Source organism: Salvia splendens, chromosome 4 (genome assembly GCF_004379255.2).
Source record: "Salvia splendens isolate huo1 chromosome 4, SspV2, whole genome shotgun sequence".
NCBI classification, from domain to species: Eukaryota; Viridiplantae; Streptophyta; class Magnoliopsida; order Lamiales; family Lamiaceae; genus Salvia; species Salvia splendens.
In genome coordinates, this window is record NC_056035.1 from 18,660,024 (window position 1) to 18,948,381 (window position 288,358).

Genomic DNA, 288,358 nt, shown 5'->3' on the forward strand with positions numbered 1-288,358 from the left:
TGGCCGTACGTATCGCGATAAGAACGATACTCGCGATCGTCGGAATCGGACTCCTCAACCGAGAGATCATCCTCCTGTATGGGTCGACCCTCCATATTATCCATCCGTCGATCAGAATTATCCATACGCATCTCCAATTGATCGAAACGAGACATAATTCGATCAAACCCTAGTTTGAAAGGGTCGACGTCCCCTTCACGATTAACCCCGCGCGCCTGCTCCTGCGGCTGACCCGCGTTCTCCCGAATCACAACCCCAGATTGGCGGCGAGATGAGCCGATTCCCAATTCCGTCGCGTTGCCCCCTGTCAGCGGCGGGCGAGACGGGTTGTTGACGTCCAACACATCCATGAGTACGGGATGAAAGCACCACTTGTTAAGATGCTCCTGCTCTTAACGTGAATATCCTGACCAATTCCACCAAGTAACACTCGTTCCGGCGTCTTCAACAAGAAGATCGGCGGCTGAAACAAAATCTGGCGCGAAGATTCACTCTTCGTCGGCAGAATACAAAGGTTCAAAGTATTACGCAATTTCTTGGGCAAAATAATATTCTTCATTCATAAGATTTTCGGAACAATGAAGAGCCCTATTTATAATCTATGGACCCTAGGGTTGGTTCGACCTATCCTAACTACATCGGGAAAGAACCAACAAAGAAAACCCGACGGAAAATAATAAAAACGTTAATTACATAATGACTAACTAATTACCAAAAATAATTAAATAACAAAAATAATTAAATGACCAAAAGACTCTAACTAATCAAAGGAATCGGTTGGGAGGTTTCAACCGATCCCTTGGCCTCAAGCTCCTGCTCGGCTCCGCGTCTCTCTCTGCTCTCTCCTCGTTCTCGGCTGGTGCTCGCTCCGCGTCCTCGGCTCTCTCCTCGTTCTCGGCCTCGTTCTCGGCTGGTGCTCGCTCCTCGTCCTCGGCTGGCGCTTCCGTCAACTGCTCGCCAGCCGTTTCCCCTGCTACACTCACGTCCAATGGGGTTGGTGTGGATGCATTCGTAACACAAACTTTGTCTGACGGAGGGAGTAATCCTTATGTATACTACTACATCCGTCCCACAATATGGGTCACTCTTGTTGTGGGCATGTGTTTTAAAAAAAAGTAAAGAATAGTGGGTTTGGAATAGTTAATGGAATATGTGACAGGATTTTTTTATAGAGGTAAGTTAGTGGAATGTGTGACATATTTACTATTTATGATAAAAATTGAAATGTGACTCTTATTGTAAGAAGGACTAAAATGGCAAAATGTGATTCTTATTATGGAACGAATGGAATGGAGTAATTAGGAGAACAATGTGTAGCAATAATGAAATATTAGTATAATGAAGAAGGCTTAATTGATGTGGGCTAGTTAGTGGAGTTACTACTCATATACTATGAAATATTTATATGGATTTGTAGCTGGCAAACTAAACACACTAGTAGTAATAAAATAAAATGATTGTGAAATGTACACACCGTAGAGGATCAGTGCGAGTACATTCTCGTCATCCTTTTGCACATGCATTTCACCTTGTCCCATAAATTTCGATTACACTTTCCATATGAAGTACTTGTCCTTTTCTTGCAACAACAACACATTTTTTTCTATTTTTCATATGGACCAATCCAGTCTTTCAAAAGTACTAACAGTCAATAATTGCTAAGGTAACTTAAAATAACCCAATTTACAAAAATAGTCGATGTTCGAGTAGGGACATATTGGAGACCATGTGACTAGAGAAGTGAGGAAGTTTAATGGGTCAATCCATTATCATCCGTCCCACATTAAATGTCACATTTAGTGTGGGTGCCCGCAGGCCGCAGGGGCGTAGCGCAGTTGGCAACGGAGGGGCAGATCTTACTGCAATGAGTCTGAGTTCGATTCCCACTATTGTCGTGTAGTTGCTTTCATCTCTCGGGCACAAGTGTGAGGCCTTGGGAGGTGGGCTTCTGGCAGCCAGTGGGTTAAGGCCTCCCCCTTAACGGGCTACTGCGTACCCTGACTGAACCCTCTCACATAATGTCGGACCGGAATGTGGGGCCTCCAAGACGACGGAATTGTCTTTTGCTGCAATAAAATGATTGAGGGATGTACACACCATAGAGGATCAGTGCGAGTACATTCTCGTCATCCTTTTGCACATTGATGGATCCGCGAATTTTTGATGTTAGCAAATGCTGGTAGAGAATGAAAATACAGACACAAAGAATTTACGTGGTTCGATTTACTGAAGTAAATCTACGTCCACGGGAAAAAGGGAGGGCAAGATTGTATTGCTTGATCTGCCAAATACAGCTTACAACACAGACTTGCTATATGATTGTTTCTCTAGAGAGATTCTAACCTCTTCTATCAGATCTAAGTTCTATTTATATAATGAACTCAGATCATGGCTTGCGTCACCACCCTAAGTCGTGGATGTCGTGTAGGTTATGGCCTAAGATCGTGGGTGAAGCGTAGGTCATGGCCTACGATCGTGGCCTGAACTGACATCACGTGGTAGTGGGTGTGTTGGACATCCGGTATGGGTCCACTAACTCCTTGTTCGGTCGAATACCGAGACCGAACTGCTTTGGTTGCCGATCTGAGAGTAGAGCTTGATGCCGACCTGAGAGCAGAGCTTGATTGGTTGGCTTTTACCGAGCTGTAGGCTGAGGCCGAACTCTTTGGTAATGCCGAACTGAACTCTTGGGCTTTGGGCTGGCCGAGCTGTCACTGCTATTGGGCTTGTTTAGTACGTACCCCATCACTACCCCCCCCCGAAAAGCGAAGTGATTCACTTCGGCGAAGCGAGTCACTTCGGCATTCTGGAAAAGGGTACGGGGGAGGCTGAAGTCAGGGGACGTGCCCTGCGCGTGACTGCATTAAATGCGGCATTAAATGCGACAGTAAAATCCGGCCGTTGAATCCTGAAAAGGTGGGATATGAAACGGTGCGATGATTTGAAATCTTTTCCAAATCTGATAAATACCGTCTTTCTTCATCATTTGAACACCTTTGCTATTGGCTTCTTCTGCACTCTCTATCTTCTGCGTGAAAAATTTCCTTCCGCTTTCAAAAATTTCTTCAGACTACCTTCACCTTCAAAAAGTAAGAAAAATGTCTTCTTCTTCTTCTTCGGAGTCGGGTAGCGTTAGGAAAGGGGGTAAGGGGTCTTCTAGCCGGAAAGAATCCGGGGAGAAGACCGTAGAGTATTTTCACAGTATCTTGAGTAAGGATACTGTGATATCCCTTTACGAAAAATACTCTTTTCCTGGGGGGAAGGCGGTGGTACCTGACGGTGATCACAGGGCTGACTCCCCGCCGGAGGGTTACGTCACCGTGTATGAGGCCTGCTTAGAATGCGGGCTTCGTTTCCCCCCTCCCTTCTGCCTTTATAGATTTACTAGATTTTTTTCAGCTTCCTTTAGGCCAGGTGACTCCGAACTCTTGGAGGCACTTGTCGGCCTTCGCTGCCGAACTCCGTAGGTTAGGAAGGGATTTGTCTTTGAAGGCGATCCTTAAATTCTTTCAATTTAAGAGGAAGGGGTCTTGGTTTTACTTGATCCCTTTACAGCCCTTTAGGGCCTTTTGTAAAACGAAGTGGCCGAAGTGGCAAAATCGCTTCTTCTACTATGATAGGACCGCGGCTCCTAGTTTTCCCTGGAGAGGGCCGGAGTCCGTTATCCGTCACCCTCGGCCTGAACCGTTGGACGAGCTCGATGGCGAGCTCAACAAGATTCCCATAGTTAGGAAACAATACACGGAGTCTGAGCTCGTCAAGGGCGACGTCGTGTTCGACATCTCGTCTTCGGACGAAGAGGCCGAGGGTGAGGATTTCTCTTTATCTTTATGCTCTACTGCTTTAACGAAGAAAATCTGACTTTGCTTTCTTGCTTTTTGGCAGTGTTCATGTTGAATAAGGCTATCAGAAAGTCCTCCGAGCTTGTGGAGCCGGAGAGAGAGAAGGCTACCAGCTCGGCGCCTGATGCCGAGAAGAATCCGAAGAGGCAAAAGACCTCTTCGGGTCCAAAGAAGGGGAAGACCCAGAAGCCCCCAAGGGCGCCAGAGAAAGACGTGGTCTTGGCGCCTCCTTCGGAGCATATCTGTGAGCCATTTTTATGGCCCACGGACTTCGCCGAGGTGAATTGTCTTCTTGATTCCTTGGCTTGGCTTCTGTCTTGTATTTTTGGTGCCCTCTGTTAACTTTTTTCCTTATCCATTTTCAGAGGAATGATATGCTCTCCAAGCTCGTCGCCGTCGAACTCTCCAAAGCGTCCAACGACTATGCCGAGATGCAGAGGAAATTGGCGGCTGCTTGTCACCGGGCCGAGCAGGCTGAGGCAAACTTTGAGAAAGCCAGGGCTGCTAGGATTTCGGCCCAGGATGAAGCTCAGTTTGCCAAAAACCAGCTCGTCATCCAGCGAGAGCAGACGAAACGGAGGGATGCTGCCGCCGTGGTTGCCCAAGGAGAGGGTCTCCGTGCCTACACGGAGAGACTCTTTTTGAGCAGCCAGTTCTCGGCCTTTGTCGGTAGTCTGGTAAGGCTAATTGCCGATAAGGGCGAGCAGGGGCCCGACGTCGTGCTGCCTCTGTACAGCCGAGAGATAGCTGCTCGGCTTCAGAATCTGCCGCTCCTTGAGGAGCTCGCTTCATCCTCGGTCCTGCTTTCTGCAGACCGAGTCCGGAGTTGTCGAGCTGATCGGGACGAGAACCTGGAGGCTATCTTTGCCTCCGTGGGACCCGTTTCACACCCGCTTCGACTTACAACGGAGAGGGTGAGGCCGAGCCGCTGGAGCGGGAGGCCGAAGTCGATCAGGCCGGGCATCCGGAGAAGGAGGCCGATCAGGAGGCGGAGGCGAGGCCGGCAGGAGGCGGGACCGAGGATGAAGCGAGCTCCTCAAGGAGCGGCAGATTCTGAAGCCGAGCAGCTATCTCTCGGCTGTACAGAGGCAGCACGACGTCGGGCCCCTGCTCGCCCTTATCGGCAATTAGCCTTACCAGACTACCGACAAAGGCCGAGAACTGGCTGCTCAAAAAGAGTCTCTCCGTGTAGGCACGGAGACCCTCTCCTTGGGCAACCACGGCGGCAGCATCCCTCCGTTTCGTCTGCTCTCGCTGGATGACGAGCTGGTTTTTGGCAAACTGAGCTTCATCCTGGGCCGAAATCCTAGCAGCCCTGGCTTTCTCAAAGTTTGCCTCAGCCTGCTCGGCCCGGTGACAAGCAGCCGCCAATTTCCTCTGCATCTCGGCATAGTCGTTGGACGCTTTGGAGAGTTCGACGGCGACGAGCTTGGAGAGCATATCATTCCTCTGAAAATGGATAAGGAAAAAAGTTAACAGAGGGCACCAAAAATACAAGACAGAAGCCAAGCCAAGGAATCAAGAAGACAATTCACCTCGGCGAAGTCCGTGGGCCATAAAAATGGCTCACAGATATGCTCCGAAGGAGGCGCCAAGACCACGTCTTTCTCTGGCGCCCTTGGGGGCTTCTGGGTCTTCCCCTTCTTTGGACCCGAAGAGGTCTTTTGCCTCTTCGGATTCTTCTCGGCATCAGGCGCCGAGCTGGTAGCCTTCTCTCTCTCCGGCTCCACAAGCTCGGAGGACTTTCTGATAGCCTTATTCAACATGAACACTGCCAAAAAGCAAGAAAGCAAAGTCAGATTTTCTTCGTTAAAGCAGTAGAGCATAAAGATAAAGAGAAATCCTCACCCTCGGCCTCTTCGTCCGAAGACGAGATGTCGAACACGACGTCGCCCTTGACGAGCTCAGACTCCGTGTATTGTTTCCTAACTATGGGAATCTTGTTGAGCTCGCCATCGAGCTCGTCCAACGGTTCAGGCCGAGGGTGACGGATAACGGACTCCGGCCCTCTCCAACGGCGCCAGTGATGGATCCGCGAATTTTTGATGTTAGCAAATGCTGGTAGAGAATGAAAATACAGACACAAAGAATTTACGTGGTTCGATTTACTGAAGTAAATCTACGTCCACGGGAAAAAGGGAGGGCAAGATTGTATTGCTTGATCTGCCAAATACAGCTTACAACACAGACTTGCTATATGATTGTTTCTCTAGAGAGATTCTAACCTCTTCTATCAGATCTAAGTTCTATTTATATAATGAACTCAGATCATGGCTTGCGTCACCACCCTAAGTCGTGGATGTCGTGTAGGTTATGGCCTAAGATCGTGGGTGAAGCGTAGGTCATGGCCTACGATCGTGGCCTGAACTGACATCACGTGGTAGTGGGTGTGTTGGACATCCGGTATGGGTCCACTAACTCCTTGTTCGGTCGAATACCGAGACCGAACTGCTTTGGTTGCCGATCTGAGAGTAGAGCTTGATGCCGACCTGAGAGCAGAGCTTGATTGGTTGGCTTTTACCGAGCTGTAGGCTGAGGCCGAACTCTTTGGTAATGCCGAACTGAACTCTTGGGCTTTGGGCTGGCCGAGCTGTCACTGCTATTGGGCTTGTTTAGTACGTACCCCATCACACATGCATTTCACTTTGTCCCCATAAATTTCGATTACACTTTCCATATGAAGTACTTGTCCTTTTCTTGCAACAACTAACACATATTTTTTCTATTTTTCATATGGACCAATCCAGTCTTTCAAAAGTACTGACAGTCAATAATTGCTAATGTAACTTAAAATAACCCAACTTACAAAAATAGTCTATGTTCGAGTAGGGACATATTGGAGACCATGTGACTGGAGAAGGGAGGAAGTTTAATGGGTCAATCCACACGTACTACCTCCATCCCACATTAAGTGTCATATTTAGTTTGAGTGCGAATTTTAAGAAATGTAAATAAAAGTGAGTTGAATAAGTTATTAGATTATGGGTCTCATTTATATATTAGTTTTAAAATAAAATGTGGATAGAATTGGTTGGTGGAATATGGAGTCTACTTACCATTTATGGTAAAAGTAAAATGTGACTCTTATTGTGAGACGAATCGAAATGACAAAATATGACACTTAATTTAGGAGGGAGGTAGTATGCATCATTCTTGGTCAAAGATCAACCAAAAACCAGTCCAAATGATAGAGAAATATGAAATTTTCTTTTATCAAGCATGTGAATTAGAGATGTACATGTTGTAGTCCAAGATGAGGTTGAGTCATATTACCACAAAATGAAAAGGTTCAATGCATCAACGGAATTTCGAGAAAGAGGTCTGTTAAGACGCTCCTGCTCTTAACGTGAATATCCTGACCAATTCCACCAAGTAACACTCGTTCCGGCGTCTTCAACAAGAAGATCGGCGGCTGAAACAAAATCTGGCGCGAAGATTCACTCTTCGTCGGCAGAATACAAAGGTTCAAAGTATTACGCAATTTCTTGGGCAAAATAATATTCTTCATTCATAAGATTTTCGGAACAATGAAGAGCCCTATTTATAATCTATGGACCCTAGGGTTGGTTCGACCTATCCTAACTACATCGGGAAAGAACCAACAAAGAAAACCCGACGGAAAATAATAAAAACGTTAATTACATAATGACTAACTAATTACCAAAAATAATTAAATAACAAAAATAATTAAATGACCAAAAGACTCTAACTAATCAAAGGAATCGGTTGGGAGGTTTCAACCGATCCCTTGGCCTCAAGCTCCTGCTCGGCTCCGCGTCTCTCTCTGCTCTCTCCTCGTTCTCGGCTGGTGCTCGCTCCGCGTCCTCGGCTCTCTCCTCGTTCTCGGATGGTGCTCGCTCCTCGTCCTCGGCTGGCGCTTCCGTCAACTGCTCGCCAGCCGTTTCCCCTGCTACACTCACGTCCAATGGGGTTGGTGTGGATGCATTCGTAACAACTCCCCCCTCCTTAGCAGCACCCTTGTCCTCAAGGGGGAGATCTGGAAATCGCTTGCGGACTTCCGTCAGCGGCTCCCACGAGGGTGAGTCCGTTCCATCCGACCAACGCACCAACACGTGCTCGACCGCCTTTCCCTCATGCCACATAATCTGAGACTCCAAAATGGCCACCGGATGAGCAATGGGTCTGACCCCGCTGAACTTGTCGGGCAGAGGAACCACTTCATCCCCCGCCACGAAAGCGCGCAACAAGCTAACATGGAAAACATTATGCACCCGACTCCCCTCGGGAAGACGCAGCTTGTACGCCACCGGACCTATCTTCTGCAGAATCTCAAAAGGTCCATAAAATCTCTTCGCCAACTTAGCCGAAATCGGTTTTGCCACCGAGTGCTGACGATACGGCTGCAGTTTCAGCCACACGAAATCCCCCACTTCGAACTCAATGTGGCGGCGATGTTTATTAGCCGACGCTCTCATCCGTTGTTGTGCCCTCTGAAGGTTCCGGCGTAACTCCACCAAGAGCGCACCCCGTTCCTTAATCAAATCTGCCACGTTTGGAGGGGTTTTGGCCGACGGGGGAGCAGCAATCAAGGGTGGCGGCTCTCGGCCATACAGAGCACGGAATGGTGACGTCCCGAGACCCTCATGATGAAAACAATTCAGTGCCAATTCGGCCCAAGGTAGGAAGTTCGACCACGTCGAGGGGCGATCCGCGGTGAATGCGCGGAGGTACTGCTCTAGTCCCTTATTCCGACTCTCCGTCTGGCCGTCGGATTGCGGATGATAGGCCGTCGAGAAGTGCAACTTCGTGCCGCTAAGTCGCAAGATTCCTTCCCACACGGAATTCAAGAAAACCGGGTCCCGATCCGACACTAAAGTCCTTGGAAATCCGTGATGACGGACCACTGTATTGACGAAGAGATGCGCCACGCGCAGGGCGTCAAACCGAGTGGGTAAAGCGGCAAAGTGAGCATATTTGGACAACCTATCCACCACAACCATAATGGTCGTATATCCCCGGGATTGCGGCAGACCCGTTATGAAGTCCATGGAGACATCGTCCCAAACCTGCGACGGGACCGGGAGCGGTTGTAGCAGGCCGGCCGGTTTCTGGGTTGAATACTTCGTAGATTGACAGACGACACACGCGTCTACAAAATCCCGCACTTCTTTCCGCATTTTGGGCCAGTAGAACCCCGCAGCTAACAAACGGAACGTACGCTCATGACCGGGGTGGCCTGCGAGTGGGGTACAATGGTGTTCCTTTAACAGCAACCTCTTCATGGCCGATGACGGGCTGACAAGGACCCGGCGGCCAAAGTAGATCAGACCATCTGTATATGAAAGGTGCGCTGGGGCCTCGCCTTTTTTTATTTTCGCCGCCAGCTCCACCAAATCGCGAAAGGATGCTGTCTCGGAGCGAAGTACCTCCAGCAAGCGCGGTAGGGGATGGGCCACAGCCGTCAACAGCGCCGCTCCCGCGACAGCATCTTCATCTAAAGAAGCCTCCGGTTCACCCGGTGGTGTGACCCCATCCTCACGACGCGACAGAGCGTCAGCCGCCTTGTTCGATATCCCCTTCTTGTACTCAATTTTAAACTTGTACCCCATCAACTTCCGGACATACATTTGCTGATCCGGCGTGTGAACAACTTGTTGGAACAGTTCCTTCAAACTCTTTTGATCGGAACGAATTACAAACTCCCTCCCCAACAAGTACTGGCGCCATTTTTGGACGGCTTCCACAATAGCAAATAACTCCTTGTGATAAGTGGAAGCAGCTTGTCGACGGGGCCCCAATTTCCTGCTGAAGAAGGCGATCGGATGAGCATCCTGTATGAGCACTGCCCCAATGCCGACATCGGAGGCATCCGTTTCAATACAAAATGGCTTCGAGAAATCGGGCAGACTCAACACCGGCGCCGACGTCATAGCTAACTTGAGAGCTTCGAAGGCGTCCGCTGCCCCGGCATCCCACTCGAAGGCGTCCTTTTTTAAAAGATCAGTAAGGGGAGCTGCAATCATGGCGTAGTTCGCGACGAAGCGGCGATAATACCCGGTCAACCCCAAAAATCCACGTAACTGCCTGACCGACCGCGGGGTAGGCCAAGCGGTCATAGCTTCCAATTTCGCCGGATCCGCCTTCAAGAGGCCCTCCGTAATGAGATGGCCTAAGTACTCGACAGTAGTGCTGCAGAACACGCACTTCGTCAACTTTACGAAGAACTGATGGGACTGTAGTAAGGATAGAACCTCGGACAAGTGTTCGCAATGGGCCTCCAGAGACGGACTGTATATCAAAATATCGTCGAAGAACACGATGACGAATTTTCGGAGTAAGGGCTGAAATATTCCGTTCATGGCTGCCTGAAACGTGGACGGTGCGTTCGTCAGTCCGAAAGGCATGACCAGGAATTCAAAATGCCCATCATGGGTGCGGAATGCAGTCTTAAAAATATCCTCGCCGTTCATCCGAATTTGGTGATATCCCGAACGTAAGTCCAACTTCGTAAAGAACTTGGCCGCACCTAGCTCATCGAATAGTTCATCCGCGGTCGGGATCGGGAAGTGGTCCGGAATAGTCGCCGAGTTCAGGGCACGATAATCTATGCAAAACCTGAAAGAACCATCCTTCTTCCGAATCAACAATACTGGAGACGAGAAAGGGCTCTGGCTTTTCTGTATTATCCCTTGTTCTAACATCTCCTGAACCTGACGCTCGATTTCGTTCTTCTGAAAGTAAGGGTAACGGTATGGTCGCACGTTAATTGGTTTGGTGTTGGGGAGCAAATGGATTTTATGATCGAAAGCTCGCTTAGGGGGCATCCCTACTGGCAACGCGAACACCTGCTGATGAGCCTCCAATACTGCTCTAAACTGTGGCGGTAGATCAGGTGGAAAACACGGTTCGACGGATAGCAACTCGCCTGTCCCCGGTTCGGAATCGAAGGGCACAATCTCATAAAATTCGTGTGATGGAGAGTGAGCTGCCAGCATCATCAATGAATTCAAGGACAGCTGCTGCGGTCCCGGTCTATCCCCCTTCAACACGATCGCATCTTCTCCCCGTCGGAACTCCAGGGTTTTCCCAACAAAATCCGCCGAGATTTTGCCAAGTGATTCGAGCCAGTCCATCCCTAGGATCACATCCGCTCCATGCACTTCCAGAATGTGCAAATCCACCAAAAACTGAGCACCTTGTATAGTCAACTTCGTGCGACGAGACACGTGGGCACATAATAACGAGGCTCCGTTTCCTACGTATACCCGAAAGGGTCGAATAGGTGTCAAAGCGAGCTGGAGGCGCTCCGCAATTCGCGGGTGCAGGAAGTCGTGGGTGCTCCCTGTATCAATAAGTACGCCCACCTCCGTTGATCCAATGTTTCCTGTCACCCTAAATGGCCTAGACCGGCTGTTCCCATTCAACGAATGCAGGTGAGATAGGTCTGCCGTGATAACATGATCATCCTGTAATTGACACTCGGTATCCGGTCGTGTATCCTCGTCATCCTCCTCCCCGACATAACACAACAATTTCACCGCACACACATGTCCCGGGGTATATTTCTCGGGGCAATGCCAACACAACCCCTTCCTCGATCTCTCCGATTTTTCAGCCAGCGAAACCCTGACTGGAGCAAAGCGAGTGTTGGTCGATGGCGCCCCAGTCGGTGGTGGGGCGGAGCTGGTCGTCGGGGCCCCCGCAGCGAGCCGGGAGTCCCTGTTCTGCCACTGCCACTTCTGGGTTGCAGCAGCCTGCTGCGCGCGCTGCTCCTGACTTGCTCCCAACCGCAGCGCCAGCGCCATTGCCTCGGCTAGTGATTGCGGTTGTTGCAACTCCACCGTCTCCTGGAGCGGTTGTTTCAAACCCTCAATAAAGATTGGGATCAATGCCTCGTCCGAAAGACCTTGGACTCTGTCCAAATACCTCTCAAAGGTGTTGTGATATTCAGTAACAGAGCCCGTTTGTACCAATTTCGCAAGGGGACCCGTATAATTCTTGAAACTCTGAGGATCAAAGCGATGACGTACGTCCTCCAAAAATTCGGGCCAAGTGACGTAGGGATTGTTCTTCTGATAGTTAAAAATCCATTCTGCCGCCGGAGGTTCGAATAACATAACTGTGTAATGTAGCCTGTCCTCCTCGGGCATCAGTTTGTGATTAAAGTAATATTCGACGCGTGATATCCAATTCGTCGCATTTGAGCCGTCGAAGTGCGGTGCCCGCATAGTGACGCCCGTGTTGTCATCACCTCCATGTCTCCAAGCACCCTGCTCCCGATGTCGGGGACTGTCCCACACCGTTGGGCGGCGAGTAGGGCCCCCTTTCAGGCGCGCAGAGGGCCGGTCCCAACTTGTCGTGCGCCGCGGGCGTGTATCGGGCGATGCTCCCTCCTCTCGTCGATAAGAATCACGCCCTCTATACACGTCCTTTCGCCCGCCCCGTGGCGGTCGCCCGCCGCGATAACCTGCCATACGTCTAGGTTTACAATCCTTGGGCTGGGCGTACGTATCGCGATAAGAACGATACTCGCGATCGTCGGAATCGGACTCCTCAACCGAGAGATCATCCTCCTGTATGGGTCGACCCTCCATATTATCCATCCGTCGATCAGAATTATCCATACACATCTCCAATTGATCGAAACGAGACATAATTCGATCAAACCCTAGTTTGAAAGGGTCGACGTCCCCTTCACGATTAACCCCGCGCGCCTGCTCCTGCGGCTGACCCGCGTTCTCCCGAATCACAACCCCAGATTGGCGGCGAGATGAGCCGATTCCCAATTCCGTCGCGTTGCCCCCTGTCAGCGGCGGGCGAGACGGGTTGTTGACGTCCAACACATCCATGAGCTCTCAATGAAAGCACCACTTGTTAAGACGCTCCTGCTCTTAACGTGAATATCCTGACCAATTCCACCAAGTAACACTCGTTCCGGCGTCTTCAACAAGAAGATCGGCGGCTGAAACAAAATCTGGCGCGAAGATTCACTCTTCGTCGGCAGAATACAAAGGTTCAAAGTATTACGCAATTTCTTGGGCAAAATAATATTCTTCATTCATAAGATTTTCGGAACAATGAAGAGCCCTATTTATAATCTATGGACCCTAGGGTTGGTTCGACCTATCCTAACTACATCGGGAAAGAACCAACAAAGAAAACCCGACGGAAAATAATAAAAACGTTAATTACATAATGACTAACTAATTACCAAAAATAATTAAATAACAAAAATAATTAAATGACCAAAAGACTCTAACTAATCAAAGGAATCGGTTGGGAGGTTTCAACCGATCCCTTGGCCTCAAGCTCCTGCTCGGCTCCGCGTCTCTTTCTGCTCTCTCCTCGTTCTCGGCTGGTGCTCGCTCCGCGTCCTCGGCTCTCTCCTCGTTCTCGGCCTCGTTCTCGGCTGGTGCTCGCTCCTCGTCCTCGGCTCTCTCCTCGTTCTCGGATGGTGCTCGCTCCTCGTCCTCGGCTGGCGCTTCCGTCAACTGCTCGCCAGCCGTTTCCCCTGCTACACTCACGTCCAATGGGGTTGGTGTGGATGCATTCGTAACAAGGTCCCATTCCCATTTGCAATTATTTTCATTATCATCATAACATGCATATAGGTAGGCATGCACACTATTCAAAAACCGCCGGTTCCGAACACATGCACACGGTTCAAAAATTGTCGGTTCCGAAAAAGAGGTCCCATTCCCATTTGCAATTATTTCATTATCATCATAATATGCATATAGGTAGGCATGCACACGGTTCAAAAACCGACGGTTCCGAACCAAAAACCGCCGGTTCCGGTTCAGAACCGGCGGTTCACGGTTCAACATTTTCATGGACCGGAACCGGCCCGCCAAGGGTTCCGGTTCATGGGGCGGTTCAAAACAGCCGGTTCCGGACCGGTTCGACAGTTCGTAATTTTTTTTTGCATTTTCTTATTTATTAATTTATGAAATGTGCGTAAATAAAATTCAAAAAATCACGATGAAAATTGCAATTTTATTAAGATTACAAGTTACAACAATTACAAATAACAAAAAACTTGAAGTCTTAAACAAAAAATTTAAATACAACGACACTACTAGTCTACAACGTAGATAATTACAAATTACAAAAATGACTTGAAGTTCTGAACAATAAATTTATAAGTATATATACGCTTAATCGGCGAAGGAGATGTTTCTACATAACTAAATAGAGGACACCTATAGCAATTCAACCTTAAATGTTGAGTTTAGTCTAACAATCAACAATTATAGTAGAATTGTCAAAAGTTTCCCGGATTTAGCCTTATAGAGAAATCTACTTAACCGACTAAAGTATATACAAATACAATTATTTAATTGTATTTGCATATTTTTAAAGTAGAAATAAATGGAAAAAAATAAAGGAAAAAAACTTGAGCTCAACTTAAATTTAAAATTTAAGTTGAGGTGCCTAAGTATCCCTAATGCTCATTTGCATTAGGGAATCAAAGTCCACGTAGTTCTCTTACCTTACTTACCTATTTGGCTTGCTTAGCCGGCGGTTGACGGTTGGCCTACGATTCATCCCTGGTGAATTCTTCTTGTGATTCCTCCTGACGATCATCCCAATCATTTTCTTGTTCTCTGACGTCAGCTTTGGCCCAATCATCAAGCAACATCACGACTTCCATATTTTTCGCGGAGAGCTTACTTCTTGATTCATCCAACACATATGATCCAACACTGAAAGCGGACTCGACGGCGACAGTGGAAGCCGGAACTGAAAAAATCTCCTTGGCCATTGACGCAAGTATGAGAAAATCTTTCTCGTGTGTTCCCCACCAATCGAGGATGTCGATTTGGGCGGGGGAGTAGGACCTTCATCACCAAAGGAAAAGAGTGAATCGAAATATAAATCTAACTCACTTACCATACCTGAGGTCGACCTTCCGCCGGTGCTGTAGCTGTATAGGTCGGCTAATTTGGATTGCGCGTCGGGGTCATTATAATCAGTTTGAAATGCGAAGCCAAAATTATGTTGTTGAGGAGGGGTAGGTCTTCTGACTTGGTGGGTACTGTTATACTTGGTTTCATATTCGGTGTAGAGAGCACGCAAGTTAAACTCGAAGGTTTATTGGACAATTGACCGGTCCGGGAGGTTTATTTGAAATGTTTCAGTTAGGTTTACTCCCCATTGGTCATTGGTATCCGCTTGTAATGCTTGAAGTGGACCAAGATCAATAGAACTCAAATTGTTATAATAAAAATCTAAAATCCTGGAGGTACTGGCTAATTTCCATTTTAGGTCCAAGACCTTTGCAATCAAAAACACCGTTGAAATCTCACTGAAATACTTAAGCCATTTTCACTCATATAATATAAAGCATACATCAATTCAGGAGAAGAGGGAGCATTTTTCTATCGCGGTTTTAAAACCAAGTGATATATACATGCAATGCTCTAAAACACGAACAGCAGTGCAATAATAAACATCCGATAATTCAACAGTCGCATTTTTGAAATATTTGAACAATTTAAATAAACTCACGCTATGATCCCAGCAACTATGCGACAGATATAAATCAGAAACGGGATAGGTTCTAAAAAAATCACACAAAGAATCTTTACGCGTCAAAGTAGAATTCAGACAATCATATGTCGAATTCCATCTATGAGACACATCCATAGTAAAATTCGTATATCTTACCTTCTTTTGATGGCAATACTTCTTCCAAGCTTTGCCAATAGACGGCTTTTGATGGATTAATCTAACTGCAGTTCTAATAGGATTAACATGTTTTTGCTATAATTCAAGCGCATCTTATACACATAAATTCAAAATATGACATATGCATCTTAGATGAAAATACTTACCACCAATAACCGGAGCACAAACCGCAATCAAGTCATCAATATTTGCAGTGTTAGCAGTTGTATTATCAAAACCAATAGAAAATATCTTATTGCATAATTGAAATTCATTCAAAACTTGAATAATTAAATAAGCAATTTCGGGTGCAGTGTGTGGTGTCTCAATTCTCTAAAACCAATCAAACGCTTGTTCAAAGTCCAACTATTGTCCACAAAGTGAACCATAATACCCATGTATGAATGTCTATTAAAACAATCAGTCCATATATCTGAGCAAATGTTCACTTTGTGTCCCAAGTTGAGTAAATAACGTGATAATTCAACTTTTTTCTTCAAACATTGTCGAATGGTGGATCGTTGAACGGTCATTCGACATACTCTTTTGACAGCTACGTTCAAACCACTTTGCATAGTAACCTCAAATTTTTTGTCATCATAAACATTAAAAGTAAAATGCTTCATTGCAGCCCATCTAGTCATAACGTCAGCAAAATTTTTAGGATCATATTTAAAAAGAGGCGTACCTGATGAACCTGAGCCACCGGGTTGGAAGTTTAGTTGGGTTTGGGTATAGGCAGTGCCACATTCTACCGGATGCTTTGTCACCAAATGACGACGGAGGGTGTCATATCCCCCACCACTCGCAAATTTGTAGACTTTATCACAATAGTTACAATATGCATCAAACGCCGATGTCTCTTCTTGAGAGAGCGGATCATTAGAACTTGGAATTACCACCCGGACCTTCTTGTAGTGTTTAACAAAAATATCAGATTTCAATGCTTTTTAGTGGGTAGAGGGGGAGGCATGTCCTCATTTCCGCCGGTGCTAGATGGAATACGAGAATGAGATCTCATTGTTGTTCGATTCCGACGATATAGACACGTTGTACTCGTCATCTTGTTGTTGGGAACTACCACCGCCCCTTCCCCCACCTTGATGCATTTCAGCGAGTAGCATGACCATCCTATGATCTTCTTCTATCTATAAATATTATATAAGTTGAAGTTTTAATTAGGAACACAAAAAAAAATTTAAAAAACTCAATCTTATGAAATTATGAATTGTAAAAATAATTTTATTTTTTAGAACTTACTTGCATGCGTTCAGCCGCCACTCGGGAAACCTCTTCCATAACTTCTCGACGACTAGGCCGCTTTGATCTTTGGGGATGACTACTTTGATCTTGGGCAATTCCTTTGCCCCGATCACCACGTCCCGGTCCACCATGAGAAGAAGGCATCATGCAAAATGAAAGTAGTATGTAATATGGAGTATTGAATAAATGGTAAATTACGAACACAACAACAAATATAGTAGTAAACAACTTGAGCAATTAGAGAGAATGAGGATAGAGAATAGAGAAATTGAGATTGAGAAGGAAATCCTTGTTAACACAAGAATGATGTGAGTAAAAATGATGGGGGAAGTGGGGTATTTATAGGAGTAAAATTGGAAGAAATAAAAAAATAAAAAAATTCAAATTTCAAATTTCAAATTTCGGCCATTTTACCGCCTGAACCGGCGGTTTAGTCCACGGTTTCTGACGGAAACTGCCAGTTTCTGGCAAAAAACCGGCGGTTTCTGATCGGTTTTCAGGCCTATACACTGCCACCTATACGCTGCCACCTGAAAAATGTGCTGAACCGTCGAAAACCGGCGGTTTACGTCAGAAACCGCCAGTTTTCGGCAGAAACCACCGGTTTCTAACGTAAACCGCCGGTTTTTCTGCACACCTAGCCTGAAAACCTACGCCCTAGCCGGAATCATACCGTTGGAACCATTGAACCGCTGGTTACGGTTCACACTTTTTTTGAACCTGAACCGGCTCGCTTGAACCGCGAACCGCTGACGCCGGTTCCGGTTCCGGTTTGTGAACCGGCGGTCCGGTTCGGTTTGTGCATGTCTGCATGTAGGTATACTCAGAGATATTTTTTTATCTATATATAATAATTTTGTTGCAATTGGCACCTTTTGGATATTAATAATTATATCCCACGTGTGCTAAATTAATTTTAGGCGTCATGTGATTTGTCTGCGTAGAAAAGACAGATATATTTGCGCATAGATTTTTTCTGTATAAATAAATTAGAACCTTCCTATAATGAGTCAGAAATTGAGATCACATCAACATGATTATAGATTCGGAGGTTGTGAAATCAATCGACTTATTAATGAGGTATATACAAGAATTTCAATAGGTTTATAAAACTCAATTTAAAAGTAAATTTGAATCAACCTCTAGTTGCATGTTGCTTCGTACCTCATTAATTAAGGTAACTGATAAAATATGACAATATGACTTAGACAACTTGGTGATGCAGCATATGATCTTTTACTTTTAAATGATCATATACTAATACAACATATATCACTCATGAGAGATCTCACTATAAAAAATGGCTTGTAATGTAGTAATAAGTAAAATATAACGCCTTTAATCTTATATATCTATCTCATTTAAACTTATTTTATGTTGGAAGAAAGTTTTATACTATGCGGTTATAAAAATAAATGTAGTAAAATTAATTTATCATTGAAAGGATGTATATTCAATTTAAATTTATATTTGTGAAGCCTTAATCGAAAATAATATTTATGACTCACATAAACTAATGCCACCGATGTGAATGGATTTGCATTTTGCAAGATTTAAATGTATAAATTTAACTCACTCCAAATCAAATAAACAAATGAAATTCCAGTTGATAAAATATGGAGTATTTAAGGTATGACTCTATTCAATTAAACCTATTTGCACGAACGACTATTTATGTGTAATGCATGTAGAAACTAATTATGCATTCAAACAGTTAATGCTACTCTATCGCATTTATGACATGGCAGCATTTCTCAGCTACTCCCCCATCCGTTATTAAAAAAAGTGAGTGAAAGAAAAATATAGGCCCAACTTATATACTACTATAGTACTAGCTTATAATGATACTTAACTATGTGAGATGTGAATGGAATGATTGGTGGAATGTAAGATCCTATTACCATTTATAGTATAAATAAATTGAGATTCTTATTCGTAGATGAACTAAAATGAAAAAACGAGACTATTATTCACGGAGGAATGGAGTATTTCGTTATTCTAATAATGATTTCGGATTTTGGTATATATGCATGTATAGATACAGTTGTGGATGCAGAATTTTAACGATGGGGGCCAAAAATAATTTATAATAAAATTAGAAAAAATATAAAATTAAATAATAATGTTTAAATATTAAATTAAAAAACAAACATATCATAACATTTCTCTTCTATTCTTCATCTTCTGGAATCGCTGCATAATAGTTTCATTAGTAACATTAACAAAGACATCCTTTTCAATGTAAGGAATTAAGCAATCTTGTAACATTTGGTCTCCCATATTATTACGTAGAGAACTCTTGATGAATTTCATTGCTGAAAATGCTCTTTCTGCTGAGGCAGTAGCAACTGGCAAGATCAATGACAACTTGACTAACAAATAAACCAATGGGAAATTTTCATGCATTCTTGTAGAAACCATCTTCTGAGCAAGACCATCGGTTCCAGATACCTGTGAAATATTTTCATCTATCCGCACGTCAAAAATAAAGCTTTGAAGTTGATTTTCAAGCTCATCCAAAGCAACTCCAGAAAATTATGATGGATAATAACTAGCAAGGTGAAGCAGCTTCTCCAAATCAAATGCAGAAAATGAATCTCTAGGATCGAAATATGCCCTGCATAAAAGTAAGTCTGTGTTAGTTTCACCAAAACAATGATTTAACTCTTGAGCTTGATTTAACTCTCAATCTCTAGGATCGAAACATGCCATATCAATAATTGTATATGTATGAAACAACAACTCAGGCTATTCAGCAATGGAAAGTGAACATCAGAATATGGAATTGTCGTAGTGCCGTTAATTCTGGAGATGGAGAAGCAATATTAAATTATGTATTGGTAATTGGAGAAAGATGGAGGATGGGTAGCGGCGGGAGTGAATATTGACCGTGAAGATTGGATTTAGGATATTAATCATTCTTCCTTTCATTTATTCGCTAGACTAATTTTATCGCATGGGTAGGGGGCGGATGGTTTGTCATGAGATAACGGTCGAAAATACATCACAGCGATGGGCCTAGATAACTTTGTCTCGGGCCAAGTAGTAGGAAAAAATAGAACCGAACAACAGATTAGAGGAGATGAAGATAAGAAGTCATGGGCTATCTCGCCAACCGAACGGGGCCTATATCTACTAATTGGCATAGACAATTCCTTAGATGTTAATAGACTCTTCAACATCCGTTCTATGCATCCACGGGACTATGAGTGCCTAGAGGAATATAGTGGGATTTAAACAGATGTCTCAACACCTTGAAGTAACCCCTATATCCCCATTCATCGCCGTACGAGTTCTGACAGATGTAGTAATTCCTTTTTTCTTCTCGTCCATGAACATTCTTTTTTACTTCAGTTCCATAGCCTATGATAGTGAAGGCATGTAGTTCTGCATCCATTTTGCCACTAACCAACAAAATGTCCTTAGTCCTCCATTCTTCAAAGTTATCAGTCATATAAATGGCACCAGTTTAGCGCATGTAGAACTTGCTCCTCGGTGTATAGTTTTTCATAGTTAGCTATACGAATTTTCTCATTAAGTTCAATTTAGCGTTCATTAACCTCCATAACGCCATTCCATGGTCCATCAACAACTTTTGAAGTACTAATGTACCCACCCACGGAGAAATTTTGTTTGTTTAGGGCGTCTAGACAGGTGGATATAATCCATTAATTCTTGTATAGATCTTAGCACTGAAGATATAACACGAGCCACCTCATCACCAAACATCGTCGTTATAATAGCAAAAGCATAGCACATAGATGTATTGAACTTGAATCTCACTGAAAGGATGCCAGTGAGGTGTTTTGATAATAAGACATCAATCCACCTCTGTAAAATATGGATCCTAACTAAATTTTGATCCATGAGATAGGTAAACTAGCTTTTTATACTTAAATCACAACAAAATTGAATTTTGGGGAAAATACTTCAAATTAGGACCCTGCAGAAATTGGGAGTTGGTGCATTGAGGGGAAGAGATACATCAATGATTGTGCCTATGTGTGTATAGCCGTGTGTGATGTGAGTTAGGAGCTTAAATTGATGATTGTGTATTTGTTAAGTGTGAAAATGTGTGTGCGCATAAGTGTATAATGCAGCGATAGCGTACTGTAAATTTTTTATACGATAACAGTATAAATTTTCTTATACCGTGGTATACCGAAAATATTACCGGTATATATTACAGAATATAACGAATTTACCGGTATATATTACCAAGTATAACTAATATTACTGAAAATATTGTCGGTATAACGAGGATTACTATTATATACCGATAGTACTGGTATACCGATAGTCTAAAATATGTATCAAAATCAATACATATCAAATTAAGGTATATATCGTATATACTGATTAAATAATAATATAATATATAAATCATTTATATATTTTTCGGTATAAAGATATATCAAACGGTATAGTGTACCAAAGTTCGGTATACCGTTCAGGTAAGGTATACCAAATATTGTACGATACCGAAATATTGATACTGTAACGGTAGTGATATCACCCATACCGAAAGTTCGATATATCGTAATTCGGTATACGATATAATATTTTTGGTACGATATACCGTACCAGCCCAGCCCTAAACACGTGAATTAATGCATAATTGGTAAAATAAGAGAGGTGATGAGAAGAATAGTTAAAAGAGTATTAATGGATAGTGTGACTCACATTATTATTTGTTGAAATACATTTTCAATAATTATTTTAACACAACTATATCTTTCATTGTTGTGTTAAATTATGATTTAAATGATTTTTTCAAACATATTAATTTCAATAATAACAATAAGAAATAATATTACTAATAAAAAATAAGCTAATGAAGTAATATATTTGTAATTTAATAACAATATAATACTCCCTTCATCCAAAAAATAAATATAATTGGAATGATATGAGATTTAATGCATAGTTGGTAAAGTAAGAGAGATGCGGAGAATGGTAGTTAAAATAATGTTATTTGATTGTGGAACTCACATTATTATTAGTGTTTAATGATGGACTCTAGTGTATAAATTGTAAATAAATTGATGTATACGGGTAATGAATTTGAGAGAACTTTCCATAAATTGAAATAAGATAATTTTATGAGACGGGCGAAAAAAGAAAGTGTCATTATTTTTATGGGACGGTGGAATATATTAATAAGTTAACGAAGTACAATATTTAAAATTTAGTAGTAGTAATAATAGTAAGTTTTTTTTTTACTAAACACTGTATTAAGGTGGGTTGATTATAATTTTTAAATTAATCCTTCCAAGTACGGTGAGGGAATAATAAAAATAAGAGATAAGGAGAAAGGATTTTCATAAATCTATATGAAATATATAAATGCAATCCAAGTCTCAAGCTATATAGTACAATGCATTGGAATTTGGATGAAATCTATTTATAAATATATACAAAGACAATTTTGAAGATATTCACCATAATATCATATATGGTGAAAATTTATAATTTAAAAATAAAATTATTTCGTATTAATAAATTTGTAAATGTCATTAATGGTGGCAGTTTCATATTTTAATGTATATGTAATGTGCATGCATACATATATGCAATGGAGAAATGACTATTTTAGGTGAAAAATTATAATTTTATTTAAACTGTTTTTTATTAATGAATTTGTACATGAGATATAGATGTAATTCATGGTGGCAGTTTCATAGTGGAGTTATTTCGGCCAATATTAAAAAATAAGTAGTGATACATTTATTTATAATTTGATATGGTGAATATAAATTGTGACACATTTATTAGTAAATGATAATTATATTTATAATCCTAATTTCGACTGAAGTTTAGTACTACTATTCCTTTTGACTTAAAATCTCTTTATTGGTGTTGTAGATGTCGGAGGAATGGGATGACAGTCCATATACGAAAGAGGAACTGACGCGAGCATATATATTAACGGCAAAACATGGTAAGGATAGGGCTACAAAAGTTGTGCACAGGAGAAAGTGAGTAATATGGTGAAGAAGCAATGATGCAGATGTCTCTATTCTTCTAACCTTAAAATGAGATTGTATGATACGAGTCTCTTTTACTATATTATTTTGTTTAGATCCTCTTCTATTATTATTAGTTTGTTGAGATATTTTAGGGATTAGCATATCTTTTTGTATCCACACATATTTATAATATGTGTGGAGTCTTTCATAATAATTAGTCAATATTGTCGAAATGAGATACAAGTCTTGTCGGGCGAAAATTACAATGAAAATAAACAAAGGAAAATTACACGGAAAAACTGAAACAATTATACGGGAAAATATCTGTGGAAAGCGGTAAGCCGAGTCGAGGAGTCCTCTTTCCGCAAGACGAGATACGCCCCGGTAGTGCTCTCGGTTTGGCGTGTCGTCCCCAAAGATAAAACGGCTTCGTCTCTGAAGTAGCAGCACCGCTAGCAACAGAGCTCCAGCGAACGGGAGTAAGGCGGGGGCAGAGCTTCGACGGGAAGATATGCAGAGAGGGAGAGAACGTGTATGCAGGAATGCTTGTGTATTCTATGTCTAGAATGCAATGGATGCATGCCTATTTATAGGCCAAGTCCACCTGCAGGGCATTGATGGAGTCAACAGCCATTATGTGTGCCATGATGGCTTGACCATAACCGCCGGGGGTTATTGACTGGTGCACTAGCCAGTGGGAGCTGAAGAGACACGACGCACCTGGACGGGATACACCATGGACCGTCGGGGTCCATCGGGGACCTTTTGTCTCCCGTTATGCGTCGGGGTCCAGTGGGGACCTTTTGACTCCCGTTGTGAGTCGGGGTCCAGCGGGGACCTTTTGTCTCCCGTCATGCGTCGGGGTCCAGCGGGAACCTTTTGTCTCCCGTCATGCGTCGGGGTCCAGCGGGACCATGACGTGGACCAGACCCGTCGGGGATAGCGTGGAGTTTGGGGTGGTCTAAAAAGAACAAGCGTGGCTCGAACCACGCTCAACGACCAGCACCAAAGAACAGCCCAAAGACCACCCAAAGACCAATTGCCAAGATCCAAGGCACCCGGCTCCCGGGGCACGGGGCACGAGACACGGGTCACGGGTCACGGTGCGCGGCTCGCGGCTCGCGGGCGGCGGTGGCGGCGCGCGCGTGTGGGCTCTGTCACCCGTCTTATTCCACGATAATTATTACACATAATAATTCATCTGATTAAATACTTCATCAAAGAAGTCTATCATCCCTGATATGGAATAATTAACACTTAGTTAATTAATCCCTTAGTCTTTTCACATAGCTCATTTTTAGCTTTATTGTGACCAACTTTAATATATTATTTCTCACTCACCAGGAATCGGATTTGAGAAAATGAATATACTACGTTCATCTACTCGGAACGTAGATCGACGTTATTGCATTTAATTTCACAAAATTAAATGTCTTGTAATATTTATTATTAGTCAAAAATCATTTGACCAAGCACGATTCCAACATTCAATAAATCTATGAAAATATAATTTTGGCTCAATCGAATTGTCTATCAAGAAACCTCGCTACCCGCTGCCGACGAGAATCTCTCTCGCGCTCAGCATCCCTCCTTCATCAGCCATCGCCGACCCAAATCTCTTGGGCGCTCGACTGCTACGGACTCGTTTCTTGATTGTTTCACGGCTCGAACGAATTAAGGAAGATAGTCCTTAACAACTGGTGCTTTCATCCAGAGCTCACCATGACTGGATCGGATGAACGTATACCGCCGACGGGGCTCCTCACCGGAGGCAACACGCATGTCCTGATCAGAGACTCTTCGCGTCGCGCGTCCACAAGCGCACGCCGCGACGATCGGCCGCGATATCCGCAGCGCGATTTTCAGGCGGCCGCCGAGGCGCCGCACGATGTGGCAGGAACAACCGCGATTTCCTCAGCCCGGTTGGAGAAGATCTTGGCGCGATTTGACAGAATGGAACTCAGGCTGGATAAGTTGGAAGCGCCGCGCGTTCCCGAACCTGATCCCCCCGATGTCTCGGACGAACTTGATGACGAGGGGTATCACTCCCCGCGCGACGCTTGGGCGGCAGACGACGGTGTCCACCGGCCTTTCATCCACGGTCGTCGAAGAGGCGCTGCCCATGCATTACATAGGCGCGACGATCGTTTTCCGCAGCGGACCGTTCATCGGGCGCCGTACCGCGATCGCCCCGAGCCTCGGCACCGCACGTGCTGGGACATGCCGCGGGACCGATATCGGGGGGATGTCGACACGAGTTTTCGGGGGTACCGCCACCCGACGTCTTTGGACTCACCCCTTCCTTGGCAAGATCACGGTACCAGCAGGACGGAGATACCGAAAGAGCTTTCCATGAAGGCTTCTCACTTCGACGGATCAGACGCGACGAATTGGATTTCGAGGGTCGATTATTATTTCGACCACCTGGGGATGGACGAGTCTGAACGCCTACACTATGTGGTCATGTTGTTTCGACCACCAGCTGCAGAATGGATATTCAATTACCGTGAGAATAACCCAGTGGTGACGTGGAGGGAATTTTTGGAGGACGTGCCCCGCAGATTTGATCCGCCAAAAAAGTGCATTTAGTTGCGAGTGTCAGATTACAAGCCACGACCCTCGACCGGATGGCCTCTGCGACGACAACTGTCGCCCTTGCATCAGCCCACCTGTTAGGACCCACCGAAACAACAGGAATACTCGTCACATGAGCCACAAACACATGTGGATCCCCTTGACCGTGGGTTTGTAAAATTCGGACCTTGGCCGCAGCCACCACTGCCGGATCGCTTTCGGAGTGAGGTTGATGAGGGCAGATGTTATGGAGAGGTCATTACTCACACGCATTCGCCAACACGAGACGGCGACGGGGAGTTGTGTGATTCAGAGGACTCCATATTAGATGCAGAGCGTTGTGATTCAGAGAACTCCATATTAGAGGCAGCAGCAAAGAAACTCATGGATCGTGGCTGGCCTAGTGAGAATTGGGGATCTAGGGAAGGTAGAGATGGCAGTTCCATCTTTTGATGAAATCGACCCACCGTGCAGCCCCGATATGAGTAAAGAAAATGAGGAAGAGGCATTATTAGACGATGTAAAGGAGGTTGATTCCATTGAGGAAGTGAAGAAGGTTGTCGTTTCTCGAGTGACATCCCAAGATGTTATTGAGAATTGTTTGGGTGAAAATGGAGAATTGCATGATAGTGATGTTGCAAGAATGTTTCAGCGTCCGACATTGCTTGCCATCGATGCACGGATGGTCCCGCCTCGAAATTACACGGCGTGTTTGGGAGTTCGTGGACGTGTTAACAAGCTTCACGTTTTTGCGCTGAATTTTGACGACTGTTTTGATCCTACCTTGATGATTTTTGATGGAGAAGGTGAAGTGACACGTCCAACTATTCGGAGGGCGTTTGATCCAGGAGGAGATACCTCGCCAAAGCTTCTGCGTTCGACTCTCGTCCTTGGGTCGTAGTTTCCACCTTGAGGACAAGGTGGATTTTAACCATGGGGGAGTTGATACGAGTCTCTTTTACTATATTATTTTGTTTAGATCATCTTCTATTATTATTAGTTTGTTGAGATATTTTAGGGATTAGCATATCTTTTTGTATCCACAATCTTCCATAATAATTAGTCAATAAATCTATGAAAATATAATTTTGGCTCAATCGAATTGTCTATCAAGAAACCTCGCTACCCGCTGCCGACGAGAATCTCTCTCGCGCTCAGCATCCCTCCTCCGTCAGCCATCGCCGACCCAAATCTCTTGGGCGCTCGACTGCTACAGACTCGTTTCTTGATTGTTTCACGGCTCGAACGAATTAAGGAAGATAGTCCTTAACATTGTATTAATATTTTTTTTAATAAATGAAAATGCTCAATCCTAAAAGAGAGGCGAGCCGGATGCTGATTCAAAGAACAAAGAGAAACAAAAAACAGATAACCAAGCGGCTAAAGTAAAACAAAGCCAAAAACAAAAACAAGACAGTACAAGAAAAATTCCCAACAACAACCTAAAAAAACGTACAAACAAACTACAAACCAACAACAACATAAAAACAAACTTCTCACTCAATGATTGAATAGAGTTGTTTGCACACCACTGCTTCTTCACCATATTAGTCACTTTCTACTTATTCTTCCTCCTCTACACAAATAATGTATTAAGGGTTGTTCTTGCAAGATTGTATTCGAGATTAAATTTGTAGGGTGTTTGGTTCATGAGATTCAATCTCACAACTCAATCTTAGATGGATAATCATAGGATAATTAGTCATAGCTAACCCCATGTGACTAAAATAATCTCACAACTCAACTTTAGATTATATCTTGATATTATTTTATCTTGGCAATCGAACACCACCTAATGTTACTACTTATTGTATTTGTAGTTGTAGGAAAATTGAATAAGTAAGGTTCAACTCGAACCTTCAGTTTTATTTTAAAGCCAACATTAAATGAGTTTTGACTTTCAATTTTCTTCTATATACAGTTATATATACCATTATAATAATGTGTATTTTTTAATAATTTTGCTAATTGAGTAGAGTTTTTATTTAATTTTATTTTAGCTGGAGATGAGTTCTTGAGTTTACTTGATGTCCTAAAATATTTGGATCGTTGTTAAATCACTTAATTGCATTTTTAAAACATACATTTGGGCTAATGGCTCCATAATATATTGATACAATTGATGATTTTTTACATATTTTTAGTATAAAATTTTATATACTTTGTGGGATAATTATTTCATATTAATATTTTGAAATTGAAATGAGGTTTATAAATATAAATAGAACTTCGAGCTGAAATTAAAATATGCTTCTCTTCGCACATATATTTTCTAAAACTTATGAACTATAGTATTACATTTTAATTTTCATTCGAAGTTCTCTTTATATATTTTCCATTCTTGATGATGGCGCTTCACTGTTGAATTGTAGGAGTATATGTTTATAATTATATATTGCTGATGTGTGTTTGCAGTTTTTTGTATTACATATCCAAAAGATTTCAATTAACATTTGTGAGCTAATTGGAATAAATGATTTTTTAATATTTTGGTGCATAATTATTCGATAGTAGTATTACATTTTGGAAGAAAGTATAATGTAAAGTAAATCATTACCCAATAATAAGTACAGTAATGAAAAATGATTATATTTGTAATGCGAAAATCTAATGTAAAAAACTCACACCATATTTAACGTACACACAGGCATAATAATATTCTCTAATTATATATTGGGCCATTGAAGTATGCATGCATGCGCTACTGACCTGTCTATTGCTAGCTTGGTCGAATATTTCTAATTTCTATGATATTGACTTCTACTATTTCATTGCAAGTGGCCATTAACTAATTAAATAAACAAAATTAAGGTTGACTTAAGATCCGTTTCAATTAAAAAAGCAAACGCATATCAGATCCATCATGTGAAGGGCAAAGTCAATTAATTCTGAATGTTTCACCAAATTAATTAAGGAGTGATGCTCAATTAAAATTGAATTTTTAAAGTTCAATACTCATAATTATTAAAAATGACTGTGGTGCAGATGATGAATAAATGTAGGTAAGTGGTGATGCAAGTTGAGAGTATGGTACAACTATATACAAGGCATATGGGAAAGCAATGAGTAGTAACAAAGCATTATAATAGTAGAAGACACATAAGCAAACAGATCTTATGGAGATGGGGAAAATTGCAGATATTGTCTTCTTCTGTCATTAAGCATCCCTTTCTCCATTTGTACTATTTACTACACCATACTATTAATTAGTACTATAGTTTTAATTATCATGAGAGTGAGAGAGACATGCTTTATTTTTAAGCAACTTTGAAGAGAGAAAGCTTTGCTTATTACTAGGTGTATGCATGAACAAGATTGAGCTTGATTCCATTATTAATGCTTTAATAAACTTGTTACCAAGTTCAGGCTTGAGCTTTTAGTGATTAATGTTATGCATTTCAATTGTGTATTTAAAATGTATGCTAAACTATTAAAATATCCATAGAAATTAATATAACAAAGAATGGTTGTATGGATTTCATGAATTATAAGAATGTACACTTTATAGTAATAGACATATATAGTATACCCCCACCGTCCTCAAAGAATATGCACTTTGGATTCGGTACGAGTTTTAATGCAAAATTGAGAACGTAAGAGAGAGGTAGAGAGAAAAAGTAATTAAAGTATTGTTAGTGGGGAATGTGTCTCACCTTATTAGAGTGAAAAGAGTTTCCAAAATTGGAAAGTGCATATTCTTGTGGGATGGACTAAAAAGGAAAGAGTGCATGTTGTTGTGGGACGGATGGAGTATTAGACTAGCTATATTATTGTATGTATATAATATGATATGTGTATGACTCAACTTTATTTTACCCAATTAATACCCGCAAGTGTAGGGGATTATTGTAGCATTTAGCAAGCAAGAGTATATCGTATCTCACAGAGACAATTAAGTGTAAACCTAAGTACCACGAACAAATTTCAACTACTATCCAGACAATCAGAAAAATTTCGGTTTTGAAACTAGCAACTACCAAAAGCATATAAATTCAAAGATTAAATTAAAGAACTTAAACAAGAAAGCAATTAAGTAAGTTGTGTAAGATGATGGAGAAATATGCATAATTCAGGTATCCGATGCACAACCCATAGTCTAACCCAATTGAATAGATTTACCATTTAAAGTCTCCAGAATTGTTGAATCAATCACAATTGTAGATTAAACCCCCTCCCGAGGTGAGAAATCTGTATATAAGGTGTAATAATTGAAGTCCCCTTCTAATTCTTAGGCCATCCGCAATGGGGCGGACGATGGCATGCTCGATGGCGCGCATCGTCCGCGCCCGCCATCGTCCGCCCCATTGCGGGTGCGTGACATAGGCTGCGGACGATCGTCGCTCCCTATACTAAGGGCGCGGAGTATAGCGCGGACGATGTCCATCGTCCGCGCCATCGTCCGCCCCATTGCGACCTACGCGGACGATGGTCGCGGACGATAGGCCATCAGCCGCGCCATCGTCCGCCCCACTGTGGGCTACGCGGACGATGGTCGCGGACGATGGCACGCGTTTTTGATTTTCTATTTAAATCTCGTTTCTCATTCATTTGTACATACGGACATATCGACTATCTCTGGTACAAGGAAGTCATCGCCATTGTAATGTATTAATTTTTATTAAATGAAATGAAGTTTTTGAAATTCGTATTTTAATTTATTAGTTTTTTTAAATTCGTATGGATTTTGTAAATATTAAAAAAATGATGATGTGGCGCGCCATAGGGCGCGCCTTAGGGCGCCCCACTGCAGGTGGGGAGGTAGGAGGATAAAACTGATGACGTGGCGTGCCATAGGGCGCCCCACTGCTGATGCCCTCAGACCTAACTCCTAACAGTTTGATTAGATTAATGATCTCACTCAGAATCTCAACTCTCCTGAGTTCTATTGAATTAAAGTGTGAATTATTCCTCTTTCAAGATTAATTATTTCGTCTCCCGATTACTCTAACCCTAACACTCCCAATTAGTGATCAAGTAATTGATAGGAAAAAGTATAAGAATAATTCAAACAATCACAAGAGCAAGATAAAACGAAGTCAATTGGATTAAAACTATGAATCAATGCATTTTCACCAAAAATTATACATGAAAAGTTTAGCTACACAAAGTATTCCTTCAAAAACATGAAAGATAGATGCTAAGAACTCCTGTGGAACGAATCTATGGAATGAAGCTTCAATCTTCCGAAATAGAGTCTTCAATCTTCAATTATCTCTCTCGAATGTGTCCTTGGGGTGTGTGTAGAGTGTGGTAAGGTCTATAATGAATCTTAACCCTAGCCTTTTTCTCCTTAAAAATCGTGTTTTGGCAAAATTAATTCGCCAAAACAGCGCACCCGACCACATGAATTTATAAGGGTAAATTCACCCGGCCGCGTGACATTTTTCGACCCCTCTGCTGCACATAGACATATTTTGTACCTTTTTTCATAACCAATATTTTTTTAATAAACTCTTATAAAAAGAAGGAAATTACAATTGATGTCAAGAGGGCTCGAACTCGACATCTTATATAATAATGTCTAAGCTTCTTGCCGCTATAACAAAGGCTCTGGACATATAACTAACCAATTTTGCTAGAAAGAGAGTGCTAGTAGTGGCCACTTAATAGAAATCAACGGTCTATAAAGAATTTAATAGATTAATGATTTATATGTTTCACATGCTTTCAGCTACTACTCATCTATTCCAGTAACTTTTATTTTTTTGGAACATCCCACTTTAGCACTTTAATAATAGTCATTTTCTTTATTCTCTCATATTTTATTCTCTTTTCACTCCTTTATTTTATTCTCTCTCCACTTAACTCTGTAAACATTATTTACTGGAATTCCATGCCTAAAAGAAACATCTCGCTTATGGCAGAATGGAGGGAACTTCCTCTGCAGAGCAATGGTCATTTTTTTATTCTCTTTTCACTCCTTTATTTTATTCTCTTTCCACTTTAATCTCTATATATTGTTTACTGAAATCCTATGCCTAGAAACGTCTTGCTTGCAGCGGAATGGAGGGAGTATTATATTTCGAAGTAAATATATTAATTGTGTTGGTCAATCAAGTTTTGGATCTAACTCTATTTGAATTGTGAATTCATTGAATGTGAGTTGATCAAATCGTAATTTTCTTTTAAATTATAAAAAATAAAGTTACAAATAATACAAAATTCATAATAGGAAAAATTAATCATATTTATACATTATAAAATATTTGATTTGAAGAATTTTAGAATATATACTTCACTCAAATATGATTAAATACTAGTATTAGTTTAAATTGTAAAAACTATGATAATGTATAAGGATGACGTTTGATAAATCATGAGTTATTAAACGATTTAACTTATATACGTTAGATGAATCTTGACATATTAAAAACATAATTCAACATTCTTAGAGCATTTCCAGGAGGCGGATGTTCTACTCGGACATCCACTAGGACATCCCGAAAACACCTCCCGCCACGTCACTAGAACTTCCCATCCCACTGCCACGTCACTAGGACATCCCCTTCACAATCCGCCCTTCCCATCGCCCTTCCCACTAGGACTTCCCGCAATAAAAAAAAATCACAAATTCACAAATAAAACAATTTACGTTTACGGAAATAAAATTTCAACACGAATACGAACGGGAAAAATTAACAACTTCATTTAAAAAAAACGTACATGATTTGAAAAAAAAAAATTACATAGTAATAAAACAAAAAAAATACTTGAAATTAGAGATGTAGAGAGAGAAACTTGTTAACAGAAGTGGTGCGAATGAAATAAAATTCAACGAGCCGTATATATAGAGTTTAAAAAAAATTTAAAAATTGGACGTCCGACCCGGACGTCCGACCCACGCCACAATGGCGGACGTCCGCCCGACCGTCGCGCCGACGTCCGAGGACACCCGACGTCCTCACGGGACGTCCGTATCCGACCTCCCCTGCCATAATGGCGGACGTCCCGGTCGCCCGTCGCGCACGTCCGACCGGACGTCCGCCATTGGAGATGCTCTTAAACTTCAACCATATTCTTACAACGAATTTAAAATTTTCAATTTATCTATCTAGTACTATTATACTAACAAAAAAGCTAAAGTATATATAAATACATTAAATATAAATTTGTGGAGTAATTTATTTTTTTTATTAATTCATATATCTAAATTATCATTTATAAATTGGTGTGTCAAATTAATTGTCGAAAAAGACTGAAGAATAGGCAATAAATGTACATGAGCCCACATAGCGAATTTCGGGTCATCAATAGTTACGGGTTATTCGGATGACAACTAATCAAGTTGAAATTTGATCGGATTGAAAATTTACAACCACAGTCGTAAGTACTAAGAAATTGAACAATTAGGGGCATTTGAAGCTATATTAGCACATAAAATATCTTAGTTGGTCTTAATCGTGCGTTTAATAAGCATGTTAGTCTTAGTAAACAGATAGTATTATTTTATGCTTGAGGAAGTCAGCCTTAAAGCCCATGTTTCAGCTTAAAAAATTAACCCACCATTTGAGTGGATCTCAATAAAGCATTGGGAGTTAGACCTGGATAGTGGGATGAAACTAATAAGTTTTCCCTTGTCTTCAATTTGGATAGACATATTGTTGAGAGTATTTTAGTGCATACAATTTTTAACAAGCTATTATATTTTTGAGAGAACATCTCTTTTGGTACTTCAACTATGGATTGATATTAAATTGAGGTCCTTTAACTTTGATTTATTATCATTTGAAGTATTTTTTTTTTATTTTTTGGATATTTTTTTGCCCGAAAATACTTTTCAGCCCCTAAAGGGCCAAGATATTGCTAGTGTGACTTAAATGCATCATTGAATCTTGCCCTTGAAGGGCCTAAGATTTTGCACGTAATTTGAAAATAAGTATACATACAATTCATAAATATCACACTACTGAAAAGGTATATACCTCTTCAACGCAAATGGTTTCTTCTCCGGATTGGTTCAAAGATGGATATGATTTAACAACTCTTGGTGCAGACAATCAAGCCTCCTTGAATCTTGCCCCCAATATCCTACTATCACACTAGTAATACTTTCACCCTCCATATTATATGTTATTTCTTCAAGAACAACTTCTTTCGACTTCACTTTGTATAACTCATCCAATATATTGTCTTGATCTTGTTTAGCTTTCAGCATGGCCTTAACCTTTGCTAGTTCGAAACAATGCACATGAACTTCCTCCGCATAGTTGATGTGATATTTATGAATCGTTAGCATACATATTATGAAATTATGTGCAAAAAAATGAAAAGTATTTGACTGAATTAGTGGTTTGAGGGTATTTTCATGCAAAAAAAATACTCATGTCCAAAAATTGAAAAAAAAAACTTCAAATATTATTAAATCAAAGTGAAGGGACTTTGGTGCTATTTTGAAAGGTTTATTACCTAATTTGATATCATTCCATAATCGAAGGATAAAAAAAGATGTTCACTCTATATCTTTTACCCAAAATATGAATTAAGATAAAGTGAATTTTTAACTAAGCTACAAAACCATCATTTAAATATATAACTAGAATAACACATGATGTATATTATGATCATTATTCTATCTAGTCAAAATATTAAAGTCAACTAAACAAGTCATTACAACAATATATGGTCTAACACTAGTAAACGTCTATATAATTTATCCATCCCACTCTTATTTAATCAAGATATCATTACAACCTCTTATAACCAACTTGAAATCCACCAAACTATCAATCTATCAAACCGGCAAATGTGCGGCCTTTGGCACTGTGCGGATAACAAAAAAAAAAGAAAATTGTTATTTAAATCATAATTTTTTATTGGTATGGAGTCAATATCATATATTTTATAATTAAAACATAATATCACCACTGTGCGGATAACAAAAAAAAAAAGAAAATTGTTATTTAAATCATAATTTTTTATTGGTATGGAGTCAATATCATATATTTTATAATTAAAACATAATATCACTCTTTTCACATTTTATACTTTGATAGTCAAAATTAAAATTGATGTGACAATAAAATATGACGTAGCAACAAAACTATGTCATTCCGGACAAATGATCAGCATGTTTTAAGTTAAAGCCAAAATAGAATGGCATCGTTTAGTCCCAAAAAACGTCATTTAACTGTCACATATTATTTGATCTTGTCATAGTTGGTACGATTTTCTTAGAGCATGAATAACGCAAGGGGCTGGGCCGCAAATCGCGAGTCCCTGCCCGTCCTACGCGTTACACGGAAGAGCGGCACGGCCTGGGCGCGCGATGGAGAGGGAGGAAGAAGAGGCCGGGCCGTTACTATTCACGGATTTGCAGATTTTTGAAAGAGGAAGAAGAGGGAGGGGGAGAGGAAGAAGAAGGAGAAAGAGGAAGAAGATGGAGAGGGAGAGGGGCCGAATCCTTTGTGCATTTTTTTATTTTTTATTTTTACTTTTTTTGCACTTTTTTTAAATTTTCTAATTTTTTTATAATTTTTAGTTTATAATTTATTATTTTGTATTAAAAATGAATTTCTCGTGTTATAATTGCTCAACGTATTCTATTTTACGAGTAAAATAAGTTGGAGTTGTGAATAGTGTCATTTATTAGTTGTGGCCCGGGTTGTGGCCTGCAGGGTTAGAGCAGTTGGGGCCTGGGCCACAACTGTAGAGGAATGATGATGTGGAGGGGACTTGGGGCCGGAAATGGGGACGGGGTTATTGATGCCCTTAACATTGTAGGACAATTGTGAAAAATAAAAAATTGTGATTTTTTATACTCTTAATTTCAAAAATTATGAAATTGACTAGAATTAGTGAAAAATTATGATTTAAATGACAATTATCTCAGTAATAATTATGTAATTAGTTCATTCTTTATTACAATTATTAGCATGATTAGGGTTGGAACGGTACGGTATACCGCGCCGAAATGGCCATACCGCATACCGTACCGTACCGTGCGGTATGACCAAAAACCATACCTTTACCGTACCGCTTTTGTCGGTATACCAAAATTTAGATATCGTTACCGTACCGCTTTTGTCGGTATACCGGTATATACCGCAATTGAGGTATGATGCGGTATAACGCGGTATACCGCGGTATATACAAAATGCATACCTTTACCGTACCTAAAACTGTCGGTCCTGTATGATACCATACCGAAAAGTACGGTATACCAAAAATTCAGTATTTTCGGTATTTTTTCGGTACGGTAAGTGCGATATTTCGGTATATTTTCCCAGCCCTAAGCATGATTTGTAAAGTTTTATTCACGTTCAAAATGAAATGGTTGAATATGCCCGAGAACATCAGGCCCGTTAAGAAATTGCATGATCCAATTAATTATTTTCAATTTCTAGTACCATGAATTATCTAATATAAGTAGGCTCACAGGCTCACAGGCTGAACAATGGCTACCAAAACATAGAGGCCTATCAGAATCCGAGATGGACCATTTGATAGCTATAGAATTTAGTCTCTAACCAATTAAGAGCATCTCCAATGGCGGACGTCCGGTCGGACGTGCGCGACGGGCGACCGGGACGTCCGCCATTATGGCAGGGGAGGTCGGATACGGACGTCCCGTGAGGACGTCGGGTGTCCTCGGACGTCGGCGCGACGGGCGGGCGGAAGTCCGCCATTGTGGCGTGGGTCGGACGTCCGATTTTTAATTTTTTTTTAATTTTTTTTAAACTCTATATATACGGCTCGTTGAATTTTATTTCATTTGCCGACATGCGGCAAACAGATGCTCATGTTCGACTTCAGAACGATATTATCGAAGAGGTTTGGACGCGGAAGGGTTGATGTTAGTACTTTTTTTTTGTTTTATTAGTACTATGTAATTTTTTTTTCAAATCACGTATGTTTTTTTTTAAATGAAGTTGTTAATTTTTCCCGTTCGTATTCGTGTTGAAATTTTATTTCCGTAAACGTAAATTGTTTTATTTGTAAATTTGTGATTTTTTTTATTGCGGGAAGTCCTAGTGGGAAGGGCGATGGGAAGGGCGGATTGTGAAGGGGATGTCCTAGTGACGTGGCAGTGGGATGTGAAGTCCTAGTGACGTGGCGGGAGGTGTTTTCAGGATGTCCGAGTGGGACATCCGCCCACTGGAGATGCTCAACACTTGCAATTTTGAATTTTTCTCCATGATTTCCAGCTTAATAAAATTGAAAAGGCTTATTATCAAGCTAGAAAACCTACCATCTTGTACAGATTCATAGTAGTAATCAATTCTAAAAGGCATGTGACTTATTACAGTTCTAACTATGTAGTACGAGTATTATACTTATTCACTCCATTCTCCTTACAAATTAACAGGGTTACTTAATATGCATGCTTAGGCAGATCATAGATTTGAAGGTGATGACGACAAAAATATATGGTAAAAAAAAAAGAAGAAAATTTGAATCTATATTTATTTTAATGTGTATGAATTTGTGAATATGCAAATGATTTACTCTGGAACAATTTTAGTTGTGCTTGTGACACAATAACCACATGAGTAAAAGTAGTCTTTATGCTACTCCCTCCTCCGTTCACCATTTAAAGAGCCATTTTGACTCGGCACGGGTATTAAGAAATTGTTTGACTTTGTGAAGAATAGGAAGAAAGTGAGTAGAACGTGGGATCTATTTAAAGTATTAGTTTTATATTAGATTGTGAGTGTAAAAAAGTTGGTGGGATGTGGGGTCCGAATACTAAAAGTGGAATAAAGTAAATGTTTCTATATATCGTGGACAAACCAAAATAACATAAGAGTTCTTTAAATGGTGGACGGAGAGAGTATATGTTTGACATTTTTCATGTGTGTCCAACTCAACATTGACAAGATCCAATCACTGATCACAGTTGTTTTTAAAAGAAGAAAGTAAATACAAATCAGTGAAATTGAAATATAAACTTTATTACTACTAGTTTGATACAAAAAGCACTACACTTATTAGTGCTAAAGCATAAGAAAATGTAACGATAAACAAAAGTAAAAATACAGAGCATATTTTGGCACGTTTTAAAAATAAGTGCCGAAGTAAAAAACAGAGTCCTTAATTATAGGAAGAGCTCCGGAATGATCCTAGAGCTTTGACTGCTCCTGCCCTCAACACGAACTGGTGGTAGATCGCAGCAATGGCTGCTCCAACAAATGGTCCCACCCAGAATATCCACTGTAATTACATTACACACATCAAACAAAAACCCATCAACTTAATTTCTTGATAATAATAAATGGTTCTATTAATCGTGGGCAAAGAGAGTATCTAGTACCTGGTCATCCCATGCCTTATCTTTTCCGTATATGACGGCGGCGCCGAAGCTCCGGGCTGGGTTGATGCCGGTGCCGGTGACTGGGATTGTAGCTAAGTGAACCATGAACACCGCAAATCCAATTGGAAGTGGCGCCAAAACCTATAAGATCCGTGATATAATTAGTTTTTTAAAATTAATTAGTATTCCCTCTGTCCCTCACTAACACAAAAATGAATAAAAAAAGTGTTGGGAAGGTGTGTGCTTACAGGGACGTGGGAGTCTCTGGCACTTCTCTTGGGGTCAGTGGCGGAAAAGACGGTGTAGACAAGAACGAATGTGCCAATGATCTCTGCCGCCACTCCAGTGCCGGTGCTGTATCCGTCGCTGAGCTCGTTGGCGCCGCCGCCGTACTGGACGTAGTAGGTCTTCTGGAACGCCTTGACGAGCCCGCACCCGCAAATGGCTCCCAAGCACTGCGCAACAATGTACAGCACGGCCCGAACCAACGACACCTTTCGGGCCAGGAGCAGCCCGAACGTCACCGCCGGGTTTATGTGACCCCCTGCACATCCATGAGTCATCAGCCTAAATAAACTAGGTTATGGTTGTCAGTGGCGGATCCAAGATCCGGAAACGGATGGGGCGGAATATATAGTATTAGCTTGATTTAGTGCGGACATGGCTATTTCTTTTGTTGTTCGGGGCGACGCCGGAGGCAAATGGAAGGGGCGAACATGGTAATTTTACATCCCGATAAGGAAAAATAGTCGCACGGAGGGGGCGACCGCCCCCTCTAGATCCGCCACTGGTGGTTGTATATACTCCGTCGTCTCGAAAATTATCACATATTTTCATTTTTACCTGTTCCCACAAAATTTTTTCGCATTTCACCTATTATTAATTCACTTATAACTATTTTATTATTAAAATTAATATTTTAAAGTATTAACTTTTTAAATTTTTTAAAATTTATGTATGATAAAAGTGTGACAAAATTTAAGAGACGACATGAGTATTTAAGAGACGAAATGAGTAATAAAATAGGGAATTATAAGTAGGCTACCGGAAATGCCAGCGGTGCAGTAGACGAGGACGAAGATCATGCCGCCGAAAGCCCAGGCGATGCCGAGGATGCCGACTCCGGCGCACTGGTCGGCGGCGCTCTGGCTCTTGTAGCCGATGACGGTGAGGACGGTGACGTAGAGGAAGAGGAGGGTTGCGATGAATTCGGCGATGGCGGCTCTGTATAGTGACCATTTGCCCAACTCGTCCATGTCGATTAGTGGCGCAGGTGGCGGGTCTTGGTAGTCCTTCGCGCCATAGTCGTAGCCGCCGACCTCCACATCCTTCGTCATCTCAATTGATCAAATCAGGAAATGGAATTATTTGTGGTTTTTTGTTGAGTGAACTATATGAATATGATGACCCTCATTGCTTGGGCTATTGCTATTTATATGAGTAGATAGTGTTTTCTGGAGTCTCTGATTGGATTCATTTTCGCCTCCCCATTTAGGTAAATTTTATTCTATAAATCATTCATTCCAACCTGTCTTAATATTTTTATGACTTAATTAACATTGACTCATTATTTAACCTTTGGGATAGAAACAGTACTATTATATGTTAATGCTCTCTTAATTATGGACTAACCACTACTAAATTGTGGACTATTTGTGTGGTGACTTTGGAGTTGAAGCTTCGAGATTTTGTTGCATTAATTCGTCCCTTTCATTTTCACAGGAATATTGTTATGCTCTTATTTCCCCACCTAACTTTTTTGTGTTAACTGGACCTTTTTATCCATGTCCTGTTTTCGTCTTTTTTTTTCTTGTTCTGACATATGGGAAAAAGAATCATAGCAAGTCCTTGTTAAAAAATTGAATAAGCTTTGTGTAAGAATTAAACAAGTAATAATACTATTAACATAAAGTGTTTATATAAATTAAGATGCGTGTATAAATTGGAAAATCATTCGCGGAAGGAGTATCACTTTTGTGCACAATTCAATCCCAAATAGACATATCAAATCACAGTGGTAGTGTGACAAAATCGACCGGGAAAATATAGTCAGCAGCACCACCGCCCTTGGACCCACCACTATCATCTCAACCACTAGATTCCTGCCACCTCGCTCCAACAAACATTTGGGCTAAGAACCTCCAAAATAAGAATAGCCCGGTCATAATCTAGCCACAAACTCCTCCTGCCACATTATCAATACTAAAAATCCTCCTCCGATGGGATCGATGTGTGCGAGAAGCAGTCGAAAAATCAAAAGTGGGGCGATAGACGTTGTCCCCCCGGCGTCCCCTGCGTCACGGACTGCATCGCCGGTACCCCCGCATCATCTGCATCCCGGGTGCCCACCCCGACATCATCTGCATACCGGGATGCATTCTCGGTACTCCCTGCCATCCCGGCATACTAACCCCGCCTGCCATCCCAGGCATACTACCCCCGGCTGCCATCCCGGGCATCATCTGCTGCCATGGGTACATGTTGTAGTACCAGGGCATCAGACCCCATCCACCTCCCACGGGTACCAAGGGAGTTTGAGACTCGCTCGTCACTTGAGTACCTTCATTGTTGTTATCCATTTCGCGTTGTTGCTCTTGTACAGAAATTAAAATAGAGAGAATACTCGTTAAAACAAGCGGTGCAAATAAAAATGACGTGCAAATCGCGTATATATAGTGTTTCGAAAATTAAATAAAAAAAATCCGCTCGCCGATCGCACGCCGATCCGGACCTGCAATGGCGGCCAGTGGATAGGCGAGCGCATCGGCCAGGGCTCGGAAATCGGCGTGCGCTCGCCGATTTTTCCGCCGAAATTCGGCTAGCCGGTTACAATGGTTTGGCGAGCGAACCAGCTAGTGAATCCCCGACACTAGCCGGTTCGCTCGCCGCCATTGTTGATGCTCTAAAGAGCTTAATCTTATTTTCTGTTTACTGCCACGTGTCGTGAGGGATAATGGTATATCTAAAAATTCAGTACTAATTTATAGATGTGGACTAGCTTATTTGGTCGGTCGACGGGAGTAATAAAAATTCATTATCCTGTGACTTTGAGAGGATGATGAACCTACTACTGCCACACATTATTCCCCAATCCCATGTTTTTCTATTAGAAATTTGCTAATGAAGTAAGTAAGACATTTTTTTAAGCCAAAATAAATAAATATTCTCCGTCCCATAGTAGATGTCACGCTCTTCTTTTTAATTTGTCCCATAAAAGTAATCATATTTTCTCTTTTAGAAAAAGTTCCTTCTCACGTCAATTATAAAATTATATTTTCTCTCAACATTTAACACACAAAATAACATCTCCTAAAATTTCGTATCATTTACTATGAGACGGAGGGAATATTATATCTCTCTTACTTTATTCTCTTTCTTATTTTATTTCTCTACTTTTTTCACTCCTGAAAATATGTGTCTACAAGAAATATTATACTCCTGCATGAAATGGGACGGATGGAGTATTTAAATCTGGATGACTATTGGTCTATTTCATAATTTATACTCTGTATAATTAATTCATTAAATCATAATACTTGCACATTTCTTAATTATCTCATACAATTAAAATTTTAATGAAACTTGTTATTTAAAACATTAGGAGTATATTTTACTCCCTCCGTCCCAAAAAAATATGTGCACTTACTATTTTCGTCCGTCCCACAACAAAAATATGTGCATTCCATTTTTGGAAAGTAAATATCAATTTAATAATGTAGGTTTCACTATCTACTAACTCTACTTTTACTATCATTCTCCTCATCTCTCTTACTTTAACATATCATTCTCCTCTTCTCTCTTACTTTATCAATTTTGTCTTAATTCTCGTGTCATCTCATCCACCCATATTTTTATGGGACGGAGGGAGTATGTGACACAAAGGCCACCTCTGAGAGTGAGAGTGAGAGTGAGACATTGTATTATGTCTATGGAGTATAAATTATATGACCATGGGTATTAGCAAGAATTGGATAATTATAATTTTAATCTTATTTAGAAGTATATTTCTATGCGACAGATGGAGTATAAATGATCTTTAATCTTATTCAAAATGAATTATAACTATTAAACAACAAGGGGTTTTCGAATGGATAGTAATGTAATTAGAAGTAGATTATAATTTAATTAAAACTTATGAATTTAGTTTTCATAGTTGATTAAAAAAATTAAAGTTTCCGTCAGTGAGTGCGGCCTTTTATATAGTCTCCTCAAAGTGATGAATAATTATGAGCATGTCCTTCCATATAATCTTCCCGAAATAATGGATAATTATATGATAATTAAAATTTCAGTTGGAAATAGATTATAATTTTTAATTAAAACTTATTAATTCAGTATTTCGTGGTTGATAACGAAAATCAAGTTTTTATCACATGAGTGCGGCCTTTTATATAGTTTCCTCAAAGTGATGGAGTATACTCCCTATATTTGTGAAAAATAATTTTATTTTGTCATTTTAGAATGTCTACGAAAAAATAATTTCATTTTAAAAATAAAAACATTCTCTTATACTTTATACACATTATTTTAGCTATCTCTCTTAACCTTTCTCTTTCTCATTCCTACTTTATCTACTATTTTCTCCTCTCTTTTATTTTATTACTAATTTTTCATTAAAATCGTGTCACCCATAACTAAAATTTTTTTATAGGTGAAGTGAATAGTAGTAGAATATTTGTTGCATTGGGCTGTGGCGTCAACTTAAAGCCCAACATAATTCTATAAAACAATAGCCCAAACTAAATAATGTGTAGCTTGTAAATTGGTTTGTCTACTTTATCTATTAATTTTCTTCTCTCTTTTCTTTTACTACTAATTTTTCATTAAAATCGTGTCACCCATAAATAACATTTTTTATAGGTGAGGTGAATAGTACTATATTTTTTGCATTGGGCTGTGGCGTCAACTTAAAGCCCAATATACTTCTACAAAACAGTAGCCCAAACTAAATGTACAGCTTGTAAATTGGTTTGCAGTTTGTACAGCTGCAACAAGGGATATCACATTAGTCAACACGCAAGTGGGAATTTCTAACATACCAAAATTTCAGTTTAATTAAGTCATCAATTCAAATAGGGGTTGATCCTATTAGCCCTATATACTCCCTCCGTTCCTAAAGAAATTGACAAACTTATATATGACACGAATTTTAATATAAAATTGATAAAGTACAAAAGAAATGGAAAAAACTAAGAAAGAGAGCGAAAAGATAGTAGAAGTAATGTTAATGGATTGTGGAGTCCGCATTATTAATGGTGTATTTGGTTAAAAACTTTCCATATTTAGACTTTGTCCAATTTTAAGGGATCGCCAAAAATGTAAATCAGTCTATATTTTAGGGAATGAGGGTGTATAACTATTACTCCCTCTGTTTCTTATTAATTGTTCTGGTTGATTGAAGCACTTCTTTTTTGCATAGAAATTAAGAATAGTATATTAAGTGGATGGTAAATAAAATAAGAGAGATGAATAAATAATAAAGTAAGACAGATGGTTACTTTTTTTTACTAAAAATAAAAATGACTAAATTATGTTGAAACTTCCTAAAATAGAAAAATGACTCAATTAACATGGAACGAAAAGAGTACTTATTCTTCTATTTCACTTGACAATTGACTCAACATTTTAATAATAATTGTAATAAAAATAAATAGCTACATAAAAATAAGAAAATAAAATTAAAACCCCTTATATATTCATTAGTAGACTTTATTGACATAATATAATACTAATAAATATATAAAAACTTTGAAGTTTACAAAATATTCTGAAATTGTAAAAACATGCTAAAAAATTTATCCAAATACATTTATATTTCATTTTAATTTTTAAAATTTCATATTACATTTTTAAACATGCCAAAATTTTTTACTCCCCCGTCTCACAAGAATATGCACTTGTTCTTTTTTAGTTCATCCCAAAAAAATATGCGCTTTCTAAATTTGGAAACTATTTTCTCTCTAATGAGGTGGGACTCATTCTCCACTAACAATACTTTAATTACTTTCCATTCTACTTCTATCTTATTTTACCAATTGTGTACCCGTGCTAATCCAAAGTGCATATTCTTGTGGGACAGAGGGAGTATAATATACACCTTCCGTCTGCCAATAGGAGTCTCATTTCTTGGTGGTACGAGTTTTAAGAAATGTAAAGAAAAGTGAGTGAAAAAAAATTAGTGAAATATGGTTCTCACTTGTATGTAATAGTTTTAAATAAAATGTGAGTGAAATAAGTTAGTAGAATGTGAGACTCTATTACCATATATGGTAAAAGTGAACCGGGACTCCTATTTGTAGATGAACTAAAATGAAAAAACGGGACTCCTATTCGTGGACGGAGGGAGTAGTATTCTTAGTAGTGACATTTCTTTTGGGCACGTGAATTATGAAAATTGTGTAAAGTGAGTTAACTAAGTGGAAGGAGAAAAATAGAGAATAGAATAAAGTAGAGTAATGGAGATAGAGTAGAGATAATAAAGCAAGAGGAATATAAAATCAGAGAAAGGATTTGTGTTGTTTGTTTTGCAAAAATGAAAATAAATCAACTACAGTGAAACTGTAAAAAAGGAATACGGTTGAATGTGGGAGTACATTAGAAATATAAGACCATTAAGAATGAAAAGAACATATATTAATTTTAATATTTAGCCTTCACTAAAGGTCATTGTTGGTTCTAAACATATGACGATTTTATGATTTTAGTCAATAACATTATCTTTTGAAATATTCTTTCTCGCACAAATAAAAACAGTTCGGATTTATTCCATTTTAGACAAAAGCCATCAAAAATTGACGGTCAACCCCAATTAACCCAATTAAGTGTATTTTGACTAGATAAACAACTTTTTATTAAAATATTTAATTTTTTTAAAAAAATAATACAATTGGCTTTTCAAAAATCAAATTAAAAAAAGGTAAGATTTTCAAAATTAAAATATTGGGTTCGTTCTTTTTCTTTCTCATCTTCATTCGTATTTCAGAAGAACTCTCAATAACCCTACTTATGTGCAAGAACCCAACTTCGTCAACTATGGAGCGATCGAACTACAGCAGAGGCACCGATGAGAGTGGGGACGGATGTGACCTCCGATTCAGGTACGATATTTTCCATTGCAACAAAGTGGCTTCACTTCGAATAGTCAAAAGACATAGGAAACCTACAAAGGGAAAGCTATACTTTGTTTTTGAAAGAAAAGAATGCTAATTTTTCAAGTGATGCGAGCTGATCGACGAAGACGGCAATAGAAAAATTAACGAGTCTTGTGATGTATGGATTTTGTTTCTTTGATATTGTAGCATTTGTTTCAATTCATCAATCTCGATTTGGAGTTAATGATCATTGACCTTCTCATTGTCTCCTCTCACTTCTGTCTAAATTATTTTTGTGGATTACACTTCGATTTCCAAGTGTATTTCTCTTTGTTTGTATTATAGTGATCGCTCGAATTTGCTGCACTTTATTTTGGATCATTTTGAGCTTAAATTGGATTTAATATACACTTTTTGTATGTTTTGGTGTAGAAAATGAGAGAAATAGAAGTGGAGGCATGGGATAGCAATGATAGATAAATGTGAAATTTATAGGCCAAAGTGCAACTACTAAAAGTAGGAGGGTCAGAACAGTAAATTGGAGAAAAATGTTGTGACCTAGCTCCAAAATCAGCCGCCACACATAAGAAGAGAGAGGAGGGCAGATTCAGGAAGAGGAATCCACGCTGCTACACATTCGACGCAGAACTCACATCATCACACACCACAATGGAGAGAATTTTCTTAGACAATGGTTGAAGATTCATTTCAACGCTGCTACTGTTCGGGAAGAATTTTTACAGCTGGAATTCTATAACCTTGGATAGTTGCAAGGAGAAACACTCATTTTATTTGCTTTTTAAATCATTTGAACTCACTGCTATTTTGCAATTTAGTTTCTTTCTTAGGGAAATCAGCTATTGTTATTACTTGCACTGGATTTTAGTTTATTGCTTTTAGTTTGTGCTGTCTTTCTCTCTCGAGTGCTATGGAGTCAGCTTGTTATCCAAGCATATTTAGTTATTCACGTTATTTAAGTAGTTAGATTTATGGATGGTTTGTTTCCAAGCTTAAGACTCATATATATATTTCCCATGTTCCATTTGGTTTAGTTGTTTCAGATTTACAATTTTTAGTGGCCTTTTAATGTTTGTTAGTTCTTGTGCCTATTTTGATATGCTAGTTCAGATTTTAAATATAGTTTAGTTTGAGAATGTTGTTGCTCTTGGGGTTTGAGAAATTGTGTTCCGAAGCTTGCTTATTTTTTTCCTGTAACTATTCAATCTTGATCTTGTTTTAAACTGCAAATCCATTACTCTTGTTTCTGAAATGATTTCAAGCATTTTTTTTGTTTCAAGTTGCCATTAGTTTAGGAATTTTAATGCATGCCCCGTCTCTGATTTCAGTCCCATGTTTTTCTCAAAGCATTCAAAACACTCATGCTCAGTTTATTTGGATTTAGTTTAAGCTCTCATACTCAATTTTCATGCTTTCCAAGTTTCCCACTTTAGTATTTAGGTCGATCTTGTGGCTAATATCAAAAATCCCGTGTCATAGAATCGATCTTGAGTATGTCCCTAGTCTTTGTGGTTGTACCCCGCTCTTGCCGCTTATACTTGGTGATATTAGTTGCATAAGTGGGAAAATTATAAATCTTGTTGAAGTAGGGACACGTGCACACGACACACGTGCAAAAATCCTCTCTTCAAATGGCGCCGTTGCCGGGGAGGGAAGGCGTTGTTTATGTTTGTGTTTAGAGGTTTTGGTGTATATAGTTTTGATTTGTTTGTTTTTTCTTTTCTTTTCAGTTTATGAGTAGAGACTCAAGGTTTGAACACTGAAACAACTCACCCGATTGGAGAGACGCCTAAACTAGTTGGCAGGTCAAGGAAGCAGTATCCTCTGTCACCACCAGGTTAGGGTTAACAACAGGAGATTCAGTCCAGTTGAGTTCGGAAAGTGACGAAGACCCAACCTCACCAATCAAAGAAGAAGTAGAGTCATCTTCGGACTCAAGAAGAGAGGAAGGAGTTATCATGGCGGCTGAACCAGATAACGACCCCGAGATTGGCTCACTCAACGCACATCTGAATGGCGAACCATCCCAAGCCATTGATATTACCCCACCCCAGCAGGCGATTGATATCAAAACAAACGTGTTGGCCGTGATGCCGCATTTCTACGGGCGAAAGATTGAGTGCCCATATGAATTTCTCCATGAGTTCTGCAAACTATGCAGTATTCAGAATAGGCCCCCTAATTCGACTGAAGAGAATTACAGGTTGCGCGCACTCCCATTTGCACTGAAGGGTGAGGCCAACACATGGTTATTAAGGTTACCGGCCAATTCTATCCGCACGTGGGCAAACTTCAGACTATTTTTCTTGGACTACTTTTTTCCCTCGAACAAGACGAATTTCATCAAGAAGGAAATTCTAGCATGTAGACAGGATTATGATGAGTCCTTGAGCCAGTATTGGTCACGTTTCAAGGGATTGCTCGATTCTTGCCCCAACAACCATGTGCGAAGCAGAGGTCTACAACATTTTCTACGAAGGGGCGAATCCAGAGTCTAAAGATTTACTAAACTCTTCGAGTGGGGGGAATTTCACAAAGAAACGTGTGAGCGAGGCCAGAGAGAGTTTGGAAAGATTGATTGATGCAAAGAAGGCGTATGATTCCCCTCATACTATCATTAGAAGGGGAAATGTGGATGCAGTGAATGTGCAAAATGATGATAGTATGGACGCTAGGATGGGTAAGCTGGAGAAGACGATTCTGACCGCCTTAGGAAAAAATAATTCGCCGGCCCTAGCCGAAAAGGCCAAGCAAATGCCTGGCCTAAAGGAAGGATACCATTCCTATGTTCAGCTAGGAGAAGGAGATTTCTAGGCTCAGGTGAATTCAGTAGGGAGCTGGAATCCGAATGGAAGTTGGAACCCAGGGAAGCAAAAGGAAACCCCATAGAGGGACCACCCAAACTTTAGATGGTCTGATAATAACTCGAATCTACCACCCCAACAACAGAATACCAATTATCCGAACCTACCGGAGAATCAATTGTGGCAACCGGAATCAGAGCGACCAATCTAACTGGGTCAATAGGAATCAGAACAATCCAGCAAACTCCTATGTGCTACCACACCAGAGGAATTACCAGGGCAACAACCAGAACCCTCAGCCCAATTACCAAGGGTATCAAGGGTCGAGTCATCAATACAACAACAATCGGGGAGGTCAAGGAAATTTCCGTCCAAATTATAGACATGGACCAAACCACCATCAAGGACCGAATACCAGTTAGCCAAACTCCAGGCAGTCGAAGAGCCTCGATGAGATGGTGAACGATTTGGTCAGCTCACAGCAACACATGCAGAATAATATGCTGTCCAACAATGATGTGGTACATAAGCTTCAGCATGCTCAAGTGGAGCACAAGGCAACCATGGACAAGCTGGCGAAGCAGTTATCTCAGATCGCGACTTCCCTAAGTGAAATGCGCGGGAAAGAAGGACAGATTCCTGCCAAAGTCAAGCCACCGAACAGGCGAACATCAGTCAAATCACCCTTAGGCCTGGATGAGAGTATAAAGGTCCGACAATGAAGATTGATGACGGAACACCTCCTGTGGTGAGCAAGAAAAAGGATAACCCAACCCCACAAAAGGAAGACACTGAAACAGGGGAAGCTAGAAAGGAGGATGATATCCAGATCGGAGACTTGGGGAAACCAGAACCCCGAATGGCTGACCCTTTTTTCCTAGACCCAGGAACTGAGGTGGAGGTTGAAGAAATGAGGAAAGAGACTGGAGAGTCCTCCAAGGGAGATTCCATCAACACGGTCAAACAAGTGAAGCCTTTTCCCTGCCGAGAGGAGGCCAAGAAGAAAAAGGATGACCCTATGGATTTCATGGAAATATTCGGTGAGCTGGAAATCAACCTGCCATTTATCCAGGCCTTGAAGCTGCCTATTTTCAGTTAATTCATCAAGGAGTTTATCGCCGGTAAGACTAAATCCAACGGCAAAATAGTGATCGGAGAAACTGTATCAGCGGTGATTCAGAAGCGGAGGATGCCGTCAAAACGCACTGACCCAGGTATGTTCACTCTTCTCATTTCAATTGGGGACATTAGAATTGAGCATGTTATGTGTGCCCTAGGAGCATCAATAAATGTTTTACCGCTTTCCATCTACAAGAACTGGTAGGAGTAAGAATGGTTGACACGAAGGTGGTGATCCAGTTAGCGGATAAGTCATGCATTAGTCCAGAGGGTGTGTTGGAAAATGTGATAGTTAAGGTGCATGATTTCTTATATCCAGCTAATTTCCATATGATTAGGATAAGTGAAAATGGATCTGCTGAGTCTAGCGGAGTGCTTTTAGGTAGATCATTCCTACACACCGCTAAGACTATAATTGATGTTTTTAATGGAACAATTTGTCTGGACTATTATGGGGAGAAATTCACTTTCAACATTGATGAAACAATGAAAAAACCTTTAGATGTGGAAAATCTTCATGCTATGGATATCATTAACCCCTTGGTCCAAGAATATCTTGAGACTGAATTAATGCAGGAACAGATTGACAATTCAGAGTTAAGTCATTCTATTGATAGAGAGGTAGCAGGATGGTGTGAGGCCATGAACACTTTAGAGTTGACAGGTAAAGAGCTAGCAGAGGCGATTGTGGAATTCTGTAAGAGTCCTGAATCCGCCAGGTCAAGGGGATCAGCCCATGTGGCTAGTTTGAAAAAATTGCCAGGACCTGAAGGATTAATCACTAAGGAAACGGAAAACAATCCACTGCCCAGGAGACAAGTTCGCCAAAGAAGGAGTTGAAGACACTGCCACCAGGTTGGAGGAAGGAGCAAATGCCTACCAGGATTCACAAAGGAAATTGAACCCGAACATGAGGGATGAAGTCTTGAAGGAAGTTCTGAAACTACTGTCCTTGGGAATCATCTACTCGATCCCAGAAAGTGAGTGGGTCAGCCCAGTCCACATGGTGTCGAAGAAGTCGGGGATACAAGTGGTGAAGAATGAAAAGAATGAGCTTGTGCCCTCAAGACTGGTAACAGGCTGGAGGATATGTATCGACTACCGGAAATTGAACGAGGCTACACGAAAAGATCACTTTTCGTTGCTCTTTATTGACCAGATGCTTGAGAGACTAGCGGGCAAGCAATTCTTCTACTTTTTAGACGACTACAGTGGGTATTTTCAGATATACGTAGATCCGGAAGACCAGGAGAAGACGACTTTTACATGTCCCTTTGGGACGTACGTATGCGTATAGGAGGATGCCATTTGGCCTGTGTAATGCACCAGACACTTTTCAAAGGTGCCTGATGAGCATCTTCTCGGACCTGCTGGAAGAGTGTATCGAAATTTTTATAGATGATTTTACAGTTTATGGGAGTTCCTTCGAAACCTGCCTAGCTAACTTGGATCTAGTACTACAGAGATTTTGAGAGAAGAATTTGGTGCTGAATTTTGAAAAATGTCACTTTATGGTGCCGGAGGGAATTATCTTGGGCCATGTCGTCTCGGAAAGAGGTATTCAGGTGAACAAGGCAAAGGTAGACGTGATTTCAAGACTTCCGTATCCTACAAATCAGAAGGAAGTGGGGGGATTCTTGGGCCACGTGGGATTCTACCAAAGTTTCATCATGGACTTTGCAAAAATTGGGTAGCCACTTACCCGTCTCCTGCAAAATGATGTCGATTTTGTCTTTGACGAGGCTTGTCAATGGGCTTTCCAAATCCTGAAGGATAAACTTGTACCAGCACCGATAATCAGAGCTCTAGACTGGAATCACCCCTTCGAGTTGATGTGCGATGCCAGTGACTACGCCGTCGGAGCAGTGCTAGGTCAAAGAATTGATGGGAAGAGCTATGTAATTTTCTACGCCTCGAAGACTCTTAACCAGGCCCAGAAGAATTACGACACCACGGAGAAAGAAATGCTAGTTGTTGTGTATTCCTTTGAAAAGTTCCGATCATATTTACTTGGGTCGAAGGTGATAGTGTTCACTGATCACGCAGCGATTAAGTACTTGTTGGAGAAGGAGTCTAAACCAAAGGTGTTGGCAGTAACCGGTCCAGGAGATTCGGACAAAGGGAAGTATCAGCTGAATGTAGAGCCATGGTTTGCGGACCTGACAAGCTACTTAGTCACAGGAGAGTTGCCCAGTACACCAGAGATTTCTCGGGCCCAGAGGATGAAAATTAGGAGTGAGGCCAAATACTATTTTTGGGATGATCCTTACCTTTGGAGGATGGGTTCAGACCAGGTGATTAGAAGATGTATTCCGAAATGGGAACAGAGGGACGTACTGGACCATTATCATAAATTGGCATGCGGTGGGCATTTTGGCCCAAGAAAAACTGCTCGAAAGGTTTTAGATAGCGGATTTTACTGGCCGTCGTTGAACAAGGACGCTTATGAATTCTGCCAGAATTGTGGCCGCTGCCAGCAGAATAGGGGAATCTCTACTCGTGATGAGATGCCTCAGGTCCCAGTAATCGTCTGTGAAGTGTTCGATGTCTGGGGATGGACTTCATGGGTCCATTCCCGTCTTCCTACGGAAATTCTTACATACTGGTGGCAGTAGATTATGTATCGAAGTGGATAGAGGCTAAGGCGACTACCACCTGTGAAGCGAAGGAGGTCACGAAGTTCCTTAAGGCTAATATTTTCAGCCGATATGGAGTGTCGAGAGGAGTCATTTCAGACCTGGGAATGTATTTCTATAACCGAACCATGAAGGCCCTTATGAAAAAAATACGGAGTACACCACCGACTTTCTACTCCGTATCACCCACAGAGCAACGGGCAGGCAGAAATCTCCAACCGGGAGATCAAAGGAATTCTAGAGAAAACTGTCAACCCGTTAAGGAAGGACTGGAGCAAACGTTTAGATGATGCGCTCTGGGCATACCAGATTGGCAAGATGTGCCATCTCCCGGTCGGTGTATAAGGCGTACTGGACAGTCAGAGAGGTGAATATGAAGCCCCAGGCCTGTGAGGATGAGAGGAAACTCCAACTGCAAGAGCTGGAGGAATTGAGGCTTGAGTCATACGATGTTGCGATGTGGTAAAAGGAAAAAACCAAGTTGTGGCACGACAAAAACCTCCGGGTCAAGGAGTTGCAGGTTGGTCAGAAAGTACTCCTGTTCCAATAAAGGTTGAAGCTGATGCCCGGAAAGCTGAAGTCTAAGTGGATCGGACCCTCACGATCGTTGGCCTCAGAGCAAACGGAGCTGTGGAAATTCAGGGAAGCGCTTCTAACTCTATCCCTTTCCTTGTTAAAGGTCACAGAGTTAAGGTGTTTAGGGATAGTTCAGAGCTATGTGTGGTGGGAAAAATTCCACTATGCATGCTCCCCAATATCGCCTAACGGGTCATATTGTTTAGGTGTTCTTCGGGAATTCATGGGTCAGGTAGATAGGCATGAAGTTTTTAATCTGTGGATTGAACCAGGGTCTTCCCAAGAATACTTAAACACTTTTTGTAAATATGTGAATATGTTTCTTGAATCTAAAAAAATCCAAACAAAGAAAAAAATCCATTTCCCAAAAAATATTTTTGAAACATCAAGCGACCCCGGGAATCCAATTGTTATTGAAAATGTTTCTGATTTAAATTCCCTTGACCAGGGAGTTTGGTGTCTCGTTTTTTTTAGTCTAAATTTTCTTAAGTGTTGTTTTGTGAGAGTGAACTTGAAAACAACAGTTATGTGAGGGGGAGAAATTTTCGGGCAAAACCCTACGGAGGAGGCGTACGGTTGCTTGCATCATCATGCAACCGTCCATCTCCCTTTTCTTTTTCTTTTATTTTTATGACTTTATTTTCTTCTGCCTTTCTTCTTTTTTTAATTTTCCTAAAATAACTTCCCCACCTTATTAAAACTTCTCCCTCGCAATTATTTTCTCTCACAACTCATACATTTAATTTTCGAAAACCCTAACCTCACCATTCCAAACTTTCTCTGTGTCAGTTTCCGACGGAACCGCCACCAACCACCGCGGGTTTCCGATCACGAAGTCATGGAGAATCAGCCACCCAAACACAGCTCTAGAAGGAAAAACCTCAGAGCCCATCTGTGTGCCGTTTGCCAAGACATTTGAGGGTCCCAATGAGGACAGCGAGGAAGAGGAAGAAACGGATGCTAACCCGCCTGAGGAGTCCATCTACGAGATGACAGAAGTGCTGGTGACAAGGATGCTATTAGAGGCCATGGCCCATTTCGACGATCCCAAGAAGGCTCTAACATACGAGGAGCGAGGGGCGAAAGGGAAATTAGCCAAGTCGGGAATGTGCTACCACCCCGAGTCACTCCAGGAGATTGAGTTAGAGGAGGAATTCCTCTCCTATATCAGCACCATCAGGTTCGAATGGTTGCTGGGCTATAGCACAACGGAGGTGCCGATTGCTTTGGCCAAGGAGTTCTTCACGTCATACAAGTTTAAGTCCACCTTGGACTCAGACGCCGACTCAATCACCTTTCGCCTTTTTAATGAGGAGATAACAATGAGCATCCGGGAATGGTCGTTGCGAATGGGATTGTTACCCTGGAGGAGGATGAAGAAGGTATCTGGAATGAGAGGGCAATTGTTGAATTTAACCCTATAACCGATGCATGAAATTAGCCTTATCATGTAGTGATGGTGGAGCTTACCTGACCCATGAGGTTATATCCGATAAAGACCTGGGTGAAGCGGAGGAGGTGGTTGGTGATGTGGACTCCCTTTGAGAGGCTTGTCTTGAAGTGCCCACCATGCTTGTGGGTGGCGAGAAAATGAGCAGAATGAAGAAAAATTGCCAGACGTAGGAGATCATCAGCTGGAGGGCAGAACGGAGAATTCAAGAGAAAACATCTAGAAGATCGCCTCCACGTCTATAAAAGAGAGAGCATGCGACATACAATGGGGGGGCTTACGACTTTTGACTCGGATCTCATTTTTTTCACACACTTCTACACACACTTGGGGTAATCGGAAGTCTAGGGGTATTTGGTTCGTTTTCTGTTGGCTGTTGTGCACCACCGTCCTCGTGTAGGGCGAAGAAACAATTTATCTGCTTTTGTTTTAGTTTTCTGTTTGGATTTCTATCGAGTCTTCGCTGTTCGAAGCTCGGCTTTTGTTATTTGTTGAAACTTGCTTATCTATCTCTGGAATTTCTATTTTCAGTAATGATGATGTTGATGTTGAGTTTTGATTATGTTAGGTTCTGAGTTTGAGGTTGTTTACTGGAATGGATGCTTTCCGCACTTGATCTGGTGAATTGGAGTTGAATCGTGGTTGGATTGTTGAGGATCGGAGTGGATTTTTGTTTAATCGGAGTTCATGGAGTTGTATTTGATCGTAGTTGGGTTCGGATTGCTTGGATCCGGAGTGGATTAAGCATCCGACGTGTGGATCTGAAGCAGAGTTGGTTGATTGTGCATGAATCTGATGGCTCGTTTCTGTGTTTCTGTTTACTTAGTCTAGTAGATGTAGATCTGTTCGATTTCCGATTAATCGCCAGTTTCCGACGTCCGAATTATGTTGTTCTGTTTGAATCTGATGTTACTCTTTTTTCTCCATGTTCGAGCTTGAATCAGGTGATAAGATGCAAATCGTTGTTTGTTAATTTCAGAATTAGCTATTTGCAGCTTTTCATATGCACTTTACTGTTTTGGGAAATGGTCTCCACTGCTCGTTTGATCTCTATTTAACTAGATTAGGAAGTTGTTTACTAGGTCGAGGAAGTTCGTTTGAGTTATTAAAGTCGTGACGATGTTTCATGTTTGCATGATGTTCTCTATTTCCTAGGTCTAGTGTCAGCTAATTTTCATTCCTCAGCCTAGTTATAATTTTCTCAACCCAAAATTGCGTGGCAGCAGTCAACCCACTTTTCAGAGTCTCTTAAATGCCTTCTTACGCATCCGTCTTCGTGGGATCGATCCCTACTTCCATGTACTAATTCATAGTATAGAGGGTTGAGGGTTTTGAACGCGGAAATTGTGTGTCCGACGACCGAGACTTCCAGGATCCTCCGAATTCCTAGACCAAGTGATCTAGCGAATTCTCTGGGTTTGAGAAGCTGGACCAAGCATAAAAGCACACACGGTTTCTAAACCAGCTTTCACTACACAAGAACTCTACTTCACTTGGTGTATGCTGAAGGGTGTGAAGGTCTACCTTGGATACTGGCTGGCCCAAGCTTGCCACCTGATGACTACCCACACATCCCGCCACCTCTACACTTGTCACCTCCTTGGCGCCTACCTCAAGAGGAATGTAATTATGAAGATATGGCATGTGTTGGTATTTGTTGTGCGTATGTCTTCTCCCACTTAGTCCATTGCTTGGCCTAAGTGTGAGAAGATTGTTGTATATATGCTATGTTGGTTTTATTGTTTTGTGTCCTCTCCCACTTAGCCCAATTCTCGATCTAAGTGTACGAAGATTATGTTACATGTGTTTAAGTTGGTCTCTGTTGTTCATGTGTTCACCAACTGCCCTGTTTCCAGTTCATCATGACTGCTTGGGGACAAGCATGAGTGAAGTGGGAGGAGGAGAGCAGTTAGGGCAGTTAATGTCGAGCATGTATATATTTTGCCAGGTCTTGGAGTCAATATTTTTAGGATTTATGTGTTAAGTATAAACTGGCGAAATAGAAGGCAAGATTCCCTTAGTGAGAGGAATTGAAGAGAGGATACATGTCAATTTGAGACCTCTTTCCTTAATAAATTAAAATCAGTTTGAGTGAAATAAGTACGATAGAAATGCCTTAATTTGATCTTTTTGTGAAGCCCTTTATAAAGTGAGTTAAAAGCCTAAGAGTAGAACATTTTCTACTAAAAAAAGAGAGAGGCTGCCACTTGATGCTTAGGGAGAAATGACATAGGGGAGTAAGGACTAAAGTTAATAGGAGAAACCAGTTGAGCTTATTTCTTTCGAACTTGCTGGACCAGCCTCATTGTAAGGGCACCCCTTAGTTTGCAAAGTTAAGCCTCTGTGGTATTGACCTTCCTGTTGAAACCTCAGCTTGCATACCATGTGAACAAGGGGGCATGAGTGGGGGCAGCTCACCAAATTGGGGTAGGGAATAGGTTGTGAACAAGGGAATAGTAAGAAGTAGAAAAGGAAATGGGCAGGAAAATTCAGTAACATGACCCCAAAAAAGGAAGAAAAATGGGCAGGAAAAGTTGTAACCTGACCCAAGAAAAAAAGGGAAAAAGTGTTAGGAAAATTTCAGGGCAAGAAAAATCTTGTAACCTAACCCGGTAGATGAAGGGGATAGAGGAATAAGGCCAAAATGGCCAGGGAACAGCTCCAAGTTGGGAAGTTTAGATTGTAACAAGGGAAGTTGTTTTCATCTTTTTGTCCCTGAGTTCACATGTCCCTCATATGCTTTAACTTTCAAATACAGACTTAGACCCCTTAGGATTCTCACTTACTTACACTACAATCCCCTAGCCCCGTTACAACCAAATGCAAAGACCTTAAGGAACTTTTCCTGTGTCAGTAGAACTCAAGGCATCAGTGGTATGACAAAAATGAATGAGTGAATGGTCCTAACGTTTCTGTTGAGGAATGAGTGACCGAGTGAACCCAACAACTTAGTGAAAATAGAGGTTGTCTTGACAAGTGATAACCATGCATTGAAATTTGCCTTATTTCTTTTATTTTATCTTTCATACTTGAGGACAAGTATGGTTTAAGTGTTAGCAGTTTGATAAAGCTCATTTCATGCATTGGTTATGGGGTTGAATTCTGTAAATTCAGTGAACTAATAAGTGTTTGTAAATTCAGGTGCGTGTAAAATCTGCCGAACCCAGGAAGCGCATACAAATTACCAAGGGCAGAGGAAAAGGAGGAAAATGAAGTGAAAAACGCCAGCAATTTACTAGACCGAGGAAATGAAAAGAAACGCTGAAAGAATACAAAAAAATGGAGCAAGGAGCAAGGAGCAAGTAGCAAGTATAAGGATCAAGGGCAAAAAAGACAAATTATGAAGAAGGAGTGCCCTGGGATCCATGCCTATATAAAGGGACGACCCCTTTTGAAGAAAAAAAAATCTTTTTATCACTTTTTATCTTTCACTCTTAGTCTCCTTAGTTTCATTCTCTAGTCTTAGCTCACTTCACACACGCACTTGGCATCAATGAGAAATTCTGGGCAGGCTTGGCGATAGTTAGTTTCTGTGGTGTAACACCGTCCTCACGAGGGCGAAGATACACTCTGTTTTTATTTTCTGTCGTTTATTCTCGCCGCGAACTTCCTTGCCGGGAGCTCGGCGACTGCTTTTGTGTTCTGGATCTTATTTCCGTAGCTATAGCAATTTCTATTTTCTATTTTACTCTGCTTTTGTGTTTCTGATGTTGGTGTTGGTTTACTGATTTTGGATGCTTTTCGTAATTGACTATTGAATTGGAGTTGAGATTGGTTGAATTTGAGTTGGTTAGTTGTGGAATTGTTATAATCGGAGTGGAAGGATATGGATCTGGGTGTTGTTGAGTTTGGATCGGTTGGATCTGGAGTGGATTGTGGTTTCGAGAGATGAATATGATACGCACTTGTTAAATCTGCATGGCTATGTCTGTTGCTTTCGATTTACTTGACCTGGTAGCTTAGATCTGATAGTTTTCTTCTTAATCATAATGTTTGACGTTCGATCTGAGTTTGCTCTGTTTTTTATTCTCTGTTTCGTTCATGTTCATGTTTATTTGCCGAAGAAGATGAAGATCGTTGGTAGTTAGATCCAGATCCGTTGTTTGTTTGCTTTTGCAGCTTTACCTTTCGCAGTAGCTAATTCGGGAATCTGTCCCACTGCTTTCTCATGCTCTTTTCTCTAACCGTTTTAGGAAACTTTTTTACTTGACCTGGTAGTTTTGATAAAATTTCCTTAGTTAAGTTATCTCTCAAATCATGCATGCGTACGTGTTCTTATTGTTTCTTAGGTCTAGTAGTTAGTTAGTACTTGAGTGCTTTTAATTCTCGTGACCTAGTAGTTTAAAATTCTCGACCCACTTGTTGCGTGGCAGCAGCCAACCCTTCCCAAAACCCTCCAAATGCATGCTAACTCATCGGTCATCGTGGGATCGACCCTTTACTTCCCTATACTAGCCAATAGTGTAGTGTGTTGAGGTTTTGAAGCGGGAAAAGTGTGTGTCCAACGACCGAATTCTGAAGGTTCCACGATCTCCTAGACCCTGTGATCTAGCGAATCCTCTGGACCTACTGGATTGAGAAACATCAATTGCACACGCTCTTCCTAGCTACATCATATAGCATATGTTTATATTGAATACTCCATCCGTTCCACGATAGTCATTTCATTTTCTGCACTCATTTTAGAAAAAATGATAATAAATAGTTAAAGTGGAAAAAAAGTAAAGTAAGAGAGAGAATAATGTAGATAAGACTCTTATCTATCTTATTATGTCACTTTATACTCTCACCATTTTAACTATTTATTATGATTTTTTCAAAATGAGTGCAGAAAATGAAATGACTCAACTACCGCGGAAAGGAGAAAGTACTAGTTTCATGTGTGTAAGAGATTTGAGAATTTGGCAATTTTTGTGTTTAAGAGATTTTGGATGGGAAATATATTATACTCCCTCCGTCTAATAAAATAGTCATATGGGAGAGACTAGAAAAAATGGATAAAGTATAAAGAGAAACTTTTCATTTTTAAAATGTGACTATTTTTTATAGGCATCTCAAAATGACAAAATTTGACTATTTTGAGTAGACGAAGGGAGTAATATATATACTCCCTCTATCTGCGAATAGGAGTCCGTTTTCATTTTAATCCATCCCCGAATAGGAGTCTCTATTCACTTGTAATAAGGGCTCACATTCCACTAACTCATTTCATTCACATTTCATTTGAAACTAGAGTATATACAAGTAAGATTCATATTCCACTAACTTCTTTCCACCTACTTTCTTAATATTTCTTAAAACTCGTGCAGCCATGAAATGAGATTCCTAATGATAGATGGATGGAGTAATATTTTGTGAATGCTTTATGTAATTATTATTTTGATTTGTGTTTTTATATTAGAGCAATAATATTGTGTAATAATTTATTACATTAATTTCCACGTATTTATGGTTGAATAATAAGTATATATTTTAATTGTATTTCAATAACTTATTTTGTATCTCGAGATATCATAATATGTATATGTATATGAATATGTAGTAATTAAAAAAATAGTTAATAGTCATTTAAATCGTAGTAATATTTAATCAAATTATGGTCAATTTCGTAAAATTTGAAATCATAATACAAAATTTTTTTTATACAAATGATACGATTGGGAAAATTGAAAATTCATGATATAATATTTGGATTTCGAACATTACGCACCAACTAGGATTTGATTAAAATTCATAAATTAAATTATTATTATTTCATATAAAACATACAAGTACTATTTTCTTTGGAATTCATTATGTATTTATGTCTTTATTATTTTATAAATTTGTGGAAGAAGTAGGAAGCATAAAATATATGAAATAATAACTATATTTTTCAAAATTTTAGCACCAACTTAATTGAGTTTCTAGTTCCCACACACCACAGCCGAGGATAGCATAAAAAGGCCATATTAATCTTAATAATTGGTGATTCTGTGCTTTACACATACTAACATCAGCATTAATGGACATTTGTATCGTTAAATATTACTAGTAATAACAAAATAAAATAAGTATTCCGTGAACATAGATTTGGTATTGAATATAAGATTTAATTAATCATAGTACAAAATCCAGTCAAAATACAATAATTTTGCTCATACGCATATAATTTGAGTCCACATTCTATAAATATTTTATCGTGACTCCTCTTATTGGTAAGTAAAAGCCAAAATATTTAAAAAAAAAGGTAGAATTATTGGTACAGCTTATTCAAGTCAACCATTATAAATACTCAAAACATTACAACCAAATTCCTTCACCCTACACACTCAAAAACATCTCATTTCTCAAATGCAATGGATCAATTCGAATTCAACGAAGCCGATGTCTGGAACACCAATGCCGACCAAACGGAGTCCAAGAAACCTAATTCGAACTCCCGAAAAGCTTTTTGGGAAACCGAGAAGAGCCCCCCGATCAAGGCGAAAATTCAGGCGTTGATCATTCCAGGGCCATCGAGTAGGGCACGTGTCGGAGACTATTATGAGGACGGAAATGAAGGAATGCCCCCGCACGAGTATTTGGCGAGGACGAGGGTGGCGTCGCCTTCGGTGTGTGTAGGGAAGGGGCGGACTCTCAAGGGTAGGGATTTGAGCAAGGTAAGGGATGACATCTAGAAACAAACCGGCTTTCAAGATTAAACTAGTTTGATATATAATACAGCCCTATATAAATGACGGAGGATTGCTAATAGCTGTTTGTTATCTACTATTGATGTGTGATTAATAATATAGGAATATTGTTTAGGAAATATGATAAAATATAAGTGAAATGAATTAGTGAAATGCAAATTTCAGTTGTCAAAAATAGTAATGTGATATTTAATAAGGGATGGACAAAATATTGTGAGAAATTTAATGGCAAATAGACGAAGTATAAAAATATATTTCTACTTTCTCGTCCAAAAACTAAATTTATTTTCCAAATATAGATGAATTATTTTGAACTATTCTATGAATTTAATTTGATAAATTATTATTTTAAAAAAATATATGTCAATTTTTTTTATATGCTACCATCATAAACATATTATATCATGATTATAGATCACAATAATAAAGAATTCCCGCATCATGTTTGATTTATTATTGATTTTTAAAATATATATATATATATATTGACATTTCATCCGTCCATAAATAATAGACTCGGTTGATATGGCTCGGTTTTCAAGGTAAGTAATTCAAAGTGGGTGGAAAAGGTTGGTGGGGCAAGGTCCTAATATACTTCCTCCGACTCATTCTAAGTGACATATTTTCTCTTTTAAGATATGTCACTTTAAATGACAAATTTTTTAAAACAGAAACATCATTTTTCCTACTTTATTCTCTTCACTTAACTCACAAAACAAGAATTAGAATGTTCCACTTACACTGGGACGTAGAGAATAATAATTTATAATAAAATATGAGTGAAGTAAAGTTAATGGAACGTGAGGTTTATCACCAAAAGTATTATAAACAAACAAGACAATTATTCATAGATGATAAAAAAAATGATTAGTACATTGAAACGATTAATGAAAGACAGAGGGAGTACTAATTTGTTTACCTCACTTTTCTAACAAATCTTTCATACTCCTAATAATACCTCCTAGAGGTAAATAAAAAATATGCATATTTCTCATTTATCTATTTTACAATGTAAATATTTCTTTTTAAAAAATAGTAAATTCTGTGGAAATAAGATAAACTGAAAAATATATACAAAATAGCTACCATATTTATTTATTTTTTGAAAAAAGATGTAAATAAACTGTTAGAATCTCAGCGAATTTGTGTAGAAGTTTGAGAAAAAAGGGAAAAACTCTTATTGATTTACAGATTTACGGAATACAATTGAGCTAGCTAAAACTAACTCAACAAACTAACACTTATACTCGTCCAGAGCCTTTGTCCTAGCGGCAAGGAGCTTAGACATTATTGCATGAGGTGCTGAGTCGAGCCCTCTTGACATCAGTTGTAACTTCTTCATATCTATAGTATAGGAGTTTATTTGTAATTTCCTCCCTTATATAGGAGTTAATTTTAAAAATAAAAAAACTAACACTTATACTCTTTTCAATTACAACGGCTAGTTGAAGATCTACGGCTCAGAATAAATGCTAATTAACTGATCTAATCCAACGGCTCCTGTACAATCTCCACACTCATGAGCTTGATTGAGCTCCAGTTCAGTTGATCCATTAACTCTCACAAACTCCACCTTGATGGCTCAACTGTCAACTGCCCTTGAATCCTCTCTGCAGGTTTATCAGCTTCATGCATAGCTCCAACTTTGGCTTTGGTATAGGTTTGGTTAGCATATCTGCTGGATTCTCAGCAGTATCAACCTTAAAAACTTTTATCTCCCCTTCTTCAATCTTCTCTCTTATGAAATGTAGCCGCATATCAATGTGCTTACTTCTTTCATGATAGACTTGGTGCTTAGCTAAGCACAATGCACTGTTGTTGTCACAACCAATGCTCACAACTTCCTGAATTACACCAAAATCAACCAGAATTCCCTTAAGCCAGCATGCTTCCTTGACAGCAGATGTTAGAGATAAGAACTCTGCTTCAGTAGTCGACAAAGCCACTACTCCCTGAAGACTACTCTTCCATCTTATCACTGATCCATAGAGTGTAAATAAGTACCCTGATTGAGACCTTCTAGTGTCCAGGTTCCCTGCATAATCAGAGTCACTCCAGCCCACTAATGCATCACCTTCAAGCGCCCTTTCTCCATCAAATAGAATCCCAAAGTCTCTTACTTCCTTTAAGTATCTCATTAACCATTTCAATGCAGCCCAGTGTTCTCTCCCATAATTTAACATGTACCTGCTAATCACATATATTGCTTGTGCTATATCTGGCCGAGTGCTTATCATTGCATACATTGCACTCCAAATAATATTTGCATAGGGAATATTCTGCATCTCCTTTCTTTCTTCCTCAGACTTTGGCATCTGTTCTGCAGTTAGCTTGTAATGTTGTCCCATTGGCACTGAAACTTCTTTCACACTGTTCATTTTGAACTTATTGATCAATCTTGACACATAGTCTGCCTGTGTCAACCAGATCTGTCTGCTCTTTCTTCTCCTCACTATGGACATGCCAAGTATCTTTCTTGCTGGCCCCAGGTCTTTCATCTCAAAGGCAGATTTAAGATCAGATTTCACTCTCTCAATCTCCTTCAAATCAGCTCCTGCCAACAACATATCATCTACATATAAGAGTAGATAGGCAACCACAGCTCCACCTGTTCCCTTTATGTAGACACATTCATCATAACCTGACCTCAGAAATCCACTCTTTATCATATGATCATTGAATTTCATATGCCACTGACGGCTGGCCTGCTTTAGTCCATAGATACTTCTTTTTAACAGACATACCTTTCCTTCATCTCCATATTTTACAAAACCCTTTGGTTGAGCCATGTATATAGTCTCTCTTAGGTCACCATGCAAGAAGGCTGTCTTGACATCTAGCTACTCAAGCTCCCAATCCTTCCTTGCTACAATTGCCAACAAAATTCTTATAGATGTATGCTTCACCACAGGAGAGAAAACCTCATCATAGTAAATGTCATGCTCCTGTGTGAAGCCTCTAGCCACCAATCTGGCTTTATACCTCACCTTATCTCCACCAGCAGCTTCTATCTTCTTCTTGAAGACCCACTTACAGCTAACCACTCTCCTTCCATCAGGTTTTTCAACCAACACCCATGTACCATTTTTTATCAGTGAGTCAATTTCCTCCACCATGGCCTTCATCCAGCTATCCCATTCTTTACTTTCCATAGCTTCTTCATAATTGCTAGGTTTTGAGTACTCTATGTCCTCTGCTACCAATAAGCAAAAGAATACGAACTCCGCATCGGAATATTTGGTTGATGGCCTGGCATTTCTTCTCACTCTATCTCTGGCCAATTTCCAACTGCCTTGAATAGTTGGGGTGGACTGTTGTGATTGATGTGGTGATGGTGGAACATCAGTAACCTCAGCATCTTGACTCGGTTGAGTTTCCTCATGCTCCACCATAATTTCAGGAATCACTACATGCTCAGTTTCAGAAACACTAGAATCTCTCTTGAAAGGCAAGTCATGCTCCCAGAAAACAACATCTCTATTTATGATGATTTTGCCATTTCCAGGTTCCACACACCATAATCTGTACCCCTTTTACACCTGGTTGATATCCTATCATGATGCATCTAAAAGCCCGAGCTTCTAGCTTCCCTTGCTTGATATGTGCAAAAGCTCTACAACCAAAAGTTCTCAAGCTCACATAATTTCCATGTCTGCCAAACCACCTAACAACAGGAATATCACCATTTATGCTCAATGAGGGACACATATTCATCAATTTCACTGCAGTGGTGGCTGCCTCGGCCCAGAATTTCTTCTCCAAACCAGCTGCAAGCAACATACATCTTACCCTCTCAAGAATAGTGCGGTTGGCCCTCTCTACCACTCCATTTTGCTGTGGATTCATGGGCACTGTTCTGTGCCTTTAGATTTACAGAAAACATCAAATTCTCTAGACACATACTCTAAGCCATTGTCATTTCTCAAACAACCAAGCTTCAACCCCTTCTCAGCCTCCACTTCAGTACACCAATCCTTAAATTTGATCAGAGCCTCTGACTTCTCTTTCAGTATGTATATCCAAATCTTTCTTGAGAAATCATCAATAATGCTCATATAGTATCTTCCTCCACCAATGGACTTCTCCTGAGCTGCCCCCCATAAGTCACTATGGGCATAGTCTAAAGGTTTTGAGGAAGTGTGCACTGTTTTTGGATATGGCAGTTTCTTGACCTTGCCTAACACACACTCCTCACATTTTGCTGAATTATCCTCAGAATCCTTGCTCTGCACCAACCCCCTTTTAACCATCTCCTTCAATGTGCCCATGGCAGGGTGACCAAGCCTTGCATGCCACACTCCTAGGCTACAAGACAATGCAGTATGAGCTTCATTCGAATTCACCACTATGATATTAGCAGTCATGTAGTACAAGCTGCCTTTTCTCTTGGCCTTCATGAGCACCTTCCCATCCTTGCTCACTGTCATCTCTCCATTTACTCTCCAGAGATCCCATGGACACCAAGTTCCTTTTTACTTCAGGAATATATCTGACATAATGCAGAATGATACTTCGGCCATTCTCAGCTCTCAACTTCACTGTGCCAATGCCTCTTACCTGGCATATTTGATTGTTACCTAGGATCACAGAACCAGTAATTTCTTTCAGATCATCAAACCATTGAAGATTGGGGCTCATGTGGAAGCTGCACCCAGAATCCATAATCCAAGAGCCAACCTCCATATGTTCCATAACATTCAAAGCCACTGGAGTGTCATCATCCTCCTCCAATGCCTGAGTAGAATTCACAACCTTTCCACCCATTTCTTGTTGTTTCTTCTTCCAACTATAACAGTCTTTCTTCAAGTGGCCAGGGTTTTTGCACCAATGACAGGCACGGGTTTCCTTTTGATCATTTTGTGGATACTTGGAGGCTTCATTGAACTTCTTGAACAGTTTCTTCCCCTTGAACTTCTTGACATTCAAACTCTCTGAGATCGAGTAAGAAAATCTCACTTCTCCCTTATGCAACTCCTTTGATCTCAAAGCCGATTGTACTTCAAGAAGTGTAATGGTTTTCTCACGGCCATACAGAATTGCATCACGCAATTGATCATAACTATGAGGAAGCACATTCAACAACAATATTGCCTTGTCTTCATCACCAATAGAGACATCAATATTTTCAAGATCGTCCACAGTTTTATTAAAATCCTCCAACTGCTCCATAATCCCCTTTCCTTCCACAAACTTATATGAATATGGGCACTGCTTCATTAGCAGCCTATTTGCTAGAGATTTCGTAAGATATAAATCTTCAAGTTTAGCCATGACACCTACCGTTGTAGTTTCTCTAGATATCTCCCTCAGAACTTTATCTCTGAGGCATAGAACAATCGTGCTGAATGCATTCGCTTCAATCTCCTCATCTTTCGAAGTACATTTCGCATCCGAGGCCTCTGCCTCCTTTCCTTCCTTCGCCTCTTTCGTCAGGGCCGAAGATAAACCTTGCTGCGTAAGCATAACACGAACCTTCATCCTCCACAAGGCGAAATCATTCTTGCCCGTGAATTTTTCGGCTTCAAATCTTAATGCCATCTCTATGTCGTGGATCCGTTTCCAACCGGAGTTTTATCGGAGAACTCTTCAATCAATCAATTCCCACCGGACGGTGCCAATTGTTAGAATCTCAGCGAACTTGTGTAGAAGAAGTTTGAGAAAAACGGGAAAAACTCTTATTGATCTACAGATTTACGAAATACAATTGAGCTAGCTAAAACTAACTCAACAAACTAACACTTATACTCTTTTCAATTACAACGTCTAGTTGAAGATCTACGGCTCAGATTAAATGCTAATTAACTGATCTAATCCAACGGCTCCTGTACAATCTTCACACTCATGAGCTCGATCGAGCTCCAGTTCAGTTGATCCATTAATTCTCACATAAACATTTTCAAAATTTAAAATAAAGGTATAATCCTCCTCATTGGAAAATGTGTTTTCATAATATATATATATATATATATATATATATAGGGAGATGATCAAAATAAGTATGTGTTTAAATCCAGAAATGCAGACCAAATCTTGGCCCTAGGATTAAATGATCTAATGGTCAGTAATTAACCAAAAACATGGAAGGTCATAATTAAGCAATTTTAGGTCATATTATAATATTTGGGTTTAATGTCATGCTAAGATCGTTTTAGGTCATGCTTTGTTAGCATGACCTAAAAATTACCTAATTATGACCTAAAAGTGACCTAATTATGATATTGTTCTGCGTTTCTGTATTTAAATCTAGTTTTGCATAGATCAAAACCCTATATATATATATATATATATATAATAAATTTTTTTTATCTTTCTATTTATCTCCTTTGAAATACTTTAACAAGTAAACAAATTCAGTACATAGAAATGCAATGATTTTCCTGCTCAATCTCACATGAGAATATGAAATCTCCCTTGGGATTGATACCTTGTGAAATTGACTGTGAAATCATCAAGTTTTGTCAAATTTCAATTACTACTACAATTTTGAAAGTCGGTTAAAAATTACTATCTTTGTTTTCATTCACAACTATTCTATAAAATATTAGTCCTTTCCTTCCAAAAAAATAATAGTCATATTTATAGGGCGGCACAAATTTTAACGAGAAATTAGAAAAGTAAGAAAGAAGAAGAAAAAGTAATAACATAAGAGATATAGATTTAAAAAATAAGTAAATTATTAGTGAGAGGATAAAAGTAGAAAAGTATGAAAAGAAACTATTTTTTTCATAAACATCTCAAAATTATAAAATGAGATTATCTTAAAATTATAAAATGAGACTATTTTTTTATAGATGGACGACTATTTAATAAAATTATAACTCATGTGACATTCGAAAAATCATGACAAATTGACTTTGCTATAAAAATTTTGTTGGGGGACCCAAGTTAAGTAAACATAACATCAAAAGTTATAAATAAATTTTTTATACTCCCTCCGTTCTGAAAAAGTATGAAATATGAACATTTGATTTGACACAAATTTTAATGTGTAATTAGTAAAAATAAGAGATAGAGATAAAGGATAGTGTAAGAAGTGTTGGTCGAGAGTTGACTCTACATCATTAGTAGTGTAGTGCAATAGTATAAGTTGTAAATAAAATGATATGTAAGGATAATGTGTCGTTTTAACTATTCGAGGGACTGGTAAGAAAATAGTTCATAGTACTTTTTAAAGACTGGGAGAGGAGATAAAACAATAACAATTTCAATAATTAATGAAATAAAAATTTGAAAGTTTCTCGTATCACCTAATAACACGCGAGACCATAATAATATAAGACTATTTTTATAGAAAAATGATAAAAAAAACTAAAAAAAGAACAAATAATATATTCAAATTTTAGATTTAAATCTTAGTAATAAATACACTAATTATTGTATGATATTGAACTTGACATACTATTAAAAAAATGATTATAAATAATTAAAGTGCACAGAGAGTAAAATAAGAGAGAATAATACTTTACTCTCTATTACTTTCTCTCTTCACTACATAATGTGGTGAAGATATTATTCTATCTCATATTTTACTCTCTCTTCACTTTAACTATTTATTACTCCCACCATCCAAAAAAACAGTCTCATTTTGTCATTTTGGATGTCTACAAAAGATAGTCACATTTATGAAAATGAAGAGTTTCTCATACTTTATCCACTTTTTCTCCACGTCTCTCTTACTTTACCATTTTTTCTTTGCATCTCTTACTTTACCATTTTTCATTAAAACTCGTGTTATTCACAAGTGAGACTATTTTTCGTGGACACGGGAGTATAATCTTTTCAAAATGAGTGCAAAAAGAAATGTCTCAACACTAATAGAATGGAGAGAGTATTTTATATATGTTGGATCTCATATACTCGATCGTTGATAATTTATAACACAACATGATTGTGCAAAAATTTAATGAGTTACTGTTAAGCATTATCATGTTTGTGTCCTTATCAGATAGATCCAATAAAATATGATAATTTTGGATTAGGTTTGGATTCAGTTACCCGTTAATAATTAAATACTTTAATTACTTTATTAGAGTTATCGTTGTTGGTCATATCTCATTCGCAATATGCCAAATCGTTTCATTTCATTTTCGTAATAGGTTCATATCGTGTCAACCCAAATATGATCTTATTGCCGGCGGTTTCATGTTGTGTGCTAGTTGTCTTCGGGTTAAATGTAGCAGATTCTAGTTCAAAACTTAATTTGAAAGCCATATTTCGACCCGAATGTTTCTGTGATGCCGTTAATAACCAACGAATGCCAAGTACTTTTCCTTGTGTGGTTCTGATACAAGTATATCCACATAATATTCGCATATCTCTATTATTTAATATATAATTGATTTAACATATCTTTTCTATTTCTTGGTCAATAAGTTAGGTTATTCGTATTATACATAGGAGCTTTCGTTATCTTTTGAATTAGTCATTGAAGAAATACAATTTAGCTTTTTATCATCTTTTACTTTTAAGCTATTTACTTTCTCTGCATATTTATTATTCCAAAACCCTAGTTGACGGCGGCTGCTCGACGGAGAAAACCTCCGAGAATGATCCTCCCCCTTGGAATCCCTCGCTGATCGCGCAGATATGATATATCATCGTATCATCTGGTGCTTTCATCGGTTCTCATCCTCCGCATTACCACCGTCTCTACCACTGCCACGCTTCTATCCGTCAACATGTACCAGCAACGACAATTCTAGGAGTTGCAATCGCTCGACCAAGGATTGCAATACGATGTGGCGTCGTTTAGCGCGGCGGATCAATTACAACCCGATCCCTACCACCAGGGCCATCAATTCGACCACCACACACAATCGCCGCAGCCATAACCCCCTTCCTATTGGGACCCGCCTTGGTATCACTTGCAGCAAGAGTACAGATCATATGTTCAAGAATCCCCAACCGGCTAGCCATCTACCTGCTGGGACTTGCCGACGCCCTATCAAACATCTGAGTATCACAGCTGCCAATTTGAGTACCAGCCCCCACTAGTCCAGAATCAGTTTTCTCACGACACCCTCATCGCCTGTCATTCCGGATGGTATCAACAACCTCAGCATTCGAATCCTAATATTGATGAGCAGACCGTGAATCCTTACTACCAACTAGAAGCGTACCAACAACTGGCTGTTGACCAGCTGCCTGCGCAGCCGCCCTATACGGGCTTCGATTTGTCGGAACCACCGCCATATCCAGGTTCGGAGCCTCTCAACATGCCACAAGTTCCGGTGACGCTGGATTTGGAATCGGACCTACCGTTGACATCCTTGGTTTTACGGCTTGAGCACCTAATTGCAATTGTCAAAAATTTGGAATCTCGGATGGATAACAACAAACGTTGCCTAGGGGATCCACACGCTGCCACAAAACCTCCTCCAGTCCCTACGTTCAGCGTCCCGTACACGGCGCCAATATCATGTCCCCTGCAGCAGCCACCAATGCAGCGCTCCCCACCGTACAACCATGATATCAGGTATGGCTCAATAGAGTCCCTTGCCAATGATATAGATGAACATAAATCAGGGCAATCTCAGCAAATTCATTATGATGATATTGTAAGTGATCGTTTACTTAATCGAGATAATATTGGGGAGGAAGTGATATTGTTAGACATTAAAGAGGAGGACGGGATTCTAAAAATTTCTATTCCAACCAACTTCGAGTATGTCAAGGAAGCAGAGTTGTTCGATGACATGTTTGTAATTCATCATTTTCTGGAATACTTGAAAGAAGATGTTACAATAGTAAACATTCCTGCGTATGCTCATGTTCGGTTCTACAGTGACAATATTTTTCCTCGGTTCAAAGAAAAACAGTTAATGGCCTGGATTACTTTTGTTGATCGACTTGGGTATGATAATGTTCCTCGAGATATCCACATATTAAGGTGCAGAGTGAATTATAATACTTTGAAGTTTCTTCCTGAAACTGAAAATATGTTTGATTTAAATCGGTCGGGCAATTCTAAGCATTTCTTGGTTCTTCAATTATGGGTTGAGAAAGGCATGGTAGATTTTTCTTTATGTGATTTTGTAGGAACCGGGATGGAGAAAGTTCTTGAGAAAGGCATGGTGGATTTTTCTTTATGTGATTTTGTGGGAACCGGGATGGAGAAAGTTCAGGCGCTACCCACACACCCTTGGGATCCGTCCTCCCAAGCGAACGGTCTCCGCATTGGGGAGATGAGACAGCACCCTACCTCTGAGCCGGAGATGCATCCGGGGCCGTACCACGGCTATTCCTCGCCGCCCCTTGCGCCGATGCCGGAGCCATACCACTGCTATCCCTCAATGACGCCGGAGCCGGATGGTCCGCATTCCCACTATCAGTCGTCGGTAGAGCTATATCCTCCGGTGTCCAATGGAGAAGGAGATTCGAGCAATTCCTTCAATAATAGCGTGGATGACTACTTGTCCTACACTGATTCTTGGCAGCCGGAAGACTGCCCATCCCATTCGCTACCGTTGCCTGACCAAACGTTGCATCCACCATCGGGGCTACCCTCCTACTGTCAGCCGGCTGCAGCTGCTGTCCGACAACCACCACAGATTCGTTCATCATCTTCGTGGGTCGATTTGCCACAGCAGCACGTCCAGAACTCAGTCCCAACATTTACAGCATCGACGATTTCCCCGACAGCGACGACTCAAGATCGCTCCTGCCACCACCATCCTGTGGTAGTGCGGCAGCCATTGCTGCTCCCTTCCACGAGTACCTGCTGCTCAGCAGTCTTGCCTCCGGCCGCCACTACTGTCCAGGTAATACTTAAAGAAGCTCAATGGTGAGAAAGTTGTTGGAGTGATTGTTGCTTCGCCACATAAGGAAGTTAGGGAGACAAAATCAATGGTTAATTTGAGTGAGTTGTCTGCTACTTTTGCTAATGATGTGATTTGCATAGTGGCTTTGGGGAGGAAGTATGGTGATGGTGAGAAGGTCACGAAGGTTACGGAAGAATTAGGTAAAAATTTAGATGTTTTGTTGAGTAGTTTTGACGTGGGTGAATTTGTACCTTTGCTTTGCTGGATCAAGTTTAGGATAAGTGGGAGAGTTAGGGGAGTTACTAGATATATTGATGAGTTTTTGGAGTTTGTGGTAAGAGATCATATTGGTGAGAGACGGAAGGAGAGAAGTATTTTGTTGATGTTTTGCTTGATGTGCCGAGGAATGAGAGAGTTCGTAGGCATATGCATACATTTGATCCGGGTGGGGATACCTCGCCAAAGCTTTTGTTCGCCACACTCTTCGTTTTGTAGTGGTTTCCACCTTGAGGACAAGGTGAATTTCAACTGTGGGGAAGTTGATACGAGTATATGCACAGAATATCCTCATATCTATATTATTTAATATATAATTGATTTAGCATATCTTTTCTATTTCTAGGTTTAAGTTAGGTTATTCCTATTATAAATAGGAGCCTTTGTTATCTTTTGAATTAATCATTGAAGAAATACAATTTATCTTTTTATCGTCTTTTACTTTTAAACTATTTAATTTCTATGCAAATTTATCATTCCAAAACCCTAGTGGACGGCGGTTGCTCGACGGAGAAAAACCTCCGATCCTCCCCCTTGGAATCCCTCGCTGATCGCGCAGATACAATATATCATCGTATCAGGTTCATATTTTAATGGGAACTTGATGAGTGAACCATCACTTATACGGCTGCGCATCTTGCTGTTCCTGTTATATTGGGAGTTACTCCACTATTGCTTAATGTAGGGTTCGTATAACAAGTTTGTCTAACAAGTTTTGCCCGGGTTTGATGTTCACGGACTGGATTGTTATTATGCCTAACAAATAACAGCCTAAGACACATGATTTATTATGAAATAGTATCACTAATAAACCCAAGCTTTATACACCAACTAGAAAAAATATCTAACGCGTTTTTGTCTTTTATGTTTTTTGAGCTATGATCTTATCAAAAAGTGATTTTAGGCTTTTTCAAAGTACAGAATATAGAATCTAGTAGCAAGATGCAAACGTGAGAATCTCATTAAAATTTTGCACATTATTTGACATTAGACTCTCAAGTCTCATCCAATGCAACAACACAACAAAAAAAGAGCAAATTTAAACCCAAAAAGCATATTTAAAAACCAACTAGCAGATGGGCAGAGGTTCCCCATTCCATCCTTTAAGGCACTCCAGCAATGGATCAATAATGAGGCCATTGCTCAACGCCGTGAACACCTTCTCGCATTCCTCGCCCGGAGACACCGCCTTCTCCCCGGTCAAGAATCCCGCCCCGAGCTCCTCCCTGATGAACTTATACAACGGGTACGACCTGCACTCCGCGATCCTGTTGGCCACGGCCGGACTCCCACTCTCCAGGGCGATCCTCGCGCTCTCGACTTCCTTTGGCAACAACGCCACGAGCTCCACCTCGAACGCCTCAATCTTTTGGAAGATGGAGGTGCTCTGGCTCTTCTCCAGCTCCCCGTTCTTGAGGGCGTGGTCGACCAAGACCTGCCTGAGCTTCTGCATCAACGGGTAGGTGGCGCTGCAGGGGTCGTCAATGTAGGCGAACACGTACTCCCGGTCGACCACCCGGATCAAGTCCTTCTCGCAGAATCTGGACGGATGGAGCTCGCCGTTGGCGCCCATTGTGAGAGTTCTCTTAGCTACTTGGCTGACCGTGTTCTTCACCGCGTGCTTGAGATTCTCCTCCAAATGCCGCAAATCAACGGCTTGGCATAGCGCGACGAGGTAGGTGGACGACATGAGTTTTAATATGTCGAGAGCCTCAACGGTTTTTCGAGACGAAATCAAGCCAAGTGAGTTGACATCCTGGTTGTGCTGCTCGGCGCTCTGGACGTGGTTGGTGACGGGATTGGCGAGGAACTGGAGCTCGGAGCAGTAGGAGGCCATGGCGATTTCGGCGCCCTTCAAGCCGTAGTCGAGGCTGGGGTTGCGGCCGCCGGATAGGTTGGAGGGCAGTCCGTTGTTGTAGAAGTCGTTGACGAGTTCCGAGAATTGAGCGAAGAGAAGCTTCCCGATCGAAGCGATGGCGAGGCGGGTGTTGTCCATGGAGACTCCGATAGGGGTGCCCTGGAAGTTTCCACCGTGAAGTGCCTTGTTTCTAGAAACATCGATCAAGGGGTTGTCGTTGACGGAGTTAATCTCGTTCTCGATCATCCTGGTGGCGGTGCGGATGACCTCAATTTGTGGGCCCAGCCACTGGGGCGAGGTCCGGAGGGCGTAACGGTCCTGTTTCGGCTTCTGTAACGGATCCTGCTCGTGCAACTTCTGCGCAGCCTTCACGTATCCGCTGCCGTCGAGGATGTGCTCCATGATGGCGGCGGCCTCGATCTGCCCCGGGTGGTGCTTCAGCTTGTGGGTGAGGTGGTCGGTGAACTCTGGCTTCCCGTTCATGACTTCGGCGAACACGGCGGACATGACCTCGGATAACACGGCGAGGATGTTGGCGTCGAAGAGGGCGATGGAAGCGAGGCCGGAGCCGACGGCGGTGCCGTTGACGAGGGCGAGGCCTTCCTTGGGCTGGAGCTCGAAGAAGCCGCCGCTGACGCCGGCCAGCCTGAAGGCTTCCTCGGCGCTGAGGGGCTCCCCCGCGGGGCCCACGGCCTTGGAGTTGGGGCGCCCCGTGAGGAGCCCCGCGATGTAGGATAGCGGCACCAGATCGCCCGAGGCGGTGATGGTGCCGCGGAGGGGGAGGCACGGGGTGATGTTGCCGTTCAGGAACTTCGTGATGGCTTCCAGGATCTCGAATCGGATGCCGGAGTAGCCTTGGAGGAGGGTGTTGATCCGCACCAGCATCGCCGCTCTCGTCGCCGTGTGCGGCAGCGTCTGCTTCGATTCGGTCCCGTTCCCGAATATTCCGGCGTTCAAGAACCTGTTCACGGTTTTCAAATTTATTACTAATATTGCCAGTGAATTACATATCTCAGGCCTATAAATAAAAATAAAATGATAAAAACTGATAATGCACTGAATTTGTAACAAGAAAAGATAAAAATTCCTCTGTTTCGCAACAAATATGACAAATTCACTCCAAACAAAGTTGTTTTATATATACCTAATGAGCTCCTTCTGAAGAGCACCGCCCTGCTTAGTCCTGCGGTGTGACGTAGCGCCGAAACCAGTAGTGACACCGTAGCTGTCGGTTCCTTTACCCATGCTCTCCATCACCCAATCGCTGCTGGCCTTCACTCCAGCCCTGGCCGACTCCGAGAGCTCCACCGCCACCGCATTATCCCTGGCCGCGATCGCCGCCACCTGAGAAACCGTGAGCGTCTCCCCGCCGAGCCTCACCACCGGCTTCCTAAACTCCTCCACCATCCGCTTCACCTCATCGAGGTGGCTCCCCTTCAGCGACTCCGCCGCCGCCGCCCAGTTCAACGGATCATCCTGCTTCACGCAGAAACCGTGGTGACCGTTTTCCGCCGCCATAGAGATCAATAATCACCAGAGACAGAGGCGGAGGAGCAGAGTTTTTTTTCTGATAAACTTGTTTTTTTTAAGGGGTTAGGTTTGAATTTGAAGGGTGCGTGTGTTTATAGTGAATTGAGGGGTTAGTAAGATTTGTGGTTTTAAATAGAGTATGGTGGAGGCGTGTGACATGTTTGGATTTTGGTAGGTGAGTTGCAGACAGGTCAAAGTGAGGGGGGGTTTGTTGAAGATCGCTCTCCGCCGTCGATCCGATCTCATCAACGGTCTTCATTCGCTAAGATTGGCTGACGTCGAATTTTTTATGTTAGTTTTTTCGATTTTCTTGCGAAAAAGATTTTGGTGGTTGGTGGGAAAATGGAATTGGGAATTAGTTGCACCCAGTTTTTTTTCTGCCTTTTTTACCCTCACTTATTAATTATTATCGCCTGTTACATATTTTTAATTTAGATTATGGGTATTTATTTAGCTTCTGTAAATTAATTAGCCCATTTTTTATTACTATGATTTTCAACGGTCAAAAGAGGCGTCAACGCTGCACGAACATATTGCCGAACTGCTTTATCTCAGGCGAACACATTTTACTAATTTTAGCTTCGAATTGTTATCTATATAATTTGGAAAGGTATTTGATGGGGTACGAACTAAACCCTAATGGCAAGCCCAATAACAGTGACGGCCCATCAGCCCAGAGCCCAAGAAAGAGTATCTGTTCGGCACCAAAGAGTTCGGCACGACCAAAGAGTTCGGACTCAGCCTACAGCTCGGTAAAAGCCGACCAGTCAAGCTCTCCTCTCAGATCGGCAAGAGCTGATCGGTAAAGTCCAGCAGTTCGGTCTCAGCATTCGACCGAACTAGGAGTTAGTGGACTCATGAAAGGCCTCCACGACCTCCACTATACCCACGATCTATTTAGTGGTACGAAGCAGTTATTGAGCAGTTATTGCTTACCCACGATCTTGTTAGTGGGGCTGCAAACCACGATCCTAGTTCAATGTATAAATAGAACTTAGATCAGATAGAAAAGGGTTAAGCTCTCTAGAGATAAAATACCATATAGCAAGTCTGTGTTGTAAGCTGTAATCCCAGATCAAGCAATACAATCTTGCCCTCCCTTCTTCCCGTGGACGTAGATTTACTTCAGTAAATCGAACCACGTAAATTCTTTGTGTCGTAGTCTTTATTCTCTACCAGCATTTACTAACATCAAAAATTCGCGCAATCATCACTGGCGCCGTCTGTGGGAAGCAGAGAACAAAATTTGTGATAAAGCGAATTTTTGATCCATTTTTTCCACCCAAAAAATGCATACCAGATCGCAGAGTACCCGTATTCCTGCCCGTGAGAACCAGGAGGAAGCCAATCCATCCCATAGGTCTGGAAAACAGCCTAGGGATAAATCCACCACCAGTTCTCATGGCGAAGGAACAAGCCGCTCCAAAAATCGTCCCACTGAGTCTTCCCAGCAGCCCGATTTGAATGAGGCTGTCAAGCAGTTTTTGGCGGCGAAGCAGGAGGAATTCTTGACCTTCCTGCAAAAAAGCCAAAAGCAGCCGGAGACGAAAACGGCGGATTCTCCTTCTCCCTCCTCACAAGAAAGTCACTACCGCAGTAGTGTCGCATCTCCCAGGAGAAAGAATCCCCGTCCCCAACATGTTCCAGTTCCTCCTCGGTACCGGAATCACAGGAGAACTCAATCTCCTCCATACCGACGAGATATCGGATTCGCCGTGTACGGAGCACTGAAGACTCCGTTCTCGGACGACATCACCCGAACTCCCCTACCACAGAACTACCGAACTCCGTCGATGACTTACGACGGGCTCGTGGACCCTCACGATTTCTTGGGGCGCTATCAATATAACATGGCGAACCAGGGTCTCAACGAGGTCCACATGTGCAAGCTGTTTCCCGAGCTGCTCATCGGGAACGCGAGAAGGTGGTTCGATAGCCTCCCCCAGGGCAGCATCAGATCTTACCGAGATCTAATGGATGCCTTCCACAGGAGGTTCTTTCAGAAAGCGGAAGCCCGAATCACTTCGGCTCAGCTGCTTTCCATTCGTCAAGGTCGCGACGAAAAAATCAGCGACTTTATGACAAGATTCCACAAGGAATGCCTGCAAGTAGACGATCTCAACGATCTGCTTGTCATCTCGGCATTCCAAAATGGAATCCTGCCCGGAGCTCTCTACAGGAAGCTCGTTGAGTGCGGTCCGCAGACAGCTCAGGAAATGTGGGACATTGCGGACCAGTACTCCCGGGCCGATGAGGCAGACCGTCGCAAACGGTCGTTAGACAGCTCATCGACCCGAGGAGACAGAAGGAAGCCCGATCATAGCGATCAGGGGCATCCTCGCCGGACTCCATTTGAAAGAATTCAAAGGGCTCTGGTGCAAGACAGATTGGGACCTCGTCTCAATCCCGAGAAGCCGCCCGCTCAGTTCGTACCGCTGAACAAGCCGAGAGCGGAAATTTTCGAACTGCACTCTGACCTATTCGAAAAGCCAAAGCGGATGACGAAATCAGCCGCGCGCCGACCACAGGATAGCTACTGCTCCTACCATCAAGACCACGGTCACGATACTGAGGAGTGCAGAAACTTGGCTGCAGGTATCGATGTTCTTGTGAAGGCAGGGACATTGAAAAAATACCAAAGCAAGCAGCCAAAAAAGAATAAAAAGCAGAGTGGTGCGAACTGCGCTCCTCAGGATCCGAAAAGGCAGCCGGGTCCCGAAGACGATGACGAGCCGCAATATGATGGAGTAATCCAGACTATTGACGCGCTCCCTGCCGGGAAGACCAAGTCGTCCCTAAAGTCAGAGCGCAGAGGCTCCAATCGAGAGGAGCCAACGCATAAAAGGCTGAAGCAGGACGAAGTGATTACGTTCTCGGCTGCTGATCCCGTCCCGGCCATCTCTCCTCACCAAGACGCCATTGTCATCCAAGCCGGAGTGGCAAACAAACTGATCCACAGGGTGTTTGTGGATACAGGAGCGTCGGTTAGCATTCTTTTTAAAGAGTGCTTTGACAAACTAGAAGTGGACCCAGCTCGGCTCAGTCCGGCTCCGCTTCCCCTGAAGAGCTTCACCCAGGAGGACACCCGCCCCGAAGGTATTATCAGCCTTCCGATCACGGTGGGGAAAGCGCCTACTAGCTCCAGTACGATGATTGAGTTTTTCGTGGTGAAAGCTCGGTCCCCGTACAACATCATCCTGGGAAGAGACTGGCTCAACACAGTTCGGGCCGTTTGCTCCACTTATCACCTCACCATCAAGATCCCTACTAAAGGAGGGATAGCGGTCATCCGAGGTGACCAAAAGAGAGCAAAAGAATGTCTGCAAATTGCGCTTAGAAGTGCCGAGCAGTCAGATCGGCACCACCAAGCATAGCAATCACAGCAGCCGGAGTCAGAGGCGATGACCGAAGTCATACCGGAGCCGAACTCGATGACAGTTCAGCTGTACGAAGACGATCCATCCAGAACGGTAAAGATCGGCTTCGCGGGAACGCCCCTACTTCGGGAAAAAACCATCCAGCTCCTCAAGGAGTATAAAGACGTCTTTGCATGGTCTCCGTTGGACATGACCGGAGTGCCCCCCGAGGTAATCACTCATCGGTTAAATATTGATCCTTCAGTCCGGCCGATAAAACAGAAGCAAAGACTCTTTGCGGCAGAACGAAGTCAAGTCATCCATGACGAAGTCCGTCAATTATTGAAGGCGGATGTGTTATTCGAAGTGAAGTATCCTTCGTGGGTGGCCAATCCTGTCATGATCAAGAAAAAGGAAGGAGGATGGCGGATGTGCATAGATTTCACCGATCTAAATAAGCACTGTCCCAAAGATTGCTATCCCCTTCCGAACATAGATAAAAAAGTAGAAGCTTTGATAGGCTTTGAAATTTTTTGTTTTCTTGATCTGTACAAAGGATACCATCAAGTTTTAATGGATGAGATTGACGCTTCAAAAACGGCCTTCATTACTGATTTCGGCATTTTCGCTTATAAAAAGATGCCATTCGGTTTAAAGAATGCCGGAGCCACTTATCAAAGGATGGTAGACAAGCTTTTTCGGCACCTGATTGGAAAGGAGGTCGAAGTGTATGTTGACGACATAGTCGTCAAAAGCAAAAGCACTTCGGAGTACGAGCACAACCTCAAGTCCACTCTCAACGTGCTCAAGAAAGCCAACCTCAAACTTAATCCCCAAAAGTGTACCTTTTTGGTAGATTCGGGAAAGTTTCTGGGTTGTTGGGTTTCAAAGGACGGACTCAAGGCAAACCCCTCAAAAGTTCAAGTCGTTCAGAACATGGCAATGCCGAAGTCCATACATGACGTGCAAAGGCTAACCGGATGTCTAGCCGCACTGAATCGATTCCTTTCCCAAGCAGCCGAAAAGCAACTGCCGTTCTTCAAGGTGTTGAAAAAGGCACCAAAGTTCGAGTGGGGAGCCGAGCAGAAAAAGGCCTTTGACGAGCTCAAAAGTTATCTAGCCGAGCTTCCTATTCTCTCTGCTCCAACCGAAGCCGAAGTAATATTCTTATACTTAGCGGCATCGGATCAAACCATCAGCGCGGTGCTTGTACGAGAAGAAGGCCTAAAGCAGCTTCCCATCTATTTTACAAGCCGAGCATTAAGAGGTCCAGAAACCAGGTATCAACCTCTGGAAAAGATTGCTCTAGCATTAGTAAATGCAGCAAGGAGACTGCGGCCATACTTCTATGCTCACAAGGTATGCGTCTTAACTGATCTGCCACTTCGGCAAGTGTTGACCAAACCAGAAGCATCAGGCAGAATCGCCAAGTGGGCTATAGAGTTGGGAGAGCACACAATTGAATATCTACCTCGGAAAGCCATCAAGGGACAAGCCTTGGCAGATTTTCTTGCAGAAGCAAAGTTCGATCAAGCAATTCCTGTTATTGCCGAACAGAAGAATTCTGCCAATGCCGAACTAGCACAGCCCTTGGAATCCGAAGTAGAGCCGCCGGACTGCTGGAGCGGATTCGTAGATGGAGCTTCAAACAAGATGGGAAGTGGAGCTGGTATTCTACTTGTCGCTCCCGACGGACACGAGGTAACCTACTCACTTCGGTTCCTATTCCCCACTACTAATAATGAAGCCGAGTACGAAGCCCTCCTGGCCGGACTCCAGTTAGCGCAAAGTCTGCTCGTCAAATCTCTCAAAGTCCATTGTGATTCACAAGTCATAGTAAATCACATGTTGGGTACAAGTGAAGCTCGTGACGAGAGAATGAAGAAGTATTTGGACAAAGCGCAAAGCATCAGCCGAAGTTTCTCCTATTTTCGGATAATCCGCATTCCCAGAGCGGAAAATAGCCGAGCAGATACCTTGAGTAAGTTGGCCTCAGATCCGAGCTCAAAGGCGGAAGAATTAATGCATCGAAGCATTGATGAAGCCGAGGTACATTCAGTATCCAGCTCGCCGAACTGGATGACGCCGATCTTGCAGTATCTGGATCAAGGACAATTGCCCGAGGATAAGAGAGAAGCTCGGAAGATCACGTGCCGAGCACTTCGGTACGAACTTCATGAAGGAGTCCTCTTTAGAAAGTCTTACCTCCAGCCGTTATTGCGGTGCGTAGGACCAGAAGAGACGGACTACATCCTCAGAGAAGTCCATGAAGGATCGTGCGGTAGCCACATCGGAGCCAGAGCTTTAGCTAAAAAAGTTCTGAGATGGGGATATTATTGGCCAACCATGGTACAAGAGGCAGTGCAGCTCGTCAAGAAGTGTACGAAGTGCCAAATTCATGCAAATGTCCCAAGGATGCCGCAGACCGATCTATACACTATGCAAAGCCCTTGGCCTTTCATGCAATGGGGCATAGACATAGTGGGACCGCTTCCTCAAGCTCCTCGGCAAATGAAATTCCTTATCGTTGCCGTGGACTACTTCACGAAGTGGGTGGAGGCTGAACCATTAGCTACGATAACGAGCTCAAAGGCATTGGACTTCGTCTGGAAGAACATAGTGTGCCGATTTGGCATACCCCACATCCTCATCTCGGATAATGGGACTCAGTTCACCGACAAGACGTTCAAGAATTGGTGCCAAGAGCTGAACATTCAACAGCGGTTCACTTCGGTCTCCCATCCCCAAGCAAACGGACAAACGGAAGTGACGAACCGGATTCTGGTGAAAGGGTTAAAAGCTCGGTTAGAACAAGCCAAAGGACAATGGGTAGAAAATCTCCCTCAAGTCCTGTGGTCCTACCGAACTACACCCAAAACCTCCAACGGTGAAACTCCGTATAGTCTGGTGTACGGCACTGAAGCCGTAATTCCGGTGGAGATCGGCGTACCCAGTCCCCGAACTCTAAATTTCTCCTCAGAAATGAATGACGACGGACTGAGAGCAAAACTAGATCTCGCCGAAGAAAGAAGAGAATTGGCGTGCATAAAAGCAGCCAAGTATAAGGAGCAAGTAGCCCGGTATTATAACCAAAGGGTGAAAAAGCTTCAATTTCAAGTGGGAGATCTCGTCTTGAGAAACAACGAAGTAAGCCGAGCAGAAAAGCTGGGCAAACTCGAACCCACATGGGAGGGTCCATATCGGGTGTCAGAAGTCCTCGGCAAAGGGTCTTATAAATTGACTCACATGTCAGGAGAACAAGTACCCCGAACATGGCACGTCTCCAACCTCAAGAAGTTCCACTTGTAAGAGACAAAAGTCCGGTCAGTCCGTCTCGTGTCTAGTTCGGTCATAGGGGTATATGTTTTTATTTGTTTGTTTCTTACTTGTACCTTTTACTTGTCGTTTTTTAAAAAAATGTTTAAAGTTTTTTTCCTTCATCTTTTTCATTTTTTCTCTATGTGTTTTGTCTCTATGTGCTTGTCGTCTCTTACAAATGGTACCAAGGTATATCGTTCTTTAAAGACTGATCCCCTTTTTAGATCGATTATTAAAGACTATTGTGAGTCCAAGCTTCTAAGGAGGATATAAGACCACAATTCAGCTTAACAAGCAGTCCGTCTGAAACGAACTGCAATAAGCCAACGATTGTGAGTCCAAGCTTCCAAGGAGGATACAAGACCGCAATTCAGCTTAACAAGCACTTCGTCTGAAACGAACTGCAATAAGCCAACGATTGTGAGTCCAAGCTTCTCAGGAAGATACAAGACCACAATTCGGCTTAAGAAATAAGCACTTCGTCTGAAACGAACTGCAATAAGGGAAAGTCCGATCCACGCGATAAACCTCGCCGAATTAGGACGACCAAGTTCGGTCAAAGAAGTTTACCTCATAAGACCGGGGACGACCATGTCTAGTCAAAGAGGTTTACTGCATAAGACCACTTCGGTTAACTGGGAAAGTCCGATCCACGCGATAAAACTCGCCGAATTAGGACAAGGGAAAGTTCGATCCCGGCGACAAAAATCGCCAAATTAGAACACAAACCAAGTCCGGTCAAAGATGTTTATTTCATCAGACCAAAGACGAGTCCGGTCAAAGATGTTTATTTCATCAGACCAAAGACGAGTCCGGTCAAAGATGTTTATTTCATCAGACCAAAGACGAGTCCGGTCAAAGATGTTTATTTCATCAGACCAAGGACCAAGTCCGGTCAAAGAAGTTTACTTCATAAGACCAAGGACCAAGTCCGGTCAAAGAAGTTTACTTCATAAGACCGAGGACAAGTACGATGAAATTTTTTCGCTAAGCTGTAAATACAGTGTTAGAAGCGAAAACAAAATTTCATTTTTCAAATCTTGTTCGGCATACAACTCCGCTACCCTACAAAATGGCGTTACGCTATTACAAAGGACTATTCTACTGTCCAGGGTTGCTGAAGTTAAGCCACCTATCTGCAAAATCCTCTGGAAGCCGAGTTCGGTTGTTCCGAGCAGATGAAGAATAAGCAGGTCGACGAGATGCTATCCTCGACCCAACACCTCTTCCGCGAGCCCCAGAAGCTCTAACCCCTCGGCGATGAAGAGTCTCTGCAATAAGCATCTGCTGATCTTGCTCGCTCATAGTCACAACTCCTCGGCGAATTTCAGTCCGTCCCTGTCTTGACGATTCCGGTTGCTCCTGAGCCCGTTCTCGTCTTGACGTTTCCGGCTGTTCCGGAGTTCGTTGTTGACTGGGAGTAGGATTTTGAACAAGGGAACCAGAGGCTTGATCTGGAGTGCGAGCATCTGTTGGCGGGAAATGCCTAATGAATCTCCCGATTGAGGGACGCCGGGAAAGAATGATGTCATACCGAGAAGCCCAGCGCCGCAATGATTTCACAACTTGTTGGCAAGCCGAGCTCTCCAGCGCATTGTTCCTCCGGAGTACATGATATTCCTCCCACAGTTCGTCAACTCGACTCTGAACATCTGATATGGTCACTCCCCCGCGCACACGGATGTAATCCTCGTACGCAGTCCTCTCAGCAATGGTCGTATTCAGCTCGGCCTCCAGATCCTTCTTATCGGACTCTAAGTCCTTATTATCGGCCTCCACCTTCACTAAACGAGCCAGAAGCTCGTCATTCTTCGTCTGATCGGCTATAGCTCTTTTCTCAGCTTCGTCTAAAGCCGAAGAGTACAGCCGTTTCCAGTGAAGTATCTCCATCTCCTTGAGTACAAAGCAGCTATATTAGTTCGGCAGCTGTACCGAGCAGATAGTAAAATACAACAGGAATAAAGGCGAGTACGAAAAGCTATACGAAGACAAGTGTAGAGAATTTTTCATTCACAAGGAAAATTTTTACACTAGGAGGGCTTCAAGGCCATTTTACAAGGAAGAAACTAGACTAAGAGAAGGGAGACGAAATCATACTCCGCCAGCTTCGTCTCCGGCTCCTTGGTCTGGTTCAGCTTCTTTCTCCTGAGCTACCTCAGCCTCGGCCTCGCATCCTGCCGGCCTCGCCTCCGCCTCCTGATCGGCTTCCTTCTCCGGATGCCCGGCCCGCTCGACTTCGGCCTCCAGCTCCAGCGACTCGGCCTCACCCTCTCCGTTGTAAGTCGAAGCGGGTGAAACGGGTCCCACGGAGGCAAAGATAGCCTCCAGGTTCTCGTCCCGATCAGCTCGACAACTCCGGACTCGGTCTGCAGAAAGCAGGACCGAGGATGAAGCGAGCTCCTCAAGGAGCGGCAGATTCTGAAGCCGAGCTGCTATCTCTCGGCTGTACAAAGGCAGCACGACGTCGGCCCCCTGCTCGCCCTTATCGGTAATTAGCCTTACCAGACTACCGACAAAGGCCGAGAACTGGCTGCTCAAAAAGAGTTTCTCCGTGTAAACACGGAGAGCCTCCCCCTGGGCAGCCACGGCGGCAGCCTCCTTCTGAGCCTCCCGGTGCTTCGTCTGCTCTTGCAGGATGATGAGCTGGTTTTTGGCTGACCGGGCTTCATCCTGAGCCGAGATCCTAGCAGCTCGGGCCCTCTCAAATTTGGCCTCAGCCTGTTCGGCCAGACTACGAGCAAGATGCAACTTCTTCTGCATCTCCTCGTAGTCGTGGGATGCTTTGGAGAGCTCCACGGAGACGAGCTTGGCTCTCTGAAGATGAACAAGGAAAAAACTCAACAGAATGGCCATCAAAAAATGTGGAAAAGAAGCCAAGTCAGAAAGGTTACCTCCACAAAATTCGTCGGCCATTGAAAAGGCTCAGGGACGTGTTCCGGGATGTCTGCAACCACCTCGGAGATGACCAGGTCTTTCCCCGGCACTCTTGGGGACTCATGAAATTTCCCCTTCCCTTTAGCCGAACACGACTCCGGCACTTTCGGATCCGAAGAAGAGGTTTTTTGCCTCTTCGGATTCTTCTCGGCTTCAGACGCCGAGCGAGGGGCTCTCTGCCTCTCCGGCTCCACAAGCTCGGAGGACTTTCGGATAGCCTTATTCAGCATGTACACTGCCAAAAAGCAAGAAAGCAAAGTCAGATTTTCTTCGTTAAAGCAGTAGAGCATAAAGATAAAGAGAAATCCTCACCCTCGGCCTCTTCGTCCGAAGACGAGATGTCGAACACGACGTCGCCCTTGACGAGCTCAGACTCCGTGTATTGTTTCCTAACTATGGGAATCTTGTTGAGCTCGCCATCGAGCTCGTCCAACGGTTCAGGCCGAGGATGACGGATAACGGACTTCAGCCCTCTCCAGGGAAAACTAGGAGCCGCGGTCCTATCATAATAGAAGAAGCGGTTTTGCCACTTCGGCCACTTCGTTTTACAAAAGGCCCTAAAGGGCTGTACAGGGATCAAGTAAAACCAAGACCCCTTCCTCTTAAATTGAAAGAATTTAAGGATCGCCTTCAAAGACAAATCCCTTCCTAACTTACGGAGTTCGGCAGCGAAGGCCGACAAGTGCCTCCAAGAGTTCGGAGTCACCTGGCCTAAAGGAAGCTGAAAAAAATCTAGTAAATCTATAAAGGCAGAAGGGAGGGGGAAACGAAGCCCGCATTCTAAGCAGGCCTCGTACACGGTGGCGTAACCCTCCGGCGGGGAGTCAGCCCTATGATCACCGTCAGGTACCACCGCCTTCCCCCCAGGAAAAAAGTATTTTTCGGGTAGGGATATCACAGTATCCTTACTCAAAATACTATGGAAATACTCTACGGTCTTCTCCCCGGACTCTTTCCGGCCAGAAGACCCCTTACCGCCTCTCCTACCGCTACCCGACTCCGAAGAAGAAATAGAAGCCATTTTCCTTACTTTTTGAAGGTGAAGAAAGTCTGAAGAAGCTCTTGAAAGCGGAAGAAAATTTCTCGAGAAAGAGAGAGTATAGAAGACGCAACAGCAAAAGTGTTCAAATGAGGAAGAAAGAGCATATTTATCAGATTCGGGAAAGATTTCGAGATCGTTGCGCTGTTTCGAATCCCACCTTTTCAGGATTCAACGGCCGGATTTTACTGTCGCATTTAATGCAGGCACGCGCAAGGCACGTCCCCTGACGTCAGCCTCCCCCTTACCGTTATCCAGAATGCCGAAGTGACTCACCTCGCCGAAGTGATTCACTTCGCTTTTCGGGGGGGGTAGTGATGGGGTACGAACTAAACCCTAATGGCAAGCCCAATAACAGTGACGGCCCATCAGCCCAGAGCCCAAGAAAGAGTATCTGTTCGGCACCAAAGAGTTCGGCACGACCAAAGAGTTCGGACTCAGCCTACAGCTCGGTAAAAGCCGACCAGTCAAGCTCTCCTCTCAGATCGGCAAGAGCTGATCGGTAAAGTCCAGCAGTTCGGTCTCAGCATTCGACCGAACTAGGAGTTAGTGGACTCATGAAAGGCCTCCACGACCTCCACTATACCCACGATCTATTTAGTGGTACGAAGCAGTTATTGAGCAGTTATTGCTTACCCACGATCTTGTTAGTGGGGCTGCAAACCACGATCCTAGTTCAATGTATAAATAGAACTTAGATCAGATAGAAAAGGGTTAAGCTCTCTAGAGATAAAATACCATATAGCAAGTCTGTGTTGTAAGCTGTAATCCCAGATCAAGCAATACAATCTTGCCCTCCCTTCTTCCCGTGGACGTAGATTTACTTCAGTAAATCGAACCACGTAAATTCTTTGTGTCGTAGTCTTTATTCTCTACCAGCATTTACTAACATCAAAAATTCGCGCAATCATCAGTATTTAAATCCGAATATACAATATATGGAGTACTACTTTATTTTATTGGAGTGAGATTTGATCTATTGGAAATATCTGCTAATCTACCTTCATTTATCTCTATATCATCTCCTCAACGTCTCAATTAACAATAAGGAAAGTTGACATAATTGCTATAAATGAAATGCCCCTCATTACGTGTAATGAAATAGTGTCCACAATAAGTTTATCTATGCACTTACGAAAGGCTTACCATCTCAAATCCTTAGTAGACCCCTGGAAATTTCTGCCTACTTGTATATGTACAAAGTTTCTAATAGGTGAAATTCATCACTAATTTTTTTAAGAGTCATTTATGATATCATAAATGTAATTATAAATGTATCATGTGGCTCCACCGTTGAATTATGGCAAATGATAAAAATAAATAAATAAATAATACTCCCTCCGTTCCTCAAAAATATGCATTCTTTTCTGTTTAGTTCGTCCGTCTCACAAGAATATGCACTTTCTAATTTTGAAAAGTCTTTTCTCTCTAATGAGGTAGGACTCATTCTCCCCTAACAATACTTTATTTACTTTTTCTATTTACCCCTCTCTTACTTCATCAATTTTATATTAAAATTCGTGTCGAACCTAAAGTGCATATTCTTTTGGGATAGAGGGAGTAATAGACATGGACTTGCTTTGTAGAGGTGGTTGTATGTTATGCTTGGTTTGTCTATTTTCTTTTGTGTTTCTCTACTTTTGGGAGGTTTAGTTTTTTTCAAGCTTTGGTACTCTTTTTGCTCACCATTTCTGAATGGTTTGAGCCTTTTTTTTATAAAAAAAATATGATTCATATAATGATTATCCACGCCCCTATAAATAAGAGATTTAAAAATGAAAATTCTAAAATTATTTTTTTAGATTTCAATCTTTGTAAATAAATTCCTAGATTTTAGATTTTATATTATTGAAATAGAAGAACAAAAACAACAATTTATTTTGCTTCTAAATAATCTTAGTCAAAGATAAGAAAAATAAAGCAATAGCCATAATCTATATTGGGAAATGATGGAAGATGATATGTATTCCCCTCGTTTATTAAAAATAGTCTTACTTTTTTATTTTTGTTTTGTTCACCAAAATTAATCTTTTACTAAATATCGAAAGTTACTTTTAACTTATTAGTACTTAAATTTTAATCCTTTTTTCTTTTATTTTATTCGCATTTTATCTTTCTTTCTTCTAATAGATTCATTTTATCTTTCATATTTTATTAATTTAACATTAAAATCCATATTATTCAGTGACACTACTTTTGTGGATGGGGAGTACATTATTGTTACTTTTTCATGAAAAATAATTTACGTGGAAAGTCATTTTCAGTAATTTGTGAATTGTCCATGGTGATTCTCAAATTTGAATTATACCCAAAATATCATTTACGTCGAATCGGTCACGCTCAAATTTTGTAGCACTATTAACCTAGAAATAAACGACATACTTCTTCTCATCCAATAATAATATTTGGAAGATTCCACTCGTTTCCACCTAAATTTTGGGGTTGAATTTCTGTATTATTGTATTCCACTGATGAATATTTTGAGAATTTATTTTTAATTCTATTACGCGAATTAGATATTCCTAAATAAATTGCCTCAGACTTTCAAGCGTGGAACACAAGGATAGTAAAACAAAAAAATTGCAACAACCAACACGCAGGAAACGTATGCTGTGGATATGAACATATTTTTATTGATTTTATAATAATGTAGATAAGAATCTTCTCTGTTTTATTCTCCCTCTTACATTACTTTCTCTTCAATGTAACTACTCCTTCCGTTCCCGATTAATTGTCACTCTTTGACCTGGCACGAGTTTTAAAAAATGTTTAGTAAAGTTGGTTGAAAAAGTTAGTGGAATGTGAGATCCACTTTTTTTTATTGATTTTATAATAAAATGTGAGTTTAGTGAGTTAGTGGAATGTGAGACATAATTACCATTTATGATAAAAATGAAGCGTGAAGTGAGTTAGTGGAATGTGAGACATACTTACCATTTATGATAAAAATGAAGTGTGACAATTATTGAGGGACGAAACGAAATGGAAAAGAGTGACAATTAATCGGGGATGGAGGGAGTATTTATTATCATTTTTTCAAAACGAGTTCAGAAAATGAAATGTGACAAATTTTTCGGAACCAAGGGAATATAAAATTTTATTACCGAATTACTATATCATCACAAAATTACTTAACATATGGCAATGGATACAATAAGGATTTAATCACTTGATAAAATAAAATAATTAATTACAGTATTTATTATGGAATTAACTGTAAACTCTATTCATTGGAAAGCTTCGTGAACTCATAAGTTCATAAGCTCATTAAAGTTTATTGTAATTTTTTTAACTAAATAAAGTATAAATATATTAAGTCATGGGATGTATTTATATGACAACCCTACTTATTGTAACATCATATCACTATTTTAGGACATTAGATATGAAGATTGTGTGATTCTCAAGCTGTCATATGACAGCATATTTTAATTAAACTGGAATATAAAAAAATGCTGAAGGGAAAAATCTGTATTCTCTATTTTCAGTATTTTATCGTATTGCAGTGTTACTATATGAATATTGCAGTGTTACGCACCTGCATCATTCGTAATAGTTTTACACCTTACCAAATTGTAGTGTTACTCTATGAATATTGCAGTATTACCAAGTAGTATTTGTCGTTTACATATTACCAAATCCGTTTATGATTTAAACTTGACTAAAATAACTACGCCTACAATATCCAACACGTAAAACTGCAATCCGAACTCTATTTCATCAATTCAGTCCTAGGCATTCATCTTATAAATCTAAAGGCTAGGATTGATGTTATGGTGTCACCCTAATACTCTCTTATTAGTCATACCAACAAACTAGTACTCCATTAATTATAGTATTGTATATTTTTTTTACTTTTTGACATTACACACTTATCCTTAACCTAAGGGTTAGGATTGATGTCATGGTGTTACCCTAATAGTCTCCTATTAGTCATACCAACAACCTAGTACTTCATTAATTATAGTATTGTATATTTTTTTTACTTTTTGACATTACAGTATTGTACTCCTATATTTTTTTACTTTTTGACATTACACACTTGTCCTTAAGCTAATACTAAATCATGTCACGACAGATTAAGTCTGATTCATTTATATTTACAGATTTCGATAATAACTTTGAATCGACATTGTCCAAAACTAAGGATCAAAAAATCAAGTCTGATACTAGTGTACTGCATATTATATTACACCTCACGTCGCATTAATGTTGAGTTATACTCCATATTTTAGGATTTTCTATTATAGTTGAGTCTTTTTCTTGAAATATATCCATGGTCCTAGATTTCTCTTACATTATTTTATTTATTTATTTTATTTTCATTATATGTTATAGTCTATTTTTATAAATTTTATATTTAAAAGAAATGTGTCAACACTATGAGTAGGAGGAATTCCAATTAGTTTACTACGGAGTATAGGGGAGCACTATATTGATGGAACAGAAGAGAGATAGGAAGAAAAAATAATATATTTTGAAATATTAACATAAGTTTTAATTTATAATTAATAAAATAGAAGAGAGATAGGAAGAAAAAAATAATTAGTATAGAATGAGACTCATTTTATTAAGAGCACTTGCAATAGGCGGCGACTTCACCGTCATCCCTAATATTATTAGTATAGAATGAGACCCATTTTAGTAGAGCACTCACAATAGGCTGGACGGCGCCTATTGCAAGTGCCAGGCCGTGGGTCGGCTATCGCGGGCGCTGAGGGGACAATTGAGGGTATAGGGGGGACGACAGTCGATCGTTACATGCTCGGTGCCTACTGCGCGCCGTTCGACCACCGAGTGGGTGCCATCCCACATTTTTTTTAATTTCACGTATAAAATACTCTACTCCCATTTCAAGTTTTCTCACTTCACTCTTCCACACCTAATTTTCAAACTTTTCGCTAGAGAGAAAATTTATAAAAAGAAAGTATTTATTTTTATTAGGTGGACCAAAATGACAAAAATAGTCTATTTTTATAGGACCGAAAAAGTATTTAAAGAGTCTTATCTACATTAATAACTCTTTTACTTTACTTTTTTCTTCACTTTATCTATTAATTAGTATGATTTTTAAAAAACGAGTGCAAAAAAAATGACTCAACTATGAGGGAACGTAGGGAGTATACTTTTGCCTCTGCTGAATTGAATTCCTAGCTCATTCCTTGTACAAAAGATCTTTCATTTTGATACATTGTAGAAGTAACTTATCAACATTCTCAACCTAGATAGATGTGGACAATCTATCACGAACGGCTACTATTGTTGATCCAAAGTCACCTCCTATTTTTATGATTGATAACACTAGATAGTGGTATGGCACATGCACGATGGATTACTAAGAAATATTTCTTCTTGGTTAAACCAAGTTCGAAATCTCGGTGATTGTTTATTTCTAAATTCATACAAATAACGTTGAACATACAGTGTTGTTCATACGCTACTTTGACTTGCATATATATGCGGTTTTTTTAACTCAATAATTGTGGCATCTGGGCAGCGGTGATTAACATGCAAAATGTTGGTATAGTTACTTTATATAATTGGGTCTCGACTTTGACAGAGTTGATATTATTCCCAAGATATTATTTATCATACACAAATTTAGTCAGTTGAAATTTATTCCTATACAATAAATAAGATCAATCAAACTCTTAACTCTCTTTGAAAAGTAATACTTATTGTATTAATTATATTGAGTAACAACAAACTTAAATAATAATGAAAATAAAATATGTTAAATACGAAAAATAAATTAAACTAAGACTAAAGTTCAAATTTGGCCCTTTACATTTGCTCTAAAAAACTTTTTGGTCATATACATTAATTTTATTACCTTTTGATCCCAAATAATGTGTTTTGGTCCAAGTTAACCTTTTACGTCAAAATCTAACGATCAAACATGATTTGACCAAATTAGTAACTTAATTATGAGTCTAATTAGCCAGATAAACCTAATTAATTTAATATTAAAATTTATAAAATATTACTATTTTTTATTATACGTAAAAAATATTTTATGAATATTAATATTTTTTTATAGGTCAAAAAATATTTTATAAGTATTACTAATATTAAATGATTTAGGTTAATCTGACTAGTTAGATTCATAATTAACTCACTAATTTGGTCTAATCATGTTTGACCGTTAAATTTAACAGAAAAAGTTAACTTCAAACCAAAACATATTTTGCGGGATCAAAAGGTAACAAACTTCATGTATAGGACCAAAATATTTTTTAGAACAAATGTAATGAACCAAATTTAGACCTTAGTCTTGAACCAAAATGAGCCAAATTCGGTAATTAAGACTTTAATTTATAAGAAGGTAATGTTCGACGAAAAACACTCCAGCACCAACAATGTCTAGGATGATGTGGAGATCATCGATTTTTTATTATTATAAATAGAAATTCTATAGATCTAGATGAGCAAACAAAAAGATAAAAGAGATCCAACTAATGTTTATTAAGTGATTATAATTCATACCCTTATATATCTGACAATGGCTTGTGTCTTCTTCTCGAGTCAGTTCCTTCTATTTAATCTTTAATCTTAATACTTATTCCTAGTATAATATTTAATCTCTTATGTCACTACAAAAAAAAAAGCACGATTTACTGACGGAATTAGTAACGGAGAGATATCCTTCTTTTTATGATAGTGACGGAATATGCGTCAGTAAATTGTTTTATTTTATTTTTAGTTTTTGTTTTGTAATTTTATAATTAGTTGCTGACTATTTCGTCATTAAATATATTTGAGTTTTTTTTTTAAATTCAATTGAGTGACGGATAATTGTCTGTCACTAAAATTTATTTTATTTTTAATTTTTTTTTAAATTAGTGGCAGACTATTTTGTCATCAAAATATATATTTTTTAAAAATTATTTCAGTTTAGTGGCGGTCTGGCGGATATAACTCCGACTCTAAACATTTATTTTATTTTTAATTTTAATGTAATACTTCCATCCGTAGATATGTGAATATTTTTAAATTTCAGTTTAGTGGCAGACGTTGTCCGTCATAATATTTCAGATTTTATTATTATTTTGTTTTATTTTATTTTCTATTTAGAACAGATTTAATTATTTACTTAGAATCAAAATCAATTTAGCTCTAGCGCGAGAGCGCCACCACCAATTCTTCTTCCCTCCAGCGCCAGAGCTACCACCGCCACTTCTTCCTCCCTACAGCGCCAGAGCCATCACCACCTCTTCTTTCTCCCTTCAGCCCGGTAGCGCCTCCCGCTCGACCATCACACAGATCCGATTCGGCCACCGCGCAGCTTCGATTGAACTCGGTAAGCTTTGATTCCCCTTTCCTACTGTCGAATCATCGATTCATCAGCTGTGTGTGATAAGTAGAAATTTTTGCTATTGTGGTTGTGAGGCGTGAGCCGCCGGTGATGGTGGCTGACTGAAAGAGGCGGCTAGTGCAATCGGCGAAGCCAGCTGCCGTTCGCCTCTCTATTTCCCCGTCGTGAGTATCGCATCACTCTCTCTCTCTCTCTCTCTCACACACACACACACACACATTTCTGAGTGTGCTTTCGTGGATCGTTGCTGAGAATTTTTCTAGATTTTGATTGATGAATCGAAAATCTAGATCCATATGAAATTACTTTTTTGCATGATATTTCAACTGTTATTGACAACCACGTGATTCAACGATAGCTTTATACAGTTTTGGTGATTTTTTTTTATTGTGAATCGTGTTATAGTTTTATGCTTTGATTGTTTGTGTATGATTAATCTAGTTTGCATACCATAAAGAACATGGTAAAAAAAGTTTAGTTAAAATAGAAACATGATTTCACCACTACTCAACCTTGATTTATTTTATCGTGAAACATGATGTATGGATAGCAGGAAACCCCTTTGGTAGAATAACTGTGGTTCATTTACAAGTAATAAAGTTAATTTATGGAAGCTGAGATTGAGATTTGAGCAACAAATTTTCATTTTGATGAAAGGATTTGCAAATTGTGAGTTTTTTAATTTCATGGGAATTTTAGCTTTTAAATAGATTGTTTTTTGTTGTAGCCTTCTGAGGTTTGGCTGAAAAGGAAACACTAGGTTTAGTTTTAGGTGTTAAAATGAACTTTGGGCAGTATTTCGATCTCAATATTAGGTGGGATTCTGCCAAACGTAAATATATCAAACAATATTAGGTGGATTCTGCCAAATGAAAATATATCAATTGTTTGATGTTGAAAGAGATCAAGAGACACACTCTTCTAGTTACAATTGCTTTTATATCTTTGTTGTATACTGCAGCTTAGGTATTGATCTTCCTCTGCTTTTCACAATAATTCAGCTTAAGAATAATTTGATGGCAAACTCGTTTAGATAATTAACTAATTGCAGTGTCTCAGTGTGCTAGTATGTTTGTGTTATCTCTGCTTTCCAACTTGAACTCTAACGTGCACTTGCTTCTTTGTCTTCTGCATTTATTCATTTTCTCTGCATGCCTCTGTTACCCACTTACGGATTTACCTGTTGATTATGCTCTCAAGCTCAGTAATGATTACCAAAAATAAGTTATATCAATAGGCTATGTTTCATCATATACTGGTCAATAGAGAATTTTATCTGCAATATGTGCATTTTCCTCTTAGTAATCATCTTGTTCTAGTTCTATATGTTTAGTTTTGCTTACATTCTTCGTAAAAAGGTGGTTGAACAATCATATCCTTCCAGTCACAGGGAGGTGAGCTTTAAGAATACAATACACTTGAAGATATCATGGACCTGTATCTGGCATACTTGCAAGTAAAGTTCTAAACTTCTAATATGTTTAAATTTTGATCTATATTTCCATATCTTTTCCCTTTTCTTAATTCTTATGATGGGCATGAATGTTCCATATTCCTTACAGAAAAAAACTCTTGGTTCTGATGTTTTGTCATGTATAACATTCTTATTGATTCCATTATTCAAGATTGCCTATGGATGGCTAGTTTGAGTCGAGTCAGTCAATTTTTTATTCCTCGTTCACCACTTCGTGTTTATAATGACAAAAATTTCATTTTCACAATGAACAGTAGCGATGCAGCATCGGGTTGTTCTTGTATATTTCCAAATTAGTAAAAAACGAGTTTCACCATACCACTCCATTAAATTAAGTGATTCTGTTTCAGGTAACACAGCAGCAGTAGCTCGTCTCTTGGTTCAGAGCACTCGTCTATCATCAAAACTACACAGTAAGTCATCATTTTCTTCTAATACCTTGTGCTACAACAGCTTTTATCCAAATCATAAATTTTTCTTATAAAACTTTAGAGCATTGTTTATTCTTCTCCTTCTGCACCGGCTTAAAATTGTACAATTTCTTTGAGACCAACTATCTATTTTGCTACTGTCTTCTTGGAAATCATATGGAACTCTGCCTCGCTATCTGTTTGCTGCTAATAATCATATGTTGTTCTTCTCAAAATCGAGAACCTGAAGATAAAGGCGCAGAAGTTACAAGAATCAAATATGCACAACTTTTAGAGTTTGTCTTCTGTATGAGCTATGATGCTGACTTGCAGTTTCCTATCCATTGCAGTTGCACGAAACGTTGGTGTCCTCGTAGATCAAGTGGAAGTGAGGATCCTAATTTTGTTACTGGAATCAAGGATTAGTGATATCTTATGAAGGTTTAGGTGTATAAACTTGATACGATGTATTTCTTTTGAACGTACGTTACACACTTTTGTTGCTTGTTATAACTACTACCAACATTTATCCCTATTAATCATAATTTTTGGGTTTAATGTTTATTTTGTATATTTGATTATATTGTTTATTTATTTTAGGTTTTTTTAATTAGTGTGCAATAATTATTAAAATAAAAATTCATCCAAATGCCAGATTAGTGACAGAATAGGACGGTCCCCAATATGTAAATTGTGACGCAGATTTAGTGACGGTGATGAGTCAGTCTCTAATAGTATGAAACTAGGCAACACAGTTTGTGACGGCCAAGTCCGTCACTAATTCAGATTTCCTAATGCAACAGAGGATAAATTTTGTGACGACAAATTATGTAGTTGTTGTTGCCGTTAATTTTAGTTGCGGACAAATCAGTCATTTTTTTTTTATTGACAAGCTTTTTAACTGCGACCTCTATTCGACGGCAATCTGTCACTAACACCATTTTAATGATTAGTGATGGAATTTTCCGTCACTAAATGGCGAGTTTTTTGTAGTGTATGGACAAGGTCTATCAAAGGACAGCGAAAAGAAAATCGAGAGAGAAATAGAGAAATAAAATTAGCAATTTTAATTAAAAATCATCCCTTTTTTCAAATGATTTACCACCTATTTAGAGATCTTTTTTAATGATTTATATATGTGGGATTTGATGCCATTAAGGTTCAACTTATATATGATCAAAGGGGTTGTGGTTTGTAAACTGAAAATGTCATTTTTGTAGTGGTCGTGTTTCCGAGCGATATATTATGGTATATTTTTTTCTAGTAGTGCATCTTCTAAAATCTGAAAACAAATTCGATGAACATCTTACAATAACTTTTCCGTAGATTCATATTGTGATTTTTCTCCCTCGGAACCCTATGCTTTTGATACTAGATATTGAGAAATAAACATATACTGCTATAATTACAAATATGAATGAACACATAGAATTGTTTAACCAGTTCGTATAACATGTATCTACGTCTAAGGCGATTCCAATTCAAACATGTCACCATATAATCTTTGGATGCAATTTACAATAAAAAGAACAATTCTATATGTAGACAATATAGAGAGTTTTAATTCTAGTCCCACTAGGAAATATATCTCCAAGGAATTATTATTGAATTGTATAGAAGTATGTTTTGTAGTACTCCCTCCGTCCCGCACTACTCGCACTTATTTACTTTTTGGGCGTCCCAAGTTACTTGCACTCTTTCCATTTTTAGTAAAAAATTTCACCTACAGCCGTCATTTTTTACTTTCCTATACACTCATTCCTTAATCTCCGAGCCGAAAAGGAAATGAGCGAGTAGCCCGGGACGGAGGGAGTAGTAATCATTGTTTTTTTAATGATTGAAAAATCTGATCGTCCCTATATGAAGTGATTGATCAGTTCTTCTTATGGTAATATATTCACCCAAAAGTAAATCTACTCGTATATAGAAAGTAATCCAGATTCATAACATTGAAGTTGAATGAAGTACTCCCTCCGTCCCCGAATAAGAGTTGCTAATTTCCATTCTGGGTCGTCCCCCATTAAGAGTCACTCTTCATTTTTACCATAAATGGTAGTAGGCCCCACATTCCACTAACTCACTCCACTCACATTTTATTATAAAACCAATATAAAAAAGTGGGTCCCACATTCCACTAACTTTTTCAACCAAGTTTTCTCTACATTTCTTAAAACTCGTGACGGGTCAAACAACGACTCCTATTAGGGGAAGGAGGGAGTAGTTATTTTGGGCAGAAAATGGGAAAACATTGAGTAAAAAATGCAGCAGTTTGATTATATATGAAGAGTTAAGAGTAGGTGGTCTTAGTGGCGGCTCACCAACCGTTACCGAATCCGTCCACCGCTCGAACAATACATCATTATCCGCACTAATTACTTCGTTTAAACATTTATTCTATTTGCATTAATACATACTCCTACTTATTAATATTGCCTACTGCCTTAATTCTATCGCCTACTTTATTCATCCTTCATTAAATATATATTTCTATACACGTCTGTATATCAATGTGATACAGGATTTCATTAATTGGATATTTGGATATAATTTTAAGAACGCCGACCTATGAAATTAATTGTGTATCAAAATAGAAATGTATACGGCGTGGTACTATTAGTAATACTATCATTTGCTATACAGCTAATAAATTTAAAATAGCATGAACAATATTCAAATAAAGGTTAAATGCTTCTATTTTATTTTAGGAACAATTAATCTGAGTCCTGGACTATGTCTTCGCTCACGGATCGCATGACATATGCTTCCGATATAAAACCTTGAGGTCAAGAATAAGTAGAGTGTTAATTAAATTAAAATGGATAAAGTATAATACCTAATTAATGAGAAGTTGGTGGACGCGATTTATTCATACTTATTAGAGCATCTCCAATGGCGGACCGGGCGACCGGGACGTCCGCCATTATGGCAGGGGAGGTCGGATACGGACGTCCCGTGAGGACGTCGGGTGTCCTCGGACTTCGGCGCGACGGGCGGACGGACGTCCGCCATTGTGGCGTGGGTCGGACGTCCGATTTTTAATTTTTTTTTAATTTCTTTTAAACTCTATATATACGGCTCGTTGAATTTTATTTCATTCGCACCACTTGTGTTAACAAGTTTCTCTCTCTACATCTCTAATTTCAAGTATATCTAGAATGTCTAGTGACAGTGATAGCGAGAATGAATTGGAGGTCGCTGTGGAAGGTGCGATAGATAGGCTGCTACAGCAGAGGGCGCAACGGCGGCAGCAGGCTGCGGTACCTCGGCCGATCTATCGTCGAACTACAGTACTCCGTGACCACATTGCTGCACATATTCGGTTGTATGCAGACTACTTCGCTCCGCAACCGCGTTTTGGGGAAGCCTTATTCCCATGTTCGACTTCAGAACGATATTATCGAAGAGGTTTGGACGCGGAAGGCTTGACGTTGATGTTAGTACTTTTTTTGTTTTATTACTACGTAAATTTATTTTCAAATCATGTATGTTTTTTTAAATGAAGTTGTTAATTTTTCTCGTTCGTATTCGTGTTGAAATTTTATTTCCGTAAACGTAAATTGTTTTATTTGTGAATTTGTGATTTTTTTTATTGCGGGAAGTCCTAGTGGGAAGGCGATGGAAAGGGCGGATTGTGAAAGGGATGTCCTAGTGACGTGGCAGTGGGATGGGAAGTCCTAGTGACGTGGCGGGAGGTGTTTTCGGGATGTCCTAGTGGATGTCCGAGTGGGACATCCGCCCAATGGAGATGCTCTTAACCACCACTTCTCCAATTGGTCAACATCTCTATCAAATAAAGTACATTTAACTAATCATGACACTAAATATTAATGCCAATATTCCACTTAATTTCTACTCCTCTCGTCACATCACAAATAATCAACTTTTCATTTTGAGTCATCCCACCACAAGTGATCAATTTTCTTTTTTAACAAAAGATAAAATTTTTACTCTCTCTTACTTTATTCCATCTCTCTTACTTTATTCTTTCTTTCCTACTTTATTTTCTCTTACTTTATTCTCTATCGTACTTTATTCTCTTCATTTTAATTCAATATATATCATTTTCTTAAATTTTTTGTCCAAAAGAAATCCATCGCTTATGGTGGGATGGAGGAAGCATATTTTAGAGTAAGAGCATCCGCAGTGGTGAGTGGACACCCGTCCGTCCGTCTGTGCCAGCGAGCAGCTGACGTGACGCGTTCTGATTGGCCAACGGCATTTCCGTTGGAAATTCATTTTTTTTAATCGAAAATAATACAAAAAAAAATTCAGATTCCCAAAAATATGGCCTTTTTTACCGTTTTTCTGGATTTTATTTTTTTTTATTCCCAAAATCATCTATAAATACACACATTTATCATCCATTTTTCACATCAAATCATCTCTCATTCATATTTTTTCATACAACTTATGTACATCTTCCTCTCTCACTCAAACCCTCTCAAATGGATTTCACCAATCTCATTGCGGAAGTGGAGCGCGAAGAACAAAAATACTATGAACAATATCGTGCCACCTATGAAGCCTATGTCACCACGAATACCCCTACCCCTCCTCCTCGACCAACTAGATCAACTCACCGCTACATCAACCGTGACCGGGAGGGAGTCAACGAAAGGCTCGTTACCGACTATTTTTCCAACCAGCCGTGGTTTCCGGAAGATTACTTTCGGCGCCATTTTCGTATGTCAAAACGCTTGTTTATGCGTATTGTCAACACATTATCCGTCCGTGTTGAATAATTTCAAACAAGTAAAGACGCAACCGGTCGGCAAAGTCTCTCGGCGTTGCAGAAGTGTACGTGTGCCATCCGACAACTTGCTACTGGGCAAACGGCTGACCTCTTCGACGAGTATTTGCATGTCGGTGAGTCAACTGGAATCCTTTGCCTTAAAAATTTTTGCGACGGCGTTCGTTCAACTTTCGGTGTGGAATTCCTTCGGACACCCACTACCGATGATTGCCAACGGTTGCTTCGTCTTCACGAAACAGCCCATGGTTTTCCCGGTCAACAGCAACATTGACTGCATGCATTGGAGGTGGAAGAATTGCCCGACTGCTTGGAGGGGGCAACACTTAAGCGGCCACAAAGGCGGCGGCCCAACACTTATCCTTGAAGCGGTTGCCGACTACCGCCTATGATTTAGCATGCATATTTTGGTATTACCGGATCCAACAATGACTTGAACGTGGTCTATTCTTCACCACTCTTCAATTATGTTTTGAATGGTGTAGCACCGGCGATCGACTTCACCATCAACGGAAATGCTTACCACATGGGTTACTATGGATTCGGCCAAGAGTAGTGGGTTTTTTTAATTTTATTAATTTAATTATGTAATTTTTAATTTTTATGATTTTAATTACGTACTTTTTAATTTTTAGGATTTTAATTATGTAATTTTTAATTTTTTTGTAGTTTGTAATAGTATTCCAGATATTTTTAATACATTTTAATTTTGTGGAAATATTTTTATTTAAATTGAATAATAGAATGGTGGGACCCTTGAGCTTGTCCTTGCGGAAGAGCACGGATGTGGGTGTTGTGCTCTTGCCTAAGAGCAAGAAGTAAAAGTGGATTCGGGCCCACATCCGTACTCGTTAATAAGAGCACTGATAGGGATGCTCTTACTAAGAATTTGGGTGTAATTTGGCGCCTCCTTTCCGCGTTTGCGATTTTGTTGTCATTACCACGTCACCATCAATCCACTTAGCTACAGCTACTCTTTTTCTTACTATAAAATATATACTCCTACATTCATTGATGATAAATGTTTAATGGAGTATAGGGTAGGTAAACATGACGTGTGATATCATGCGGTTTTGAGAGCTCCATGAACGCAACATGACGTGTTATATCATGCGATTTTGGTATATTTCCTAAAGTCTCTATTATGCATCATCAGTTCTGATCCATCAAAATATAATAATTTATTATATATTGTTGATTGGGAATTGTTAATCTTGGATTCATGGTTTATGGATCCGTGGATCATGTTAAGAGCATCCACAATAAGACGGATGTCCCGGCGGACATCCCGATAAACTTCTCAAAAACACCTCCTGCCACGTCATAAGGACATCTCACTGCACTGTCACGTCATAAGGACATCCTACTACACAATGACGGACATCCCCAATGACATCCCGACGGACATCCACAAAAAACAATAAAAAATTAGGACGTTCGCCGACGTCCGTCGTGTCAACGCAATGGCGGACATCCCGGAAAGTCGCGGAACTCCGGTGTCCGCAGCGGACGTTCGTATCCGTATGCATGCTGCCTAATGACGGACGTCCCGCGCGGATGTTCGATACGCCGGTCCGATGTCCGCCGGGATATTCGCCATTGTGGATGCTTTAAGCAAGATAAAGAGGGAAGAAAGAGTAAGAGTTAGAATTGTCGGATGAGGCGTTTCAATTGAGCAACCGTTGGATGAAACAACTAACTTCTAATCTGCGTCATTGATAGTATAGCCGTTGATTTCAGTTGGTTCAAGCTAAAGGGTTTTTCTGTTTTGTTTAACTTCACTTCTTCAATTTGTTTTGTGACCAACAATTCTCACACATGATACAAAATTTACTTCCGTTTTCATTTCGATTATTGTTGGGTTATTTTTTGAAGATTTTTTGTCATAAACAATTGTATATATTGCTGTGTAAGAGTCACAAATAATAAATCATTAAAGATGTTAGTATTAATGTGATGAAGTTGATGGTGCAAACAATTAAAGATGTTATTATGCTCCACATTATGCACATTCGTCTACACTTTATCATCTCTTTTACTTTATTTTTTTCTCTCAACTCATACGATAAAAATATAGTATTGATTTCGTAGCAAATAGGAAATGCTCCATTAAGAATGAGACGGAGGAAGCACAAATTTTTTAAGGGCATGATTGGTAGCTCAAAAAAACCACTAAAAGCCCATAAGAGCCCATAAAAGCTCCCCTTCTATCGTCTTCTCTACCGTTTGGTACAGCGAGGAATTGTCTGCAAACCCGAAAGAAAAGAGCCGGATCTTGCAGAAATTTAGATAACAATCGGCGATTGAGGCAATTCCTTATCTCTTCAAATTTGTGGTATTAGATTTTCACCAGATCTCTGACAACATAATTTGCATCTATATACCTAATTTGCCCTCCCCAAACTTTTTTTTTATAAATTTCTATTGCAAAAATTTTCATATTTTTTTGGAATGTATCTTCAGCCCTTCCCAAGGAAATATCTTTAGTGTCTAAATTATTAAGGGTATAATGGAAGGAGGGGCTTGAAATAAAATTACAGTTAAAAACTAACTACAACAATGGCAGTGAATAGAGATAGAGTTGGAAAGAAGGAAGAAGATGAACTAATTAACAACGGTCAAACCCTTTAACTTAAAATAATAAAAATAGAAAAAGTCAATGCCTACCCCCTATTTAAATGGCACGTGTTAGACGTGTTATCTTTATAAAATAAAAGTGTCACCCATTTTAATGTTATTAAATAACACTTTTAAATATTGATTTTACCCAACGCTTTATCACTAAAAATAATTAATTAAAAACTAAAAAGGATTTTGTCTTTGTCCAGCCCTACACCATTCAAAGTTATTCCAAACGACGGAAACAAAAAATGAAACTTTTCCCACAAATTCCAAACGAGAATTACTTGTCTTCTTCCAACTTTAATCGATGAAGGTCAGTTTTTCCTTTTCGTTTCTCATAGTTTACACAATCACAATGTGTTACATACTTTAGATTCATAACTTTTATTTACATAGTATTTTGTGATTATTGAACTATTTTTCTAAATTGCTAATACAGAAGATGGAACGTTACTTTTAAAAAATGCAAAGTGGTGGTTCTTCATCTTCTCCAGGTGCTAGAATTGTTGAATCAGTAGAAAATCAGTCTACAATAGAAGTTGAATTGGATTGGAATGATATTGATGCTGATCTAAGAAAACGAAAGTCAATAGAGGCTTTTGATGTTGCTATTCGGGATAGAGTACGGAGGGAGTATTTGGTTAAAGGTCCTTGCCAACCAATTGGGAATACATATCTGAAAAAGAAATATGGTATTCAAGAAAGAAGTTTTCAAGATGCTTGGTTTACAAAATTTCCATGGTTAGAGTATAGTGAATAAAAAAATGCAGTCTTTTGCTTTTGGTGCTAACTTTTCAAGCAATCAAATAAAGAAGGTCGATATGCAGAAGATGCTTTTACAAAGACAGGCTTTAACAATTGGATAAATGCACTAGAAAAATTCAATCAACATGTTGGGGCTACAAATAGTTGTCACAATAATACTCGAATTCAGTTTGAAGCTTTTCAAGATCAAAGGCGCAGTGTGGCAAATATATTTCGAGCAAATACTCGTAAGGCAGAAGTTGCATATCGTGTTCGGTTGACTGCTTCATTGGATGTGACTCGTTTTCTTTTAAAACAGGGATTGCCTTTTCGTGGACACGATGAATCAAGTAGTTCTTCAAATCTAGGTAATTTTCTTGAGTTGCTTCAATGGCTTGGTCAACATAATGTCGATGTTTCTAAAGTGTTGGGTACATCTCCTACTAATAATCAGATGACTTCTCCACGAATTCAAAAGGAATTAGCAAATGCTTGTGCTTCATAAGTCACACTTGCCATAGTCAAAGATATTGGGGATAGAGTTTTCACTATCTTGGTTGATGAGGCTCGAGATGTTTCATTGAAGGAACAAATGGGTGTTGTTTTAAGATACGTGAATAGTGAAGGATATGTGATTGAGCGATTTCTTGGGATTGTACATGTAACTGACACTTGTTATTCGTTGAAAAATGCTATTGATGATTTATTATCGAAGCATAATTTATCTCTATCCAGAGTGAGAGGTCAAGGATACGATGGAGCTTCAAATATGCGAGGTGAGTTCAATAGATTGAAATCTCTAATATTGCAAGAAAATCCTTATGCCATGTACATCCATTGTTTCTCTCACCAACTCCAATTAATAATTGTTGTTATTACTAAGGGTATTAGAGTTGTGAAGGATTCTTTTAACTATATCTCTATGATTGTGAATATGGTTGGGGCATCTTGTAAGAGAAAGGATCAACTTAGGAAGTTGCAACATGGAAGATTAGTTGCACAACTTAACGATGAAGAAGTGACTAGTGGAAGAGGTCAAAATCAAGAAACTACTTTGGTAAGACCAGGAGACACTCGTTGGGGCTCACATTACTCTACATTGCTTCGTTTATGCTCTATGTGGCATGTGGTTGAAAAATTGTTGGAAATTGTTAGATGTGATGCCACTATCCTTGATAGTAGAAGTACTACTGAAGGCTTGATCGAAAGGATGGATAATTATGAGTTTGTTTTTACTTTGCACTTGATGAAACACTTACTAGGAACTACAAATGAATTGTCTCATGCCCTACAACGGAAAGATCAAAACATTGTACAAGCTATATCATTGATCCAAAGTGTGAAACATCAATTGCAAAGTTTTAGGGATGATGGATGGGAAGCCATGTTAGACCAAACAAATAGATTTTGTGAGTTGCACAGTATTTCACAAATCACAAGTTAATATGGAGGACACTATACCACGCCCTGGTCGAAAAAAGCATGGAGCAGAGTTGATCACAAACTTACATCATTATCGGGTAGAGATTTTTTTATCAGGTAATCTAATATTTTTATTCATATTTTTATCGATATATTTACTTGTCATTAACTTATTGTGGCTGCAATATTAAGGTTGATGATTTAATTATACAAGAGATGAATAATCGGTTTTTTGAAGCTAGCACCGACTTGCTAAAATGCATAGCATGTCTTGATCTAAGAAATTCTTTCTCTAAATTCAATGAGCATCAAGTCATTCATATTGCTACTTTATATCCCGAGGACTTCTCTACGAGCGAATGTTTACATCTTCCACGACAAGTTAGTAATTTTATTGCTAATGTGCGGTGTGATCCTCAATTTATTGCGCTTAGTGATTTGGGAAGTTTTGCTATGAAAATGGTCAAAACTAAGAAGCATTTAGTTTTTCCATTGGTCTATCGGATTATTGAGCTGGCCTTGGTTTTACCTATTGCTACTGCTTCTGTTGAGAGAGCATTTTCTGCAATGAAGACTATCAAGACTGATTTACGAAATTGAATGGGAGACGAGTGGATGAATGACAGTCTAGTTGTGTATATTGAGAAGGATATTTTTTCAACGATTGATAACGAGCCGATCCTACAGCGTTTTCAATCGATGAAAACACGTAGAATTCAGTTGTCGCCGCTTTAGCAAACTGTATTATTCTTTTTGTCAAACTTGTTTAGGATTAATTTTATGTATTAGATATTTATGCATTTTTAGAATTTTTATTATTGTTTTTTTATAATATATATATATATATATATATAGGATTTTGATCAAAACAAAAATGGCTTTAAATAAAGAAATACAGGCCAACTTTCAGCCTTAGGATCTGGCGAGATCATCTTGATATTAAAAGATCTAATGGCTCAATTAATTCCCTAGATCTTATTATTTTATTCACTAAAAATCCAATAAGGTTACTAAAGTCATTAGCTACATCTCGATTGTTATGGCATCTCCTATAATCTTGCCATTTCTCTTTCCACTAACAAATCATATGCGTGAATTATGAGTTAAATTTCCCCAACTTCATCTTCTCCAGCCACTGTACCATCAAACTTCCATTATACTTGTTCAAGATTAATCTTTTCCATTCTCAATTCTATATCATCGTCGTTGGAAGATCCCAACTCCAATCGTGTTCCAGATTAATCTGTTCCATTTTCAATTCTATATCATCCTCGTTGGCAGATCCCAACTCCAAAAATAGAATCTGACACACATTCTACTTCGCACGTAGATAATCAATCATACTCCGATGACGTTGTTGGGAATACAGGTTATGGTTATGTTTTTTATTTTCATTTGTTTGTTATGCTCCGATTCATATATTTGTGTCTGTGTATGTCATTGTCTTCGGTTGTATGAATCTTTTCACCTATATTATTTGATCGATTTGTCCGTTATGCTTCGATTTGTGTTTAGTATGACCCATTTTCGTATAAGATAGTTTTACGAGTTGTATGCCGTGATTTCATCCTATTATGGCCTATAATCATTCTAAATCCAGTAGATGGAAACTTGTCTTTACTTAATCGTTAGTTTTTAGGTGTTTTCTGATTACGAATTATTACAGATTTAAATACACCAGAATGCCCTATAGATCTTAAACCATTTGTTGGTCGTAGCTTCCCCACATTGGACAACGCCATTGAATTTTACGAGAACTATGGTCACCGTGTTGGTTTTGATACAAGGAAGAACGGTTCAAAGAAGGTTGATGATATCACCATATGGTTTTACATGGTGTGTAACAGAGAAGGTGAACAGAAATTAAGCGATCAACAACCCAAACGATGACGTAAATCGAAAAAATATGGATGTAATGCTCGTGTTGCATTCAAATTTGATTCTGACCGTGGTTATGTCATTCAACATTTGAACGAAGAACACAACCACCCTATGGTTTTGATACAACACCAGAAGTTCATGAGATTAAATCGTCAACTTGATCCAGTTCACCAAAAATTTATTACGGATTGTGCTGGTGCTAATATCGGTCCATCTCTCACTTTCAAGCTGTTGACTGAATTGATGGGCGGATATGAGTCTGTTGGGTGTACTGTGTTGGACATCCGTAACTACACACGGGACATCAGAAGATACGCTGAAGGATATGACGCCCAAATGATAATAGACGAGATGAAGAAGAAGAAGGAAAATTGTGACGTCTTCACGTACGAGTATGAAGTTGATTCTCGTAGTCGACTGATGCATTTATTCTGGTGTGATCATATTGCTAAGAAGAATTTCATGCAATTTGGTGACATTGTCTCGTTTAACACTACGTACTCAACTAATAGGTAAATGTTGTCCACTTAAAATTGCTGCATTTTTCTGTTATGCTATGATTTGAGTTTATTATGACCTATTAGCATGCTAGATCAATATCCACTTGTAAATGATTTAATCCTTTGTTATGTTTCTGTGAATGTACTCTATGATTTTTGCTCCGTTCACTGGGAAGGACAACCATGAGCGCGCATTGTCCTTTGGAGCTGGTTTGCTTTGTAGTGAGAGCGCAGACTCATTCTCTTGGCTATTCAAGCAGTTTGTCAAGTGCCGTTGAAAAAGTTCTTGTGAATACACGTCACAGATGGTATATGTGGCACATCATGGCAAAAGTAGCTGAAAAGGTTCCTAAGTCACTTCTGGGTAATTCTGAATTTAAAAAGGATTTGAATTCATGCATTTGGTCTGAGTTGATTGAACCCACCGAGTTTGAAGACAAGTGGAAGACTGTTATGGAGACATATGAACTTGAAGGCGATGAATGGTTCGTTTCTATGTTCGAATCAAGAAAGTTTTGGGTTTCTGCATACTTTAGGGACTTCCCTAACAGTTCTTTGATAAAGACGAATTCTGTTTCGGAATCTCAAAACAGTTTTTTCAAGAGGTATACTCAGTCCAGGGCTAACCTTGTTGTGTTTTTAATGAATTTCAACAATGTTGTTGATGCCCAACGAAACCACTCCGCAAAGCTAGATTATATGGATTCTAATACTACCGCAAAGATGAAAACAGAGTGGTCTCTTGAGAAACATGCATCTACAATATTCACAGATGGTGCATTCAAGGAAATTCAAGAACAGATACTGGAGGCTTATAACCACTGCAGCCTTGTATCAATATCAAATGATTCAAGTCCAGAGGTTTACAAGGTTTTAGATCATTTTTCAAACACATGGACTGTCACATTCTCTGTGGCGGATTCTGTGTGTCAATGTGGTTGTAAGATGTTTTCTAGGACTGGTCGTGTATGCTGCCACATCTTCCTTGTGTTGAAGAACAAAAAGATGCGCTTGATTCCTGAGAATCTGATTGGAGGTCGATGGTTGAAATCTCCTCTGGTTAAGGCTGTTCATGCCGTCCAATGCCAAGATGTAGCAACACATGTTTATGTTGATGAGAAGGAGAAGGCACAAGCAATTTTGTTGGGAGAGATGTTGGGTATATACCAGGCTGTATCTGTCGATATTGATCAAATTCATGAGCTGACATCTATAGTTCGTGAAGCAAGACAACAGATTTTTGCCGACGGCGTAGTAACGTCTACAGCCAGAAGAAGAAACTAATGGAGGAATTTTAGGGGCTGAGGCACCCCAGGAACTAGATGTTCAACCACCTGAAGTCGTCAACATGAAGGGATGTGGTAGTAGACTCCCCTCAAGAGTGGAGAAGGCTTTGAAGCTTAAGAGCGAGCCTTTGCGTCAATGCAAGAAATGTCAGGAGTGGGGTCACCACGATTCAAGGAATTGCGACAAATTCAAAGAGAAAGAAAAGCGGCGGTCTAGAAGAAATTCTGAAGTTTGATACAATGTATTCTGTTTTTTGAAGTAACGTCAGTTTAAGTTTTTTTTGGAGACCATTTTATTTGCAATGTCACGTTGTTAGAAATTACTGAGTTCATTCATATTTGTATTAGGCATTATGCTTCTCAGTAGTTTTATGTCATGACTGGAACATTGGATTATTATGACTCAGTTTACCATTAAGTTTTCATGACCCATATATTCATCTAGTATGACCCAAAAGAATAGATTAAGTTTTTGGCATATAAAACTAGTTTTACGTAATGACTCTATACTTTTATGACACATAAAATCGTTTAGTATGACCTAAAAGCATAACTGTTGTTTTTAATAATTATTTTTGCATGCTTCAATGGTACTAGTTTTATTAATATGTTTAAAACATGAGTAGAATCGCGTATTTGGTTTTTTAATATGTTCAAAATACGAGAATATTCTTCGTTTTTACTACTAATCAGTTTGTTTCATGCAAATATATCTATCAAATTGTATGAGGCATTCTGGTATTCAGTAGTTTTACGCCATGCCTCGACTGTTGGTATATTATGACACAAATTAACCTAACAATTCTATGACACACATATTCATTTATTATGACCCAGTGTATCGAGTAATGTTCATCGCATGGGCTATCGTCTACAAGAAACAAGAGGAAAGCATTCAAAGGTCATTGTAATGGAATTTTTTCTCATCTTATAGATGAAACAGTATATAGTACCAATGACATCCAGCCACCGTATAAACATGATTAAAAAACAAGAAAAATACTATCTTTAAAGAAATGAACAAAATGTTTCACTAATTTAAGTTACGACATAACCATTTGGCGAGATCCATAGTTAGCTATCATATTTTCTACGTTGATCTTTTTTTTCTTGTTCTCCTTTGCATAATGTTTAGATGCCGCCTCTTTATTCAGTAACGCGCTATGATTATTTCCTGCCACCATCAACACACGGTTGTATTTAGCTCTTAAATACTGAAGCACACCTTTGTTTTTAGTCGATAGTCCTCAATTCCATTGACCCTCTCTTTCACCCATGTAGACTTCAAGGTGTCTAAGCAAATAAAACCCGTTGTCATCAACATTGTCTATCGTTCTCCAACTCATCTTCAACCTCTGAATAGGTACGTTGATCACTTATTTGCATTGATTGTGACAACCAATCATTGCTAAATGCTTACAAAAGAACGTCCTCTGTAAAACATGCAATGTGTTAGTATCAACAACAATTAAGTGGTACTGTGAGGACTAATGTGTCATCCATACCAATGCCTCTGGAATACAACCGTAGGTGAATCGCAAGTCATGGTCTTCTCCATCTTTACAAGCATCTATAATCACCACTGCTTTACATTGGAAACAAAAGCACACAGTGTAGTACCTTTTTGAAACGCAGAATGCAAAGAAAACCTATATTTTGTAATATGTTAGACATTTTTGGAAAAATGAGTGGAGGCCTTTCTCAAATAAAATTGCAATTGTATCATGGATGCAACAACAACATACCATATATATGTCCCCCCATTTGAAGTGTGGTATTTTACTGACCTCTTTGTCAATGTTTGAGGCAAATTCATCTAGTTTGTCCGCATCATCAACTTTTCCATTAGACTCCACAACCGTGTAAAGCTACACATATTTATATTAGCATAGTTAGTTCACAAACTTAAGTAAAAAAAACATGGGTTAGGTTAACTCACAGCAGGGTAGGTTGTGAAAAACAGCCTTTTGGGAGAAGTGACCGATTTCAAAGCTTCCATGTGGTTAAGAACAGAGCAGAAGGCGCTAATTATTCCACTAGAAACCTCATGATGCAGCAATAACGAACAGAATTCCAAAAGCATGACTTCAACAACTCGGTCATTGTATATAATATTTTCTCTAGCATTCCAACAAATTATTAATTTGTTATTAGGTCAAAGATTCAATATGTACGTTGATATCATAACACTTACTCATTTCCGTGGTAAGTGGTCATCAACCAGTAATACATAACCCGTTCCTCTGGAGTAAGCTTGCATGACACTGTAACTGCTCTCTCAAGAAATGGCGAACGCAATGCATTAGAACATCTCATCTTTGCCTTAGCGCGAACGTTCATCTTCAATTTTTGATGGTTGTCATGTAGCTACAAGTAGACAGTATAGATAAGTTGTATATGATGTATAAATATACTATATGTTCAGTTTAGGCAGTACATGCCCTACTACATAGAACTAAATAGATCATTACAACAAAAATTACTTGTTTGTTTGCATAGACGACCAAATCTTTGCCCAGTTTTGGTTCTGACTTATTAGCGAAAGGTGTGACAAAATCCTCATCAACCTCATCACATTCCATGTACGCTTCCACTGCAGACTTTACAATGGCTTCCACATCGAGTTCCTTATCCTACATATTAATTTTAACAGAATGGTACATAAGACGTCATACAAAACTAGAGTATTACTTTGATAATGTAATTAAGGATAGACACATACATTAGTTTCATCCTTTCTTCTAAGCTTATTATCCAAATTTGTTATTGATTTCGTTCCCGAAGCTTCCAAATAAAATTCATCAGCAGCATCATCACCACCGCCTTCCATGTAGTCAGCCATGGCTAGTCTACGAAAATATTTTTTTGAAGCTTTGTTTAAGATGTTGTCTTTCATTTTGGAGAAAGTGGGAAGATTTTTTTGACTGGCTAGTCTACGAAAATATTTTGTGATACTTTATGATATTCTTTTCTAAAATGTTAAAACTCGAGTTCACTATGGTATGTATGACATAACTTTTATCAAATATTTTGGTGTGTGTCCACTGAGTATGTCAAGTACTCAACCCTGCATATGTTTTCTTTATGTGCAGGTTGAGCGGTGATGTTGCGGCGGATGTTGAGTCGAGCTTTAAGAAATTCCGGATGCGTCGTGTCTTCATACATAGGTGTCTCCCTATGACTCTCTAGACACCTTTATTCCGCTGCCTTGTTTCGAATCGTTCTTGATAAAGTCTTTCGTTTTGCTCTACACTACTTTATGACATTAATTACCTTGAGATATTAACCTGCTGCTTAATTGTTTAATCGATTAAAACTTTTCTTTTGAAGCTTTGTTTAAGATGTTGTCTTTCATTGTTTTCCCCTTCTTCTTCCCCGCTCCTTAGTCCCTTCCCTAGCCACGATTTCCCCGTCTTTACTATCCTTAGTAAGGGCTGTCGTGACAGTCACACTAATCGAATATTTGAGTCATGAAAACATGTGGTTAAATCGGGTCATAACAAGCTGGAACTGGGTCATACGACCAAAGCATACACTAACAATAACGAAAAATATCAACGACGACTTTTGGGTCATACTAAACTAATTTTCGAGTCATGAAACGTATTGTTAACTTGGGCCATAATAAGCAGGCCTTAGGTCATACGACTGGAGAATACACTAACAATAACCAAAAACCATCAGCTATGCTTTTGGGTCATATTGAATGAATATTTGGGTCATAGAAATATATGGTTACACATCGCGCAAAATAAGCTGGCCCTGGGTTCCACATTGTCACTACACCATTGCAGATTACATAATTCTTATACACTACAGTGTTCAAATATTTAGTACAGGCAACTTGGTTCACCATCAAAAACTACATCGGTTTCGAGTTAGTCTTCAACTTACATTCTTTGGTAAAAACGAAGGATGGATGTCAAACGGTGGCCCTTTCTCAGCAAGCTGTGTCAGTTGTGCCGTAACTTTGAACATGCTCTGCACAGCCTCTACAAGCTCTGGTACATTGAACTTGTCCTTTGCCAAAGCTGTCTTCAGTGATGCCACCGTTTCCTCCTCATCCACCTCCACCTCGGGAATTACCCCAATCATATTGCAGGCAGTCGATCCAGCAATCTTCATTGCTTCAAAGTTCTGAATTAGATTAGTTACATCATTCATACTTCTCAACAAATTCTGCAGCCCCCTAACTAAAATGAAACTAAGAAGTATGTGGAGTTGGTGTCGAATTCCCTTCCTCTTGGAGATAGTTACCCCTTTTATAGTTAGAGGCTCAAATCCCTAAGGCTTCTTTCTTCATGATTTGTCACTTTTTTCCCTCTGAAATAAAATCTTTTAGAACTGCTCCTTGCTTCACTTTTGCTCCTTTTTCTCTGCCCCGGGTAATTTGTATGGATTTCCTAGGTCCGACAAATTTTCACGCACCTGAACTTACAAATACTTATTAGTTCACTGAATTTACAGAATTTAACCCCATAACCAATGCATGAAATGAGCCTTACAAAGTTTCCCTAAAAATGCCTTGATCTACGAGGTGATGGATCATAGATATTCGTTGTTAGGAAAGGTGGTGGAATGAATATCGATGAATATTGTAACTGATTAAAATGTCTTTCTTCCTTGGGAGGCTTAGATTTATATTCATTTTTGAGGTCTTAGAATGTTGTATATTTAACTCGACTGGATTCACAAATTATGTAGAACACTTAACCAAAACACTCCCTTTTCAATAACTACTCAAACTTCCAATTTTATTGTGAGGATATGACCATTTTTATAGTGTTCTCAGTTTTTGACTAAGCATGAAAGCTGATTCATATTTGTAACTGAGGACATAGTGTACCTGTTTCTCTAGTAATCTATGGTTCAATATTGATTACCTTTTAAGTATTGTTAAAAATTTTCCTCTTCAATCCGGCTGCCTTATTTCAAGGAAGCAGTGCTACTTCCGATCATGCTGGCAATGCTACTTCCCAAAGTGGGCAAGTAGGCCAGATGTGAACTTCCAGTTCAGGTGCTACAATTCATGGGAGTAACCATCCTGCATATCCAGCAGAGGGGCATAATAAGCCGAAGCATATGCAATCCACAACAACTGGAGCTGTGCCTAAGAATGTTCTAGCTGGAAATACGACAAACATGAATCCCAACATATCGACGCTTCAAAATCAAGCCAAGCAGCCATCATCAACCAGTGAAAAGCAGAAAACTACTGTTTCTCCATCTATGACTCATGTAAAGAAAAAACAATCAAATATGCAACGAAAATCCCTGTTCTCCATCCATTATGTTTTTATTACTGTTTCTATCATCTATCTTGATCTGTTTGATGATTAAAATGTAATTTCTGGGTCAGTTCCTAGTAACTATAGAACAGCTGAGGTGTTTTGCCTGCATTTGATACTCATCCTGCTTTAATAATACATTTTGTTCAGGACGACGGAGGGTAAGGGAGTCATTTCATTTGAGAAGATAAGGGCATATTTGTCATCACAGTCCTTAATATAATTTTCCAATATAATGATTAATGCCTACCAAATGATGTATTAACTCACAAAACATTTCTGCCAAACACCAGTATGATTAGCTATTTAAAATACTGGAAAAAGCCATTATCTGGGAACTTGTTAAAACATCAGCAATACTACCAATCGCACCCTAAAAGTGTACATAACAATAGTAGTTCTTTTTTTTATTGAATTATTTAAAATTTGTGTTCAATAAGTGAAAATCTTATGAATTGTTCATAGCACAGGTGATATACTAGTCAAATAGGAAAAAAGGAGTTGGTAGAGAGAGAGAGAGAGAGAGTAGGCTCGGCTCAAATAACGCGCGTTTTGAAACAAATAGGTGTTAACTTCATACCTAACCAATCGCCAACTGCAATGAAACAATTCTAATTTCTTTTAGGTTACAATCTTTTATGCATAACCTAATCTACAAAACGTATACAATATGATAAAGACCTAAACAATTTATCTTCTCCAATCCAATCGGGATCGGGATTTGAAAACCAATGCTCAAAAAGAAAGGGAGTGGCTCTATGATGAATCAAGGGAAGCGGATTTGAAAATTTAGGTGAGATAATATTATGTAGTATACCACAACAGTTACTACTAAGTTAAGACAGACTATATTCCACTTTCAATAAAAAAATATACTTCCATCCTTCTTCTTCTTCTTCTACCCGTTTGCCTTTCCTTGTGTGCAGATTTTATCCTACGTATACACAACAAAGCACCCAGGAAACTAGACTAGAGGCAGTGAAGATTTTAATACACAAGGGAAGGGAAGGGAAGGGAAGGGAAAGAAGACTGCTACTTCATAGCAGCTCAATGCCAATAAGCATTCATTCATTACCCCTGCGAGAGATGATAAACCGGTTACGTTGCGCAGTCCATGTCCACCTTCCGCCTTCTCACCAACAGGTTTATTTATTTGACAACCGCCGCTTGTATCTTTTCAGAACAGATGCCAAATTTTCTTTGCCTTTAGGAAAGGCAACATCGCATGCTGCAGTGCCTGTTCGCCCCTTGCGGCAAGATATAGCCTGTTCAACATCTTTGACTATCTCTAAAAGCATTGCTGCAGTTGTGAATTTTCCCCTGCCTGATTTTGAAGGAGGGGGCAAGCCGCCATTTGAAACAGACGGGCTTGACTTTTGCTGGTATTTGTCGGGAAGCTGAAAGCAGAAGCACGGAGCCATCGGTGAACGAGGCTTTGAAAAAGCTAGATCGATAATCCCCTGTGGAAAAGAACATACACTTAGGATCAAAACCACTGACATGAAGAAAAAACTTTATGAAACTGATCGGATATTATAACTAGTGCTCTACACTATCCATCAGTAAAGCTGACACCAAAGAATGTCCTTAAATGTCAATAAAATTAAGCAGTATTACTCATTGTTGCCAGTTTATAACAGTGTGCAAAATTAATGTTTTACCTGAAGACGATTTAGTACATAGGTGTATTTCCCCCAAAGTTCAGGCCTGCTTTCCACGAGGGAAAGTTCAAGAATCCTATGGATGCACCAAACCCCAAAGCTTAGAGTCAGATCTACTCGCCAAACACATCCATCACCACAATTTGGAACTGACATAAACTTTGACAGGTCTGCTTCATCAATTCTTCTGTCTACACTCCTAGTTTCAGCTTCATAGAGAATTCTCTCCCTTGCAGCTACTCGATCAATAAGGTCCTCATCAGCTCCGTCATTTTGTCTGAACAACCAGTCAGATCCTTCCAACTTCAGAAGTCTCATGATGCAACTTCTGAAAGACTGCAGAAGCTTTGCTTCCATTCCACTAAGTGATGCAGCCTCTGGTATTTTTGAGGGTGATTTATTAGCCACACCAAATTGCTCATATGGCTGCTTAGACCACAAAGAACCAGCACCCGAACCAGAATTCAGTTGCAACGAAAAAGCATCTCTACAAACCTTTGGAGGAGAAATTTCATTAAATCCTAAAGCAGGGCTAACCCATGAAGCACTTGAACTCATCTGATCTCGAGCTGGGCGACTAACAGACTGCACATAGCCCATTGAATTCTCCCGTTGAGAGCTTTTATTAGAGGAAGCTCGTTGAGGGACATAAAGTCCTGATATATCTGGCAAGCTGTAAAATTTCTTCGCATTGGGTGAGTTATTATTGTAATCCACGGGTTCAGGAGAGCTTATGTCCTGAAATGGTCCCTCAGATTTTAATGAACTGATTCGAGACACAGAAACAGGAACATTGTGAAAGCCTGGTGGCTTGCTCAACCCATTTTGTGGCTTCTGCCCTGATGGTCGACTATACGAATCCATAGAGTTCGATTTAACTGAGGGTACTGAGGTTTGTTTTAATGACTCCAACTGGCTTTTTTGATAATCAGAACCTTTTTCTTTAGCAATTCGACCCAGATATGATGCCATATTATACCCATGAATAGTGGCCGGCTGTTGATCAAGACCATCTGATAATGATGGGATATGCACACTGTGATAGCGCCTCTCACTATTGTCAAGGGTACTGCTGGAAGTTCTGACATATGCATCTATTAGATGCATTCGATTAGACAACATTGGTGACCCCTGGTGAACCCCAAGAGGTGATGCAATATTACTTTGTCCAGTATGTTGCATCGAGGAACTGTAAAAGCTAGGAGTTCTTACAAGATCAGGTCCTCTGCCACCAGGAGAAGGGATATATCTAGCAGAATCATTACTGAAGCTTTCCAGTTTAACTGAAGTCAACAAAGATTTTGAGTCTCCCTTAGAATCAACCCCCAACAAAACATCCAATTTCTTAGCCTTGGCCTCATGCGTAACTTGTCCATGGAAATCAAACAGCTGTCCCCAGAACTCATCAAGAATAGCAGTTAACTGGCGCCTTGCAGCACGGCCTAACCCTGCTATTCTTGACAGACTTTCGGCACCACTTCCTACATCATCATTTTTGCCACCAATACTTCTGAAAGATCCTGAACCATCAGAAGAGAAGGATAGGCCACTCTCAGAAACATCTTTGATTGACTCCTGAGGCCTCCATTGATCTGCTTCGTAGTCCTTCTCATTCAGGACATCTCCCTCAACTTTCAACGTCTTCTCCACCATATCTTTTGATTCTGTGCTCAATTCAACATCAATCAACGATCCACTTTTGTCAATCACACCAGATCCAGGAGAGGCAGTTTCTGAAATGGTTGCTGGAGCCTCAGGATTACCTGGAGCAGGCTTTGAAAATGTAACATCAGATGTATTCTCCTGAATTGTAGTTAAATCGTTATTGACTTCAGAATCCAAAAGCGTTTCAGGCAAATTCAAATCTGAAATTGGAGGCCGGAAGTTCTGATGGCTCCCAGATAATCTCTCAGATGATAAAGCAACTTCCTGCTTTTCCACACACTTTTCCCATCCATGTTGGACTTCACTAACTTCAGTTGGGCCTCTCTCTACAGATGGATCAATCATAGCAACTTTACTATCCCACTCCATTGCCTGTGTATCTACACCAGAACTTGCAGATTTCAATGGGGTAATCGCCAGCCAAAGTGTCAAACACAAGGAGCCAAGAGCAAATTTCAGAAGAATGGTATATGAAACAGGCACACTACTTCCAATGTTCCACCTTAAACTCACTACCCAATCACTGCTTCCAAATAAAAGTTCAATGACAAACACAATCTTCAAACCCAGCAGGCAAATGAAGGAGACTAGAGTAAATAATTCCACCATAGGAGAAATTTTGTAGATTCCCATAATCGATCTGGAGGAAGCCACTCGAAATAAAGGGATGACAGAAGATGGAAGAAGAAGAGCAACCACAACCTGTGTACAGATCAGGAGTTGAAATATACCTTCAGCTCCTGAAATCCAAACACAAAAAAGTGCTGGAATTATGGCAATTGTTCTGATAATGGCTCGGTGAAGCCAATCAGGAATCTCCAATCTGAAGAAATCAGGGGTAGTTACTTGTCTTCCAAGACACCAAGATACAGCTACAAGTTGATTGGAGATGAACATGATGAATATTAAAGCAACTGAAGCCAACGTACTTCGAAATCCCTGCATCATCAACAAGAAAATTTTGAGACTATCTAAAATACACCAGAACAGCAACAATGCAGTAAATTGATGAATGGGACAACTTGGTGACTCGTACTACCAACCTGATCAAGTAATGATAATGCATCCTGTGAAGTGAGTGAAATTATTCCACTACTATAAAACACATTCGCAGCCAAGTTCACTAGCATGGAGTTCACCAGGAAAATGCCACTAAAGATGCATAAAGTGGCAAACAGCTGGTCATAGCATAATGCCTCTTTAGAAACATCAATTTGCCCCTCACCCTGCAAACAGAACTTGAGCAGCATAGTTTCACAAAATCAGTAAAAAAAACTACCAGGAGTTGAAAAAGCATTACATGAGAGAGCTCCAATAGACTCAAAGCATGTATCTGGAAATTACAACAGTAAAAGCTACCATATGAGAGACAAAATTTTGGACCTGTACAATAGAAGAATGGAGGTATAGGTTGTGGGGCATGATATTTGCTCCAACGATGCTCATGAGTGTGTATACATTTTCTCCAGTCAGCTTATTAAGAATCCCACCTGTGGAGAGTGAGCTTTCTGATTGACTTACTAAAACTCCTGAGCCATAAGATGCTAATACAAAGCATGCCAAACATATGGATAAGATCTTTGCCTTGGGATTTCCCTGTAAAATATTTGCATGGTAAGTAACACATATTGCAAGAATCCAATCGACAAATTGTAGCACAATGAAGCATATAAACTTACAAGGAAGCTGGCAAGCAATGGGAACAGGATGGCATCAAAGCCCGTCAAGAAAACACAATTAAATAGGTCGATTCCAAGGACAGCGTTGAGGCCATAAGCAGAGCCCAGGATCTAGCAGAAGAAACATTTGTACAATTAGAAAGAGACAATGTCGAATAAAAAATACCATCATGAGAAAAAAAATACCATGGTGAGATCTAACACAATCATTGAGATCTCAGCTTGAATCCCTAACAGTATGCATGTCAAATCATCGTATTCATCTCTGCAAATCTACGATATCATCAACAACCACAGTAAGTTCACATTATTTTATGGGGTTTATAAAGCATAAGATTTCATATAAAATATACAGAGAAGCACTAGAGAAGAGGACGAACAATGATATCTATGATTTGAGGATTTTTAATGCGGACACAAAAGGCAATCCTAGCTACATAATCGACAAACTATTCTAGGTTGGCAACTAGACATAGGGAAAGTGATAAACTTTCAGGCAAGTAGAGCTATCATAATGATAATTATTTTCTTTTAAAAATTATTTTGCAGGATGGTTTTCCTCAATGTTGAAACAGACAATTTTGAAAAGCTAGCTAGTTACATCAGTTGGATAACCTAGTAAAATTTACAAAATGTTTGAGAATATTCAAGTAGATAACTTTAAAGCCAAGCAGTCAATCTCCTTGATATTATTATGATGCTTGCAAGAGATCAAATTTGAATACTATACACCCTAAATGACTTTGCTTTTAGTCCATATTCTCAGATTTTAGCTATAATGAAAAATAATGTTACGGATAAACTTTCCACCTCATGAGAACAAAATGCTGAAAGTAAATAAACTACCTGTGCAAGATTCTTTCCGGTGGCAATTGCTACACGTGCAGACAGGTACTGACATAAAATAGCGGCACAGTTTACAATAAAAACCAGTAAGGACAAATCAAAACCAATCCGGGCACCCCCTTCTATAGATGCTGCCCATTTCCCAGGGTCTACATAGCTGATAGCAATCCAAAGCACTGGTCCAACAGCAGCAAGTACCCGCCCTCTAGAACTTGGCTGATAATCAGTTATCAGCTTCTCATACTCCATTATTTCTCTTTCCTTTTTTATTATTCAGAAATAAAAGATGAACTGCATTATCCACAAGAGTTTCAAGCAGTGGCAAAGTAGGTCAAAACCAAGCTTGACTTTCACCTTGAGATGAGCAGGCTGTGAAGTTAATCAGGAAATCCTTTGAGCACTTGAAAATAAATGGACAATATAACTTCATCAGCATAAAGGCATTTCAGTTCACAACTTAGCATGTGTGACGTTGCACCCAGTTTCACGGTTGTTTGGTTAGTAAATGCTGATTAAGAAAAACCTTGACACGACCAGATCTCCAACTAAAACCATCTTCATGCCGACACTCAGTTCAGTCCATATCACAGAGCTGGCCTAAGCTATCAGAATTCTCCCGCCATCACGCATCACGGGATCACTTCTGATTGAGACAAACTCTGCTCAGCTGTACCAGATTGTTTATCGAGTAATATCTACAGCCCAATTAGACATGAAACGCTGAAACTTCGACAAGCTGCACTTTGCAGCTCCTAGTACCCTAAATAACAAAAATCTATAAAGAGATATACATGTGATATACTGATATACAATGTGGGAACAATCTCTTTAGCATTTTTAACATGTTCAGGTGATATAAACAAGAAAAATACTTACAGATACAATAATGTCCAACTTCAACATTTGATATCATACACGGAACAAATAGCAAACATAAAAAACCAACAGACTTAGTGAAATAGCCAAAGCTGTCATATGGATGTCAGTACTCGCATCCAAATTCACTGCTGACCTTCAAATCTTAATCTCATGATGCTATAAGATCACTCACCAAATGAAACAGTGAACTCATTCAGAAAAATCTGGACGCAATCCATAAGCCACCATTAAGAATGTTCATGGAAAACCTCCCAACTAAAGCAAATATCAAAGTAGTCATCTCTATCAAAAAGTCAAATCTAAAATTCTAAGCCGCGCCATTAATGGAAAACAAAATCCAGAAAAGGAAATCAACATCTTAACCAAAGATGATGAAGCAAAACGACTAAATTCAACAATCGAAACAGCGGCACACTCAAAACCTAACAGATCTCCCACTTGACAACTAATAGCACTCGAAAATCGCATAGAAAACATCAAAGCCCCAAAACAGATCTAATTTAACGAACAAAAAACCTAGAACAGGTTGCATTCAGTCAAAGCTCACAAACAATCATGCAGATAATTCAGTGCAACAGTAATGGATCTGGACCTGATTAGCAACAAAATAAGCTCCAAATCTGTACGCATACTGAAGAAAGCGGTGAGCACGGACATTACATGCAATCAACCACTGTAGTTATCAAAGATATTGGAGCAAGGCGAGCACTGATATATAGGGTTTATTATCTCTGCTTACTTTAATTACCGTAATCCCTTAATGATTTACCTTTATGCGGCTTGCTTTGGTCGTGCGTGCTCAGAGTTTAGATCAGGGACTTTGAAGAAAGCCAGTCGTATTTATTGGAATATTTACTGAATTGAACAACAAGACTATACATACACAGGTACAGATATAGAAAGAGGGAAGAAGATAGAGATAAAGAGAGATTGAGTTGAGCTGGGAGAGAATAGATAGAGAAGGAAAAGATCATTTATTTTATAAATTAATTGCGTACATGTATGTGTGTGCAACGCCTTGGTGTTGGGGCGAGATGAAATAAATATCTTTGGTAAAAAAAGAGAATAGTGACTGCGAAGAAAAGTTTATTACTCGCATTTCAATGAAGTAATAAAATAATTACGACTTAGAAAATTTGTAGAGGGATCACTGAATTCTAACTTGTAAATTTTTATTTTATTTTATCGGTTATGATTTTGGTTTTGATTTTATTTTATCTATTACTCTTGCTTTGGATTTTTATTCATCACTTCAATTTTCTTGAGGGTTATGGAGCCGCGACGAAGAAGTGGAGGGGTGTGGGGCGGGTGGGTTGCGGGTGGATGGAGATGGGTAGGCGACGGAAATGGCTCCATGGGTGGAGAGGCGTGTCGGTCGCTCGTTGCGGTGTGGTGTGCTGATGACGTGCGTTTGGCGCATGGAGCGGCGCCGCAACGTTGAGTTGTCAAGTGGGTCGGACTGGGCTGGGCTTTATTTGATTTTTTTTCATTTATGTTGATCAAAGAGATTCTAAAAAGAAAAGTAAGAGAGAGAATAATATAACTCTTATCTACCTTATTATGTCACTTACTTTACTTTATCTTCATTTTAACTATTTATTATCATTTTTTCAAAACGAGTGCAGAAAATGAAATGACTCAACTACCGCATAACGGAAAGGGTATTATTAATGGTTAATTACATTAAAAAATATTAATTATATAAGGTGTGCCTCTGATGGGCCCGTCTTGGGCTGGGCCTGGGCCACAGATGTCTCCGAGGCCCCATCATCGGAAACTCCCAAAAGTATCGAGTGTTCTAGGATCGGGTAATCGGAATGTATAACGCTCAACGACCGTGTGAGTACAAAATGCTCCGGAAGCACTGGGGTCGGGTTCTGAGGTAGGGCGGTCTCTACGCCAATGCCCAAAAGATATGGCGGAGTGGGCATAGTGAGTTGGTCCTCGTCACTAAGTCGAACGACATCTTCTTCACGGATGGGAAGAAGGTCTTCTAGTACTATAAGGTCTTGAAGCTTCTCCACAATAGCCCAGAATTCAGTGGTGGGGCATATGCTAGAAGTGGTGCGCCGAAGAGAATCAAAGTCTCTACTAGCGGAAACTACTCTACGAGCGATGGAGCTCCACTCATCGACCTGAACATGACATGCCTGACAAGGAGTGCAACATGTCAACTCCCAGCACTCAGAGTTGTCTGATGAGGACTAAAGCGGCAAAGACAAAAGCGCGAAGGGGAGGGAAAATTTTGTAGGGGGATTGAATATCAAAAGCTCAAATCCACGACTTGAGCTCCAAATAGTGGAATTTATGTCTTCTAGCAAGTTTTTATTCCAAATGGTAGGCTAAACTTTAGATTGTTCTTAGTGAGTTTAAGTTAATATTGAATTATTTGTATTTTTTTGTCTCTATTTATGTACTAATTGTGGTAGAGTTAGCTTACGTAATAAAATCCGGTAATGACCCTAATTTCGACGTCTCTTTGACTCAGGATAGAGAGTAAACTTATATAGAGAGTCTTGAGATTAAAACCAATAGGAATTGATCTAGGATGGACCTTTGGTGTCGAATGTGTTTCGAAGCCTATCCCAAGTCTACTAAGCGTCTTGTAGGGGTGAGAGACGTGAGTCCAGTCTAGGGGACATGATCAGCGAACTCTAGGTGTTCCATTTCACGATCGGTGATCAGTTGCATGTGAGTGTAAAACGACACGATCCCAAAAGCAACAAATTAAGTTTACAAGATATGATTCATTGGAACAAATAACCCGAAAAGGCTAATAACAATCTTTCCACTTGTTCGTGTTTTCCTGTCATTATTCATTTACTTATTGCATTTTGTACTTTTTCATTTTCAAAAATAAAACCAAACGAATATACTCGCTTTCTAGCTAGAAACACTTATTTTTAGCAACCTTTCCCCCCTCGTGGGATCTATACTTCTTATACTATACTTCGTCGCCATTTGCTTGCAGTTGAAGTGATTATAGAGGAACTAAACTTGTTTTAAGGGCATAATTTTATTACTTCCTCTATTCCACTCTAAGTTCTTTTGAGATGTCCTATTATAAATAACACATTTCTTAAAAAGAAAACATCATTCTCTACTTGTTCTCTCCATTGTACTTTATTTTCTCCATTTAGCTCACAAAACAACACTATATAAAATTTTTTGCTGAATAAGAAATGCTCCATTTAGAATGAAACAAGGGGAGTATTAATTAGTAATTCATAAAATTCACAACACCCACTCAAATTTTATAGTGAGAAAATGTTTAGCTTTAAATGTGATGGATGGAATATATAAAGATGAACCATCACTTAAAATAAATGTTTTCATGCTAGGAGTTTTCTAGATCCTTGGATTGGTTTTCTAAGATTAAAAAGAAAAGAAAATCAGAAATAAAAAAAATTATTACTTAATATAAATTTATCCCAACCTCTAATAAATTTAATTTTATCATGAAATTCAAAATTTATCTATTGTCTCAAATTTATCTAATGTAATAGCTTTTTTTTTCAAATTTTAGAATTTATCAATTAATTATATCTTAATTTCTGTAACTTGCATCTATTTTATCACAAAAAAATCATTATTGAATCGCAACATGCGTGTCAAAATAAGACCTATTAGTATAAAACTAGTTGAATATAAGGATACTAATATTTATATTAATTTTCAAATTTTATAAATAATTTACATTTAATAAAATTTATACAATCTGAAAACATAGAGATAAAATTTATAATTTTGAAAATTTAGATTAATGGAAAGTGAAGTCAAAATTGTGTCATATATATTATTATTTTTTTGATTGAAATAATAATAATAATAATAATAATAATAATAATAATAATAATAATAATAATAATAATAATAATAATAATCTAATAAACAAAGTCAGTTGAAGCGAAAACCTGCCGGCGTCTTTAAACCCTAAACTTGACAATGGATGCAAAACCCTCCTAATTCCCTCTCTCTCTCTCTAACCCAACCTCTCTCCATTGATTCACCAAGGCCATCGCAAAATGGCGCCTCTAGCTGCTTCCAAGCAGATCCATTTGAACCCCAATCTCGTCAGACTCTCTTCCCCATTTTCCTTCAAATCCGCCTTCTTCTGCTCCTCCGCGCCGCTCAACGAAGAAACCCCCATCCCAAATGAGGCGAATCCTATCCCAAATGAACAACCCCCCATCTCCGCAGATCCAATTTCATCAGCAGAAGCGATGGCGCCGGCATCGCCTTTCCGAGAACTCAGGCGGCCTAAGAACCCGGAAAAAATTGAGGATACTATTTGCAGAATGATGGATAATCGACCCTGGACGACCCGCCTCCAGAACTCAATCCGGCAGCTGGTGCCGAGCTTCGACCACGAACTCGTCTACAATGTGTTGCACGGCGCCAAAAACTCGGGCCACGCGCTCCAGTTTTTCAGGTGGGTCGAGAGATCGAATCTTATTCAGCACGATCGGGAGAGCCATCTCAAGATGATTGAAATTCTCGGGAGGTCTTCGAAGCTCAATCACGCGAGGTGCATTCTGCTGGATATGCCGAAAAAGGGTTTGGAATGGGATGAGGATTTGTGGGTTGTGATGATCGATAGCTATGGGGTGGCGGGTATAGTTCAGGAGAGTGTGAAGTTGTTTCAGAAAATGGAGGAATTAGGAGTGGTTCGGACTATTAAGAGTTATGACGTGCTGTTTAAAGTGATTATGCGTAGGGGGAGGTATATGATGGCGAAGAGGTATTACAATAAGATGTTGAGTGAGGGGATTGAGCCAACTAGGCATACCTTCAATGTTTTGATTTGGGGATTTTTTCTTTCGGGGAAGGTGGAGACTGCGAATAGGTTCTTTGAGGATATGAAGGCGCGGGAGATTACGCCGGATGTGGTCACGTATAACACAATGATTAATGGGTATAATCGAGTTGGGAAAACGGAGGAGGCAGAGGCGTATTTTGTGGAGATGAAAGGTAGGAACATTGAGCCTACTGTGATTACGTATACGACTTTGATCAAAGGGTATGTTGCGGTGGAGAGAGTGGATGATGCATTGGGGTTGGTGGAGGAGATGAGGGGATATGGAATTAAGCCAAATGCTGTGACCTATTCAACCTTGTTTCCGGGCCTGTGTGATGCAGAGAAGATGTCTGAGGCTCGGGCTGTGTTGAGGGAGATGGTGGAGAAGCACATTCCACCTAAGGATAACTCGATTTTCATGAAACTGATGCTTGGCCAGTGCAAGTCGGGTGATTTGGATGCTGCAGTTGATGTGTTGAAGGCGATGATTAAGCTGAGTATTCCAACGGAAGCAGGGCATTACGGTGTTCTGATTGAAAATTGCTGCAAGGCTGGTCAATATGATAGAGGTGTGAAGTTGCTGGACAAGCTCATTGAGAAGGATATCATATTAAGGCCTCAGAGTACTTTGCATATGGAACCGAGTGCTTACAATCCGATGGTTGAGTATCTTTGCAGCAATGGCCAAACTGCCAAGGCTGAAGCCCTTGTGCGGCAGTTGATGAAATTGGGTGTCCAGGATCCCGTGGCCCTCAATGCCCTTATCTGTGGGCATTCAAAAGAAGGGACACCTGATTCTGCATTTGAGCTACTCAAGATCATGCTTAGGCAGAAGGTTGCTTCGGAGAAAAGTGCTTTTGATTCGCTTGTAGAAAGTTACTTGGCAAAGAAGGATCCTGGAGAGGCGAAGGCCGTGCTGGATAGCATGATCGAGAATGGTCATTGTCCGGATTCCTCGCTGTATCGGTCGTTGATGGACGCCTTGTTTGAAGATGGACGGGTGCAGACTGCTAGCAGGGTGATGAAGACGATGCTGGAGAAGGGGGTGACTGATCATAAAGATTTGATTTTTAAGATATTGGAAGCTTTGCTCATGAGGGGGCACGTTGAGGAAGCCCTCGGGCGAATCGAGCTGCTGATGCAGAGTGGCATCGCACCTGACTTTGACAGCCTGTTATCCCTTCTGTGCGAGAAGGGGAAAACGATTGCTGCTTTGAAGTTGTTGGATTATGGTATGGATAGGGACTACAGCATTGATGTATCGAGCTGCGAGAAGGTTCTCGACACTCTCCTTGCTGCTGGGAAGACTCTCAATGCGTATTCAATACTATGCAAGATCATGGAGAAGGGAGGGGTTACTGATTGGAGCAGCTGCAAAGACTTGATCAAGAATCTGAATGAAGGGGGTCACACAAAGCAAGCGGATATTCTGTCGAGGATGATTGTGGGGAAGGAGAAGCCAGCTCGTAGCAAGAAAGGAGATAAGAAAGCAGCCATGGCTTGAAAATTCATAACTTATTAGTTTTGCAGTCATCTCGAGGTGAGAATTTGATTCCTCCATCTTTTTATGTGACTTAGTTCTAAGGTTTCTTGTGTTTTGAACTATTTTGCAGCATAGAAAGTCTTTTTATCAGTTAATAATGCAGTTTTCATCCAGAGTTGAGGTTCACTGTTTCAATCTGATTTGGATGATTGTAGTAGATCTGGATGTATGTCTGTACAAACTTGGATAAGGGTTTTTGTTTGATCTGATTTGTCAGTATTTCTTGGTTACATGATGTTTATCACTATATTTCTTGATTCTCTTGTGGGATTTAGTTCTTGCACATGAGATGTGAAGGAAGATTTTCCTTCTAACCCAACCTTTTCCAATAGTAGTAAATTCTATTGGAATGATTTGGTATTGTATCAAGTAGTGCAGTTTGTTGTCATTGTGTGGTGTATTTTCTTAGATACACTCATTTGGATTGATACTAGAAAATGCAATAATGATTATACGCTTGTTGAGGCTTGTACAAGACAGCAATTTCTGATGGCAAGTGCAAACTATGTGAAGTAGATTCTGGATGCAAATTGGCGTCAGTTTTGGATGAAGGAAAGTACTATACGTTTTCTTTGGCACCCACTAAGACACCAACGACCGGCTGCTGCAGAAGACGGAAATGAGAAGGCCAAATAGATGAAGAAGATTTGATTTTTTTTATTCCCTCCATCCCAACTAAGTTGAGGTGTATTTTTTTTTGGGATGTCCCAACTTTCGACAAAAACAAAACATTCAATCCCTTTTACTTTATTTCGTCATCTACTTTACTCTCTCTTTACTTTTCCTACTTTATTTCTCTCCTATTTTTCAATACAATTTCTTAATCTCTGTGTTTAAAAGTTTTGTCTCAACTTAGTTGGGACAGAGGGAGTCCTTTGGAAAACTATTTAAATCCAAACTACATCGATATACAAAGGAATAGTGGCCCCTTCAAATTTGAATCATAAACTTTGACTAAATTTCGGTATTTTTTCTAAATTTTAAAATTGGTCTAAAATACAACAAATTTTATATTTTGTTTGTTATTTTTCATGACAAGTCAATCATCACATCTGAACTAAATCAAAGTAGTTTTGAGTTGTCTTTTTTTTATTAGCCTACTTGGCAAAATATCATAAATATTTCACTATTTCCAACGTAGTACAAGTTTATGTTTTTTCAATGAAATATCTTATCTGGATTGCAATGGGAAATACTCTTCCCGTCGCATAATAATAGTCACATTTTGTCATTTTGGTCCGTCCCACAATAAGAGTCACATTTTACTTTTACCATAAATGTAGGTCTCACATTCCACTGACTTACTTCACCCATATTTTATTATACCATAAAACTAATACTGGAGTTCATATTCACTAACTTTTTCGACTCACTATTCTTTATATTTCTTAAAATTCGTGCCCACACCAAATATGACTCATATTATGGGACAGATAGAGATGGAGTAACAAAGAGAATATAAGAGCATCCACTATAGGTGAAAGGGGGCGACGAGGGGCGATCTATAGTGGCTGGAATGTCCGCCCTGGGGCGGACGAGATATCGGCGGATAGGGGGCGAGGACGGGGCGGTGGGGGATAGGCGCGCCGATCTATAGTGGGGCGACGGCCGGCGCGCCTTAGCCCCCTCGAATTTAATTTAATTTTTTTTCAAAAATTTCTCCTATAAATACCACTCCTCCACCATCCATTTTCACCATTTTCACACACTCTCCTTTCATTCACTATCTACACTTTCACTCTCTAAAAATGCACGGTGGAGACGACGAATCATCTGGCTCGCACGAATCAGGATATGGCGACAACCCTTCCCAGCCGTCGGGATATGGCGGCTATCCTTCTCAGCCGTCGGGATATGGCGGCTATCCTTCTCAACCGTCGGGATATGGCGGCTCTCCGTCCCAGCCATGGAGTTAGAATCAGTCTCCCCCGCCGTGGGCATCGAGTCCAACTCCTCCACCATCTCAGCCGTGGAGGTCTTCGAGTCCAACGCCCCAACCTTTGCAGAGGAATCTGAGCCGCTCGGCGTTTGGAGATTACAGACCCAACCTCGATTCCCTTCACCATCCGCGTCCGGAGACCCCTTCCCAATCCAGCGGTTCTCCTTTCACTCAGACAGATCAAGACGCACTGGATACGATGTTCAATCTGCTTAGTTCCGGCGTACCGGATACGCCCGTTGCGACGAGAGGTGGGGGTCCGGTGGCGGTGGCGGATCGGGCAATGTCAGCGGCGCCGGCGGCTCGGGCAGCGGCGCCGGGTCCGCGACTGGCGGAGCTTCCAGCGGCTCAGTTCCAGCCGGACGGCAAAAGGCCACGCACTACACCAAAGAGGAGTCCGTTGCTGTGGCGAGGGCGTGGGATGCCGCCACATCCGACCCCATAGTGGGCACCGATCAGAACACTCTGAGCTTTTGGAAGCGCTCGTATCGGCGTTCAACTAGCTCAAACCTCCCGGTGCCACCCGGCGGTTCGCGGGCATATACCAGAACAATCTGCTCCATGCAGAGAGTGGCCGAAGCGAGGCTGACGTTAAATCACTTTCGACCAGCCAATACAACGCGCTGGGCTATCCCAAGTTCACTCATTGGGATTTGTGATGAGTATTTAGTTCTCGAGGACTGCCCGAAGTTCAAGGCCATCTGTGCGCAAGAGCAGGCTCCGGCGCCGAAGCGGACAAGACACAACATTGCCGGGAAGTACAGCAGCGGCAGCGGCTCGTAATCGTTCGACCCGAACGAAGAGCAAGCCGAAGAGCCATCCACTACACACTCTAGGCGCGCCCGCCTCCGGGACAACGTTCATCTATCCGACGCACTACAGAAGCTGGCGGTTCCTCCCGCCAATCGTCGGCAGCGTCTGGATCGCGCGCCCCGTAGCCCGCGCCTTTACCGCCGTCAAGAGCAAGCGAGGTCTTGAGGGATAACGTATATGTGCAGCTGTCGCACGAATTGCATGAAGTGTGCAGCAAATACGAGCCCGCAACCGACCCGTACATCAAGAATACATATTCCGACCTCATACGTCGGCTCCAGCGCCGTCTACGCTTGGCTGATGATGGTCCTGAGGCAGCGGCGGCCGGCGGCAGCGAGGGAGACGGAGAAGGAGACGGAGAAGAGGAGGAGGCATTTGACTCCGCCACCGATTAGACGATGGCGGCGTTTTTTATTTGTATTTTTTTTGGACGTTCGTTGTATAATTTTACCTTCGTCAATACAACGAATATTCGGTTTCAATTACTTCGTTTTATAATTATTTCAATTCAGCTGATTTAAAAACGAAATGAAAAAATTAAAATGAAAATTGGTTATAATATTTCGGAGCTATTGGAAGTGTCCGCCTATAGTGGCGGAAACAAAAAATTGGGGCTATGAACAAAAAATTGGGGCTGTGGACAAAAAAAGGGGGCGGGGCTATTGGGGAAGGCCGCCTATAGTGGATGCTCTAATATTTGTAATAATTTAGACCAATTTAAAAGTTTGTAAGAAATATCACAATTTGACCAAAGTTTATCATTTTAGGGACCAATATATTTTTCATTTTAAAAAAGAAATGAAAAATTAAAGTTGATATAATTATTGGAAAATTAAAATTTTATAAAAAAAAATTAGAAAATATAAAAAAATGAACTTTTATTTTAATAAAAATTTTAACAAAATCGAGCAAGTACTCCGAAGCCCCTGTCCAATTCTAGAGGATAAACGGTAAAAAACACCAGAACCTTATCTAGAGCCAAATACTCTGTTTTAAACTGTAGATATTTTTCGAAACTTTATTACAAAAATTAAAATATCTAATAGGAGTATTAATAAGTTAGAAACAAAATTAAATTCTAGCAAGTTGCAAGCCTAGTTGAAGTAAATCAGGAGAGTATTTAGATTAGAGAGGGGCGGCAAGTTGCATCTGGATTGATAAATAAAGCAAAGCGAGGGTGTTTGCAGTTGTTAAGAAGAGAAGCACAAACCTTATCTCTACACTACACACTAGCAATGGCCGCTTCTACCCATTTCTTATCCTTAACCCCACGCACCCTCTCCCTCCACCTACACCAGCACCAGCACCACTCCTCCGCCCCTTCCCTCTTCACGCCCTCTTCCATCACAACCCTCCCCAAACTCCTCCTCGCCGTCACCAGCCGCGCTTCCGTTTTCGCCCGGAACGTGGCTCTCTCCGAGGAGGGAGCCCCCTACTTGGGTGAGGCTGAGACTGAGGCGGAGGACACTCCGGATTTGAAGCTCTTTGTCGGGAATTTGCCCTTCAGCGTTGACAGTGCTGCGCTTGCCGACTTGTTTCAGCAAGCTGGAGGTGTGGAGGAGGTTGAGGTCAGTTTCTTTCATTTTCTTTTTCTTTTTTTGTTAATTATCACATCCAATAATTCTAATTTTACCTCAATCACTTATTTATACTTTTTCAAATCTAAATTAGACACTAATCCTACAATATTTTGTAATAAATTTCAAATTTTTTGCTTCAATAAAGATAGTATATATGCCAAAGATAGGATTTTTACTGCAAAAATCAATGTGGGTTTTAGCGTAGAGGAGGTTCTTTACTCGAAGTCTTCAGATTTCGGACTCAAATTCCAAACTTGTTATGTTTTGTATTTTAGTTATAGTATCAAGAGAATAATGAAGCTATTGTAATTTGTTAACTTGAGTTGGGAGGTTTTTCAGGTTATCTATGACAAGGCTACGGGAAGAAGTCGGGGTTTTGCCTTCGTGGTGATGTCTTCGGTTGAGGAAGCTGAAGCTGCAGTTGAACAATTCAATGGATACGTAAGTTTTATGGCCGCTTCTACATTCGGTTGTTCACGTTGTTTGGTTGTTGGTTTATTCTCATTATCTCTTGCTCGTGTACATACGAAGCCTTGGTTTTCATCGTTCTTTATGATTCTCCTTCAGGAAGTTGAGGGCAGAGCTTTGCGTGTAAACTCTGGACCACCACCACCTAAAAGGGAAAGCCCCTTTGGAGGATCTAGGGGACGGGAACGATCAAGCTATGGAAACTCCTCATTCGGAGGTCCCAGGGGGGGCCGTGAACGATTTGGTAATACCAACAAGATTTATGTGGGCAACCTTTCATGGGATGTGGACAACCTTGCTCTTGAGTCTGTGTTTAGCGAGCACGGAAATGTTCAGGAGGCAAGGGTGGTTTATGATAGAGATAGTGGTAGGTCCAGGGGTTTCGGGTTTGTTACCTACAGCTCGGCCGAAGAGGTCAACAGAGCTGTTGAGTCATTGGATGGCACAGTAAGTATCCTAGTCTTTCTTGAATAGAGTTTTTGTGCATTTCCTACTATAGTTGACATATCCTCAAAATTTGTTCTTGGCAGGAGCTGGAGGGTCGACCTATTCGAGTTAGTCCTGCTGAAGACCGTCGTTAAAATTTAAAACATAAACAGTTTTGATCCCGCGAACTATCGATCATGGTATTACTTCTTACCTAATCTTGCATTTTTAACCATGTCATGTTTAGATGTGCCACCAAATCTTTGCATAATAGCTTAAGTCATTTGTGTAGCAGAGTGTCGCACATGCTGTTTCCTGAAGTTGATATGAAGTGGAACTACACACTCGGGTTGCAACCACGTATTCAGCTTCTGCATTTGTTGCAACTAGTGTCTAGAAATGTATGTTCATCGCCTGCGTGATTCAGAATATGTAATCCACTAGTTATTTTGTTTTAACAATGAGCGCTTGTTGGCACTTGGCATTTGCGTTGGAATGAATTGTAATCTCATTTGTTTAGCTTTCTTGTTCTATTATGTTATTCAACTCCAACTCCTAATCGTTATTTACCTTCGAGATGAAGTTTATTAAACCTTTGAAAACGTCAAGTGATTCGACAAACAAGCTGTCCCTTTTGTGCTTTCACTTTGGTTTAGATCGAAACAAAGATGAGGCCTCAATTACTCAAAGCACAAACGGCTGTATACTATTACCGCGTTCTCTCTTTGGTTTAGATCGAAACGAAATCTCTCAATATTAACGCTAATCGTTGGCACAGTAACCGAATCAGAGGCTCTGTAGATGGTAATAATGCTATGTTGAGATTCAGTGAGGAAAGGAATTGCAGGAATGATAGCATTTACTTGGTGGCTGCTAATTAAAACATATGATTCCTTGTCTTGTTTTTCTATGTAAAATTACACAACTCAGATATTCTGGCTCTTGGTCTGTATTATAAGAGATGGTCAACTGAAATGCCAATGATTCGATACAAGAGAATCAACAACAATTTGTCATGTTTTGAATCTTTCTTGAATGCTTGATTTTGTTTTACTTGTTATACTCTCCTTCATTATATATGTATGCTCTAGATGCTATATCTATATGTTGAGATTAGATTTGGAAGCTGTCAGTGAAACTTAAACGAGAGCGTACTTGATTCTTACTTCGCTTCAACAATCATGGGCAGCTCGAGCATGAAATCTCTAAGGTATTCCAAATCTTGTTTTAGTGTGCGGTATGATCTGTTTCAAAAGATGAATATTGTTTAGATTTCAGGACGACATTGAAACCGGTCCCAGCAAGTACAATGGTGAGATGCATTGCAGCAAGAAGAAACTTTCGAGAGTATTCTCCGAGGACTACCAAATAGTGCAGAAGATATTTGATCCACGAGGGACTTTTCTAAGCGCGTGGAACAAATATTTCTTAATCTCATGTCTCATTTCCCTGTTTGTGGACCCTCTCTTCTTCTACTTGCCCAATGTCGAGGAAGAAGCCTGCATGCAAGCATCCATCCCCCTCGAGATAGCCCTCACACTCACTCGTTGCATCCTCGATGCATCTTATGTCATTCACATTTTTGTCCGGTTTAGAACGGCCTACACTGCCCCTTCCTCTCGCATATTTGGGAGGGGAGAGCTGGTTATCGACCCCTCAAAGATTGCCTCAAGATATCTTCGTAAAGACTTTTGGTTTGATTTACTCGCCGCTCTGCCTCTTCCACAGGTAGTAATATTTGATTAATTCTCCTAAAAAAATCTTTTTTGTTGGGTGATAACATATTGGTGTTCCTAGTTGTTGATATGGGTTGTGATCCCATGCCTGAGAGGCTCAAATGTGATCGGTGCAAAACATGGGCTCCGCGTGACAATCATAGTTCAATTTGTGTTGAGGCTATATCTTGTTTTCCCGCTGTCGTCTAAGATCATCACGACTGCTGGTGTGGTGGTGGAAGCAGCGTGGGCGGGTGCAGCTTTCAATCTCATGCTCTTTATGCTGGCAAGCCATGTAAGTTTTATACTACTCCACTAGCTTGGAGAAGAAGAGAGTGTTGAATATAGAGTTTGATGATTGTTGGATTTATTGCAGGTGATTGGTTCCCTTTGGTACCTGTTGTCGATCGAGAGGCAAGAAATGTGTTGGAAGAGCGTCTGCGATGCTCAGCCCAAGTGTCACTACTTGTATTTCGACTGCAAAACAGCCGGTGATCCCGAGAGAAGATGGTGGTTTGCATCCAGCAATATTACTGTAATGTGCGGCACAGGCACCCAATTTTATGATTTCGGGATCTATGGCGACGCGCTGCTTCATCGAGTTGCCAAGTCGAGCTTCCCTAACAAATACTCCTACAGTTTTTGGTGGGGACTAAGAAATCTAAGGTATGCTCTCCTATTTCATTCATCAATCAATGAAACCTCAAACTTATCCTTGTGTATTTGCCAGCTCTCTTGGACAGAATCTACTCACAACTAGTTATATAGGAGAGATAAATTTTGCCATAGCCATTGCCATTCTTGGACTGGTGCTCTTTGCATTGCTCATAGGCAATATGCAAGTAAGTTGATTCACTTGTATTAATCTTATTGTATGATCACTAAGTACTTATTGAACAACAGGCATACCTCCAATCTTCAACCGCGCGGTTGGAAGAGTGGAGGGTTAGACGGATCGACACTGAGAAATGGATGCATCATAGACAGCTCCCGCACGAGATGAAGCAGAGGGTGCGCAGTTATGACCTGTATAGATGGGTTACGACCCGAGGTGTCGATGAGGAAGCTATTCTCAAAGGCCTGCCTCCTGATCTCCGCCGTGACATCAAACACCACCTCTGCCTCGACCTTGTTCGCAGAGTCAGTTTTCCCTTCCTATCTACTTTATTAAGTGGTATCGTTTTCTGTCCTGCTTTATTTGGTAACGAATGAACAGGTTGCGCTGTTCGAGGAGGTGGACGAGCTGAGCCTGGACGCGATATGCGAGAGGCTCAAGCCTATCCTGTGCACCCCAGGGACGTGCCTGGTCCGGGAGGGGGACCCGGTGGTGGAAATGCTCTTCATCCTCCGCGGGCGCCTTGACTCCTACACGACCAACGGGGGCAGGACCGGTTTTTTCAACTCGTGCCAATTAGGATCGGGAGAGTTTTGCGGGGAGGAGCTGCTGAGCTGGGGCCTTTGCAGGCAGCCGAACGTCCTCCTCCCAACGTCGACGCGGACGGTGAGGGCAATGACAGAGGTGGAGGCGTTCGCGCTGGGGGCGGACGACGTGAAGTTCGTGACGTCTCAGTTCAGGAAGCTGCACAACAAGCAGTTGAAGCATAAGTTTAGGTTCCACTCGCAGCAGTGGAGGACGTGGGGCGCGTGCTTCATCCAGGCGGCCTGGTTTAGGTATAAGAGGAGGAAGGGGGCCGAGGCGCTCAAGGCCAGGGAGAGCTCGTTGCAGCCCGAATTGGCGGTTTATGCTTCATCCGTTCGGAGCTTGAGGAACGCCTCGCAGATGGAGATCATTACTGCTTTGATGGACAAGCCTGCTGACCCTGATTTTTCCAACGATGATGCTCAATCACAAACTTAGTACTAAAAATTACATGTAAATGTCCATGTTCAAACTCAAAATGGTTAGGGAAGATTGTGTCACATTAGTATTCACATATCAAATGAAAATTGCAATGAATCAGACTATTCACATGCTAGATTGAGCCATATTTCCTCTATCAACTAATTAACATTAGAAATGGAAATAACTATTGAATTAGAAATGGCAAAATTTAATGGACATTGTTGTGATATTCCACCATACATTCATAAATATTCTGCAATTTTATTTTTCATACCAAAGGCAAATTGAACATGAAGTCATAAACACTACATACTATGCAAGATAATGAGATAGAGTTTGGTAGCAGTGATATTTTAGAAGTTGTATAATGTTAATTTGACCATTCAGAGAGTGGATCTTTATTGGTTACTTGATTGATTAACGAGGTTAGAATGAGTGTTAAGTAAGTCCCCACCCACAAATTCCACTCATTAACTTTATCAGTGGTTGTTTCTTTTCTTTTTTTTTAAGTGATAATTATATTTGTTATTGATCAAATTCAAACTTCTAAGTACTATATTGATCTTAGTCATTTTATCAATAACTTTCGACTTGAAACACATAATTTTTCCTGCCATCTTATGCTTTATATATATATATTCTCTTTTTTGGTCAGTTTGAAGATGTTATGATAATTTATTTTTGTTTTTTTGCGTGATGATGTTGTGATAATTTGTGTTAAAATAAGGAAAGGTCTGTATCATTTTTAGAAAACGGTTCCTTAACTATTTATGTTTTTAGAAATTGGGTCCTTATTTTGTCAGGTTAGCTTAAAATTTTGGTTTAGATTAAGTGCGGTATGTGGATGGTCAACCAAATGAAAAGCTGAAGGCCACAATGAAAGCATAGTTCAAACTTCAAAAGTTTACAAATCCAAATGAAAATTTAAAGATCTATTACATATACACAAAATAAGGACATATTTATGTATTATTCTTACTTATGTGCATCTAAAGAAGTGAATTTGTAAACGATATTTTAGCACAAAACAGGAAAAGGTTGGTCTCTTCGTTCGCCATTTGTCGATCATCAATCGATGGAAAAACGAAACACTAAACATTTTCCAAGCAACAAAATATGCACGAAAATTAATACTATAATTAGAGCAAGATTGCAAATTAAATAGATTCACAAAAACAAATGCTATTTTGGTGATTATACGATTAAAAAAATTCGTACACAGTACATGCTGCATGCTGGAAACGCATTTAAATCACATAATAGAATGAATCCTGAAACGCCATTTCTATGAATTAGAGTCATATATTGATTGATTCTCCAAAGAATGCTCTATGGCTTGTTACATCTCCACGTGAAACGTTGTACTCTACCATCACTACAAAAAAATCGCTATTTAGTGGCGGATATGTCCGCCACTAAATAGCCATTTTTCTACCACTAAAGGAGTTAGTGGCGGAACAGAGCCGCGACAATATAATCACCGCTAAAATATCAATGGCGGAAAATTTTCCACCACACAAATATAGTGGCGGATTAGCCACAGAAAATAGTCCGCCAGAGCAATTCCGCCACTAAAAATTTAAAATAGTGGCAGATTTGGGTGTGCCATCCGCCACTGATGTTCCGCCACTAAAATTCAGCCACTACTTATAATGCTACTTTGTGGCAGAATCCATCCGCCAATAAACTTTTATACAGCTTTTGATTATATTTATTTTATTATTTATCCACACTATTAAGATAATTTTTCAACAAATCAATGTATTCATAGTAAAAATAACAATAGATACACCAAAATACTCATATATTACTCAAAATATCAGCGTTTAATAATATTGAACATCAGTGCAAATTCTAAAATTTAGTTAATAACAAAATAGCTGAGCATGTAGCTTCTCAGTCTGCAAAATAGTGGTGGGATCGTTTTTGGCAAATTTATCATCTACAATCTTGTTCCTTCCTAGCCTCATGAACTTCGTCTCTTTCATTTCCAAATCTTGGATCAAAATTATAAGTTCATCTTTGAGCCACCTCCTGAAGCCACACACATACACACATATACACATATAATGCAAATGCAATAAATATTATATGATTAATAATTTAAATGCGTATTAACTTTTAAATAAACTTACATCTATCTCTTCAGCCTCCTTAGTTGTATATTTTCCATTCTTGAAGTGTAGTGTCAGATAGGCGTCATACATACAATCCCCAATAGAGACCCCCTTTTCATTTGCCTACATAAGTTTCCAATCTAGATCAATTTGTCCCTCCATCAAATAACCGAGCAATGGGTGGAAGTCTACATTAAGTCCTACATATCTAAAATGCTAATGCAAGTTTAATCTCTTTGATAGTCTAAAAGTGGAAGTGAAAAATTCATCAAAAGGGATTGCAAAACTACCTTAGTGCAAAACCTTCAAGAGAAATCTCCTTGTTTACATCATTGGAATCCTTCCTAACATCCTGATTCAGATCCTCAAGCTTAGAAAAAGTCTCGTAGTCACCCCCAGAATTCCTGTTCCCAATCAAACTATACTGGAAGATCATGCCTTCACCGGGAAAAGAATAGTCTATAATCAATTCATTACCAACGGACCCAAAATCTCACTTACCTATCATTTGACAAGTGGACGCCATTATTGACACTATCATCTAGAAATGAGGCAGGGAGAGCACTTGAAATCTGTTCTCCCTCAAAATCATCATCTCCAGTGCAAAAATTCTAAGCAGTATAAAATATGATAATACATTAGACACATATCATGAAGTGAGATGCTGGCAAATTACAAAATTAGTGCAGATAAACGGCTCAAATTTGAGGGATGTGAACCAATGTCCTCATGAATGATAGAGATATTGGCAATAAAGCAGTAGTCGCGAAAGCAAAAGTATTATCCTAGAACACTCTGTAGACTAGTTATCAGACAAAGACGAAACGCGGATAACTCTCCTTTCTGCGGAACAACAATGATTAAAAAAAATTGTGGTATCTGGTGTAACAAATAGTACCAAATACAATTCCCATCATTTTCAATGTTTTCATGCTTGGTTAGGGAAAGCAAGCAAAATATCAATACTGTCTTTAATTCTTAACTTACTAAGTCACCGGAAAAGCATAAAATATCAAGAATGAAACCGCAAAATTCACTGACTTTTGTATGAGATTTTTTATGCAGAATCATTACTAGTTTCCCTGCCCCCCACCACTCCCTTCTTTCTCTGTCAATCAATTTAAAAATCAGCATCCATAAGCTTAAAATTGTGAGCTTCTGACTGCATCCTAATAATATCAACACTATGAGCCACTAATGTTACACCCCTTAGGATGCAAAAGCACTTACAAACACTCCTGAGGATGCAAAAAATGGGGATCGGAACTGAGTAATAAAAAATGGCAAATGTACCTCCAGAAAACGAATATGGAAAACAGGTTGATTGTCAGGATCCTTTGCACTAGCAAGAAGCTTCTGATGTAACAACACATCTTCCACCTTTTCCATATTGATATCAAGTCCATAGCTGAAACATTGCAATAATATCAAAGCATCAGATGGATATAACAACAACTAAGAGAACATATCAAACAATAAACTAAACGATTGACATAACCAAGTAGAGTATCTGTTAAACCTGAGATAAACTCCAAAAATCCTGACCTTATCTATACATCCCAAAATATGGAACATAACATCAAACTCTAGAAGAATGGTACAAACTGAAATTTCTATCTCCCTTCTGCCCTAAAACACCTAAATTGTAAATGTCAAGCTCAATGTGAAAGCATGCCTCTCAATTCACATAACCAAGTATCTGGAAAGTGTTAAGCCTAAGTTAATCAATCTCTGTGCACATCAAACTCTAGAAGAATCACACTCCCACATACAACTGAAATCCCTAAACCGCCAAAAAACTGTAAATGAATTATTCGAACTCAATGGCTAAGCATGTCTCTCAATATATTGAATGCATAAAGAGAAGAAGATTGTTTTCCAAAATCTGATAGTAGTATTAACAAGAAATCTTGTAGGCAGGCGATTGAAGTGAGCTTCCAAGAGGTCGAAGAAATCAGGATTAGTAATCGCCTCCTCATGCCCATTCTCAATCAGGCGATTGTAAACTTATGTTGATTGGCAACTGAAGTCTACATAAGTGATCAATCAAGTAACAGTTCAACAAGATTATAATATCATAAAGAGAGATTCTGCTTTTCTTCTTTGCAGCACCAGCTCTTGGTGAATATCACTGTCACTGCTGCATTCTTCCTTGCTAGCTCTCTCACTATCTCCATTAATTCCCTTAAATACTTGTGTTTAATTCTATTTACTTCTTGTTGAGACTTGAGAATGAGAGGAGGCTTGTCCCTGCTTCTATTTATAGATAGATACACATGTAGATGTAGTAGTAGGATTTTTTGGATAAGAAAAATAGCCTCTCATCATTTCCAAGTACAGTTGTTACTCAGTATGATTCCACCACAAATTTTATACCAACAAAAGTCCCTCAGCATAATTTCACATCAGCATTCTAATTTATATTCAAATGTGGTTATACTAGTATATAATCATTCTCAAGATGTAAATTATGGATTGAAAGCCTCTATTCTTCTTGTGATTTCTTTGTGGGATAGTGTGGCTGATGTGTAGGAATTTAAAAGGATAAGAGCTTATCCACTGCAATGCCACTTTAGAATCAAACTAAAGTTGAATTCCAGAACCAAAAGTTCTAAAATCAGACTAAACATGAAAGCTAGAGTCCTAAAATAAGCAAATCTAACAAAGTATTACAGAAATGGCGAGAAGAGGCGAGGGTATGGTACATTGATTACATGGTGGCGACGGCTGTGGTTGTTGAATCCGAGCGGACGACGGCGACAGAGCTGGAGCGCGAACGGCGGCGGCTGGAGGGCGAACGACGGCGACGGTTGGAAAGAAATGCATAAACTGCCCTAGCTGGAGTGATTGAATGAAATGCGTAAACTTCCCTAATTAATTTAATTAAGATTTGTAAAGCTGTGGCGGAAAATAATCCGCCAATATATTAGTCACGGAAAATCCGCCACTATATTATTTTTTATAATATTTTGTGTATTTTATTAAAAAAATTATTTATAGTGCCGGAATTAATTCGCCATAGGTGTGGGCAAATTAAAATCGTCACTGATCTGCCACTATTCCGCAAGTACTACTGACGGACTATTTCCACCACTAAATAGCGATTTTTTTGTAGTGCATATATCTTCTGATCTATTTTCCGAACTCTTTATTCGATCTTTATATTTGCTAAGCTTATAGAATGATTGAGTTATATTGGGCTAAATCAAAGATCCATAAAGGTTAGACCGAAATACACCTAATTGGGTCATATTTAATTAAATTGAACCTCAATTTAATTCAACAAAAACAACATATTATAATCAACCACTACAGTATACCTTCGAATCCTAAAATTGCATGTAATATGAGGATTTCTTTTTAATTTAATTAATTCCCGCATTGGAGACAAAAATATATGTTAAGTAGTTTAACTTTGATTCCAAATTTAATTTAATTAAGTGACAACTGCCGCAAAAGTCATAAACTTTTGTGATTTTCTAGTTTTTCCCATGAACAACGAATGTAGCATACAAAGTCATGGACTTATTAACCATGCGCTGTTTTCACATGTCGACTATTCCGACTATGAAGCGAGTTGACATGTCTATTTAATTTGACGTGGGTGTTGAGGTGTTAAAATGATTTTTTTACCCTAAACCCTCCACCCCTTATCCTAATTCACTCTCAATTCGTTCGAATCCCCAATTCACTACACTTATGCATTACCCCAATTCGCCACTTCTCCATTCTCCGGTGGAAACGACCATAATAGCGAAGACAAGAACGACGACGACAAAAAGAAAGACGACGTTTCTTCTCTTGTAAGACAAAAACGAGAACAACGGGTACGGCTTCTCCAACAACCGAATGGCGACGAACTCGTTAGTATCCCACCCCTCTTTATATCAAATATTTTGAGGTATAGGTCCAGACATTGGGTTTTTTCATCAGTTTTGCATTGAAAGGTCCCCATAGGTTTCGGGTTTAATTATTTATTAGAATTGTTGATCCCCACTATAATAGATTTTGAATTTCTTTGTAAGTCCACATTTTCATCATTTTATGACTTTTGTCACATAGTCCCCATTTGCACGTGACAAAAGTTATAAAAGGATGCAAATGGGGACCACGTGACAAAGAAATTCAAAGTGTATTACAAATACTTTTCTTCTATTTTACTTTATCAATTATGTATAAAAACACATGCAAAAATGCCCATTTTTAAGGGGAGGGGGTGGGAGCAAATTGTATTTACTCCCTCCATTTCTTAAAACCAAAATTCTTTCCATTATGGTTCGTTTTCTAAAAACAAAAATTTTTCATTCAAGAAAACTTCTTTCTACCTATGAGGTGGGACCCATTTTCTACTAACACAGTTTTTTACTATGTCTTTAACTTTATTAATATTACGTTAAAATCTATGTCATTTTAAAAGTTCATATTTTTAGAAAAACGCATTCCCATTGTAATAAAATATTTCTTCTAATTACACACAGCATACCGTTTCCAAGTTGAGATTAAGTAGGACCTTGTTACTTTTGAATATTTACTTTGATCTCTCATTTTGATACCGATTATTAATTGAGAATCTTGAATCGACAACTTAAAAAATATAAGAAAATATTGAAGTCAAGACAGTGTGAATGATGAGTCATGTGTTGTTTGAAAGAGTTGGTTAACAGAAATCATTCTCGCCTCACTTTTGACTCTCCACCAAAATAAACAAACTACCACAAGAAAACTTACATGCTTTTTCCTCTAGTTTCATGTTTCAAGTTGCAACCGTTAAGTTTTAGATTGATTTATTTCGTTAATTCTGCATAATTGATTGCCACCAACTCCTCCTTTTCACTACCATGCAATTATTTGGTTCTTAAAAAATTTCATACCTAATTTTTCTTTAACCTGAAAACTTTACCGTATTTAAATTTGAATATGAAGTGCAAAAGGGAGTGTACAACATATAAATTAGACCTCGCACTTTTGACCTCTAGAAAACTCTCTTTTTTCATACTTTAGAGTTTACATCCAATAAAAGCAACAAAAGTAGAATGGTAAAGTGATTTTTGTTTATCATAAAAACTAAAGCACAAAAAGAAGGGTTAGATCAAAAGGGGTTGGGATATTTGTTTGCTGATTCAAGGGAAATTAGAGAAGTTATTATCTTCAAATCTATACTAGTTTTTTTTTCTTTTTTTTGATTGACAAATAAACATATTTTAAGGGCTCTGCGCCACTGTGGATGTGGACTCGAACTGTGAATATACTTTGGAATTTATACTTTGAAATAAGAATTGATGATACTAATTAAAAATATATACTTAATTATGTTCTCATCCAATACCATGCATATGTAACCGATGATTGCTCTAAAGTTATGATTGGCGTTGATTAATGCATATGTCGAGATGTGATTAAGATTTAAGGCGATATTTGGAATATGAAGGTGTTAGTTATGAAGTCATTAATTAGTCGCCAATAAAATTTGGGCCACTTTTTTTTTTGTCGTGAATGAGTGAGATAGGGTTGATTGATCGAGATATGCCTTGGCTCAACTGATTATATATAATTCTAATTCTAAAAATTGAGATGTATAAAGAATACGAGAAGAATAGTGTCGGCATATCTTTCTAAACCTAATACTATCATAATTCTTTTTGTTTTATATATAAAATTCTGAGGCTAACGGTATTAACTAACGTTACTGCTTGGTGTTAGGATCGTCGACTGCAACATTAGTTTGATATTGTCCGCTTTGAGTCAAGCCCGCACGAATTTATTTTTGGGTCACTCCTAAAAGACCTCAAACTAATTAGGGTTGGACAGGGATTATATACACCTTCCAACTTTCCTCACTCATCCGATGTGGGATGGGTTTGTACCCCAATAAACCTCCCCTCAAACCGAGACCACATCGGGAACGCAGTCGACACGAACATGGGTCGTTCCAGCCCTGGCCCCTGGGTCATCCTGGGCCCGACTCTAACCCGAGTCCTTCAGGGCCCGACCCTAACCGGGGCTCATCTAGGCACAACCCATAGCCACCTGGGCTCTGATACCACTTGTTAGGATCGTCGACTGCAACATTAGTTTGATATTGTCCGCTTTGGGTCAAGTCCGCACGGATTTGTTTTTGGGTCACTCCCAAAAGGCCTCAAACTAATTAGGGTTGGACAGGAATTATATACACCTTCCAACTTCCCTCACTCATCCGATGTGGGATGAGTTTGTACCCCAATACTTGGGACTGAAATTAGTGGGGCATCGAATCTTTTTCAAGGGTTACACTTTGATTAAGACTTAATCAATACTTCTAAGTTTTTTATGCGACCATGATTACCTTTTTAAGTCATTCCGTTAAGACTAACTGCACTTCTTTTACTGATTTACTTACTAATTAAGGTGTTAATCAATATGCTTGTATTATATTTTAGACTCGCATGACATATCAATTATAAATCTTGATCACCTAAGTTACTTTGATTTATAGCACTCCCTCCGTTGCAATCAATGTAAGTTAAAATTTTTGGACATGGAGATTAAAAATTGTGTTGAAAAATATGAAAGAGGAATAAAATATGAGAGATAAAAAAGAGTAGAGTATATTAATGATGGAATAAAGTAAGAGTGACAGTATGTTTTGTTTTATTTTTTTTTAAAAAAGAAAATGACTCAACTTTAGTAGGACATCCAAGAAAGGAAAACGATTTAACTTAATTGAGACGGATAAAGTACTAGATTATATATCATACATTTAGAAATGCAGTGATAAATAATCTTATAAACATAACCCAAATGCAAGATCTATAAGTTTCACCCTAAGTAATCAAAGAATTCTTAAATATAGTTAAGACTTGGATTAAATATCGTTAAAATTAAGTGAATTTGAGAGACAAGTTAATTAATGAATGCGTGTGTCGGCTGATTTGAAAATATCTGAATCCAACCAAACGAGTCAAAACCACCGCCAAATATCTCACATTTATTAGGTCAAAAGTTGTTCACTTTTCCACCTCTAATTAGAACCATGTGTCATGTGTCCAAACAAACGCTTCAATTTCTTAAAATTAGGCTTTTCTTAAACAATTAATCCAATTACAATCCACGTTATGCTCGCATTTTTTGTGACCTACGAATTCATAGTAGTTGAAATGAAAGCAAAAGGGACAATAGATTCAGGAAAGAAAACTTAGAAATATTCATTATTTTGCATATTATTTCGGAACAAGATTTTTGTATAAAATAGTTTAGCACAAAATATTCCTCAACAGAAAAATAAAGCTTGTTCAATTCTTTTCTCATGATCGATCCTTCTTTTCAAATATTTACTAAATAAAATTATTACTAATAATTATGAAGAGCTCACTACTATAAGGTAAATTTATCCTCAATAGGAAATAAATATTTTTATTTTGTGTCACCGTTGTTTTGTACACCAAAGAGCAATATGATTCTAATTTTGGAAACATCAAGTAGACCTTTCTTCTAGCCTATTTTGGACTCTTGGTGATACCTAGAGAGCCATTGTGTTTGATGTGATGTATCGATTTCAGGTGAGGATTTGGACCCAGTTTAATTTAAAATGTTATACTTTATCCAATTCTATTCTCTCTTTCTTTGTTTTGTTTTGCAACTTTGAGTTTTAGAGCATCCGCAGCGGTGGCGGTTGGCGCCACCGCCGTCCGTGCCAGCGGCAAGGCGAAGGACCGCCACCGCTGCAACCGCGCCGCTGGCACGGCGCTGCTCGATGTATCGAGCACGTCCGTGCCAGCGGACGCACACGTGGCGGTCTCCCATTCGCCAACGGCATAGCCGTTGGTTTCAAACATTTTTTTATTTTTTTTTTTAAAAAATCGGATTTTTATTAAAAAAATCGATAAAAAATAAAAAAAAAAATTTCACTTCCCCAAAAAATTATATCCGTTTATAACCGTTTTTCCCCACTTTTTAATTTTTTTTTTATTTTTTTACCCCAAAAATACACACTTTCATCTATAAATATTGTTCAAGGCGTACTTGGAAATCCGCACACCGTACTCACCGGCGGAGATGGAAAGATTGTTCAAGGTGTACTTGGAAATCTCCGAAGATGCGGTGGTTGGAACGAACCAATCCGGCGATCACTTTTGGTGGCGCGTCTCTAGCCGGTACAATGCACACCGGCCGCCGGGAACGATCGAGCGCAACGAGAGTATGGTGCGCAACTGCATCGGCCGAGCCAACGAAGAAATTGGCAAGTTCAACGGCTATTTCATCCAGGAGTCCCGGAATGCCGGGAGCGGCCGAAGCGAGGTCGACATCATCACCGCCTCGCTGAGCACCTACCAATCCATGAACGGTAAGTCGTTCAAATATCTTAACGTTTGGCAGGAGACGCGGACGCACCCGAAGTATAAGGGAGGCATAACATCCTCCTCTAGCGGCTCCTCCAAACGCTCACGGTCGGCATCCCTATCCGACGCCGGCGAAGAAGTGGCTAGCCAACTCGCCGAAGCTAACTTGGGTAGCCCCGATGCCCAACCAAGCGGTTCCCGACGCCGACCGCAAGGTAGGAAGAAGGCGGCGGCCGAACGACGTCGCGCCGCGACTCCATCTGCCCCTGCTCCCGAACCCGCACCCTATGTTCCACCTCCACCCCCGAACAACTCGTTGTGGGCCCTTTTGGCCCAACTCAATTTGGCCGATAGGTCAACTATGACCCCCACGCAACTTCAAACGCACGAGTCCATGATATTGGGTCTCCAAAAACAATTGGGGTTGGTGCCGCCGGATGCGTAGTCTTCCTCGGGTTATATTAGCCAATAATTATGTAATTTTTAATTTTTAGGAGTTTAATTATGTAATTTTTAATTTTAGTATTTTAATTATGTAATTTTTAATTTTTAGGATTTTAATTATGTCTTTTTATTTTATTTGTAATTTGTTATTTTTATTGTGGTTTTTTTAATGAATTTTAGTATTATGAAAATGTTTTTGTGTAATTGAATTTTATATTAATTGTGCTCGTCCTTGCGGAAGAGCACAGTTGTGGGTGTTGTGCTCTTGCCAGAGAGCAGGCATGAATAGTACCGCCCGGGCCCACAACCGTGCCGCAGGCAAGAGCACGGTTGTGGATGCTCTTATGTTATCATATTATTAGGCCATCCACAATCGGAATAGCCCAGCAATAGCCCAGCCACTGCCACATCAGCAGCACTAAAAATCCTCCTGCCACATCATCAAAACAAGCAAATAGCCCAGCCATAGCCTAACCACTAATATCCACATCACTATTAACAAATATATACAAAATGAAATAATTAACAATCACACAATATGCGAAATTTAATTTACGAGACATATACGGGAAAAGTTTAATAATACTATTAAAATTTAAAAAAGTACAATAATTTAAAAAGTACATTAATTTAAAAAAATACAATAATAAAAAAAGTACATAAATTTTTAAAAAAATACAATAATAAAAAGGAGTGACAATTCACTCCTCGTCCACTTCCCACAGGGATCGCCGGAGTTTGTGACCCGCTACTTCCGAAACTAGGCTCGTTGTTGAGATCCATTTACCGTTGTTGATCTTGAACAGAAATTAAGATAGAGAGAATACTCGTTAAAACAAGTGGTGCGAATGAAAATGACGAACAAAGCGCGTATATAGTGTTTCGAAAAAAAAAAATTTATTTTTTCGCGCTAGGCGGTGCGCTGGGCGATCCGGGCGCTGCAATAGCGCCGAACGGACCGCCCAGGGCACCGCCCAGCGCCACGCGACCGCCCAGCGCTGCGCGGTTTCTCTCTCCAATCGCCTGCTGGGCGCCTGCAATAGATCGCCCAGCGAACCGCCCAGCGCCGGCGCTCGGCTGGGCGGTCCATGGGCGCCTATTGTGGATGGCCTTAGTGAAACCAAATATAACATCGAAAGAGCTTAATTCTATATGATTATTTTGTGCAATTTAATTAAGTTTCCATAAAAAAATCATCAAATTTTCAGAAAACCATATGTGAGAAGGCAAATCAACATAAATAATTATAGCATCTGATAAGTCGATAAAATAATAAAATGATGAAATGCAGTAAAACAAAATTTGGAAAATGTTAATGGAGAAAATATAAGTGATATAATGAGTCAGCCAATGAGGAAAAGTGAACCATTTTCTGTGGCCAAAGATCCTAAAAGTTAACCTAAAACCTAGGTCGACAAGGTCATCCATTGAATTTACTATTTTAACCCCCAAGCGAAGTGAATTACGAAAACACCCATTTCATTTATTTTGTCGTGTAATATTCATGATACCCTACATGCAAAAACAGAATGTGTAGTCGCGAAATGATAAATTAATAATATTGCTTTAAATGGAAAATTCGGTGGGGGTGACAACACATGAACAAAGTCATACTTGTGCTAAACTTTATGAGACCAGATGTTGTAATAAAAAAGATCAAAACTTAGGGAAAGTAGAAGCCATATTGTGGATAGGGTAATGAGGCACGTTTCATACTATAGTTGGCAGGTGACAAACTAACTAACTAACATCATCCACGGCAATCTTTCCTCTCTCTAATATTTTTTTATCAATTAATTTGGAAATCACAATAAACTCAAAATAAGCTAAAAGTCGCGAAAATAACAATTTTTTTCGGTAAAAAAATTTGGGAGAAAGTTGTTAAAAAGAAGAAAAAGGAATGTAACATCTAGCATAGTCTAGGCAGATAATGGGCAGAGCATTAATTTGTTGGTCTTGAATAATAATAATGGAGAGTAATTGTTTTATTGAAGTAGGTTAATGATGAAGAAATTGGTATGGTAGTGGAATATGCTAGAATCCACATAGAGCATTATTTTAGTACTCCCTCCGTCCCGCACTACTTGCACTTATTTCCTTTCTGGGCGTCCCAAGTTATTTGCACTCTTTCCATATTTAGTAACAATTTATACCTACAGCCGTAATTGTTGACTTTGTCTATCACTCATTCCTTAATCTCCGTGCCTAAAAGGAAAGGTGCGAGTAGTGCGGGACGGAGGGAGTATTATTCTCTCTCTACCATTAAAAATATTCATTATTCCATTTTTGTTTGTGTTAATCAAGATACCCAATTTGAAAATAAATTTATCTCTTCTCAATAAAATCTTCTACTATATATCACTTTTTTTACTATATTTATTATACTTAACTATTCCATCTAAATTTTATGTTATTTAAGAATATGGACATGTTAAATGGAATAAAGAGAGGTAGAGGTTTAGACAACAAATACAAATGAGAAGAGAGAGAGCATGCACAAAGCACTCAAACTAGCATGCTTGGTTGCTCCAAAAGTCGACATCTCAGTCAAAATACTAGTCAAATTTTGTGGCGTCTCTCTTCTCACAAAAACAGAGTTGTGCCCCGAATATGCCTATTTATTCTCTCTCACACACACACACACACACACACACACACACACAAATGGAATTTTGATGCTTTCATTTCACACTCTCTTCCGTCTTGAAATCTCCATAAAATGAAATGGACCACATTCTCCTATAAATTGGGAGGGATACTACTACACAAAAACAAAACTTGTAACGGTTTGTTTTCCTATTATCAGTTTATTGATAGTCTAAATACTGTTAATTGGTAAAATCCATAATTTTATCGCCGATAGTAGTAGTATTTATACACTTAAAATACAGGATACTAAGATCTAATTCCAGTTCTAATGACGAATCCAATTTACAATTGGTTGCTTGGACTATTAAACACACTATATATAATATATACACAGATTGAGAGAGAGGATATTGATTCCCATAAAGAACAGTTGGTTACTTGGTTCAATTTGCTATCTCAAAACAATTATATTAAGTCCGTACCATTATAGTTAAATGCTTCCGTTATGCCATCCACAACGCTGTTTCCCCACCGTTCTTTAACCGTTCCTTAAACTACTATTTGCGAACCCCACTGTACTTTTTTACTTCATTCCTTAACTAAGGAACGGAACCTGCAACCCTCCGTTTCTTATCCGTTCCTTAACCGTTCCTTAAATTACTATTCATTCAATTTCATTTTTTATTTTTATTTCCAACCCAATTCAATTAAAACAAACACACTTCATTAAATAAAATAAACTTACAACATAAAATTCGTAAAAAAAACATAATTTAATAATTTCCTAAAAAATAAAAGTACACAATTTAATAATTTCTTCCGCCTCCCGTCGTCGATCTTCTTCAAGTGATTGTTCCATTATTTGATGCATTTGTTCAAAAGGATCCAATAGTTTGATTAAATTTGGGAGAAGAAAAACAGATTTGATTTGAGATGAAAATTGAGGTGGAAATAGAGAGGATTTGAGAGGAATAGATGTGTGTTTGTGAGTGAAATGAGTATGAAATATGAGTATTTATAGAGTAAATAAATTAAAAAACGGATAAAAAAAAACGGTAACATTACCGTTGCAAAAAATAAATTTTTTTTTTATTAAATTCGAATTTTTTTAAAAATGAATTATTGAGTCACCGTGACGAAACCCACTCGCGGGGCAGCGAGTGGACGTCATTCATGCGCTGGGAGCTCGCCACGTCGCATCGGCGCGTGGCGAGACGTGTCGTGCCTCGTCTCGCGGCTACGACACACGACACCCCATAGGCACGGCATGGGCACGGAATGGGCGGCTGCAACGCGTGTCTCCGCGGTTTCGTTCCTCCGGAACGAAACGCGGCTCCGCGAAGGCACGCGTTGCGGGTGCCCTTAGGTATAGAGATTCAAAATAATGTTTTATGAGTTAAATGAAAAAAATAAAATAAAATAAAAGAAAATTAATAAAATAAAGTTATAGAAAATAAATGTGATGGTTTTACCATAAAAAAATTTACTGGTGTAATCAAGTAATTAAAGAAGTCAGACAAACAAGTTGTAAAAGGGAAAAGTACATAACGTTGACAGCTTAACGATTGGGATTAGGATTAGGATTAGGATTAGGATTAGGATTAGGATTAGGATTAGGATTAATATTAGTTTGATTTATCTAGACATAAACTGAAAGTGAAGTACATTTGGATGCTAACTTACTTCCTGCCTCCCTATATTAAGGTTATTTTAAGGATATTTTATTTGAGTGACGATGCTATAAATTTTAGGGTTTAAATATGCCGTTTAATTTATAGAAATTCTTCAAATTTACTACTCCCTCAATCCATAAAAAATATGAATATTTGGTTCGGCATGGATTTTAATGTATAACTCATAAAGTAAGAGAAAGAGAGATAAATGTTAGTGTAAATGGTGTGAGCGGAGAGTGAGTTCCACGTCATTAGTAGTGTAGTTAAATGGAGTAGTATATAAATTGTAAATAAAATGATGTATATGAATAATGCGTTGTTTAATAATTTCAAAATTAGAAAGTTCATACTTTTTAAGATCGGACTAATAAGAAATAGTTCATACTCCCCCATCCACAAAAAATAATTTTGTTTGTTTATATGACCTGGTTTGCCACAATGATAACAATAACCATCCTTGTCATTTCAATGTGTTGGAGAAGATTTGATCAGCGCGGCGTGAAAAACTTGTTGATAGATTTTTTTCACTCAAGAATGTTTTCTCCTCCTCACTTCTCTCTTGAGCGAAATTTGTACGCTTTGGTTTGTGTTCTCTTCACTTTTGTTGTGAGTTCTTGGCCTCTATTCCTTATCATGATAAGGAATAGTACAAACATGTGTTATTAGAAACGAAAAGCATAAAAGAAAAAAATAATGCAATAAAAAAAATACTTTATACTCCATCCGTCCACAAAAAATAGACTGGTTATACCATTTTCGAGTGTCCACCAAAATTAGACTAAGTCTTAATATGTATTAAAGTTTTCAACAAATAATAATCATACTCATCATCTATAATAATATGGACCACACAATCTACTAACACTCATTCCATTAGCTTTTCCCTCACTCTCTCTTACTTTTTCCTATTTCTCTCTTACTTTATTAGTTATACATTAGAACTCATGCCATTTACCACTTTGTCTATTTTTATGGACAGATGTAGTATAATATATTAAAGTTAAAAACAACATGACTTCAAATTTATTTTCTTTCCTACCAATTATGCATAACACTTTTAACATTTACCAATTAAAATCTTTTCTTTTACACATTTCCACAACGGTGTCTCACCAGCGTCTCGTCTCATCGAGACAAGTCCGAGATGGCAAAGTGCACTGTTGCGGATGCTCTTATAATGTTTAGTCAGAAATGAAGATTGTTATTAATAGCAGTTAGACGACGTCATTGTCGCTATTGTGACATCGATTCTTCGACCTCGAGGTTGCTTATAACAACAATGGTCGTATATATCACTAGTTTTTGTTACTAATTCTCTAATTATTTATCTCTCATAATTATCTCTATTTCTCGCTACCCTTACAACACATGAGGGTTGCTTCCAACAACACTGATGTCGCCGACAAAAAACTCTCTCACAATTATTAGCAGTATTTTTGGCCCTCAACGTAATAATTCTGGCTCCATCACTGTATAGTCTTACTCCTAATAGGGATTCCCAGAAAATATTCCAATCACAGTGAAATACTAAAGGGTTTCACCAATTTAACCCGGCCATCATAATTTGTAGCAATTCAATTGAAAAATATGCCTGAAAATGAACAACACCAAATCCAGGATATTTATAGAAAACTAGAACGTATTTATCCATAAAATCAAATGCTATGAATATTGAAGGGTTTCATCAATTTAACCCGGCCGTCATAATTTGTAGCAATTCAATTGAAAAATATGCCTGAAAATGAACACCACCAAATCTAGGATATTTATAGAAAATTAGAATGTAGTATTTCTCCATAAAATCAAATCGGTGTACTATGGTGGCATAAAATGTACATTTCATTTTATGATACGTCAGTATCATTCTTTCCCTATTTTATCGTCAGATGAGACAGTGGTTCCAATATAATTAATTTGTGAATCTTGTCCCCTCTCAAGCATTGCTATCATAGTATCATAACCATTAAAAAACGAATATCACGTCGAATTAATTGTTCACATTGAGCAATGCAATATTGAGATTAGTCTATTTCCTCTCAAGTTTTTCCTTTTTCATTACTCTACATTTTGTTGAGATAAAACTACATATGAATTGACAATATGCACTAATTTATTTCTTGTTTTATATTTTTAATTGAGTGATCATAAATGGACGAACTCTAGCCTCAATGTTAATATGGAGGGGAGGGTCTTTCACGATTATGTATTTTGAGAAATAAAATATGTGGAACATATGGCAAGTTTGAATTTTTTTAAAAATAGAAATAAAAATAAAATACTACTACACATAAAATCCAAAATAAAAGAATGCCACACGTGCCAGTTAGGCAGCACTTTTAACACGTGCCAACGCCCTTATAAATAAAATCCTTAGCAAGCAAGAGTTGTCTCTCATGGCATATTGCAATATAGGCATTATATAGTTGGTATTGTGCCCACAAACTAGATAGGTCCATAGACTATATATTAGAAGCCAGATTCTTATTTATTCTACGTCGGGAGATAAAAAGACAAATATATAAAGGGGGTGAGAGAAGAAACAAGAAGAAGAAAAAAAGGAAATGGAGAGAGATAGTGAAATGAAATTATCAAGATTCAAGAGGGTGTGTGTTTTCTGTGGCAGCAGCCAAGGCAGGAAGTCTACCTACCAAGAAGCTGCTATTGAACTTGGCCAAGTTCTGGTAAATAAAATAAACATCTCATTTTCATCAATCTTTTGCTCTCCCCTTCATATTCTCATGCAACTCTTTAAATCATGAGCTTTGCATGCTGAATCCTTCTTCAGATTGATTTCCTGCACCATGGAGATAAGAAAGTTACAATCTTTACATGTTTTTGGCTTCCTATTTTCTGTTTTCCACAAGTCCTGTTACTTTCATCAAAAGGGTCTCTCTCAGTTTCTAACTCAAATGGATAAGAACATGATATTTGGGTGTACTATAACAAGCAGTCTTTCACATAGTACTACTATCTGCAGTTAACCATGGTAGAAACTTGAAACCCATTCAATTTTTGTCCCACACTGTAAAAATCCATGTGGCCCAAAAGATTGAATCTTTTTTTATATCAAAAAAGAAAAGTAGTAATGAGTTTGGTGTGTTTTTGAAGGTTTCAAGGAACATTGATTTGGTGTATGGGGGCGGCAGCATAGGCCTCATGGGGTTGGTCTCACAAGCAGTTCATGATGGCGGTCGGCATGTCATTGGGTGGGGAAATAAACCTTGCATTCTACTCTTATCCTTTGACCACTTGCCTCAAATGATTAGATGGATTTAATCTGTCATTAAAGTTTGTTTTTTTATGTTTAATTCTTGGAATAAAACTGATTTTTTTTTGTCTTGTTATTGTCTCTCCTCTCCTCTGCAGGGTGATTCCCAAGACTCTCATGCCCCGAGAGGTATGTTCTTGAAAATTGTCTTGCCCCTTTTTATCATTTTTTATTCTTACTTCATTTTCCCTTTTCCACCTCTTTTGCTCTTGGCTTTAAACATGGATATTTCTCTAAATCTTGATCTGATTTTAATGTTTCCTTTTCTCTGGTTCATGTTCTGTAACATTAAAAGTTGTTGGTTGTTGGATGGTTCCTATCCACAGATTGAGATTGCATTTTATGGCTAATAATTTGTACTTCCTCTGTTTGATAAAATTAATTAGTCTTAAGTCCACCACAGGCTCTGACATTAGTTATTTCACATTTATTTTTGTCTGCAAAGATAGAAAACAAATCATGATTGCTTGACTGCACTACAACCAATCCAATTAAACTCAACTCTACTCATGCTTTTGCTTTCTTACTTTATGTTTTGCAGCTGACTGGGGAAACAGTAGGAGAAGTGAAAGCTGTTGCAGATATGCACCAAAGGAAAGCTGAGATGGCAAAGCATTCTGACGCTTTTATTGCCTTACCAGGTTTCCACTCTCTCCATCAAATACCATATCTCAAATCAAAATCATCACAGCCTCAATTTTTTCAATCATATTCTTGAAATTTTAAAAAGCATGGTATACCTTGTTGTTTAAAGTGTGGTTTGATGTGTGCAGGTGGTTATGGGACTTTAGAGGAGTTACTTGAAGTCATAACTTGGGCTCAACTCGGCATCCATGATAAGCCGGTATGAAATACTATTACATTTTGAGAAAGATGGGAAATGCACAAGTAATATGTATTGCCATTTTGCAGGTGGGATTGCTGAATGTGGATCAATACTATGACTCTCTGTTGTCATTCATCGACAAGGCCGTAGAGGAAGGCTTCATTAGTCCAAGCGCTCGCCACATCATTGTGTCTGCGCCAACCGCAAAGGAGCTTGTCAAGAAATTAGAGGTAAATTTATTACTAAATTGGAGTAGTATATTAGTAGAAATGGTCTGAATTGGTGAATTGTGGCTGCAGGAGTATGTGCCTTGCCATGAACGAGTTGCTTCGAAACTCAGCTGGGAGATGGAGCAGCTGGGCTACTCTCATGATTATGATCTGTCGAGGTGAAAATTGGATCAGTTTCAAGAAAGCTAACTTGGGATTTTAGGAAAATCTTTTTTTTTTTGTAAATGTAAATGGTAATCAGCAATTTGCAAGCTGTAACTACTGAATTGCATTATGTAATGGAAAAGTACCATTCCCTTTATGTAACAAACACCATTTTCATTTTGCATCTGCACATATTTTCATTTTCTCATCACAAAACAAAGCACAAGGTATAAATATATCCGGAGAAGAAGCGACAAGTGATATGCATTGAGGATTATTTTGCGGAGCGTTGTTATAACAGATGATGAAAATATTGTCGTCTTCATTAAACAATTCATACAACGCACAGAAGTTTTTAACTTGCCAAATCGCTCTTTTGCTGATGCTTCTTCTCGTTGCTGCATGGTTTCTGGGCCTTAGCATTGCTTCTTCTCCAAAATATATTCCAACTCCTCTTTGTTTTAAGCTTCCTAAACTCCTCTCTCAGGGTCTGGCACTCCTTCTCAAGCTCACTAACACGTTCCCTCACGTCCTCCATGTCGGATGTCCTGTCATCCCTATAGCGCCACTTGGATGTTGGAAGAACCGAGCTCGGATCCTGGGAGCTATCTAGGTTGTCTGAGACAAATAGCCAGCCGGAGATTGATGTGCGCAGCCGCAGCTGCTCAAAGAACAAGACTTGCACAATAACCCTCAGAGGCAGCCTCTCATTTTGCGCAGCATGAGTGCTGGCCTCCAACGAAAGCTTTTGACAGTTCATCAGTCGACACATTTGCTCCCGATCCGCATCTCCCAGCCAAGCATGCGCCTGATGCAGTAAAAATTAACACAAAGATGCATACATATTGCATTCAAAGTGAGCAGTGAGATCTATTAACCTTGAGATATATATCAATCGCGCGATAAATTCCATCAGCAATCGGCCTAGCATAGTCAGGCATGGCAGCAGCAAGAGACAGGAACTTTGGAAACTTGAAATTAATATCAGGAGCAACTTCAGCAAGATAAGCATCTACAAGATTAGCAACCATGGTTAAAGATGTCAATGAATTCGTCCCGTCTCCTGCCATCTGACTTTCTTCCGTAATAATGCACGGAGAAACAGCCGTTGAAGCCTGTTCTATCGACATAAAGTGGTCCAGAATTCTCTGAAAACAGTCTATATCGTACAACGTTTCCACAGAATATCCAATGTTTGGTATCAAAAGATCCTCCAAAGCAGATTGATCCAACTGCAGCCCAATTCGCCTCTCCAGATTCTCCCTGCACGGCTGACTCGCCTGCAGCACCATGGCAGTTCGTAGCAGCCTGAGAAGGAACCTCGTATGCACCACGCCTTTCTTGTAAGGCAACAACTCCACTAGCTCCTCAAGGAGCGACCCTTGGTCCGACTCAGAAGGGATGGAGATAGTCGAATAAGTCTTCAAATTCTTGAAGCTGGACTGCCTATTCATCTGTGGTATATACTTCTTGGCGTAGAACACTACTGCCCCCGCCACATTCTCGGCCTTCATCCCTCCCGCCTCCACAGCCTGGATCATCCGTTTATACAGAGGCATACTAAGGAAGGACACATCCTCATACCACCAATCCTCAGTCACTGATAGGTTCTTTGAACCAGTGCATATCCCGTTCCAAAACCCAGCCCCTGAAGGCCGTCCTGCCTCGTTGCACCCTGCTACAGGCCATCCGAACAAATTAGGATCCGCGCACGCCTTCACTGCCAACGAATGTATGCATCTCGTCACAATGTGGAGCTCCTCCGCGTGCACCAGAACCTCCTCACAAGTCTCAAGTGCTTTAATCGTGTCCGTCCAATTTCCAAACACTTCCGTGAGAAACGTCTCGGTTTGTGCAATCAGATTCCCCTCTCCATACTCTTCACTCATCTGGAGGTGCTCAGATGCACATCGAAGACTAACCACATTCATCGATGTGAGCTCGATTTTGACACCATAGCAAAATTTCGCAACTAGCTCAAACGATTTCGCTCCACCGGGAAGCTGACTCAATTGTAAAACACAAGGCGATCCATCAGCATTAGGCATTTCCGAAATAAGCTTCTCGAGCAATCCACTTCTCGATAGCAGAGGAAACTGTAACATGTAAACAATTCAACATACATCAACTTCTTTTTCATTTAATTTACCACGAAATCTTCGAAATTAAAGTTCACCTTGTGAAGATGAAACGATATTTCCCCAATTTCAACTGTTACATCGCTGAGTAAACCAGAAGTGCACTGCCTGTTAAGGAAAAAACATTATATTATCATGTATTAGCATTACATTCGATTCCAATCGATAATCGATGAATAAAAACGAAAAATAAGAAGCGTAGTTCATAGAATGAATCATCATTTAGATAAGAAAAAAAGCAGAATTGAGTGTATAAACACAGAATTGGAGGCGTGAAACAGTAATCGGATGGAATAGTGGCTACCAAGTGTGGCCGTCGCGATGAAAGGCTTCCGATTTGGAACCAAGTCTCATGTACGCCATGGATGAAGGTGGTGGGAGAGTGAGAAGAAATGTGAGAATTGAAGGGTTTAGTTAAGTTTTATAGTGTTAATAACTAAAAATATGAAGGCAGTTATCCAACTGTCCACCTTCTCCTTCTTTATAGTCATATTTACCACACAGTGACAGTCTTCCTTTTACTGTTTCTTTACTTGAGCACTCTCAACTCAATATAATGAAAATAATTACTCATATTTTATCTATTAACCTCATATAATTATGTAAACCAAGATCACTTTCAATAAATTCATTACTAGTATCTCGTCATACACTCATATATCTATCTGTACATATATAAAGGGGAGTTTTGTTGTAATTGTCTTCATCTATATAAAAATTATAAATTCAATTTCCAAATTCCATCTTGGCAGTTTAATGATATAAATGCAATCCACGTCTCACTTCTCTGATTCCAATTTCCAATCACAAATTTCATATATATATAAATGCAATCCACGTCTCAAGCAATAGTTACAATCTATTTGATGAAATTTGAAAAATAAGTTTCCACAATAATGTTCATTAAATACACTGTTTAAAACTATTTTTTGCAATTGAAAGGTCTCAATTATGTGTTTCATACACAAATATAATTCACGGTGATTGCATTTTAATTAATAATTACAAAAATATAACTTGTCAACATTATTGTGCATGTATATGCCCATAATTATTTTGGTGCAAATACAAGCCTCAGTTTCATTTACAATGAGACTCATGGTCCAACCGAAGTGAGTCTTTCAAATCAGGGAGAAAAAGATATTCATTTTATGCGCATTAAATTAATTAATAGTAAATGGTATTGGAATATGAAAGCTTAAACATTAAAAAATAGTAGTATCAGTTTTGTTGGGTGAGTTTAATTCCGATCAGAAATTAGGCGTTGATTATTTTAATCTGTGCATCGGGTGTAGTTATAGTATGAATTAAACGGACAAAATAAATTGAGGTTCATGCGTAAAAGGTTTTTTTCAATCTTATCATTAGTAATAGTGAGGTAAGTGAAAGGTTTACAGTTTTATACGTAATTATAATACTAATTTCTCCTTTACAAAGTTTATTTGATGTTTATATTCTTCGATAAACTTAAGATTTAAGGTTTAAGAATAAGTACAAAATTAGGAATTTATTCAATCACATCATATGGGCAGAGATCAGATCAGACCGATGTCAAAACGATTATTGGTAGATATTTACTAATTTCATTTCAAAATATATTTTTGAGTGATTTATTTATATCATAACAATTTACATAAAAATTTTGATAAATTAAAAAATTTTATAACAGGAAAAAATAGTTTAGTAGGGGATTTAGCCCTTTATATCCCCATTTGGATCGCGGCTCATGGCACCATTTCATATCGTAGTCTCATCTCATCAAATTTAATTTACAAAATACAGTGGAAGAGATTATTATAAAAAAATAAATTAGGATTTTTGGGTACACAATATACTTGCATCGGATACCCAAATATATTACCTACGAATACCTGTTTTCCAACCTCTATTCAGAAGAGAAAAGATAACATCGCCCATATAGGTAATATCACCACGTTTGTTTAAAAATAAGTAGATATAACTAACCAAGCAAAACACATCATCACAACTTAATTACGAAGTTAGGGTTTCTACATACACCTACTTCATCATATTAACCTAGCTTTTCTTTTGAACTATAACAAAATTTATTAAAACAAGAAATTAGATTTCCTGTAACATGTAATATCCCTCATCTAATTCAAATTAGTTTTGCATCAATGCAACCTCCATGACATTAGAACTGTACTCCCAAATATATTTTTAACGAAAATGGAATTACTAGTGAATAATCGTATGATCTGCTCAATGTTGTGGCTGAAAAGAGTGAGAGAATGAAGTTCTTCCAAACACGGAAGATGGTAAAAAATATTTCAATCCCTCCAATTCAATGCTTGTAAAACTGACATGAAGAATCACTTCACCAATAAGCATAATCCATTGCACAATAGTTATGGATGAACAACTCCTTCACATTTATGTAAGGACGAAGATTCGCAAGCACTTGACCATGCGAAATTTTCTTTGCTGAGTGTCTATTCAAGTTCAAGTTTATCTAAGCGTGTCTTCATGTCTAACTTTGCATCACTAGCTTCGCTTGCACTTACGACATCAATATTTCTTATGCAAGGTGACTAACGAAGGCATTTCTGGTTCTCTAGTTCTACAATGCCAGAACCATTTTCCCTCAAGTAGGAAATCTAAAATATGGTCATTTCCTATTTCTCTCCCAATCATACTATTCCCAATTATTAATGAACATCCAAAATTTATTTGCATGATTTATTTTGATTGATAGTAATTGAATAACGAGCATAGTATATAGAGAGATATAAGGAGATATGATCCCCACATACGCGAACCGCTACTTCACAAACTCAAATACTGACACTCTACTACCAGCCAAAGACATAGACGAAGTGGCCATTTCTCAGACGTTCAACAAACTCATAAATTGCAAAGAGTATTTTATTGATAATTAATTTGGTTGGCATAGTAAGAGGATGGGTAGAATATGGCTGAATTTTTACATTTAATCAGAAATCAACAATAATAACAACTCCTTGTTTTGGGGGAGAAGAATGCAACAATTGACAAATTTTATGTTGGGATCCTTCTTACTGGAATTACAAGAGATAAACAATACCGAGCGTAATACAACCCACGAAAGAAGAACTGAAAACTGAAAATTACACGAAAATCGAAACTGTCAAAGGAAATTAAACTTAGCCGAGTGGAGGAGGCCTCTTTTCGCAAGACGAGATACGTCCTGGTAGTGCTCTCGGTTTGGCGTGTCGTCCCCAAAGATAAAACGGCTACGTCTCTGGTGAAGCAGCACCGCAATCAACAGAGCTCCGACGAACTGGAAGAGGAGAGGGCAGAGCTTCGGGAAGAAAAACAATGCAGAGATAATATGATGCTTGTGAGTATATTCGTATCTTGTTCTATATCCTAATGCAAGGAATGACTAGCCTATTTATAGGCTTGGTCCACTGCGGGGGTCAACTCAGCCTTGATGGCTGTCATCATGGCGGGCCTGTAACCGCCGGCCGTTACGAGTTTGAAAGCTGGAGTGGTCTACGTTGAATCTAGACGCTGTACACGCCATAGTGCAACCGTCACATGTGGACTTCGTGACTTGATCAAGACACTGATCAAGCCATCGCTCAAGGCGCAACAGGCCGAGTTGATCAAGTTGCTGATCAAGGCGCAACATGTCGAGTTGATCAGGCTGCTGCCCAAAACTGAGGTGGTCCAAAACATTAAGTTTGGATCTAGGGACAAGCCCAAGAACCAAGCCCAAAGACCAAGGGCACGGGCACGGCTCGGCTCGACGAGCGTGTGGGCTCTTTCACCCATCTTAGTCCACGATAATTACTAAGTGTAATAAGTCACTTAATAAACACACATTTAAAGATGAGTCTCATCTCCTATGTGAGATAATTAACACTAGTTAATTACTCCTTACACTTTCAACTCATAGATTTATCAAAAGCTACAATGTGACCAACTTTTATCCACTATTTCTCACTCACCGGGAATCGGATTTAAGAAAGTGAATATACTACGGTCATCTGCGCGGAACGTAGATCGACGCTATATCATTTAATTTCCAAAAATTAAATGTCTCGTCACATTTATTATTGGTCAAACTTCATTGACCGGACATCTTAAATTTAAGATTCCAACATTTTAAACTACACATTATTTCTAATTAAATCAAATTTATATCAAACTAATTATAAATTTCCATTCAGTCAATAACATGAGTGCAATTCTCTAATTATTTTGTTCATTTACACATGAAGTATATTTTTTTATTTTGTTGGACGCAAATTCTTTTCGTGTAGTCAGATACCCAAATATATAACCGGGTAGGGTATCGGGTGAAGTGGATAACCATTTTTCGTGTGCAAATTTCTGATTCGTTCATATTCTTTTTGGGTGAAGTGTATAACCATTTTTCGGGTGCAAATTTCTGATTTTTTCCAAATTCTTTTTGTGTAATCGGATAGCCAACATTCATGACATTAAGAATTGTAGACTCTAAAATACTCCGTTAATAAGGAAACATGATTCACTTTCTCAAATTCGAGTGGCTTGGATGTAATTTATTCTCTCGTCTAGTTATAACATGTCACAAACTTATAAGACAATCCATTTCTTTCAATATATATAAGGTTGGGGCAACTTCTTACCTTCAATATCTGTAAAAGTAGAAAGCCTACATGACTACATATGGAGAGTGGAAGATGAGAAATTGGATTTCCAGAGTGGTTAAAATAGCCAAGATATTCCAATTTGTATATGGGATCCACTTAATACCAACACTTGCAATATTTTCAAATTTGGAAATAAATCCAAATAAAGCCCTATTAAAACTGGGTCAAAACTCATAAGAGCATCCACAACCGTGCTCTTGCCAGCGGCACGGTTGTGGGCCCGGCCCCACTTTTTCTGCCTGCTCTCTGGCAAGAGCACAACATCCACAGCTATGCTCTTCCGCAAGGACGAGCACAATTAATTTAAAATTCAATTAAACAAAAACATTTCAATAATACTAAAATTCATTAAAAAAACCTAAATAATATTACAAATGGCAAATAAAATAAAAACGACATAATTAAAATCCTAAAAATTAAATGGATGATGAATGTGTTTATAATATGGATGAAATCCATTTGAGGTTTTGAGTGAGGGATGAATGTGTTGATAGTTTGTATGAGAATTATGAATGAGAGATGATTTGATGTGATAAATGGATGATGAATGTATGTATTTATAAATGATTTTTGGGGAAAAAAATTTAAAAAAATTCAAAAAAATTCAGAAAAACGGGAAAAAAACGGCCATATTTTTGGGATTTGGAAAATATATTTTTTTTATTTTTTTTTATCATTTTATGTAATTAAAAATCAAATTTTAAAATAAAAAAAAATAATTCAAAGGCAACGGCTATGTTGTTGCCCAATCGTAAGCCGCCACGTCGCCTGCTCGCTGGTACGGCGCTGCTCGATGCATCGAGCAGCACGTGCCAGAGGCGGCGGTATGCGTCCTCGCCGCTGGCACGGACAGACGCGGGGCCGCCGTCCACCGTTGTGGATGCTCTAAGTAAGAAAGTCCACAACCTTTCATTTTTTATGGACCCTTTCAATACTAATGGTTGCTTGCTAAATGACATGAATTTAGCAGTAAAGGATAAGAAGTCGATGTGTCATGCTTCAAATGGAAGCATATATCATGTAAATTAAAGTTGTGCATTTTCTTACTACTACTTTATTCTTCAATATGGAATATGTTAAGGACTCAATTCCTTAACGGTGATCGGCGGCGGATTGCTCGGCGATCAATACAAACTTTCGGCGCCCGGCGCCCTGAGATAGGGTCGGCGGAGATTCTAGCTTCTGGCTTTGCGCGGAACTCCTCCGTCGGGCAGCGATGAAACTAGGGTTAGGGTAACTCACGTTGGTTTGTGGGCAAAAGTAATATTTTTATTCATGAATAAAGTTTATGATCATTGCCCTATTTATAGACTAAGGACCCTAGGGTTGGTTCGACTCCTAATCCTAGTTCATATCGGGAAAGAACCAACAAAGAAAACCTTAAACGGAGCTTATAATTACGCTCGACTCTAATTGCAAAATAAAAAATAAAATTACTAATGTCCAAAAATAGCAAAATAATAAATAAAAAAGAACTAATTAACTAAGACTATTTGGAGACGTAGTCGCCAAACTTCTCAGGCTGACGCGCGTTCCTTTTCGGCTTCGACTTCGCGATGGACGGCTGTTCAAGCTGCTGAACCTCCGGGACTTCCTCCGATTCCTGCAATGCTCCTTCGGCTTCACCGGTGGACGGGAGAGGCTGGATTGGGGCTGGCGGAGCCGGCTGGATTGGTACCGTATCAACCCCCCCATCCGATAACAAAATCCTTGTTCTCAAGGAGAACGTTTGGAAACTGACGTCGGATCAACTCCAGCGGCTCCCACGTCGGCGACTCTGTGTCATCTGACCAACGAACCAACACATGATCACTCGGTTCACCCTCATGCCAAAGAACCCTCCGGGCTAAAACTCGGACCGGATACACCACTGGCCTATCTCCGAAAAACTCCGACGGCAACGCTATGGCTTCGCCCATGACTTCTTCCTCGACAAAGGCCTTTAAAAGGCTCACATGAAATACATTGTGTATCCTACTACCCTCCGGCAATCGCAGGCGATAAGCCACCTGGCCTATCCGTTCCAAAACCTCAAAAGGTCCATAAAACTGACATGCCAACTTGGCGGACTGGGGTCGCGCCACTGAGTGTTGTCTGTATGGCTGCAACTTAAGTAGCACCTTATCGCCCATCTTGAATTCCACATGGCGACAGTGTTTATTAGCCGAGTCGTGCATCCGCTGTTGCGCCCGCTCCAAATTCTTGCGCAATTCCACCAAAAGCTCCCCCCCTCTGAGTAATCAAATCAGCCACCGATGGTGGGGTCGCGGCCGACGGTTTTGCGAAGATCAGACTTGGGGGCTCGCGTCCGTAAAGCGATTTAAAAGGGGACATCCCCAATCCCGCGTGATGGAAGCAATTTAGTTCTAACTCTGCCCAAGGTAAGAAATTAGCCCACTTAGACGGGCGATCCGCAATGAAAGCCCTCAAATACTGTTCCAACCCTCTATTGCGAACCTCAGTTTGCCCGTCAGACTGCGGATGGTAGGCCGTAGAAAAATTCAACTTCGTACCACTAAGGCGCATCAACTCTCCCCAGACTTGGTTTAAGAAAACGGAATCACGGTCCGAAACCAATGTCTTCGGAAACCAGTGGTGACGGACCACCGTATTGATGAATAAATGGGCCACCTTCAGCGCGTCAAAACGGGTCGGTAGAGGGGCAAAATGCGCGTACTTAGACAAGCGATCCACTACCACCATGATCATCATGTAGCCTCGCGATTGAGGGAGACCCGTGATGAAATCCATTGAAACGTCCTCCCAAACCTGAGACGGGATAGGCAAGGGTTGTAGCAACCCTGCAGGCTTTTGTGTGGAATATTTGGTTGTCTGGGAATCAACACAAGCCTCGACAAACTTCTTCACATCCTTCTTCATATTACGCCAGTAAAATCCCACGGATACCCGCCTCAGAGTCTGCTCAAAACCCTGATCCGAAGGCGAACTATGGTACTCTGTCAGAATAGGGATGCAGCCAGATGAGCGCGACCCTACGTAAATCCAGCGGTTATAGTTAACCAGGCCAACTACAAAAGATAGGTGGGGTGGTGCCCGACCCTCCAAGATATCCTTCACAATCTCGCGCATCTCAGGGGACGATCGTGTCTCGCTTTTCAACAACTCTATAAGCCGCAGAACCGGTTGTGCTGCCGCTGCAAGAAGAGCGCAGCTTTGACCTGCATCCTCGTCGGTGACCGCCTCCTCCTCCCGCCTCCTCCTCATCGGCCGAGCTCATGTCTGCAGTCGGCGACTCTTCGCGGCGAGACAGAGCGTCAACAGCCTTATTCGTGCTGCCCTTTTGTACTCGATCACGAACTTGTACCCCATCAGCTTGCGAACATATAGCTGCTGATCCGGGGTTTGGACCACTTGTTGAAGCAACTCTTTCAAACTCTTTTGGTCGCTCCGTATGATAAACTCGCGCCCAAGTAAATATTGGCGCAATTTCTGAATAGCCTCCACGATAGCGTATAATTCCTTGTGATAGGTCGAGGCGACTTTTCGACGAGGTCCCAATTTTTTGTTGAAATAGGCAATGGGGTGGGTATCCTGCTGCAAAACCGCACCGATCCCGAGATCCGAGGCATCGGTTTCAACGCAGAAGGGCTGATCAAAATCGGGCAGGCGAAGAACGGGTGCGCTGGTCATTGCCTTCTTCAAATTTTCAAAACTTGTCGTCGCTAAAGGGGACCATTCAAACGCGTCTTTTTTTAGCAGATCAGTAAGCGGGGCTACAATTAGGGCATATTGAGCGACAAAACGACGGTAGTAGCCAGTTAAACCCAGAAAACCCCGAAGTTGCTTCACATTCCTCGGTTGGGGTCACGCTGTCATTGCGTCTATCTTAGACGGATCCGCCTTAAGTAACCCGTCACTGACCAGATGACCCAAGTACTCCACCGTCGAGTTACAGAAAGAACATTTCGATAGCTTGACGAAGAAACTGTGCTCCTGCAAAACCCCCAGAACCGCTGCTAAATGCTGAGTGTGGGTTTCGGGCGAAGGGCTGTAAACCAAGATATCATCGAAGAACACAATCAAAAACTTTCTCAGTAACAGCTGAAAGATATCATTCATAGCGGATTGAAATGTGGATGGGGCATTCGTTAGGCCAAATGGCATAACCAGAAACTCAAAGTGGCAATCATGAGTACGAAAGGCCGTCTTAAAAACATCCTCCTCGTGCATTCGGATTTGATGGTATCCCGAACGCAAGTCCAATTTGGTGAAAATACGGGCCTTGCCAAGCTCGTCGAAAAGCTCATCCACTGTAGGGATTGGGAAGTGATCTGGAACTGTAGCGTTATTCAAGGCACGATAATCAATGCAGAAATGAAAGCAGCCATCCTTCTTTCGGATTAGAAGTACCGGAGAAGAGAAAGGACAGCTGCTCCGTCGAATAATACCCTGATCCAACATATCCTTCACCTGTCGCTCAATCTCATTCTTTTGGAAGTAAGGGTAACGGTAAGGTCTAACATTGGCCGGCTTGGCACCCGGCAAGAGGTGCACCTGATGATCATAAGCGCGTGCAGGCGGTATCCCGCTGGGCAAGCCGAAAACCAGCCGAAACTGCTCCAACACCGACAACAAATCCGCCGACAGACCCGGCAGAAACTCCTCCACGGTCGGCTGAGGCGACAGCGACTCCGGGTCTAGCAGCATGATTTCAAAACATTACAGAAGCTCATTTGTAGGGAGCAGTGCCGCCAAAGATTGCAAGCTGATACGCTGCGGAGGCGGCACAATCCAGTTCCAAATGATGGGGGTATCGCCCTGAACAAATTCCAGAGTCTTTCCCTCAAAGTCTGCCGTAACTTTTCCTAATGACTCGAGCCAGTCCATACCCAAGCGAGACCGTCGACCTCCGTTCATGGCGTGAATGTGTGAAACATCAGCTGCGACGGGTTCCTCCAACATAGGCTCCTCAAGCTCCTCCCCATCATCCGCATAACAGAGAATGCGTTGTTTACACACATGTCCCATCACCCACTTTTCGGGACAATGCCAGCAAAGACCCAACCTGGACCGCTTTGACTTCTCCGCCTGGGAGACCCGTATAATCGGCGGCTGCGGCTGATCCGGACCCCGACCCAGCTGGCCCGCTGTGGGGGCGGATCCCAATGGGGGCTGAGAATGGGGCTGCGAAGAGGGGACCCCTGGTTGCCCTCGAGACTCCCGATTCTGCCAAGGCCGACGCGAACTCATAGACGGAGCCGGTGGCTGGCCACGATCTGCCTGAATGTCTACCAACTCCAACGTCAAGGCCATCGCGGCTGCAAGCGACGAGGGGCGATGTAACCGCATGCGCTCCTGCATGTCCGGTTTAAGGCCCGCGATGAAGAGTGTGAGTAAGTCCGATTCCGGGACCCCTTGCACCCTGTTGAGGTACTTTTTGAAAGTATCATGATAATCCAGCACCGTTCCTGTCTGCGTAAGCTTGGCGAGAAGGCCATAATAATTCTTAAAACTCTGTCTGTCAAAACGATGTCGACGTCTTCCAAGAAATCCTGCCACATGACGAAATCATTGTTCGCGCAATAATCGAAAACCCACTCCACCGCTGGCGGATCAAACAACATTACAGCGTAGTGCAGACGCTCGGCGTCGGGCATCATAACGTGGTCGAAGTAGTACTGAACCCTCGACACCCAATTAGTTGCGTCAGATCCGTTGAATCGAGGTGGGTGCATCTTAGCCCTCTGTGGTTTCTCATAGCCCTCAACGTGGGATTTGTAACGCTGCGGTGGGTCCCAACACGTAGCGGGATCGGTGAAATTATGATGTCGATCCCCTTGAAATTCCCAGCTGGGGCCTGTTCGACCCCTCTCCTCGCGACGAGTCCTCTCTTCCGGCGGCCCATCACGGAAACCAAGGGGATGACCCACCATGGGACAATAATAGAAGAAGGAGACCGATGGAGAGGGGGTCCGCCGAGAAACCCCCCTCTCCATCGGTCTCCTTCTTCTATTATTGTCCCATGGTGGGTCATCCCCGTCGTCGACCCCCGAGCGGCATGTCAAAGTCGCGCGATATCGTAGGGGCTAGATTGTCGAACTTACGATCGGCCTCCTCCCTCCATACGACCAATTGATCAAGTTTCTCCAACAATCGATCCAGTTTAACTCTTACGTGATCTTCTTGATGGGTGTCTTCCGTTGGGCGACCCTCCATGTCGCCGTCGTCCCCCGACGATCGGAAGTGCCCACCTCCGTCGCGGCAGCCTCCGAATGGTGGACGCCCCCCGAACCTGTTAACCGGGTAAGAATCTTACCGATTCTGTCCCCAAACCGACTTTCCGTTGTTGTTGTCACGTTTCATGAGTATTGGATGAAAGCACCAGATGTTAAGGACTCAATTCCTTAACGGTGATCGGCGGCGGATTGCTCGGCGATCAATACAAACTTCCGGCGCCCTGAGATAGGGTCGGCGGAGATTCTAGCTTCTGGCTGTGTGCGGAACTCCTCCGTCGGGCAGTGATGAAACTAGGGTTAGGGTAACTCACGTTGGTTTGTGGGCAAAAGTAATATTTTTATTCATGAATAAAGTTTATGATCATTGCCCTATTTATAGACTAAGGACCCTAGGGTTGGTTCGACTCCTAATCCTAGTTCATCTCGGGAAAGAACCAACAAAGAAAACCCGAAACGGAGCTTATAATTACGCCCGACTCTAATTGCAAAATAAAAATAAAATTACTAATGTCCAAAAATAGCAAAACAATAAATAAAAAAGAACTAATTAACTAAGACTATTTGGAGACGTAGTCGCCAAACTTCTCAGGCTGACGCGCGTTCCTTTTCGGCTTCGACTTCGCGATGGACGGTTGTTCAAGCTGCTGAACCTCCGGGACTTCCTCCGATTCCTGCAATGCTCCTTCGGCTTCACCGGTGGATGGGAGAGACTGGATTGGGGTTGGCGGAGCCTGCTGGATTGGTACCGTATCAGAATACCACTCCTCCTTCTTCGACTTCCCACTTAACATATTTCCAAGTGTTGCCAAGCCAACTGATTCCAACTTCATCTTAGGTCCCAATATCACTAGAGTATACATGTGACTATGTTACGAACACTTCTAGCACGCCGGCTGACCTTGAAGGGGACGTCCAAAGTGAGGAGGTGACGTCGGGCGAAGCAAGGGAGCTGACGCCACCAATTGAAGAGGAGTCGGAGGAACGGGAGGAAGAAGAGCCGAAGGAGGCTACGCAGGAGGTAGTGTATCTTCAGACCGCCTCCACGACTACGTCTACATCGCCAAATAGGCGCGTATCTTCAGCAAGGAGTGCAGTATATGTTTTATTTATTTTAGCGTTGAGCATTATGTTTTTATTTAATTAAGTGTTGAACTTATTTTATTTATTTTGAGCAAATTATAAGCTCCGTCGGGTTTTCTTTGTTGGTTCTTTTCCGATGTATAGGATTAAGCTTCGTAGATATTATAAATAGGGCATTCATTAATTCCGTCTCTCAATTAATGAAGAATTATTTGCCCAAATTACTTGCGTAATGCACAAACCCTACTTTTGCTGCCGACGGAGAAGCTCTCCGCGCCACCCGTGTGTGTGACCGCCGACCCTCACGTTAATTGGTGTGATTCGTGCGTGATAGCCGAATTGTTGTTCGTTAAGAGAAGGAGTCACACTTTTATGGGTGGTAGAAGGATCTCGATCTTCTATCTCGATCTTACGTGAAGTGTTCAACTTGCTAATATAAGATACAATGTCCATAGCCGCACATGCATGCAGAACCAAAATTTAGGATGGAAGCCGTGAACTTGTATCATTTTATCAGAACCTACTTTCGATCATTCGAACTAATCAAACTCGTAATTGAGTTTATCACTATTCAATTCTTGAATTTCAAACCTTTTGAAGTACGTGTTGAAGCGACGACAAAACTGGAAAATTGCACACGGAGCAAGTGTATCATATTTGCTTTAAACAAAGAAACCTATATTCTCAAACAATATGTCCCAATATCTCTAGAGTACACAAATGATTGGCAACAAATGTTTTGCCAATGCCAATCATGCCGATCGCATAAAAGATCGAGCTAGAAATTATAGTTGTCGCATTCATCACTGAGAAAACCTAAGATATTGCGCCTTTTCCATTTCTTTCCTTAGATTATTTGGATGTAAAACCCAACGATCAGAGGATTTCGCTGCCATATATTATTCTTAGATTATATTCCTTCTTGATAAAATTTTCAACTTGTTTGGCATGATCATTCAATTTCTTTTGCATTACGGATTATATTAAGTGGAAGGTTCTACTTACTAATACAAGACATGACTATAAGCCGCACATACACAACTACAGTACTTATTGTTTTGTCAAAAACAAGATATTTTTCTAAATACATTGTAAACTCTTGACATTTAATTAAATTGAATGGGGCATAGAGATTAAAGGGAGATAATCAAGAAGGCACTAACCTCGTAAACAAGCTTCCTCATATCTTCTACACCACATGTGTTACTACCATCACTATTTTCTTTTTTTTTTGTTCTTATACGTGATATCATGATTATGAAATTTATATACTTTGTCATCTACTATATATAATCTTAGTAATAGTCTAATAGATATGGTCCATCGCATAGTATTATGAAATCCATATTTAACTAACAATAATCTAATCACCCTTTCTTTCTATCTTTTTTTCTACTTAACAAATTGTGCATTAAAATTTATTTCAAGTCTAAAATCTCTATTTTTAAGGAACGGAAAGACTTTGAATTTGAATACAAGTAGTTGAGTTGTTATTAATTGAGAATGAGTAAAACATTATTAAAGAGAGAAACTTACTAGAATAGGAGAAAACTAATTTTTATGGTACAGATATTATGACTATTGATCGGAATAGATAGAATATTGCATAGAAATAATATTTTATTTTTATTTTGTTCCTCTCTTGATACTTGATAGGAAAAAAGAATAATTCCCCCAATTAAATATTAATAACTCTGATCATTAATTACACGAAACTACGCAAACACATTACTTATATCTTATACTTATCAAATAGTATCACGCGATACATTGTATTTTTTATTAAAAATGTGTATATAATATTAAATTATTGTACACAAAAAATAGAAACCGTGCATGAAACACAATCATCAAAAAATAAAAATAATAATAATAAAACTACGTAAATTTATATTAATAGAAAAAAAGTCTTCACCTACAACAAATACATTAACATGAGAATTTAATGAATGGAGTGAATAGTGATGGAAAATTTGAGTTGAAACATAAAAAAAATATAGTAGTACTCCTTATTTTAGATATATATGCCTTTTATTTTTTAGCGTTAAAGTTGCTACCAACAAAAACACGCTTCAACCTTATTTTAGATATATACTCCCTCCGTCCCCCAATTTGAGTCACTCTTTGACTCGGCACGAGTTTTAAGGAAAAGTTTGAATGTGTGGTGTAATAAATGGAGTTAGGTAGTGAAATGTGGGGCCCCTTTGACTTTTGGTGTAATGAAGGGTAATTTTGATGTCCAAAAATGGTAAGTGGGAAGAGTGACTCTTATTGGGGGACGGCCCAAAATGGAAAAGAGTGACTCAAATTGGGGGACGGAGGGAGTATTATATATGCCTTTTATTTTTTAGCGTTAAAGTTGCTAACAACAAACGCTTCAAGCAAAACCACTTGAAGCAGCAGCAGCAGTGGTGATTGCAAGCTTACCCACCCACCGTCGTCACCACTCTGCGCCTCCGCCACAATCATTCTCATTCACAATCAATCAAAATTTTCTTCTTCTCTTCCCATTTTATCGTCACGCTTTATAAATAAACATTTATTCCTAGTGTTGAATCGATGGGCGAATACTGAAGGAATACCCAAATGAGCGGGCCAGCGGTGCACCCGGTGGAGGCTCCTCCGCCGACCACGGAGGCCGCGCCTCCCAGGGTTAGGATGAAAGATGTTCAGGGAATGTCCGGCACCACCGGCGCTCTCGTCCTCCGCCTCTGCCAATTCGCCTTCGCCGCCATTTCTCTCTGCGTCATGGCCACGACCTCCGATTTCCCCTCCGTCACCGCCTTCCGGTGAATATTTAACCGCCCTAATTTCTCGATGATTTGATATTTTTCTGTAATTAGGGTTTAGGGTTTGGTAAAGTTTTTATAAGTATTGAATTTTGCCTGTAATTTGATATATTGAATTAAAAACTCTCCTTTTTTTAGCTTGTGGTTATAGACGGTGTTGATAAACGATAACTATCTCGGGATTATGCTGTAGATGACTAAATGGCAGAGCAATCGTAGTATTTTCTAAGTGTTGCAAGTTTAGAATTTGCCTTTAATCATCATGAGGAGACCTGAATTATGCTTTTTTTGTGAATATTTATGTTAAAGGAAACTTTTATTTTACCATAGCTTCATCGAAGGTGAAATGAAGTTGCTATTTTAGTAGATCTTTTAAACTTTGGATGTATTGTTGGTTGGGGGCGATGTGGAATTAGCTCGTATACTTGGCCGGGATGATGCATTTAATGAAGTTGCGGTTTATGCTTCTATTTGTAGACCACTTTTTCTTCTTGATGAGATGTGGTATTTTTCGGAACAGATTATTGATAAAAAAAGAATTTCTTTTGTGTTAGCTACCTTGTTGGTGCAGTTGGTTTGCAAAGTATATGGAGCCTGTCTCTGGCCCTCACTGATGTATATGCTCTCATGGTGAGGCGAAGTTTCAGAAATTCTGGAGTTGTCAGTTTATTTGCTATTGGTGATGGGGTAAGAAACTTTCCTAAAAGTTATTAAGTGAAGTGCCTTTTATTATAAATGTTTCTTTGGTAGTTATGTGTTTGGCCTCGATCATTTTAACCTTAGCATGTCTAGACTCTTTTCTTGTAGTTGTAAAAGCCACACATGGTACACTTAATATCAATTTTAGGTGTTGAGATAGTATGTTACATTGATATAGTTTTAGTGATACTTGTTACTTTATTCCTTAGCATATGTCTGCAACTATAAGGTGATTTTTATTTTATCATGCTCAAAATGGTCTTTACCCTTCCTGAATTTGGTTATATTTTTGTTAATTCTTTAACACAAATATTAAATTTCATTATTTAGCCATTTGAGTTATTTTCAACTATTAGCTGTTGGTTGTAGTGCTGTACTGGTGTTCCCTCAAGCTCTTATAAGTTGTCAGTATTCACTTACATTCTTCTAACCGGCATTTTCGTTCTTATCTAAACACCCTTGCAAAATTTTCAGTCGATTTTGAAGCTTATTTCTAATTATGCTGAAGAATTTTGCACTTTACAATTGTATCTCTCAGTCCAGTGTGATGTACATTTTCCTGTTCTTCTAAATGCATATACTGTCTACTGCAGATCACTTCCACTCTGACATTCGCTGCAGCCTGTGCATCAGCTGGTATCACCGTCCTCATTGGAAACGATCTTGATAAATGTAATCTCAACCACTGCACAAGATTCATGTCGGCTACAGCCATGGCTTTTCTGTGCTGGTTTGCTGTGTCTCCTTCCTTTCTACTGAATTTTTGGTCTCTGGCTTCTCGATAGCATGTTATACAATCATCGCAAAATAAGAAGTATCGCGAGACTCGATGATTGATTGCAGTTTGCTACTTGTTTCTGCGCCCTTTCCTAACCCCGTTGGTCAAGCAAATAGATAGATCCCTATCACTGATTCGGTGGTTTTATAGAATTCGTGGAAAAGTTACTGTTTCCCTATCCAATGCTGATTTTCGAACTTAGGCGTGTGTTTAGATCTTGCTTCCATTTTTGTTTTAAATCTGGTCACAATGTGAAACAGTGTTGTTTTGAACATACATTTAGTTTTTATGTGGAATATGGAAGTTTGGATGAGAAATCATCTGCAGTAGAACCATATTCGTTTATACCGCTGGACAAACATTTTCGTATTCATAAATATGTTCAAATGCAAAGACAATCGGCATTGACAACACAAAATAATGAGCATTGGTATCGGATCGAGTCTGGGGCTTCGAGGATCCAAAAATGTTTGAAAGCGCCAAGCAAAATCGGGCATCACATGTTGTGCAGGCTGCATTTTAGTTTCTCCGATTCAAGCTCTTGCTTCAACGACTCCACTCGCTCGAGCAAATCCACATTTTCCTGGCAATGAGCATTTTCAGTGAAGTAGAATCTCATAAACCAAAACGAAGTTGAAAAGATGAGGGACCTTTTGCAACATTTCCATTTTCTTGTTCAGGACCTTTGTTTTTTCTCCAGTGGCCTTCTTCATCTATGCAGACGAGGAGCTAGATTTAGAGATGTAAAATACCAAAAAACTAGACAAGTTTTCCAAATGTGCCTAGAAATTGGTAAATTTAGCAATTTCAATGTGAGTGATACTAAAAAAATTCTGGGGAAAAAAGAAGCACACATACTTGTTCGAGTTCCGTAGAGCACTTGGCAGCCTTATCAAACTCCAAATCAAACCTTCTTCTCCACTCTGCAGATTCATCCATAGCTTCTCTGTTAGCAAGATCAAATTGTTGTCTACAACCAAGTAATCGAACATACTAGTCAAACGTTTGAATTCACCTAACATCAATTCACCAACAAATTCTGATTTGAAAAAAAAAACACAATAGAATCGAGTCCAAAAATCAGTAAATTGAGCAGCAAAAGGGGGATAAAAATGAAGAAACCTCAAAAGCTGGGAATCGTTGGAAGAGATTCTCCGATGGATAGCCCAAAGGCGTAAGTGAATGGCGATTCCCACAAGCAAAAGGAACCCTAGAGCTATGAATATATGGCGCCGCTGAGCCCTCCCCATTTCCTTCAACTTTTCAAATGTTTATGCAATTGTGCCCTAAACACCTATACATCTTACCTTCTCTTCTTCCCCACACAATTCAGCAATCAACTCTTTCAATCCAATCCTTCGAAAACAAACTCTTTTAAAGCTCGTGTCTAATTCATCAATGAAAATCAATTTCTGTCAAACCTTTAACTTTAATTAAAATCTGAGTGGCTCCAAAGTGCATACAACCTAATTTATCGCCTTAATTTGTAGACGGTGCACTTATGTCTAATTATGAAAGAAGTAAATTTTCGGAAACACTCTAACATACATTTTTCAAATTTAGAGATATTCTATTTGAATGGGCCTCGTATAGGCAATTACACATTTAGAATGGGCCTCGTATAGGCCATATACGCTAGGATTATTAAATGGGCAATGGTTTAGTTTTTTAGTGTTTTTTATAAAGATAATTCTATTTATAATCTACCATTTCTTATCTACATAATCCAACTATATAGTAAATAATAAAAAAATTTTTAATAAACATTTATTTATCTCCTGTAGCAATGAATAATTAGGGTACTATCTCTATGCTATCGATAGACTGTAGATCAGTTAGGGGTGTTCGTTTTGCAAGATTATATCCTAAAATTAAATATACAGTATGTTTGGTTCATGAGACAACTCAATACTAGATGGATAATTATGAAATAATTAGTCATACCTAACCCCCTATAACTAAAATGATCTCATAAGTCAATCCTAGATTATATCTTGTTATTATTTTATTTAGGAAACCGAACATCATCTAGATATATTATATATAGGGAGTAATAATTTGTGGGAATCTGTACTGGGCCAACTTAATATATTCCCTTTGTCCCGTTAAAATTGAAACATTTTCTTTTTTAGATTATTAAAAATGAAACGTTTCCTAAAATGGAAACATGTCTATCTCAACTTTTTTTATTTTTCTTACTTTAATCCATTTTCATTAACTCATAAAACAATACTACATAAAAACTCGCGTTGCATATTTGATAATCGACGCGAGTTTTTATGTAGTATTTTTAATGGGCCGGAAGAAGTATTATCTATTTTATTCATATAAAAGAAACTTATACGGCGCCTTTACGTTAGTTGTAACCCCACCCGCCACCCCAACTCCCCACAAAAGTTAAAATTTTACTTACTTTAGAAGATTATTATAGTTCTTGAATGTGGAATATGTTTCATTACTTACAAAAGTATCACTGAGCTTTTAAATATCAATCTAATAATTTGATTTAAGAATAGAAAATCTTAATTGCATCTTGCAGATTAATTGGCTGTTAGAAACAGAGAGAGAAAGACGCCCCTAGTTTTGTTTGGTACTAGGTTGTCTGCCATGACGAGGGAATGGCATAATTTTCGCGAGATGATGCATTAGATGCTTAAACTTTCAATTATTACAATTATTATATTATAAAGAGGAATAATCAACTAGTATTATTACTTTTGTCCGTAGTAGACAACTTATTCTACTCCCTTGGAGCATCCACGGGGCGCCCTATAGAGCGCCTTATGCTCCGCCACATCATCATTCTATCCTCCAACCCTTCCACTTATAGTGGGACGCTCTAAAGTCCGCCCTATAGTTTAACTAATATTTTGTTAATTAATTTTTTATGTTTTCAAATATGTCATGCAAAATTATAAAAAAGGCACCACGATGAAAGGCAAATCCTACACTACTAATTAAAAAAAGTTACAAGAGTTAGAAATAAAAAACAAGTTCACTACAGATAATAGGAAGAGCATACTCTACATCATTCCCAGCTTACGGCGCAGATCATTGATCATCCACTTGAGGTATTCGGCTTTGCCCGGGTCCTCGCACTGCATGAGGGCGTGGTGCGTGTCCAACAACGTCCTCCGGTTGGCGGCTGCCACCAACTCCGTGTAGGCATGTCCCGTAGCCGAAGTCGGAGCTGGGGCCGGGGTCGGGGTCGGGGCCTGTGAGGATGTCACCTTCGCCTTGCCCTTGTTCTTGGCAGCCTTGCTGCCAATGGGACGCCGAGAGGACATCGGTGTGCCGGAACTCTCATCCTCGTACATCGGCTGGTTGAGGTCCATCGGAGGTGCGCCGCTCTCGCTGCTCGTATAATCACCGGCGGCGGTGTTCTTCGCCTTCTTCGCCGCAGCCGATAGGGGCAGAATCCCTCCTTGGAACTTCTGCTTGTCCTTCAAGAGGAGCCAGGAGTTGTAATGCTTGAAATCTCCGTACAATGAAATGTACGACGCAACCGCTTTATCGCGGACATCCGTCAAACTCTCACCGCTGCCCTTCTCCCTTAAGCACTTCTCGTACTCCGACGAGAACAAATTGACCTGCTTCTTCATATGATCCCAGTGCTTGCGGAGCTGCTCCCAATACGCGATTTGCTTTTGGTTGTTGGCAAACACCGGGTCCTCTGAAATATCAATCCGACACCTCGTCAAGACGATGGTTTTATCCGGGTTGTAGTTCGTCCTCCCTGGGGCGAACTCTTCATTCTTCTCCTGAAGCGGCAACTTCTGGGCCCTTTTCCTGTTCCGCTTCTTCTTGGTGGTGGAGCTCGAGGCGGTGGCGGCGGCGGGGTGGGGCGGGGGCGCGGGTGGGAGATGGCTCCATGTCTGACAGCCCGTATGAATCCGTGCTAAAATCGAGATCGTACTGGGTGTTGGAGTCGAAGGGCTGGTATTCATCAGGGGTCTGTACCCGGCCACCGTGTACCACCACCAAACATCGGACTATTCGGACTTGGGTAATCACCGAGATTCATTGTGGTGTATGGAAGAGTGAGATAGAGAATAGAGAATGAGATAGAGAATGAGAGTGAATGGAAGAGTGAAAGGAAGTATAAAATGGGGTATATATATAAATTTTGAAGAATTAAAAAAAAAAAAAAAGGAAAACGCGTTGCATTGTCCGCGGTATCGTCCGCGTCGCCCGCAGTGGGGCGGACGATACCGCAGACAATGCGTGGTCGAAGGCCCATCGTCCACGCTCTATACATCGTCCGCATGGCTCGTCCGGCCGATGCGCCCCGGTGGATGCTCTTATAAATAATGATGACAATACAATCAATACTACTACTATTACTATTATTCATACATATTTAAGAACATTATTATATGAAACATGCCATTAAGTTAAAAGGCAAGATTGAGACAGGTGGTTGAAATATATTAATTGGCAAGTGTGTTCAGTTAATAACAAAGAATTGCAATTATGAAAAATTGATATTACTCCATATGAAATGGAGTAATTATTCAATGTAATGTTATTATGGAGGATATACACTCGACAGACTAGTTAAGAGTTAATAGCAATATTCTTAGATATTTTTAACTTGTTTCATTTACGATGAGTGCAGTGTTTTTTTCTACAAGTCGCTACATCATTCAAAACTAGTAAATTTAGGTAAATTCCCAAAAGTCATTTGGAAGAAATATAGAAGTCAAGTCACTCAAAGTATTTATCCTGGCTCCTCGAAGTTCAGTAGTTGGTGTTCATTTAGTACTTCTGTAATAATTTTACTTCATTTTTTTGTGAAATTATTTAGAATAAATGCCCCCACATATACAAATAATAATGATGCTTACGCCATCAATATAACTTCTTTTCTTGCAGCCCATCAACTATTTTTCTATTCTGCATAATATTTCATCTCACGAACAATTGGACAAAATTAAAACAAAATCGATTTTTTCTCGAAACTAAAATGAAAATTAAAATAGAATCGAATTTTGAATTTTTCTGCAAAACTAAATTATTTGGTAAAAAAACATGAATTTTTATTGTAATTGTGATTTCTTACTTTTAGCAATTTTTACTGAAATTAATCCTAACGTGACTTGTCGGATAGGTGGCTAAAAATGACTGCTTTGGCAAGTCGGAATGCCGATGAAACTTTGATCCCCCTCATCAATTTAACATCATATTACTACACAAAATAGCAACTCTCTCCATTATAGTCTTACTCTTAAAAGTAGAAACTTTCAAATTTTTTATTTTAGGAAATTTTTAAACCGCTATACATCAAACCACTGCAGTAAAGTGGAGCACAATCCACTAACATTAATTCCATTACTTTTTCTCTCCATTTCTCTTACTTTACTAATTTTTCTCTTCCTTTTTCTTACTTTACCAATTGTACATTAAAAATCTGTTTCATTTCAAAGGGTTCTATTTTTAAAAAAGTGAGATAGTAATTCTTTGTGATTTTTTTATTGTTTATATCCTCCTCCTCTCACTCCCCTCAACTCCCTCTCCATCTCACCCAGCGACCTTCACCACCACCAGCTCCATTTCTAATTCACCAAAACACACTACAAATTTTGTTGAATATGTATGGAGTTTGAAAAGAAGTAAATCCGTACATAAATTTTTACTTATATGTATTTTATGGCTAATATGTTTCCTAAGTATTCTAACGGTGATTTGTTTCCTTAGTCATATTTTGTGTGACCAGAACTAGAGTTGTCTATATTGCCTATATAGAGAGTTGTTCTCAGATTATAATTTCATCTAAAAACTATATAGTGAAATTAGTGCCTAATTGACATTGCTCCCTAAATATAGATACACGTCATATTAAACTGGGTAAACAATTAATATTTCATTTCTTTTATATTTGTAATTTCAAATCTTAAATTAGATGTCAAGCGCCATGATCCATCATAACCTATAATCTTACATATTAAATCATTCAATAACTTAAGATTTATCTAATGTCATTCTTATCACAGGAGTATATCATATTTATTAGTATTTAATCATGTTTGAGTTTAACAAATATCATAATTAAATGTATTAATATATAAATATGATTAATTTTAATCATTATGCATTGAATTGAATACTCACTTCGTCTCATATTAATTGTCAACATTTGACTCGACATGATTTTTAAGAAATGTAGTAGAAAGCGGGTAGAAAAAGTTATTAGAATGTGAGTCCTACTTTTATATATTAATTTTATAATAAAATGTGAGTGAAATGAGTTAGTGGAATGTGACTCATAAGGGTGTCAATTAACTTGGGACGGACAAAAAAGAGGATATTGGTGCCGATTAATGGGAGATAGATGTAGTACATGTAAATTTTATTTCCAAGAGTTCGATTAGTCTGTTGAGCTAGCCCAAAATTCGAATGTTTAGGGTTATGGTTGAAAACTTCTAACATAACAAAATTATAGTCTGCTCAGTCGCAACTTGAGTAGGGTTGACTTGAAACCTGGTGAACTGACCCAATTGACATCCCTCGTACTGCATAGAAATTGATAGAACTCCCTTCATCCCATAATAGATGTCATACTTGGATAATGACACCGAATTTTAGGAGATGTTTTGTATGTTAAATGGTGAAATAAAATATACTCCTTTAATTTAGTCCCGCAAGAATACCAATTACCAAACTTAGTAGTATAAATAAAACATCATAGACCTGAACTAAAAACATCTGGTTCTCGAAATATGGTAGTTTGCTTCAACACAAATCCAACCGCTCTCTATATATATCCAGCCCTTGTCTTCGTTCCATCTTATTACCTGCAAAATGTTCCGTTTCATGCTTCTTATTGACTTGTCTATTTAATTAAACCCTGTCTTTTATTTTTCAATTAGATCGGCCATCCATGATATACTAATTAGGTATGTTTGGATCATGATCCAGTTATAGATCATCTCATCATATTGGTCTCACCAATTTGTTGTGTGAATTTATATTTGCTTTGTGTTGAAGTAGATTATTGATTTAGCCCCAAATTTGTAGCTAGGGTTTCTTTGATGATTAGATCTTTTTTTGGAACATCCAATTGTTTCTCTGGTTTCATAATCTGAGTCCGTCCGTGGATATCATGAAGAAAAACAGTCGGTGTCTGCAAATGCAGCGTTATCAAGATTCACATTAATTCCGCAAATTAAGCAATGAGAATCTTGATGATGCTGCATTAGCTATCACCGACTCGAAAGCATGCTTGGTGATGAATCCGCGAATTTCTGATGGTGATGAATGCAGGAAAATGCAGATCACGACACAATGAATTTACGTGGTTCGATTTACTGAGGTAAATCTACGTCCACGGGAAGAAAAGAGGGCAGAGTTGTATTGCTTGATCTGTTTTCTACAGCTTACAATACAGACTTGCTATTTGATCTTTTATCTCTAGAGAGCTTAACAGAACTTAACCTTCTATCTAATCTAGGTTCTATTTATACATTCAACCAAGATTGTGGCATGCAGCACCATTTATTAGGTAGTGGATGTCGTGGAGATCGTGGCGATCTTGCATGGGTCCACTATCCTGCATGAGTTAATGACTGCTTGACACCACTAAATAGATCGTGGGTGTAGTGGAGGTGGAAATCCTGCATGAGTCCACTATCTCCTAGTTCGGTCGAATACTGAGACCGAACTGCTGAATTATTGCCGAGCAGCTTTTGCCGATCTGAGAGTAGAGCTTGATGCCGACCTGAGAGCAGAGTTTGATTGGTTGGCTTTTACCGAGCTGTAGGCTGGGGCCGAACTCTTTGGTTGTGCCGAACTGAACTCTTTAGTCATGCCGGACTGATACTCTTTAGTCATGCCGAACTGATACTCTTTCTTGGGCTTTACTGCTGTTGGGCTTGTTTAGTACGTACTCCATCACTACCCCCCCCGAAAAGCGAAGTGAATCACTTCGGCATTCTGGATAAAGGTACGGGGTAAGTTGATGTTTGTCCTCGGTCTGATGAAGTGAACTCTTCTTTGACCGGACTTGGTTTGTGTCCTAATTTGGCGAGTTTTATCGCTCGGATCGGACTTTCCGTTGTCCTAATTTGGGGATCGGACTTTCCCTTGTCCTAATTCGGCGAGTTTTATCGCGTGGATCGGACTTTCCCTTGTCCTAATTCAGGCAAGTTTTATCGCGTGAATCGGACTTTTGTTGCAGTTCGTTTCAGACGAAGTGCTTGATTTTTAAGCCGAATTGTGGTCTTGTATCCTCTTTAGAAGCTTGGACTTCACAATCGTTGGCTTATTGCAGTTCGTTTCAGACGAAGTGCTTGTTTAAGCTGAATTGTGGTCTTGTATCCTCTTTAGAAGCTTTGACTCACAATCGTTGGCTTATTGCAGCTCGTTTTAGACGAACTGCTTGTTTAAGCTGAATTGTGGTCTTGTATCTTCTTTAGAAGCTTTGACTCACAATCGTTGGCTTGTATATGTTCTAAGAAGGGGATCAGCCTTCGAAGAACAAGATACCTCAGTAACATTTGTAAGAGACGACACGCACATAGACAGACAAAACACACCTAGACAAATAAAAAGCACTTAGAGACAAAAACGCACAGAGACAAACAAAGACCAAGCAAACCAAAGAAAGCACATTGACCGAAAAGGACTCAAGACTGACTGACCGGACTGTCTCTTACAAATGGAACTTCTTGAGGTTGGAAATGTGCCATGTTCGGGGTACCTGTTCTCCTGACATGTGAGCCAATTTATAAGACCCTTTGCCGAGGACTTCTGACACCCGATACGGACCTTCCCATGTGGGTTCGAGCTTGCCCAGCTTTTCTGCTCGGCTTACTTCGTTGTTTCTCAAGACGAGATCTCCCACTTGAAATTGCAGCTTCTTCACCCTTTGGTTGTAATACCGGGCTACTTGCTCCTTGTACTTGGCTGCTTTTATGCATGCCAATTCTCTTCTTTCTTCGGCAAGATCTAGCTCGGCTCTCAGTCCGTCGTCATTCATTTCTGCTGAGAAGTTTAGAGTTCGGGGACTGGGTATGCCGATCTCCACCGGAATCACGGCTTCAGTGCCGTACACAAGACTGTACGGAGTTTCACCATTGGAGGTTGTGGGTGTAGTTCGGTAGGACCATAGGACTTGAGGGAGATTTTCTACCCATTGTCCTTTGGCTTGTTCTAACCGAGCTTTTAACCCTTTCACCAGGATACGATTTGTTACCTCCGTTTGTCCGTTTGCTTGTGGATGAGAGACCGAAGTGAACCGCTGTTGAATATTCAGCTCTTGGCACCAATTCTTGAACGTCTTGTCGGTGAACTGAGTCCCGTTATCCGAGATGAGGATGTGGGGTATGCCAAATCGGCACACTATGTTCTTCCAGACGAAGTCCAATGCCTTTGAGCTCGTTATCGCAGCTAATGGTTCAGCTTCCACCCACTTCGTAAAGTAGTCCACGGCAACGATAAGGAATTTCATTTGCCGAGGAGCTTGAGGAAGCGGTCCCACTATGTCTATGCCCCATTGCATGAAAGGCCACGGGCTTTGCATAGTGTATAGATCGGTCTGCGGCATCCTTGGGACATTTGCATGGATTTGGCACTTCGTACACTTCTTGACGAGCTGCACTGCCTCTTGTACCATGGTTGGCCAATAATATCCCCATCTCAGAACTTTTTTAGCTAAAGCTCTGGCTCCGATGTGGCTACCGCACGATCCTTCATGAACTTCTCTGAGGATGTAGTCCGTCTCTTCTGGTCCTACGCACCGCAATAACGGCTGGAGGTAAGACTTTCTAAAGAGGACTCCTTCATGAAGTTCGTACCGAAGTGCTCGGCACGTGATCTTCCGAGCTTCTCTCTTATCCTCGGGCAATTGTCCTTGATCCAGATACTGCAAGATCGGCGTCATCCAGTTCGGCGAGCTGGATACTGAATGTACCTCGGCTTCATCAATGCTTCGATGCATTAATTCTTCCGCCTTTGAGCTCGGATCTGAGGCCAACTTACTTAAGGTATCTGCTCGGCTATTTTCCGCTCTGGGAATGCGGATTATCCGAACATAGGAGAAACTTCGGCTGATGCTTTGCGCTTTGTCCAAATACTTCTTCATTCTCTCGTCACGAGCTTCACTTGTACCCAACATGTGATTTACTATGACTTGTGAATCACAATGGACTTTGAGAGATTTGACGAGCAGACTTTGCGCTAACTGGAGTCCGGCCAGGAGGGCTTCGTACTCGGCTTCATTATTAGTAGTGGGGAATAGGAACCGAAGTGAGTAGGTTACCTCGTGTCCGTCGGGAGCGACAAGTAAAATACCAGCTCCACTTCCCATCTTGTTTGAAGCTCCATCTACGAATCCGCTCCAGCAGTCCGGCGGCTCTACTTCGGATTCCAAGGGCTGTGCTAGTTCGGCATTGGCAGAATTTTTCTGTTCGGCAATGACAGGGATTGCTTGATCGAACTTGGCCTCTGCAAGAAAATCTGCCAAGGCTTGTCCCTTGATGGCTTTTCGAGGTAGGTACTCGATTGAGTGTTCTCCCAGCTCTATGGCCCATTTGGCGATTCTGCCTGATGCTTCTGGCTTGGTCAAAACTTGCCGAAGTGGCAGATCAGTTAAGACGCATACCTTGTGAGCATAGAAGTATGGCCGCAGTCTCCTTGCTGCATTTACTAACGCCAGAGCAATTTTTTCCAGAGGTTGATACCTTGTTTCTGGACTTCTTAATGCTCGGCTTGTAAAGTAGATGGGAAACTGCTTTAGGCCTTCTTCTCGTACAAGCACCGCGCTAATGGTTTGATCGGATGCCGCTAAGTATAAGAAAATCACTTCGGCATCTGTTGGAGCAGAGAGAATTGGAAGCTCGGCTAAATAACTTTTGAGCTCGTCAAAAGCCTTTTTCTGCTCTATGACTTCAGAGACGTTTTAGTCTTCTCGGCAGGGAGAGCGTCAATAGTTAGGATTACTCCATCATATTGCGGCTCGTTATCGTCTTCGGGATCCCGTTGCCTTTTCGGATCCTGAGGAGCGCAGTTCGCACCTCCCTGCTTTTTGTTCCTTTTCGGCTGCTTGCTTTGGTATTTTTTTAACGTCCCTGCTTTCACAAGGGCATCAATACCTGCAGCCAAATGTCGGCACTCCTCGGTATCGTGACCGTAGTCTTGATGGAAGGAGCAATATTGATCCTGAGGTCGGCGCGCGGCCGATTTCGTCATCCGCCTTGGCTTTTCGAACATATCGGAATGCAGTTCGAAAATTTCCACTCTTGACTTGTTCAATGGTACGAACTGAGCGGGCGGCTTCTCAGGATTGAGACGTGGTCCCAATCTGCCTTGTACCGGTGCCCTTTGAATTCTTTCAAAAGGAGTTCGGCGAGGAAACCTCTGATCGCTATGATCGGGCTTCTTTTCGTCTCCTCTAGATGAGCTGTCTAAAGACCGTTTTCGACGGTCTGCCTCATCGGCACGGGAGAACTGGTCCGCAATGTCCCACATCTCTTGAGCTGTTTGCGGACTGCATTCCACGAGCTTTCTGTAGAGAGCTCCGGGCAGGATTCCATTTTGGAATGCCGAAATGACAAGTAGATCGTTGAGATCATCTACTTGTAGGCATTCCTTGTGGAATCTCGTCATGAAGTCGCTGATCTTTTCGTCGCGACCTTGACGTATAGAAAGCAGCTGAGCCGAAGTGATCCGGGCTTCCGCTTTCTGAAAGAACCTCCTGTGGAAAGCATCCATTAGATCTCGGTAAGATCTAATGCTGCCTTGAGGAAGGCTGTCGAACCACCTTCTCGCGTTCCCGATAAGAAGCTCGGGGAACAGCTTGCACATATGGACCTCATTGAGACCCTGGTTCGCCATATTATACTGATAGCGTCCCAAGAAGTCATGAGGATCCACTAGCCCGTCATAAGTCATTGACGGTGTCCGGTAGTTCCGCGGCAAAGGAGTTCGGGTGATATCGTCCGAGAACGGAGTCTTTAATGCTCCGTACATGGCGAACCCGATATTTCTTCGGTACGGAGGAGATGGAGTTCTCCTGTGGTTCCGGTACCGAGGAGGAACAGGAACATGTCGGGGTTGAGGATTCTTTCTCCTGGAAGACACGTCACTACTGCGGTAGTGACTTTCATGTCTGGATGAGGAGGGAGAATCCGCCGTTGTCTTCTCCGGCTGTTGGCTCTTCTGCAGGAAGGTTAAGAACTCCTCCTGCTTCTTGGCCAAGAACAGCTTGACAGCTTCATTTAAATCGGGCTGCTGGGAAGACTCGGTGCGATGACTCCTGGAGTGGCTTGTTCCTTCTTCGTGAGAACCGGAGGTAGATGTCTCCCGAGGCCGTTTTTCAGACCTGCGAGCTGGACTAGCTTCCTCACGGTTATCACGAACGGTATTACGGGTAGTATGTGATCTGGTATGCATTTTTTTGGGGTGGAAAAAGGGTCAAAAATTCGCTTTATCACAAATTTGGTTCTCTGTTTCCCACAGACGGCGCCAGTGATGAATCCGCGAATTTCTGATGGTGATGAATGCAGGAAAATGCAGATCACGACACAATGAATTTACGTGGTTCGATTTACTGAGGTAAATCTACGTCCACGGGAAGAAAAGAGGGCAGAGTTGTATTGCTTGATCTGTTTTCTACAGCTTACAATACAGACTTGCTATTTGATCTTTTATCTCTAGAGAGCTTAACAGAACTTAACCTTCTATCTAATCTAGGTTCTATTTATACATTCAACCAAGATTGTGGCATGCAGCACCATTTATTAGGTAGTGGATGTCGTGGAGATCGTGGCGATCTTGCATGGGTCCACTATCCTGCATGAGTTAATGACTGCTTGACACCACTAAATAGATCGTGGGTGTAGTGGAGGTGGAAATCCTGCATGAGTCCACTATCTCCTAGTTCGGTCGAATACTGAGACCGAACTGCTGAATTATTGCCGAGCAGCTTTTGCCGATCTGAGAGTAGAGCTTGATGCCGACCTGAGAGCAGAGTTTGATTGGTTGGCTTTTACCGAGCTGTAGGCTGGGGCCGAACTCTTTGGTTGTGCCGAACTGAACTCTTTAGTCATGCCGGACTGATACTCTTTAGTCATGCCGAACTGATACTCTTTCTTGGGCTTTACTGCTGTTGGGCTTGTTTAGTACGTACTCCATCACTTGGTAAGGTATATAACTCATTTAGGAATGAAATTCTATAAAAAAAGATGGCATGTATCATCAAATCTAAGCTGTTTGTGAAATTTGTGTGCCTACACTATCCTAGAATTCAACACATTTATCATCCATGTGAAGTAGAAATTGACATTTTCTTGTCGATTTTGAACATCTTCACGTGTCAGGTTCTGATCTGACAACATGAAGAAAATTAAATAGTCAATCATTCATCATCATATTCTGTGTGATGAGATGACCTTAATTTTTGTACAGCTGCTCTAAATTATCATATAATTCTTGCAACTCTCTTCCTCCAAAATCAACTGACTGTGGGCAATAATCATATAATTTGATTATTCATCAAGTTAAATAATAAAACAACCTACTCATCAATCTTGACAATCACCTATGACTTCTCATGAATTAAACTTAACTTCGATATAGTATATTTATGTGCACGGCTAATTGCATTGTCATTAATTTGTGAAAAGAATATGGATGATTAGTTAAGTTTCTCATTTGTTTGAGTAAAATGTATTCAATTCTAGGCATTTTCAAATGCAAGAGCAACAAACACATACATAATGTAGACACTGCTTCTCTAATCTGTAAATCATCTTTGTTAATATGCTTTTCAAATATTGATAAATTCGGTTAATCTTCAAGATAGAGTTAATGCACCACATGCTACCTGAATTAACAAGTTGTAATTTATTTGACTTCCTTGTAAAACTGTGTGCTAATGTCAGCTGGTTTCTGTTTATTTTAATCATCTTCATTTCGGATTGTATTTTGTACTCTCTCTGCTTTTTTTAATTTTACTTTTGTCTGAATTGGTCGGTTTACTTTCCTTAATTTATTAAAAATTAAAACAGCCACTTTCAGAATTTCTTATTGTATAGTATTCCTGTGGCTGGGTATGTTATTTTTATGTGGTACGGAATAGAATATACAAAAACATTAGCTCCAGACTGCAATTGGTGCATGTGTTGTGGTTAGGCATGCACAAACCGGCCCGGCCCGCCGGTTAACCGCCGGTTCGGGCCCGCCGGTTCATGAACCGGAACCGGGCCCGGAACCGGCGGTTTGAACCGGCAGGCGGGTTGAAGGGTCGGAAGGGCCGGTTCAGGTTCAGCAATATATTGAACCGTGAACCGGCGGTTCGGCGGTTCGAACCGCCGGTTCAAAGGGTCGAACAATGTTTCGTAGGTTAGGGGTTCGTAGGGTTCGCGTAGGGGTTTAGGATAGCCGTTGGAACCGGCGGTTTGCGGGGTAAACCGCCGGGTTGAGGTAAACCGGCGGTTTGTCGGGGTAAACCGGCGGTTTGTCGGGGTAAACCGGCGGTTCGGGAGCCGGTTTCCGACGGTTCCGGTAACTTTTCAGAGGCTAGGTCGTAGGGTCAGTGTTTAGGCCTGCAAAACCGGTCATAAACCGCCGGTTTTCGGTCAGAAACCGGCGGTTTTCTGACGCAAACCGTGGCGAACCCGCCGGTTTAGGGTTGAACCGCCGGTTTCGGCGGTAAACCGGCGGTTCACGGCAGATTTCAAAATTTCAAAATTTTTTTTTCATCCAATTTTACTCCTATAAATACCCCACTTCTCCTTCATTATTCCTTGCCCCATTCCTTGAATTTTCGGAATTTCATTCTCAATCTCCATTTCTCTATTCTCTCCTCATTCTCTCTAATTGCGCAAGTTTAATTCTACACTTTCTACTCACTACTATATTTGTTGTGCTCATAATTTACCACTTCTTTTATACTTCATACATATTTCATTCCAAGTCCATATTACTTTTCATTTATCAATATATTCAATATGTCTTCTTCTCGTGGTGGATCGGGACGTGGTGATCGGGGCAAGGGAATAGCCCAAGATCAAAGCACTACGCGTCCCTCAAAATCTCGACGACCTAGTCGTCGAGATGTTATGGAAGAGGTTTCCCGATTGGCAGCCGAACGCATGCAAGTAAGTAATGAAAAATTTGTTTTCCAATTCACATGCACAAAATTTCATTAATTTTTTTTGCGTTCATACTTTTAACTTCTACGTACATAATATTTGTAGATGGAAGAAGATCATAGGACCGCCATGCTACTTGCTGAAATGCAACAAGGTGGGGGTAGGGGAGGTCGTTCCCAACAAGATGAGAAGTTCGACGTTACTATATCGTCGGACTCGGACAACAACGAGGATAGATCGCATTCTCGTATTCCTTCTAGCACCGGCGGAAATGAGGAGATGCCTCCCCCTGCACCCACTAACACGGCAAAAGCTTTGAAATCGGACATTTTTATCAAACACTACAAGAAGGTCCCGGTGGTGATTCCAAGTACTCATGATCCGAACTCTCAAGAAGAGACTTCGGACTTTCATGTTTACTGCAACTATTGCGATAAAGTGTACAAATGGTCCGCCGGTGGTGGATATGGCACCCTCCGTCGCCATTTAGTGGCAAAGCATCCGGTAGAATGCGGCACTGCCTCTACCCAAAGCCAACTAAACTTCCAACCCGCCGGCTCGGGTTCGTCAGGTGCGCCTCTATTTAAATATAATAAAAAGAATTTTGATGATACAATGACTAGATGGGCGGCTATGAAGCATATGCCCTTTAATGTTTTTGATGACAAAAGTTTTGAGGTCACTATGCAAAGTGGGTTGAATGTTGCAATCAAAAGAATAGGTAGAATGACCGTGCAACGATCTACCGTTCGGCAGTGCTTGGAGAAAAAGGTAGAATTATCACGTTATTTAGTTAACATGGGCCACAGGGTGAACATTTGCTCAAATGTTTGGACGGATTGTTTTAACCGTCATTCATACATGGGTATTACGGTTCACTTTGTAGACAACAGTTGGACTTTGAACAAGCGTTTAATTGGTTTTAGAGAATTTGAAAGTCCACACACTGCACCCGAAATTGCTTCTTTGATTATACAAGTGTTGAATGAGTTTCAGTTATGCAACAAGATATTTTCTATTGGTTTTGATAATGCAACTGCCAACACCGCAAGTATTGCCGATTTGATTGCGGCTTGTACACCGGTAATTGGAGGTAAGTATTTTCATCAAAGATGCATTTGCCATATTTTAAATTTATGTGTACAGGATGCGCTTGAATTATGGCAAAAGCATGTTTCTCCTATTAGAAATGCAGTTAGATTAATCCATCAAAAGCCAGCTATTGGCAAAGCATGGAAGAAATATTGCCATCAAAAGAATGTCAGGTACACGAATTTTACTATGGATGTGTCTCATAGATGGAATTCGACATATGATTGTCTGAATTCTACTTTGACACATAAAGATGCTTTATGTGATTTTTATAGAACTAACCCCTACCGTGATTTATATCTTTCGCATAGTTGTTGGGATAACAGTTTGGCTTTATTTAAATTGTTCAAATATTTCAAAAATGCTACTGTTGAATTGTCGGGTGTTTATTATTGCACTGCTGTTCGTGTTTTGGAGCATTGCATGTACATATCCCTTGGTTTTAAAACTGCAATGAAAAATGCTTCCTCTTCTCCCGAGTTAATGTGCGTTTTGTATTATATGATTGAAAAATGGCTCAAGTATTTCAGTGAGATTCCTAACGTGTTTTGATTGCAAAGGTATTGGATCCAAAATGGAAATTAGCAGGTACCTCTAGAATTTTAGATTTTTATTATAACAATTTGAGTTCAATTGATCTTGGTCCCCTTCAAGCAATCCAATCGGATACCAGTGACGAATTTGGAGTCGACCTCTCAGAAACCTTTCAAATAAACCTCCCGGACCGGTCAGTTGTGCAACAAAACCTCGAGTATAACTTGCGCTCTCTCTACACCGAATATGAAACCAAGTATAACACCACTCACCAAGTCAGAAGACCCCCTCCTCCACAACATAACTATGGCTTTGCATTTCAAGCCGATTATGATGACCCCGACGCGCAATCCCAACTAGCCGACCTATACAACTACAGCACCGGCGGAAGGTCCTCAGGTATGGTCAGTGAATTAGATTTATATTTTGAATCACTCTTTTCCTTTGGTGATGAAGGTCCTACTCCTCCCGCCCAAATCGACGTCCTCGATTGGTGGGGAACCCACGAGAAAGATTTTCCCATCCTTGCTTCAATGGCCAAGGAGATTTTTTCTGTTTCGGCTTCCACCGTCGCCGTCGAGTCCGCTTTTAGTGTTGGCTCGCGCATTTTGGATGAATCAAGAAGTAAGCTCTCGGCGAAAAATATGGAAGCCGTGATGTTACTTGATGATTGGGCCAAAGCTGACGTCCGAGAACAAGAAAATGATTGGAATGATCGTCAAGAGGGATCACAAGATGAATTCACCGGGGATGAAGATAGGCCAACCGTCAACCGCCGCCGGCCAAGCCAAATAGGTAAGTAAGGTAAGAGAACTACGTGGACTTTGATTCCCTAATGCAAATGAGCAATTGGGATACGTAGGCACCTCAACTTAAATTTTTAATTTAAGTTGAGCTCAAGTCCTTTTTCTTTTATTTCTTTTTTTTCCCATTAATTCCTACTTTAAAAATATGCAAATACAATTACATAATTGTATTTGTATATACTCTAGTCGATGAAGTATATTTCTCTATACGGCTAAATGAGGGAAACTTTTGACAATTCTACTATAATTGTTGATTGTTAGACGAAACTCAACATTTAAAGTTGAATTGCTAAAGGTGTCCTTAATTTAGTTATGTAGAAAGATCTTCTTCGCCGGTTAATATATAATACACTTATACGTTTAAGAACTTCAACGTCATTTCTTGTCATTTGTAATTAGTTCTTCACTAGTAGTCTCATTTGTATTTAAATTTTGTTTAAGACTTCAAGACCGCCATATGTTTTCAATTTGTAATTGTTGTAACATGTAACGTGTAATTTGTAAACATGCAATTTCAATAAAATTGCAACTTTAGCCGTATTTTTTTCAATTTTATTTACTCACATTTCATACAAAAACAAACTTGAAAAGTGTAATGTAATTTGATTAAAATTGAAAAGTTGAAAATGCAAAAAAAAAAAAAAAATTCGTCGAACCGTCGAACCGGCCCGGAACCGGCGGTTTTGAACCGCCGTGTAAACCGCCGGTTTTTTGAACCGGAACCGGAACCGCCGGGAGCTAGGCGGGCCGGTTCAGGTTCATGGATTTCTCGACCCTTGACCCGCCGGTTCGGGCCCGGAACCGGCGGTTCCCGACCCTTGTGCATGCCTAGTTGTGGTGTTACCAAAGCTTATTAATTTCTCTCACCAGCAGTTCACCCATTATCTCTAGATTTTGCTATAATCACGCGGGTGGTACTTTTTCATTATTCCTGGTAATATTTGGACGTAAATACCCTTTAAAGCATCATGAATAGTGAAAAAGTATCTCTAACGTGATTATAACAAAATCAAGGGATCATGAGTAATAATTTTAAAATCCAGGGATTATTGGTGAAATAAACTCATCTTTTATGATAAGGAGATATTGTGATCACATCTTTTATTGGATCTTGTAGGAATATGATAAGGAGATATTGTGATCACATCTTTTATGTGTTTATGCTACATTTATGCATCAATGAATTCAAATTGTGTAGGAGACTGGATTAGGAAATGCTTATTTCAAAATTGTCAAACATAACTAAAGATCCCACAAAGTAGCTTTCTACTGGAAAAAATAAATAAAGGGGGAAAAAGTAATGAAAAGTAAAAAAAGTGGCAGTTTTTATGTACATTCATAAGCAGGACTGCCACATTGTGAGCAAATATAATACACAGCCATTCAAACAGAATAAGTATTATATATGCAGACTAGATGAGCATATATGTATAAGCTTCAAGCCCTTGGCTGTTTAGACACTGTCTGAGCTTGTACAGTGCTCGACTCTCCAGTTGTCTAACTCTCTCCTTCGATAATCCAAATCCGCCACCAATTTCAGACAGGGTTTTCTGATTTCCGTCGTTGATGCCAAATCTGGACCGGAGATCTTCCTCTCCCTAGGGTTGAGCACACTCAAGAGATTCCGAACATGTTGCCTCATCAGCTGCTTCGATACGCCCACATCCGGGACATCAATTGTAGAGTCTGCAGTGATTTCCTGTAAGAACATCATCCATCAGGGTAAAATCGTGTACAAGATACAAAAGAAATGACATTTTTTTCAAAATTATATGAAAATAAGGATACCTGATATGTGGTAGTTTGGTCCATCCACACGGGCTGTTGCATGGAAAGAGGCACTCTAGCACTGGATAGCAATTTTTCCATTCTGTCGACCGATATTCCAGCACAAGCTGCTATGTCTTCTCTAAAAGGGTTGTGGTTGCCTTGTTGGATGCATGTTTTCTTCGCTTCGTACACCTTCGAGAGAAGGCCATAAACATTCTCCTGAAATATCAAACAGGTTCAATGATTTGAGAGAGCCAGATGGAAAGAGATTGTCCTCGGATGCTGAAATTGTAAAACGCAGAACAATACCGGTAGGCGAATTGTCCTCGAATGCTGAAATAGCGCTTTCCTAATCGATTGCCTTATCCACCAATATGCATAAGTTGCAAATCTGCAACCCGCTTGAGGCTTGAATTTCTCTACACTCTTCATTAGACCCAAGCTTCCCTCCTACAACAAAGTCGAAATACATCATAAAAACTCATCTTCCCTGGTTTCATGTAATCATTTCCAATAACAAAATAAACAAAAAATACGATTGTAATTCTGTTCCTGTGTCAGAGAAAAACTTGGAAATCACCTGCATGAGATCCTGAAGGTTAAGCCCACGCCCTTGGTACTGCTTAGCAATGTGAACAACCATGCGGAAATTGGCATAGATTAACTTTTGTCGACTGCTGGTTCCAATGTGAATCTGTAACTTCAAGGACCGACAACTAATCCCAGCGGCTGCTGCCCACTCCACTATTGTAGGTTCACTGGAGGACTGAGCATGAAGTCGAGTTTTCACTTGTTGCAATTTCATTAAGTCCTACACAAATGAATAGTTTACGAGGAGCTGTGACCATACAATCAGGTTGATATCATCAGAGGGAAGTCCCCAACAAAACAGGCAATCAGTGCTACAAGAAACCTGTATCTTAGTTATTAACTCTGCCTCTTCTGTTGCAGTCAAAAGTTCTGTTGTTTCCGGTCCCCGTAGAAAGAGCCTAAGAGGATCATTCGGATCAAATTTGGTATCAACCTTTTTTATGCGATCCTGGTTTCCTGTGATGATTGGTCTCCTGAAACTCAACTTTTGGCTTAGGTACCCTCCTCTTCTTAGTTTTCCTCTCCAGCAAACGAGTAGACCTCACAGCTCTGCGCATAGGAAGCGAAAAAGGAAGAAAATATGTTAGGTATCATCTTGTCAGAGATTTTTAAGGACGCTAACAGAGGCAAAAAAGATAAAGACTAGATGATGAAGCATACCTTAAACTACAAGAATCATAAACATCAACTTCCAAATTTTTTGCTTGTTTAGCAATTGACATTGCCTTTTTGCAAGATGAAAAGGCTTCTCTTGCAAGCGAAACAACATGATCGGCTTCTAAGTCAGTTGAATCTATGCTTTTATTTGTATTGGAATCAGATGTCAAAGGAAATGAAGTGCCCTTTTTTCTGTAAGATGCCAATATGATTACAGAAAATGAAATAAACTAAGTGGATCAGACAGAGGTATGCCGCAGGGAGAAAAATTATGGAAAAGTTTGCAATAAAACTTCAGGTATCTCTGATAGTTGATAACTCTTACAAATACCATAATTCTGGCCTGCGTAGCAACTGGAGCTCAATGTCATTTTCAAGCTGATTAGGATCAACATCGTCACTCCCATCATGAGACGAAGATACATGTCCAAGTTACCTATCAAGTGTTTTCTTCAACCAAACAGAAACAAAAAATAAGATATCAATTTTTACTGAGACAAGAATAGTCTCATTTTCTTTTCTTTTAAAAACTGTCTCTCAATATATACAATTAAGATATCATTTATCCGTTCTTCTCTCATTTTATTTTGCATATATGTCATAAATAAGAGTATTTTTGAAGAAAAAACTCTCTTAAAAGAGATTGTCACAACCGAAAGGATTAGCGTCAACTCAATCAAACGTTACACCAAGGGAATAACTTTATCTCTTGTGGCGGCAACCAAACTCTTTGTTAAAATTTTCAAATCTTCAATATTTGAGAACTCAACTTTATCAACTACTATATCACTGATATAAGTCTTAAGTTGATAGGGAAGATTCAGTGTACGAGAACTCATCCGGATAAAGTTCTATAAGACGAAACAATTTGTCGATATTAAAGCTAGCAAATGAGTTTTTTGGACCAATGTAATTCATGCACGTAAGTAATTTTTTATTCGCTTTTAGGAAACGATTCTCCATGAGCAAGTAAATTGGTAACCTAAGTATAATAAAATGTGAATTTTATATTTCAGATAAGTCTATAAAAAATACGAGTCTTTTTATAGACAACGACTCAAAATCAATTTGAGTCTTATGGTAAAACTTTTTTAAGAAATGTTTGATTTTTCTTTTAGTACATTAAAACTTCAGTAATAAGAAGATATATTTTTTAAAAATAAATAAGAAAATGTACTTAGATATTATACTATTATTATAATGAGGCCATAATCTTTAATGCATAACAAAATTTGTAGTATGTACTATCGTACTATATGGATGAAAATATGGAAGATTGAGATTTAAGAAAAACGAGGGTCATTATATTTTCATTGGAACTCATTACATATGTAAAATTTTCTGATATTATATTAACTTGTGATAATAAACGGTTGTTAACATCTGTCATTTTCACTATTACAAATTTAAAAGTATATTTAATCACAATTTTTATATTATTTTAAATATCTATCTAATCCGATCGATTGCGTAAAGCCCGCGATAGCAATAAAACCATAACACAAAAATTTCTTCATCATAACATTGAATATACATGTGAGCTCTTTATGTAAGCATCACCCTTGTTCGATACACGTTCAACATTGTTTGTTTTGTTTTCTATATTTAGTTTGATCTAATACATTAAAAAATGTTGAAATTTTTAATTTCACAAAATTCATAAAATTCAACAACTCGATTTGCTCGTTTTCTCTATAACTTCAAATAAATAAATAAAATAACATATTGAGCTTTGATTTTTATGAATTTTATGAAATAAAATTTTTTAATAAAATTTTTTAATGTGCTAGAATGAAACTAAGTATATAAAACAAAATAAACGAACGCTAAAAATTTGCTAGACAAGTATGGTACACCATGATAATTAAGGGGGGTTTGACTTTCATTGTTTGTACTTTCTTATAATGAATATTGAAAATGTTTATGTATAAATTTTTCATTAAAATTTCTTCCTTTGAACATGTGCAATTAAAATTTTGTTAGAATTTTATAAAATTACTTTGAATTTGATACTCTCCTTGAAAAGTTTCTATTTTTTACTATTTTTTAAGAATGGAGATGGGAGATGATTTGCTATGGAGAGCCCACACACCCCCATCATCTAACAACAGAATTTCAAGTAGATAAAAAGAAAGATTGATAAATTATGAATTTATGATATCCGGACTTGTAAATTGTAATCCTTAATTATTTACGACAACATATAATACTGAAGATCATCAAATGAAGACAAGGTGCAGTGGCAGCGATGCAGAATTCAATCAAACACCTCAACATTTCTACTGCTTGTTTCGGAAACTCCACCACTTTTTCTTCCTCTTAAAATCACTCGGAGGCAGGTCTGATAGACCAAAGATTTCATTTTATAATAAGCTAGGATTGTCAGCATAAAAGAATGAAAGATGTTATATGACAAATGACAGGTTTTACCTCCCTGGGGATAAATGGAGTTGTAATGTACCTCAGCCCAGAAACTCAAATGCACAACTGCACAACAAATCTCAAACATAATTATTATTCCGAACCATCCAAGCATCGCAAACAAGCATTATTAGTTAACTGAACTGACCTCTTTTTGACTTTTGTTCTTTCGGGAGTATCTCGATGTAGCATGTATCTTTGAATGAAGTTAGTACAAGAATCTTGACACCGTACTGTCACACGAAAAATAGCCACATCTGAGTTCTATTAGCAATATACTACTACTATCTGACACACGGCATACATATCAGGCGGTTTAGGGCAAGGCAAATAATACCGAATCTGCAGCTGCTTGCAGAGTGACATGATCACCCCACTCCCCCCTCCTGATTACTAATCGTGTTAAGTGTTCGCGGTGGTTAAAATTGAAGGTTAAAGAATATTGAGATAAAAGAAGTATACTTGGATATCCTATTCAAGTAGTCAGCAAATTCCATCGGGACATACCCCTCGTACATTTCTGGATGTGCTTTGAGCTGGCAAACATGGTACATGTCAGTTACAAAATAACCCCTTAGACCATAAAACAATTCCTTTTAAAAATACACCAACCTGACGAACAACCTGCTTTCTGACAAATTTATGGTGTTCAGGGGTCCGATAGAACTGATCAGATAAAGCACGAAACTACAGAAAACCATAGTGAAAACTGGAACTAATTTTGAATTGCGAAAGTACAATACAACAATGTAAGAATACTCAATAGCTTATAACACAAAGTGAAAGTTCAATTTAGGGGAAGATGTCGAGCTGTATGCTTAGCGTCTCATCAATTACTAGCAATACATAATGGAGAAAATTTAGCTTTTAGAATATGTACTAAGAGATAATGCATTCAACTCTGTTCTGAAAATTTTATGTCTACTGATACTATAACATTTTGGTAAAGACTCACATACTTACCTGACAATTTCCATCTCCTTGAACTTTGTGCTCAATCAAACCATACATCTTTAACCTGAAATGAAAAGATCAATTATCAAAAACGTGTTCAACCAATTCAATATAAAAAGTATGGGGAAGAATATCAAATGCAAGCAAAACCCATAGCAGAATATAAAGTGCTAGATTTATGAAGCTAACAGACTTGAGCATCATCAATGGTAACCTCTATTGCTAGAGGCTCATTTGAAGTTCAAAGCAGTCTTAATAGACATTACGAAATATGGGATTCTTTGCTAGCTAACCACTTAACTATTTATCTCTTAGCTTACCAACAAAGCTTATCAAGAGGTAATGCATAAAAAATAGTTTGAAGGAGTCAGAGAACAATTGGTTTCTCCTGTTGAGTAAAAGAAGTTCCAGCTCAAAAATCGTTAAATATTTCATCCTAGTGTAAAATTAACATAAGGTAAAGAGGGAAGGTGGTGGTATTGACAAAAATAAATTTAAAGCGCTGATGCAATAAGGAAATCAACACACAGCATCTGGAAAGAAACAAATTCCAAAAACAGTTATACATCTTAATCCACTGATTCAAATTTTAGAGTTTACACTATATGCCAACAACATAATAAGGCAAAAAGTACCTATCCAGCAGCCTTTGATGGTCAGTAGTTGCTTCGTCTACTGAAGGTATGTCCCCATTAATCCTTGGAATATGCTGTCAGTGGTACCAACAGAACACTTAAATATCCTTCAAAGGATTATTCCAAAGTAAATTTCTATCATGCCAAGCACACAAAATCATGTCCTATTAGTAAGTTGTTCAGCTGCTTCAAAGTTACAATTTCGGTAATTTGTTAGCAGTTTGGTTAATCATATGTAGATTTTCCTATAAAAAGATTAACGGATGTCTTAGATATAAAATGATAAGATGACAAGGGCACATTTGAAAATTAAATTTATCAAGAGAGAAACATTAAGGCAACAAGATAAAATGAAGAAAGAATCTTGAAGATGGGTATGAAAACATCAATTAGCAAACTATGTATAGTCTAATGACTTCCAAGTGAGTCAAATTCTTAAACTTCATGGAACTGATGCTTACAGGTACAGGAACCATTTGATACAACCTCTTCTCAACTTCTCCATCAAGTTCAGACTCATCCATTATGTCCAGATTACAGGAGTAATCATCTCCCTCGCATGATCTATCTCCAGGGCTAGAGCATGGGCTCCCTGCATCATCACTCTCATATGCGCTATCGTCTCGGCCTACGTCTTCTATAGATTTCTCGGAAAAATTAATGAAGTAGGTTCTAGCGAATATAAACATGCAAGAAGGAAAAGAAGCATGTACCTGTATAATAGTTACTTGAAGAATCATGCCAATCTGGGGCAACAGTGGAATCTTGCAAGTATACCTCCCCAGAATGTGATAATACTGGGTGTTCTTCAATTGACAACTGCGACAATTCTTCATGCAGAAGAGAATGTGCAACGATCTCATCATTTTCAGTGTTGACACATGGATCATCTCTAATGTACTGTTCGTGGCAAATCTTCACATCATGTTGGGTGCTGTCTCCATAGTAACTGTTACTGAAAATACTGTCGATGTTGAGAAAACTCCATGGAGCAGCATCCGGTTCTGGTTCATGCATTTCTTCTTCTGGTGAATGCTCACAGAATCAAACAAGCATTCATCCAACAACAGCTGAAAATAATTCCTAGCTAGCCAGATTGTGTATTATTATCCCAGCTACACACTCTTTCCGCAGTATACCCAATAAGATACCTTGATGAAAAATCCTATCACCACATTCAGATAAAACAGTATCACCCAAGATTAACTATTTATCCATCTAACGTTTTTAATCATCTGATACCCTAACATTTTTCACACATTCTTGAGAAGGTCGACAACATGGCTCTATCAAATCTAAAATGTTAAAGCTCCAACAAACATATAAATCTAAGTAACACCTAACAAATTAATGAAGAGAACAACTATTCCAATCATTAGTTTATTGATCAATATCCATATGCAACACAAAAAAATGGATCTCCCATCATGACCAAAGCTTGAGCTCCAATTCATTACATGGTTTACTGTAAGTCTGTAACTATTGGCTTTCCTTCTCCAAACAACAGTTCACTCTATATCCAAAAATCTATAGAACACCCTTGTTAAGTCTTTAAACATGAAATTCGTACTCTGATGATCATGAAATCTGATAAATAATGGTTTGTTGTGGTTTCAAATTTTCAATGTCACTCTAATATTGCCATGAAAATCAGGTAACACTTACGTCAAAGCTAAATCCATCGATTAAACGTTCTCCGCAGTAACAAAAATTAAGCCTATATACACAAATTCCATTATCCTAAGCAGAAATTAAGGAGAAATATATGCATCACAACATAGAAGAATACAAAACTTGAACTCAAAGTAATTCCAAATCGCAATTACAATCCAATAAAAAACCGAAGTGAAAGCCACTCGATGTGTAACCAATTAAAACTCACCTTCAGTTGTAAATGTATATGGCGTATTGCGGCTATGAATAAGCAGACGAACGCAGTGTTTAGAGAGAGAAGATAGTGGAAAGGGAGGAGAAATGTGAGGTTGGTTTAGAACTTTATTATAAAGCATAAAGGGCATCCACAATGGGACGCCCGATGCGTGCCATTGTCCGCGGGCGTCATCGTCCGCCCTATTGTGGGTGTCCGCCATCGTTCGCGCCCTACGCCAACGCCCGATGCATCGTCCGTGGTTGAAGCGCGTACGATAGGCTATCGTCCGCGCCATTGTGGGCTCGGCGGACGATGGACTATTGTCCGCGCCATCAGACGCCTCATTGCGGGATCGGTGGACGATTGTCGCGGACGATGCCACACGTTTTTTAATTTTTGTATAAATATCCCTACCTCACCTTCATTTGTAAGGTTTATTTTCACGATTTCACTCTCGAAACTCACATTTGTAATCGTGTAACTTTTGTGTATTTATTAATGCAATATTCTCCGATTTTTAGTTACTCGTTGTGTTATAAAATTAGTTTGCATTATATATTTGAAAACATTTAAATTAATTAACAAAAATCATGCGTTGAGGGAAATGGTGGCTTTTGCGTGGATCGAAAGATGCCGTTAACTTAATCGCCCTTTTCCTTCAACACTAGGCAATAGGCATCCCTTATTTTAGGTATTGACTGCAATTTTTTAGGTTATTTGGGATTCCAATATTCCAATCTTTTCTTTCCATTTTCAGTTAATTGCGTTTATTTGATGCTCTTTCGGGTTTTATTCGAATCTAATCAACAAACAAGAATGTGAAATTGAAAATTTTGAAAATTTTCAACTCAATATAAGTCCATTCACTGAATCATTTATGCACCCAATAAAAACTTGCAACTTCAACATGCTTAAAGTTCCTGCTGATCCACAACATATAGTCAACCTTGCATCCATCTACGAGGAATGGCACGAAGCAGTCATTCTATTTTTTGAGGTTCATTGTTAAATATGAACTATTTATATTATAATGTGATGCAATTTAATTAATTAATTGTCAAAATTGAGTTATACAGTTAACAGTTCCATCATTTTACTAAACATAATTTTAGACCAAAACAATAAAACAATTTTAGGACCAAAATTTGTCAATATAGGTACACATGCACAATTTCCGAAGAAAAGAGTTGTTACAAATTTTGAGCAATATTGATATCTTTAGAAATGGGCTCTACCTTCAAGCAATAATGAAAGATAGTTTTGCCTAACTCAATATACTCGAATAATTAAGGAGCTGGATGATGAATGGAGTAATATTTACGTCACATTGTTTTCATTTAATTTGATTTTATGGTATGCTGTTTATCTAAACTACATACGCTATTGCTCCGCCAAACTTTTCGAAATTTCACCACCATTATTTCTATATGAATTTTCCTAGGCAATATATATTAGTGAAGTTCACTGTCCTTGAATTAAATAATCGAAATATTAATTTTATTGGAATTCCTCGATTCATTTGAGAGAATGCCTTGGTTTGGCTAGAAATTTTATTGGCTAATTTCCTTAATTTTCGCATTAGCTTGGCATGATGTCAACCTAAAAGGTAATTAAAATAATCAATAGTATAAGCTTTAATCCCACAAATGATCACTGGCAGACAGAATATAGTGGCATCTAAATAAGATACAACTATACAAGATGGAGAGAGATAGAGCTAGGCCACCAAAGAATGAAAATTGATACTAATAAACAAACATTTTACAACAGCAACCCATAGTGTATCATCCAAAAATATAGTACATGCTTCCATCATATATGTATGACTACAAGTTACAACAATCCAAGGAATGACTAAACCCATTGTGATTCGGACCTCCTCACCTCACATCAAATGTTTACAACAATTAAAGGTTACACAAACAAATTCCATACCTTTTGTTCTATTGCAATGTCGAATACTCGACACCGGTCAGATTCTAGAGCCGGCCCTTCTTGAGGCACCTAGAAGATTTTTTTCGTGGAACGTCTATCAGCAAATCTGAGGCCGGTCACATTCCAAAAGCACGTTCAACCAGATTTACGCTAGCGAGTATCTTGATAATAGTACTAAGTTGTCATCCTTATGTACCCTAGTTGACTGAGTTGCAATCAGCAAGTTCTCACGAGCTTTGATGACCAGACTCGAAGCAACCAGGCACTGTCCACGATTTTGATATCACTTAGCCTCCTTTTACCTTTAGATTGGGAATCCTCGGAAGCTTTGTTGTCGTCTTTGCTCTTCAAAGATGGTTGAGGGTTTCCGCAGCCTGTATATGCCTCAACGACTTGGTTGATCATTTCCTGGACTTCACTCATCTTGGGCCGTGTCTTTGAAAGTCTGGACAGGCAGCGGTTAGCTACAAGGGAGAGCTTGTGAGCTGATTTAAGGACTTGCCTGCCCTCAAGCCTCGGGTCCAGTATATGCTGAAACTTCTTGGCGTCTGAAAGGTATGGCTTTACCCATTCTAAGAGCTTCTGCTCGCCTTTAGGGCGCTGTCGATCCAACGGGCGTCTACCAGTGATGAGTTCGTAAAGGAACACCCCATAGCTCCAAACATCACTTTTTGATGTGAGACGGCCTGTTTGAATGTATTCGGGAGCTGCATAACCCATAGTCCCAACAACCTGAAAAGAGTATATAATCATCAAATAACAGAAAATGGGATGACTCAAATTATCATGTATATCACAAACCATATTGCATTGAGCATACCGCAGTTGATACGTGTGTTAGTCCTTCTGAAGGACCCAATCGAGCCAATCCAAAATCTGATAGTTTAGCATTCCATTGTTCATCTAAGAGAATATTTGAAGATTTGAAATCTCTGAAGATGATCTGGGCATAGGATATGACATACATTAGTCTTAAGAAAGTGAAGCGGGGCATATCCAAGCTCCATCTAGTGCCAGATGGACGAAATAAGAAAAGAAGCTTCATTCCCAACTATAACTAATGAATTAATTCAAGGCAATGAAAGAAAAATAGATTGAACATTCTTTTTTTTTGGGATATTGGTCTCTAAAACCATGAACTTTGGTCAAATTTTGGTATTTCCCACGAACTTTGAAATTGGTCTCAAAAATCACAAACTTTACATTTTGTTTGTTATTTCCCATGGCATGTCAATCACCATAACCAACCAACCTCCGTGCATATTTTATCCTATTTGGCACTATTAAATCAATGTGATTTTCTACGTAGCATTTTATCCTATTTGTCATGAACTTAAAAAGTAATCTAAAATATCATAAACATTTTACGGTTGCCCACGTATACTAAGATTTTTTCCGAAAATATCTTATTTGGGCTGCCATGGGAAATAACAAACAAAATGTAAAGTTTGTGATTTTTTAGACCAATTTCAAAGTTTATGGGAAATACCAAAATTTGACGAAAGTTCATGGTTTTAGGGACCAATATCCCTTTTTTTTATGAATAATAGATTAAACATTCTTAATATGGTACCAGGTCGCACGGAAAACAGTCAACAAAAAATATATAACCTGAAAATCCATTTCCTCGTGCAGGTATGCCAAGCCACGTGCAGCATATAGGGCGACCCTCAGCCTCATATCCCAAGAAAGGGGTGTGAGGGACCTAATTGATAAATGATCTTCCACACTTCCATTGGGCATGTATTCATATACTAGAAGTCGTTGAATACCTCTTTCATCATCTTCAGCACAGTAACCAATAAGTTTCACGAGATTTGGATGCTCGACAACGCCAAGAACGTTAACTTCTGTCACCCATTCTTTGTGACCCTGACATGTGAAAGTGAAAGTATTAGTCAGTTGCAGCACTTTCTTAATTTAACATGTGAAGATTTCTTTTTTCCACTGAGAACATTAGGGAACTTTAACAAGTGCACAAGGAAAACACTAAAATTCATATCTTAAACAAACTTTCCAAAACTGCAATAACGGAATCTTCCAGATAATTGAGTACGGCTCTGGCTGGAAAACAGAATGAGTAACAAATAGCAACTTTTTCATTTACAATGCTGCTCAAACGATAGACTATAGCTAAGCTGCTCATCAGACATAGTGCATCATTAAAGGCATATCTGATGCCATCTTTATCAGCTTTCTACAATAATATCAATGTTAGATTCATATTTATTAATTACACTAATTACACTGCTAATACTCAAAATGGAGATGTTTATAGTAGCCATAACATTGCTTCCGTGAGTTACATTATAGTGGCATTATTAGTCTTAAATGCATTATCAGCAGTCAGGAACGATGAGGATGGCGCAGTTCTAAGACCTTAGAACTTGCTACTGACCACTCAAACCACATATGTGATGTGTCTTGGGAAGTCATAGGGAAATTGAAACTGAAGAACAAGCAAACTTGAAAAAAAATGTACCTGGAGTCCTCTTTTACCCAGTTGTTTTACAGCCACATCAATTCTCTCTGCTGGATCATCAGAACTCTTAATGACGCCTTTAAAAACACATCCAAAACCTCCTTCTCCAATTTTTGTAGTGCGGCCAAAATTTTTTGTCGCTTGTTTCAGTTCTGAAAAGGAAAAGACCTTGAGAAAACTGGCCCTCTCAGACAAATTTGGGAACTGGTTGCGACCTCTGGACTCAGAGCTCGTATTTGATACATCCTGAGAATTTAATTCTGATCCAGATTGCTTTATTTCATGATCAGTAAACGAAGACTGAAGTGAATTTGCTGTTGGTGTCTTTGGTTCATCCTTTCTGTCTCCACTATAGAATTGAAAGCACTTCATGACCGTAAAATGGTGCGTAGTACCACACTGAATAGTTCAAAGAAATTACTGACTCAGAATCCATCAAACTGCACAAAGGGGTAAATAAAATAGATCCACAGACAAAAGTTGGATCCACGGAAAGAGGGAACTTATGCAAACTTCTATAAATTTCGGAAGCTAAAAACTAAAGCATAATCATCAGTTTGGTGTCCAACTGATCTGACTGAAAGCATTGAATGACTTGTCAAGTATCATTCATAATTTAACCAAACCACTACAACACATCTACTAAACAAACCAATGTTTGTAATAGGAAATTAACATCATAAAACTCAATGGCCTCCCCTCAGCATTATGCAGTGTGGTTGGCTTTATACTAACAAGAAAAACACTCCAAGTACTAATGGAAATCAAACTGGCATCCTCCTGTATTGGGGGAAATCCATAGTTAACACAACACCTTCGATTTTATTTTGTTCCAAGTGTAGTAACTACTAACTATGAATCTCTCCCTCTCTCTCTCACTCACATACACAAACACATACACATATTGATCTTGTAGTAAACCCCTCATTTTTCAGATGACACGGAACATAATTCCTACTAAAGCTTCATTAAACCTCATGTTTCAAGATGGGGCTGATCATACTATACTACTAAAGCCCAATTTGAATCAGGGGAGCTGGAAAACTCAATTTAATTCATATCCAAAAATCAATACTTTAGCCAAATATACACATCAAAATAAATCAAACCATAGCGACTGAAAACAAAGATGCACATGCGTTTGACTTCTCAACCTGATTCGAATCATGCTAATTTGGATTTTCTGGAAAATTCATAACTCCATTCTTAAAGGTAAGAGAGCCCAGACCAAATCCCCAACAACCCAGGAAATTGATCTTCGAGCTAATTCAACTTTTTTTTCCTGACCTGTAGAGTGCCTTGTCGATTTTCAGAAGAACCCAAAAATTGATCTTGAATCCGCTGAAGAAAGACCTGATTCCGGATTAAAACGCGGGACTAAAAAGAAGTCATACACGGCAAAGCCTCCTCATTCGTTGAAACAAGACACCGCGAGGATTGATATTTAACAATTGCAGCACAATAAGGATAAATAGAAATGTATAAAATGTGGAAATGCAGAATTTTACGACCTTGGGCGAAAACACAGCATAAAACAAGAAATCAGTTTGAAGAGGAAAGTTGATAATTAGAGAGAAAATGTGTCAACCTTTTATGGGAAGAAAATGTCTACAAAAGCAGGCGGGGTGATTTGGTCAGAGTATCATTATTTTTTTATTTTTATTATTATCTATTACTCCACTTAAATTGACTACAATCGAGGAATTCAGTTTATAATGTTAATTATTTTATTATTCTAAATCTATCATAATCTAAAGTGTCAGTTTGGTGAAAAGACAATTATACCATTTTTTGAGGAAAAATTGAGAGATGAAGTGGCTTTTATTTCTTTATTTTATTTTGAGTATTGTTTAATTAAATTCTAACTTCTTGAGAAAGTTTTGAAACACTTTTAAATAGAGTCTGCCATTAGTTGAATCTACATTTATATATCATGGACTAATTTTCTAATTTTCTGATTGCAAAATAGAGGGTGGTTCTGCTTGGAATCCGGTGATGGCTCCGGCGAGAACTCCGGCAATGGCTTTGGCAAAGGAACAAACATATCAAATTAGCAAAAATCTATGTAGAATCTTTCACTTTATACATTTCTGAAACTTTGAATAACTTTATATTGGTTTTAAATTCTATATTCTGAAACATGAAAAGATACTTCTTCGGGGATGAGGCCAGTGCCGGAGATGCATGGCCGGAAAGTAAAGGCAGCGGCGGCAGAAGGGACGGAGGCAGCGGCGACGGCGGAAGGGACGTAGGTAGCAGTGGCGGCTGGAAGAGAACCATCCGGCGGAAGAGACGGAGGCAGCGGCGGCAATGCAGGAACTGCAACTCTGCAAGAGCCATCCGGCAACACCATGGCCGACCAAACAGACAGTTAAGCATGATGGAAGGAAACCCGGCGAGCACGACGGTGGGCGTGGCGGCGTCGATTGGCAGAGAGAGGGAGGTGGTGAGGCAAGGCAACGAGAGGGAGGTGGCGAGGCCGATTGAGAGAGAGTGTGGAGGCGCAGGAGAGGAAGAGAGATGCGTGATTGGGAGAGAGTTGGAGAATAGGGAGGCACAACTTTTATCGTAGGGTTGGTAGGGTTTATTTAGGTTTTTATTGAGTTGGATTTTTGGAAAATTTTATACTCCATTGATTGATTTTCTTTTTAATTGAATATAGTCCTAAATTAGGTATTATTGTGTCTTAAAAGGTAGATTTAATTTGGACTATTAATTTATTGGATTTAGTATATACTTCATATATATTTTTCATTTTTTTTACAATTTAGTTATAAAAGTAGTAGTATATGTTAATTAGCCTTATATTTGGATTAAAATTGAAATTGTGCTATAGAGTTTAGTTTGCCTTCCATTTATTTAGGTTAAAATTGCAATTTAATCCTTTATTGTAATATTTTTTTCTAAATTAATTCACAAGCTAAACGACAACACAAATATGTAATGTTTACAATTTTCATCCTATAATTACTCAATTAAAGTTTTCAGTTCATATATTTTAATTAGTCTCTAATTAATTAAATAATACTACTAAAGAGTTGTATAAATTACAGAATAAGATGAAATTATATATATATGTAAAATTAAATCTAACTTATAAAGTTTGTATAACTTCTAAATATAAGAGTAGTGTAAATTCATATTATTCAAAACAAATAAGATGCATAAAATATTATCGTTATTTTAAGTGGCAATTTACTTTTTATACGTGTATGTGGTGGGAATTAAGAAATTTTTTCTTTCCAATATTAACAACTCATTTAGTCTTTGGCCATATATATCAAGTTATGCTACGGTCTGAAATTAAACGGAAAAAATAAATAGTCAACTAAAATGTGATTATCGGATAATACAAAATTTAGTATACATAATTCTACAGTTAATTCTACAGTTAAATTTAGTATACATAATTCTAATTGAGTTGATTTTATTTTATCTATTATAAATAATTACTATGTATTTAGTCTTTGGCCATACATCATAAGTCATGCTAAGTCATTAAAACCTACATTGTTAAAGATCCATTTGGTACTTACTATTATAATATTTGTTGCGATTTAAGTATTTTTTTATTGAGACATTTAGTTTTTTTTATAAGTTATTATTAAGATAGTATAACTATATAAAATTTTATTATAATTTTATTTTGGATGAAAGAAAAACAAATTCTCTAAACTTACATAGTACATATATTCAATAAATATAAAAATATTAATTAAGTAAAATGATAGTATTTGGGTGATGATATTCATAGGATGAGATTGTGATAAAATAATTTGCGTCATGAGATAAGATTGTGGACACTAAAGGTAGTATGAAAAGGTACAATTTATTTGATTTTGATTTCTTTTATGAGATAAGATTTTGTTCTTTATAACATCGATTCCTATTTCTCTTTTATGCTTCTTAAAATATTATATTTATGAACATTACTCTCTTCGTTCAATACAAATATAGGCATATAATATGCTATGGAAATTAAGATAAAATTTGTAAAGTATGAGAGGGGGGAAGAGTAGTTGAAGTAATGTTTTAATGGTGGTATAAGTTATAAATAACTTGGTGTATATGGGTAATAAATTAGGATAACTTTCCATAAATGAAAATAACCATATTTTTGTGCGTACTAATGTAATAGTTGAGTGAAAGATATAGCCATACATGGTTTATGGTTTTATATATTAATTTATTTTGTATTTATAATTTGAAACTTTTATGTCCCGTGCATAGAACGGATGTTAATACTAGTTATTTATTAAATGGGAGGAATGATATGCAGATGCTTATTAATATCCTTAGGCCTTGTTTGTTTAATAGCAAAGTAAAATTGTTAGAGAAAAATAATTCCTAAGATTTTGATTTCTGGGATTCCAATCTTCAAAATTTATGATTCTTGAGAATTTTTATTATGAGGAATCTGATTCCTAGTAATATAAGTATCTGTGATTGGAAATACATTAGGATTACTATTTTTACTTATTTAAAATAATAAAAAAAGATACATAAATAATAAAAATCACGATGAATAAGCATTTTAACAGCATTCCTGTTTTTTTTTTAAAAACTGAGCATCTCCAATGCACGGATGTCCCACTCGCACATCCACTAGGACTTTCCAAAAACACCTCATGCCACATCACTAGGACTTCTCATCCCACTACCACGTCACTAGGACTTCCCCTGCACAATCCGCCCTTCTCATCGCCGTTCCCACTAGGACTTCCCGCATTAAAAAAATCACAAATTCACAAATAAAACAATTTACGTTTAAGGAAATAAAATTTCAACACGAATACGAACGGGAAAAATTAACTTCATTAAAAAAACATACATGATTCGGAAAAAAAAATTACAAGTGGTGCGAATGAAATAAAGTTCAACGAGCCGTATATATAGAGTTCAACGTCCGACCCACGCCACAATGGCGGACGTCCGCCCGCCCGTCGCCCGGACGTCCGAGGACATCCGACGTCCTTACGGGACGTCCGTATCCGAGTTGCTTCGTTACAATGGCGGATGTCCCGGTCGCCTGTCGCGGATGTCCGACCGGACGTCCGCAATTGGAGATGCTCTATAATCATTGGAACTCGAATAAACAAAGTAACCCCACATTTGCCACGGCGGACGCCAAGTAAGTATATAAATACAACTGTGAAATCCTTTTCGATTCCGCTAAATAAATGCTACAGTACATCTCACATTCCCCAACGAACTTTCTCGTTCCTGCTCTCTCACAACCCATGCCAATGTTTAATTAACGAATTTCTGTGCTTTAATAGAACAGAATACTTCTCCCATGTCAATAATGTTTATCAGGTAATGGAGAATGGACCTCCAACAATTGAATTTGAAGATGGGACGGTTAATGTTGAACGCCTGCTTGTAGAAACCCAAGATGGGAATGTCTCTGTGGATGGTGCAGTGTGTTTTAATGAGAAGACCTCAGACAAAGCTATCGACATCCGAGAGGTTTCCTGCAGTTTTGGTATATCCTGCGGTGTTGGTTGTTAAATTGTACTCCATTCGTTCCGTGGTAGTTGATGCGTTTCTTTTCGGAACGTGATTTAAGAAAAATTGTGTAAAGGAAGAATAAAGCAGGAAATGGAAAAGGCCGAGAGATGAAGAGAGAATAAAGTAAGAGAGAGCGCGAAGAAATGTGATAACTTTTACTACAAGGGTAACGACTCCACTACTATAAGGCAAAATGATTCCACTAATATGGAACGAAAGTAGTGGAGGAGTTCTTGTTTCAAATGAGCGAAATGGTGTTAAGGATGAAGTTCCTTAACTCGTAGATTTTGCGTCGAACGTCGCGGGAGCTTTTGCCCGTCGATCAATCCGGTGTCAAAATTAGGGTTTTGTGCGTTTTGCACGTTTGAAAGGAAAGAGATTAAGAGAAAATAAAATACAAGGATAATTGATATTTATTGAATGATCAAAATGACTAACAATGTGCACTATTTATAATAGTGGATACTAACTTAATGAGCAAGACAAAAGATATGAAAAAGATATTCAAATCCATAATTAACTAACTAAATAATAATAATAATAATAATCGTATCAACTCCCCCACGGTTGAAATCCACCTTGTCCTCAAGGTGGGAACCATGATGCAACGATGAGCGTCGAGGAATCCTCCTGGGTCAAACATACACCGAATAGTTGGGCGTCTCCCTGCATCATCAATGCGTTCATGAATGCTCAAGCATAGAGTATCATTTTGCGGAGGAATCAACCGGGCATCGGCGTCGAGCGATGTTGATCGATGATTCATACTTACGACAACCCTGACATGAGATGAATCACTCAATAATTTCAGCGATGCGTTGTCCACAATGGAACTATCCAAACCAATCTGGACTTGGGGAATCTTGAATCGAGAAGCATTCAATTGTCGCGCGCACTGAATCTCGATGCAACCGTGAACCGATTTCTCTTTACGTGCGGAATCCGGACTGGACTTCTCTATCTTCTCAACCTTTTCAACTCCACCAAAACGAGAAGAAGAATGTAGAATCTTCTCCGAAGAATCATCAAATCCTTCCTCGACTCGATCACAGTCAAGAATCACAATCTCTTTCTTATTGCACTCCAAAACATTCCCAACTGACGTCTTGGACAGAGCATAAGCCAACGAGCGATATTCCACTTCCCAAGGAAGAAGTTCTGGCGGCGGCGGCGGCTCGAGGGCGGTATCGGGAAGCAGCGCAAAGGGTGGTGGTGTTGTACTCGACTGCTGCGGCGGAGCCAATGAGTCGTAGGGGACTAAGCCCGACGGCCCCGGCGAAGCCTTGCTATTTTCTGATGGAGGAAGGTGCTGAACGAGGTCCCCAAACCCGAAAATTTGGGAGCCGTAGGGCTGCGCAGGTTCAGGCAGCTCGGGAGGAAGCATGTTGTCGATTCGTCGGTCGGCTGCAACAAGGCAAGACTCTGTAGCACGCTTTCAACAATTGTTGAAGTTGTGCGAGAGTCGGATGTGCCGTGGTGGTGGCTGGACAAGGTGGCTGTGGCGCGGGTTGATTCCATAGTGAGTTATGGTTGGGGGGCAGCGGATGATCGTATGCTGAGACCTCGTGGAAGGGGCGTTGTCCCGTTGTCTCCCAGTAGGCAGGTGGATCCCAGCTAGTGGGTTGTCTGAGATCGGTGGGGTGTGGCTGCTGAGGCGGTTGATAAGGCTGAGAGTATCCCTGCTGCGTGCATAACCTTGGCGGGTCCCAACAAGAGGGCGGTGGTGGCGAGTACAAATCTGTCTCGTAGGACGATGGTTGCTGACACGCAGTTTCCTGGCGCAGCCATGGCGGGTCCCGGGAAGTGGGTTGACGGGCTTGGTAGGGATGGTGTTCCTGTAGATATGGATATGATGGTTGTTGATCTAACGCTCTGATCGGATGGAGCAGGGGTTGAGGTACGGGCTGCCATGGGTGGTAATCCGCCTGCCGGAGTTGATATCCGGTGTAGCCGTACCACATGTAGTCAGCGATTCGGAGGAAGAGCTCTCAATGAAAGCACCACTTGTTAAGGATGAAGTTCCTTAACTCGTAGATTTTACGTCGAACGTCGCGGGAGCTTTTGCCCATCGATCAATCCGGCGTCAAAATTAAGGTTTGGTGCGTTTTGCACGTTTGAAAGGAAAGAGATTAAGAAAAAATAAAATAGAAGGATAATTGATATTTCTTGAATGATCAAAATGACTAACAATGTGCACTATTTATAATAGTGGATACTAACTTAATGAGCAAGACAAAAGATATGAAAAAGATATGCAAATTCATAATTAACTAACTAAATAATAATAATAATAATCGTATCAAATGGTTATAGGAGTCTCTTGAACAGTTACTACTAAAATGTCTCTGTACACAAGAAGATGCTAAAATAGAATGGGGAACTGATACTGATGTGATTATCTGATTTCGCTTATTTCTTCAATTCTATCTTGCATATGTCTGCTTGCAGTAGTCTATATTGTAAAATTGCACTAAACTGCGCAGTATAATTCTTGTTACTTCCGGAAAGGGGATGGGAGATTGTTGCACATAGCATGTATTTTGGGCTTCCTTGATTTGATTTCCCTTCAGGTCATATTGTATATGTCTACACATGAAAAATATTACTCACAATTCTACAATGTTTCTCCAGCTGCTTTTCCCCATGCATTGAGTTCAAAAAATTGTTGTTAGCTGATCTCTGAAATATGATTGGAATCTTGCTTTTATACTTGATATTGTTAGAAAACATGCTGTATACATATGTTATACAGAGTATAGTAGTATTTCTTTAGTACCTGCAATTTTCTCATAATTCGTGCTTCATGCAGGTGTGACAACTGCTCATGAAGGGGGAGATATTCTCAATAGAGATGTAGGCCACTATTAATTTTTCTTCTGAATTATTGGCCAGCGGTTACAAATGTGTGATGCCATGAACTTTGTTTTTTAAGAAGAAAATTGTAGAAAAAAAGCAGGCGTTCCCGCATTGTTTTCACCTATGTGTAGGTAGGTACTTAATTGAGGATGACGGTGGCTATTTTAGTTCTGTAGCATGGGAGAAGAGTATCCCTCTACTCAAATGGCACATATTGCTAACCCCCCTTCTCTACCCTCACCCAACCCAAAACCTATCAAAAAGAAAACTGCAGGTGTTGAATTTGCTGAAAGAATTACCGATCTGGAATATGTTTCAAGCGAATGCTTGCAGACAGTCCGGTTCTTACATGTGCTGGTATTGACTCTCCGTGGAAATCAGATCTATTCAAAATAATGGAAGTGCCAGAATGCCAAAATGATGTAGTTGATCTCAACCAGTGGAGTTGTGAGTATACGTCTGAAATATTGGCTGAGAAGTAACCTCTGAAATCACCACAAGAGAATATTGGCAAGGACAAGGTCCATGACTTTTCAAGCCACTCTTTCCATGATTTACCATCCCATGGGAATTCTACAAGCCTTTTCAAACCATCTTTTTCGGGTAAATGTCGCACCAGTGTTGGCATGTGATTTGGTGGTGGCAATTATCGCAGGACAAATGGCGAAATCTTTTCAAAGCAAGCGGTTTTCAGGGACGACACAATGGACAGCTAATCTCTCTTGAGGTTTATTTTTATCAGGCAAGTTTTTATATATATATGTACAAGTTGATTCAGGGAGGGAGAGAAGAAGCGCAACGTGGCGTGGCGGCCCCTGCCAAAGTCCATCTTGCGGCGCGTTTGTGAACTGGCCTGGCGGAAATGCACCCTTATCCCAAGGGCAGGAAACCAAAGACGGCGTTTTTTCGCCATGTTTCTCCAGATAAAAGGTACCGATGTTACATTGAGTGACTATAGAAGGATCGTACGAAGTATTAGCGGTAGTTGATCTTTAAGCATCCTATGATTTTGGAATAACAATCAAACACCCGATTTATTGTCGTAGGAAGAGAAAATACTTGAAACAGCAAAGCTGAAAAAACACGATGGCGTATTAGGGAAGTAACGGATGCATGGTTCAGCCACCTTCGTTGGCGTTGTTGTCGCCATTGTTATCTCCTCTGCTGCCCCACTGGTTATAGTACTGCCTTGGTATGCTGTGATGGTTATCTATGTTGCGGTCGACTTGGTTGGTTTTCATCATGACGTCGTCTCCTCTTCTGCTGCCGACTAGTGCTCGCTGATGTGCCGCCAAGCATAGGAAACTGATCAACGCAACCAAAACAAGTGCCACCAATTTCTCTTCTGATTTCAAAAGAAAAATGTGTTACAACTTTAGTAGTCATGTAACTGTAACATAGCTATATAGTTGGAGCTCACTATAATCTGTTTAAGCTAAGAAGGTAAACTTACTACGCAGTGAAAAAAGGTTTTCGAGCATCTTTTAAGATTAATCACCCGGAGTTGAGCAGAGAAAATTAAGGTATCTACTTGGATATATATGAGAAGATTGATGTTGTTACTGTTAATTGTTTGGTCACATGAAATCTTGTCAGTTTTTTAATGTAATTTTTACTTTACTTTGCACCAAGTGGACAAGGGACGGCCAAACAATATTCACCTTTGGCGTCTTGTAGTTTAGCAATTGTTTTAGGATTGGACCCAACACAAGGAAGTGGACAAATTAGTTGCCTTAATAGGAAAATTCCACTAATTAGTTGCCTTAATAGGAAAATTCCACTTTGCAAGTGGTTGCATTAGGCCACCCACAACGCGTTACGCGGGTGGCCCATATTTCGTTCCTTCGTGACGGAACGGTGGCGGGACGCGTTGCAGCATCTCGTCCCGTCACCATCCCGCCGGATCACCCGTCCCTCCGAGACCTGTTGCGAGGCGTCTCGCCACGCGCTCCCGCGACGTGGCGAGCTCCCAGGCCATGCGTGACGCCCACTCGCCGGCCCGCGAGTGGGATTCGTTACGCCGATGCAATAAATCATTTTAAAAAAAATCAAATAAAAAATAAAAAATAAAAATTGGCAAACGGTAATATTACCGTTTTATAGTTGTTTTCCTTTTTTTTATGTTTTTTCTTTATAAATACTCATAATTCATCCTCATTTCACACACAACTACACATCTATTCTTCCCAAATCATCTCCATTTCCTCTCTAATTTTCATCTCAAATCATCTCTCTTTTATTCCCCCCCCCCCAAATTTAATCGATCTCATGGATCCGTATGAGTAAATGCGTCGAATAATTGAAGAATCACTTGAAGAAGATCGACGCCGGGAGGCGGAGGAAGCCGCGACGCCCCAAAGAGGCTCCCGGACTTACCTCCATCGTAACCGGGAAGAAGCCGCCGCAAGGTTAGTCCGCGACTACTTCTGGGATAACCCGGTGTGGGGAGATACCTACTTCCGTCGCCGTTTCCGCATGCGGCGACCGCTATTTCTCCACATCACAAATACATTGGCGGCCCGGGAAGAGTTCTTTCAAGAAAGGTTCGACGCCGTCGGCCGTCCCAGCCACACGACGCTGCAGAAATGTACTGCAGCAATCCGTCAGCTTGCGACTGGACAAACGGCGGATGTGTTCGACGAATACCTCCACATTGGAGACAGCACTGGGAGAATGTGCTTGCTCCAATTCTGCAAAGGCGTCCGGGCAGCCTTCACCGGCGAATTTCTCCGGAAGCCAAGCTCGACAGATTGCCAGTTTCTGCTCCGCCTTCACGAACAAGTGCACGGATTCCCCAGAATGCTTGGCAGCGTCGATTGCATGCATTGGCAATGGAAGAATTGCCCGATGGCGTGGAGGGGGTCGTACACGAGCGGCCACAAAGGCATCCACCCCACCATTATACTCGACGCCGTCGCCGACTACCGGCTATGGATCTGGCATGCGTACTTCGGGGTCCCCGGCTCGAACAACGACATAAACGTGCTCCACCAATCCGGCCATCAACTTCACCGCTAGCAACCGGCGCTATAAAATGGGGTACTATCTTGCCGACGACATCTACTCGAAGTGGCCAACCTTCTTGAAGACGTGCACTAGGCCTGTGAACGCAAAGCAGGAGCTTTTAGCGCAGAAGCAGGAGGCTGCTCGGAAGGATGTGGAGTGGGCATTCGGGGTTCTCCAAGCGCGCTTCAACATTATCAAAGCCCCGGCGCGTACGCGGTTCATGGAGAGCATGATCGACATTATGTATATGTGCATAATCTTGCACAACATGATTGTCCAAGACGAAGGACCCGAGGCGAGAAATTGGTTCGACCCTGAAGCCCCCGGAAGCTCAACCGCAAGTAGTCGGCCTCGAAGTGGAGTGCATCCGTCTATACAAGAACGGTTGTCTATTCGGGCAAGGACACGTGACTCTAACGCCCACGCCCAACTCCAAGATGATCTAATGAAGCACATTTGGGCAAACTTTGGCGGAGGAAATTAAATTATGTATTTTTAATTTTTTTAGGATTTTTAATTATATATTTTTTAATTTTTTTCGAATTTTATGTTGTAATGTTATTTTATTTTTAATGAAGTGTGTTTTTTATTAATTGAATTTATTGGAAAAAAATAAAAAAATGGAATTGAATGAATAGTAATTTAAGAGACGCTAAAGGGACGGATAAGTGACGGAGGGTTGCAGGTTCCGTCCCTTAGTTAAGAGATGGAGTAAAAAAGTACAGTGGGGCCCGCGAATAGTAATTTAAGGGACGATTTAGTGACGGCGTTGTGAATGGCCTTAGTCACGAAGTCAAATTGAGAGATTTTAGGTTTACTGTTTTAGGCATTTTGTGCAGTTAGGTGGAACTTTAGTGGAAAGTAGAAAAGTGAATGGAGAAGAAGCCTTTTTGCACCACAATCCTCTACATAATTGAATGTAAACTCTATTTTATTTAAGTAACAATTAAATACTTACTTCGTTCCTGAAAGTTTGTCCAATTTTACCATTTCTGTCCGTCCCATAAAATTATCCCATTTCATTTTTTACCATTTTTGTAGTGGACCTCATATTCCACTAACTCATTCCTATTCACATTTTATTATAAAACTAATATATAAAAGTAGGAATCACATTCCAATAACTCATTCCTATTCACATTTTATTATAAAACTAATATATAAAAGTAGGAATCACATTCCACTAACTTTTTCAACTCAATTTTCATTACATTTCTTAAAACTCGTACCGAGTCCAAGTGGGATAATTTTTTGGGGACGGAGGGAGTAAAATCGACCGGGAATTCCAAGGTACAAAATATTACTACTAACAAATCAAAAATAAAGTGGCTGTAGTTTAGTGGTAAGAATTCCACGTTGTGGCCGTGGCTGTAGTTTAGTGGTAAGAATTCCACGTTGTGGCCGTGGAGACCTTGGCCGAAACCCAGCAGCTACAAAAAGTTGTTTTTTAATTTCGAAAGTAAGGCATGATTATTTTAATGATATGATTATTTATTTGCTAGGAATTAATGTGGTTTATTTATTTCAATGAAAATAATATCACACATATATACTTTTCTTTCTCATATTATCTTGTAATTTGTAGAGAAATGATAAACAAATAATTAAACCTTAATGCATGATTAAAGACTAAATCTAATTTAATGGATCAATAAATTAACTGTTAAGATTAAATATATCTTGTAAAATTTTGTAGAGTAGCATATTTAAGTCATTACAAGGGTATATTAATCATAATGATATTTTGGTTTATTGATTCAGTTAAGGGAAATAAGAAAATAAGGAATAAAATAAAGATGTGCTAATTGGTTTTCAAAAATAATTTTGACTATCGCCTAGATCATAACGTGAGATAGTGAGTCGTACAAAATATAAATCAGATTATTATGATACATAATTAAGGTCATTTTACAGTTTATTAATCAATTACTTTTGTAGATAATACTTTCCATTAACATTTCATATTCTTATCCGTAATAGTCATATTTTACATCACATAATAGCCTATTATGTACCGTAAAATGACTTCAATTTATTATTGTGCTATAGTTTTAAAATATTTAATGCACTATATATAATCACCTTACTTATATATTGTAATGATTCTAATTTATAGTAGTAGTATTTTGTAATGACCAATGACCAACTCTCCCACGTTATAAACTAGTAGGCATAAATCAAAATTATTTTTGGGAAACAAAATAGCATATCCTTATTTGAATCGTTAGTTTTTATTTTTCTTAACTGAATTATAACCAAAATTCATCATGACTAATAAACAATGCAATAAACCACTTAAATAAACTTCATGCGAATTGTTAGAATACGACAATTATTATTTTACATATTGCATTTTTTAGCATTATGACACTGAACTAGGCATTTATGGACATTATACCGGGGCATCATAACATTGCAGCAAAGTGCATTAAAGTGTGGCTCAATATAATATACTTGCATATTATATTTTTCGTACAAATTTTTTCATGCATGCATGTAGCTGAGATTTCATTAGAATTATCATAAAATTATCTCTAATTTAATATATAAGGTATATAAAAAAATATTTTAAATTGAAAAAGTTATATATAAAATTAAATTTTAAGATATTTTAAGATTATCAGCTGTCATTGAAAGTAACATGTGATATTAAAGATTCAAAAACCAACAACATTATAACAATTAATCGGGGTTATTCTAAAAACGATACTTCAACAATTCATCTACAACATTATCGATTATTCCATAACTATCAATAAATTGATTCTCTTGTTTATCTTTACTACATAATACTACTCCCTTAAAGATCTATCATGTAGTGTAAATTGACCTTAAGTTTCATCTATTATTTGATTATTCTTGTTCCAAACTCTATATATATTAATTTTAGTTCCGTAACCAGTTGAACTGAACCAATAGCTTCATCACTTCACTCACTTCTACAATTTTTAAAACATTTTTAAAACATTGATTAGGAGAATGTTGCGTAGTGTACCCTAAAAATATTGCCAAGAACCCCAAATATGAAGAGAGTTATATTGCATAATTACCATTGGATTGCCACTATCCAATCCACACAACAACAATGAAATTTCGTACAATCGATATAAGAGTATCAACATCCGTGCTCTTGCCAACGAGCACGGATGTGGGCCCGAACCCACTTTTTCTGTCTGCTCTTAGGCAAGAGCACAACACCCAGATCCGTGCTCTTCCGCAAGGACGAGCACAAGGGTCCCACCATTCCATTATTCAATTTAAATAAAAACATTTCCACAAAATTAAAATACATTAAAAATACCCGGAATAATATTACAAAATACATTAAAAATTACATAATTCAACTCCTAAAATAAAAAAAAACATTACTCGTGGCCGAATTTCGCCCAAATGTGTTTGATTAGGTCTTCTTGTAGCTCAACGTGGGTTCGAGTATCGCGCATTGTGTGCCTTGTTTCGATCCTCTCACCCACCGTCGTATGCACACCTCGGCGTGGGGGAGACCTCGCGATTGAGCTTCCGACTTCATCCTCGTCGTAAAAGCTAGCCGCCCTCGGTCCTTCGTCGGCTATAATCATATTATGTAAGACAATACACGTGTACATGATGTCGGCGATATTTTTCACGTACCACAACCGAGACGGGGCCTTCACAATGTTGAATCGGGCTTGAAGGACCCCAAAGGCTCTTTCGACGTCTTTCCGCGAGGACTCTTGACGCTGCGCAAAAAGAACCCGTCTCGGGTCTTGCGGGTTGCTGAGCGTCTTCACGAAAGTCGACCACCTTGGGTAGATACCATCGGTGAGATAGTAACCCATGTGGTATACATTTCCGTTGACGGTGAAGTCGATCGCCGGTGCTACACCATTAAACACATCATTGAAGATGGGTGAAGAATATATCACGTTCAAGTCGTTGTTGGATCCGGCAACACCGAAATATGCATGCCAAATCCATAGGCGGTAGTCGGCGACCGCTTCAAGGATAAGTGTTGGGCCGCCGCCTTTGTGGCCGCTTAAGTGTTGCCCCCTCCAAGCAGTCGGGCAATTCTTCCACCTCCAATGCATGCAGTCAATGCTGCCAAGCATACAGGGAAAGCCATGGACTGATTCGTGAAGACGAAGCAACCGTTGGCAATCATCGGTGGTGGGTGCCCGAAGGAATTCATCACCGAAAGCTGAACGAACGCCCTCGCAAAAATTTTTAAGACAAAGGATTCCAGTGGACTCACCGACATGCAAATACTCGTCGAAGATATCGGCCGTTTGCCCAGTAGTGAGTTGTCGGATGGCACACGTACACTTCTGCAATGCCGAGAGACTTTGCCGACCGGCTGCATCTGGACATGTTTGGAAGTATTCAACGCGGGCTGACAATGTGTTGACAATACGCATAAACAAGCGCTTTGACATGCGAAAACGGCGTCTAAAGTAATCTTCCAGAAACCGCGACTGGTCGGAAAAATAGTCGGCAACGAGCCTTTCGTGGGCTCCCTCCCGGTCACGATAAATGTAGCGGCGAGTTGATCTAGTTGGTTGAGGAGGAGGGGCGGGGGTATTCGCTGCGACATATGCTTCATAAGCGGCACGATGTTGTTCGTAGTATTCTTGTTCTTCGCGCTCCGCTTCCGCAATGAGATGAGTGAAATCCATTTGAGGTTTTGAGTGAGAGATGAAGGTGTAGATAAGTTATATGAAAATATGAATGAGAGATGATTTGATGTGAAAAATGGATGATGAATGTGTGTATTTATAAATGATTTTGAGGGAAAAAGTAAAAAAATACAGAAAAACGGGCAAAAAAGGCCATTTTTTTGGGATTGTGATTTTTTTAATATTATTTTTGATTTTTTTTAAAAAATAAAAAAATAATTTTCCAACGGATATGTCATTGGCCAATCAGAACGCGCCACGTCGCCTGCTCGCTGGCACGGACGTGCTCGATGCATCGAGCAGCGCCGTGCTAGTGGCGCGAGCGCAGCGGCGGACAGCGTCTCCGTGCCGCTGGCACGGACGGACGGACGCGTCCTTGCTCGCCGATGTGGATACTCTAATACTCTAAGTGGATACTCTAATACTCTAACCTCTCCCAAATTTTAACAAAATCTCTTTACCTCAATTTGTAGTTTGTACGGTGACCTGTCACCAATCAAGACAAATATAATCAACTATCTAAACACCAACAAATATTAGTACTCCACTTTTGTAACATGATCATATTTAACAAAATAAAAGTGAGTCGTACATACACTGAATCAGTTTGTTAAACATAAAAATTAACCCAAGAAAACGGAAAATGGTTGTTATTTGAAATCAGGTTTCTCTGGGTAAGTGCAGCCAGATCTTTGGATAATGACATTAGCAGCATAACAACCAGCTTTCACACAATCCTCTATTGGTCTCCCTAGAACCAATTGGGATAAAAATCCACTAACAAATGCATCTCCTGAGAAAAAAATGTGTATAAACAATTCAAGAGTTGTTATTTGATACTTTAAAGAAACATCAAAGAAAATGATCTTGAATTCCTATTGACACTTCATTTAGCTAATACTAGTAGTAGTAAATATAGATCAAAAGTAACATAGATTGATCTCGACACACCTGCACCATTGGTGTCAATGAGTTTTTCTTTCGGCAAACGAATCACAGGGAAGAGCTTAACCTTCCCATCTTCTGCAACGACAACCGGATCAGCACCTTGCGTAGTAACAGTAACTCTTTTTCGTGTCCCGAATCCCTTAGGCCACTCACAAATTTTCAATGCTATTTCTTCAACATTTTCAGTCTGTTACCCGAGAAATAAACGAGTCAGTCTATAGTAAAAACAATTAAACACGTGGTAGTCTGAAACAGTTACCTCCCATCCGTGAACTTTCGAGAAAGTTCTAGCTTCTGTCTCGTTTCCGAAAAGATAGTCAATGTACCTACACCAATCATTTTCGTAAGTTTCCAATCTTGTAGCTAGGTAATGCAAAGAATCAAGTAACGAGCCTCACGGGATTACTTTCGCTTGTACATCCTTGAAGAACTCACAGATAAATGGAGCAGAGAGGTTCATCATGAAAATCTACATGGAGACAAATTGGAACAAAGGTTGTCTCATCCATTTTTTTTAATCAAATATACAAGAAATTACTGACCTTTTTTCTGGAAGCTGCATGATCAGCAACAAGCATTATAGACTCTGGTGAAACAGTGAGAAAAAATCCAGCAATATAGTAGAATTTGGCCCTTTCCACTGCCAAATAAAAATAAACATGTTTTGTTAAGTGCATAATATAACTCAAGGAAAACACTACCTTAAAAATGTATCAGTACCTAATGCCCAATTTTCAGCTTTCCTCAAATGATCAATTTTATAGCAATTTGCAGCTGACAAATTGGCAACAAGTGACCTGTTATTATTATTACTATATGGTTAGTCTATTTAGAGGATGTAAATGCAATAGAGAGGGGGGAACTAAGGAATTAAAGTTTTAAAAATAAACACTAAAATGATCTGCTCCCTCCCTCCGTCCACCAATAAACGTCCGATTTGAAACAGACAGATTAAGGTGTTTAGGTGACTGACCGGCAGTGGCCCATCACACATACAGCACAAGTACCAGTAGGAGATTCATCTTCATAGTAGCAAACCTAATAACAAATGGAAGTTGTGCAAAACTAAATACTCCATATAATGACTAGGATTTCTCTTTAATTAAAACAATTTTGATGTTATAGGAAGGATGATAAGGGTTTGACTAACATTGACACCAGATTGTAATGCCTTTTTCTTCATTTCCTCCCCAAATCTGTGTCCTTTCCAATTGATCCTATGTAAGCAGTTGCACCAGGAATTTGAAGCATCCACTGAAAATGACATATCCACAAAAAAAAAAAAGAACCTGTGTTTGGTAAGTATGTTTCTAATCAACAACAAGAATTCACTAGTACCTGCGCAACTCTGATTGAATTCTGGGTAGCTCCTGCATTAGAATGATAACATCACAATTAATTAATGTCACCAATTTGATCAATTTTGAATTTCATTTACCCCTATAACCAATTCTTGTAAGTATCTAATAATTTTGAAAAATTCTGAATTTCATTTACCTCCAGCAATGTAGTCAACTTTATAGTTTGATGTCATCTCGTCATACCTGAAAAGTTATATATGTAATTGGAAATAGTTACATAGGCAAGTGCTTGTCCTCTTCCAGAATAGCATCATTTGATTTAAGATTATATCTGTGGTGCAATGCAAAAATCAAATTCAGCATCGCAGAGGAATTAAGATGATCACATGTAATTTAGAATAATAATAATAATAATAATAATAATAATAATAAAAGAATGCAGAAATATCAAGAAGTGGATTGCCCATTCCTAATAGGATTCCTTGGTACTCCATTTTAATTTTTAGGGTGTCCACTATAAGGCGGACACGCCCAATAGCCCCGCCCCAGTTTTTGTCCATAGCCCCAATTTTGTTGTCCATAGCCCCAAAATTCTATTTCCGCCACTATAGTGGACAACTCCAATAACCCCAAATTTTATAATCAATTTTCATTTTTAAATATTTTTTAGTTTCAATTAAGTGTAATTTAAATAATCGCAGTATAAATAACTAGAATACGAGGTAATTAGGCCCGAATATTCATTGTATTGCAAACCGGTAAAATTATACAACGAATAATTAAAATAAAATACAACTACAAAACTCCGGCACCGTCTACTCGGTGTCGGAGTCGTCTTCCTCGTCTTCCTCTTCTTCTTCTTCTTCTTCTTCTCCTCCTCCTCCTCCTCTCTCGCTGCTGCCGGCCTCGGTATCCCCAGGCGCATTATCAACCAACCCCAGTCGACTCTCAAGCCGATTGATGAGCCTCTTGTAGACGTTCCTGACGTACGGGTCAGTTTCACCTGCGTATGACCTGCATACGTCTTGCAGTTGTTGCATCAACGTTACGTCTATGCTATTGGCCAATACCTCGTGGGGTTGCACCGTGGGCTGTGGGATTGGGGCAGACTGGGGGATGCGCGATCCGGACGAGGCCGCCGTTTGGCGTGAGGCACTTCTACCCCCTCTGGCTTTGCGGATAGCGGCCTGTTGTCCCATGGGCCGTCGTCGCCTAATGTGAGTCGCGGCTGGCTCTTCGACTTGCTCGTCGGACTGCTCGAACTCGTGCGAGCCGCTCCCACTGTTGTATTCCCGGGCAAGGTTGTGCCTTGTGCGCTTCGGGCCAGGAGCTGTTTCCACCTCGTTCGCCACGATCGACCTGAATTTCGGACAATCCGCGAGGACAAGATACTCCTCTCACAAGGTGAAAATGGGAGTGGGGGAAGAGGGGAGTGGTATTTATAGATGAAAAAACGAAAAAAAAAATTCAAAAAATGCGGCTATAGCCGCGGCGGATATCCGCCACTATAATAGCCGCGGCTATAGCCGCGCCTATACACCCACCGCCGCGTCCTCGCCCCACTCGCGGCGAAGCCTCGTCCGCCACCCTCCCCCCCCACCAGCCGCGTCCACCCTCGCGGCGGACACCCCCTCCACTATAATAGCCGCGCCTACCGCCCCGCTTCCGCCCCGCTCGCGGCTATAGCCGCGTCCACCTTATAGTGGACGCTCTTAAACAGATTAAAGAGATCAATCACAGTGTAAACTCGCATGATGCAATATTAAATAGTAGACATATATATACAAGAATTGCATTCAAATTAGGCAGGCCGTGTAACACGCAAGTTCAGTGTATCATGTGGCTTCACTCTAGGCTTGTTACTTGTAGCTCTTCTATTTGTAATTAATCAATTTTAAATAATATTCACCCCATTACAAAAAAATGTTCAAACTTGTTTATCTCAATTTTTTTGCCAGTGTCAAGTATTTATTTTCTCTTAATAAATGCGACAAATTAATATGTTCCTCTTAATAAATGCAATTTCAATTTTGTATTTTTTTCAACATAATTCTAAACTGAACATTCACAAAAAAAAAAATGTTGGACTGCCATGCATAGTTCATCAAATACCAGATTTATTTTTTAAATTTTGTGCCAAGTTGATTTTTTCTATCAAGCTAGCAAAAAAGAGGAAAAGTGCGACCTCAAAACCACCTGCTTCACTGTAGCCAATTGACCAATGGGACAATGAGAAAAAAAGATAATCAAATGTAAGCAAAGAGTGAACCATTATAGTGAAGGCTTAAAGTTTAATTCACTATAAGGGAGTTGTAGTTAACTATGGAGACATTTTAGTTCATAAAATGAAAATTGATCCAATAGATTTAAACCAAGTTGAATAAAATACAGGTGAATTCCATGAATCAAAAGACTCCCTCCCGTTTAGGGGAAATGAGCATAACTAAAAAGTAGAGTGAAGAACCATGTGATGATGCGCCTAATTATAAAGGTCATCGTCATCGTCATCGGCTGCGGCGGTGGGAGCTGCAAAAGGATCGGCTGCAGTAGAACCACTAGTATTGTCAGCAAACCGGAATTCAGAACCGAATCCTCTTGATTGCTGCAGCGTCTGAGCAAACGACTGATACTTGCGAATGTCAGCATCGCTAACACTCCTCCGAGCATACTTCATTGATTCCTCAAAGTGAGAAGCCCTGATCTCAGCTACTTCGTCGTCCACATCTTCCTCCATGGCTTCGGGGTTGTCTCTGCTTCTCCTCTCCTTCTCAATGTCCTGAAATGACACAATTGCACATTTGAGATTTGGTTTATCATAATTCATAACATATGATGTTTCAAAAGCCAACCCACATACAGAATCTTGCTATCGACACACTTACTTTCTCAATGTTCTCTCTGATGGCATATTTGCAAGCACGTTGGCATATTTCCGTAATGTCAGCGCCGCTGAAACCTTGAGTGTATTTAGCAAGGACTGTAAGGTCAACATCTTTAGCAATGGGTGACTTTCTCAAGCATGCCTTGAAAATCTGAAGACGTGATTCCTCGTCAGGAAGAGGAATGTAAATCAGCTGATCAAGACGGCCAGGACGGAGAAGGGCAGCGTCGATTATATCAGGCCTGTTGGTTGCACCAATAATGAAAACTGTTTTCTTAGCATTCATTCCATCCATTTCAGTCAGGAGCTGATTCAATACCCGGTCAGCAGCACCACCGGCATCTCCTTGGCTGCTTCCTCTCTGCAAACAAAGAGGACTCGAAATATTTAGTGAACTAGAAAGATAACCAAGCTGTGAAAAGCTGAATATAAAGATTCAGAATTTCTGTACAAACCTGAGTTGCAATCGAGTCCAATTCATCAAAAAACAAAACACAAGGAGCAGACTGACGAGCCTTATCAAAAATTTCTCTAACATTGGCCTCGCTCTCACCAAACCACATAGTCAGCAACTCAGGGCCCTTGACACTGATGAAGTTTGCCTGACATTCATTCGCAATAGCCTTGGCCAGTAAAGTCTTTCCACATCCAGGAGGGCCGTAGAAAAGCACCCCCTTGGAAGGTGACATGCCAAACTTTTCAAACTTCTCAGGATGCTCCACTGGGTATTGAACAGTCTACAAGACAGCAAAGAGATTGAAAACATGTGTTAAGAGAGACAATTGTTTGCTAACGATACAAATTAAAAAGCAAAGAGCAAGAAAACAATTAAGTACCTCTTGGAGTTCACGCTTTACATTTGTAAGGCCTCCAATATCTTCCCAGCTAACATTAGGCACTTCAACAACCTATCAATAATGCACATTATCAGTTATGTGAAGGAACCAAAAAACTAGAACAAGGAGAAGTATGGTGACATGCTTACTGTTTCACGTAAAGCAGATGGATTGCTTGTTCCGAGAGCAGTCTGGAAGTGCTCATTGGTAACAGCCATGGAATTTAGTATCTCTGCATCAATGGTGTCATCTTCCAAATCAATCACATCCATCTTCTCCCTGATGCATTGAAGGGCGGCCTCAGTGCACAATGCAGCTAAGTCAGCACCAACATAGCCATGTGTGTCCTTGGAGATCCTTTCTAAATCAACCTGAAAATAGCCCAATATTATGTTGGTGTTACTATATCTATTGTAATGCAGGAGGGATGAGATCAAAGAACAGCTTGAGAAACTCTAACTTACATCTTCAGCAAGCTTCATGTTCTTTGTGTGGATACGGAGAACCTCGAGACGTCCAACTTCATCTGGAACACCAATGTCTATTTCCCTGTCAAACCTACCAAACCTCCGAAGGGCAGGGTCAATGCTATTGGGACGGTTTGTAGCACCAATGACAATAATATGAGCACGGGCTTTCAGACCATCCATCAATGTCAACAGTTGCGAAACAATTCTCCTCTCAACCTCTCCATTGGTTTTCTCCCTCTTGGGCGCAATTGAATCAATTTCATCAATGAATATGATGGATGGTGCATTCTTCTCAGCTTCTTCAAAAGCCTTCCTTAGATTGCTTTCACTTTCTCCTGCCAACTTAGACATAATTTCTGGTCCATTGATAACAAAGAAGAAAGCACCAGTCTCATTGGCCACAGCTCGGGCAATTAAGGTCTTTCCAGATCCTGGAGGTCCATAGAGCAATATTCCTTTTGGAGGCTTGACACCAATTGATTTGAAAAGCTGTGGGTGCCTCAGTGGCAGCTCTACCAACTCACGAATCTGAGCCATCTGCTTGCGGACGCCACCAACATCATCATAGCCAACCTCATCCAATCGGTTCTCATCCTCCCTTTTAACAGGCTCTCCCTCACAAAAGATCTCCGTATCAGGAGCAACAACACAGTACTCCACAGGATCAGTCTCGATAATTTTAAACTCTACACTTCTCATTCCACCCCTGACAAGGAACAGGTCACCCTTTCTCACTGGCCGATAAGCCTCCAAGAAATATGCTGAGGAAAACAAAAGAAATTATTAGCCATGCACAAGAATTCAGACAGCCTCCACAGGAAGAACAAAAAGCATTTTCTATGTCAATCTCAGTATCGGCTTCTATACCTTTTCCACTTGCACAGTTTAATGTGTTCATTCGAAATACTCACTCTAACAGTTTAATGTTTTCATTAGAAACAACAGAAGTCTGAAGATACCCAAAAGTTATACGCATTCAAGTATTCTGGTATGATGAAACCTCAGAGATATGGACACACCAAAAGAGAAAAAAGGCAAGTAAATCTGAATGCAGGAGAACTTACGCTTCAGGTAGGCATCAAAGAGATTCCCAGTAACCCCTTCAACTGTGTCATCAATGGGAAGTATGTGGACACGCTTCCCATACTTCACATCAGCACACTGATGCACGGAGACCACATCACCAAGCCTAACCCTGAGGTTATTTCTGACAACCTTGTTCATTCGGATCTTTGGTTCATCACAGGTATCATCAGCAAGGGCAATGCACACTGTATCCTTTCTTTTCTTGCCCTACATCAATATTGATGTGACATTAGCAGATGAACTACCAAAAAAATACAAGTAAACCAAAGAGATACCCAAGCGATATTGTCCATAGGATTATACTAATCGCAAACTTCTTTTCATAAGTACAACGTCATACCCAAGGGCCAAGATAACAAAAATAACTAGAATAAAACCCAGCAGATTAAGTCTTTACGAATACAAGATAGAGAGACGGCCAGATGAATCAAAGACATACACTAATCTCTGCTCCAATATAACTTACCATTCACGATTGCATCGCACAACACACCTCAAACAAATTTTGAAGATTATACTAAACACCCCATCAACACAATCACACCGAATACGAAGATAAAGCATTGTACAGCTACATATTAGACTAGGCAAAAACTAGCCTAAAAAGAATTGTGTACAGTTTAGAGCCCATGTATTAGTGACATAAAGATACAGCCAACATAATCACCAAAAATGTGCATATATTTTCTCAATGAAATAGTTTATGAAGTGATTCTGTTGAAGCTGAACTCAAATTGAACCCTACAAATCCATCAAACGGAACAAAACCGACATATAAATTGACCAGAGAAGTTGGGAATGAAATTAAACCTTGATCAAGATGGTGTCACCGCGGAAAAGCTGGAGCTTTTCCATCGTATCAGGGTGAATAGACACCACCGAATTATCATCGTTGACAGCCTCATCCACCACCAGCCGATTCGGCGCCTTTTTCCTCTCCAAGATCGCAGTGCTAAAATCCCTCTTTGTACCCTTACTGCGCACATCATAATCACAATCCAATAAAAGAACAATGAAAAATAGAGAATGATAATCAAGTTAAATGCTTGTGGAAAAATTCATCACTATAATGCAATCGATAAATAATGCGCGAGATCTGATAATGGGCAGGAACACTTACGAATCGGATGATTCCGGTTGACTCATGTTGTCGATAAGAGAAGCAGTATTTGCGTAAGGGTTTGCGAGAGAACGAATTGCAGAATGTGGATCTGGAAATTAGGGGTGAGAGGGATGGAATTTATAGGGGGAGAGGTGTTTCTTGGTAGGAAAGCCGAAATTATTCTCTATTTTTTGTTTTCCTATTAGAATTCATGATCCATGTATATAACGTCATTATATTTGTCACCTTCGCAAAGTAAATGTACCTTTTTGAAAAATAATGAATTTTACGAAAATAAATAAATTTAAAAAGTTTAAAAAAATACTAAATTTATACTTCTTAAAAATTGAGAAATTACCTTCTTAATTATACTCCCCTGTCTTATAAAATAAGCAAAATCAATATGACACAAATTCTAATATATAATTGGTAAAAAAAAGAAAGAAAAAAAATTAATTGAATTGGTATTGATGATGAGAACAATAAATAATAAAGTAAAAAAAGGAAGAAAATATTTTAAAAATAAATATAATACTCCCCTTCCTATATATTTCCAAGAATGATTTTTTTATTAAAATAGGACAAATGAAGTTGTTATTTGTTTATATTTTATTTATTTATTTATTTCTTCTCTTGGAGATGCTTTAAAGATGCCAATGCAATCCAAAATTTATAGATTGATCCGAATATCGCTAAATTTAAATTGGTAGGAGTGAAAATTTTTGGTTGGATAAAAGTGCAATCCAATTATCTTGCGATTCGAGTAGAGCTAACCCGAAATCTAAAAGCTAGGCTCAATATGTTAGACATGATGCGTTATAATGCGAACATTTCTTAAATTGCTAACTTGTTAGCTTATCAACACAATGTATTAAAAATGTTAACACGATCATGTTGCATTAAATATTTCCGAAATCTATTGAAGTTCCTAAGTGAATAGGAGTAATATAAACAAAAGCCCATTAGCTGTTGACACTGCTCTCACCCACAATGAAGTCGAATAAATAAGCAAATGGTGTATTGTTGAAACAAAGCATTTAGATGAGAATATAAGTTGAGTATGGTGCAATCAATCTAGCAAGAACACTTGTATAGGTTAGCATTTCTAGTAATATATTACACCCAATTTTTTTAATCTTCGTGCCGAAAAAAAATGTCCCTGCTACAATTGAATGGAGGCTAGCATAAAATAGTTCGACCTTTTGAGCATAGGGATGTTATAATAGCCCAATCTTAACGTTTAGTTATTGGAACATGAATATCACTTTTCTCTATTTATTAGTACGACAATGTTTTACTTATCTTTAACTTGTAATCCAATTTCAATTCATAACTTTGGGTCTTTTGACATTGAATCAAGCGGCCATGTAACATACAAACAATTGATAAGTCATGGTTAGGCCTCTGACTTAGCCACCAAATCTTTAAGAAATTGATTAAAATTTGCCTGCGATGACCCTTGTTCATCCAATGCCTTATGCATCACCATCCTCATTTTTTTCATCTCCTCCCTCAAGGAGATTGAAGTTTCAGCACTCATCAACTGCTTGATCTTCTCTGCAACTTCTCTCCGATCAACCGATGTTCCATCGCAGAGATTAATCTCCACCTTCCAGTCATCAACCACTAGTTTCCTGTTAGTCGGCTAATCAGCGAAAAAACGGATAACAGATCATTGGAACGCCACACCATATGGCTTCCAGAATCGAGTTCCACCCACAGTGTGTCAAGAATCCTCCAATCGCAGGATTGGAGAGCACAGCGCTCTGATTGCACCACGACACGATCAGCCCTTGATCCTTGCTCTCATCGGGCAAAACTTGCGTGCCGTCGCGAATCACCCAAACAAAGTGGACTCCACTGAGGAGAAGCCCGTGGGCTATCTCCTCAGAGAGCTGCTTGTTGCTCTGAGCAAGGTTGCCGAACGAAAAATACAAAACAGAGCCTGCGGCCTTTGAACCGAGCCAATTCGCGCAATCTGTTTCAGGCCATAGGCTCTTTGGGACGACAGATTCGGTGAAGTTGACCGGACCAATCGCGTAAGTAGGCTGCTTTCGGTTCACAGCTGAAACCGCTTCACGCTCGAGCTCGTGTGGAGTGTTGATGAGAATAAAATCAGCATACTTCACCTGCTCGAATGCGTCCCACACAATCCTGCTGGCGGTGCTCCTCACATCCGAATCGTGGAAATACGACATCAAATCCTTTGCCTCGGTCGGCCAAACCCCGGTATAAAATCAACCACTTTCTTCCCTTCATCACCTTACATACACACAAGATTTTATACTACTGAGTCAGATGCAAACTTTAAATATTGTACAAACTCCAAACTATAATCTCAACTGTTAGAAAATGTAACAGCAACAAAAAATGTCAACACAGAAGGTATGATTACCTTTAATTGGGAAATAGCCTCTCTCTTTCAAGACATCCAAATGATAGTCTATGGCGAATACCATGGCCGGCTCGGTCCAGAAGGAGACGCTCAAGATGTTGTATTTTTTAGCAATGGCGGTCGGCCAAGGATAGAAAGTGTCAGCCACCAAGAAATGGAGGTGCTGTGGGTCGAGCTGGTTATGCTTCCGACGACTTCATCCATGCGTGATGGGAAATGGCGGTACATGGAGTCAGGGACAATGGGGCCGGGGGCCCAGGGCCCCCTCAACCATTCTGAAAAATCACAGGGGTATTTTAGTAATTTCATAATTATTAATTTTAATTAATAAAAACACATTTACAAGTAATGAGGGAAAAAAGGTTGGGAGGTTTTGCTTACTGAAGTTACAAAGTTTTGTAGAACAAATGAGATTGATGTGCTTGATATGGAAGATGAGTGTGTAGTTAGAGAAAGAGGAAGGCGTAAAATTGAGAAAATAAAAAATCTCCACCATTATCGAGTTGAGTTGTTTTGTTCAGTCATTGATATGCAAGCTCAAGAGTTGAATCACCGTTTTAATGAAGTCAACACAGATTTACTTCTGTGTATGACATGTTTTGATCCTAGAGACTCATTTTCTGCATTTGATTCAGAGAAGCTGCTTCGCCTTGCCAAGTATTATCCATCTGAATTTTCTGAAGTTACTTTGTATGAGCTTGAAAGTCAGCTTGATAACTTTATTTTTGATGTGCGCACAGATGAAAGGTTTTCAAAAGTATCGAGAATTGCAGGTCTTGCTCAGAATATGGTTTCTACAAGGAAACATGAGAATTTTCCGTTGGTTTATTTGTTAATTAAACTGTCATTGCTCTTACCCGTTGCCACTGCTTCAGTAGAAAGAGCTTTTTCAGCAATGAAGCTCGTTAAGACTTCTCTACAGAATCGTATGGGAAACCAGCTATTGAATGATTGCTTAGTTCCTTATATTGAGAAGGATGTGTTTGTTAATGTAACTAATGAAGCTATTATGCAGCGGTTTCAGAAGATGAAAAGTAGAAGAGAAGTGTTATAATATCATTGTATGAAACTATGTGTTTACAACATTATATTTATATTATGTAATATTATTTATGTTTCATTTTATTATTTGAATTTTTTATTTGGACCCCCCAACCATAAAATTCTGGCTTCGTCACTGCATGGAGTCCCAGTGGTTGTCGAAGTAGAGGAGCATGTCGAAGTCCGGGGATCGCCGTCCGCAGCGCTGACGCCGTTGGCCTTGCATAACATGTGGTGGACGGACTCGGTTTGGACGAAGGTGACGGCGAATCCGTTGGAAGCAAGCTTGATGGCCAGATTGGTGAAGGGGGCGGTGTGGCCTTGGTAGCAGAAGCCAATCATAATGGCGTGGAGCTTTTTCTCTCCCATTTTCACAGTTTTTTTTGTTGTTGTTGTTTTTGTTTAATTGTGTACCCTTTGATAAGTGCTTATATATATATATACATAACCAAGGAGAAAACGGCACCGGCTTCACTTTGGAAGTTGTGGTAAAAAACGGACAGATGAGACGACTGAAGCGAATATAAAAAAAGCTGTAAATAGTACTCAGCCATCAATTTCTTTGACTAATTAAGAAAATTTGCAAAGAAATTGTTACGGATTCAATTCCCACCTCGGTTATAGAACAATAAATGGCGGATCCAGGTTTTTTGTTATGAAGGTACAGTAATATTATTGATTTGGCTCTACATAACAGATCTTTTATTTCACTTTAATAATTTGTCATTATTTCTATCCAAAAATTAATAATAATTGAAAAGTGTTAAAAATAAATAAATTTAAAAAAAAGTCACAAATAATTAAAAAAATTCAATGCATAACAAATACTAGAAAATATAAAAAGTTTAATATATTAAAAGAATTAAGCGTTCTAAGAAAATAATGAAAAGATAAGAAAATTTATTATTCTAACAGAATATTTAAAAAGAATTATAATAAAATATTATAGGCATTAAAAAGATAGGTTAATCCTAGGAGGAGTAGGATATAATATAAAACACTGTAGTTGGAGCTCAAATTTGGGCCTACAAGATGAGAGACAAACATCTACAATTGGGCCAATGCTATCAATTTGGAGTATTAGATTTTTAGGGTATAATTGTACCCCTATTCTATTCTCCTTCCGCCACTTGAAAATTGGTGTTGAGTATATAGACTAAATGAGTTGAGTTCTCTATTTAATTTGTATGTATTCAATGAGACAAAGAAAGGACAAAAGTGAGGCCAAGCCTATTTCAGTGCCATCCCATGAAATTTCGTGGTACGAATCCTCGATCATAGTTTCACTCCAAATATCCATCCTCACATGCTGCATTTTCGAACTTGGAGTGATGGAGCCACCAGAGGCCAAGCCGCCATCTCCAGCGGGATGAGATTACACTGGTACCAACCAGCCGCCGACTTCTCGTGAAGAGGTACGCGATACAAATTGAGTACTTGAGTGATGATAGATGGTCGGCTTAATTGCTATTTTTTCTAAGTGAAGATCTTTCAAGAACTGAAAGCTTTCTTTCCTTGACTATATCCATTTTTATTTTATCCTTGTGACTATACCCTCTTATTTTTGCAGGCATTGAAACATATCCTCATTTTGCAAGCTGCACATTTATATCCTTCCAGATTCTCTAAGTAGTTTCAACAACCTCTTTATGCTCTCCATGTGGCAATATAATTGCATGAGACTTTTGGAGGAAATATTGGACTTTTTGGTTCTAAATGTGGTTATTTTGAATTCTTTTGTGAATTTTCCATCTCAATGATGATTTTGTTTTAAGGGTTTTTATATCAGATCAGTAAACATCGATGAATAATATTTCCCTTCTAACTTTCGGATCACATCATCCTCAAATTTCTCTCAGACAAACACGAATTTTGCATGTTTTTAAGAACTAGATTTGGTTCGTTTTAAATGTTAATCATGCAAATTATGTTCTTAAATTGCATATGTTATACATTTGGTACTTTTGACGCGATTGTCGATAAATGATAGAAAAAGACAGAAAAATGTGCAAAAAAGCCAAGGTGCAGCAGCCTCAGTTCAAGCTAATTTTCCCAGCGCTTTTGAAGTCCAATCCGTGATTCATCCATATTATTCTCTTCTTCTTCAAAAGAACTTCGTGTGGATTCCTTGAACATCTTAGAGCATTCACAGTGGGGCGCCCTAAAGCCCGCCCTATGCACCGCCACGTCAACATTTTATCCTCCTGCCCTTCCACCTGCAGTGGGGCGCCCTAAGCATTTTCTTCTGTTTGAATACTTAAATAAGTATAAAAACTGGGGAAAACCTTCATTTCATTTATAAAATTAATACATTACAATGCGAATTAAAAAAAACGCAAACTCATCGATGGTGGTTACGGGCCCACACTTCTTCAACCATGTCGTTCATGAGCTGCGCATGGTCGTGTTGGTTGCGCATTGAGGCCTGTCTGGATAGAACCTCATTGAAGCCCGTAGGTAATCCTCGAGCGGGGGGCTCGGTCGCCGTGCTCGAGGAGCTAGATGCACTTTCGTCATCGGTCCAATCGGTGATGCTCCCACCTTCATGTTCGACTATCATGTTGTGCAAGATTATGTACGCATACATGACATCGGTGAGGACTTCCTTGAACCAGAGACGGCTCGGCCTTTACACTATTGCCCACCGTGCTTGGAGCACACCAAATGCCCGCTCCACATCTTTCTGCGCCGCCTCCTGGTTTTGCGCAAATAAAACTCTCTTCTCACCAATTGGGCAGCTTATCGTCTTCAGAAAAACAGGCCACCTTGGGTATATGTCATCGGCCAAGTAGTACCCCATGTGGTATTGGCGCCTGTTGGCGTGAACTCGATGACCGGGTTGTTGCCGTTGCATTGCTCGGTGAAGAGGGTGGATGAGTTGAGGACGTTGATGTCGTTGTTTGACCCGGCTACACCGAAGTAAGCATGCCAGATCCAAAGCCGATGATCAGTGACAGCTTCGAGGATCATCATCGGGTGGCTGCCCTTGTATCCACTAGTGAATTGGCCTCTCTACGCCGTTGAACAATTCTTCCACGCCCAGTGCATACAGTCGATGCTCCATAGCATCCCAAGAAAGCCGTGCGCCGTCTCATGCATTCTCATTAGGCCCTGGAAATCTACAGCTGTCGACTTTCGCAAATATGTGTCGCTGTAGGCCTCCACAACTCCCCTACAAAATCTCTTCAGGCACTCGCGGCCTGTTGTATCCCTGACATGGAGGTACTCGTCGAACATGTCACCGCTGGTGCCGTAGGCCAACTGACGGAGTGCAACTGTGCACTTCTGCAACGACGTAAGTCCGGGTCTGTCGATGCCATCTTCCCGATACTGGAAGTATTCATCACGTGACTCAAACGTCTGGATAATGCTGAGAAAAAGGTAACGAGACATTCTAAACCGGCGATGGAAAACCGTCAGGCCCCACCGTGGTTGCTCGGCAAAATAGTCTGCAAATAGACGTTCATGAGCTACGTCGTGTTCACGTGGGACAAACGTACGACGTCGAATAGGCTTGCGGATCTGCTCCACCGCCTCCGCCTCCGCCTCCTCGCGTTGCATTATGGCTAAGCATTCCGTCATTGCGTCGTGCACGACTGCATTTAAGGCTCGAGTCAAGGTCGGACTACCGTCCTCCGAGGAACTCCGGTCGTTGTCGTGGTTCATTTTGGTTTGTGAGAGATGGAGAAACGTGAGAGATGAGAGAAATGTTCGTATGAAAAATAGAATGACAATCGAGGTTTAAATAGACAAATTTTGAATTTAAAAATAAAAAACAAAAACGCGTTGCATCGTCCGCGCCATCGTCCGCGGCGCCTACAGTGGGCGGACGATGGCGCGGACGATGCCCTAACGTCCGTGCTTCGTTCGCGGACTAAGCGTAGGGCGCGGAAGACGCATCGTCCGCCCCACTGTGGATGGCCTCAATCGGAGTTGTGTGGAGAAAGTTATGACCATTCTATGCACATTGCGCAGTGCAGTCAAAGCTGGTGGAAATTTAGGCGGAAATTCAAGGAAGAAAATAAATTATTCCCAAATTTCTCTCATTTCTTGTAGGGCACGAATATCATTAAAAATAAACCTTTCTCTAGCCTATAAATACCCAAACCTAATTCATAATCCACATCTCAGAGCCTCCAATCCTCCCCCATCTACACATTCTTCCATTCCATCTTCCACAAATAATTCATCCATCTTCCATTGGAGCGGAACTCTGTAGATCAGGCAAGAAAAGACTGAAGATTCAAGATTCAACCTGAGTTTTATCAATTTCTTTCATGTCTCGTACTTTTATTGTTTTTACTACTTGCCTATGAGTAATTATACATCATTTGTAGATTTTTTGGTGAAGACTATTATGAACTTGTTTTGATTTATTGAATTGAACCTTTCCTAGCTCTTGTGTTTGTTTTACTTGTTCTTGTGCTTTTACTATTATTTTGTCTGGCCAACTTTAGAACTATGTCCGTTTAACTAGATTAATCGAGAGATAGCTAGTTTTAGGTGGTAAAAGGAAATAGTACAATACATAGGTTTATCTGCGCTTGAGAGAGGGGATCCTTTGTGAGGGCTTGAGTCTTAGGAACTTAAGGAGTTAGAATCTAATTTATTGGAAAAAGACTTTGATAGTTAGAGTCTAATCTACTGGGTAGGTGCACTCGAGAAAGGGTTTATCATAAAATCGCGATTTTCCTAATAATCCTAGAGACACATAAAGGTAAAGGTTCTATGAGATTAATCTTAAAACTCTACATTCTTTAGCCTGCTTTGTATTATTTTGTTTTTATACTTTCTTTTATTACTTGTTTATTTATGTCTAGTTTATAAAACCAAAACAAAAAATACTCCGTATCTCTAGATAATATGTGACGTTTAGTATATGATAGCCAGTTGCAATCTTATTCCATATGTTCGATATTACGGTACTATCCTGTAGCTATACTAAATCTACCATGTAAACTTACATGTATTTTTAGCAATAATAAATAGTGCATCACTCTCCCAAATTTTTTGATAGTGCTTCTAGATTTTCTCCCTTATTTTAGTTTTCTTGTAATGGGTTTTTGATGAATTCGGAATGGAGCAGTGAAGTACGATTGGCACTTAAATTATTGCAACCTTTACTTTATTTTATTCTTTTTGTATTTAAATTAGGCATTTAAATATGAATAAAAATGAATTAAACAAAGTGGAACCCAATATGTCTCTTATTTAATTAACCTGCGACAGTCAAAAGTAAGATTTCGAATGAGGACCGAAAGGAGAATATACACTGTTGTAAATTATGCTTATAAGTTTTGAAATTCTCAATACGTTAGCGAAAATTTGTTTGCTGAAATAGGTATTTAAATTAGAGTATTAGTGAATATTAAAACTGCTAACGAGTTACATGTAGTTTGAAGTTACTAATTAGGCTCGTCAAATTGGGTATCTGCTGATATCGATCTAAAAATTCAGGTACCCAATCCCGAATTCCCTAAAACTAATACCCAGTCCGAAAATGGTTTTCGGGTACTTGGATACCCGACTTTTCGAAACTAGATACTCCAGTCGGGTATCCAGTCCCGATTGCGCAACGGTGGACAGCGGCGGTTGGGAGAGAGGGCTGAGAGCGCGGCACTACGGCGTCAGGCAGAGAGGGAGAGGCGGCTCCACGACTGTGGACGACGACGGAGAGAGGCTGGGCGAGAGCTGAGCAGAGGCAGGATCCCCTACCTTGGGCGAAAACACAGCACCTGTGCTGTTGTATAAACGACATAGTTTTGTCATAATTTAGGGGTACTTAATTTCCTTTTTATATCAATAATCACATTGATGAATTAACTTTTTAATTAATGCTATTTCTTATCTCTTTTTTCTTTTCAGTGTACATATACTGCCTCCATAAATGTAAAATAAAGGATCTTTGAATGGGAAGCGTAGTATTTTTGAAGTTTTTTTTCCGCTTTTCCAAATTTTGAGGGTATATTTAATAATTTATTTTTTTAAGCAACATAAGAAATATATAATTTATCAAATTTTTTTAAAAAAATAAATCGGGTAATTCGGGTGTACCCGATAATCCAAAAACTCTATACCGAACAGGATGCCGAAACCCGAAAAATCGGGTATCCAATACCCGATTTTTCGGGATCGGATATCGCGTATCCAATACCTGATTTCCGTTTCGATACCCTAACTAAAGTATATAGAGTGGTTGTCATAATGTTTTGTAATTTTGATTTTTTTTGTAAGAATGTTTGAATAATTTACTGGTCTTATAAAGCACCCGCATTAGATTTTCTTTTCCATATTAAGGTTTTAATCTCATCATGTTAAATGTATAACTGTTGAAGAATCGGGCCAATTTTGGGACTGACGTCTCGACCTTTCACGATAAATACCAAAGCCTATTTAGATTGTGAATTTGTTTTTCTTCTGCAAGAACTATTGTGAACGTCGCTGACAACTAGTCTACTATGTAGAAGACTTATACTCATTTTGCTTCTCATGTATTTAAATGTAAATCAAAACATCTTATAAATGTTCAGTTAAAACATATTATAACAAAATATTCATTCTCATAAATATGATCAAAATGGATAAAGGGTTATTACCTATTCAAGCAAACGAAAGATGTTTTTCAGTATGCTAAACTCTAACATCGTCAATGTACCAGAGCGATCACCCTTCGTTAAGGAGTGATCGACGTACCTCAGGACCTATACCTGAGTCCGAGCTTTACTCTGTAGACCACCTCCATAGTTTTCGCAACTTGACATATTTCAGTTAACCTTGCTTGGCTCTAATACCACTTGATACCACTGTAGGAATCAGATCACCAAGAATTTACTAATTACCGATATCTCTTTCAGGCAAAACGTAGGGAGATGACCCTCTTTTAACTAAACAGATAAAAGAGATACAAGTGTAAAAGCACAAGATACAACAAAGAACCCCTACATAGATCTTCACCGATCTAAATTCAATTTGTTTACTATGTTAGGTTTAGTATACTGGAAAGCATGTTTCGAGCGAGTTCGCACGAATAGAATCTTGCTTGTGTACGGAAAAACTCTACAATCCACTTTTGACCCGATTCAGTATTATTCGAGCATTTCGCACGAATAGAATCTATATATTATTACATTGTGTTTGCTTGTGCGTTTATAAGATGTTTTATAAATATTTAAATGCATAAGAAGTAAACAAAGCCTAAGTCTTTTGCTTAGTAGACTGGTTGTGGGCGTCGTCCACTTTAAGGTATCTACAGTCGGTTCTATGCAATGCTTTGCAAAAGAAAAAGAAGAATTTCACAACCTAGATAGACTTTGGCTACCTATCGTGAAAGGTTGCAATGTCAGTCCGATTATTTCTAAGTCTTATTGAAATAAGATGACGCTGGTGTGGTATAGCACTGAATGGATCTAACAGTAAGACGAGTCTTTATGCTATCTACTGAAAAACGAGGTCTTGATAAATATCTATTTCTTAATCAATGTACGTTAGCATTGAGCATACGATATTGAGTATCTACTACTTAGACTTACCAAAGGTGCGAGTTTTTCGTCACCCAACGATCCAGGTATATTGGGTAGTGGTGATCATTATCTAGCGGTGCTAGGATTGCTATTATGTTGAATCGTGTGCGAGGTGAGTCTCGTTTGATAATGTCCTCAAGAGGAGCTTGAACAAGGTTTTATTATTCGGAAACTGACCAGTTAGAGTTTTATTACTCTATGAATAATAAATAAGTGTTTCTTGCTAAGTCCACTCTTGGAATTAATAAGATGTTAATTAATTAAGTCCATAACAAACTTTAATTAATTAATGGACATTTATATCTTAAGCGCGGGAAATAAATAATAAACAAAAATGGAAACCCGGATTACTTGTAATTTCGGATTTGGAGAGGGAGGTCAATATTACGTCTGTAGTGGCTGCTCGTAATATTCCAATATAAGCTTGTATTAAATTGTGGGTTCAATTTAATTAGTAAAAAGCTAATTGGGGGAGCCCATATCCAAAGCCTTCCATAGATCTCTGACTGGGCCCAATATGTAACTATTATAAATAGGAGAATAAAGGAGACAAAAAATAAGAATTTTGAAGTGGAAATTTTGCCCACTCTTATTTTAAAGAGATGGACGATTTTTCCTTAGAAAAATCTCCTCCGTAAGATTTTCAGCTCCTCCTCCGTGAGGAATTTGTGTCTTTTTTATTCGAGTCCTAGTGTTTCGATAAGATCAGCCCACCCTGATGTCGGAATACAGTTCGGGAAACCAGTCAGAAGATCTGTGGTCTAGTATTGAAGATCATCGTAGAGAAGGCGCGAGCAATAGATGATTCTTTGGAGAATCAAATCGGTAACTCTAAACGGTGGAATTCATGTTTAGGATTTATATTCTATAAGCATGAATTATTTGCGTTCTAGCATGCAATTTTGTGTTAACATGTGAATAGATTAATCACGTAATCGGTCAAATAGATCGCACGTCTGATTTATTTGTTTTGTACAAGTCTTCCGTTGTTCAAGGGGCTTCAAACCACAACAATTGGTATCAGAGCCAATTTATTGGCTCTGATTATGTGGATTAATTTCATGTCATTGAATTGCTTGAACATATATGTTTTGTATCGTTTTCTTTGAAGGCGTTGAACACGAATTAAGACGTCACGAATCATTATTCCATGACGTCTGATGTATTCACAAATAGCAATTTTATGTGAATATTGTAATCAGTTTCACCATATTTGATTCTTGATTGGTGGAGGATTAATTGCATGCACGTGATGGTATTCTTGTCTTTGGAGAATTCATGAAATAATTTTATGCGCCGCAATTTTGATTTCACTTGGACGGTGGAATTCATTAGAGCATCCACAATCGTGCTTTCGCCAGCTGCACAATTGTGGGTCCGACCCCACTTTTTCTGCCTGCTCTCTGGCAAAAGCACAACATCCACAGCTGTGCTCTTCCGCAAGGACGAGCACAATTAATTTAAAATTCAATTACATAAAAACATTTCCATAATACTAAAATTCATTAAAAAACCACAATAAATATTACAAATTACAAATAAAATAAAAAAGACATAATTAAAATCCTAAAAATTAAAAATTACATAATTAAAATCCTAAAAATTATAAATTACATAATTAAAATACTAAAAATTTAAAATTACATAATTAAACTCCTAAAAATTAAAAATTACATGATTATTGACTAATATTACCCGAGGAAGACTACGCATTCGGCGGCACCAACCCCAATTATTTTTTGAGACACAATATCATGTCCTCGTGCGTTTGAAGTTGCGTGGGGGTCATAGTTGACCTATCGGCCATATTGAGTTGGGCCAAAAGGGCCCACAACGAGTTGTTCGGGGGTGGAGGTGGAACATAGGGTGCGGGTTCGGGGGCGGGGGCCGATAGAGTCGCGGAGCGCCGACGGTCGGCCGCCGCCTTCTTCCTTCCTTGCGGTCGGCGTTAGGAACTGCTTGGTCCGGCGTCGGGGCTACCCAAGTTAGCTCTGGCGAGTTGGCTAGCCACTTCTTCGGAGCCGGAGTCAGATAGGGGATACCGACCTTGACCGTTTGGAGGAGCCGCTCGAGGAGGATGTTACGCCTCCCATATACCTCGAGTGGAACCGCGTTTCCTGCCAAATGTTGAGGTACTTGAACGACTTACCGTTCAAGGATTGGTAGGTGCTCAGCGCGGCAGTGATGATGTCGACCTCACTCCGGCCGCTCCCGGCTTTCCGTGACTCCTGGAGGAAATAGCCATTGAACTTGCCAATTTCTTCGTTGGCTCGGCCGATGCAGTTGCGCACCATACTCTCCTTGCGCTCGATCGTTCCCGGCGGCACCAAAAGTGATCGCCGGATTAGTTCGTGCCAACCGCCGCATCTTCGGAGATTTCGAAGTACGCCTTGAACAATTTATCCATCTCCGCCGGAGTGTACGGTGTTCGGACACCTTTACGAGTAGGAGCCGACGGAGTTTGGGAGGGGGCGGTCGGCCTAGGCTCCGGTGTCCACCCGTATCGCCCTTCGGAGACACCTTGGTCGTCTATTGGGTATGGCCGGTAGCCACCCGGAACGGCCGAATCTTGGGTGAGAGGAGGGGCCGAATATTCCGTTTCCGGACTAGGAAACAGTTGTGCACCAAACCATTCGGGGTTCCAACCGTGAGAGGGCGGGTTGTCATCGCCTTGGCCGGACATTGTTAGGGTATGAGAGAATGAAGATGAAAATGGATATGGGAGAATGAAGATGAGAATGGATATTGGAGAATGAAGATGAGAATTGTGTAGTTTGATGTGAATTTTTTGGTGTGAAAGTGGGGGTATATAGATGAAAGTGTGTGTTTTTGGGGGGAAAAATAAAAAAAATAAAAAAGTGTAAAAAACGGTAATAAACGGTTATAATTTTTTTGGGAAGTGATTTTTTATTATTTTTTATCGGTTTTTTTAATTAAAAACCGATTTTAAATTAAAAAAAAACATTTTAAGGCAACGGCTATGCCGTTGCCCAATCACCGCGCGACACGTCAGCTGCTCGATGCATCGAGCAGCGCTGTGCCAGCGGCGCGAGCGCAGCGGCGGCGAGACACATCCGTTCCAGCGGCGCGGACGGCGGTGGCGACGGCTGCCACCGTTGCGGATGCTCTGACGTGAATTGGAGAATTCCTGCAACTGAGCGGTGCGTGATGCAGCGGCGCTGGCGGCTGGAGAGACAACGATGTCCCAGCAGCAGCAAGCAGCGTCGGTGTGCAGCGCCAGAGGTCCGGCAGAACGACGTCGACGCAGCACCGTCGGAGGCGTCGGGTTGGGCCATTCTGTACAGTAGCACTGGTGGCTACAGGAAAGGCGCGAGACAGTTTTTCGAGTGGAAGCCCTTCTTCGGCAGTCTCCGGGCTCGGAGGAATCTGTGTCGGAGCCGCTGAGAGTGCGACCACGCAGCAGTAGCGACACCATGAGGGACTGCACATACAAGTTGTGACGCTGGGCAGGCGATCAACGTGCAGAAGGCAGCAGCGCCGGCGAGCGACGTCGACGCAGCAGCGTCGGAGGCATCAGGATCGTGGAACTCTCGGGACGACTGGGAGCCCAGCGGCGGCTGTGGTTCAGTGCGAGTACGACGACGCAAGATTAGGGTTTCCCTATGCGTGACGTCGAGACGCCTCGTCCCGTGACTTCGCTTTCTAAATTTTGATTAGGATTTCAAATCCTTGGATTCAATTTTGGAAATAATTTAAGATCAATTTGGAAATTAGATTTGAATATATATTTTGTGGATTTTATATATTATATAATATTTGATTTGTTATCAAATCATGGATTAATTAGATTCTTTCCTTATTTAATGGATTTATATGGATTTTATTCCTAGATGAATTCTAGTTATATTTGGAAATAATAATCTAAATTTTTTTTATCTATATCCTATGGATTTATATGGATTTATTCCTAGATGAATCCTAGCTGGATTTAGATAATGATAATATTATTCTATTCTTATCCTATGAATTTATTCATAGATAAATTCTAGATGGATTTGGATAGTGATAAATATAATATTTTATTCTTATCTTATAGATTTATATGGATTTGTTCCTAGATAAATCTTAGATAGATTTGAATAACTATAATATAATATTATCTAATTCTATGAATTTATATGGATTTACTCCAAGAATAAATCCTAGATGGATTAGGATTAATATTTATATTAATTTATTTTATCCTATGGATTTGAATAGATTAGTTCTATTAAGACAAATCTTAGATGGATTAAAATAAGCATTAATCCAAGTTATCCTTATCTTTTGGATTTATATCCAAGATAGATTAGGATAAACATGATATATAAGAAAATCCTTATTTAATTGGATTTAGATAAACTTATTTATCTAAGAAATCCTAAGTAATGTTTGATATATTCTAGATGTCTATTTTAAAAAGAATTAAGATTGGTATAAATCTTGGTTGATTGGATTTTATTTATCTTATGGATTATGATGGAATCGTTTCTATCTAGTAATATCCTAGAACGATTTAAATAATGATAATCCTATATCAACGTTATCTTGAATTGAAGGATTTGATTTTATCGGAATAAAATCTAGAATAATCCTAAATGGATTTAGATAGTTAAGACTATCTTGATAAATCTTAAATGAATTTGGATAATTATTATCCAAGATAAATCTTAAATAATTTCCGTTAATTATCCAGCGTGTTTAAATGCCATGCATTAAATGGAATTATCTGTTTATTTGGTGTTTATCTATTTTAAGTGGATTATCTGTCTTATCTGCTTATGTGATAATTATGCTAAAACCATATAAAATATCTAAGCGATAATTACAACAAGTGCGTTGTATATGGTCTCCATCAATTGGTCTGCAATTTATGAAGCTTTTTTCTAATATTATCGCTACCTGCTCTGTGGGGACAATAATCCTAAGAAATAGCGAGTTCATGAGGGTGGACTTCTCAAAAATAAATAGTATGAATTAGAATGTGGTTTCAAATATTATCGCCACCTGCACTGTGAGGACAATAATCCTAAGAAACTGCGAGATTCAGAAGTTCACACAGAATTTATGAGATAGCTTGATCTTGTTAGCAGCACACGAGCATTGTTATGGGAGTGTGTTGTAGAAATGAGACTCTGTAATGCTAAATTCGGTGGTCTTGCTTAGGCAACATTAGGCGGTCATGCCACTCTGTGGTCTCTGGACTATTCGTCGGTGTTGTGATTATGTATTGAGCATAAGTATGTGATAATAAGTTTATTTGCTAAATCTTCATTATGTCATTCAATATCTTGTCTGCGATCCTTAAAGAAATAAACTTGAATGCCAAAAATTATGTAGACTGGAAATGAAAATGGATAAGATTCTCATCGCTAAAACTTAGAGTTTAAACTAAATGATTCATGTCCTCCATTTCCTCGACATAATTCCACGAAGATTGTTCGAGAATGCTTTTTGCATGTACTTGACAAGTTCTTTGAGGAATAAGGTCAAACTATTTTCTTTTAAGTAGCATGACAAGTCTTGGTTAGTGACGATGAAAGATGGATATCAATAGAATCTGTTAAGATGATTCGATTGGAATATCCTAAAGGGACAGAATATTCTGAGGAATGTTTTGATCACTCCAATAGTTTCTGACTCAAGTCATCGCCTGAAGTAATAAGAAATGACTAAAAGAAGGTTTAACCGAAAAGTAGAAAACCTTCAGAATATTAGTCGTTCTATTACTGTTAGAGGAAAGTAACATGATAGATGACGAATTCGTAAAGGCTGCATTTTTCCTAAGTCCTAGTTCATTTGAACAAAAGACTAGATATGGAAATGAGAGATCCTGAATTGTCATCAAAGTTTGTTTAAAGCGAGTGAAGATGCTTTGTAAGTTGGATTGACATCCTTTAAAGAAGGACAATGACTTACATGACAATGCAACTTCTAAGTAAGAGATCTTAATCCAGTTAGGTTTTTGTTGCAGTGGGAGCTATCAATGCTCAATTATTGTTTTATGGTTGATGTTTAAGGCATCATAGTATTGAAACAATATAGATGCAACAAGATTGAGTATTAAACAACACATCAACTTCTTAAACCATGAATGATAAAGTATTTATGGCTCTTAGTCTTAAGGCCAAGAAAATACTTAGCTATTGTTCAAACTGATCTAGACTATCAAGATTTTAACAATTTGTTTGTTAAATAGATTGAAAGTCGAGAATGTCTGTTTGATGCACTATGAGTTAGAATTCTGTGATTCAGAATACTTATACAAGTGCGACATAGAAAGACTAGCAAGTCTTAATGGTTTACACCATAAGAAGACGAGCAATGGGTTATGATCAGTAGTGGGAGTCTAATCTCCATTGACGAATCCAAGCATTCTTCTAAAGAATGGGATAGTCATTTAAGAAGGAATCGAAGTCTTTCTAAGACAAGTTTGATTAAGTGATGAGTTTTACTCATGAAAATCTTATCATTAATGGGATAAACGTTAGATACAACGAGATACACCTTAAAGAAACTACCAACATCAGTACCTTCTACAAAACACGAGTTGTGGACTAGAGTGACTCTAGTCTAGCACATCTCAAGGTGTAATGTTGTTCCAATGCATGTTGGAAAGGTATCCAAGTAATTGGAGTTGAGTACTAAGGTATGTTTTAAGGTTATCCCAAATAATGTAAGATTATAAGTTCTGTAATCTTCAAAGATAGAATTCTTGTATGAAGATCAGGATATGAACTGTAAGCCTAACAATGTGATAACTCTCAAGATAAAGAGAGATATCAGATTTCCACATTACCAAGGAGTCATACCATTAGAAACTTTTGCACTAATAAAATCAATTTCAACACCTAAGATTGTAAGAACCATGTCGTAGTGGGAGCGTTCCTAAGGAACATAACAAGTTCATGGGTCTGAGAGTGTCGTAAGACGCAGTCTTAGATTAACTTGAACATAATCCCTTTAACTACAATGTAGAATTGGTTCATTTGGATATTCATCCTTGGAAAGGTGATAGATTCCAAACTACATTCTAAGATAGACAACATGTTTTACAAGACTTGCAATACTACCTACAGGCTGTGTCAGTCAGTGGGAGCTAGTATATTTGCAAGTGTAAATATGGATCTCAAATGGCTAGACAATGACAATGGGTTCTACCCAACGAGAACATTCTTCTCGCTATTTTTGTGCCAAGATTTGTTCGATCCTACTGCCTATCGGAACTTACATAAATTAGAATGTATGTATGATGATTATCATGACAGCTTTCTATTAATAGAAGTCTTGAGGAAATCATCTACATGAGACATCCTAATGGGTATGTAATAAAGGGCAAGAAACACATGATTGGAAGCTTATGAAGACCTTTGTGGTCTTAGGCAAACATCTAAATCAGAGATAAGTGTTTTGCTGAGATTGTCAAATGTTTCGAATTTGACATGTGCCCTTTAAGTATGTTTGTAAGCACAAGGAAGTTGAAAGTGCATTAAATATGGTATTATTGGTACTCTACGATGATGAAATCTACAAAAGTTGCAAACAACTAAGATTGGCATCTGGCGTAGGAAACTGGTTGTCTACCCAGTTTACGATAAATGATTAAAGAGTAACTAATTACATTTTGAGCATCTAGGTGTTTCAAGATTGCTAGAAAGAATGTTGAGATTCTCTTAGGAATCCTATATCCATACATTGCTTGGAACATTTTAGCATTGGAGATTCCATGAAAAATTTTTTACCATTCAAGATGGAATTATCTTGTCTCTAGTCAAGTGTCGTTTGACACTTAGTGAGAACAAGAATTATGAGACTAGTTCTGCAGATATATGTCCCATGTATGCTATGATGTGTACTAAGTTTGATATTAGTTGTGCTTTTGCATAGCAAGTATATATCATATTAACCATGGCGAAGGACTTTGATTGAGGTAATGGATATACCATAGTACTTGAGAAAGACTAATCGTTATATTCTAGTTTACTAGTCATTCATGTAATGTCCTTGGGGTTACACTGACTAAGTCTTATGACTAATCAATGATCGAGTAAGTCATTCTCATTATATGTGTTTACATTAGGAGTATACTCCTAGTAGCTTTGATCGTAAGTTTGAGTATGCCTATGAGTATTTTTACTCTAGCAAAGGCTAACTCAAGGGACACACAAGATCATAAGCTAAGAATTCACATAGCGAGATGAAATTAATCAAAGACATGGTGATGGAAAAGATATGATCAGAGAATAACCAAGCAGATTTTTTATAGAAAATGCCTTTGTGGCAACATGTTTCAAACATGATGTGAAATGAATGGTAGTTCGATATATCTAGCTACAAGACCTGATTTATGTAAAAGTGGGTGAGTTTTTGGCAGTGGGTATACACGAAAGCATGTTTTGAGTATAAGTGGGAGATTGTTAGGTTTAGTATACTGGAAAGCATGTTTCGAGCGAGTTCGCACGAATAGAATCTTGCTTGTGTACGGAAAAACTCTACAATCTACTTTTGACCCGATTCAGTATTATTCGAGCATTTCGCACGAATAGAATCAGTATATTATTACATTGTGTTTGTGAAAGATCTCAGGTTTGCGTAGGTGTCGCTCCTCGTCGCTACTCGAATCTAAGTCAGACAGAGCCGTCGACAAACCGGATCGAGTGGTTACGAGTATAGATCCTCGCTGAAGTATCTTCGGCCTCCACTGGTCAGGAGCCGAGCTGCTTCTCATATACTAAAATAAAAAGAAAAGGAAAACGTTATGCACAATATATACGCCAAAGTATCACACACAATAGCTTCAAATAACGACATCCCTCCCCGGCAACGGCGCCATTTGAAAGATCTCAGGTTTGCGTAGGTGTCGCTCAAGCAAGGATCTATCCTACTGATCAGTATAAGAATCCCCGCTAGCCTAGAACCTGCTTTCAAAGAATCCTCAACCCTCTTCTACTGGGTAGTATAGTGAAGGTAGGGGTCGAATCCCACAGAGATGGTGCGCTAAAACTATTGCGGTGATATTCTGGAGGGTTTGGTTAGCTACCACGCTTTGGGTTGAGACTTATCTAGGCTGGAATTTAAAGGTGGTACTCTACTGACTAGGAGGTGGGAAAGGTGTTGGACAGGCGGCTGTGTACGTGGAAAGTGGGGAACATGGTTTTTGGCTAATAAATGTGGAAGGTACGAGTTTACTATAAAAGGTTAAACAGAATATCAGAGGAAAAAAAGGTAGTTAGGTGACTAGGCCTACAGGTCTGAAAAGTAACAGCTGAAAAGTAAGGAAAAGTAAAGGACAAAAGCAAAAAGTAACTAAAAAGTAAATGTGGTCCCAAATTTGGATGTGGACATTGTCTTCTCCAGCAAGTCTGAACACAAATCAAACAACTCAGGTTCCATGAACGAGAAATGCAGATTAACAACTTCACAAAAACAGATCTACAATCTAAACTCCAAATCAAAAGATTAAACACTGAAACTGCAATTATGCTTACTGGTCAACATGCAGGGTGGCAGAAATCACATAAACTGGGTTTTCACACTTAACTAATTCAGATCTAAAATCTAACAGCTATCTAGACTTGCAAACTTAGAGAGATTAACTACAGAAGTTAAAACATGCGATTCCACACTGGAAATTACCGTAACAGCTAGATCTAAGCTATCGAGGCAGGAAGAAGAAAGAACAACGATACAACCGAACGAAACAACTTCATAGCAATTTAGAAAACGTTTGGATCACAACCAAGACTTCAAAATAAGCAAAATACTGGAAATGCGAAAGATCCAACGTAGAGAAAACAAACAAGATTAACTAGAAAGCAAATAAAGATTGTTTTTGCCACTCCGGGCGATGGAACTGCTAAATACGATCGTGCTGACTGGAAAGAGAACTTCTGGAACTCCGGAGACTTCTAGAACTCAGGTGATCATGGTTGTGGCGAGGAATGAGGCTCTGGACTGGGCTGAAGGACTGAACTACCGAGAGAATTCTACCTAAGAGTGGATGATGATACTCTCCTTTATCTCTCCAAGTGGCTTCCTTTTATAGGGAGGTTTACCCTTGATTTTAGGGTAAAACCTCATTGTGAAATGACTTCTCTGCCCTTAATTGCGGTTGACCAGCCCCAGCTATCCTTCTTCTCCATCTCGAGCCATATTTTTTTGCATCCATCCTGGTCAGTATGTAATCGTTCTGACGCCCTTTTCACCTGAAGTATCTGAAGCTTTGCCTACTGGCTAGAACACTCATCCTGCACACTTAAGCAACTGTTTTGCAGATATAATCCAATTATGCACATCATACTGACCAGTAACCAAGGCCTAGAATATGACTTATCAAACTGCTCACACTTACCACATGCTTGTCCTCAAGCGTGAAGAACAAATAAAAAGAAATAAGTCGAATTCTAGCCTGGTTACTCCCCTGACCGACTCAATCCTAAACTAGACCCTAGACTACAACGGAAAGAGAAAACAAAAAACACAAAAACAAGCACAGAAAAGAAAACACATAAACGAACACAGAAAGACTAAACACAAAGATTGGGCTATATTTTCAACCATCCCTCCCCTCGGGATCAGGTGCAATCTGGCCTTAGACAGCCTTGAACTTCCGGCACCCCCCTTTCTCTCCCAGTTAGTATATCCGCTCGTCAAGATCGCCCAAACTTTCGGCCAAACACTAGGTTCACTCAATCACTCATACCTCTCCGGGAATGTTAGGACTGTTCTCTCATAGTGCTCAACCACAATTGCTTCGGACTTAGATTTCACGTGCAGCTACTGAAGGGCTTAAAGGCTTGTAATGGGGCTATTGGTTTGTAGTGTTTTGGGTGGATGTTCCTAAGGCTCTAAGGTCCAAAAAAACTTCTATTTTATTTGATGTGGGGGAACTGTGTGAATTTGGGCCTCTGGTTAGTTGCTTTTCTTGGCTGGCGCTTCTGGTTTTGATCTCCAACTGGTCAGTAGCTTCTTGTGGCTTCGCCACCCTTATGCTTTCTTCATTTTTTGTGGCCAAGTTTTTCTGACCATTTCCCTTCATCTTTTCTCTCTCTTTTTTTTCTTTATTTCCTCCATTTTTTTCTTTGTGGCTTCGCCACCTTTATACCTTCTTCTGCTTTTTTGGACCTGGGATAACTCCCTGGTCGATTTTCTTCCAAACTTCCTTGCCCAGCTGGTTCCTGCCTTCTTATACACCTTTCTGTCCAGTAAGCTCCAATCGTCTCATGCCTTGCACACACAATCCCAGTGGCTAGGGGTGTATATCTGGGTATAAAGAGTTAAGAAAATGGGTTCTAAAGGTGGTTTTTTTTAGGGGGGGTTTCCTACTGCCTTCAGTGTTTCTACACGCAGTCACTTCACCCTAGGCACCCGTGGCAGCCACTCTTTCCTTTTCTGAATTAGTGGAAAGTGGTTCCACTTTAGGCTTTTAACTCACATTTAAAGAGGGCTTTTGTGTTTTGGCTCTAAGTATGGGCTTTTCTTTCATACTCGCATCATCTATCCTGGCTAGGAGGTACTAAGGGGGTGGTTTCTGTTTTCCAGCATGTCGTATCTCCCTCAAGTCCCCTCACCGTCAGCTCAGGACAGTTGAGTTTTAAGCCCAATCAACACACAAAAGAAAAAAAAAACTAGACCTAACAAGACACTAACACAAGCACAAACACAAACCACACATATACACATACATCATATTGGGCATTGCGTCCCCCCTCCCACTTCACAAGTGTCTGCCCTCAGATAAGGCTGTGAAGTGGAAAAGGTAATGGCCAGTACGGTGGACACACAAACATGACAAACAAAACGACATGCTAAAAACTAAAACTTCTCTCACTTAGACTATAAAGTAGGCTAAGTGGGAGAGTTTAAAACCTAAGCAGAATCCAACAATTACAAAACACATATATACATAAACTTCTCACACTTAGACCATGCAATGGGCTAAGTGTGAGCCAACATGCTTATGAAAACAAAACAAAGAAAAAAACACAACACATGCGTCAAAATAGCGAACCCTGACTTCTCACACTTTGACTATTCCGTAGGCTAAGTGTTATGAAAAGGGTTTGCTCACATACTACACGGATTATACTACCTAAAAAAAACAAAACACAATTAAAATACGAAAAACTAAAAACTGAAAATAAAAAGAAAACTAACTGGTCAGGTGGGGTGGTGGTCACTTGTTCCTCCTGCTCCTTCGCGGGGCAGGTTGTGGTGCAGGTGGTTCTTCCGGTTGCTCCTCCTCATTCACGGACTGTTTTCCTTCAGGCTCGGCCGACTCCTCGGCATCTCCGTCCTCTTGTTTCTCCTCTTCTATTTGGGGTCCTTGTGATCCGACTTCCTGGCCTCCGTGGCCGCTTGTACCAGGTTCTCGTACTAACTTTTCAGCAGCTAACTCCCTCAAGATTCCTTCCATCACAGTTGCCAAACGGTTCAACTCCGCCCTTGCTTTCCTATTTTCATCGGCTAACTCCGCCATTGTTTTTTCCAACCTCTCCTGCCTCTGCTCCTGCGCTGGTGTTCCCTGGGCTGTCGTCGCTCTCCCGGCTGGTATAGCTTCTTCTCCCATCGCGTAGAAACGTGGTATGCCCTGCCTCATGTAAACGGTGTTCGTTCGGACGAACAATGGTGTATCAAAGAGGCCAGGAGGGTCGACCATCGTCAAGGGGGATAAGTCCTCTCCCTCCGAGATAGCTATATTGTTCCTGACAAAAACTTCCAATATATGGCAGAGGGAGAGGTTCCTCGCTGGGTGGGTGGCGATGAGGTGACACTGGTACGCGGTCCAGAAGCCCAGGTGCACTGTCCTCCCGCGCTTAGCACACCAGAGGAGGTACAGTTCGGTCATTGAAGTTCGGACGGCGGAATTTGATTGCCCCAACAAATTAAAATCCAGGTAAAGCTGTACCAGACGCAAAATCGGGTTGTTGAAGTGGACGGAGCGGGAAATCGTGGATTGGAACTGCCCTGCGTCAGGGTGAGTAAGTTCCTCCCAGGCTTCCTGGGGCTCAAATTCGATGTGCCTCCGGGGAATTCCCCTCTCCCTACTTCTCCATTCTGGCCCTATGGCCTCTCCTAAACTACACATTCCCAATCTGACCGTCCACTCAATCAAGCTCATGCTTACCTCTCTTCCGAATACCCTAATGGTTATGGACTCTTCATCCAGATCCGTAGTGACCTTGAATCTAAAGGTAGTGAAAAACTCATTTGCCAGCCTTATAGGTATACTCGGATCCACATTCTCTAACAACCAATCGAAACCCAACGCACGCGAATGCAACAAGAGAGGCTCACGGGAATTCAATTCATCAAATGCTGGGAAAAAGAGTACCTTCCCACTCTTAATCTGCTTGCTGCCATCGTCCTTGTCATCAAACGCATCCTGAAGCTTTTTAGTGTTGAAGTGCTTCATGTCTTCTATTAGCTCGTCAGTGAGCTCTACCTTCCAACGCCAGTACTTCAATCTTTCCACGGGAGGATGCATCAACTCTCGATGGTTGTGTGGGAGTTGCTTCTCGCCATACTCCTCGTCCTCTAGGGAGACGTCGCTTTCTGACCCCGATTCTTCACTTGCGGTATACTCACTGTCACTCGGCTCCTTTCGGCGCAGTGGGGCTCTCTGATCTAACTCTGTGATGGCGATGCCGGTGTTGACCGTGCGTTGCTTCTTACTGCTTGGTTTCTTCTTAACAGGGGCTTTCCCCTTCCTTTTCCTCTCCGTGCGGTATCTGTCCTCATCTCCGTCTTCATTTTCCTCCGGTCTCTCATCTGTTGGTGTTGAAGGCTCCTTCTGGGCAGTAGACTGGGTCTCCAAGCGGATATGGGTACTGTCATCTCCTGGCTCTGGGTGCCCTACTGACTCCGATGCGAGGTCCAGACCCTTAGCCATCGTGTCAGTTTCTTCCCTCTGGTCACTCGGCGTGGGTGAGACCACCTCGGTTGCTGTCGAGGCATCTTTCAAGTTGGTAGCCGACAAGGATTCCTCCCCAGGTTTTGTAGGAGTAGCCCTGTGTTCTTCACTAGAGATTTCCAACGCACTTGCTGCCGTGTTTGCTCATGCCTTGCTGGATGTCCATTTCCCGAGGCATCTTTGCGATACTCTCTTTGGCTTCAGCCGTTCTGCCTTTGGATCACCTTTCAACACCAATTTTCTTTTAACTGCTTTCGGTTTCAATACTGGTGGTACCACCTGCTCTGGTTCCGCTGGTTGTACCTGGGTATCCTTCTCCTCGATTTATGTATCACTCTCCCCTGCTTCTGGCTGGGGAGTCACCGACTTCGGCTCTCCCTCTTCAGTCTGTTTCTCTTCCACCTTGTCAACTGGCTGGTGGGCTAGGCCTTCTTGGTCGTTCCTTGTACCAGCTTCTTCACTCTCTCCTACTGCCTCCGATGCGAGGTCCAGACCCTCAGCCATCTTTGCAGTGCCATCTTCCATCCTGTTTACCTCGTTCAAAAGCTCCTCAAACTCCTCATCAGTCATAAGGACTTTCTTTCTGGCCGTTTTGTTCAGATCTATCCCCTTCATTTCCATTTCTTGGGGAACGAGTTCCGCTACCGGTGTTGTCTCCGATTCATCTTCTTCCTCCCGGCTCTTCTGCTCCTCGCTTGCCTTCCATTCACCTTCCCCTAGGTCAGAGTCACAATAGGCAGAAAGACGGTCAACATCCATTGGTTCGATTTGTTGGCGAGTTGGGGAGGGTTTTGAAGATTTTGATGGTGCGGTCGTCAAGGGAGATTTCTTTTCTGGTGGGATTGTTGAGGAAGTTGGAATGGGAGTCGGTGGGTGCACTGTGGGCTGAACATTTGTTTCTGGGGTAGGTACTATCGGGGTTCCTCCGGTCATGCTTGATCCGCCTCCGATTTGGTTAAAACCCGCCAACACAGCCGCCCAATCTTTATTTGGGTCCTGCTGCCTAAGGAACTCCGCCAGTTCGTTCAAGGGAATCATCGCCCGAGCCTGAGGAATTGGCTCTTGTGGTTGCGGTTGTGGGTTTGGCGGCCGCTCTTCAGTCGGCGGTTGTATTTCTGGAATATCATCTCGGAGGTTTGAAAAGGGTCTCACCGAGGCTTGTTTGTTGGCCGTTTTCTTTAAATCTACTTGTTGGGGAAGTGTGTCTGCGGGTAGAAGGTTTTTTGCAGCATCCCCCTCTTTTTCTAATTCACCATCTGAGAATTCCTCTGTACTGGCTGGTAGTTGAGCCCCTGCGGCTCCAATAAATTTTGATTTCTGACAAAAGTTCATAATTGCTTTTTCTATCTCTTCATCAGTCAACCCTTGGCTACTGATCAGATCACACCATGCAGCAGCTTCTACGTCAGTCTGCTCATAAACATCTAAAGCTTGGAGTTTCTCCTGCAATAGTTCGGTCTCAAGAAAATCTTGGACTAGGGGGTCAATCACATCAACATAGCACGAGTTTTCAGAATCTATAGGTTTTTTCATGGCCTTATTGATATCAAAAGTAAATTTCTCCCCATGAAAATCAATGCAAATTGTTCCCTCAGCCATGTCTACTATCGTCTTGGCCGTTCTAAAAAATGATCTTCCCAACAAGATGCCACTCGATTCCCTAGCCTCGGACTCACTCATTTTGATCACATAAAAGTCAGCATGGTAGGTAAAATCATGCACTCTAACCAACACATTCTCTAAAACACCCTCGGGACTTATGCATGACCTATCAGCCAGTTGGATCAACACACTAGTATTCGACAATCTAACCCCCTTCAATCGGTTATAGATCGACAAAGGCATGACATTAATAGAAGCTCCAAGATCACACATTGCATGCTCGACTTTCACATCTCCTATAGTTATAGGCAAAGTGAACATACCTGGATCGGCCCTCTTGGGCGGTAGCTTCTCCTGCACAATTGCAGACGCGATCCCTTCTACCATGATCTTTCCATCCTCCTGGGCTTTCCCGGCTATGAATTCCTTAATGAATTTCCCAAGAGGGGGTATCTTCACGGCTTGGAGGAATGGTATGGTGACATCCAATTTCCCAAAAATCGACAAGTAGTCCGCTGGGTTCTCCTTCTTTCTTTTTGTAACAAAGCGGAAAGAGAATGGTTTCTCCCTCTTTCTCTCCTCTACCGGTCCCTCAGCAACCTTCTTGGAATCTTCCTTGGGCAAATTCTATGTCTGAGCCTCCGTTCTGGATTCTACCTCTTGATGGGGTTCCTTCCTGACCAGTACGTTCTCGGGTTCACCCCCTCCACATGGCGTCTCCCCCAAGAAAAATGGGTCCTTCATCCGAGGCATGGATCTCTTAAGCTCTTCCACTGAGATGGTGTCGCCCCCTATCTTCGTTCCACTCGGCTCTCCACTTGGTTGTTTCGGTCGTGGTCCATCATAAGTAGTTTCTGACCTCAATGTAACCTTACTCACATTCGCCTTTTCGGGTATTTGGACTGTGGACGGAAGTTTCCCTGCATTGCCTCTTATTTCACCCATCGAACTGGCCAGTTGGGCCAACTGCCTATTCATCATATCCATGTTCGCTTTATGTTCCTTCTGGGCATTTTGCATCCCCTGCACTACTTCGTTGTGGGATTGCAACTCGCCCTTGATACCTTGCTGCGACGCGAGCAATTCTCCCATCATGTCCTCCATAGATCTCCTCGATCTGTTAGGATATTGGGGCTGATTTGGTCCTTGGTGATGGTTATACTGGGAATTTTGGTTGGGCTGGAAATTTTGATAGTTTTCCTGGTTCTGGTTAGGTGGGTATTGGTTATACTGGCCAGGAGGGTTGTACTGGTCAGTATGATATTGGTTCTGGTTCTGGTTTTGGAACTGGGTTGGGTTTTGCTGAGGTGGTGGTCCTTGGTTAGGTTGACTCTGATAATTTTGAAAGTTCCTCTGGTGGGGTGGTACATAAACAGGGTTTGGGTTTTGTGGGTGTTGGTTTTGAGGTTGTTGACTGTAGGGTTGTTGGTTCCTTCCTGACCAGTTGAACTGGTTGTTTGGATTTTCCGGGCCACGGTTGAAATTCTGGTTCGGGTGGGGGTTGTATTGGTTCTGACCTTGACCTTGGTTTTGATTTTGGTTTCCATCTCCCCATCGAAAATTTGGATGATCCCTCCATGGTGCATCCCGTTGTCTCCCTTGGATCCAATGCCAACTAGAATTATAATACCCAGCAGCGTTGACTTGCTCCATATTCACGAAGTCATTGGGCTGATCATAGCTCGGCCCTTGGTTCCCTTGTTCTGCACCCTTGTAGTTTCCAGCTGGGGAAGTTGGTGGCGCATTTTTCTCGATTGCGCTCAAGAGCGTCTTCTTCAATTCGTCCATCTTCAAATCCATCTTCTGTTCTATCTTCTGCTCCTGGTCAGTAGACAAGGCGCTGGCAATCCTTTCTCTGCTGTAACCATCTCTGGAATTGTCATACTCTTTTTTTGCGCTCAACAGTTTCCCTAGGACCCTTTTAGCTTCGCTGACCCTTAGCTGCGTGAAGCTTCCTCCTGACGAGGAATTCGCTAGATCCTTGGTTGCTTTGTTCATCCCTTCATAAAAGACATGGTGTACTTCAATATCCGCCATGCGATGGTTGGGGCACGCATCCAAGAGGCTCATATATTTCGCCCAGTAATCATTCAAAGGCTCATCGTACCCTTGCTTCACATTAGTTATCTCTCTCTTCAGCGCACTTGTCTTCGACGATGGGAAAAACTCGCCTAAGAATGCTGACTTGAAATCGGCCCAACTCTCAATGGAGTTGGGTGGCAGACGCATGAACCAAGTGTTGGCTTCCCCTTTTAGAACAAACGGCAAAGCCTTCAATCTATAGTCATCCTCGGTCGCCCCTGCTGGCCTCCTTTGCGCCCTACAAATCTTACAAAACTCATGCAAGAACTCGTAAGGTCCTTCATAGCTCTTTCCGCAGTACGTAGGCAGAATTGCGATAACATGGGGCTTCACATCACAGGCAGTCTGCCCCGGGGTGACAACTTTGGCTTGAGGTGGTTCTCTCTCGGTATGTGCGTTCAGCGTCCCGATCTCAGGATCTTCTTCTCCGTTGGCAGCCATCTCCCCTGGGTTGCCTTCCAACAGTGGTATCTCTTCTGGTATTGGTCCTTCTATGGTGTATTTCTCCTCGTCGCTACTCGAATCTAAGTCAGACAGAGCCGTCGACAAACCGGATCGAGTGGTTACGAGTATAGATCATCGCTGAAGTGTCTTCGGCCTCCACTGGTCAGGAGCCGAGCTGCTTCTCATATACTAAAATAAAAAGAAAAGGAAAACGTTATGCACAATATATACGCCAAAGTATCACACACAATAGCTTCAAATAACGACATCCCTCCCCGGCAACGGCGCCATTTGAAAGATCTCAGGTTTGCGTAGGTGTCGCTCAAGCAAGGATCTATCCTACTGATCAGTATAAGAATCCCCGCTAGCCTAGAACCTGCTTTCAAAGAATCCTCAACCCTCTTCTACTGGGTAGTATAGTGAAGGTAGGGGTCGAATCCCACAGAGATGGTGCGCTAAAACTATTGCGGTGATATTCTGGAGGGTTTGGTTAGCTACCACGCTTTGGGTTGAGACTTATCTAGGCTGGAATTTAAAGGTGGTACTCTACTGACTAGGAGGTGGGAAAGGTGTTGGACAGGCGGCTGTGTACGTGGAAAGTGGGGAACATGGTTTTTGGCTAATAAATGTGGAAGGTACGAGTTTACTATAAAAGGTTAAACAGAATATCAGAGGAAAAAAAGGTAGTTAGGTGACTAGGCCTACAGGTCTGAAAAGTAACAGCTGAAAAGTAAGGAAAAGTAAAGGACAAAAGCAAAAAGTAACTAAAAAGTAAATGTGGTCCCAAATTTGGATGTGGACATTGTCTTCTCCAGCAAGTCTGAACACAAATCAAACAACTCAGGTTCCATGAACGAGAAATGCAGATTAACAACTTCACAAAAACAGATCTACAATCTAAACTCCAAATCAAAAGATTAAACACTGAAACTGCAATTATGCTTACTGGTCAACATGCAGGGTGGCAGAAATCACATAAACTGGGTTTTCACACTTAACTAATTCAGATCTAAAATCTAACAGCTATCTAGACTTGCAAACTCAGAGAGATTAACTACAGAAGTTAAAACATGCGATTCCACACTGGAAATTACCGTAACAGCTAGATCTAAGCTATCGAGGCAGGAAGAAGAAAGAACAACGATACAACCGAACGAAACAACTTCATAGCAATTTAGAAAACGTTTGGATCACAACCAAGACTTCAAAATAAGCAAAATGCTGGAAATGCGAAAGATCCAACGTAGAGAAAACAAACAAGATTAACTAGAAAGCAAATAAAGATTGTTTTTGTTACTCCGGGCGATGGAACTGCTAACTACGATCGTGCTGACTGGAAAGAGAACTTCTGGAACTCCGGAGACTTCTAGAACTCAGGTGATCATGGTTGTGGCGAGGAATGAGGCTCTGGACTGGGCTGAAGGACTGAACTACATAGAGAATTCTACCTAAGAGTGGATGATGATGCTCTCCTTTATCTCTCCAAGTGGCTTCCTTTTATAGGGAGGCTTGCCCTTGATTTTAGGGTAAAACCTCATTGCGAAATGACTTCTCTGCCCTTAATTGCGGTTGACCAGCCCCAGCTATCCTTCTTCTCCATCTCGAGCCATATTTTTTTGCATGCATCCTGGTCAGTATGTAATCGTTCTGACGCCCTTTTCACCTGAAGTATCTGAAGCTTTGCCTACTGGCTAGAACACTCATCCTGCACACTTAAGCAACTGTTTTGCAGATATAATCCAATTATGCACATCATACTGACCAGTAACCAAGGCCTAGAATACGACTTATCAGTTTGCTTGTGCGTTTATAAGATGTTTTATAAACATTTAAATGCATAAGAAGTAAACAAAGCCTAAGTCTTTTGATTAGTAGATTTGTTGTGGCGTCGTCCACTTTAAGGTAACTACAGTCGGTTCTATGCAATGCTTTGCAAAAGAAAAAGAAGAATTTCACAACCTAGATAGGCTTTGGCTACCTATCGTGAAAGGTTGCAATGCCAGTCCGATTATTTCTAAGTCTTATTGAAATAAGATGACGTTGGTGTGGTATAGCACTGAATGGATCTAACAGCAAGACGAGTCTTTATGCTATCTACTGAAAGACGAGGTCTTGATAAATATCTATTTTTTAATCAATGTACGTTAGTATTGAGCATACGATATTGAGTATCTACTACTTTGACTTACCAAAGGTGCGGGTTTTTCGTCACCCAACGATCCAGGTATATTGGGTAGTGGTGATCATTATCTAGCGGTGCTAGGATTGCTATTATGTTGAATCGTGCGCGAGGTGAGTCTCGTTTGATAATGTCCTCAAGAGGAGCTTGAACAAGGTTTTATTATTCGGAAACTGACCAGTTGGAGTTTTATTACTCTATGAATAATAAATAAGTGTTTCTTGTTAAGTCCACTCTTGGAATTAATAAGATGTTAATTAATTAAGTCCATAGCACACTTTAATTAATTAATGGACATTTATATCTTAAGCGCGAGAAATAAAAAAAAAACCAAAAATGGAAACCCGAATTACTTGTAATTTCGGATTTGGAGAGGGAGGTCAATATTACGTCTGTAGTGACTGCTCGTAATATTCCAATATAAGCTTGTATTAAATTGTGGGTTCAATTTAATTAGTAAAAAGCTAATTGGGGGAGCCCATAACCAAAGCCTTCCATAGATCCCTGACTGGGCTCAATATGTAACTATTATAAATAGGAGAATAAAGGAGACAGAAAATAAGAATTTTGAAGTGGAAAATTTCACCCACTCTTATTTTAAAGAGAGGGACGATTTTTCCTTAGAAAAATCTCCACCGTGAGTTTTTCAGCTCCTCCTCCGTGAGGAATTTGTATCTTCTTTATTTGAGTCCTAGTGTTTCGATAAGATCAGCCCACCCTGATGTCGGAATACAGTTCGGGACACCAGTCAGAAGATCTGTGGTCTAGTATTGAAGATCATCGTGGAGAAGGCGCGAGCAATCGACGATTCTTTGGAGAATCAAATCGGTAACTCTAAACCGTAAAATTCATGTTTAGGATTTATATTCTATGAGCATAAATTATTTGCGTTCTAGCATGCAATTCTGTGTTAACATGTGAATAGATTAATCCTGTAATCGGTCAAATAGATCCCACGTCTGATTTATTTGTTTTGTACAAGTCTTCCGCTGTGCAAGGGGCTTCAAACCCCAACCTACTATATATCACATGCGCACTTAACACACACTTAAAAGATAACAAGAACAACAATTTTAATTCAATTACAAAAAAAGACTAAACACAAGCGCAAGCAAATATGCAGCAAGATTGATGACTCAGTTGTCAGCTCGCACGGGCACTAACCACACGCAAACCCTCCTTTAACCAAAAGTCACAAGGTAAGCCAGTGGACCAACACCTGAAGTGCTTATCTCAGAAATCCTAGGTTTCACAGACTACCTCACACAATCGCCACCTCAATACACTATAGCACAACGCCTCACAGATCTCTCGCAGAGGACTCAAGAACACAATTAACTCTTGGATCTTTTAGAAACTGTCGATATCTCATTCGACTTAGCAGATCAAATGCACGTGTGCGATCTAGTGTCGGACTTCGTTAGGAAACCGATGAGGTTACTTATGCTGGAGACGTCATCATTCAACACTCACAAAAGAAGAGATGGTACTAACATAAAAGGCGATTGGAGAAGAGGATCGATGAGAGAGATAGAGAAGTTCTAGAGAGAAGACAGAGAAAACCCCAATCATACAAGTGAAAGAGAGATAGAATGAAGAGTCTAGAAGAATGCCGAATGAATGACTCGGGTAAGTCAAGAGACTAAAGGTCTCTCACAAACAAACTCATTTCAAATCGGACGGTCAGAGGCGACACTCTGCGTAGAGTGCGACGTGGCGGCCATCGAGATATCAAAGAAGTTGAGATCGGGCCAACTAAAGTAAATTGAGCTCTCACGAATACATTGGGACAATAACACAAAAAGTAGCCGAGCCCAAATGTAGATAAGTGCCAATACAACACGCATTGCATATGAAGCATATGATCTAAAGTCGTTATCACAGCTCTATTAAAAAACCAATCATAGATAGCAACAATGTTTTAAAAACCGGACCAGACCGGCCGGTTCGACCGGTTCGACCGCGAACCGGTAGGTGGTCCGGTCCGGTTAGCACTATAAAACCAGTGACATGTTCAACCGCCATGAATCGGCAAAACCGGCCGGGAACCGGAAACCGGTTCAAATGCTTTTCAAAATTTTATTCTAAAATTTTGGCCTTGATAGGGGTCGAACTCAAGACCTCCGGGTGAACTTACCAGCAATTTTACCACTACACCACAAGGAATTCTTGCTAGTATTATGAACATAAATTATTTTCATATGTTAAACACGAAATATTTTATCTATATAAACTAATAATTCGTGTTTAATACGTATATATGTATATTAAGAATATGTGATTAATTATATTAAAAGTTTACTACTATTTGATTATATACTAGGAGTATTTACTAAATATATGTTTTTAATTTATGTTTATTCATATATCTTTGTGTATAATATTATTTTTCCGCATTACTTTTTTAAAATAATACAATGAACTTATTTATTTTTATACATAAATATTAAATTTTTTATTTACAATAACTTACTACTAGTATAATTTATATATTTAATTATATTTGTTGATAAAAAATTAATAAAATTCTATCATTCACTAAAAATATATTATTTTTAATTTTATATTCTTTTAAGATAATTCATTTTAATTTTATATATTCTTTTAAGAAATTGTTAATTTTAATATATTTCTTATATTTTAATTATACTTTTACGATCACTAATGTTTTATAATATAGGAGTTTATAATTATACATAGAGTTTTATACTAGTTTTAATATTGTGTATTATAATTTATTATTGTATTTAAACTTAACGTCATTAAATATTCTAATATACTAGTGCAAGACTTGTTTTCTATAATAATACTATTAAATGTATAATACTGTAATATTTATTGATAAAATATTTAATTAAATTTTATTATTTACTACTAAATAAATATATATATATATAAACAGTATTCCGGTTCAACCAATGGTTCGACCAGTGAACCGGTTGAACCAGTGAACCAGTAATGACGTCAGTTCGCTTGCCGGTCCGGTTTTTAAAACATTGGATAGCAACCAAAGAGTGATAATGTATTATTGTCGGTCTATGGTGATAACAATATTTTATTTTATTTTATTTTATTTTATTTTATTTTATTTTATTCTATTCTATTCTATTCTATTCTATTCTATTCTATTCTATTTCACTTTCCGAGGTGCCCCATCACCAACGTTCCTACTCTTTTCTTTCCAATTTACAAGAACGTTTGTCCCTATACATGTGCCTGCGACCCTTAATTATTTTTTCTAACTACTTGCAATAAAAATAAAAATGGAATATCCTTCTCCATATATTCCAGTTCACTGTTCATCAGTTATATCTTTAGAAAACAGATTTAATTGCTCTATGTCCTTTCTAATAACTTTTGATAATTCTCTCTTCGATATAAGATCTAGTTATTAACTTGATTTCTAGATATAAGATTTAGTTATTACATTGATTTCTCATAATAAATAAAGCATGAGGTTTATAATTCAAGAATCAAGATCCTATTGATTTTTTCCAACATTTGATGATAAAATTCCCTCTATTGGAGAATCTCAGGTTAATTAATTTGTAGACGTCCCTGATTAATTGACTAATTTTTTCCTAATCTATCTTACTTTATTACATACCCTATATTGTTTTCCAAAGTTTAAATGCTAAATATTTTGTTTTTAGTTCTTGTGTAAAAATACATCCTTAATAAATTTGGGATAGAGTGAGTAATAATTTTATTCTGGCCCACACTAGATTTTTTTAATAAAACATTCTAATAAAGCTTAAGAACGTTGTGAGATTTTTATTTACTCAACAAATTTTAAATTATAAAAATATACTAGTACGATGTTTAAGATTAAATAATTTGATTTATAACTCAGCTTGAGTATTTTTCTATTGAATTTCACTTAGAATGAAAAAATAAATTTAATGAAATTCAAACAAAAAAATAATACTCAATTTGATATAATTTAATTTGTTTTATTTTATTTTATTTTATTTTATTTTATTTTATTTTATTTATATGCGTTACTCTACATCATGTTGAGTGTTTTTGGTTGAAACAATTGCATTAGGACATAGAAGAATATGTGGTTTAGATTTCATAAAATGTCTCAATTACGAATTTTTGGCAATAAAAGTTACGCCAATTAATTATACTTTCGTTGTAGTTGTAGCCTTTTAAAAAAGAAAAAAAAGGGCACATGCATGTCTCCTGTATCGCACGTACCTAATTTGGGATTGGTTCAATTTGTTCGCATGGATATGCGTAGTGGGTGACATTCTTTTCTTCAAAATGCAATGTGTAATAGGAATATTATATATTTTTTATATGAATTTTAAATAATTTTTTAAATATTACAAACTTTACCTTTTGTATATTGTTTCTTACAATGGGTTAATCATCATATTCATATCTGGCCTACGTGATTATTTTATTTTATTTCGCATAACTACCAACCTGACTTTTGAACCCACTTATCGCAAACTTTATAAATACTAGGACACCATCCGTATGTTGTTCCATTTTTTTTATTTTGGTCTGTTCACAAGAAAGAGTCTCGGTTCATAATTACTAAAGAAACTCACCTTCTACTCATATATAATTTAAAACCAATGAAATGTAAGAGTCTCGGTTCATAATTACTATAAATGATAAAATTCACAGTCCACTCACGTATAATTTTAAACTAATGGAGTATCAATAACTGAGACACATGTTCTACTAACTTTCTTCCACATACTTTTCTTAACATTTCTTAAAACCTGGTTCAATTTTTTGGATATAATTTATGAATACTTTATTCTTACTAAATAATTTAGATATTTTTTAACACTATTATTTTAGGAAAAAACTAGTTAATTAATTATTAATTAATTATGTTAACTCACACACTACATAGGTAATTTGGTATCATTAAATCATAATTAAATATAATTAATTAACTAGTTAACTCACACACTACATAGGTAATTTGGTATCATTAAATCATAATTAAAAATTTAAACAAATTGTAATCCGAAATATAGCATTAGAAAAAGGAAAATAAAATAAAATATTATTTCAAATAAATGGTTAACATAGAAATTTATGGGTAACCATGAAGCATTTTAAAAAGTCACGTATGTCCGGAAAATTTAAATTATTTGATTACATACATTTGACATAGTGATAAACGTACTTAATTGCACGCACATAATCGAACTTTTTCTAATATTTTACATTGAAAATCGATTTATAAATATTAATTGATTTAAAATAAATTTCATACTAATCATTTTGCAACACTTAAAAAAAATTGAAATTTTAACTTAAATACGTGCATATTTAAGAAAATAAAGATTATTTTACTAAATATTATATAATTATTTCGAATCAAGCTCGAAATCATGTTATAATCTGAAATAAAATTTCTATGTCATTTCTTTCTTATTGCTACATAATAATATAACAAATAACAAAACTATTTTTCAAATAAATTCAATTAAATTTAAAAATTTAAGCATATTATGTACATGTACAATTATGTACATTTATCTTTTCTCATAAGAAAATTAAATATAAATTCAATATCATTTAAAAAATATTTGTACAAGAAATGATAAAGAACAAATTAAATATAAAGTTATTAATTGGTCAATAGTATTACTACAAATTTTCGCCTAATTTGGTATATTCCACAAATTTAAATTTGATTTTTAAAATCACGACCTTTTTTATATCTCTTTTGTTCCACCGATTTATAATATAGGTTGTGTTAAAAGTTTTTGATCAAATTCAATCGCATGTGCTGGCTACAATTAATTAGTAATAAGTGGAAACCAATATGTTCTCATATTACTACATATATACACATAGTGGAGTATGATTTAGGACGAAGGATGACTTCAATTTCAATGAATTGATATATAAGAAAAACAATAACTAAAAAAATGATCTTAGCCATTTTTAATACAATTAAGAACACTAAGTTTATAATTTTAGAGATCAATATCCCTATATATTCTAACTAAATTTGGTTTTTCAATTTTATCATTTTTAAATATTGGAGTTATATTAGAAAAAATCAATTTTTATCCAAAAAATTAAATTAAATTAAATTGTACTAAAATCTGAAAGTCAAACTACGTAAATTGGTTATTAGAAAAAGAAGGATAAAAAACAATGTATTTAAAATAAAAACACCGTTATTGATTCCAAAAATAAATCTACACCAATAATTATGCAAAATTTCCTTTGGGGACCACGGACCACGGACCACCTCCCATTTTTATATTGTAAACAAATACGATGGCCACGGAAAGTGTAATAATGGAGTGCTCATTTCAGTTGGAAGAAGAGAAGAAGAAGGAAGCTCGGCTTTGAGCTCGGCTTTGAGTTCGGCTTTGAGCCGAGAAGACAGTTGGTCTTGAGCCGAGAAGCAAAGGAGTTCGGTTTTGTGAACCGAGAAGGGAGCTCGGTTGTGAGCCGAAGAGAGTGCTCGGTTGTGAGCCGAAAAGAAAGTTCGGTCTTGAGTCAAGAATAGAGTTCGTCTTGAGCCGAGAAAGAAGAAGCAACAGTTCGGTCTTGAACCGAGAAGGAAGTTCGGCCTAGAGAAACTAGCCGTTGGAGCAGCAGTTAGTTAGCCGAGATGTAGCAGTTATTCTTCTTGCTTTCTTGATTCTTCTTGTAGTTAGTTAGTAGCAGTTGCTACTTGATTGTAGAGTTTTAAATAGCTCAAAACCATGTACGTAGTGAGTAGTGAAAATCAATAAAGAGTTTTCAAGTTTTTCTCTCCAAGATTACCATCTTCGATACTCTAAGTGTGAGTGTGTGTTCTTCTGCATTGTGAGTTATCATACAACTGTGAGTGTGTGTGTGATTTACCTGAGTGTGTGAAAGTCTTGTGCGTATTGAATCCCAACAAGTGGCGCCGTCTGTGGGAAGGGGATATTGAAGCTGATTTGCAGAGGATCAAACGGTTTCAGAGATGGCAGCAAGGCTTGATGCAGAAAAGTTCACAGGCAAGAATGATTATAGCCTGTGGAAGATGAAGATGAAGGCGGTCTTGATTCAACAAGGCTTGGCCGCAGTTCTTGCAAATACTGAAGAGAAAGGAAAGGCTCCAATGCTTGATGATAAAGCTCAGGCAAAGATGGAGGAGATGCAGCTCAAGGCACATTCTGCAGTGATTCTGTGCCTTGGAGATAAGGTCTTGAGGGAAGTTCAAGAAGCCAAGACTGCGGTGGAGATCTTGAACAGGTTAGATGAAGTTTACCTGGCAAAATCTTTGGCTAACCGGCTGTATCTCAAGAAGAGGCTCTATGCCTATAGTTTTTCTGGTGAAAAATCTATCATAGAGCAGTTGGAGGAGTTCAATAAGATCATTGATGATCTGGGCTCTGTGGATGTTAAAATTTCAGATGAAGACAAGGCCATTCTTACATTGAATGCCTTGCCTAGCTCGTATGACCAGTTGAGTGATGCAATTATCTATGGCAGAGATAAGCCTATCACCTATGCAGAAGTCTACTCGGCCTTGATGGCTAAGGAACTCCAGAAGACTACCAGCAGAGGCTCTGCAAGCTCCAATGTTCAAGCTGCAGAGGCCTTGAATGTGAAGAAGTTCAAAAAGCAGAACTTCAAGAAAAAGTTTGAGGGCTCTAAACCCTCAAGTTCTGATGCTCAGAAGGAAACCAGAGCATGTTTTTGGTGCAAGAAACCAGGGCACTTGAAGAAGGACTGCCATGCCTGGAAGAGAAAACTAGCCTCTGAGGGCCACAACACTTCTGATTGTGTAGAGAGTACTGATCCCCCTGCTCAACTCATGAATGTCAGTGATAATGGGATCAGTCACAGGTGGATAATGGACTCAGGGTGCAGCTTCCATATGTGCCCCAACAAATCTTGGTTTCATGATCTTCAGGAAGCATCAGGGACTGTAGTTCTTGGAAATAACCATGTGTGTCAGATCAAAGGGATAGGGAAAGTGAAGCTAAGTTTGCAAGATGGCTCTATAAAGATCCTAACTGGGGTGAGGTATATTCCGGAAGTGAAAAGAAATCTCATCTCATTGGGAATGCTGGAGGAGAAAGGGTTCACCATATTGATGAGTCAGGGAAAGATGCTTGTGAAATCTGGGAATGCAGTGATGATGGAGGCTGACAGAGAGCACATTCTCTATTATCTGAAGGCTAAGGCTGTTGATGGAGAAAGCAATGCAGTGTCAGATGATTCCATAATGCTATGGCACAAGAGATTGGGCCATCCAGCAGAAGGAAGCTTGAAAGAACTCATCAAGAAGGGCCTGATCTCTGGAGATTTCAACAAGATGGACCCCTGTGAGCAGTGTATACTTGGAAAAGCAAAGAAGGCACCCTATCCTACAGGTATTCACTCTTCTACAGCCCCATTAGACTACATACACAGTGATCTCTGGGGCCCTTCACCTGTAAGCTCAATTGGTGGTGGGAAATACTACCTTGCTATTATTGATGACTACACTAGGAAACTGTGGGTGTACATACTGAAAGAAAAATCAGAGACATTCACAAAATTCAAGATATGGTGTAAAGAGGTGGAGCTAGAGAAGGGAAGGAGTGTTAAATGCCTAAGAACTGACAATGGCTTGGAATTCTTGTCTACTGAGTTTGATCTGTTTTGCAAAGAGAAGGGTATGAAGAGGCACCGCACTGTTCCTGGTAACCCCCAGCAAAATGGTGTTGTGGAGAGGATGAATAGGACTATCCTAGAGAGAGTAAGGTGCTTGTTACTCAGTTCTGGTCTGAGCAACAGATTTTGGGGAGAGGCTGTGTATACAGCAGCCTATCTCATCAATAAGTGTCCATCTACTGCCCTTAAGTCTGAGACTCCTGATTACATGTGGTATGGAGCCCATAGTGACTACTCAAAATACAAGGTGTTTGGGTGCGCAGCCTATGCTCATGCTAGGCAAAGTAAGCTTGAGGCTAGGGCTCTGAAATGCATATTGCTGGGGTATCAGAGGGGTGTTAAGGGGTATAGGCTCTGGTGCATTGAGCCTGGTAGGCAGAAGGTGGTGGTGAGTAGGGATGTTGTGTTCTTGGAGGATCAGATGCCATACTTAAAAAGGAAGCTGGACTCCAATGAAGTTGAGAGTGATTTCCTCAAGGTGGAGCCAGTGGGACTTTGCCAAGGAGCAGGTGGAGCCTCTGACTCAGAAAGTGAGTCTGAACCAGAGGATGATGGTGCTCTAGCTCGAGGTAGAAAAATTGATGAGCCTACAGCAGATTCTGCCAGAGAGTACCAGATAGCAAGAGATAGAGGCAGAAGAAATACAAGACCACCTGAAAGGTTTTCTGATGTGGTCTACTATGCACTTTGTGCTGCTGAGAGCATTGATATTGCAGATCCTCTCACATATAAAGAAGCCATGAAGAGTAAAGACAGAGAAAGGTGGATTGAAGCCATGAATGAGGAAATGGAATCTTTACTCAAGAACAAAACATGGATTTTGGTGGATAAATCCAGACTGACTACAGATGGAAAAGAAAGGAGGCTGATCAGTTGTAAGTGGTTGTTTAAGAAAAAGATTGAGACCACTGATAAAGATAGAATCAGATTCAAGGCAAGGCTGGTGGCTAGGGGCTTCACACAGCAAGAAGGAATTGATTTCAATGAAGTATTTGCTCCAGTTGTTAAGCACACTTCGATTAGGATCTTGTTGGCAGTTGTGAACCAGCTAGACTGGGAGCTACAACAGCTTGATGTGAAGACAGCCTTCCTCAATGGGGATCTAGAGGAGACTATCTTTATGGAACAGCCAGAGGGCTATGTGAAGACTGGAGAAGAAGGCAAGGTGTGCCTGTTACAGAAAAGTCTTTATGGACTTAAGCAAAGTCCTAGACAGTGGAATAAGAAGTTTGATGCACAGATGAAGAAGATTGGCTTCTCCAAGTCAGAATATGATGATTGTATTTACATCAAGAAGGCAGGCAGGACTCCCATTGCCTACCTATTACTCTATGTGGATGATATGCTACTTGCAGGCCCTTCTATGACAGAAATTCAGAAAGTTAAACAAGATCTGAAGTCGAGCTTTGAAATGAAGGATCTAGGAGAGTCAAGGAAGATCCTAGGCATACATATTCAGAGAGATAGAGGCTGCAAGAAGCTGTGGATGCTGCAAACTGATTATATTGACAAAGTTATGCAGAGATTCAGAATGGAGAATGCTAAACCTGCCTCAACACCCTTGTCCCAGAGTTTCAGATTATCAAAGGAACAAGCTCCTAAAACTAAGCAAGAGGCTGATGAGATGGAGGCTATCCCTTATGCTAGTGTTGTTGGGAGTATCATGTACACTATGATTTGTACAAGACCAGATCTTGCTCATGCTATCTCAGTGACTAGCAGATACATGGCAGACCCGGGGAAGGAGCATTGGAATGCTCTTAAATGGATATTGAGGTACATGAAGTCAACTAAGGACTAGGGGATTGTGTTCAATGGCTGGGAAGGTGGATCTGAGGAGGTTGTGCAGGGGTATTGTGATGCAGACTATGCTGCAAATCTGGACACCAGAAAGTCTCAAACAGGTTATTTGTTCACCATGTTTGGAACTGTGATCAGTTGGAAATCAGGTCTGCAGAGTGTAGTTGCTCTCTCAACTACAGAATCAGAGTATATAGCTCTCACTGCAGCTGTACAGGAGAGCTTTTGGATCCAGGGAGTGATTTCTGATTTTGGTTTTGACCAAGAAACAATGGTGATTCATTGTGACAGCAGCTCAGCTATATGCTTGGCTAAACATCCGGGTTTCCATGAAAGGAGCAAGCATATAGACATAAAGTTGCACTTTATTAGAGATGAGATTGAAAGGGGAAGGGTGAAGGTGGTTAAGATAAACACCTTGCACAATCCGGCAGATATGCTAACTAAATCTCTAAGTAGAGACAAGTTTGATCATTGCAAGAAGTTGATCAATGTTTGTGCGAGAACTGAGATGAGCCCTCAGGTGGAGAATTGTAATAATGGAGTGCTCATTTCAGTTGGAAGAAGAGAAGAAGAAGGAAGCTCGGCTTTGAGCTCGGCTTTGAGTTCGGCTTTGAGCCGAGAAGACAGTTGGTCTTGAGCCGAGAAGCAAAGGAGTTCGGTTTTGTGAACCGAGAAGGGAGCTCGGTTGTGAGCCGAAGAGAGTGCTCGGTTGTGAGCCGAAAAGAAAGTTCGGTCTTGAGTCAAGAATAGAGTTCGTCTTGAGCCGAGAAAGAAGAAGCAACAGTTCGGTCTTGAACCGAGAAGGAAGTTCGGCCTAGAGAAACTAGCCGTTGGAGCAGCAGTTAGTTAGCCGAGATGTAGCAGTTATTCTTCTTGCTTTCTTGATTCTTCTTGTAGTTAGTTAGTAGCAGTTGCTACTTGATTGTAGAGTTTTAAATAGCTCAAAACCATGTACGTAGTGAGTAGTGAAAATCAATAAAGAGTTTTCAAGTTTTTCTCTCCAAGATTACCATCTTCGATACTCTAAGTGTGAGTGTGTGTTCTTCTGCATTGTGAGTTATCATACAACTGTGAGTGTGTGTGTGATTTACCTGAGTGTGTGAAAGTCTTGTGCGTATTGAATCCCAACAGAAAGACCAATTTCAACTCCCTTTTAAAGTATAATAGAGGACATTGTAATATTAATAATTAAATAAAACATTAATAAAATAGAATCTATTGGAGGCTGGAAATTTAGAGCGAAAAAGCAACCAATAATAATCTGTTATCTAGGCGCTCAGAGCATCGACATTCGTGCTCTTGCCAACGAGTACGGATATGGGTCTGGCCCCACTTTTCTGCCTGCTCTTAAGCAAGAGCACAACACCCACATCCGTGCTCTTCGACAAGGACGAGCACAAGGGTCCCACCATTCCATTATCCAATTTAAATAAAAACATTTCCACAAAATTAAAATGCATTAAAAATACCCGGAATAATATTACAAATTACAAAAAAAATTAAAAATTACATAATTAAATTCCAAAAAAATAAAAATTACATAATTAAAATACTAAAAAATAAAAATTACATAATTAAAATAATAAAAAATAAAAATTACATAATTAAACTCCAAAAAATAAAAATTACATAATCTAAGCGTAAAAATGCCCTCGGGGAAGACTAGCCATCATCCGGCAATACCCCCAACGTTCTTTGGAGACCTCGTATCGTCGCCAAATGCGATAGAAGTTGCTCGGGGGTCATATTTGACCTATCGGTCAAATTGAGTTGGGCCAAAATCCCCCACAACGAGTTGGTGGGGGTTGAGGTGATACATGGGGAGCGAGAGCGGGGGCGGATGGAGTCGCGGCGCGACAGCGGTTGGCCGCCGCCTTCTTCCTTCCTTGCGGTCGGCGTTGGAAACCGCTCGGGCCGGCTTCGGGGCTACCCAAGTTAGCTCCGGCAAGTTGGCTAGCCACGTCTTCGGAGCCGGCGTCGGATATGGATACCGACATTGACCATTTGGAGGAGCCGCTAGATGAGGATGTTACGCCTCCCCTATATTCGGATGCGACCGCGTCTCCTGCCAAATGTTGAGTTACTTGAACGGCTTGTAGTTCATAGATTGGTAGGTCGACAAGGCGGAACTGATGATGTCGACCTCGCTCGGGTGTCCACCAGTATTGTCCTTCAGGGGCATCTTGGTCGTCGATCGGGTAAGGCCGGTAGCCACCCGGAACTTCCGAACCTTGGGTTTGAGGAGGGGCCGAATATTCCGTTTCCTGACTAGGAAACGGTTGTGAACCGAACCAATCGGGGTTCCAACTGTGGGAGCCGGGGGGTGATCGCCCTGGCCGGACATTGTTTTGTTGTAAGAGTAAGAGTGAAAGAAAGATTGAGAATTGAGAATGGAAATGAGAAAATTTAGATGAGAATTGTGTAGTGTGGTGTGAATTTTTGGTGTGGAAGTATGGGTATTTATAGATGAAAATGTGTATTTTTGGGAAAAAAATTAAAAAATAAATTAAAAGTAGATAGAAAACGGATATAATTTTTTGGGAAGTGGAAAAATATTTTTTATTTTTAATCTGATTTTTTAATTAAAATTTGTTTTTTTAAAAAAATTTTAATTGCCAACGGCTATGGCGTTGGCCAATAGGAAGCTGCCAGCGAGCCGGAGCCGTTGGCCAATAGGTAGCTGTCACGTAGCCTGCTCGCTGGCACGGACATACTTGATGCATCGAGCAGCGCCGTGCCAGTGGCAAGAGCGCAGCGGCAAACAGCTCATCCGCGCCGCTGGCATGGACGGAGCTTGTGGTCGTCGATGTGGATGCTCTGATGCTGATTTGACATCGTCTTCATCTCTCTCTCCACACCTTTCCCTTTCTCTCACCACACCCCCGAAAAATCCAACATTCTCCGCTGAGTGCCCGGGAAAACACACGCCCACAACAATGACGGGCAATCCGGCGCCGCGCCCTCACGCTATCATGATCCCCTACCCCTACCAAGGCCACATCAACCCCTTCGTCTCCCTCGCCGTCAAGCTCGCCTCCCATGGCTTCACCATCACCTTCCTCAACACCCAATCCGTCCACCGCCGCATTTCCCGCGCCCAGACCGGCGCCTGCCGCGCCGATATCTTCTCCGGCGCGAGAGATTCCGGCCTTGACATTCGCTACGCTACCGTCTGCGACGGCTTCCCCATCGCCTTCGACCGCTCCGTCAACCACGACCAATTCGTGGAGGGGCTGATTCACGTCTTCTCCGCCCACGTCGACGAGCTCATTTCCAATTTGGCGGACTCCGATCCTCCGGTCACCTGCTTGATCGCCGACACCTTCTACGTTTGGGGCTCCGATATCGCGCGCAAGTTCAATTTAGTCTACGTTTCCTTCTGGACCGAGCCGGCGCTCGTTTTGTCGCTCTATTATCACTTAGATCTCCTCCGGAAGAACGGCCACTTCGGCTCCCAAGGTCAATTTCGATTTCTCCCCAATTTTTTAGGTTTTTTCTTTTTTAGGCGAAACGTCATTTTCCGATCAATTTCTAATTGTTTATGTCATTGTTGGAATTACTACTTTCTAGTTGATTTGAATGATTGAAATTTGAATGTGGTTGGATATATGAAGGATGTGATTGAAATGTGTTTCCAATTTCTCTCAGACAAACGGAAGGACATGATTGATTACATACCAGGCGTTGGAGCGATGAAGCCAACGGACCTGATGTCGTACCTCCAGGCCGACGACATATGCACGGTGGTGCATCGCGTGATTTACCGAGCTTTCGAGGATGTTAAGAAAGCGGATATAATAATCTGCAACACGGTTGAGGAGCTCGAGCTCAGCACGCTCTCAGCTCTCCACCGCAAGCAGGCTACGTACGCCATTGGCCCGATAGTCTCAGGGTTCAGCAATCAGGGCGTGGCAGCGAGCCTGTGGTCGGAATCAGACTGCACGCCATGGCTCGACAGCAAGCCCAACAGGTCTGTTCTGTACGTGTCGTTTGGGAGCCATGCTCACACCACTAGCAAGCAAGAGATTTGGGAGATAGCGCGCGGGCTCTTGCTCAGCGGTGTGAACTTCGTGTGGGTGATCCGGCCTGACATTGTGGACTCGGACGAGGCTAACTTCTTGCCTCCCGGATTTGAGAGCGGGATGAAGGGCAGAGGGCTGATTGTGCAGTGGTGCAGCCAGATTAAGGTCATTTCACATCCCGCGATTGGAGGGTTTTTGTCGCACTGTGGATGGAACTCGGTGCTGGAAAGCATATGGAGTAGGGTCCCTCTGATATGCTTCCCTTTGTTCACTGATCAGTTTACTAATCGAAAACTAGTGGTTAACGACTGGAAGATAGGGATTAACCTCTGTGATAGGGCTTCGATCATGCGGGATGAAGTTGAGGAGAAGATCAAGTATTTGATGAGCGGGGAGTCTTCGGAGGAGTTGAGGAATGCGATCAAGGAGGTGAGTAGGACGTTGGAGTACGCGGTGACGAGTGATGGATCGTCTGAGAAAAACTTTAGGGTGTTTATGGAAGACATAAAGGCTAATATCAAGAAAAAAGCAGGGGTGGCCTTTGATGTTCAAGACCAAACCATAGGCCATGTCTGGGCTCCCACAGCAGTTAAGCAGACAATTGTTAGCTTGTCTGGCAATTTAAACTAATGGCCTAAATTCGGCCGTTGATTCAGTTTTTGATGATTTGTATGATTGAATTGACGTAGAAAAGAAATTAAACATTTGATCTTTTATAACCTTGTAAATAGTACTAGCTTATTGATTATGTTAACTAATTTGCCTCATTCCATTTGTCCAATACATATGTAAATTTATGATGTTATTCAAGTTTAATTAGTGTGATTTATGTTCGGTTTCATTCGTCTCTTCTCTCTGTCTTTATCACAACATTTACAAATGATGCCGAGGCCGTCTTCGGACTGCTGTGTGTAAATAAAAATATCACCAATACACACATATATATAGACTAAATCTAGATGAATAGCATCTATATTCAAATTCTGAAATTTAGAATGAGAAAAATGGGTGGGAAGAAGTTACATATTGGCTTCTTCTACCAAGGCCATATCGCCCCTTTCCAAAATCTGGCGATCAAGCTTGCTTCAAGTGGATGCGCCGTCACGTTCGTCCACACCGAGTTTGTTCACCATATGTTATCCAAAGGCGTTAACGTGGAGGATGATAGACGCCAGCCTCATAAACGAGGTCTCCCAATACGAAACGGCATTTGACTTATGGGACAGTCTTGCCACTACGTATGGGAGTGGCGCCGATCAGTTTCAGATATCCAACCTGCACAGACAAGCATACACCATCAAACAAGGGGACTTAACCCTGGAAAATCTATGGCAAAAACTCCAGGATCTCTGGATATCCATCGACACCAGAGACCCTAGTCCAATGGACACACCAGAGAGCATCGAGAAGTATAACCATTACATACAGAGGCATCGGTTATACCAGTTTATCTGGGCACTAGATGATACCAAATACAACAAAGTCAAGAGAGATATACTCAACATGGACCCAATTCCTTCAGTAAGAAAGGCATACGGCCTAGTGAGACGGGAATCCGTCAACGAGAAACTCCTCACCCCAGACTCCGAAATCGGCCTCACAGTATACGACCGAAGCCGAACCCCCACACCACACTTCAACCCGCCGCCGAAGCATCCCAACCACCACAAAGACGAAGATAAAAGTAAACTAATATGCAGTCATTGTGGGGGGAAGAAACACACCAGAGATACATGCTTTCACCTCCACGGGTTCCCGGAGTGGTGGGACGAAATGAAACGAGCCAGGCAAGCCCGAAATTCTGGACGTGGTGGCGGAGGTAGAGGCGGTGGAGGCGGGAGAGCTTCAGCAGCGGTTGGCCTTGAACGCGCTACCTTCACCGATAAATCTGCGGGCAGCAGCGGAAGCAGCGGTGGTGGAGTCAACCCAGGCGGAGGCGAGACGCGAATCGACGCAAACCCGACAAACGCATCGGTCGCGATAGCACGGACTTGGTCGGAAGGTAATTCCTCACAAATTGAAGACCCCACCGGCGGTGACGGCGGAGGGAAGGCCGATGCCAGGGCTAGGGTTCGAAATCGCAAGGAGGCTAGGGTTCGAGAACCCGATTTGGGGGGGATCTCAAATTTCCTTCCCAAAATAACACCTTCAAAGCACACTTCCCACTCGGCCCCCCACCCTGAAAATTTATCCAAAAATCCCCCACAAAACTTCCTAAAATCACACACTGACCCCCATCCGAAAAATCTATCTACAAACCCACCCCAGAAATTACAGAAATACCACAATGACCCCCAGCCGAAAGGCTTATTCACAAACCCACCCCAGAAACTCCAAAAATACCAATCTGACCCCCGTACTTCGTATGAATCTCACTCTGACCCCTCAGTTGCCAAAACCTTACAAATTAGCCCCCAACCTACCCAATATCAGCCCAGCATACCGTGTCGGAACTCCTTTGACGCACTAGCCTGCTCCTCGACCTCCACTTCCGGTCCAAAAGACCCGCATTAGATTTTTGACTGTGGCGCCACAGATACAATTTCCTTCGAAGCCTCAGACTTTGTATCCATTTCCATCTCAAAAAAACCCTATGTCCAAACCGCCAGTGGGGACCTAGCACGCGTGATGGGGGCAGGCACGATTAACATTTCGCCCACTCTATGCCTCTCTAATTGCCTTTTCGTTCCATCCTTATCTCATAAGTTGTTATCAATTAGTCATGTGACTAAAGAGTTGAACTGTAAATTACTAATGCAGCCTAAATTTTGCATGTTACAGGATATCAAGACGGGGACGATAGTTGGGCGTGGCACTGAGCGAAGCGGACTGTATTATGTGGACGAGATAGCCCAATAGAGTGCTTCCATGATGCTAACTCCAGGACCGACAGACAGACAGGCTTGGCTTTGGCATCGTCGGTTAGGGCACCCATCTTTAGGCTACTTTCGACTTTTATTTCCTGAATTAGCTAAATCTTTGAACTCTTTTAATTGTGATACTTGTGTTTTGGCCAAAAACCATAGACATTCTTTTAAGTTGAACAATACAAGAGTGAAAACTCCTTTTGCTTTAGTTCATTCTGATGTTTGGGGGCCTGCACCCATTAGTGGAGGCCAAGGTTTTCGATATTTCTTACTATTTATTGATGACTACTCCCGCATGACATGGATCTATTTTTTGAAAAATAAACATGGAGTTTGTGATAGGTTCGTAGATTTCTATAACCTCATTCAAACCCAATATAACCACACTATCAAGATCCTTAGATCAGACAATGGGGGGGAATTTGTCAATAATAAAATGCAAGAGTTTTTTAGACAAAAGGGGCTAATCCACCAAACCTCTTGTGCGTATAATCCGGAACAAAATGGGGTCGCCGAACGAAAAAACCGCTATATCCTCGAAATTACACGAGCTTTGTTAATTGAATCCAAGGTACCAAAATTTTTTTGGCCAGAAGCTACAGCCACCGCAGTTTACCTTATGAACCGTCTTCCAACCGGCATACTTGGTTTTAAAACTCCCTTGGACACCTTCTCTCAGCATTTCGAAATCCCATCATCACTGTCGTTAGAACCTAGAGTGTTCGGCTGCTCAGTCTTTGTTCACATTCCTAAACACGAACGCACCAAATTAGACCCTTGCGCCCTAAAGTGTGTCTTCATTGGCTATGGAAAAAATCAAAAAGGATACCGTTGCTATGATCCAAAAACCCGAAAAATCCACACTACCATGAATTGTGATTTTGTGGAAGGTGAGTATTTTTATAGCCAATCCAGTAGTCAGGGGGAGATCCATACTTCAGACGATAGTCCAAACAATAGCCTCCTAGATTGGCTACCAGACATTGGAAACAACCATTTAGGGGGAGAACCACAACTGGGGGAACATCAGACAGGGGGAGAGTCACAGCCAAGTCCTGTCACAGACGTTGGTCCACCTGAGGACGCTAGCAACACCACCGGGCCGTCACATCCCGTAATACAGAACGACGAGCAAAGTGTCAATGACCAACAATCAGAACCGACTTCGATACCTGAGGTAAGCAGTTCAGATATTGATAATACACCCTCAGAATGTACTAATCTTGATAGGGATGAGGGAAGAAAAGTAAGTGGAAGGAGTACATACGAACTCCCACCAAGGCAAACAAGAGGAGTCCCTCCACGAAGATACTCACCTGATTGGAGAGGAAAAAAGGCAAAATATGCAGTATCCAATATTGCACACAGTCATCTATCAGAAATGGCTAGAGCCTTCGAGACTGCCCTATATGAGGAAGAAGACATCCCACAATCCTTTGAAGAGGCAAATAAACATAAGCACTGGAGAGAAGCCATGAAAAAGGAAATAGATGCCCTAGTGAAGAATGGTACGCGGGAGAAATGTACGCTGCCAAAAGGAAAGAAACCTGTCGGATGTCGGTGGATATTCACCATAAAACGAAGAGCAGATGGTTCAATCGAGAGGTACAAGGCAAGACTCGTCGCAAAAGGATACACCCAAGTATATGAAGTGGATTATGAAGAAACGTTCTCCCCAGTTGCAAAAATGGAAACAGTACGGACACTATTGTCTGTAGCAGCATGCAAAGACTGGGCACTACATCAGTTTGACGTGACCAATGCTTTTCTTCATGGAGAACTCGCACAAAATACAGAAGTATACATGGAGGTCCCACCAGGTTTCTCCGAACAATTTGGAGGAGGAGAAGTGTGCCGACTACGAAAAACTCTGTATGGCCTAAAGCAGTCACCGCGAATCTGGTTCGGAAGATTCTGCCAGGCTATGATCAAGCATGGATTCCAACAAAGCCAGTCCGACCACACACTCTTCACAAAAAGGAGAGGCAACCAGGTAACGTGTCTGATTATCTATGTTGATGACATGATTATCACCGGAGATGATGTTGAGGAAATCCGGAGGTTGAAGGAAAATCTGTTCAGAGAATTTGAGATGAAGGATCTAGGCGCACTAAAGTATTTTTTGGGGATAGAAGTGTTGCGATCTCGACACGGAATATTTCTGAGACAGAAGAAGTATGTCTTAGATCTGTTGGCAGAAACAGGTCTTCTCGACTGCAAACCTGCAGACACTCCAATGGTTCCAAACCATGGCCATAAAATAGAAGGAGGGGCCCAGGAGACTTATATACTAGTTTTAGTTTTCTCTTGACACCGATGTGGGACAATTATATGTTATATTTTTAGTTTCAATTGCCAACAGAGGAGGCTGATCCCTTCCTTGGAGCTCGCCTGTCGGGTCTACACATACGCTACGCCACAATTAGTGATGGATTCCCTCCGGATTTCGACAGGAGTCAACTTTGAGCAGCACTGGGAGGCGATTTTTCTCAATTTCCCGACACGTGTGGATGAGTTGATCGGAGACATAGTCAGCTCCGACGATGAGGCGTTTGCGCATTTCTTGGTTGTTGATACTTTCTACCCTTGGCCTGCAAGTGTTGCTAGAAAGTATAACATCTTGAATGTGTCCTTTTGGACACAACCGACTCTGATGTTTGCAACGTACTATCGCTATGATCTTCTTATAGAGAAGGGCTACTTGCTAATAAAAGGTGCGTGTTGTTTGTGCCCTTGATTTCTCTATATATATACTACGAAGATATGATTAGTTGATAACTTTCTAACTGACAACTATGTCAATAACCTATGTTAGTTATGTCTTCTGTTAACATGTAAATAGATGTCAATAGAAGACATACATATGCCAACTATATTTATAGTTGACATACAAATGTCTTCGTGTTGACATCCATAACATAAGTTGTTGACGTACTTGTCAGTTATCAATTTAAGATAGTTGTCAACCTAACAAGCCCCTATATACTACTCCCTTGGCCCAATAAATATGAAACATTTAATTTTCAGCACGAGATTTTATGCAGTGTTGTTTTGATGAACATGTGATGAGGTCGAGAGCAAGGACCCGACCTTCAACACAAGCATCACAAAAAAGATCGTGGCGGAAGCGTTCGAGCAGGTGAAGCATGCAGATTTCATCCTGATCAACACCGTGCACGAGCTCGAGCACGAGTTGGTTTCCGATATGCACCACAACCAGCCAACATACGCAGTCGGCCCTTTAAACTTCACCACCGATGTTGCTCTTCCAAAGAGCCTATGGGCGAAGCAGACTTCCCAAAATGGCTCGACTCGAAGCCTCGTGGCTCTGTTGTGTATGTCTCGTTCGGCAGCCTTGCCCAGAGCAACCGCCAACTCGCTGAGGAGATAGCCCACGGGCTCCTCCTCAGTGGAGTCCACTTTGTTTGGGTGATTCGCGACGGCGCGCAGGTTTTGCCCGATGGATTCGAGGACGACAGCAAGGACCAAGGGCTGATCGTTTCGTGGTGCAATCAGAGCGCGGTGCTCTCCAATCCTGCTGTTGGAGGATTCCTGATGCACTATGGATGGAACTCTAATTCTGGAAGCCATATGGTGTGGGGTTCCGATGATCTGCTATCCGTTTTTTTGCGGATCAGCCGAGCAACGGGGAATTAGTGGTTGATGTTTGGAAGGTGGGGATTAATCTCTGCGATGGAGCATCGGTTGATCGGAGAAGATTAAGCAGTTCATGAGTGCTGAAACTTCAATCTCTCTGAGGGATGAGATGAACAAAATGAGAGCGGTGATGTTACGTGCTTTGGATGAAGATGGGTCGATGCATGCAAATTTTCTGCAATTTTTCAGTGATTTGTGAGGCACGTGCTGAGGAGGCTGATGCTGAGGAGGAGGCTGACTCGGACTGATTCGTTTACTTCCTCAACAAAAACCCATCTAATAATATGGTTTTTAATAGGGATGGGAATACCAATATCAGGTATTGGGTTTACCCGTACCCGACTCGATACTCGCCGGGTATTGGATATCCAATATCCATTTTTATAGGATTGGGTATTGAAATTTAAGATATTTTAGGTATTGGGTAACCCGAATGGGTATCGAGAATTACGTGAATACCCAATTTATTATTTTAAGTATTTTTATAATTTAGGTTTAGTCATTTTGGGCTTCAAGAGCCGGGCTAATTTATTTACTAATTACTATAACTTTCTCTAAACTTAAAGTATAAATAAGTCAATCTCTCTTACTTTAGTCACTGCTTCTACATTTTAATTAAATGTGTAACTTTTCTATTTTACTTACATAACCAATCCTCATAAATATAATCGTGTACTTTAAAATAAAAGTGACCCATTTTCTATAGTTTTATACTACAAAATAAATGCAACATAAAGATATTAGTCTATTTTAAATATTTTCTATAGTTATATAAATAGAATCATAATTTGAATTTTTTTATCAATTATTAACACATATAAAGAGTCGAGTATTTGGGTACCTGATTTGTCGGGTTTGGATACCCAGGGCGGGTATTGGATTACCCGAAAATATATCGGGTCGGGTATCGGGTAGACATTTTAGATGATTTTCGGGTTTGGGTACCCGGCTTTTTCGGGTCGAGTATCCACATATACTTGTATTCCCACCCCTAGTTTTTAAGATTTTAAAAGTTCTCGAAATTTTTAATATCTTAAAAGTTCTCGAAATTTTTAATATCTTAAAAGTTCTCGAAATTTCCGAGCACATGAGATCTTATTGAAGGAATATTTCCAAGCACAACTATTAAGATGACCAGGTTATTTTCTAAGCATTTTGATGCTCGGAATATGAGTTTTTTAAAAATACTACTCCTCCATCCACGGAAAATGGTCATATTTTACAATTTTGGAATGTCCACAAGAAATAGTTTTATTTCTTAAAATGAAAAGATTTTCTTTCATACTTTTCTCACTTTTTCTACTCTCTCATTCTTTATTTACTTACCTTTTCTCCATATCTCTCTTACATTACCTGTTTTTTCTACTTCTTTCTCTTACTTCACCAAATTTTCATTAAAACCCGTCCATCCACAAATAAGATTATTTTTTGTGGACTGAATAAGTATTATTTTCTATATTTTACTTTTTGATTTTATAATTACTACCTTCATCCCACTAAAGATTATCTACTTTTCTTTTTAATTAATCTCAACCAAGATGACCTAATACTAAAAATAGAAACAACTTCTCTATCTTATGAGGATGGATCCCTTACTTTGGTTTAAATCTCAGCACAAACTGATGTGCTTAATATGCAATAATTTAGGAACAAAATGTAGGGCATCCTCTTTCATTCTCTTTTTTTAATGTTTTCATCCTTCTCTCGTTCTCTTTATTTCTCTTTTTTCAATATATCCATTCATGTTTTTATATTTTAAAATATTGAAAAACATTATAAAATGAGTCCATATAAATATACTTAAAAGTTTTAGATTTTACAAAAAATAATCAGTAATTAATCGAAAGAAATAAATTAAAAATAACATATTTTTGAGCTAAATATTTTATTCAAGAGTGATAATAGTAAATAATATTTTATTCATTATTTAAAATACAAAATAAGTATAAAAGTATTAAAGAAAAGAGAATGAACGAGGATGCCCTCGTTTTGTTCCTAATTATTGCGTATTAAGCACAATATTTTGTAATGTGATTTAAACCACGGAAGGAGATATTAGGATTTTCTGAAAGAACTGACGTATTACCTATTTGTAAACGACGCTCATAGTCAGTCTATAAGTAGAAGAAGACTTGTTTATTTCTTATACCAAAAATACAATAAATAACATGTTATGTATAAACAGAACCTACTGTGACAAAAATATTCTTTCTCATTTATTACAAATAAACAAAGAAGTTTTACAACATACAAGCACTCATAAGATTCTTTATTATATACTACAAAACTCTAACAACTTGATGTAAACAAATCATGAATTAATTAGCAATTTTGTCATATTAATAAAGTCAGATTATGCAAGCGTACATGATTCCTAATATTAGTCACTAGTAGTACTCACTTTTTGGATGTGGACACATTCATAACTGTATTATAGTATTAAATAATATAATAGATTGTTAAAACTTAAAATCATGGGTGCACCAGTCTACTCATATACAATCAATATTGAAAAATAGAAATTTTTGAAATGGCAAAGATTTTATATATAATTAGTAAAATAAAAAGAATAACCAGTGAACTAAGAAAGAGAGAACAATAAGTAAAATAAGAGAGAAAAAGAAAAAAAAAGTGAAAATAGTGTTGGTACATTACGAGGTTCATTTTTAAAAAAAAATGAGAAAGTTTTTATTTCTTTAGAGACACTCCAAAATAGATATAGTTTCTGTTTTTAAGGGAGGAATAATATCTCATCTTACATATTCTAAAAGAATAATTAATTAACAGTTTTTCCACGTTAATAAAGTCAGATTCTGCGAGAGCAAATGGTATCTGTATTAATTACTAGTAGTACTCACTTTTTGGGTGGAGATATATTCACATCTGAATTATATTAAATAATGTTATACTCTCTCTGTCCCGATTAAGATAACGCATTACTTAATTAATCGACATCTTATTTTAGGAGTTGTTGATTAATGTATTTACTTGGAGAAAGAAAATGTGGATATAGGTAATAAATAGCAAGAAAAAGAGAATTAAATATTTAATTAAGAAGAGAAAAAGTGGTTGTATACATCAATTAAAGAAAAAAAAATTTTAAAAAAAAATATACTATTATCTTATTTGGATAAAAATGTGTCGTATTAAGTGGGTGGAAAATCCAGTCTACTCATAACGATTTAGTTATTATGTCATGACGATTTATTCGGTTACTGAAAAAACAACTGTCGGTGCCAATAAAAAATGATTATAATTTAAATCATGAAGTTTTTTAAAACTAAAATTTAAAATTATAAAATAAAATAAAATATTAAATAATATGATTATATTTTGAATATTAATTAAAATATATTATTATATTCAAATCGATGTAGTTTTGTTGGCATATTATATTTGATTTTTAATACTCCATTCGTCTACGAAAAATAGATCACATTTATCATTTTTGGTTGACAACGAAAAATAGACAAAGTTTGAAAAATGACGTCACATTTGCTACCTAACACAATTAACCACTACTAATAATCTCTTACATTTTTTTTCCTTCTCTCTTACTTACCAATTCCACATTAAAACCCGTGTCATTCACAATATGGTATATTTTTCGTGGACAGAGGGAGTATTATCTTGAAAAAAATTATATTCAAATATTAAAAATAAAGATATTTATCAGAATTTAATAAAATATTATTCCTTTATTCCGCTGTAATTGAGTTGTATTCTTTTTTGAATTGTTTTACTATAATTGAATAATTTCCTTTTATCATACTCCATCCGTCACACAATAAGAGTCACACTTCATTTTTACCATAAATGGTAAGTAGGTGACACATTCCACTAACCCACTTCACTCACATTTTATTATAAAACCAATATAAAAAAATGAGTCTCACATTCTACTAACTTTTCCAACACATTAATCTTTACATTTCTTAAAACTTGTGCCCACAATAAGAGTGACTCCTATTGTGTGATTGAGAGTGACTCCTATTATGTGATTGAAGGAATACATAACAACCCACTTATTTTATTTTACTTTATTCTTTTTCAATTCCTAATTATTTTTGTCTTTCTTATTTATCTACTTTATTCTATTTCACTTACCTAACATAATTTTTCTTAAATAGCGTGCCGAAAAGAAACACCTCTATTACCACGGAACGAAGAGAGTAAGTAGGTTCCACATTCTACTAACTCACCCCACCCACATTTTATCATAAAATAGATATAAAAACATTGGCAACATATTCTACTAACTTTTCCAACTCACTACACTTTACATTTCTTAAAACTCGTGTACATACAAAATATAACTCCTCCTATTGTGCGACAGAGATAGTAGAATATTATGAGTGCAAGTAGTTAATGTAGTCTCTTCATAAAAAATGATAAAAAAAGTACTCACCCCGTGTGTGTTGAATCATATTCATTTTTTGGTTATACTATTGTAGCTGAGTCATTTCTTTTGTCTTTTTTTGACAAAAATAAACAACTTTTCTTTACTCATACTTTTTCCCTCTATTACTTTATTCTTTCTTCCTACTTAATATTCATTTACTAAATTACTTAGCACAACTTTTTTTTAAAATCCTGTATCAAAATAAAACACCCCTACTACATAGTGACGGAGGGAGTAAAGTCTTTAAATAGTGGACAAACAACGCCGACAAAGGATTAACGAATACTGGTTCCACTTTGAATCGGATAAAGAAAAGATATGGCGAGCAAGAAACCCCACGCGATAATGGTCTCATTTAACCTTCAAGGCCACATCGTTCCCTTCGTGAACCTCGCCATTAAACTTGCTTCCAAGGGAATCACCGTCACCTTCGCCCACCTCGAATTCGTCCACCAACAAATCTCCCAATCCCAAAACTCCACCCAAACAGACCTCTTCGCCGCTGCTCGCGCCTCCGGCCTCGACATCCACTACACAACCATCAGTGATGGCTTCCCCCTCGACCATGACCGCTCCGCCAACATAGACGAGTGGATAGCCAATTACCGCGACAGGTTCCCGGAAAACGTTGATGAACTGGTTAGATATTTATTGCAGTCCGATCCTTCGTTTAATTACTTCCTGGTCGCCGATACATTCTGCGCCTGGTCGGAGAAAATCGCGGAGAAGTATGGCCTGGTGAACGTTTCCTTCTGGACGGAGCCGGCTTTAGTCTTCTCGTTGTATTACCACTTGGAGCTTCTCCGGGAGAAGGGCCACGTTCCGGTTAACGGTCGCCGGGAAACGGTGGATTATGTGCCTGGAATCCGCTCCATCAATACTAGAGATTTCATGTCGTATTTCCACGATACTGAGCTCGAGGTGTTACATGAATACATTTTCCAAGCATTTGATGTTGTGAAAACCGCGGATTTTGTTCTCTGCAACACGGTGGAAGAGCTTGAAGCAGAGACGATATCTGCTCTGCGGAAAAAGCAGCCATTCTACGCCATCGGTCCTCTTTTTCCGCCTGATTTCGCCGTTTCTAATAGCCTCATGCCCGAAGCAAGCTCCGGGGAATGGCTGAATTCTAAGCCGCCTGGTTCTGTTTTGTATGTTTCATTTGGAAGCCTTGCAACCATTGATAGGAGAGTGATTCTAGAAATCGCGGGCGGTCTTTTAGTGAGCGGAGTGAATTTTGTGTGGGTTGTTCGGCCGGGGATGGTGGAATCCGGTGGGGGTGGGGTTCTGCCGGAGGGATTCGAGGATGTGACGAGAGACAGGGGGGTGGTAGTGCCGTGGTGCAGCCAGAAGGAGGTGCTGTGCAGCCGGGCAATCGGGGGGTTCTTGACTCATTGCGGATGGAACTCGATTCTTGAGAGTGTGTGGTGTGGAGTTCCCATGATTTGTTATCCGTTGTTTACGGATCAAATCACGAATAGGAAAGTGGTGGTGGATGATTGGAGAGTGGGGATTAATCTGTGCGAAGGGGAACATATCAATAAGGAGGAAGTTGCAGAAAAGATTGAGTTTGTGTTGAGTGAGAAAAGGTCGGAGGAATTGAGAAAGGAGATTGAAAAAGTGAGAAGCACACTTGAAGATGCAGTGACTGTGAATGGATCATCGGAGCGCAACTTTGATGGTTTTGTCCAGCAAGTGCGCAACAAAATTTGTAGGAGATGCTCTCATTAACATTTTTACACTCATTTTAAAATAAAACTTGCTTCTTCAAACTTTGCACAATTTTGTTGTTTGGAAGATTTGTGTTTTTAATCCTCATGACTAGGGATGTCAATCGGGCCAGCCCACCGGGTTGCGGGTCAATCGGGTGCGGGCTAATCGGGTTGTTATTTTTTCGGGTTATAAAAGTTCAGCCCTAACCCTAAAAGCTCAGGTTTCAGGCTAGCCCATCGGGTTAATCGGGTTGCTACCGATAAAATTAACATGCGATCAATCCAATAAATAATGGTGCAAACTAGTTATATTTATAAAATGTAAATTATTTAATTATGATAAATTTGAGATATATGCGTAAACTCAAATATTAACATGATCAAATACTAATATTTGAGATTTATGCAACATAAAACATAAACATCAAGAAATTTTAAAGCACGTTTAGAAATTTAAATATATTTTTTTAGTGAATTTGAAGTTTCTAATTCATTTATCTATTATTATATTAATAAAAACTTAATATATAATTTATCCACCCATGGCGTGCTCCCTCGCCACGCTTGAAGCGGGGTGGGAGTTTTATCGGGGAGGTGGGTGTGGGTGGGGTGCAAAATTTAATTTGTTTATTTTTTTTAGGATGAACCATAAAAATGGTCTTTGGCTGAACTTTAAATATATCATTTGCGATCTCTAGACTATGATGTTTGCTTTTCGGTCTTTTTGCAATACTTTTATTTTTCTCAACAGAAATGAAGTTATGAAGGATAATTTTTTTATCAACTCTATTCTGTTGGCACACTTTAATTTTTCTCTCTCAGCCCATATCTATTCATATAGCGAAATTGTAACGTGTCAAACTGACAGGGAGGGAAGATGAAGTTAATTTCAGAGGCGATCGGGGTTGGTAATAAATAATACTCCATCCGTTCCTCAATATGACTCATATTTGGTTTCGGCATGGATTTTAAGAAATATAAAGAAAATTGAGTTTGTGCAGCAAATGTTTTTAGCCTAATTTGCCCCAATGATTTCCCTTTAAGCTAGAATTGTTATGAAATCAAAGAATCCGCCCTTAAGTTTATAAATACTACCCATGATGCTTCATTACATATGCATTCTTCATGGCTTTAAGGACAAAAAGTCTCAATTGGGGCACTTTAAACATGATTATTCATATTCAGACTTGTGAAATATTACTCTTCCATTCACGAAATAATATCCACATTTGTTTTTCATTTTTAGTATGTAAACTTCACTTTCCACTAACTCGTCATATTCACATTTTATTATAAAATCTATACTAATATAAAAGGCGAGTTTTAGATATAATTTCAAATATTTATAAATTTTGGATATCATTGTAATTAATTTAAATTTATATATTCATATGTAGTACTCATATATGCGTTACTTCTTAATAATCCACGATGTTAAAATTTAATATTCCCACTCATGCGTTTAGGATATATTGTAAAATTTCATTCAATATTAGTTACTCATATATGTATATATGCGTTACTTCATACAATTATTATTAACTTGCATAAAAAAATAGGCTAGACTATTCATATTCCAATAAGCTACACGTAAAATGTACTAACAAAAAATGAAAATGCACCAATATTCAAAGGGGGTAATTAATGTAATAATGTTAGCAGATTTATACAGATCTCTCTATAAATACTTATTCACCCAACAAATTTCTTCATTCCCAATTTCAGATGTGTTGTAGTGGGTGACGGTGCGGAGAGTGACATATCTTCAGTCGAGTATAGCTACGTCAGAGATGGAAGATTTTTTTAGTTTTCATGTAATGTTAGCTCAACTTCTTGATTCCATGATTTCATTATTTATTTTTCCAATATGTATCATTTCTTCATCGTCTAGAATTAGTGCGATTAACTAATTCATTCCATAAATAATGTCTAATTATGTACATTATTATAATGCAATAAATTTCTACCATTCTATGTTCCATTATAAATGCAATGAATTGAGTCATAATATTCATATTACACTAATATTCTTTAAGATTAGCGTAAATGTTAAAAAATTTTATTTTAAGTTTATTTAATTTTATATCAATAGGTATACAATGAATTGTTATTCTATATATATTTTTATTTTAAATCTTATACTTAAATTGTTCCTCATTCACTTT

At 39.7% G+C, this 288,358-nt stretch overlaps 17 protein-coding genes, 2 long non-coding RNA genes and 5 pseudogenes across 27 annotated transcripts; 11 read left to right on the forward strand and 13 right to left on the reverse strand.

Annotated features, from left to right (window-relative positions):
• Positions 1–37,149: 37,149 nt before the first annotated feature.
• On the reverse strand, positions 37,150–39,011 carry LOC121801265 (probable aquaporin PIP2-5). Its single transcript, XM_042200716.1, has 4 exons — positions 38,575–39,011; positions 37,778–38,073; positions 37,530–37,670; positions 37,150–37,429 (listed from the first exon to the last, which is right to left on the reverse strand). The coding sequence occupies exons 1-4, from the start codon at positions 38,864–38,866 to the stop codon at positions 37,310–37,312; spliced, it is 849 nt and encodes a 282-aa protein (XP_042056650.1). The 5' UTR covers positions 38,867–39,011; the 3' UTR covers positions 37,150–37,309.
• A 20,550-nt stretch (positions 39,012–59,561) lies between these two features.
• Positions 59,562–59,882, forward strand: LOC121800777. The gene has a single exon (XM_042200282.1). The coding sequence runs from the start codon at positions 59,562–59,564 to the stop codon at positions 59,880–59,882; it is 321 nt and encodes a 106-aa protein (XP_042056216.1).
• Positions 59,883–71,865: 11,983 nt separating this feature from the next.
• LOC121799006 (phenylalanine ammonia-lyase-like) lies at positions 71,866–74,431 on the reverse strand. The gene is made up of 2 exons (XM_042198309.1): positions 73,936–74,431; positions 71,866–73,752 (listed from the first exon to the last, which is right to left on the reverse strand). The coding sequence occupies exons 1-2, from the start codon at positions 74,307–74,309 to the stop codon at positions 72,003–72,005; spliced, it is 2,124 nt and encodes a 707-aa protein (XP_042054243.1). The 5' UTR covers positions 74,310–74,431; the 3' UTR covers positions 71,866–72,002.
• Positions 74,432–92,062: 17,631 nt separating this feature from the next.
• On the forward strand, positions 92,063–94,731 carry LOC121798362. Its single transcript, XR_006050040.1, has 5 exons — positions 92,063–92,268; positions 92,358–92,447; positions 93,668–93,739; positions 94,108–94,170; positions 94,518–94,731. It is a non-coding gene; the product is annotated as an uncharacterized LOC121798362 (long non-coding RNA).
• Positions 94,732–106,269: 11,538 nt separating this feature from the next.
• LOC121800779 (protein FAR1-RELATED SEQUENCE 5-like) lies at positions 106,270–107,370 on the forward strand. Its single transcript, XM_042200283.1, has one exon. The coding sequence runs from the start codon at positions 106,270–106,272 to the stop codon at positions 107,368–107,370; it is 1,101 nt and encodes a 366-aa protein (XP_042056217.1).
• A 6,070-nt stretch (positions 107,371–113,440) lies between these two features.
• On the reverse strand, positions 113,441–120,385 carry LOC121799009 (annotated as a pseudogene).
• A 2,935-nt stretch (positions 120,386–123,320) lies between these two features.
• LOC121799010 (pentatricopeptide repeat-containing protein At2g37230-like) lies at positions 123,321–126,481 on the forward strand. Of its 4 annotated transcripts, none has more exons than XM_042198313.1 (2): positions 123,321–125,728; positions 126,166–126,481. In XM_042198313.1, exon 1 carries the CDS (start codon positions 123,416–123,418, stop codon positions 125,690–125,692), a length of 2,277 nt encoding a protein of 758 aa, XP_042054247.1. In that variant the 5' UTR covers positions 123,321–123,415; the 3' UTR covers positions 125,693–125,728; positions 126,166–126,481. The 4 variants fall into 4 exon arrangements, with proteins under 4 accessions (XP_042054247.1, XP_042054249.1, XP_042054248.1 ...); XM_042198315.1 differs by having other exon boundaries at positions 126,208–126,481; XM_042198314.1 differs by having other exon boundaries at positions 126,212–126,481.
• A 3,139-nt stretch (positions 126,482–129,620) lies between these two features.
• Positions 129,621–131,476, forward strand: LOC121801283 (29 kDa ribonucleoprotein B, chloroplastic-like). 3 transcript variants are annotated; one of them, XM_042200745.1, is made up of 5 exons: positions 129,621–130,051; positions 130,403–130,504; positions 130,631–130,978; positions 131,062–131,157; positions 131,232–131,476. In XM_042200745.1, the coding sequence occupies exons 1-4, from the start codon at positions 129,719–129,721 to the stop codon at positions 131,110–131,112; spliced, it is 834 nt and encodes a 277-aa protein (XP_042056679.1). In that variant the 5' UTR covers positions 129,621–129,718; the 3' UTR covers positions 131,113–131,157; positions 131,232–131,476. The 3 variants fall into 3 exon arrangements, with proteins under 3 accessions (XP_042056679.1, XP_042056678.1, XP_042056677.1); XM_042200744.1 differs by having other exon boundaries at positions 131,250–131,476; XM_042200743.1 differs by having other exon boundaries at positions 131,253–131,476.
• A 638-nt stretch (positions 131,477–132,114) lies between these two features.
• Positions 132,115–134,627, forward strand: LOC121799351 (protein CNGC15b-like). The gene is made up of 6 exons (XM_042198693.1): positions 132,115–132,685; positions 132,755–132,967; positions 133,049–133,338; positions 133,403–133,514; positions 133,576–133,812; positions 133,889–134,627. Exons 1-6 carry the CDS (start codon positions 132,275–132,277, stop codon positions 134,528–134,530), a joined length of 1,905 nt encoding a protein of 634 aa, XP_042054627.1. The 5' UTR covers positions 132,115–132,274; the 3' UTR covers positions 134,531–134,627.
• A 1,675-nt stretch (positions 134,628–136,302) lies between these two features.
• Positions 136,303–139,496, reverse strand: LOC121798222. Its single transcript, XM_042197125.1, has 6 exons — positions 139,347–139,496; positions 137,926–138,040; positions 137,134–137,243; positions 136,923–137,051; positions 136,651–136,840; positions 136,303–136,549 (listed from the first exon to the last, which is right to left on the reverse strand). The coding sequence occupies exons 2-5, from the start codon at positions 138,019–138,021 to the stop codon at positions 136,756–136,758; spliced, it is 420 nt and encodes a 139-aa protein (XP_042053059.1). The 5' UTR covers positions 138,022–138,040; positions 139,347–139,496; the 3' UTR covers positions 136,303–136,549; positions 136,651–136,755.
• Positions 139,497–152,060: 12,564 nt separating this feature from the next.
• Positions 152,061–154,278, forward strand: LOC121798221 (cytokinin riboside 5'-monophosphate phosphoribohydrolase LOG3-like). The gene is made up of 7 exons (XM_042197124.1): positions 152,061–152,334; positions 152,762–152,859; positions 153,020–153,050; positions 153,463–153,562; positions 153,695–153,765; positions 153,834–153,977; positions 154,047–154,278. The coding sequence occupies exons 1-7, from the start codon at positions 152,215–152,217 to the stop codon at positions 154,137–154,139; spliced, it is 657 nt and encodes a 218-aa protein (XP_042053058.1). The 5' UTR covers positions 152,061–152,214; the 3' UTR covers positions 154,140–154,278.
• Positions 154,279–154,365: 87 nt separating this feature from the next.
• Positions 154,366–156,647, reverse strand: LOC121799508 (BTB/POZ domain-containing protein At5g03250-like). The gene is made up of 4 exons (XM_042198901.1): positions 156,564–156,647; positions 156,298–156,367; positions 155,000–156,217; positions 154,366–154,929 (listed from the first exon to the last, which is right to left on the reverse strand). The coding sequence occupies exons 1-4, from the start codon at positions 156,620–156,622 to the stop codon at positions 154,477–154,479; spliced, it is 1,800 nt and encodes a 599-aa protein (XP_042054835.1). The 5' UTR covers positions 156,623–156,647; the 3' UTR covers positions 154,366–154,476.
• A 13,905-nt stretch (positions 156,648–170,552) lies between these two features.
• On the forward strand, positions 170,553–172,759 carry LOC121799013 (CASP-like protein 5A2). The gene is made up of 3 exons (XM_042198319.1): positions 170,553–170,965; positions 171,520–171,652; positions 172,258–172,759. The coding sequence occupies exons 1-3, from the start codon at positions 170,763–170,765 to the stop codon at positions 172,447–172,449; spliced, it is 528 nt and encodes a 175-aa protein (XP_042054253.1). The 5' UTR covers positions 170,553–170,762; the 3' UTR covers positions 172,450–172,759.
• A 5-nt stretch (positions 172,760–172,764) lies between these two features.
• On the reverse strand, positions 172,765–173,961 carry LOC121799014. Of its 2 annotated transcripts, none has more exons than XM_042198321.1 (4): positions 173,565–173,961; positions 173,301–173,388; positions 173,093–173,155; positions 172,765–173,025 (listed from the first exon to the last, which is right to left on the reverse strand). In XM_042198321.1, exons 1-4 carry the CDS (start codon positions 173,690–173,692, stop codon positions 172,939–172,941), a joined length of 366 nt encoding a protein of 121 aa, XP_042054255.1. In that variant the 5' UTR covers positions 173,693–173,961; the 3' UTR covers positions 172,765–172,938. The 2 variants fall into 2 exon arrangements, with proteins under 2 accessions (XP_042054255.1, XP_042054254.1); XM_042198320.1 differs by having other exon boundaries at positions 173,301–173,412; positions 173,565–173,959.
• Positions 173,962–191,173: 17,212 nt separating this feature from the next.
• On the reverse strand, positions 191,174–193,049 carry LOC121800780 (annotated as a pseudogene).
• A 2,055-nt stretch (positions 193,050–195,104) lies between these two features.
• On the reverse strand, positions 195,105–199,095 carry LOC121799015 (OVARIAN TUMOR DOMAIN-containing deubiquitinating enzyme 12-like). 2 transcript variants are annotated; one of them, XM_042198322.1, is made up of 11 exons: positions 198,877–199,095; positions 197,708–198,019; positions 197,456–197,631; positions 196,995–197,068; positions 196,369–196,423; positions 196,018–196,092; positions 195,868–195,941; positions 195,743–195,791; positions 195,554–195,638; positions 195,415–195,471; positions 195,105–195,325 (listed from the first exon to the last, which is right to left on the reverse strand). In XM_042198322.1, the coding sequence occupies exons 1-11, from the start codon at positions 199,082–199,084 to the stop codon at positions 195,264–195,266; spliced, it is 1,227 nt and encodes a 408-aa protein (XP_042054256.1). In that variant the 5' UTR covers positions 199,085–199,095; the 3' UTR covers positions 195,105–195,263. The 2 variants fall into 2 exon arrangements, 1 of the variants encoding a protein (XP_042054256.1); XR_006050132.1 differs by lacking the exon at positions 195,743–195,791.
• Positions 199,096–200,582: 1,487 nt separating this feature from the next.
• On the reverse strand, positions 200,583–204,874 carry LOC121799016 (serine/threonine-protein kinase PCRK1-like). Of its 2 annotated transcripts, none has more exons than XM_042198323.1 (5): positions 204,569–204,874; positions 203,282–203,680; positions 202,411–202,671; positions 201,620–201,742; positions 200,583–201,531 (listed from the first exon to the last, which is right to left on the reverse strand). In XM_042198323.1, exons 2-5 carry the CDS (start codon positions 203,651–203,653, stop codon positions 201,016–201,018), a joined length of 1,272 nt encoding a protein of 423 aa, XP_042054257.1. In that variant the 5' UTR covers positions 203,654–203,680; positions 204,569–204,874; the 3' UTR covers positions 200,583–201,015. The 2 variants fall into 2 exon arrangements, with proteins under 2 accessions (XP_042054257.1, XP_042054258.1); XM_042198324.1 differs by having other exon boundaries at positions 204,436–204,874.
• Positions 204,875–211,102: 6,228 nt separating this feature from the next.
• LOC121798850 lies at positions 211,103–213,254 on the reverse strand. The gene is made up of 3 exons (XR_006050101.1): positions 213,102–213,254; positions 211,569–212,993; positions 211,103–211,423 (listed from the first exon to the last, which is right to left on the reverse strand). It is a non-coding gene; the product is annotated as an uncharacterized LOC121798850 (long non-coding RNA).
• A 6,600-nt stretch (positions 213,255–219,854) lies between these two features.
• LOC121799680 lies at positions 219,855–222,049 on the reverse strand (annotated as a pseudogene).
• Positions 222,050–223,892: 1,843 nt separating this feature from the next.
• On the reverse strand, positions 223,893–228,117 carry LOC121799017 (cell division control protein 48 homolog E-like). Its single transcript, XM_042198325.1, has 9 exons — positions 227,949–228,117; positions 227,639–227,804; positions 226,807–227,035; positions 225,737–226,503; positions 225,422–225,643; positions 225,273–225,344; positions 224,892–225,173; positions 224,438–224,797; positions 223,893–224,331 (listed from the first exon to the last, which is right to left on the reverse strand). The coding sequence occupies exons 1-9, from the start codon at positions 227,972–227,974 to the stop codon at positions 224,035–224,037; spliced, it is 2,421 nt and encodes an 806-aa protein (XP_042054259.1). The 5' UTR covers positions 227,975–228,117; the 3' UTR covers positions 223,893–224,034.
• Positions 228,118–229,326: 1,209 nt separating this feature from the next.
• LOC121800781 lies at positions 229,327–231,735 on the reverse strand (annotated as a pseudogene).
• A 40,366-nt stretch (positions 231,736–272,101) lies between these two features.
• On the forward strand, positions 272,102–274,271 carry LOC121801450 (UDP-glycosyltransferase 86A1-like). Its single transcript, XM_042200941.1, has 2 exons — positions 272,102–272,992; positions 273,182–274,271. Exons 1-2 carry the CDS (start codon positions 272,158–272,160, stop codon positions 274,183–274,185), a joined length of 1,839 nt encoding a protein of 612 aa, XP_042056875.1. The 5' UTR covers positions 272,102–272,157; the 3' UTR covers positions 274,186–274,271.
• A 288-nt stretch (positions 274,272–274,559) lies between these two features.
• Positions 274,560–280,278, forward strand: LOC121800782 (annotated as a pseudogene).
• A 4,447-nt stretch (positions 280,279–284,725) lies between these two features.
• On the forward strand, positions 284,726–286,263 carry LOC121799126 (UDP-glycosyltransferase 86A1-like). Its single transcript, XM_042198468.1, has one exon. It carries the CDS (start codon positions 284,800–284,802, stop codon positions 286,210–286,212), a length of 1,413 nt encoding a protein of 470 aa, XP_042054402.1. The 5' UTR covers positions 284,726–284,799; the 3' UTR covers positions 286,213–286,263.
• Positions 286,264–288,358: the final 2,095 nt, after the last annotated feature.

Excerpts from the sequence above, each read along its gene's own strand:
- LOC121799017 (XM_042198325.1), bottom strand. The coding sequence starts at position 227,974 with ATGAGTCAACCGGAATCATCCGATTC. Across the intron at positions 225,174-225,272 it reads TAAAGCGTGAACTCCAAGAG|ACTGTTCAATACCCAGTGGA; the intron begins GTACTTAATTGT and ends GCTGTCTTGTAG. Across the intron at positions 224,332-224,437 it reads TCAGAGAGAACATTGAGAAA|GACATTGAGAAGGAGAGGAG; the intron begins GTAAGTGTGTCG and ends GTGTCATTTCAG.
- LOC121801283 (XM_042200745.1), top strand. The coding sequence starts at position 129,719 with ATGGCCGCTTCTACCCATTTCTTATCCTTAACCCCACGCACCCTCTCC. Across the intron at positions 130,052-130,402 it reads GAGGTGTGGAGGAGGTTGAG|GTTATCTATGACAAGGCTAC; the intron begins GTCAGTTTCTTT and ends GAGGTTTTTCAG. Across the intron at positions 130,505-130,630 it reads TTGAACAATTCAATGGATAC|GAAGTTGAGGGCAGAGCTTT; the intron begins GTAAGTTTTATG and ends ATTCTCCTTCAG.
- LOC121799010 (XM_042198313.1), top strand. The coding sequence starts at position 123,416 with ATGGCGCCTCTAGCTGCTTCCAAGCAGATCCATTTGAACCCCAATCTC.
- LOC121798222 (XM_042197125.1), bottom strand. The coding sequence starts at position 138,021 with ATGGAAAAGGTGGAAGATGTGTTGTTACATCAGAAGCTTCTTGCTAGT. Across the intron at positions 137,052-137,133 it reads GTCCACTTGTCAAATGATAG|TTTGATTGGGAACAGGAATT; the intron begins GTAAGTGAGATT and ends CTTCCAGTATAG. Across the intron at positions 136,841-136,922 it reads CTTGAAGGTTTTGCACTAAG|ATATGTAGGACTTAATGTAG; the intron begins GTAGTTTTGCAA and ends TTAGCATTTTAG.
- LOC121801450 (XM_042200941.1), top strand. The coding sequence starts at position 272,158 with ATGGCGTTGGCCAATAGGAAGCTGCCAGCGAGCCGGAGCCGTTGGCCA. Across the intron at positions 272,993-273,181 it reads CGGCCACTTCGGCTCCCAAG|ACAAACGGAAGGACATGATT; the intron begins GTCAATTTCGAT and ends AATTTCTCTCAG.
- LOC121801265 (XM_042200716.1), bottom strand. The coding sequence starts at position 38,866 with ATGACGAAGGATGTGGAGGTCGGCGGCTACGACTATGGCGCGAAGGAC. Across the intron at positions 38,074-38,574 it reads CTGCACCGCTGGCATTTCCG|GGGGTCACATAAACCCGGCG; the intron begins GTAGCCTACTTA and ends ATGGATGTGCAG. Across the intron at positions 37,671-37,777 it reads CCAGAGACTCCCACGTCCCT|GTTTTGGCGCCACTTCCAAT; the intron begins GTAAGCACACAC and ends CGGATCTTATAG.
- LOC121799126 (XM_042198468.1), top strand. The coding sequence starts at position 284,800 with ATGGCGAGCAAGAAACCCCACGCGATAATGGTCTCATTTAACCTTCAA.
- LOC121800779 (XM_042200283.1), top strand. The coding sequence starts at position 106,270 with ATGAGCGCGCATTGTCCTTTGGAGCTGGTTTGCTTTGTAGTGAGAGCG.
- LOC121800777 (XM_042200282.1), top strand. The coding sequence starts at position 59,562 with ATGGATCAATTCGAATTCAACGAAGCCGATGTCTGGAACACCAATGCC.
- LOC121799015 (XM_042198322.1), bottom strand. The coding sequence starts at position 199,084 with ATGGCGGACACCCACAATAGGGCGGACGATGACGCCCGCGGACAATGG. Across the intron at positions 196,424-196,994 it reads CATCAAAGGCTGCTGGATAG|GTTAAAGATGTATGGTTTGA; the intron begins GTACTTTTTGCC and ends TTTTCATTTCAG. Across the intron at positions 196,093-196,368 it reads AAGGAGATGGAAATTGTCAG|TTTCGTGCTTTATCTGATCA; the intron begins GTAAGTATGTGA and ends GGTTTTCTGTAG.
- LOC121799013 (XM_042198319.1), top strand. The coding sequence starts at position 170,763 with ATGAGCGGGCCAGCGGTGCACCCGGTGGAGGCTCCTCCGCCGACCACG. Across the intron at positions 170,966-171,519 it reads CCCTCCGTCACCGCCTTCCG|CTACCTTGTTGGTGCAGTTG; the intron begins GTGAATATTTAA and ends CTTTTGTGTTAG. Across the intron at positions 171,653-172,257 it reads TATTTGCTATTGGTGATGGG|ATCACTTCCACTCTGACATT; the intron begins GTAAGAAACTTT and ends TGTCTACTGCAG.
- LOC121799014 (XM_042198320.1), bottom strand. The coding sequence starts at position 173,692 with ATGGGGAGGGCTCAGCGGCGCCATATATTCATAGCTCTAGGGTTCCTT. Across the intron at positions 173,413-173,564 it reads AACGATTCCCAGCTTTTGAG|ACAACAATTTGATCTTGCTA; the intron begins GTTTCTTCATTT and ends ACTTGGTTGTAG. Across the intron at positions 173,156-173,300 it reads GCTCTACGGAACTCGAACAA|ATGAAGAAGGCCACTGGAGA; the intron begins GTATGTGTGCTT and ends TCGTCTGCATAG.
- LOC121799351 (XM_042198693.1), top strand. The coding sequence starts at position 132,275 with ATGCATTGCAGCAAGAAGAAACTTTCGAGAGTATTCTCCGAGGACTAC. Across the intron at positions 132,686-132,754 it reads CCGCTCTGCCTCTTCCACAG|TTGTTGATATGGGTTGTGAT; the intron begins GTAGTAATATTT and ends TGGTGTTCCTAG. Across the intron at positions 133,515-133,575 it reads TGCTCATAGGCAATATGCAA|GCATACCTCCAATCTTCAAC; the intron begins GTAAGTTGATTC and ends ATTGAACAACAG.
- LOC121799016 (XM_042198323.1), bottom strand. The coding sequence starts at position 203,653 with ATGAAGTGCTTTCAATTCTATAGTGGAGACAGAAAGGATGAACCAAAG. Across the intron at positions 202,672-203,281 it reads TGGGTAAAAGAGGACTCCAG|GGTCACAAAGAATGGGTGAC; the intron begins GTACATTTTTTT and ends TTCACATGTCAG. Across the intron at positions 201,532-201,619 it reads TAACACACGTATCAACTGCG|GTTGTTGGGACTATGGGTTA; the intron begins GTATGCTCAATG and ends TACTCTTTTCAG.
- LOC121799508 (XM_042198901.1), bottom strand. The coding sequence starts at position 156,622 with ATGGCGTACATGAGACTTGGTTCCAAATCGGAAGCCTTTCATCGCGAC. Across the intron at positions 156,218-156,297 it reads TATCGTTTCATCTTCACAAG|TTTCCTCTGCTATCGAGAAG; the intron begins GTGAACTTTAAT and ends TACATGTTACAG. Across the intron at positions 154,930-154,999 it reads CGATTGATATATATCTCAAG|GCGCATGCTTGGCTGGGAGA; the intron begins GTTAATAGATCT and ends TTACTGCATCAG.
- LOC121799006 (XM_042198309.1), bottom strand. The coding sequence starts at position 74,309 with ATGGCGGCGGAAAACGGTCACCACGGTTTCTGCGTGAAGCAGGATGAT. Across the intron at positions 73,753-73,935 it reads CTTCAGAAGGAGCTCATTAG|GTTCTTGAACGCCGGAATAT; the intron begins GTATATATAAAA and ends AACCGTGAACAG.
- LOC121798221 (XM_042197124.1), top strand. The coding sequence starts at position 152,215 with ATGGAGAGAGATAGTGAAATGAAATTATCAAGATTCAAGAGGGTGTGT. Across the intron at positions 153,766-153,833 it reads TCGGCATCCATGATAAGCCG|GTGGGATTGCTGAATGTGGA; the intron begins GTATGAAATACT and ends GCCATTTTGCAG. Across the intron at positions 153,978-154,046 it reads AGCTTGTCAAGAAATTAGAG|GAGTATGTGCCTTGCCATGA; the intron begins GTAAATTTATTA and ends TTGTGGCTGCAG.